This window comes from Thunnus maccoyii, chromosome 1 (genome assembly GCF_910596095.1).
Source record: "Thunnus maccoyii chromosome 1, fThuMac1.1, whole genome shotgun sequence".
Lineage (NCBI taxonomy): Eukaryota > Metazoa > Chordata > Actinopteri > Scombriformes > Scombridae > Thunnus > Thunnus maccoyii.
Genome location: NC_056533.1, coordinates 9,739,423 through 10,003,398, shown reverse-complemented (window position 1 = coordinate 10,003,398; position 263,976 = coordinate 9,739,423). Strand labels below are relative to the sequence as shown.

Sequence of the window (263,976 nt, the reverse complement as noted above, 5' to 3'; positions counted from 1 at the left end):
TTAAGAACAGTTCTTGGATTCCAGTCTGTGATAACGATACACTGAACATGATAACGTGTTCAGTGTAATACTACATGTCACCTACTGTTCTGCAGGTTATTTAAACAAGTTTTGTAGATGCAATCTTGCGTTTGCTTTTGTTTCTTGTGCTACAATGTAGCCTATAATATACATGATATTTCTAATTACAAGTGCGCTTCCTATATAAAACATCCGTGTTGTGTGTGTCGGTGCATTGGCCATATTCATTTAACTTTCTTCTGATCAGACCTAATCGCATGGCTATGGCTCAATATCTCATTTGTTTTCTATACCCGTTGAGTAAGACCTTTATTGATTATCACGTGTGTAATTGCAAAGGACTTTTTATTAGTGCGGTCAGTTAGTAGCATGTTGTTACATCTCACTGATTCCGGACCATCACGCAATGTTATGGTTCAGCTATTACTTTTATGAGATCATATAGTGATTATATGTTGTCTTGAATCAATAAATACACGAAGCGTGCAATCAACACAAAAATTGATCTAGGCTAATTGATTAACAGTCCTTTGTGAGGACAAATTAAAGCAATAAAATCCCTGTAGTATAATCTGTAAATCTTCATGAAATAAGAGAATACTGTGCTGCAAAAGTATAACCACACGCGCTATAAAAGTGCCATGATCTTTCTTGGGGTCGGCTCTCTGGTCTATCCTGCATGTGGACTAATGAAATCAAGGTCTTGGGTGAGAAAAGGTGTTTGTGACAACTGCCACAGCAACCAACTAGGCAGGTTTAAGTCCTGATAAAACAGTCAAATGCCATTGCGTGCTTGTACCTGTTAGTTCTTCGCTGGAGTTAAAGATTGACCAGTTGCGTGAGAGCGCAGTGATCAAAACCCTCACCTCCCCTTTGAAGAGGATGCTGTGGGGGAGGGAGGGGGGGGCAATGGGGCAGCACTGCTGGAGTGCAAGGGTAGATGAGTTCAATACCGTCCCTCCTTGTCCCATTTTCAGCCTTTTATACCCAGAGAACAGTTTTTAAGTAGCATTTACAGCAGAGCACCGCTTCACGTTCACAGTAAAGCTCTTTGGGCTTAAAGAAGGCATCATTTCTTATAGGTTAATAATAACTTGCATGCACTGGCTTATTAACAACAATTACTTTATTCGATATATTCCTTCTTGAACTTAAAATTAAACACATTTCCCACTGCAAGCATAAAAACACAGTCATTAAGCATTTTATGACGAAAAAAAGTCAGTTTTTCGGTAGCTCACACCAGCATAAAATATAATGTTAAAAAGATAAATTTATGGGCCTACGTTTTAAAATGTTTCATTAAAGCTTGTACTATTGATTTTAATACCTTAAAAACAGTTGCACAGTTTCACGCGCAGTCAAACTCTTGCGCACTCGGTCAGTCCGGGATTTGTGCAACAGGTGTGTTACCAAAATCTGTGACCTGTTACATTCTGTGACGGTCAGCGGATGAATAAAAGACTGGTGGCTCTGCAGACAGGTTTATTCACTGTACTTGCCATCAGTTTGGTATCACAGCTATCAAGATGTGTGACACTGTAAATAATATGGAGTCACCTATTACTGATGATGGTGCATGTGTGAATATTGCCTATTTTAAATGAGTAGAGTACCTATGAATTCATATAAGAGGACCTATCTTTTCTAATCTGCTTTGTTCCTCTTAAATGTATCCATGTTTTAAGACAAATCCTACTTAATCACCAACAGCCAATTTTATATAAGGGCAATCTATTTTTGCAATGACTGAAATTTTTCCTTCTTGTCTCATTTCTGTCCGTTGAATGATGCAGGTCTGCACTGATCACACTAAGTGTCTCCTGTGATTCGCTTCAGGTAAAGTGTGAAGGCTGCATTTTTTGTGCAGTGACCATTTATCATAATTTCAAGTCATGCTCTGGTAATATGTCTGCGTTAACCCATGTCATTAAAGGTTCTGAATCTAAAGCTGTCATGGTGGCTTTAAGTTTTTTAATTACTGGATTTGGACATAAATCTTTATTCAGTCCCTTTTGGATCAGACCACAGTCACATGAAACTAAGATGAATGAAAGTATAAATGGTAGGCTACTAAACAATGTCATCAAAAGTTAGTTTTGTGGAAAGAAGCATAAAAACACTCACTCTACTACTCACTATCCAGTCTGTAAGATATGACTGCTACAGTGAGAACAAACTTTCATTTCACACATTGCTGTGATGGTTATGACGGATTATTACTTACATGCCAGTGCAAGAACAATCCACTCATCACTTTTATTACAGCCACTTGCCACTTGGTCACTTTAAGATTTTATCCTATCTTTAATGTATAGTTATTGTGTATTGCTATGTATGATGTGTGTTGTCTTATACGCCAGTGCCAAAGACGAATTTCCATTTTATGTACATTTAATGGACAATAAAGTAGTTTGAATCTGAATTTATATATCCCCAAGATTTGCGGGCTCAGTTTTGGAGTAAAACCCACAAAAAATGACTCCAAGGCCCATAAAAGCAGAGTGTGTGGAGTTTTCTCCTTAGGCAAAAGCTTTAATGGTGGTGTGATGTAAAAGGTTCAGCCCTTCTCTGTTACTGACAAAATTTAAAGGTAAATTATAATTTTGATTTAAACTATGAAAAAATAACAAATATTTTCCACAGGATTTTGCTTTTTATTCTTGATTTCTTGAATTATGCATTCTAATTACACAAGAGGCATGAAGGACCCAGAGATATCCCGTTAACTCCTGAAATCAGAAAGAAATTACCAAAAAAACGGCCTCATCCTCACCCAAACGGTCATCATCAACAAGTGCGAGATATTCAGTTCATCATACATTTAGGATGTGCACCAATATTTGTCTTTGTCTTTTGAGGGGAAATGTTGCTTGGTTCTCTAGGATAAACTAATAACATTAAGTTATTTATAAGCTTGGTTTCAGAGTAAAATCTTAATTATTTCTTTTCCCTGTAAGTATGAAGTGTGTTAGAACAAGTTTTGTATTCGAGCTCATGCTTGAAGTTGCTCCTTTGTGTTTTAGAAATTGTAACATTTCATGTAGCGTTTAATAAAGATCTTACAATCTATAATGAAACCACATTTTTCCAACAAGTGAACATTGCTACCCCAAAATATATGAAGTCAAGTAAATATTTGCAATTTTTAAAAAGTCCGTCAGGTAAAAGTTTTTGTTGTTCATTTATTTTGCGTAATCCGCGGGGCTCGGCGCTGTCCTGATCCTCTCGGACTGTGTGCTGACTCTCCGGGGACTCTGACGTGCGCCTCGGCGCTGCGCCTCTGGTGCTGCAGGTTGCGTGAGAAGCGGAGCTGCCGTCTAGAGGGGAGGGTCTCGGTCTTCTGGACAATCCTAAATCTGCTTGGTCAAGTCACGCGAAGGCAGCAGCCTCTGGAAAAGACACAAGGGTCTTAAACTTGCAGAACAAAGAGCGCAGGACGCGAGACTCTCTTTTTTCCCTCTGCTTGGGCACGAAGGTGCACATATTTGCGCGCTATAGCTTCTGTAAATGCGAGGATCTTGGGGCTTTGGAGTCATGCAATCTGCCAGTCAGGCTTCATTCATTGCAGTCATGCAACACGGTGGGGCCGGACTGAGCAGCCACACAGGCGAGAATTCACCAAACGGCAAAACAAGTTACGAAAACTGGACTTATAAAACAGTCACTCTTTCTGTCACGCAGCGGGTCCTAAAGTGGAGCCTGGGATCGCTGGACAGGGTACAGGGAGTCATTTGGCAAAAATAGGAATAACTTCATTAACTTGATAGGAGGGCAGTGAGAAAATTAAATATGATTCCTTAATTTGAGCAGTAGCTTCACTTTCTGTGCTTTCTCTTACTGCAGAAAAAAACACTTACACATTTCCGTGGTAAAAAAAAATATAATGATATCAGAGACTTGAGAGACATTAATATAAAGATTGTTTGAACCCTATTAAGAGGAACAAAGCCCAGCTCCTAATCTAATGTGTATAACACCAGATATAATATAGCTCAGAGAACTATAGGGTGATAAAACCTGAGGATTATGATCACTGTGCCCTGAAAATGATGCTTTTTGTGCTGCATATGCCATATTAAAGCTGCAAATATATTCCACACTGTGCTGTTGATAAATAGCAATGAAATGCTGTCAATGCAGGTTCAGATGGACACAATGGTTGTCCCTTTGCACTCTAGGTGACATCCTGTTGTTCCTGTGGGTCAGTAGGTAAAGGGGAATCTAATCTCTCAGCACTGTTGCAGAACTCAGAGCAAAACACAAACACATGAACTGGTGATAACTTGGCAGCACAGATAAAAAAGTACAGTACATGCACAGAATCTGAATGAACCTGGATACATGTCAAATCTAGAACAATGTCTCCAAATAAACCTCTCACATTGTATTCAGCCCTCAAAGTGATTCTCATTCACACCATTCAAACTTCAATCATCTCAGGTTTTAAGTACGATTGTGCTCCTCAGGGATGAAATTCAGCCTGATTAAAGATGAATGTGACTCGCCGCCCGAGGTGAGAGCAGACTGCATTCTGTGCGAGCGATCAGGCTGCAGGAGTGTGTGTGTCAGATCACAACAGGTGAGCAGCATTCACAGCCGGAGACAGAGCGAGTGTAAATGTCACACAACTGGGGCTGAACACATTACTTCATCTCCACCAGAGCTACAGACATATCACACTTCAGACGGGCTTTAATTTGTAGTTATCAAGTATGAGAGGCATCTGTTGTCCTACGAGAAAGGGTGCCATTTAAAAAAATCAAAGATGAACTGAAAGGGATTCGTTTTTCTGAAGAGAGAAAAAGTGGGACAGCTGAGGAGGAAGGATGTGTGGGACATTCTGTGGTGAGGAAGTCTACTAATTTCTTAAAAAGATTAAATAGATTACAGGATGTGAGGAGAGGTTCTACTGTGTAGATCTGAGGCCGTGAGAAGAGTTGTCCAGGTTAGCAGAGGGAGAGCACTGGTGTGTAGTGTCAGGACGCACAGGATGAGCTGGAATGCAGAGCTGGACACTGGCCTGGAGGTGTGTGGTGTTAGTTCGCCTGCGTCCATTTCACAGAACTGAGAGGAAAGAAAATGAGGAAAAAAAATGGGAAAAATGTTTTGCCCACAGCTATATACCTCTTAAAGAATTCTTGGACATAAAAGCAGGTGTAATGACTGTGAAGGTTGTTAGTTTCTACTCACGCAAAGGCTGTCACGCACACACCTTCAGAGCAGGTGTGTACCTCTGTTTGAGTGTTTTTACATGCCGGCGCTGTCAGGAGATCCTTTTTTCTTTTGTGGTGGTTTTCGTGATTTAGCATCAGCGGAAGACTGAATGCACCTCTATGGGTTGTCATGAAGCTATAACACCTTTTCAAAACATGTGGATAAAAATAAAAAAAAATTGCAGACTGTTTGCATTGATGCTCATAGCATTTTTTTTTGGAGTCAATGGCCTTTCTTTCTTCTTCACACATATATCACTATTTTTTAGTTTGCTTTTCAATGTAGAAAATCAAAAATAAAGAACTGTTTTGAGAAAGATGTACTCTCAAAACTGCTCTATATGGGCTTCACCTTCTGCAGAGCTGCTTTTGAAATGTCTAGATCATAAAAATCACTGACCTGGACACTATTAATACCAGTATTCCTTAAACTCCAGGACTGCTGTTCTGTAGATGAGCTTTGAAGAGGTTGAAAAACATAAACAGAAATTGCCTTTCAATGATCAGTCATGAAAATATTAAGTTTTCATGTCGCTCCTCCAACTCGCGATACACTTACATATTTGCAGGTGTTACCTCAAAAGTTTACCATTTATCACAAGTTGGCAGACCACTGGAGTCTTTACTGTTTATTATATGGAACATTGACAATGAAGGAAATATTCTGAGGTTGCATTCATTGTAAAATCAACAGGTAAACCTTACTGTAACATAAATGAAACAGTACAGTTGGTCTTCTATCAAAGAGACCAATGTCTTGACCAGTAGGACATCAGTGAACAGGCTCCTGGTCTTGCATGTGCCTGACCGGGCAAACCTTAATAGGATTATTTTGGACTGCAGGTCATGACACCTCACATGAATGTTGCCTATGACCTAATACAAACTTACAGCATATCCCTTCCACTGCAACGTGGGCAAGAATTAATAAGGAGTTAAAACTGGTACAATTGTGTCAGAAACTTAAACGATACACATCAGTTAAGCTTTTTGCATATAATTGTGTGCTCCACAAAACTACTGCAAAATGCTTTTTTATTTACCAAATCACATCATCACATTTTCTGTTGCGTGTGACATGGTTAAAGTATTCAATCTGACAGTAAAACAATATACAACTCCTGGCTGCTGCCAAGGTGTAAAAGTACTTGTTTTATTACATTGTGGCGGCAATTTGACCGACTGACTATTACTGATGAGAACGTCTGATGTCTAGACAGGGTGATAAGTGATATAAAGTCATTTCGATCATTTATTACCTTCTAGATTGCAATAACAGTATTATTTTCTTTCTTTTGTTCAAATTTTGTCCATTGTTTAATTCCCCATAAAACATTCCAAGGTGATTTTTCACTGTTTAAATGGGAACTGTATCAAGAAACTTGTGAATGGACCGCAGTCGTGTTGACGCTTTACCAGAAAAGTCATCTCATTCCTGCCAACTGGATGCTTCTCTGAGGTTTTTCTGTCATCAGTAAAGACGTAAAATCTGATGATGATTTCCTGAAACATGACCAAAAAAATTCCCAGGCAGCGAAACAACCGTCAGTTTGAATTTACAGAGTCATTGCAGAGCACACGAATAATAACAGTGAATGATGAATGGTTTCCTCATATTATCAGTACAAAAACGCAGCAATACGTAGGACATTCCAATCAACCTCAGCATCAAGCTTTCATTCAGTTCATCTTTTACTAATGCTGAATTTTAATTTGTCTGCAATAGCTGTCTGTTAGGTGCACTAGCAGTGTCCTAAATGTTCTGATTTTGTTGTTTTTAATTTTTTGGAATACACTCAATACTCTTAATAGTGCTTGCAGATTTTCAAGTTCATATTAGAGTAAAGGTTACCCGTGTAATAAAGCTTTATTTGATATAAAGTGAAGGTACACATCATCAGCATCAAGCTAATATGGATTTTACATTAAGATTCTATGATTTAAGAAACAAAGAGGAACACATTCAAAATGTAAATGTAAGTGATCTTTCCTTTTAACAGGGGTGAATGTTGTAGGCAGATCATGTATGTAAAACTAAAAAAACTACAATGTAAAAATTATCCAATATGAGTCCTGTGTTTAAAATGTCACTTCAGTAAAAGTATGCAAGTATTATAAGCCAAATGTAGCCTACTTAAAGTATCAAAAGTAAAAGTACTCAATGCATACACTGTTGAGCTGTTTAATCTATAACAATGAATCATAATTTATAAACTCATCATGTGTTTTGTATCTAAAATCTTAATTTGCAGAGCGGTAACTTTAGCTGTCAGATACATAGTAGATTATAAATTACAGAATTTTCCTCTGGATTCTTGTGGAGTAGAAGTATAAAATAAATATAAAAGTACCTCAAAATGGAACTTGAGTAGCTACTTCTACCACTTTTAACACCTTTTCATTGATCTGGTGATAAATAAGACATAAAAAGACGGCGGTTTATCAAAAGGGCCCACACTGGTGTGACAGGTGATTGCACTATTTAGGACAGAGTCAAACAGATCTCGCATCACTTTACTACAGGTCAAAACAGAGGAGACAGTCGATAGATAACAAGGTCAGTGTAGGTCACCACGTAAGCACCAAAACCAGCTGAACAGCCGCTGCTGATATGTCTTTCACACGCAACCATGAACTCAAACACGAGAGGGAAAATACTATTCACATAATATGTATGTGTGTGTGTGTGTGTGTGTGTGTGTGTGTGTGTGTGTGTGTGTGTGTGTGTGGGTCGGAGGGTGGGGGGTACTGGATCACCTTCCCTTCCTGAGCAGGCGTGAATACCAGATTAGTAACTGAGCTAATGGCGTCCCCTCCCTCCCTCCCTCCCTCCCTCGCACCCCCACAACCCCCCTCTGTCCTTTTGCAAGCCAGTATTTGCGCTCCGCGGCAGTAACAATAGTTGCGTGCGGAAATATCTCGGTCATCCATCTTTCTGTCACCTCTCCCTCACTAGCGGAGCACGAAGGTGTCATGACTGAGCGTAAATAGGCAAGGCCAAGGAGTGCGAGATCATAAAGGGAAACCCCTTAAGATGCGTGTCTGAGGAGAGTCATGACCCACACTGAAGGAAAAAAAAAAGCACGAAACCCAGTCAGACCTGCGTGCGTGTGTGCGTGTGTGTGTGTGTGTGTGTGTGTGTGTGTGAATCTTTGGCTCATTTTCAGCTCGGTGTGAAGAATGCAGATGAGTGATATGGTTAAGAAAAAAACATCCCAATGGATGGAAATAGTTTTACAAAAAGATTTTTCTTATCAATAATAAATGCTCGATGACACAGGCCAGTAAATCATTGAATATTATTAAGAATTTAAATCATTTTCGAGACATAATGGAATCAAAATGAAAAGTGACCGAAATCATAAAAAAAGTTATTAATCAGAACATGAACGTCTATGAACTTGCAAGTTCACACACACACACACACACACACACACACACACACACACACACACACACACACACACACACATATATATATATATATATATATAACATAGATATTATTAAATATGAACCAAACAAATATTTCAAACTGTATGAGGTGATATTTGATCAAAGTAAATGTCTATAACTATACAGGCTATAACTAGTTAATATATAGGCTAGGATTTTTTCATGGATGTCCATATATATCCATATACAAGTTGTTTTTCTGCTTCTCTACATTACATTATGTCATCTGCATGTAAAAATAAATGTGCAAACAAAGCCTTAAAATCACTGTAATTTGTATGTCTCCAATTGTATCTCCAATAATATGATTAGGATAAAGTAAAAGTCTTTTCTAGTGATAGTTTGAGGTTTATTTACTTTCACAGGTTAAAATCATGATGATGATAACATTGAAAAGCTCATGAAACAGCTCAAAAGACGCTTAAACAACATTTTGTAAAATAGAAGTTAAGGTCTGATTTAAACAGGGTCTCTGGGACTTACAGGAAGATGTATTATTGACCAAATGAGAAAACGTGTTCCTAATTTTGGACCCTTATATCTTATTGAAACACTGGCCTCTGACAGTGAGTCTGTGCGTAGCGAAAGTTTTGCAGTTTGACATATGCTGCTTGCAGGCAGCATCACACAGCATCCAGCTATACTACTCAGTGAGTGAGTGAGTGAGTGAATTGGGGTCATGACCCTAATTAACTGTCTGGCCAAGGCCACATGCTGGCGCCATGGTAAAAAAAAAAAAATCCTTTTCTCTTGTCTCCAAGGAAAATGTTTGAAGCTTCACTAATCAATATTTCTATATTAACATTGAATCAAATGACTGTAGTGTTGCTCTACTCTACAGTGACAAACCAACACGCAAACATCATCTCGGCAGCTCAACATTTTCTTTTAGCTCAGTCTTCTGGTTTTATACATCTGCTGTTTAGACAGCTGTTTTTAGGAAATCTATTGTAAGTTGGCAACCAAAGTTAGCTGGTGAAGAAAAGTAGAACTGCAAGCAAACTAAAGAACCAAGGTTTTTTTCAGAGGTTTTTCACGCTAAACAAGAAGTAAAAGGGGAATGAATACTGGGCTTACATTCATCAGGTGGCTCCAAATGAATGGTCTGTGTCTGCTGGACGTTTCAGCAGCAAGCGTTTGCTAACATTAGCCATAACAACTTTAAGGCGAAAATACGTCAGGCCTCTGTCAGCACATTTCATTCTTCTGCCCTCTAGTGGCCAAACATTGATTAATGCAGCTTTAAAAATATGATTCAAAATGTGAAAACATTTTGATAAAGTAGTTCTACACAGATGTTAACAAAAAACTCATATGTACTCTGGAAGTTTAGTCCCTTTTGTTGACAACAGGCTAGTTGCATTCATATCTAAAACATAATCTAGTATCTTGTAAAATGATCTTGATGAATATTACTAGCATATGCAAACTAATAATATTCAAAATATTGTTTGAAATGTGTTCTCAAGCTCTCTATATGTACTCTATATGTACCATGTAGATTTACTATTCCCATAATATTCTTGCAGTGCGGTGAGTGGAGCGAAGTTCAGAGTCACTCCTGTTGCCTCATTAATGCCCCATCTATTCTCTATCTTCTATAGGATATATAAATACTAGTGTATAGTTTTGCTGTGGAATTTGTTTTAGTAGCCAATCCTTTTTCTTTCTATGCGGAAATAAGATATGGATAAGCTTGGCACGCAAAACAATTCATGCATGACACAAATTAACCTCTTCTGCCCCCTAAACACACACACACACACACACACACACACACACACACATTGCCCCAACCACAACCTTCATTCTCTCTGCAGTGCAAACCAACGGCTGTCAACCAGCCTATCATCTATGGGTTAATCCACAGAGACTGACTTCAGCATAGAGGTCTCACTCTGCTTCAGTTTCCAGGAACCATAAGGAATGGACCAGGGTAATTGCTCACAGTGACTTAGCATCAGTGGGACATTTAGCTTAAATAACTGCTGTAGATAATCTCCATTAGAGTAATGTTATGTTGGAACAAATTTGCTTTTATTACTTGAAGATGTACCGTAAGTGGTACCAGACAGAAGACTTTCAAATTTACAATTTCAGCTATTGGCGTAATCATTCTGGTAAAAGCGATGATTTAAGGATCCTCACATCCAGAGTGACACCCTGTGTACACCTGACGTGTTTCATCCACGGTTTGATGTTTCCATTTTAACCAGTGCAACCAACGTACACCAGTTACTAATGTGCTTTATTTGCACTCAAACATGTGACATGATCTTAACTTAAATGAAAAGCAAATAAGACAAATACTGTAATTGTTGGCAAGCTAATATGAAGTGAAAGATACTCTAACTAAAATAATTTAAATCCACAGATGGTAGATTCATCATTTTCATAAATCACAAAAAAAAAAAGAAGAAGTCATAAATATTCTAGACAAAAATGCAAGTTTTGCTGGTGCTGGAACACAGAACCAAAACATAACATTCACATGCACATTTTCTGTACAAAGTAGAAAAATCTTAAACTAGATTTGGGTGTTTAATTTGGCCAATGAGATCATAAATGAAAAGAGCATATATATGATAAACAGTGTTGGGACAGTTACTTTTGAAATGTAATAGGTTACAGATTACTAGTTACCTTGTTAAAAATGTAATAAGTAATGTAACTATTTTAATTATTGTAACTATTACTTCATCAAAGTAATGTAAAGTAGTGGAGGTAACTGTGTGAAGAAACTTATTACATTTGATTACTTTTTGATGACTTCAAATAAAGCTGAAAAGTCCTAAAAACATAAATGTAAACCCAGCAGTGTAAACCTCTCTGTTAACCTTGTTTCCAGCACTGAAAGGCGTTCTTGTGTGACGACACGGCCACCCACCTTGATGTGGTTGGCTGGTCACAAGCATTGCAGACTCAGGTTGCTTGTTGTCCGGAAATTTGCCAAAAGCAAGCATTCCTGCACGGCGAAAAGATAAGCGACAGAATGAATGTTATATTCCACAGATAAGCTTTTTACAGAAAAAAATATATTCGGATGTAACCCCTTTGTAATCACAAACAGTTTGATTAGAAACTCTAATTTAATTACACATTTTTTTTCAGTAACTGTAACGGATTACAATTACATTTATTTTGTCATTTAATTATGTAACGTCGTTACATGTAACAAGTTATTCCCCAACACTGATAAAGCAAAACAATCAAGTCAGCACATAGCTCTCTGATTTCCTTTGTAGAGTTGCATTCTGGTTTGTACAGTAGATGCAGAAATACAAGTTTGATAGTTGGGTCACATTAACATTTAAATTGTTTCTACCATCAACAAAGTTGTACTATTGTCATGTAAAGCTGCAATGGCAACATATATCCTATTCCTACGATCCTATTTTATTAGGTTATGTTTCCATGTGAGAGAACATTAAACTGGTATTTTCCACTGAGAGAGACAACAATATGCACAAATACACAGTAACATTGACTCAGAAAGACTGCTGAGAGTTCAGTGCAAATGTTTACATGGCAGAAAAAAGAACAAAAGTGAGATAGCAGCTCTGTGCATGTTGCATTTTGTTGACATGAAACTGTGCCAGCTTTTTTGGCTGCTGAGTGATCTCTCCCTCAATAGAGGATCTACGGGTTAATCATTGTGCATTGCGTGCAGACTGTGTTTGCTCGGACAGAGCCAAGGGTCGGGAGGTTGTGTACAGAAAGAGCTGAGGGAGGTATCGGTCACCCTTTTCTATCAAAACAATCATCAGCCGTTTTTTTAGACAGCACGCTAGGTTGTGTAAAAAAAAAAAAAAAAAAAAAAAGAAAAGAAAAAGGCAGAAAAAAGATGTTATACATTTATGGACCACCTCCATATTTGAACTTTAACAGCATGACAGTTTGAATGTGTCTCATAATGTGTCTGTCCCTGACAAGTTAGACAAGAGAGGGTCATCTCTTTTCACTCTATGTGAGAATGATCTACAGAAAAAAACATGAAGACAGTCAAAAAAGTAAAAGGAAATGTTCTGAAAGACACACACTAAGCTTGTCTACACTCACATTTAGCCAGAACCCAAACTAAAGGACAGTGTTGTGCACACAGACTTTCAGGGTCATGGATTAAAAATATAAAAATAGAACTACTGCGACTACATTTTTAACGAATTTTGAGAAATCCAAATATGCTAGCTATAGTACACTGATAGAAATCAGGACACTGCTGCATGTTTATCCAGGTCTCTGATCACTGTGTGCCGTTGTTGTGCCGTAGCAGTTCAGTCAGTAAAACAAAAATATGGTGATAAACGACAGTGATGATCTGTAGGCTGAAATAAAAGTCCAGGAACACTTGTAGTATATAAAACAACTATAATGTTAGACCAACGCATTTCAGTATGTCAAACTGAGTTGTTTTATATTCTACAAGTGTTGCTGGAGTTTTGACCTCTTTAGACTTTTCTCCCTTCTCTGTGCACCTTGGAAGTAGGTAAAGTTGTTCCAGGAACCTCCACTCTGCTTCCACTGAAATAAAAAGTGAAACCCACACAACAATGCAGAGGACAGATCGTATCACTTGTTGCTCTTTACCGGTAATCAAATGAAGAAGGAATCCTGCAGTGCAGTACACACAGCAGTGTCCAGACAGCCAGAACCTAAGCTGAGGACAGAAATGACAGAGACTGGTTGGATGCGGCAGAGTCAGAAACACTGACATTGATGATGAGAAACCTGCATACTGTTAGAATCATGTAGCCTTTACAGGGAGATGAATAACCAGATTACTTATAATCCACATAAAAATGCTCAATGACCATCTCCATGTTTTGAGGGAAGTTTCTGCTGAAGTGTGTGTTGTAGTTAGTTCCATAGGCAGTGAGCAGCATGTCTTTAGGAAGCTGCGGCAGGCTGCTCCCCAGGGTGCTGTTGACTAATCAAATTAAAGAGGTTAAAGCGCAACAATAACCATCCTGAGACAGGATGTCCCACTCAGTTACTTACTTGGCTTTGGATGTGTGTGTGTGTGAGAGAGAGAGAAAGAGAGAGAGAGAGAGAGAGAGAGAGAGAGAGAGACAGAGAGAGAGAGGAAAATCACATGTAAAAAAGATGTGGGCCTGAATAAGAAAAAGTGCAAGTACCAGCACCTCTTGCATTTAATGTATACACTAAGAGCTCAAAGACATTTGTCCCTTTAGTATCAGAGCTGTAGGGCCAGAGTACTAGCTGCTTGGCCGTATTGTACACCCTCTTGTCCACTTCCATGTCCTTTTTCTGAAAGGTATCTTATCAAGCTGAACAGGTCAGGTGGTGACAGTCACAGACACAGTCAAAAGCAGTGGCAACACTCCGGTAAGGTTGTTCATTTGTACAAGGTGCAGATTTGTGCAGGCCATGTGGTTTTTCTTGAGGTGCAGGGATGTTTTTTCTACATTGTACCCTTTTGGTATTTGGTTGTTTGAACATATGTTGCAGTGTTGGGAGAATGTAGTATAGGGGGTCTGTTAATGGCAATCTAGCCACCTTCTTTCCACTATTTTGGTATCAAGAGCTGCTGCACTTACACTATCTGCGGAGCATATCACGGCACATGGCACACCTGTGTTCTGTTTTTGTCACTATAGTTGGTAGAGTCACATCATTCCAAATGCAGTCGCTACTGACAGCCTTGTAATTATGAACGGCAGATCTACTGTGGTTACATTGATTAAATGTTGCTCAACCACCACCAAGCTTTTATTACCACTATCATGTTTGCACTGCTGATTATGGACACTTACAGCTTTGCATGACAATAATAAAAAAAATTATTTCCTCTGAGTTTTTCTTTTTCTTACCAAACTACTACTATTCCATAGAGTGCAACTTTTTAAAGGGATGATTATTACCAGCCATGGACAAACCACTGAGATATCTACTAATAATGTATGATAATGGATTCTTCCCCAGCTCACCTCGTTTCCACGTGGCCCACAGGTGCACCATGCAGCCAAAAAACTACCAAAACACTGCACGTAGCACACTTGTCTTGTGCTCTGTCCCTTGATTCACAAGACTATTTTTGTCTTTGTACATACTGTATGTCCTCACACATATATTGTGCTTTACAGCATATAAATATATATAGTTTTGCTTTTACTACTTTCTTCACAAAACTTTCTTCACCTTTCAGTCTCTTTCACTGTTTAAAATTTCCTTCAAACATCTAACAAAAACAGAATCATTTCCCTTAATTGCTAGAGATTATGGTCCTGCTCTTCTGTACTGTCATTAAGTTGTGGCTGAACAAACAAGACTGAAGGACTCAACATGCAAATTTAGAAATGATTACAGACATATACACCTTTTCTCTTGTCTGCATTCAAGAAACTCAGGTATAGCGGGTGTTAGAATCAAAACAGAATGAATAGTTCCCTCGCGTGAGGAAGCTCTGGTTATGCAGGTACACGTGTAGCACTGAGGCTGTTGTGTGCCAAGCTTTATCTCCTTAATCAGTTCTCTTTGCCACCAGTTAATCATTTGTGCATGCCAAGGCTCAGACACATTGGATTCATTACACGCAGTGGGAGAACAGAGGCAGGATGACGACATCGTGGCTGTTGGTGCTGACTTAGCCGCTGGACAGTGGTGTAAATTACACAGCCACTGGCCCTTCTTTTGTACCAGCGGGAATAGATTTAATCATGTGCATTGTGAAGCACTCCAGTACCTGATCCCACTGTGTCTCAACCTGTTCTTTTATGCAACACAGTGAGTGACAAGGAGGCAGATAAAGAGAAATGTATGAGGGTTGACACATCTGGCCACTAGGTGTGTGTGTGTGTGTGTGTGTGTGTGTGTGTGTGTGTGTGTGTGTGTGTATGCATGTATGCCTATGCGTGCATGTATGTGGATTTGTGTGTGTGTGTGTGTGTGTGTGTGTGTGTATGCATGTATGCCTATGCGTGCATGTATGTGGATTTGTGTGTGTGTGTGTGTGTGTGTGTGTGTGTGTGTGTGTGTGTGTGAGAGAGGGCAAACAGTAACATTCATAAGTGTATTTGTGCAGCTTCACAGCTTATTTTTAGCTACCTGCAGTGATGACATATGAAGTTTACTGGCACAGAACATGAAGGAAAAAGTGAAAAAACCAACATACATTTGTGTGCTGTTATACTTTTATAATCCAGGCAGAGGCAGATAAAAAGTGAAGAATCGAGTTAACAGTGCCGGCTGCTGTGTGCCGTGCTGGCATGTGTGATAAGTAAAGGCAGTAATCCAACAGCTTGTTAACTCGCAGGCCCTCACACAGCAGGAGATTAAAGATGGTGGTCGTGATACAGGAATGTTAAAGAGACACGACACAAACCGCTGAAGTATTGCCACACCTGGCTTATACAATATGTCGCAATGCTTGTCGGTGTGTGTGCCTGTTGCAGGTATGCATGGAGGTATGGATGCGTGTAAAATGGAGACATGAGCGTGTGTGAAAATGACAGAGAGAAGAATCTGGTTGTTTATTGCCAATGGCAATAAACAATGGTAACCTGACTTAAATAAATTCTGATCCCTGCAGGGCAGCACTGTTTGTCATCCACCCATCTCTGGGATTTGAGCATCTCGTAAACACCACAACAAAAATTTGTCTCTCTTCTCTTTGTCTCCTTTTCCACTCCTCCTTTACAGAAACACAGAACTATCTGCTCCTATTGTCCGTCCACACTCTGCCAGCTGCCTGCGTTCAATCGAGCATGCGTAATAAAAAACACTGAGAGCTGATGATTGAGATGGAAATCGGGAGACTGTTACATTTGATAATATAGTTTTCGTTGGGGAAGAAAAAAATCTCACAACGAAATTCTACTGATGTCATGTCACATGTAGTGACAGGACCCAGTGTTCACACAGTCTGCCCTCCAGTGCCACATCAAATGAAGTTACAAATAGATCTGCCAACAGCCCATTACCCTGCCTGTCAGGTGAGAAATTATTCTGATTTGATCTCAAGCCAGTTCTTAGCTTTCAAATGTAATTTATGAGCAATCATAACAGTAGCAGTTCCACATAAAAAAAAAAACCAAAAAAACAAAAACGGCCTAATACGTAACTGCTTGGCCTCAGGGGATTGTACTGCAACTTTTTATTGTCGGACTGAGTGTCTTTGATGTTTATGGGTTCTGCTCATTGATTATCTGAGATCAGTCCAAATACTCAGAGTATGTCAAAAGTTTCCCTGTTGCCTTAAAATTGTTTGGAAATCATAGCATGTTACTAACAGCGGTACTTATTTTGTTCCAAAGATCATTAATAGACTGTCTGTTCAATCAGCAGATGCTTCCCAGTGATATCAATCATTTTATTTCATGAGTCAATTGGTTTAAGCATCAGCTGCCGTATATCATGTAATGTCTCATATAAACTCTTGTCTTTTTGTTGTTAAGTAAGCAGCTGACCCAGTACTGACGTCAGCAGAAAAGGTGGATACTATAGCTGTTGTAGATAGTAAGATAAGTTGATAAGACATTAGCACTAGTCACTGTGTTTACTTGAGTTGAAGTCTTTGCTCCACTGAAAATTTGCACAGTCAGCCAATAGAAGGAGTATTGCTTTTATGTATCTCACTATTTTCATTTGATAAGTCACTATTTTAGGGACATGCCATCACCAAGTTTTGTACAATATTACACTACCAGACTGCATATTTATTAACTACTTACATTGGACCCCTGACATCACTGCTGACTGGAGGGCAGTTTCATCTGAGGAAGATGTGACTGCACTTCAGTCATTAGATCAGGATCTCTGCTGGGTGTGATTGCAGGAACATACCGAACACAAGTCGACTATCATTTTATTTCACACATGATCCACCCTCTAAATTTGACTTAACATGCTTAGAGGGTGAGGGACGATGATTGCACCCTCTACCAGTACACAGTAACACAACCCTTGGCCTGTTGTGTAACCAACAATGATACACCACATCAAACTAGCCTATAGGTTGATGCAACAGACTGAGGCATCATACAAAAGTGTGTGAATTACAGTAAAGGTGTCATAAGTTGCAAGATTCATAGTATTGTTGATTCCACAGTGGTTATTTCACCAGGCACTGTGAGATTACTTTAAAGTATGAGGGCACAACTCTGTATTTTCCAGCCAGTCAACATTTTGGGAGCAGAACTAGCGGCTGACGGGCAGACATGAGAGTATAACCAATCTTCTCATCTAACAGTTGGCTAGCAAATAACTTTCCCAAAATGTCAAACAATTTCTTTAAAAGATAACTGTAGTTCCGCATGTTTCCAGATGTCAGCAATTACTTTGTTGAGCAGTGTTATCATAAGCAAAAAACCCAAGTTGTGATAAACTGGGGTTAAAGCTAGTTCTCCTGAACCAGGGATGTTGTGAATATGTGGCATGCACAGTAACCATTCAGCTAGGGCGCTCTGTTAAGTTTGAATCCTGACAACATATTACAATAATATAAATAATGTAAGCTTCTAATATAATATAGTATTTAAAGATAGGCTTAGACATCTGTAAATGAGTTATCCTTAAACCCATATTACATTTGTGATTGCAGTGCAAAAATACACAGAAGGCACAGTGTGCACGTTAATCCATGCATACTGTGTATAAAGAGGGCAGTAAAGAAAGGGAGGACAGGACAGAGGAAAGATGGTCATGCATAGGTGTGGCACCAACAATGTCTTTGCTAAGCATACGCCTATGTTTCTTGTTTGTTAACAAAGGCCACTGAGTAAATGTGCAGGTATGCCACTTTGCATTCCAGTTCCCACAGCCTGACTGTTTATGGCTATGACTCATACGTATGCTTTCGAGCAATCAGCATAAATGCTCCAGACTTGCAGTGCTTTCATGTTAGGGAGATATTTTCTGTGAATAGACGCAGTGATGGGTGCATTAATGCAAAAAAGTATTTTAAATACAGCACAATGATGTGCATGATTTGATTTGACTTACACAAATGCCAAAGATAGACCTGGAGAAACGCGCATGACGTTATCTCCGTGCGTCATCTTGATTTAAAGATGTCATTGTTATGTAAGATATTGAACAGAAGGATCCACAGTGTAATGTTAGTTTTGAAGATATCCTTGTTTTTCTCCAAATCAGTGTCACTGAGCTCGGGGCTCCACATTAACAATCTTGGAGACACTCCCAGGCACAGAAGAATGAATGAAAACTTTTTGTGAATGACAACGGCTGCTTGACAAAGAGTTATCTCTGTCTGTCATTCAAGACGTTTCAAACAGGCTGTTTCAAACAGGCTGTTCTCATTGGCAGTAACAGCCTCTGACAGTACAAGCATGAGAGCTGTTTAGCTGTAGTGTATCATACCTCAGTTTGTCTGAGTTCTTTGCTGTGATAAATATCTTAGGAATGATGCAGTGAACAATATCTACAGACAGAATAACTGGTCAGAAATACAGGTTTACAAAAATTAGGTTCAACAGTTTCAAGTTTTCATTCATCTCATGTGCTCTTAATTCAAACATACCACACAGCTTAGTACCTTATCTTATCCATATTATTACTGTTACTGTTCTTCATGCTTTTGTCACTTGATCCTTTATTGTGTTCAGTCAACACAGACTGCATAATGACTCGCATTTCATGTAATTGCACGTAATTGCACGTAATTTCCAAAAGACAGGTGGCCTACACGCAATACTGTGCTTGAATGCATCCTCTGTAGATGGAGGAGTGACACTGCTGCTGCTCTGTTTTTGCTATGCAGCTTGTATATGTATAAGCCAGTGCAGAATTACCTTAAAGTGCAATGCCACTGACGGTTGCAAGATGCTGGCTCCAATCCCTGACACCAATTGACTTCCATTCAAAAAGCGCCAACTTCTCTCTAGAAACACTAGAGTCAAAGCAAATGATTTTCCACAAGTCATTATGATCTCAATCTCTAAATTCAGATCATCAAATAAGTGTGTTGGTGGTCATTTTGGAAATGATTGCTCCGTTAATAAGACTTGAAAGCTTATAGTAGCTTTGATGTCTGCTGTGTGGGTGTTGATTGACAGTTTGCTCTTCTGCTGCTCTCCCCACTGCTCCACTCCCCCTGTGGACTGTCTCGGACTTTCAGAGCTTCTGTTTAAAGAATAAACTGTGATTTTTCACAGGCAGTTCTACTGTGTTTGTGGTTAACAAGACCCTCACAGGATGCTGTCAAGCAATCTATGAGTTTAATGTTACTTGATTATGATGGCTGCCTGTTAGCACAATTTAGTTAAAGTAGCTAACTTTAGCCCAGGTGTGCACTAGTTGGTGTTCCCAGTAAGATACCATTTGCTTCAGTCTGAAAGGCAACACCCTGTCCTCTTTGTAAGGTCCTGGCTCCAACCAGAAAAGATGCCTACGATTATAAGCGGCAACTCTGGGCTTCAGAACCGGCTCCAATGCAAACCAATGGGTGATGTCACACCTTGTTACGTCCATCTTTATATACAGTCCATGATCTGGACAGGTTAGTCTCCTTACCTCTGCTGTGTCTTGATATCCTTTCCATGAATATCACAAACAGGAGAGGTGACACGCTTGTCAAAATCCAGTGCCCATCTTCAACATGCCTGACTTATTGCCAAGAATGTAAACATAACTTAAAGTTACAATGTGCAGGAAATGCACATGAAACACATGACTCCTTAGTTATCTGTAAATCTGGTCCACTTTTGTGCACCAGAAACAATTTGTTCTCCCCGAATATGAGCATCAACAATTAGCAGTCTTCTTCTCAGGACCATGACATAGGTTTTCCATGTTTCCATGATAGTTTAAGAACATCCTCAACTACCTTTTTATGAAAATGGGGAAAACCACCGATCTTTGCTAAGCCAAGGCCACTGTTCCATCACATCTACAGCGTGTGTTAGTCATGACAGCCTAATAATATGCAAATCCATCAGTCCCCTTTGACTTGTCAGTACTTCTCTGTTCTCTGCCAACCAAAAACAGAGGATTTGCGTCTTATGTTTGACAGCCTCCATCACTGCTGGCGTGCACCAGCTGTTTCTTTGGGTTGGCACCATAAAAAACACCAACCACTTTTTAATGACAGCTCTTTGCATGAAAATATGCTTTGGTGAACCGAGCCTTGATGATGGTGTTTGTTATGGACAATCCATGGGCACGATCATGCAGTGACAGCTCACCAGTTTTGTTCAGATCAGGCAGGCAAAACGGTCATTGCGGGCTCTTATAGGACTACATAGCACTAGGATTCGTGAAACACCATGTCTGGTTGCTCACTTGGGACTTATTTGCCTTGGTTGATCCTTCAATGAGACTCACTTCCCAAAAACACTGCCTCCAGAGTGTCTGAGGAAAGCTGAAGAACACACACACCTCCACAACAGTATTAATATTAGAAACAATACTAAGATTCGTATTATCCTGGTTTTCAGTTGAGATGTTTGGTCCCCCATGAATGTTTCAATGGTGAAAATGACCTTATTTTACAAATACAGGTTACACAAATATATGCACAATATATCCGCCGTCCATAGCTTCTTCCCAGAGAAGTCAGTATAGCCATCACCCTTTAGAAAGCTGTATGAGCCGACAGGAGTGTATGAGAGTGTATGATTCATTGTTATGCAACACAGAAATGTGTACACAATGACAAAAGTAACCTATATTACGGTAACTGAGGGTTGAGCACAAAACATAAATACCACTGAACGCAGTGCCAGGTTTAATTACACACTCTTGTTATATTAACAACCTTTCATGACCCGGCAGGCAGTGCGTTGTTGTTTTTATCAACAGGATAGGAACTGTATGATCTGTGTTCTTTTGCGTGCTTGTGTGCAAATCCAAAGAAAGATTGTGTTGGTGCTTTAGCAAAACCATTACCATCCAACAGACTGGCAGGATTGATTTTCTTTCATTCACTTGATTTAGTTTCATGATTCAGATGTTTTCTAAATCAAACTGCTGTGGAAATGCCATTGTGCCCCCAGGAGCAATACATCAAAGAGACACGATCAAACCACAGCCAGTTGATGTTGCCTGATTTCCAAGATGGGCTGTAAATCAAAACTCCTTTCAACTGTCTGTCAAACATTTTTATAACAGGAAAGTTTTCTGCCTAATTCCCCACCCAGACAAGCCGTGTTCCACCTTTAGTTTACACACCTGGTGAACACACGCACACATTAACACGCATGCATACTGTACATACCAGCACACACACGCTACACTCACATAAAGAAGATTATGACATTTTCATCTGAACATAATGACAGCGATGTTTTCCTCTCGCATGACTGAAGGAAATGAAAATTGACAGAAATTACAAATTTGTATGGTTAGATAAAATATGGCTGTAATTCATTGCTTTTCATGTGGGGTAACTAACAGAGGACATATGCCAAAATAATGTTTTAAATAATCCAATATGTAAGCTATCCTGAGCGAATGTAGGAGTAGGAGTTACTCAAAGTAAGATTGATGTTTAAGAATAAAAAGTCTATGAAAGTTTTCTTTTATAGACACACATAATGAAAAACATTAACTCATAGGAAGTTTTAAGAACTATCTTGGTCTTCAGTCACATAATAAGATGTGTTTATATGGATGATATTTTACCCCTGTCTCCTTTCAAGCATGATCTCTGGTATCAGATGTTATAGTTCGTCCTTGCTCTTTCTCTGGGCATCCACCGACTCCTGCTGGATGACTTTGACCCCTTCCCCAGTGGATGCTGTGACTGGTTTTAGTCTGGTGTTCACAGACAGCTGCTGGTGTGTTTCTAGTGCTCTCTCAGTCTTTTTGGGTCCTTGCCGTTTCAGAGATATTAAGGTGTTAAACAGTTTGTGGTAGGTGTTGAGTCCTTGTGCCGTGAAAACTTTCAGTTTAACATCATGTGTCATATGCGTAAATTTGTGAAAGACAACAACAACAACAACAATAAGAAATCACTTAAAAAGTCTTGAAAAAACAGGATGCTCATTCTGCACCTGTATATTCCTGTCAAAACCACATCTGTATAGACTGCCGCTGAACCAAATCTAAACATCCATTTTGCAGTTTGATTAGCCGGTCATGGGGAAAGCTGAGTTGGTTTTTAAATATTTGGTTTTCTTCCAAGTCAGGGATTGTGAAATAAATACAATAAACAGATTTATAGATATAAAGAGTAAGTAGTGGTGTTGATAACCATTTCACTGTGCCTGACATGTAACTGGATATCATTAGGGAATTTTTAGAGGCAGTGTTGAGGCAAGACAGTGGCAGGTTGGGTTGTTCAAAGTAACATATTTTCTATAGCCCGTTTTAAACAGAGATCCCGCATATTGCTGTAAAGAAGACCCCTCATTACGCCAGCTTTGCTTTTTTACACTGAACCAAACAAAGCCGGCATAATGCCACCCCTGTGTGTGATTTTAGATAGCATGCCGGCGTCCTGGAATCAGAGGCATGACGAGTAACACAACAGTGTCGGCGTCTAGTGTTGACTGTCCCACCATGCTGGTGTTACACCATATTTGGTGACCCATCAGATTCTGTGCCCCTGATATTCTTACCCTAACCCCAACCATCTCACTCCTCATGCCTAAACCTAACCAACACTGCAGGTCACAGAATCTGATGGGTCACCAAATACAGTGTCATCATCGGCTCCCCCTTTTACACAGATGTCAATTCGGTAATGTGACTACCTCTGCTGCCGGCTTAATGGCAGAACAACAATGTCCCCCTATTACATGTTCGTACCTTTTATACAGAATGGTGAGGCAGAATAACAGCGCAACATTCCTGCCTTGAACAGGCTGTATAAAAGGGAATTATATACGTTGAGACAGAAAACTAATTTGTATTCAGATAAAACTGGAGGTGGTATCTGTATGTAGATGTTCTTTTTCTGTTACCATATCAATGCAGTAAATGCATCACTGTTAAAATAATTGACTAAAACTGCATGTCCACTCTGCCTAGCCCCATTTTGCAGCTGTCAAATTGATATCATCCTTTTTCACAAAATTCTTGTAGTGTTCTTTAATAATTGTGCCGGTGACCAAACAAACATTTAACACTCATAACACTAATGCGTTGAGAAAAGCTCAGCGGTATGTAGTGCATGTAAGAGAGACAGGGGTGATGAGAGAAAAAGAAAAACATAACAATACAAGAGATAAAGCATCTGAGAGAGAGAATATTCAGTGTACACAATCCTGGTGTCCAGGCCAGCAGTTGCGTGTTAAACTGTGACTGCCGCTGGACACTGGACTCCAGTCTCCACGCCGCTCTCCCGACCAGTTCCAGGCAGCTGCTGTCTAAGCAAGACCTTTGTTATGGTGGGAGTCATTTTGTAATGCTACTGATGTCTGCACATTGGTTGCCAAGCTCTAATTGAATTATCAGTCTGTTTTCCAAAGCAGGCCACTTGGAAATTCCACTATTATAGATACCATTATCATGCCAGAAAACCCATTGCGCCTGGGCCAAAAACAGCAGTTTGTGATGCTGAGCTATGTGTGTCTGTATGTGTGCATGTGTGTGTGTCCATTTCTCTGCCCCAGTGTCAGCAGGATCAGTGACTGTGCATGTACCAGCCCTGACAATCAAAGTGATGTATGTGACGTGATGATGTGTGTTCTGAGATTACACAAACATGAGGGTTAAACCTGAACGCTCCAGGTGTCCTAAACAGATCTTTTAACCACATGAGTGCCATTTGATGATTTAGTGGTTAGTCGGCGTGCCATCACCGCTGCGGTTTGGCCCCAAAATACCAACAAGTCCTCAGTTTCACAAAACAAGCAACTGGAAAGCGGACGTAAGAGATTAATTGCCATCGCAAATCCGAACTCTGTTGACAGGAGATGTTACAACTTGCATTTGTTTTGAAGAATGTGAGGACGAGGCACACACGTCATTAGAGATTTATTATTATTACTTTCTTTAATCATGAAACAAGTAAAATGCTCTTATTATGTTACTGACGGGGAAATGATTTACAGTGTGACATTTTGCAAAAAGGTTGGAAAGGCTGCTGTGAGAACAGTCAATTCCCAGACATGAATTAGTCCCTTTACACCTTGCATAAAAATGTGTCTCATATCCAGATTGTATTTAGATATGATTTAACCTGATTACATTTACACCTAGTATTAATATATGAGTCCAGTGTCTACATTGAGACCCGATTGAGATCCAGCTCAAAAAACCTAACATCATTTCCTCCTCTTGTTTGCGTGGGTCCAAAACAACAACAACAACAACAACAACAACAACAACAACAACAACAACAACAACAACAAAAATAAAGGTAGCCATCCATGAAGCTGCACTATAGTATGGAATTTTGTCTGTTTTTTGAAGTGGGCAAAGAAGCCTGCACTTGGTCTTGTTTTGACTCCCTCCATAAAAGTCATGCATGAAAAAGTACCACATAGTTGTTGTATGTGGATTGACAAGGCGATTGCATTTACACTTTTGTTCAGTGAGGTCACAGTGCATAACTGACCACCTGGTAGTTTGGCTGATCAGATCACAGTCTGTCCTCAATGTGTCTTTGCTACATTTACACCTGTACTTTCATGTGGTCAAGCACTAATTGCAATCTGATCACCAAAAATGCATTTTAATGCAAGGTGTAAAGGGGGTCAATCAGTGTTCATCATATGCAGATAAACACTGGTGATATTGTGAAACTGTGAACATGGGCCACTTGTTGATGATTTTGTGTCTTGGTATAACAAGTTCAATCCAAGGATTCATTAACAAAGACCCCACCATTTGTACAGTATAAAAAATAGTTTATTTGGGATTGGCAAGAAGATTCGGGAAGAATTGGATGAGGGTCTTGGACGGTGGGATGATTGGGGGTCAAGAGAGGGATGAAGGGGGTCAATTGCCAGGGGATGAACGGAAACTGATGGTTGGTCAAGGTCTTGTATGATGGGATGGGGATGGGGGGGTGAGGGGGCATAAAAGCTGAGACAAACAGGAGAGAAAGGGGTTAGACATGCCTGTATATGTATGCAAGGGTGATTGAATTAGTGAGAGCAAAGTGGGGTCTTGTTCCTGAACCTCAGTTATAATTACCTCATTAAATGTACCAAAAACCCAAGACATAATCATTGATTTTAGAAGAACACAGCCCAGTATTAGTTACACAACCATTCGTGATACAGACATTGATACTGTTCCTGAGTGCAAATACTTTGACACGCAAGCTTTGTTTTGAGTCAAATACCAATGTTGTCTGTGAAAAGGTCCAGCAGCGGTTTTTCTTTGAATTTGAATGAATTCTTTGAAGGGGTGCGGCGTTCTTATGATTTATTTGATCAGTGTTTTATTGGATCTTTTCTTACATACTGTTTGGTTTGGGTGCTTCAGCTTGGTAAATAAAAATAGGTCGGCTAAGCTGGTCAAGGTGGCCAGCATGGTGATCGGGGTGCAGCAAGCCCAACTTCAAGACATTTTTTTGTAAAAGGTTTATCAATAAGGCTCATCTGATTCTAGACTGTCCCTACCACCCACTTCATAAGTAGTTTGACCTCCTTCCTTCAGGCTGCCACGACAGGATTGTCAAAATAAAACAAGGCACTTTAGACTCTCTTCCTGTGGCCATTGAAAGATTTGCACCACCTGCACTTTATCTTAACAGGAACTGCATTTCATTTGGCTCTATATTCAGCATTGGTCTTAATCTTATCTTCCACTTTTTAACTTTTCCACTAACGGCTCCTTATATACGTCACCTTAAGTTGAAAGTTAAACTTGTATTAACAGAGGTTTTTGTCCACAAGGGGACAGCATAACGAACTGTTAACACAACATACTGTAAAATCACCTTATAGCATTTATGTGGCTTACATATTAGCAAACAGTGGCTCTGTTTTCCTCTCCACTGACTCTTAGCTGCTAAACACTTCACTGCAGTATGCTCACCAGCTAACTAGTCTGCTGTTTGTCTGAGCTAAGCAGGTAGCATGCATTGGATTTATCAGAGCTGTCTCTGTGAAAACAGCTGCCTGCTGCTGTTGGAAACGAGGTTAATTAGAGCAATGAGAGCAAATCAAAACACTAAAATTGTGGGCCGTAAAACCAAAACAACAAGCTGAAACAGGCTCTGTAAAGCTGAAGGGAACTCCAGAATCAGGTGATAATTCTTGGTGGGTTTGTCACTACTAGTGACAACCTTTCACATTACATGCTTTAATTTTTTTCATTTTTTTCATTGTTAATATAGAAATATTGATTAGTGCAGCTTTAAGGACACTGACATGAGTTCAAAGTTTTTTCTGGTAAAGGAGCCTACTTTTGGATCATTTACTGCAACACTTTGTAAACACAGGGCCTTTCTAGATAACTTATTTCAACACACTCTGTTAGGCCATCGGAGCCTATAGATTGAAGTTATGTACTGGTTTTAATGAGACAATTGGCTAAGTTGGGGTGCTACATCAATGAACACTGCCAGAGTTGGACGTTTTGTTCCTTAGGTTACTAACCACTGTGTCTCTCATGGTAGGATGCTCCACACAGTCAGTCATTGGCATACATACTGTATATGCTTTTAATTGAGAATGTGTATGCCTCTAAGCATGTAAAAACAAAAAAAGCAAGTTTTAAAAATGCCAGTGCCACAGACCAGGTCAGGAGGTCTGTAGGAAGATGAAGCTGTTGTCCTCACGCAAGGCAACACTGCAACCAGAGGCAACACTCTTTTTTTCCCCAAATGACAAGAGAGCCGTAGACTTGCTCATCCGGTTTTTCACACTCTTGGCTCTGCTGTGTGCATGCGAACAGCTTGTAAATGACAGAGGAAGCCAAGGTGTATAGAGACCAAGTGCCTCGGGCCAGGGGAGTTTACACAGCGTGTTGCTATTAATCCGCCCTCTCAGGTTTTTCTATCCAATTCTTCCATAACAATGCCAATCAAGTGCAACTTTCCTGTGAAGCTAAGAAAAAGCGTTTGGCAACCCCTTGATATGCATTCTTGACAGATGTGATATTGTATCTATGTTAAGTCTGTCAAGAGGCAGTACTGTGGAGAATCAAATCATGCATGTCAAATTCACATGGTAAATAAATCATGCTTTTATAACTGTGAGAAAATATCGAAATCTGGTGCTATTGCAGTCATGGTTATATAAACTTTAAATTAAACCATTCTGTGTGTTCTAAGCATTCATTGGTTGCCAACACTGCGCTTCAGTGAGCTTGCATGCGTGCCTTAGGGATCTGCAAGGAAACAAATTTCCAAACACACTAGAACCAATTACAGTGGACAAAAAAATGTCAGATCAGCCACTGCTGTAATGTCAGATTTTAACTGAGGGATCAGTGCTTCTGAAAGAGCCTCTTGCTGTGTCTTCTTAAACAGACACCTGCAGGACAACAGATAATACATACTGATCATGGGATTGGTGGCATGCTTTTGACACAACTAATAAGTCCATTACTCATCAGACAAGCTCCGATTCTCAGGCCTCTTAGCAGCTCTAGTCGGCGTACAATCGGAAGAGGGTGTGCCCAGACACAAGAACTGGAAGAGGAGCAGGCTTGAGAGAGTAAACTCGGGTGCTTAGTACTCAGCCCCAGGCACGTAACTCAGATTTAAGAATGAGTTAGCGTGTCAAGATAGCGTGTCTTGCAGCAGACCACGCCTGCACCTGTCAGGTGTTCTGTGGCATGCTTGTGTTTCGTGCGGGAGATTGTGTGTGCGTGTCTGGCTGCATGTTAGATAGTAAGACCTGTCTATATGCGTGCGTGCTCCCTCTTCTTCTTGCACGTAGCTGCATACCCCTGTGATGATGGACACCTGTGATTTACCCAACGCCTGCAATGGCCACGGATCCCTGGAAACACCTAAATATTTATCAACAAGTGCAGCGGTTCAGCTGCCAGGCCATGCAGCTTCCTCGCTCTTTTGCTGACACATTAAATCTGGTTATATAAACTGTAAGATTTCTGTGTCACATTGAACTATCCCAATTATCTGTGCCTGTAGGTTTTATTCATGGGCTCTGACTGAAGCTGTTCCAACCGGTGTTGTGATTGAGCAACATTACATTTTTGTAGGTCAAAAATTTCACATCACATAATCCATATTAAAAGCACAACTCAATCCTGTAACAACTGTAGGTAACTGCCTGTCACAACTACAAGTGACCCCTGACATGAAGGTAAGGAACACTTTCTCTCATGTTTTCCATTCAAAATCAACCCGCTGTCAAGCAGAAACTTCAAGTGACAACAAAAGCAACTTTTTGAATTTGTTGATTACAAGCAGAGAAATAAAGCAGGAGTAGTGAATTTTTTGTGGGCACTTGTGGGAGCAGATCAAACTGTAACCCCAACATTAACATATTCTCACCTTATAAAGTTTTTTATAGCAAACATCATAAAATTTGTTTGGAGTTTCCAAATAACAGCTGCCTACTATGGCTTTCATGTGAGACTAAATCAAAGCAAAACAATGAGCTGAAAGGTACTAAAATGCTCTGTAGTGCTGTGGGGTGCTGCAGAATGAGGTGATTATTCTGTGTTGATTTGATACTATGAGTGACCCCTCTCACATTACACAGTCATTTGATCCATTGTTAATAAAAAAATATATATTAATCACTCAGCTTTAAGGTTTGCATCCCATGCTCATTATACCAGAGGGCTCTAGAAGAGTGATAGAGGCAAAAAATCTAATATTCCCATAAGTGTGTTTCTTAGAAAGATGAGAACAGTTTCTCCTTATCACATTAAGTACTCTTCTTTCAGTCACTACATGGTGTCTTTACAGGTTGCATAGAAGAGATGAGTGATAAATTTGCAACTTTGTTATCCTGCCGCTGAAGACTTCCTTCATTTTGAAAACTATTTTTGTATATTTGTGAAGGAAACATATTTGTGCTGCTTTCAGGATGGATGAGCTGTACTATTTCCCCTACAACAAAAAACTATGGTGTAAAAGTACAATGTAGCTCAATGGTTCCCTCTCATGGGATGAAGTCAGTTTCTATATTGTTGCATGACAAAAATAAAACAAGAAGTTCAAGGAGGTTTCAGGAAGCCCGCGTACAAATATTACCGTGAAAGTCCCTGATTGTGAAGATTTAGATTTCTAACATTTCCTTGGTGGAAATAAGAGCTGTGGTCAGCAAGAGGCTGATGATGCAGATGGAGGACCAAACTGAAATTTGTGTTTGGATTAGTTAGGAGCATCTGGAAAGATGGCTAGATTTTTAAACTCAGAGGTCACATATTAAACAATATGTCCCAGTTGAAATGAACTTGATGAAGAAAACAAACTCTGGTTGTTTGCAGTGGCTGATGGTTCCGGCTGCACCTTGGCCTCTGATCCCCTTAGTGATACACGGCCTCTGCAGGCTTCAAGAAAGATGCCAACGTGCTGGTTTTTTTTAGCAACTTCACTAGTCATCACTATCATCATAAATGTGGTTGTCTGCTGACAATTATTTAATGTGTAGTTTAGATATATTAGTGTGTGCAATTTTTAGCACACTTACTACAAATTACACACAGTTTAAATTGCCGTTAACATTTAACAAAGCATATCACATTTTTAAGATTCCTTTTTTAAATACATAATCATTTGGAGGGCATTTTGATGCCTCTATTCGATAACCAATGAGGACAGAGAGAATTGGGGAATGACGTGCAACAGAGGCTCCTGGCTTGAGGACACGGAGACGTTGTGGTTTGTTGTTGGCAACCTCACTCATTTTTAAATGCATTTTTCTTACCTTTGAGGCTGGGAGTGGAAGGTAGGAAAATTAACTTGCAGAAGCTTGAGACAAGTAATCACTGTGTTATAATAAAGCTGAAAGTTGGGCTGATTTGAAAAGTTAACTTTAGAAACTTTTACTATGATGGATTATCTATCGCAACCTTTTACACAAGTTTCTGACCCCTGGATGTCGTTTTTTACACTGTACTGTAATAGCATAAGTAAATTATTTCCTGGAAAGTATGAAATTAATAAAAAAACATATGACTGGTATACATAATTCATAATACATTATCTAAACTATATAAAAACACTGGTATGGTCCTTTAATAGCAGGTGGTGCCAAGTGAGTTGGAGACTCTTACCAATGTGTTGCATTGTCCTTGACACTGAGTAATGTACCATTTCTGACTCTGACCTCTGACCTTTCTGTGAAGGTGGCCAAAAAAAAAAAAAAAATCCAAACGCAGACCAACAGAAGAGCACAAAATAACTGCCTTCATTTATCTAATTATGCTCTTAATTACACACATTTGCATCCCGAAAACACATACATACATGCTTTTGTTATACACACATGCACACAGGCACACCCACTCACTCTCATAACCTCCTCCACACACATAAACAACACACACACCCAGACTGTTTGAAGTGACAGCCCTGTCGTGCATGAGGTGTATTTATGGATGGCCACGCTGTGCCAGTACGGAAATTCCTGTCATACTAGGAAACATCTGGCCAAATTTTATCTGTTGTATCTGTATTCTCATCTCAAGTTGCCAGCAAATCGTTACACAACTCTCCTCACAGTACAACATCAGTGGAGTCTGGTGTCCCAAGTGCCTGGATGAAAATACTTGTAAAATGTGTTATGTCATAGATATTCCAAGATAAGATTGTATGAGGTTTGTTAAAAAGAGATACAATATATATTTTTAGAAAACCTGATGTTAGAAAAATCTTATCTTAGTTGCCAAAATATATAACCGTGTCACTATTAATTTGTCAAATAACAATATCAACGATTTATTTGTTTGTTTTGTAATTACTAAGAAAATGCATGATTTCAATTAATCACACACTTTTATAAAATGACATTAATTATGAAATAAGTTGTAAATGTAAGGTATTAAAATTGTCTTTGAGGAGAGCAAAGCATAAGTGACAGCCTTACTGGAAACAGGATTGTTGCTCTTACTGCAGATCTTATTAGGCTGGAGGTGACAGATCTATTGTCGCTGGTGGTATGTGAACTTTTTGCTTCAACGTGCACTCTGTTGACCTCATCTTTGCTGTCCCCTACAGGCTGAGAGGAAAGGCTCCAGTTGCATGACAAGTGGTGAAGGAAATGAGATAATCTCTTTCACTCTCTTGCCTTTCTTTCACTGACATGGTTCTTAAATTGTTTCATGTTGTTTTTCCTGATCCTGGTTTCCCTGGCAACCACTGTACTGTGAGCAGTGACCACACGGCAGGGGGCGGAGCTGTTAGGTGAGAAGCCTGTCAAGTAACACGCACACACACACACACACACACGCACACACACAAACACACACGCACACACACACACGCACACACACAGATGTAAGTCTTGGGATACACACAGATATGGAAAAATTATATATAATGCACTATAATGCACTCACACACAGACATAAAATCACAACAAGCGATCGATATAATGTGCCAAACTATACATCAATTTATCTATACAAGGACACACACATAGCCGTGATACACACACTTTCTCTCTCACACACACACAAACACAAAAGCACAGCAGAGTTTACTGAGAACTGGATCAAAGCATCAAACACAGCAAAAGAACAGTGTGAACCCAACCACGGCACATCAAACACACTGTGTGTTATTTCTCAGACTGAACACACTCTGGATTTAGCACATCTCCTTGGTGGTGGGTACGAGCCCAGACAGGCCCCCCCTTACAGCCTGCGGTCCTACAATTATCCCTCCAGCTGTTTATACCCAGGCATTTGACCTCTGACCTCTGATACTTACACCTTTCATAATGAGACCTAGCCACGCTACGGTTCAACAGGCAGCACTGAGGATAATGAGTGGGGGCATGTGCTTTGCACATAAATGTTAGCATGATTTACTTTTTTTCAAATAACTTGCTTGTTTGGGAAACTCAGGGAATATTTAAGGTTATAATTATATAAGGATGTGTAAAAGCTCACTGCGACCTTGGTTGTCTCACCTGGTTGGTGTTCAACATTTGGGGGATTATCTGTGCCTTAGCACCCTCTGCTGGGGGAGAGACTTCAGAACAGTGATTAAAATGTTATTTAGGAGGAAGAGTACTGCGTGGGTAGAGAAATGTACTTTTTAAATTTAGTTTGTCCAGGAAAGGTTGACCTTCTTCACAGCTCTCCTGGTGCAAAATGGAGTAGAAATCACTTTTCAGTGACACTTTGGCAGTTGCTGTTGAGGGAAAGAAAGTGATACTTATTAACTTTCCACACAAATAAATCTCCCCAGCTCATCTTGGGATTTGAATCCATGACGTTCAGTCTATTTTATCTGCATATAACATCACTGGTTTCAAATCTCAGCTGGCTTTCAAAGGTTTTGTCAAGAAAAGAAACATGCAGTTCTCACCCCTCTCTATTTAGCCACCATTAAAATTTCCTTGATCAAGAGATTAGAGTCCAACTGATCTAATCAAGCTGAACATGGATACCAGTGTAATATCAGATTTACAGTCCACACTGCAGTTGTGCTGTACAACGTTTCAACTGTGCTCCCATGGACCCAGAAATAAATACAGTAGTGTGCTACTGATCTTGGTCACGCATTCGAGGTTCCAAGATCTCCAAACTGCAACACATGCTCACAATTCTTCACTTAGAGGAACAGTTTGACATTTTGGGAAATATGCTTATTTGCTTTCTTGCCGAGAGTTGAGTGAGGCTGTCCATAGCTGGAGCCAGGAGAGCTTAGCTTAGCATGAAGACTTGAACATGAGGAAACAGCTAACGTGGCTCTGCCGAAAGACAACCAAATCTGCCTAACAATACCTCTAGAGCTCAATTTACACACATATTACACATTATATCTTGCTTGTTTAATTCATAAAAAAGTGTAAAAAAAACAATTTGCGGTTTTCTCTGCTGGTTGTCTGGCAACATCCCAGAGACGACAAGACTCCAGTAAGCCACTGCGCCTGGCCAGGAATTAGTGCAGTTTATAACCCCGCTAAAACCAAAACTTGCTTTTACACTTTGGTATTTGTATAGATTAAACAAATGAGATATAATTTGTTAGTTATTGAGCTTTTGAGGTGCTTGCAGGATTTTCTTTTTAGCTTTGAACAGAGCCAGCAGTTGTTTCCAGTCATTATGCTAAGATAAGCTAGCCAGCTGCTAGAGGTAGCTTCATATTTCCCATATATATGTGAGGGTGATAATGATTTTCTCATCCAACTCTCGGCAAGACAAAAATAAGTATATTTCTCAAAATATTGATCAATTGAATTAGTTAATTTATGGCTCCATCCATAACACAAGAGTCACTCAGTTGGTGAAGCTTTGTCTAACTCTTCTCAACAACAGACCCTCTTAGTCTCTGATGCACTCAGCTTTGCCATGCTTTGTAGGATCAGTGATGTTCAGTCATCCTTTGTGATAATCTGATAATAAGAAAAAAATAAAAATCTCCAAATCTAGATTTTGACAAACTTTTATTGAAAAATTAGTTAGCTCCTGTTAGCAGCTCCTTCACAGTAAAAACCTTGCACCTTTTTAATGCCTTTGTTTCAACTCCCAGGTGTAAGTATGAGAATATATGCAACTTCTTTCCCATGTAACTGTTCTTTCCTTTTCTTCAATTAAGAATATGCTCATGGTGAACTTGCCTGATAATATACTTGTTAAAAAAGTGATTTTAAATGTAATTTTCTGCCTCCCGACCCATCCCGATTCACAAATCCACTTCATCCTTTTAGTTTAAAGTTTTGATTGTCTACATCTCTTTTACATTACAATTAGATGAACATAAGGCACTGCAGCACTATATGTTTTGTTTTTTTATCAAACTTAAACTTGAGTTGTTTTATTGTAGAATTTCCAAAATACATTAGGCATTACTCTTTTTTTTTTTGTCCAACAGTTCAATACTGGAACTGCCCATATTCATGAATCTCATGAGTTAGTTTCTGAAGATGCCTCAGAGTAGAGAATAGCTGCAGAGCTCAGACTTGATGGCTGGATACTGCAGACAGGTGCAGGAGAGGCTCACAGTGCGGGTCCTGGGTCTTTGTACCAGCGCCCTGCAGGCAAACTGTCAGTGGCAGCAGAGCTTCCCCGGACAGACTCAGGAACAGGAAGAGATGTAGACGATAAAGTTCATCGTTTGAAGTGGTTCAGCTCAGAGGCACAGCTCAGAGACTCAGACATAAAGGCACACACTGCATCTTTCTCACTCTATGTCCTGCACGCACATCTCTCACTCACATCCACGGCACACGAAAGGCAGCAAGACATGGCTTGCAGAGGTTGAGAGAGCCCGTGGTCCCATTTCTGATATTATTATCCTTGTTTCTCTCTGTTTTGTCTGTCTGTAGCAGTGCTGAGAGTGCAATGAAGGCTCCTCGCCCAGTTCATCCCAGCTGTGAGGTTAGGAATTATTTACATGTTGCCACTTGACCACCAGCATTCTTTATCAATGAAGAAACAAAGAGTAAAGTTTGGTGTTTGTTTTGCTGTGTTTGAGTGACTGTTACTGTGGGAAAGAAGTCAGAGGTCAGGTATTGAGCATGAGATCTCCTTGTCCAGAGCCCCACTCTACAAAATCCACATCCCCACTGGAATGAGGAGGACTGTCTAGAGAGATGCCTCGTCGCTCCCCAAACACCTTCTCCTGCAGCTCAATTATGTCATTCCGGATGTCGGCCATCATTAGCAGAAGGAAGTCGAAGGAGCCGGGTGGTCCCTGGGGACAGACAGGAAATTGAGGAATTGATTAAGATGTCCTACCATATAATTTTTCACTTGGTTTGACAGTTGGTAAACTGGGTTTTATTTTGCTCAGTGTGGAGCCTAATTACATAGATAAAAAATAATACACACTATATGCAGCAGCTTCTTGAGTAAGCTACAGTACCTCACAGACTACATCGCTTAGATCCACTTCAAAACATGAAAATATAATGAGATTATTCTTCATCAAGAAAAGGAAACATTCCCCACTTCAGCCACATTAAATAAAAGTTAAATTCATTTGCAAAAACTAAAACATAGATAGGATGATATATTATAGTGTAGATTATAATTTAACAGTCCAGGTCTGGTGTCAATACAATGTACATTTTTAGCTGCTTTACATTATACAGTGAAGACAAAAAGGTAGATGAAGGTAGGAAAGAAGTTTAAAGGGTAAGGCTGGTGATTTTCTATATTTTTTCTTATTGTCAACAAATCTAACGTGCAGAGCCATACCAACAACAAGCAATGAATTTATCTATTTTATTGTGTATTGTGTGTGTATCCAAAGCCTGATATATCGTATTCCTCTGGGCTGTAGACCTCCATTATTGTCTAAAAACTATTAAAAACACATCAATGAACCACACCACTGCACTGGGTGACATGTTCCTTCAGCACGAAGAGTTTGGTCATCGTTAGTTTGTTTAGGAATGGCTCCAAAGAAAAATAACAGTGATCACATGTTCGGTCTCTGGAGAGTAGTTCTGTGTAAGGCAGACTCCACTAAGCATGTGCAGGAACGTGGTTCCATTTACAGAGCTCTGCTAGCTTGTTGTGGTACATATGACCACCTCTTTGTACAAAGTCAGGAGGTGGGTCTGCCTTAAGGTGCCTTGCACAGTGGGTCTGCCTTAAGGTGCAGCAACATGATGTTTCCATTCTCCGAGAGTTCTCCACACTCGACTCAGAAAAAGAATGGGATGTCACATTTGTGATGGGGGTATTAAATAATTATTGATCAGAGCCAACACAAACTGTAAACAATGTATGAGAGTGACGCTACAGTTTGTAGTGATGATGAAACACACAACAATGTGATCACTGTTATTTTCTTTTGTTTCTAAACAAACTAACATGACCATAATCTTTATGGTGAAGGGAACATGTCACCCAGTGCAACAGTTTGACTCATTGACATGTTTTTAAATTGTTTTTGGACAACAATGGAGGTCTATGGCACAGAGGAATACAATATATCAAGCTTTGGATACATAGACATAGAATACTTGCAAGTATGTACATTGGAGCACATTATGAGTTGCTGCCCATTGGGGGAAGGATGATACCGCTGGTCTGTGGCAGACACAATCAGCACAGCGATGCAAAACAGCAAGTATCAGCGTGGCCCCAAACAGTCCATCACCTTCATCAGAGCTGGGGAGAAGGTACAACACCAGCCTAGCTCCTCAGGGGGGCTTCTGTCTACCGCACAGGACTGGCAGCTCCAAGTCGACCTAGGAAGGCAGCTCAAGTTCCCAGAAAATATTGCAACCACTGCACTCCGCCCAGACATGGTGTTTACATCGTAGTCTACAAAGCAAGTGGCCCTGCTGGATGTTACTGTCCCCTGGGAAGACCGGATTGAAGAAGCCAGCGAGCGCAAAAGGGCGAAATACACAGACCTTGTCTCAGAGTGCTGGAGAAATGGCTGGAGAGCCCGCTGTGAGCCAGTCAAAGTTGGGAGCCAGGGCTTTGCTGGCTATTCATTACAGTGAACTCATCAAACTCCTTGGAGTAAGAGGGCTGCAGTGCAGAAGAGGCACAAAGAACATTCTGGAGGCTGCTGAGAAGGCCTCGTGGTGGCTGTGGATCCGGAGGGGGGATCGGTGGAGTAGTGTGCCACTTGGACATAGGTCGGGGACTGATCACCCACAGCTCAGGTGAGGGTGTCTGATGATTAAAGACCCAAAACACCCTATGACCCCAGGTTCATTGCTGATGACATGTTCAAGTAGCACCAGAAGGTGGTAACCAGGTAACCAGTAAGTAGATTGGTTCATTGTTGGTTTGGCTCTGTGCATGAGATTTGTTTACAATAAGAAAAATATAGAAAATGGCCAGCCAAATCCTTTAAAGACTAATGTTGATCCTAGATTTAAGCTAAGACATAAGATAAGGTAAGGAATTGACATTGTAGGAGTGTGATGAAGCATCTGTTTAGTCAGAGATTTGTTGCTTTAAAATGTGAATGTATGTTTAAATAAGCTTACAGGTGGACCTCTGGGACCTGGAGTTCCTCTGTCACCCTGTGGATGAGAAAACCCAAATGAACTCAGTTTCAACAGACACAGCTTTCAAAGAGCTTTACATACACCTCAGTGCCAAATTCATTCAGATAGGTTTAGAGCAGTTCTTACTATTTGATACAAGCTTCATTTCAGTTATAGCTTGATGGCTATTTTATTTTGCCAAGTATGACCCAGTCAGAGCAGACAGTGTGGCAGCTTCAGTGGACTCCATTCACATTGACACATCTAAAGCCAGTGTAGACACTAGCTATCAACAGTGCAGCTCTGCACATGCATACACAGACAAGAATTGAAAAAAAGTATGAGTATGAGGAAATACAGATATGTGATAATGACCTTTAGTCCGTCTCTTCCTGGTGCCCCAGGTGGTCCCTGCATAAATGATGAGACACAAGTTTGAGAAAGTTTAGCAAGCTTTTTCACCACAGCAACTGTAAAACTGTAGTCAGCTGAACAACCTGTGGTGGGAGGGTTGAGAGAGGCATTTGTGGTGCAGATGACTGGACACACCGTTCTGGTTAATAACACATACATGTAGGTTGTTACAGCTTACAAGCTTGCTTCCTTTCAGTCGGTGCAACACAATCCTGTACAAAAGTTGTGCTCCATGCTAACATTAGCATACATGAGAGCTGAGAGGCTTTTGTCACAGCAGACCTTTTGACATGTCAAAACAGGATAAAAAACAGGTGTCATCAATAAAACTAATAATGACGTGTTTCAGTCACAGGGCCCAGTGGCAGAGCCGTCGTTAATGATGTTAATGACAGCTGTGCTTTTCCTGTGATAACAAGTTTCCTTAAAGCCAAAACTAACGAGAACTTGTAGCTCAGGTAGTTGGTAAGGAATCTTAAACAGTATGTAACTAGGTGTGTTGATTTTTATCAGGGATAAGCAAATTTTGTTCAACATATAATTCATTCATACTGTTTTTAAATAACACTGACTACCTCCCCTCCACCTTAAGTTCCTTCCTGTGTGCTGTCACTGAACAGTGAATAAATACATCATTGCTCATGTGAAGTAGTTGCGTAAATCAAACCAGCTGATCCAAATGAAAAAACAAAACTGGTAAGCTTTAATTTATTGATCAACAAGCCTAAGAACTCAAGATTTAGTCATCGCTATCATTTTAGTATCATTTTCCCTCTTAACAGGGGCTAATTTCCCTGAATCATTTTGTAATTATATTATTTGCTGTTGACATGTCGGTTTTAAGTGGTTTAAGTTGACCTCCTGGTTAGTTTCTTTACGCTCCTTTCATGTCCTAACGTTGAGGCTCCAGTGGGAACTAAACTCAAAAACTTTTGTGTGCAAAACAAATGTGCTAACCCCTACATTATGGAACAGTTTTTTTTTTCTTACCACTGGCCCCCTGCGGCCTCTTTTGATGTGCTTCAGGTCTGGCTCTGGACCCATGGGCCCCATGTCTCCCCGTGGACCCCTAGGGCCAGGCGGGCCCCAGTCCCCTGGGTCCCCTCTGTTTCCTGGCTCTCCTGGGTGCCCTATGAGGACAGATGGGTAAAGCAATAAAGACAACTGTTAGAAACGGGACAGTCATGAGCATCATAGTAACACATAACATATTAGAACACAGAAATATTAACCTCCCTACTAAGCTTCTCAGTTACTGTGTGTTAATCCTTGTCACCTTAAAGCTTTGGTTTTGGCAATTTAAGGGTTACTACTGTAGAACTGACTAGAGCAGCCAGAGTTTTGTCTGCATGATTGCTTGTATTCATGCTTGTTTTAACTTAAATTTTCACAGTACATTACCTTATATACCTTCATCTTGCTTGCTTTGTCTTATGTTTTTGGTGTTTGTTTGGCAAGTTTGGCAAGTTTTGTTATTCTTGCAAATATAAGCAACATGGATACGGTTGCAAGTGCTGAGAACATCAACCAGTAACTCTTGCTGCACACATATCTGGAGACTGTGGAAGATTTGACTTCTGTCTCTAACTGTGCAGTTATTGCTACATTACCTGGGACCCCAGGAGCTCCTGGAGGACCGGGTAGACCAGGAAGACAAGGGCTGTCAGGACCTTTTCCTGCCCTCCCCAGAGATGGTTTATCACTGCTGTTGTCCAGGTCAGGTACCTTCAAATACAAAGAGGAGAGAAGAGAAAAATTAAGTAGAAGAAAAAGGAGAAAAGCAAGGTAGGGTCTGTGGTTCTCTTCATTATGATTTCAATCCATCTCAGTTTTCTGGTGTCTTAAACCAAATCTGAACATTTAAATTTAACTATTTGCAACACATTTACACATTGGCTGTAGTAAATTTAGTAAACAATCAATGTTGTATGTTGTCCATGACAAATAAGAAATACAGGACTGTATTTTATTAGGTGACAGTCTTACTATCTGAAATTGATATATACTATTTGGTTCACTGTTAAGCTTGTCTAAATTAGACATGGTACCTGGTTTTGTAACTGTGTGTTTCCCAGCCTCAGTTTTAGCTGCAACAGACTGTTTTTCATGCTCATAAAATCCTGACAGGTGAATGAGCAGGTACCAGCACTCATCAAGGTGTCTGATTTCCCCGATGAACTCACTGTAAGACAGAAAATAGATTGACAGCACATGTAAAATCCTTCTAACAGGCAGTCAGATGCAGTTTCTCATATGTTGTGTTGGGCATGTGCTATTTGGTGGATTAAGTCCAAAGTATTTGTCTATCTCACACATGAATTTATACATAATATTCCTAGTCACTGCCTGACATGTGGGCCCATTCAAGCTGACAGAAAAACACGAGTTATGTCAGTATCCTCATGAATTAATTACAAAACCCTCAAACAGTGGAAGTTTAATAATCTCATAACTTAGTTCATGCATTATAATTGACTTCATAGCCTTAACCCCCTCACAGAGCAATGAACAGGACAAATGTACTATCGGACAGTGAATCTGTCTCTGCCAGTGTTTCACCCAAAACCTGTAAAGCTTTACAGGCTCACTGACAAACTAGAAGCTTACAGTTGTGAACGGGGATGCAGGAGCGTTGATCTGGTGCTAGTATGTAGCCACTGCGACAGCGACACAGGAAGCTGCCAATTGTGTTCACACACTCATGGTCACACATGCTGCCGCCTGGGTGCTCACACTCATCAATATCTGTATATGTGTGGAGAAAATGAAAGAAATGTTAAATACATTATCAGAAAGAAAATAAAAATCTAAGTTGGGAGGTTACTGTGAAACAAGGGTATTAAGTGTGTGTATAATAACCTTCCTGAAACTTTACATTAGTATAATTGCTTCCATGTGGCATTTTACATTATGTGCCTCTGGGGTGCAGATTTGATGAGAATTATACTGGATTGATTTATGGCATAAGGGAAAACTGCACTGCTGCACAATACTGGAGGAGGGCGCTGTTCTTCCAGTCAAGACAAATCCAGAAAATAACATGACAGTAATAGTCATGGCTGTCAAAAGTATTTATCTGGGAAACGAGAAGAGATTGTGCTGACCCAGACAATAAGGAGATTTGTGGTTGCGGTGTCTTTCTCGGTCAAACCGATAGCCAGGGTAACATGTGCAGACAACTCGCCCAAAGTTATCAGTACACTGCTGCTCACAGGGCGACGCAGCACACACATCCACACCTACAGAGAGAAGCAGAGTGTGTGAGGACTGAGCACAGCAAAGTTACTTAGATCACTGTCTGAAAAACAACACTACCACCATTGCATCATCACGCACAGGTCTTTTATCTGATCCCAGGGTTGTTTTCTTTTATGCCCCAATTAAAGCTCATGCCTGAGGCTGTGAAAAGTACCATAGCCCTTAATGCTTTTAAATGAAAGGTGAAAAAAAGACAATTATAGATGATTTGAAACAGATTTACATTAGTGCTGCTCTGTAGTTCAACAAGGTTTAGATTATACCTTGTTAGAAATAAAGTTTGATAAAGATCACACCCTGCTGCTGCAAATACTCAACTAATTGATTGTGTAGTGAAAAATTGCAAACAGAAATACATCATCTGAAGACAGAGTGGAACCTCAGACTGTGTAGTAAACTTTGGTGTGGTCCAACTCAGCTGGATTTAACATTTCAGATCTAGTACATCCAGCTGAGACTCTGCTGCACTGACATCTGTCCTCAATAGTCCACCATGTTCATGGAGGAACAGTGTCCTCTAGTGGCTGATGTAATTCACTCTGATTTTACAGAGATACAATGTAGTCCATACTCCAAGACACTAAATATACTAAATTTGTATGTCACTATGGTTTAGCAATGTTCATCATCAGGATACTAGGTAAGTCCAATTCCTGAATTCTCATACTTTTTTTATTGTTATGGATAACTACAACAAAATGTGGAAGTGGTCAGTGCCAGAAATATGGGCAATTTCCTTTTTGGCTGTTATGTTGTTTATGCCAGCAATGTGGAAGTTAGCTGAAACAACTCTTTAAACATAATTACTCCAAACTGACCAAAGTCGACCATAATAAGAGAATTATCTGGAATTTTTTGGAGGTCCACATGGACAAATGTGGTCTCCAGACCATGTTTAGTGCAGCCTGTTCTAATCAATAAACTGCTGTAATGGGGAAACTAGATCAGATTTAGAGCATGAGAATCAGATGTGAGACTTCATGAGCCAGACTTAGAGGATAGTGTGTTTGGTTTACCTACTTTCAGGTATGCACTGGCCCATCACAAACCTGAATCCTTCACAGCATTTCCTCCTGGAAGAAAAAGACAGTAATTATGTTATATATCATGTATATAACTTTTTCCACCTTTGCCTTTTTTTTTCACAGCAGCAGGGTCAGCAGTTCAGCGAATCACCATTAAGATTAACAGTTAGTTTAGAACGCTTTAGGTGTGAAGTTATACATTTATGTAGGTGAGTATAGATCTAATCAGGTGTGACAAGCTGTTTTGAAGATTTTATGTTTCATTCCCTAAAATTAAATAAACATTGACATAATCCTCTCTTCTCTACTCCATACTAGCCTTCAACTAACATTACAATATACACATACACAATACAGGTGCATGCTACCAAAGCATCAATAACCATTAATCAAAAAAGGTAATTGCCTCAACTAATGACCAGGCTTAACATATATTTCCAGAATGTATCTGACCGCTTTATGAATTAATTCACTATTTCAAACTGAGTTACAGTATTCCTAATGTTTTGTAGCAGGGCAGAGCACAAATATACAGTAATGTAACAGTCTACAGCCGTGCTATGTGAGGTTGTGCTTAAGCACAGCGCTACTTTGAGCTAAATGCTAACACCAGCATGCTAATATGCTCAGGATAATGCTAGCATGTTGATGTATAGTAAGTTTGGTGTTTAGTGGCTTGGTTTAGTGTGTTACAGTGCTAACATTTGATAATTAATAAATTAGTTCTGCAGGGAAGTATTGACCAAATTATAATTTTTATGATGGTGCTAGGTGAAAGGTCAGGGGATCAAAGATTTTATCTTCATCTTCTGGGGACCATGAATGTCTATATCAAATTTCATCATCCAATAGTTGTTGAGATGTTTCAAAAGAACAACAAAGTGGACCTTGTGGTGGGAGCCTTAAGTATCAACATATTTATTGTCTTTTACTTATCATCATATTTATCTTATAATTCACCCTTATCTTATGTGCAATTAGATTGTGTACCATTTTTCTGTTGTGCAATTATTTCCAGTGTAATATTTCAGTACAATGCTACACACCATATGTGTATTACCAATGCAGGTCATATTTGTATATGTGACAGGTGTGTATAGTGTATATGTGTATATATTGTCCTTAGTTTTTAGTTTTTTATTTAGTTTTTAGTTTTTATTTATCTTTTATCTTGTTATCTTATCTTATTTATCATACGTTTCTCCTAATTTTGAGCTGCTGCAACACATGAAATTCCCCTGTGGGGGTCAATAAAGTTCATTCAGCTCATTCATTCATGCGAGACAAAAAGTCAGGGGATCGCCAAAGTCGTTAAAATTTATCTTCTAGGGAACTTGAATATTTATAGTAAATTTAATGGCAATCCATCCAATTGTAGTCAAGATTCCAGACCAACCAACAGACAGACAGACCGACTGACACACCAACATTACAGTCCCTAAAACCATACCACTAGCATGGCTGATAAGAAAGTCATCATTTGAAAAATGCGATTCTTTAATTATTACATGAGAGTAAAACTTGTATCGACATTACATGTATTCTGACACACTGGATCTTGAACCACAGGTGAAGTTAAATCAAGTCATTTTTGTGGTCAATGAATTTGTCATTTATTGGTCACAGCCAGTTTATAAAGTCACTGCAAATACTTATTAGCTTCTTGCAAACACTTCAGCTGATTGTCACCTCAGCAGCCTGTTCCCCTCTGGCCTTACTCCACTGTAAGAGAGTCTAATATATGCATGTACAAGCAGGGTGTGATTTGCCCGGGGGGATAGTGGGGATTTTCCCCCTCTCTGGTCTATATATCCCTGCCTCTGCTGAGTTATTTTTATCCCCAGTCAGAACAAAAATGTATCCCTCTCTCTCCAAGTAAAGAACTGCAACGTGAGAACAGTCTTTAATGAAAACAACAATAAAATCAGGAATGGACTTTCACTGTCAGCACTCACAACAATGGAGATGACACTGCGTCTAGGCTACCTGATGATGCAGTAAATGGATGAGGAATTGCCTCCATGTATGTATTATAAGAGCTGTATATGGCGCCGCTGCTCAGCAGGGAACTCACAGGCAGGGCCAGTGGGAGAAACACTACTGTGCATATTGAGTGGGTTACCCCCAGAATATGCACTTACCCCTGGAAGTAAACCAAGAAGCTAGAAACTTTTTTGGCATATGCTCTGGGCGAGCACTTCTTATTGGACTGAATAGATGCCATTTTCGGTTTGGTATCCAGCTCTTATAATACATCTATGGTTGCCTCCTTCCCCCAGGAGATTTGCAGGGATGTGGGTAAAAGAGGGACATCTAGCAGAACAGCTATGGCAGAAATGGGGTATAATATTCATAAGTATGTTTTAATTAGTGTATAATCACCTGAAAATAAGAATCGTTGTGATTTCATTACCTTAGAATGAGTCATTTATCTCTACATAGGGAGTGGGTACTCTTCCACGGAGCCTGTCATGTTGCACCGCCATGTTTCTACAGTAGTCCAGAAAGGTCAAATCAAACACTGACTCTAGAGAGGGCCTTTCACGTTGTTCGTGAGTTTCGCGGCCACTATAGTTTCTCCTACACACTTGGAGGGCGAGGATGAGGAGTATTTAGTTGGTTGCAATCTGCAACCTCACCGCTAAATGCCACTAAATCCTACACACTAGTCCTTTAAGTGTATTTGCACATCTGGCTGAGTGGTGCTATCCACAGTACTGAAAAGAGCGTTGAGGGATTTAACTGTGGCATGTTAACCTGACACTGTCCCACCAGTGCAACACTTAAGCCTTGGTGGCACTATTTTCATGATCACCTATACTCATTCTGACTGTTTGGTTGTAAAATTTAAAGATTTATTGAGATTAATTAAGACCACGGTTATGACTTAAATCAAAAAGATTGAAGAAAAGTAACCTCCTTACTTCCTGTACATTATTTTTGGGCTTGTGCACAAAAAAGGGATGCCTGGTAAGAGGTTAAATTAGCATTTAACCTTTTGCTTTGTTGTATATGATCACATCTATGTGTCTGGATGAGGAAAGGAAAAGGCATGACACATCATCATGATAACATCCCTGAGAGTGAAAATATCACACTATTTGATTAATTTTTTTTTTTTTTTAAAGTGGATTAAAATATTCCTGCAAATGTGGTGGTCACATGCAAGTTTTGTAACTGTTTTATTAGAGTTCATAATTATTTTATAAATGCCTAATAGGCTCCATAGTCTATGTAGGCCCACTGTGTTTCGGATTTTTTTCATGAGTAAGAACATTTCAAAAAACATCCCCCCTCACAAATTGCAACCTGTGTATAAGGAATAATAAATATAAGGAAGAGCAGCAGCAGTTTTGGCTTTTCTTATTCCATTTTGGCTATCATTTGAGAATGCTTGAACCCTGAATCAAATAAACAACTAAAAAATATTACTTGCACTCAAGTGTTTGATACCTTTACAGTCCTTGCTTTTGTGATGTAAGCTTGAACAGTTTGGAAGATTTTTTTTTTAAATAAAGCATTGTGCAATGAATATTGGGAAACATTTTTTCCCCAAATTGATTTATGGTGTTTGGCAATGACACTTCCCACAACAATCCACCACATGTTACAGACATTACAGTTGGAAAAACAGAGAGGAAATGGCTCAGAAACTGGAGCTGCATAGCCACACAACAAATATCACATACACGCACACACATGCTTGGAGAAAACGGAAGAAATGCACAACTCCACTCCTAAAAACTGCATGCTGTTACCGGAGGGGATTTAGCATGCTGCTTCATTCATGGCCCCCTCAAGACAACAAGTTGCTTTTATTCTCCTCCAGCCTCCATGCAGTGTGTAACCCTAAATCACTCTGAGATCACCCCCTCCTTCTCTTGAATGAAAAATAACCTATAAAACGGCAAGGCTGGCCTAAACTGATGAGATCCAGATGAGAGCAGCTTTAATCTGCAGCCTAGTTGGGAGTGTTGAGTGGGATGAATGAGGCTGGGACGGAGCTGAGGTGGAGACAGGAGAGTGAATGTTAAGATGAACACTGTCAATCATCCAGTCCATCAGTCAGCCAGTCAATCAATCAGTCATCTAAGTTGGGATAATGTGTTACAGATGCGAGTCTGTCCTGCACAAGAACTCCATAGGTTTATACTTTTGTATTAAATCCTAAACTTTATTTAACTTAAAGATTCAAATCGATCTGGTTCTGGCATTACATGTCACAGCCTCCTTTAAATCAGAGGCTATTACCTTCTTTATTAAAGATGATGACCCTGCTTTTATAACTGATCATTGCTCTGACAACAAAAACTGAGGGCTACACAAAAACTGTGAATTTGTCCTGACCATTTGGGACTGCTGATATGATAGTAACAGAATTTTTACTTTTTATTCTTCAATTAAAATGAAATTCTTCACCAGTCATATATTTGCATGTGCTTCTGTGGCCTCTAAAGACCTTGAAACAGGTACATCCGTCCATTTTCCGCCGCTTATGCAGGACCAGGTCACGGTGGCATCAGACTAAATAAGCCGTTCACCCTCCAGCTCCTCCTGGGGGATCCCAAGGTGTTCCTAGGCCAGAAGAGATATGTAGTCCCTCCAAGGGTGTTCTGGGTGTGCCCTGGGGTCTCATACCAGGCATCCTAACCAGGTGCCCAAACCACCTCAACTGGCTCCTTTCAATGCAAAGGAGCAGTGGCTCTACTCTGACCTCTCCCAGATGTCCAAGCTCCTCACCCTATCTCTAAGGCTGAGCCCAGACACCCTCAGAAAACTCATTTCAGCCGCTTGTATCCACAATCTCATTCTTTCAGTCACTACTCAAAACTCGTGACCATAGGTGAGGGTTGGGACGTAGACCAACCAGTAAATTGAGATCTTTGCCTTCTGGCTCCGCTCTTTCTTCACCACAACAGTCTGGTACAACGCCCGCATTACTGCAGATGTTGCACCGATCTGCCTGAAATCCTCATGCTTCATCTTACCCTCACTCATAAACAAGACTCCAAGATATTTGAACTCCTCCACTTGGGGCAGCAACTCACTCCCAACCCAGAGAGAACAGTCCATCTTTTTTCCGACAGAGCACCATGGCCTCAGATTTGGAGGTGCTGACTCTCATCCCGGTCGCTTCACATTTGGTTGCAAACGGTCACAATGCCTGCTGGAGATCACAGTGTGTTGAAACCAACAGAACCATATCACCTGCAAAAAGCAAAGAAGCAATCCTGAGGTCTCCAAATTGGACATTCTCCTCCCCCGGGCTGTGCCATGACATTCTGCCCAACACCCACTGAGAACGAGTCTGACTTACTGCTAAGAATGTGGGCACAGCTTTCACTGTGGTTATATACGGACCGCATGGCTCACGGCAATGGACTTGGTACCCTACGGTCGTCCAAGTACACAAAGCACATGTGGACTGGATGTGCAAACTCCCATGACCCCTCAAGTATCCTTTCAAGGGTGAAGAGCTGGTCCACTGTTCCACAGCCGGGATGGAATCCAAATTGTTCCCACTGAATCCGAGGTTCGACAATCGGCCAAAGACTCCTCTCCAGCACCCTGGCATAAACCTTTCCCGGGAGGTTGAGTAGTGTGATCCCCTGATAGTTGGAGCGCACCCTCAAGTCCCCTTTTTTGAAAATGAGAACCACCACCCCGGTCTGCCAGTCCACAGGCACTGTCCCCGACCTTCTCTCAACACTGAAGAAGCATGCCAGCCATGACAGCCAAACAATGTCCAGAATCTCATCCACATGTGGAGCCTTGCTACTGAGGAGCTTTTTGACTACCTCAGAGACCTCTGCCAGGGATATGAGTGAGGCTTCTCCAGTGTGGTCCAACTCTGCCTCCTCCACAGTGGGCATGTCACTCAGGTTTAGGAGATCCCCAAAGTGTTCCTTCTACTGCCCGACAATGTCCCCAGTCAAGGTCAGCAGTTCTCCACCCCTGCTGAAAACAGCCTGGGCTAAGACATGCTTCCCCCTCCTGAGTCACCTGACAGTTTTGCCAGAACTTCTTTGAGGCCAAACAAAAGTCCTTCTCCATGGCCTCCCTGAACTCCTCCCTAACCCAGATTTTTGCTTCAGCAACCACTTGAGCTGCCGCCCTTTTGGCCCTTTGGTACCCATCTGCTGCTTCAGGAGACCCCTGGGCCCACCAGAACTGAAAGGCCTCCTTTAGCTTGATGGCCTCCCTCACTGCTGGTGTCCACCAGCGGGTTCTCGGGTTGCCGCCCCAACAGGCACCGATGACCTTCTGGCCACAACTCTGAGCAACTGCCTCCACAACTGAGGTCCTGGATGCAAGAGAAATTCCTCCGTAGGTGGGAAATGAAACAGGTGTTTTTTGTAAAACAACTATAAGAATGTATTACCACTTGAGCTTTTAAGCAACAAACATTGATTACATGGGAGCCCCCATTAGAAAGCCATAGCAGGTGACATGCTCTTTGGACGACAGTGTCGGTCAGTCGGTCTGCCACTTTCCCCAGAGGATGTATTCTACTAACTTTGATTATACTTTGAATTGATTAATTTTCATCTAGCTCCACCAACAGGACAACATTTTCACTTAAACAGTGAAATATCTCAACATCTACAAGATAGATTGCCACCTCATTTTGTACACAGTCATGGTTCCCAGAGGATGAACCCTACTGACTTTGGTGATCCCATGACTCTCCTCTAGCACCAACATGAGGCCGACAGCTGTGATTTTGAGTGAAATGTTCCTATAACTATTAGATACATTTTCATGAAATCTGGTACACCCATTCATGTTCCCTTCAGGATGAATTTCAATGACTTTTGTGATCCTTTAACTTTTCATCTAGAATCAAGTCATCAGGTCATTTCAGTTTGTTCAATTGTTTTTTTATGACCAAATACCTGCAAAACCGATTACGTTACCATCAACCTCATCTGTACCTTTTGTTTAGTGTGAATTAGCAAGTATTAGCATGCTGAAACACTAAATTAAGATGGTAAACATGGAAAATATGCCTGCTAAACATCAGCATTTTGGCATTGCCATTGGAAGCACGAGTGGACTCTTAAATTTTACAGATGGGTTTGTCAAAATACAGAAAAAGTTTTGCACTCAACCAAAGACATTAAGAGGTGTCCAGCAAGTACCAATGCAAGATGCAACATTGTGGCAAATAGCAGAGAAACAAGTAGTTTAAAAGATCCACAGAGCAGTGAAAGCCTGATATCTCCACAACACACTACATATCCAGAAACATCATCGACAGGCAGCCTGTCAGTCAGCAATGCAGCAGCCTCAGCATCTCTCCCATGGGTGTCTTCGATGGACAGGACAGGGGAAACTGAGTTGTCTGGACAAGCAGATGAGGGTGGAGGGAGAGGTGACCCGTGCGTTTTTGTTTTGGAATGTGAAAGTATGCTGGTCAGGCAGGCAACAGGCATGGTCGACATGACATGGTCTCTAAAACACAGACCATTACACACAGCAGAGAGTGTGTTTTTTTGATCAATATAATAGTGTGGTAGTATAATTTTTGCATGAAATTGGACAAACGCTGAAAATGGGCACCAAACAGTAATTATCAGCAGCATTTATTAAAAAAAAAAATCTGTAACCAGTATGCCAAAACCCAGTTCAACTGTGTGTGTGTGTGTTCATGAGACTACATGTGTACATACAGCGTGTGTGTGAGTCTGTGTGAGGGCTGGGATACCATCCAGTAATTGGGTACAGCCTTTTAATGTCAGTCAGGGTTTATTAGTGAGAGCGCTCTATGATGCTAGCAAGCTCCCTCTCCTCCTCTCTCCTTTTTCATGTCCTCTCTGTGCACTTTACTTCATTCACCCTACATCGAGTCTGTGATTCGAAACATGTCGATTTATATTCAGGCCATTCTACTGGCCTCTTATTTCACAGTGCACTCCATAGCTTCACTTGTTGTTGACATAATCTCTGTCTCTTCTCTTCAGACTGACATATTGTTGGCCTCATGTTGCCCTCTGTCTGTGAAACCTGATGAGGTGTCTGCCTTTTCCATCTTTATTTCATAGAGAGGAATATTTTTCTGTCCTCTCAAGACTTGTGGAGGCCAGGATTGCTCAAAGAGTTGAACAGCTACTTTTACACTACAGCACCAAACAGGATTATCTGTCTTCCAGGTCCAACTTCAAATGTTTATTTCCCAGGATCAACAGGGCTTTCTTTGTTACACAAATGCTGTAAATAAAAACCAGCAGTAAATAAAAGTCCAGCAGAATGGCCATGTGGAGGACTCCATACCGGACCTCAGGAGAGACCTCACTAAACTGGTATGAAAGTAATGATGTAGAGATGTAGTAGATGTAGAGAATGTACGAAGCATTTTCACTTTATTATACCTTTTAACTATTGTAGCAATATCAATCTGTATGTGTGCTCAGATTTGTAAATGTGTGAACAAATAATCAATAAGATGCATAAGATTTATACACATGTAAAGAAATTTGAAATATGTACTAAAAAAAACATAGATGGTCTTTTATCAATGGCTGGGAAGTTTAAGTAATTTGCTTCAAAAGCTGGAAATACAGAGATTTTTTTTCAGTTGCATTTTAGGCACACCCCCCAAAAATGACATATGCATTCTTTTTAGTTAGTTCTGAAAATCTGTGCCAAAAAGAACATTTTTCAGATTCCTATACACAGGTAAACATCTTATGCACATCTAGAGATTCTTGTACACATTCACAAATCTGAGTGCACATGTACAAATTGAGATACAGTTTCACACATTGGCAAATAATATTTCTACAATATTGGCCCCATACTGACACATTTTAAGTGTTTTATCAAAAGTGTAATAAAACAAAAGTATCCAGATGTGGTGACATAGACAAGAAGTCAAATAAACAAGTAGTGAATTGTTCAGCTCATCACAATGATTGCATTAAATTGAAAGTCTGGCACTAAATGGTATACACGATACAGGATATTGTTACTAAGAATGTCTCATTGGCAGCGTATCTGTTCTGCATTCTGCTTGCGGTCAGCGTATGTCATGTTATGGCTCAGCCTGTAGCAAGTAAGGCCTTAAGTCTACCATCTTGTACGGGCTGAATTGCAATATTGATTTTTCTGTCTTTGCAGGCCCACACCGAAATTCATAATAGTCGTAATTAGTTCTAATTTACATATGTTTCACAGCTGATTAGCTCTGTATGAAGAAAATACATTGTAGCCTGGATGACAGGAAGGTTTGGACGGGATTTGTACAGCCTCTCTTGGCTCTGCTCACATCGCTTGCTGACACACTGTCAGTGTGGATATCATTAGCTGAAACTGCTGGCTGCTGTTTTTGACAGCTTGTATATCCAGATTGCAACAGATCGCAATAAACAAATAACTGGCCCATACCAATCCATTAAGAAATGCCTTGATTGGCTCTGATACTGATCCTGCAGATCTGCCAGGCTGCTGAAATGATGGCTTGGTTGAAAATAATTTGCAAAAAAATTCTTGCTGATTTTTGGTAAGAAAAAAAGAATTAATCTCAACATGGCCCAGTGGTGTGTTTCGAGGATGGCGTCTTAAAGCTGAATAATCATCCATCCAGTATGTCGTAACTTCTCCACATGTCACAATGACCCGATACCATTCAAAGCATCCTAAACCTCAGCCCTGTCCCATCCTCTTCTCTGGCCCTTGGGCATCACCAGTCACTTGTGTTGTTGGTGGCTGACCCAGCAGCTACCTGCCCAGCAAGGGGTGCAAGCAGGCCCACGTCCGACCCCGTTCTGCTGCTGAAGCTGCTGCCAAAATCAGCACGGCGGCACTGGAAGAAACACTGAGACAGGATCCAGAGGCAGGCCTGGGCCTGGATCACTTTACACTGAAGATTATGTACTTTAGCAAGGGGTCTCCTTCCAAGGGGGGAAAGCTCACTATTATGGTTTCCCATCCAGTATTACTGTGATTTATTTGTGCATTCGCAGGCAGGAATGCGCTACAAAGACAGGATATTCATTATAGCACCCCGAGAAAACCCCACTACCTCCCAAAGTCCCTCACTCAGACAGTGCAGGGGTCCTGAGAGCAGGGCACAGTGTGGATGATGCTTTCCTTAGACGATGCTGCAGTCACTACACATTATGAGCCCATTCACATTACAGAGTTTGGTTGTACCAGTTTGTAGGTAGGGTTTCTACATTTGAGGGAGATTATAAGAAGCTTCAGTATCACCTTTTCAGATGTCCTTGGAAGTGAACCACATATTCTGTTCACCACCTCAGACTTTAGAGATGTGGGATGAACACAGCTGGATGTTTAGATGGTGGGGGAGGAAATGCCACGGGTAAGAGATGAGGGAGGAGGACATTAACAGGAGGAGGAGGATGGTTAAAAGACAGGGATGAAGGTTGTTGTCAGCTGAAAGTTTCCCTCTTGGGACTCTGGTGGGAGGAATACAGGAAGTGGAGCTCAGTGAAGGTCAACGGCCTCTTGACTCGCCAGGACAGGAGAGCGGTCGTGTGTGTGTAAGTGTGAGCGTATGTCTTGTCATTTTGATGGATGCTTCTTACTAATGTGGTTTATACGTGTTACAATTACAGCATGTTGTATTCATCAACCGTGCTGTAATTGATTTATTTGCACAGCAACCCTCACAGTTGCGAATGGTTCAAAAAACTTGGCAGGTCATGTTGTGTATGATGGTGTGATGATGGATTATGCTGAAACACATTAGCATGATGAAACCAACAATAAAACACATGGTCTGCCCTGTCCAATATTTCATATATTCTTGTGGGAGTCAGAATAGTTCATTTCTGATGTGGAGCTTTTTTGTTTTTGTCTTTTCAATGTGTTGCTAATTTGCTGCTGCTCTAGTGGGAGTTTAAGAGATTTTTCAGAAGGTGTTCTATCCATAAGCCCTTTGTTTTTTTAATCCCCAGTGAAAGCACATTTATAGTACTTTACAAATAGGTTAAAGGAATTCACACTTTTTTACCCATTTGTCTTATGAAGCTCCACAAATTCCAACCTGTAACTACTTGTCCTTAAAGAGATTTACATATTGTATGTACTGAAATTTGTTCTCTATTTGTTTTAAGGTTTTTTCCACCAAAAAATTATACAAAACTAGCCTCTACAGTATGTCACCTTCCTCCTAAAGGTGTGAAGGTGTTGCGCAGAGCGACATGCTCAGCTCTTTTTTGTGTTGCCGTATAATTGCGTGTGTATGTATTCTTTCTAAGCTTGTGTGAGTATACATATGTGAAGGTGTTAGTGTGGCGAGCGTGAGCACCTCCTCTCTGTTTATTTCCTCTGCCAGCCCACTTCCAGGACCCAGGCCTCAGGGGAAACATCAGAGCTCTGGCCTAACAGAGGGAGCTTTGACTGGAGCACAGGAGGTCTGAATCACTTCCACCAGAGTACAGGTTGACCTGCACTCCTCCTCCCCTACCTCCCATTCCTCTGTTATGCCTCACCTCTCCCCATTCGCCTCATCTTTTCATCGTTTCTCCTCTTATTTTCCCATCCTGACCCCATCTTTAAAAACACCCTTTAACGTTTTTTCCCTCACTCGTATTTCTTTTTTGTCATTATTCCAGGATTATAGGCATAGTTTGATACAGCTATTGTATGTCAATGTTCAGTTTTCACATTTTAGGTTTTGTTTTTTTCAAATGGAAATTTCTTTTATGAGTGTCTGCTAACTGCTATCATAATATCCCTTGCCTCTTTGTTCCTTCCTGCTGCCTCTGTTCTCTCAGGTAATGACTGCTGAGGTTTCAGTGCTCATGATGATTTTTGGAAATTCAGCATTACAGAGGAGTTGACTGAATAATGCAAGGGAAAGCAACATTTTCCTCCCTCTCTGTCTTTCTCTCACTTCATTACAATGTTGAGCTGTGAAATATTTCTTTGACATTTTGGAAAACATGCGTATTCGCTGAGAGTTGGATGAGAAGATCAATACCACTCATGTCTGTATGCTAAATATGAAGCTACAGCCAGTTAGTGGAACTGATAGACCACCACCTCTTAAACTCACAAATTAACTTATATCTTGGTATAATCTTACAAAAACTGAAGTGTCGTTGGTTTTATGAAAGTTAATGTTACGTGTGACTATTTCTTGGTTGGGCGCAGTAACTTCCTGAGGTCTTGTCAGCACCATGTGGTTACAGTGGAGACTACAGGAAGTTACTGCGCCTGGCCAAGAAATAGCTCAGTACACAGCCCCCTGTAAAACCGATGTTTGTAACTCGGGTTTTGTACGGATTCAAGAAACAAGATAAAACATGTTAGTGACTTTAAGAGGGCTTGTTTGGCAGATACTTTACCCTTTATGCTAAGCTAAGCTAACCGTCTGCTGATGGTACCTCCATATCTTCTTATCTAACTCTCAACAAAACAAAGCAGATAAGTGTATTTCCCAAAATGTCAAACTCTTCCTTTAACCAATTTAAGCCAGTAATTTCTTGGCCAAAATGAAACATAAATAAAATTAATTAAATCATATATGTACAAGCCTCATGATCCTATATTTTGTCTCGAAATTTTTTATTTTTACCATCAGTATCACTTTAAATTCTTTGCATTATCTATTTTAGTACTTTAACTTATCCTTAATTTCTCTCTTTTTATTATTTATGTATTTTTATTATGTACTGCCATGCAAGGAAGGGTGGAACAGGAAGTAGGTTGGGGTTCATAGAAGGCATAGTTGATTGTAATGTCTATACTCCTGACATTGTTGTTTTTACACTGCCCAAAACAATAAAAAGATTATTAAAAAAAGAAAAGAAAAGAAAATAAAATAAAATAAGGGGAGTTAGTTGACTGGAAAGGTTATTAAAAGTGTTTGTGTGGGAGAAAGTAGACCTCGTTCTTCCTCCGTTGTTCCTCATTCTTCCATCACACACAAAACCTCAGAATCCGCAGACCAGATTTCCAACTAAACCTGATGATGATGCAGCATCTCACCACTTCATTGTGACACTTTGTAAACTACCCTGCTTGTTTCATCATGCATGATTCCTGGAACCACTGACTAGCTTTTAATGAAACGAAGGCGAATGATTCATTTTCCCACTTCATACCAACTACTGTTGTTTTCGGTCAAAACAGGATGGGTTTGTAAAGACTCTGTCATTATGGGGCAGGAACTTTTATTGTGGAACACGCAGGGTGCAAAATTAACTTTTTTGTCTACCGGCCAAATTTAACCAGCCGCTCAATAGATTACCATTGTTTTTTGGGCTGGTGAGTGAAGCAAATCTACCAGCCACTCACATATTTGACCAGCATTTGGCTGGTGGCTGTTGCTAATTTTGTGCCCTGGGAACATGTGTACTGTTTTGCTTGTTTCAAGAAGATTAAAAGCAGGATTTCAAAATCTTGTGTGTGTGTCTCAGGGCTGACAAAGCTCTCCCAGCGGTCTCTGGCCTCTGTGACCTCGTCCAGGCTCAGTGTCACTGCAGGAATGTGGCATCTCTGACCCTCTGAGCTGCTTTCTATGACAGACGCACATGTGATCTGCTCTGTCCAAATCTACAGGGATCTGGAGGTTTGGTATCCTACCTGACAGACAACAATGATCGGAGAACATGTGTGCGGAGGAAACGGGGAGGGATGGACAGACGAGCTATGTTTCCAGCTATATTTCTATGCAAACAACTGCAAGTAAATGTTTAAAATGTTGCCATAAATAAAATTTATTTTCCATCAGCTTGGTTGAAGTGAATCCATGGTTTCTTGATCACTAAAACAGAGCTCCATAAAGAAAAAACATCTACCTTATAAGCCAGGTATTGAACAGTATTGATCTGTCATGTCAAGCTATACATATTTCTTCCTGTGTAGCACAGGAATATTCTACAGATGGCATTTCAAGGTCTGTAATGTTTCAAACCAAGAATGTCTTTGTTACCAGATGTTGATGCCGCCTGCCCACACTGTGAAAGTATTTGGGAAACCACAGGAAATATCATAATATTACTATTTATCAGACCAATGTGTTTCCATCATTATTCATTGTATAATTTTTTGGCATCAAACATTGGCAAAAAATAAGTGGATGAAAAACCAGAATTGGCCTGGCAGAATGTACTGTATCACATCACTATTTGTGTGTGACACAGAATGAAGCTGACATCCCTCTCCCCCCCTTTGTTGATACCAATAAAATACACTTAAGCTTAATCAATTAATTAAATAAATGGCAGCATAGCCAGAGAGAAACAAAAGTGACTGTCGGTCTGTCACAGAGATAAGGGAAAGAGGGTTAACAGGGATCAAAGTGGGATGTGTAAGAGCCAGATATGGGTGAGTGAAAGCAGCTAAGCAGTGAGGTCAAGCTAACGAAAGGTCTCTCAAAATGATGTGTCTGGTTGCGTTTTCATGCCAGACAGGAAAACTGTTTTAAGGAGGATCATTTACCAAAAATCTCACCAGAGAATGTCACTGAAGCTCAAAGTTATGGACTGATAAGACCAAGAAGGTCTTCCAAGTCTTCTAAACGGCCTTGTGACTGCCTTGATTTTGGAAAATCCTTGGGATATTGCAAGATTTATAACTGTTTTCAGTTGTAACTCCCCAAGCTGTTACACTCCACACCTCCATTATTCTCTATTTTCAATCTTGTTTCATGAGACAAACCTTCATGCATCTAGGCACATGCACCCCGCCGGGCTTCTTGACTTCAAACAATAGTACAACAACAATGTCGTTCCAGTCTGTTATCAATTGGCTGGTGATTTGTTTTGTTGAGGTATTGACAATGACAGTGCAGCAATAAAAGGGCCCAAAAGAGCTAATCTGGAGCAGATTTTACGCAAAACAGAGAAGAAAGAAAAACAGCTATTGTGCTTGTCCAGAGGGCCATTCAGGTGCGCACTAATCAGAAAAAGATGGAAGGTGATGACTGGAGTTTTTGGGGAGGTCCGACGGGTCTACAGCTCGACAAAGACAATTATACCTCCATTAAACACAGGAAGCGTAACTCAAAGGGCCTCGTAAAAGATTTCTCTGAGAAAACGAAGACGGAGGACAGCGTTAAGTGCTTCTCAGTGTAATGAAACAGCACTCAAAAGTGGTATAGCTGCTGAAAGAATCTTGTGTCAACTCCAAGTGTGAGAAAAATGAACAGGTTACAGTTCCCACAGCTTCAGGTTTGTTGATCACCGTCCAAAGTACACAGAGAGAAAACGCCAAAGGGAAAAAGAGAGTGATAGTTTGAATAGGATGCCCCTGCGGATTTCTGGATGCAATGCAAACAATCCGTATGCGGATCGCGTTCAGTCTGAACGTGCTGCCCTTATGTGTGAGCCGGCTATTTCTTTCTACTTGGTGATAGCAGAGGTTTCACCACGTATTTTAACGTTTCGAGCTCACAAGCTGCTTGAGAGGGCAAAGAATTAGTTTGTTGTCTGTGTCAGTGATGAGGACTGAGCTGAAGACAGAGCTGTCAGTGCCTCAGTAAAGTCCTCTCTGCATGATAAACAGTAGACTGCTGGAAGAGGGAATTCAATCACCAGAACACACACACACACACACGCAATACACACAATATGTGCATATTGTATATGTACGCACATACATTTATATTTATCAAATGTCATCGCACTCAATACCACCAGACATCTACAAAGTCGGGCTGCACTTATCCACTGTTTTGTACACACACATTTACAAGCATAAAGGATGATCTCATTTATGTGCACCTGTGCTCACACACATGCAGACAGACACACACATAAAAATGTGGAAGTATTCAGTCCAGACATCTACCAAGCATAACAGCATACACATGGACCCATGCACAAACATACTCACATACTCCCTCACATATGTCCAAACACACAACACACACCGATGGAGGCATCTGGTCCTTGTTGCCTGTTTCAGACCAAAATCAAATCACCTCTTTCCATTCTTCAGTGAGAAGTTTCCTGCTGTTTGACATGACTGGTTTTAGCACCTAATTACGCCGTTTACTGTTTGTCCGTTTTTGTATTAATCCTATGACTGGAGGACAAGCCTACCGGGTCTGCTGATGAAATGTAAGGTGCATGGATTATATTATCATTGAGCGATGATAACTTTGTGTGCTAACAGCACATTTTTCAGAAAGGGAGAGAAAAATACACCAGGGTTTTAACAATCCATAAGGACTGTAAGGGATGATGAAATTCACTCAACACATGAAAGTGCACATTTTCAATTCAAGACAAAAAAGCTACAACATGATAATTGCGGTGGGAGGTTTCTTTTTTTTCAGCGACAGCAGTGATATAATGGCTTGTTTTATGGCTTGTAAGAGGGGGACCTCTGACTGCAGATCCCAGCAGGCCCTGAGCGTTAAACCCTGCAGTGTTGGAGCCACACACCAACATACAGCACATGGAAGTGAGAGAATGTTAAAATACACACACACATGCCTGCTTCTCATCACCTGCTATAGAAAGCAGCCTGCTGTCTTTACAACCAGACACAGATGAACAGCACTTCAATGATGTGATACATTCTGTCAGTTCCGCTCCCTCTCTCTGCATCTGTCTCTCAGCACTGTAATAAAGAGATGCAGACCGTTAAGCCTTGTTTATACTCGCGTGAGACATCGTGGTGCGGACCTCCACAGATGGCGCGTGAGCTATTAGCATGCACAAAGGCGTTAATGCTCAATGCGTTGTTTGTTGCAGTATTCTCCGAAACACCAGGGGGTGTACAAACAAAATGTTCTGTGTTACGTATAAGTGTTACAAAAACGACTGGCAGTTCGGTTTCTGGCGTGTTGAAGGCAAGTTCATTGCGGTTGGAAAAATAAGACTAGCTGGCAGTGGGTTGTGTGCGGGGCTTACCTCCGGTCAGCAACAGCAGCTAGCTCCAACCAGGAGCTCCCCACGAGTGGCAAGTTCAAGTTTTTTTCGTTGGTGGTGGTTGGTCCCAAAATTAAACAAAGCTGGGGGTAGTCGTAGTTGGCTTGCAGATTACATAGCTAAGGACAAAAAGTTATTCTGGTGTCGAGTCTCATTCTCACAGCTGTTCAGTGTCAAAATCACTACTGGATGCTGTTATCCAGAAGCCTTATCACACCTGGGCCACTGGGTTAATTGATAAGCCCTGCCCACTACCAGCCAGCCAAAAAGCCAGAAGGAACTACTAATGATTACTTAAGAGCGTACTGCTCAACCTAACAATAAGCAAGAAGTCAACGAGTGTTACCAGAAAAACATCATTATCCTAAGAACTTTCAAGGTCCCATCTGAGTACAGTTCTTAGATTCTGAGCTTCGAAATGTGACATGTAACTTAAATATACAAACAAATATTGTGCTTTTTAAATATATCAACTCACTAGTATAATTCCACATTCAAATGGTCATGAATATTTAAAGAACTTGATTTTGACAAAAAAAAAAAAAAAAGAGTTGGATAGAACCTCATGATTTAAAGCTCACATAGTACATCGGTAGTAGCCCTGTATGAAGGACACTGGAGTCAATTCTCATTTATATGCTACTTTAACTTGCTACTGTACAAATATGCTAATGAAATAATGTTGTGTAATAATTCTTCATTTCGCTGGACACAGTCATTAGGAAAGGCTGTTTGAACTAGTGAGGTGGGTTTTTTTTTGTTTGTGAAATAAGCCACACACACAAACATTGTAAATACAAAAGTGTTTATTTAAAAACACACACATATTTGTATTGTTTCCACACATGTAAATCAAAAATAATAACAAAACTATGTACAGAAGAGCAGCTTTATACCATTGGGAAGTCCCTCTCAGCAGTGTGTGCTTAGTTACAAATCAGAGGCACATGACAACTTGTGGGGCTTTAGCACTCGACACGAAAGATGCGATGACAGCATTTTTGGCACTCGCACCATCACGCCAGGTATACTGCGTTGAGCATAAATCTAGCTTTAGCTGTCCACTTCATTGCCACAAATATATGGTAACCAGTATGGTACAAGAACTTAAATACAACTAAAACAAGAATAATTAAAGGGTACGTTTGCACTCAACTTTTTTGTCTTTTATCATTTGTCTTTCTGTGAGTATAAATACAGAATTAGCCCCTTTACCAACAGACATTATATTACTTACTGCTAACTGTAGCTGGCTAGCGGTAGCCATTTTTATTGGATGCTACATCAACAGGTTCACTGCCCAGAGTAGCAATAATGTTAGCTTACATAAAGTTGCTCTCAGCTTGTGTTCAGAAGTAGTTGGGTAGGGATTTGACTTTCAAAACTCTGTTATGTAATTGTTTAACACTGTTCATGTTTTTTTTGGCACAGGTGTACCTAATAAAGTAGCCAGTGAGTGTATTTGTGCCTTTTCTCGCTCTTGTCTGTCTGAACATGCCTCCCCGATTTCCCACAAGGTAGCTATTCCGACTAAACAGCACTGCTGCATTAAAGGAAATTTACTGTGTGTTTGTGTGTGTGGAACACATAATCTGTATTTTATACTACGACCACGAAACATTTGCAGTGAATGCAAATATACTCACATATTTATAAAACAGCTGATGTCTCTGATTTAAAGAGGAAAACAAAAAGGTAGAGTGGAAAAGAAGACAGAGACAGAGTTATAGACATAGGAGGAAGAGTGAAGGTGAGTCATAGAACAAATGAGAGAGAGAGAGAGAGAGACAGCATGTACGGACTGGAAAGAGATGGAAAAACAAGTGAAAACAGGAGACAGCAATGTAAAACTCCAGGGAGGAGGAGGGAAAAGGCAAAGGAAAAGCAAAAGCGAGAGGGTGCAGAAAGGATGGAGATGTGTGGGGATGAGAGACGGTAGAGATAATAGAGAAAGTGACAGTAATGGAAAATATGACAGTAATGCATGCAGAAAGAATGAGAGGAAATAGTTTGAGTGAATGTCATGTCAGTGTCTACAGAGTGGAGCTGCTGAACGTCTGATCCACCGACAGTTAGTGGAACCTCTGTCAGCATCCCACCACATGTACTCATCGAGGTGGGGAGCCAATTACAGGAGAGAGAGAGAAAAACACTCAGCAACTTCCCTCCCTGCTCTGATTTCCCCTTCTTGCTCTTTTTATAGTCCTTTACATGGTTTTCCAGGCAAATCCCCCACTGAGGAGAGCGTTCGGCCTGCCAGGGTGCAGCTTTATTTCATTTGGATCAAAAAATACCTTCGCTTCCAAATCCCCCCAACTCCCCCCCCTTACTTTACTTTCTTTCCTTGTCTCCATCTGCCACCTTCCTGTCCCTCTCACTGCTATGTATATTTTTCATTTATTGTACTGTTTTTTATTTACATATATATATATATATATATATATATATATATATATATATATATATAGTGATTTAATATGCTCAATGATCCTGATCTGCTCTGGCCCATTTGCGATGAACAGTATGAAATGTAAAACATGGATCATTGAGCACAAAAGTGCATCAGATGGAATTATTTTAAGTTTTACATAGTCCTATTATAAGAACTATTTAATTTATATTTTTACGAAGAATATATCAAACAAATATCTTTGCATCTCCCCTGCACAAGTCTGAAACTTAAGTGAACCCACATGAGCGGCACCCCAACGCTGAGAAACTGCAGATGCAGTAGATGGATTTGTTTTTTTGACAACTTTGCCATAGCGCAGAAGCAAGTTCTCTTTTTATTCATCTCTCCTGCTGTTATTCCACTTTCTGTAGTTCTTTGTGTTCAAAGCGTTAGATTACAATCAGAGAAACATGCATCTGAGTAGATTCAGCTTTTCCATTTGGGAATGACAGGCATTCATTGTTGAATAAGAACCCCATACAGCAGCTTACCACATCATGTTTTTCTTCACTTACTGGGATGCTATGTATGTCTCTGGCTTTGTCTTTATCTTTTCTGTTTACTCTTTAAATGTCTTGCTAGTCTCAATGACTGTCTTGTCAGTGTTTGCTTAGCTGGACAACTCATTACCTCAGTTTATTCTTTATCTAATCTGCTGTGTTGCTGCATGTCTCTGAGCTGATGATGATTTTGTGGTCTTTTTTATGCACTTTATGCTGCATGAGAACAGCTCTCAGTAGGCTTGTTTTTTCACATAAGTTTTCAACTTAGTGATGCATCACTACTACTCAACTTAGTGATGCATCACTAACACTGGGGTTTCACAAGGATGTGTGGTGTGTGAGTGTGTTTATGGTGGGAAGCTTAGCAGCTTTTAAAGTATTTGCAGAGACCAGGCAGAGTTGAGGTGAAAGCCAAGTCTCATTCCATAAATCCAGCAGGAAACAAAGGAGATGAGAGGGAGCTTAAGACTTAGAGATAACCCTGTTTTATCTGTTGCCCTGCAATGAAGGTGTCAAAGAGCAATGTTCACATGTTCTCACACATATGCATCACATACACCAGACATACAGGGATCTTAGCCATCGATCCTGCTATCCTCACTCACATATGTCAGTAGGTTCATCAATCATCATGTCAATGAGTCAGTCAACAAATAAGTTAGTGTGTTTGTTATTCAGTCATCCAGTCTGAAAGAGTTTTGAAGTCAGGATGTCATTCACCCTGCAGCAGACTCTGTGTCTCCCAGCTCAGTGTTATTTCAGAGGTTTAACAGCTGAAATTCTACACATCCTCATCTCTCAGAGGGACCATGACACTAGAGATGCTCCCTTGTGTGGCCTCATCCTACCACATCCCAGAGCAGTCCAAAGAGGTGGAATTAACAGCACAAGTAGAGGATGCTGGTGTTCAGGTCAAACTAAAATGATAATTTCTGACAATGACTAAAAACTACATTTCATTATTAAGAATGTGTGTTTGTCAAATAAGTAAAAAAAAAAGACAAGATAAACTTCTCACCATCAACCTGACTGACCTTATCTGGTTAGCACAAAGCTCTAACAGCTTCTGTAATTATGCACACTTCAAAACAACACATGGCATGTATGACACAGATTGTTTATTCCATTTGACCTGACCTCAACCCCAGCATTAATACTCAGGCTACTAGATGGAGGCCTGGTTTCTGTCTCTCCAGAGCAAAACAGATAGAACTAGAAAGATGAAGATGGAGTCCAGGCCTGGAACTAAGTCAGTCTCAGTTGAGTTTCAGTAATGAACACTTTCAGTGTTGCTGGGTGATACACAGGACAACTGTGCGTGGGTGGTGGGGGTTGAATTTGTACTAGGTGCTTGAGAATGAATCAGTCTCTCTTATAAATTACTTTGAGAGTTTCCATCCATGGGAAAAAGGTCTGTAATATTGTCACCTCTTTCTTAATGACCAAAAAACAAAAAGAAAAATACAGAACTTTTGCTTGTTCAAATTATACTACAAACATGCGCTGTGGCATGACCTTCATTACCACTGGTGTCTGCTCTACAGACATTTAGGCATGGCTTGTACAACAAGCAAAGGCTTTAGGTCTTAAGAGAAGAGATAAGACAAGTGATGCATGGTCATCAGCAAACAAACAGCTAACTTTAAATAAACCTTTTAAGAAGGAATTCAGATTGCATAAAACACCAAGCAAAGTCCAAAGCTGTGGCCCACGAACTCATCCCACTACTTAGTGAAACGAGAAAATCCAGACTCAAAAAGGAAGTGCAAAATGGAAGCTTATGTGGTGATGACTTCATATTTCTGGGTACACAAAACACAAAATGAGTTTGCAACTAAGAGTTTTCAAGCTTCTGATTGGCCGAGTTGTATGCTTAAAATGAGATTTCATAAGATACTTAAATGGCATAAATGAAACATGGGATGTATTGACGACCGTACATTTCAAATCATCAATGCAGAATGTGAGAGACACACCTGGCCACACTGCTAAAAATATGAATGAAATAAATCTCTTTTTGTTTATTGTTGTTTGTTATTTATTTCTGTTACCTTTTGCAATAAAAGTTTGTACACTTGAAAATTTGCAAAGGCGTCACCACAGAAATGTAGGTTTGCCTGAGACGACCACTTCAGGGTAAGAGGAGTTTGGATTGTTCTGGTTGAAGAGTGTTTTTGCTTTACTTTGGCTTCTACAAAAACATTCTATTTTTTATGTGGAAAATGTGTGGGCATTCTTCCAGTTTGCCATTTGTTGCAGAATTATTGCAGTTTTAGGGTATAATTACAAGATCTTGAAGAGCATGGTTTAATCACACAAGCATGGTGGAGATGAGAGGTTTGACTCTTTTTTACTAACTCACGTTTTTCAAATCAAGTCACTCACTAAAGAAATTCAGGTTTTCAAGTCACTGAGTCAGTCAGTAAATGCTAACATCAGCATGCTAACATGCTCATAATGACAATGCCAGCATGCTAATGTTGAGCAGTTAGAATGTTTATCATGTTAACTGTCTTAGTTTATCATGCTAGCATTTGCTAATTAGCCCTAAATACAAATACAAGCCAAAACACTGTCTTTAGTTTTACAGGTATTCAGTCAGGAAACAAAGAGTTAAGGGGTCACCAAAGCTACTACAACTCATCCTGTGGAGACCATTAATGTCTGTACCAAATTTCATAGCAATCCATCCAACAGTTATCCAGACATTACACATAAAAACCACAAATGCCAAACTCATGGTGTCATTGTAGTATAAAACCAGGTTGTTGGGAGTCATTGTCTGAAAACCATCAATGACTGTACAAATTTTTGTTCTAATCTATCCTCTATATGTTGAGATATTTTACTGCATAAGTGAAATCTTACCTGGTGATGGGTGAAAAGTTAGGGGATCATCATCCTCTGGTACATATAAATGTGTGTATCAAATTTTATGACCCTCCACTCGATAGTTGTTGAGGTATTTCCTCCTAGACCAAAGTGATTGATCAACCGACATCCCCTTCCCTAGAGCAACATTGTTCTAGGGAAAACTATCTTGGGTGGATCATTTTTGTAATAAAATGGATTTTCTGGACACATGTGTATTGTTTCAAACAATGGAAATCACATGAGGACACTCGTCCAAACTGCATTTTGGCAACAGAAAGAGGAAACTGAATGCAGCTACAGTTTATCTGATGTGGACACAATCCACATGAGACGCATGTGAATGCCAGGTGTAAAGGGGCCTTCCTGCCTTCCGACCTACAGTCGGCACGCTATTACATGTTCAGAGGCAAACCCTGCATGAGTAGTATAATGAGTCAAGACAGGAAGTGGTTGTGGTTATAATCTATGGTTGAATTCAACTAAACCTCATTTCTACATGGGTTAGCAGTAGGATTTTGGATGCAGTGGAAAATAGATTTGGTTTTCTGTTCATCCATTTCAACAATGTCTGGTGATGACGGTAAAGATGTAGTTAAGTCAAGCACAGCTACATTTGTGACTATATCTGTGGACTGAAGTGAAGGTTTTCAAACAAATAAAACAGATGGATAGTAAATTCGAAAGCAAAAATGCATGAAAGGGGCCAACAGTGTAATGATATCAGAGACCCCCGCAAAGGCGCTTCAGAGAAGAATATTCAGCCAAAAAGACCAAAAGATTGTGTGACTCAGCCTTGAGATATTCTTGCAGGCACAGTCCAGAAACTGAGTTGCACTGTTTTCATCTGACCACATGCACTGCAATTCATTGTACTCCAGACATGTGTTTGTGGAGGAGAGTAAGGAGGAGAAAGTAAAATGGAAGAATTACAGCTGGACTATTTTCATTATCGATTAATCTGCTGATTATTTTCCTGCTTTATCGATAAACCATTTGGTCTATAAAATGACAAAATAAAATGAAAGTATAGTTCCCGCTTTACTACTTAATTTGTCTTAAAACACCATAACATATTTCTTTAGTCATTTAATATGAATATGATTTCCAGCAAAAGAAATAAAGAGTGAGTATCTAAATATTTAAGGAGAGGACTCTCCATTAAATTAAAGGATAGGTTTACAATTTTCCAAGTCTGTCTTAAAACAATATTCAGGTGCCCAAATGAGCATTGACATAGGTTTTTCATTCCTCCTGTTCATACAGGCCATTAGAGGATCCCTTCATAAATGTAAGTGATGGGGCCAAAATCCACAGACCTCCTTCTGTGCAAAATGTATTTAAAAGGTGATCTGAAGCTAATATGATCCTTCAGCCATCCAAATTAGACAAACCAAGAAGGTATCTTTCAACATTACAGTTTTTTTGTGCCAAAGTCTCTTTTTGTTACTATACTTCCAAGACAGACTTGAAAACATGTGAACCCATCCTTTAAATATTTTGTTTGCATAGCTGGCAAACTCTTCTGTTTTCTTGTGTTCAGAGGCTGTTTGAGTTGTTTCCCCTCTCTGGATATCCCACGTACTCAAATGTAGTTGTTGGGATGGCACTGATTATTGGTTTTTGACCTGTTTACTGAAAATTCAAACATGATTTTGCTTGGCAGAGGTACTGAACATCAGAGATACAGTTTCAGTCTCAATGTGTGGTTCTGTGACCCGTTCAGGTGAAGGAAACCAGCATACTAACCTACTTTTTAGCTCCAGACATTTCTCATTTCACTTTCTCCCATGACGTAAAACAAACAAATGTATTCTGTGCAAATGGAAAAAGTACAAAAGCTCACTTCCTCACAATATGCGCTAAAATCACTTTGTACAGGTACCCTCCACTCTGTCCTTCTGTGAGATGATACTGGAGATGATCACTGCGCATGAACAATGGAATACAAAACTCTAATGATCACATTGAACAAGATGGATCATTGTAGCAATAAAAGTAGCAGAAAGTATGGAAATAATAAACATTAGTCATCTCAATGACAATTATCATCATCACTCACTGAGATCAGAGCCTGAGCTCACGTACTGTAGCGTGATGTTATGGGTGTTATCTGCTGCAGTAATGAGCCATGCAGGGTATTTAAACTAGAACAACATGCCAATCAAGAGAAAGGATGGTTTCTAGTTTAGTGAAGCCAATCAGTCCTGTCAGAATAGGACCCAACAGCTGAGAGTGTTTAGAGAGTACGCTTCAGAGAGGAGCAGAAAATTAACTCTCATCATCTAAAAACCTGCTATAACTGCCAGCACAGACAATACAGACACAATTTATATGGACTCATACATAAACATGCAAGCTCACACACACTCACATCACTCAGAATCTGGGTACGAACCATGTATATTTGGCTTGGCACGGCTGAAATCTGACCTCCAGCAAAGACAGAAAAAGAACACGAAATGGGCAGAACAATAGAAATGTAGAAATCGAGCTGATTCACCCTCATCGCTGTGAAAACCACAGATGAGGGGCCGGCTGGTCTTTGTTTGGATGGTGAGAGCAGCAAGGGTTTACTTCTGCACAACACCACAAAACCCCTCTGAGACAGAGACATTACATTTTGATTTTTGGCATTTAGCAAACACTGTCAATCCACAGCAAAACACAATCAGTGACGAAGATGATGGGGAGAACGAGAAGATCAGCAACATTATAAGCATTCTAATTCAATGAATGGAGGATTCTGATCACAGTGGCCTGATAAAACTTTGTAAATTTAAGTATTTTCTAAATTAAAAGTTTCTGAAATATAGTCAAGCTTTCTAAAACATTAGATGATCCATCATGAGTTTTCTCACTGAGTCAAGAAAGCACTCATGCTAACTGCAACCATAATTTAAGCACCATAAGTACCATAATTTGCTTCACTGTTTTGATAGCAACTAAGCCCACTTTCTTTAAGAAGGTGTGAGTTTTTCCAAATGGTTAACATGTCATCTTGAATCAAAACTATAAATATTACTTCTTCCCAGATTATTTGAGTAGGAGAGAGACGTGCCAGGTGAAGAAATAAGAGAAGAGAAGTAGAAGTGATTGGAAAATGTGCAGCTTGTCTGGACACAGCAGAGCTCTGGGTAATGGTCAGACTGTTAGACTGACCAGGTCTGGGTCAAATACAGTTTAATAATTGCAGTCCCAGATGTTCTCAGTCACAGATTATTTATTCTTGGGTATGAACTTTTTTATGGCTTGATTTCTGTTGTTCTGAAGGTGGAGCATGAAGCAATTGACACCAATTGTCCAATCACATAAGTAACTAAGCACAGCAGGCCAAACGTTTGCATTTCTCTACAGGTGTTGCACTTTGCATGGGTCGTCTTTCCAAAACCAAGAACACAAGAGAAAATGTGTAAGAAAAGCACCAAACAGCGTATTATTCTGCTCTATAAACCAGTAGTATGTGATTGTTAGCATGTCCGGCTAACTAACTTACTACCTACAGTATTGACCAAGCATTACTTACAGCCAAGGAGCATATCATTAACTTGTTACATAAGTCAAGGGGTTACAGGTTACAGGTATTACTAATAACTAACACATTGACCGTGTAGTATTTCCCCACTGTGTGGAGGCTGATCCTGAATGCTACTACATCAGAGTGTAGGCTCTTAGCAGCTGTGTCCTGCTCTATATTGGATTTGGGGAACTTTGCACACCTGCAACCCAGACTCATTATATGAGATATTATTTGGCTGTGGCTCAGGAGGTAGAGCGGGTCTAATTGGAAGATCGGCGGTTCGATTCTCGGCTCGTCCAGTCCACATGTCGATGTGTCCTTGGGCAAGACACTTAACCCCAAATTGCTCCTGATGGCTGTGCCATTAGTGTGTGGATGTGTATGAATGATTAGATTTCCACTGATGGGCAGGTTGGGACCTTGCATGGTAGCCCCTGTACCATTCAGCATATGAATGTGTGTGAATGGGTGAATGTGATTCGTAGTGTAAAAGCGCTTTGAGTGGTCAGAAGACTAGAAAGGCGCTATACGAGTACAGTCCATTTACCATTTACCATTTACATTTACCAAACAAATTGGTTATTCCTCGTCCTAAAAACCTTTTCTCATGTAACATTATAAGTGAAAACATACTGTGAATGGAAGTTGCAGTATGTTGGAACCAAATAACTGTCTGATCTTACATTTGTCCATGTTATGGGAGTAATACTGAGACAAACTATTTCTACACTGCAAAACAGTAACAACGTTTCTTTATTTAGCTCCATGTCTGCTACATAGATCGTCAGCTGGTGATGAAGCTCACGCAGCTTTAGCCTCAGTCTTCTAACACAACGTTGTGTATGCAGCCAGCCATCAAATGCATATTTAAGACGCCTTTTATAAGATTCCTCTAGTAAAGCTGGAAATATTAAAAAGTCAGGCAGAGACCGTTAACATTGGCTTAAATATCTAGCATACTACAGGTAAACAAATCTGCTAGCAATGTTGCCATTTTAGCTGTCAAAAGAGATGGTTGCCCACTAGAAATGAGAAGCCTGCTTTTGTCTACCTCTGTCTGCAATCAAGGAAGAATTGTTTAAAAAAAATCACCAGTCAATTGAGAGCTGAGAGTTAAATCTGATCGTTGTAAAGTGCACATGTGCCGTGCAAGAACAGAAAGCTTGACAAGCGTTGCGGTGGGGCTTAGCAAACATTCAGTTCAGTTACTAAAGTATCTGGGGAATTTTGCTCAGTAAAACCTAGTAGCCTAACCTCTCTGGAACATTTATAGTAAAAAAAAAACATATTTCACTCAGTTATACCCATAAACCTGCTTTATGAAACAGGCTGCAGACCAACAATAAGGAGTAAACATCCGTAAAAAGTACAACTTACTTAAACCTTCAGTCTGTCTAAACAGATGGAAATATGTGATGACAGCTTCATCAGCTCTGCCTAACACACTGCTCTTATTGAAACTGAACTGAAAATAATATTTACAGTACAGTACTGTACAGACACAATGGATCAATCTGGTTGCCCCTGAGTTATTTGCAAAATCAATTTGATTCAGGTCTGTGCTGAACTGCCTTGAGAAACATGGCAAGGAAAATACAACCTCATCTAATCCGTCTCCTCCAGTACCACACATCTCTTGTAGAGCCAGAAATTAAACAAGACACAGAGCCTGTTACGGTCTATCCTTGACAGTAAACAGATCAGATGTTCTGGCCTCACACCAGACCTGGTGCCTCATTTATTAAAGGATCTTCTTACGCCAACAACAGAATCCAAGCCAAAGTTTGGCTTCAGAAGAAAGTTATCTAAACGTCAAAATGAGTGATTTACATTAGTTTTCTCCTGCTGTATGATGTATCATGAGCTGAAAGCCTTACATCCTACCATAAAGTCTTCATTGAATTCATTTATTTCCCACTAGATTTATTTCACTGGATTTTTGATTTGATAGTAAAACCAAATTTAGCGTTGATAATCATCTCACTATGAAGAGTTTGCTGTCCCTGTCCTCCTCAGAGCAATAAAAATAACTAATCATATCATCTCCTGTCAGACTACTTCTACTTTTTAGGTTATAATGCAGGGCCTAACTCCCTGAGGGGGATGCCTTCCCTAAATGTTTTAGCTCTGGACTCAAGCTGAGAAAGTTCATGTTCTGTTTTACTGTCACAGAGCCAGGCTGGTGGAATTCAGTTTAGTACAGATGGAAACTACAGTATGAGGAAACTAACAACAATTTTGCTCAAAACTTACATTATTCTCTATTTTCAAAAAAGTGACACTCTTACAAACTGAAAAATAAAAAAATATTGATGGACAGGTTTATCTGGTTTTGGCCATGTTATTGTTATATAAACTATGTTTTCATTATCAAAGGGACCCTTGAATCCAAGTAAGATAAGTGGTCATCTTGACATCTTTAAGGGTATTGCTGCTGTTGGTTGACAAATGACAACACTTACTGACTGGATTTTCAGATCATCATTCAGTCTCTGAATGATGATTTTCAGGAAATTCTTATTTTTCTCCCCCAAGTGGATATATTGAGTTTCCTAGAGGGGATATATTGTGTAGAGCTCCGGGAATGGCATGTCAGGGTGGTTTAGTGGTTACAGAAACCGTTCCATAACCCCAGAAAGCCTTAGGTTCAATCCTCCCCACGCAGCCACTTGCTCTGTCAAAGTGTCCTTGAGCAAATTACTGTTCTGGAAAAGACGGTCAGCTCAATAACAAAATATGAATGTATAATGTAATGCCCCAGTGTTTCACTCAGTGGCTCGGGCTCATTACACCCAAGAGGACCTGGTAGAAACCTGAGCTGTGAACTATCGGACAGTTTGGAGTCTTACCTGAAACAAGTGCTGTTCTTCCCCCCAGCTCTGACACAGGAGTACTCCACTGTCAAGATTTTATTATCTGGACACTCCGTCCTGAGAAAAGAGAGACATAAGACTGATGAGAACAAAGGCTGATATCTGACAGCTGCATCAAGGGATTAAGCCTCGCTCAACAGCACCTTGACGTGAATGACTAAAATCTTTCTCTTTATATCATTATACACATATGTGGCCTGACCAATACTCTACTTTTGAGACAATACTGGTATCGATATTTGAGAGAAAAAATCAGATAGCAACATATCAGACAATATTCTTTATTGATTATTGTCTACATGTACATATAACGATCATTTTTGATAAGGATTCCTTAAATGTGCTTATTAAAGAGTTCCAAGCAGGACATTATACAGTAGACATAAACTTGTCAGTGCTCTCTCTCGCGGACAAAATATGTAATGGAGACAGAGTTTCTAAATGACCTCTAACATACCTTTAGTATATCTATACTATAACTTCTTGTTATTTATCAATAGACATATAGGCCGATACCAATATCTGTGATAAGCTATATCAGCTGATATATCACCCTGGCTGATTTATTAATCTAGCTCTAAATCATACAGCAAGAAATGACATTAAATAACACACACTGTGAATTTCAAAGACTTAATCCAAACTAACAAGAAATATTAAAGCAGTTTGTCTAATTGTATTGATGTGAATTTCACAGACAGGGAAATATTAATATTACATTATATCATACACAGCCTATAGGCCTACTATAAAGCATTTTTAAGGTATGAACACAGCTAGTATATGTGTTTATGTATCTAGGAGGCCCATCAATCACAGCAGTGGATGATGTAATCCATCGTAACAGGATCTGATGAGTTTACACTAAACCTTGAAAACATAAATCTGAAGTAGGTCCTTGCAATTTTATACAAGGTGGTAAAAATAATACTGTTGGTTTATGATCTGGGGTTTATAACCTGCGTCTTTCCTTCAGAATATTGTGTGCATGTGCTCCACTAACATCCTCTACTCACCTCCTGACCTATTCTCTGAGGGGCACCTTAACAGCATCTGTCATGTTATGTCTGAGCACAAGTAACATTTGGCTCCCTGCACCGCGACCGATTCCAACCATTTGGAGTTTCCCTTTGCCTTTTTGCATTTCCTTGAAAATCACATTAGATTAGACGCGCTGCGCTGGTTCATCCAGGGGTCTGCTCTTTGACTGCCCGCTCACACAGTGTGTCGGAAAGAGTGAAAACCAGTAAAGCACAGTCTAAACTTAATTATCGCTTTTGGTAGCGTGTGCTAATCTGAGAGTGAGGTAGCCTGCTTGTTTTCATCTTAAATTCGATACCGAAACAAACTTGATAATGTCTGATAACATCAGTGTAGTGGATGTTGCCAAAAGGTTTACAGCTGTTTTTCTGACACAGCCTAAATCTTTTTTTTTTTAATACTAGAAAACTAGTATTCATTGTGGTTCAAGATGAAAACGTACAAATTTATGTTGTTTTTGAAATTTTTGTTTTTGTTAAAGCTTTTCATTGAGTTTTGCGTCATGATGAAAAGCGACATTTTTAACCACAAAATCCCTGATAAAACTTATTATGGTTGAGCTTGACAGGGCTTCATCAGAACACTGCTGCTCATTCAGAAAAAAAATCAAGACATTTTTGGCTCAACAAATCATGTCCCTGATACCTACCTAGAGGTGTCCACTCCAAGCGTCGTCCTGATAGAGCTGGCACCAGATTCCCAAAGGAAAACAACACAGATAGCGCCAAATGGTAAAAGAGTCGCACCATAAAGTTGACCCATGTCCCCTTTGCGCTCCGGGACAGATGATCTGTTCAAGGAAAACGCCTTAACATAAAGCAAAACGCCAATGTTTTCATCTGTCAGTGGCCCGCGCTCGCAGTGGTATCAAAATATCAGAAATCCTTGTCCAGTATCCCGCAGAGGTGACGCACATGGAGCCTCTGGGATAATGACTGCTGCGCGGTGCGTCCGGAGCCCCGTCCTAACTTTTTACGCACTGAAGCAGAGACCCCTCAGAGAGCTACTGCAGGGTTCACAGCCCAGTGCGCTCTCACTAATCCCTCTGGATTTACATTCCTGCCTTTAAAGAAGAGACTTAAAGCGACTGAGGATACAGTCCACTGCGCATTTGTAGTAATGACGTATATATGATAATAATAATAATAATAATAATAATAATAATAATAATAATAATAATAATAATAATAATAATAATAATAACAATAGATGGCGCCCTAAATCCCCAAATTTCTTCTAGGTTTACTGTTAATTCAGACATTGGGGGGCGCTATTGAACGCTTTAGCAATGTCAGAGAAAAAAACAATGAAAGAATACATTTTAAAGTCCAAAATGCCCAAAGACTTAATTAACTGCAAAGCCAAACAGATAAGTTTATGAGTGTTTGAGACAAGTCCCAGATCTGCTATGTACAACAGAGCTACCAAAGCAGTATGACCATGTTTGGATTTAATTTTGGGAACAACCAACACAGCAGGGCTGTCTGGCTGGCAGAAGATTCAACATTTTGTCCAAAACCATTTAGTGATTTATAAACAAACAGTAGTATTTTAAAATTAGTTCTTTAACAGACTGAAATTCAGTGCAGAGATTTGACAATTGGAGTGGTTTGTTCTTTGTTAGGATTCAAATAGCAGCTGAATGAGCTGCAGCTGTCTGAAAGCTTTTTTAGTAAGACCAGAGAAAAAAGAACGTATTATTGGTCCATTAATTCTGTAATGGTTGTCAAAATTTTTATCTGAATTCATTTATGAGTTTAATTTTGATCAGGGCACTTAATCAGGAAACAGGAGACCCGACTCATTTGATGATACAAGTATGTAAAAATGAGCGTCATCTGCATAATCATCACGGGAAAGGTGCTACACCTTTTTGGTGTGGCACCTGTTTTTGCCATTGTAGCCGCAGAGCTATGATACAATTTATTTCTGAACTCCCAATTGCGTCCAAAATTTGAGGACAACTGGAACAATTTTTCTCTGATCTTTTCAAAAATAAGGAACAAGCAGGCTATTGCCATGACAATAAAAGGTATGATACAGTGCCAGTCAAAAGTTTGGACACTCATTCAAGAGTTTTTCAAACTAGGAAATAACACATATGGAATTATGTAGTAATCAAAAAAAGTGTTAAACAAATCAAAATATGTTTCATATTTTAGATTTCTTAAAGTGGGCACTGTTCCCTTTGATGACAGCTTTGCACACTCTTGACAATATCTTAACGAGCTTCATGAGGTCGTCACCTGGAATCCTTTTCCAACACTATTGAAGGAGTTCCCAATTATGCTGAGAACATGTTGACTGCTTTCCCTTTACTCTGCGGTCCAAGTCATCCTAAACCATCTCAATTGGGTTTAGGTTTGGTGATTGTGGAGGCCAGGTCATGTGATGCAGCGCTCCATCACTCTCCTTCTTGGTCAAATAGCCCTTACATAGCCTGGAGGTGTGTTTTAGGTCATTGTCCTGGTGAAAAACAAACAATGGTCCCACTAAGCGTAAACCAGATGGGATGGCATGTTGCTGCAGAATATTGTGGTAGCCTGGTTAATTGTGCCTCGAAATCTGAATAAATCGCCAACAGTTTTACCAGCAAAGCCCCCCAAACCATCACTCCTCCTCCTCCATGCTTCACAGTCCATATACCCTCTTTGCGTCTCACAAAGACACAGCGGTTGGAACCAAAAATCTCAAATTTCGACTCATCAGACCAAAGTACAGATTTCCACTGATCTAATGTCCATTCATTGTGTTTCTTGGCCCAAGCACTTCTCTTCTTCTTATTGGTGTTCCTCAGTAGTCGTTTCTTTGCAGCAATTCAAACATGAAGGCCTGATTCATGCAGTCTCCTCCCAACAGTTGATGTTGAGATGTATCTGCTACTTCAACTCTGGGAAGCGTGGATGTGGGCTCTAATCTGAGGTGCCATTAATTGGTGATTTCTGAGGCTGGTAACCCTAATGAACTTATCCTCGGCAGCAGAGGGAACTCTTGGTCTTCCTTTGCTGCTGACGGTCCTCATGAGAGCCAGTTTCATCATAGTGTTTAATGGTTTTTGCGTCAGCACTTCAAGAAACTTTCAGAGTTCTTGAAATTTTCCACTTTAAGACTTTAAGACCGTCATGCCTTAAAGTAATGATGGACTGTTGTTTCTCTTTACTTGTACATTAACATTATTGTACATTAAAAAGGTAAGAAATTCCACCAATTAATTATTGATGAGGCGCACCTGTTCATTGAAAACCAATCAAGATGATGACCTCGTGAAGCTTGTTAAGATATTGCCAATAGTGTGCAAAGCTGTCATCATGGCAAACAGTGCTTACTTTAAGGAATCTGAGATATGAAACATATTATGAGTTGTTTGACACTTTTTTGATTACTACATAATTCAATATGTGTTACTTCATAGTTTTGATGTATTCAGTATTGTTCTACAATGTAGAAAATAGTAAAAATAGAGAAAAGCCCTTGAATGAGTAGGTGTGTCCAAAGTATTGACTGGTAATGAACATCAAATGAGACAAAACGTGGTGTTTTCCTCTCATTGCAAAACATTAGTGGAACCACAAGCCCCAAGAAAGCATCAGAACAAGGAAGAACTGAAAGATGAGCTGATCTCAGGTAGTCAGTGCAGGTGTTTTCAAACTCACAGCCAATCAAATGGCAGAGGATTTATTGTGTGTTGCTGTCTCATGATCTGCTATGTTTCATGCACATTAGATAAAAAAAACTGTACACTTTTATACATATAAGTATACATTTCTTGTGATAAGACTGAGCTTCTCATTAGAGTTACTGATGACTAGTGTATGTATTCAGTATGGTATTGTTTCCATCATTGTACTTTCTCTTGTGCCAGTTTTGATCTGTTTCATAATGGAAATACTTGCAAAAATGCAAGTTTTAAAATAAACAAGATAAACCTTATCTCAACGCACTAATCTGTCAAGTTTGGTTTGATAAATTGTCAAAAAGTGGCAGGAGGATGACTTACCGACATAAATCTGAGTAAATTAAGAAGAAGGGGATAAAAATAGCCTCCATATAGAAGTCAGTTTGCTATACATGATAATTATCTGCTCATTATTGGTGTGTTTTTGTAATCATACTTGCAATCACAGCCTGATTACTGGAGCTTTAAATTAGCCATAGGCTTTTAGGGTTGAAATGCCCACGCTGTTATCTGATTAACCCAGCACACCATGTACAGATTTTGTATTTTCACATTATTATGAAGAATTGCATGACATGCATGAAACTCTAGAAAATTAATAGTCTCATGCGAGGCCTGCTAACTGTACATTTAAGTTTCACTTTATTAGTACTGAACAGAATATTCCTCATTCTTTCAGCGGCCTTTCATATGACTGTGAAATGAAAATGTCTGCGCTGGCCAGCTGAGAAGATACTCCTTATTTCTCTTCTTGACATTTGGTTAATATGAAATAATTTTAATACAAAGTACTGCAGAGTACTGTAGGAGAGTCATTGAAAGAAATCAGAGCCAAATTGCATTGCTCAACATTTTCTTCTTTCAGAACCTGATAAGGGGGAAAACCTAGAGCAATCCTGTAATAAATTTTAGTTGGATATTACACATATATCACTACAAATATTCAGGAATGTATAATACACTAATGATGGCATGAGAGCTAAAGAAAATTGCATAGTGTGTATGATAATCTGACACTGAGTATCACAACAAATTTCTACACTTAAGGGGATTTTTTTGTCCCTGAACATTACTGAAATATTATAGTAATTTTCCACTCAGGGTGACTTGGTTGCATTGTGCATTGCATGAGTTGCTGTGGGCAGTTTTTGATGAGTTCTTGAAAGATATAAAGGGTTGTTCAGTTGTTTTGGGAACAGGTCTGACCAATAGTCACCTCAGTAGAAAGTACGGCACAGTGGTCAGTGGATGGTCAGGCGATGTTAGGTAACACCATACTCAGTGGTCTCCTTCACCGTCTATTCCCCCTGGTGCATGGGGTTCTTGGCCACCGTTCAATAGAAACAGCTGGTTTTGTTCACCACAAATGAATCATACTCGAAATACACATGAACTCACTTACACACGTACTGTATACATGCATGCACACAATAACTTGGTCTTGCACGTCAAATTAAACTGCACGGTTTCCTTTGGCAACATTCCCTCCAGAATCAAGTAAATTCATAAAATATATAAAGCAACATTATTAAAGAACCGCAGCAAAAGGCAGCTGTTGAAATGGCAGTCTCTGCCTCGTTATTACGACCACACAGGCCAGGCTTTCTCTTGTTCCCACGAAGGAGAGTCTCCTTTCTCGGTTTACTTTGGTTGTGGTTTTTATTTGGTGTTTGTCTATCTGCATATAAGCAGGCTGGAAGAAATGTGTTTTTCATTGAGGGCTGGGGCCACATTCTGCATCGTTACCAACTTCTTGTCATTCAAGGGATAAAACTGCCCAGTTGTGAAACACATAAAAGCAAGGCATTTATCCTTAACTTCCCAAAGGAGTTAGAAGATTTTGAACTTGTTGCATAAAATGCACATGGTTATGTTGTTCAACACCTTTAGACATCATGAAATTACATTTGCCACTAAGTCCTCAGCATTACTCAAAATATGCACACCATTAAGCTAATTACTGGTACTAATAATCTAACATGTCAGTTACAAGCTTTAAATACTTCAAATCCTCTAATTATCTGTTATACATGTGGTTTAAAGGTCTAAAGATCAATCTGTGTTGGGTTTGTATAGGACATCAATCTCTCTAAATTCCTTGTCTCTAAGTCCATGCAAATGTGGGCTAAACCATCTGAACATGTGAAATGATGTGATTCCTGGATGACAAGAGCAATTGGGAATTGCAGCTTCCTCGCGAAAGAATGTTGTTGTTGCTGTATCTGGGTGGAGCAACATCTTTTCTGCTTTTGACCTCCAAAGGTGTCAGTGGATGACCTACTGCTGGTTTTGGTGCAAGTTAAGTTAATCTCCAAACACTCTCTCATAAGCTTGAAGTGTGATGTTTTTATCCTTTTTTAAAAAAGTATCATATTCTTTTTCTTTCTACCTATGTGAAGAAGATATGTTGGACTTCCAAAACTTTTTCTTGAATAAACTCTCTCTCAAACATCTTCTCTGACTGCCTTCACTTTCAGTTATGTGTTTGTCAGTCATTTTAAAAGTCAATAAGGAAAAATCTCTTTATATTCAGCACACTACACTGCTGTGTGTACTTCTGCATTTACTAATATCTAATTCAGGGAAACACCTGCTTATCAGAACTGAAATAATATAATAATGTTTGTCATCTTATACACTAACCAAGAAAAATCCAAACAATTCCATCTCCTTAAATACTTTCTGTCCTTACGGACCATTATGATATCCACACTAACCAACTAACTGTTTCCAGTTGCCATGGTGGCAAAATACTAAAATCACTCTTGCCTGATAAGACGTAACTCAAGTATGACCTCATGTCATGGATCTGCATGGTGATAACTTATTTTTACAAGTGTGCTTGGAAGACAAATAGATCTCTGTGACCTCGTACATCAGGCTCTTCATCTGTCTCACTGTGATTTATTCATAGTTACAGTTGTCCGCCACCATCAGCAACAGTCCCATTGAGCTCTGTTTGTCAATAAATTACTGACAAGGAGTTGCATGAAGCAAACGGGTCTTAGTTTACATGTCTTCCAATTGGATTTGTTGCTGTTTATATTGTAATTTTGTCACTTGGAAACTGAGGGAGATTCAGAAATACGAGCATTGCATGCCTCTCTTAAAAATCACAAATCAAAAAACACAGAAGCGATCCATCAGTGTCAGAATAGACTGTGTGGAATTAAAACGTCTTTTGTAATATTACTTACATTTCACAACTCAAATGTTTTGGTGGTGGTTTATGTTTATCAGAGGCAAAAGTTAATAAAATGACATTTGGCTGACCTTTGGACAAATTCTTTGGCTCGCTTTTTAGTTTTGTTCCTTCATCATTTCTGGCAATTTGTTGTTTTTATTACAACAGGCAGCAATGAATGCAGCAGAAATTGTTCTTTAAAAACCACAGACTACTTATTTCTCTTTACCGGGTCTATTGTTACAATTCGGCTGGAGTTGAGGTCAGTGTAGCGTGTAGTACATGCCTTATTCCAGTGGTCCCACACTAGCACGAACCTAGGGCCTTTGCCCCACCGGGACAAGGTAAGGACTTGTAAAAACATAGTGGTATCACCTCTTGTTTCATGAAATTCAAACTGAAGTAAAAAGTAGATTTCTTTTCTGCTTATAAAAAGCTCTGGAGATATGGCGCGGCTAGTGGAAAATGATTTTTTGATTTACTTTACAAGGTTTTGTTCTCCCACCTTCCAACTGCTGTGCAACATCTGACTTTCAGCTTGAGAACCAGGCTTCTTTTGGAAAATGACATTTTTAATATTTATTTACAGCAGATTTGTTTGTAGTTGATAAAAAGTGAAAACTTTGTTATTGTAAAACAACCTCAATTTCACAGTATCCCATTTGTCTGTAGTATATTAAACACTTTGAATCATAAAATCCTGTCTCCTGTCTTGATTTTATATCACTCTTGCAGATTAAAGTTGGGGTTATCAATACATGGCTTTTGAGCGCTATCATGCACATGCAGGAGTAGACCACGAACCAGAATGACTGAATGCTGATGGGGAAACAGAGTTGTTTTTGTACTTTGAAAGTGCATGACTTGCAAGTCATGCAGTGAGCAGAAAATGTTCAACAGTCTGTTAGCTTAGAGTGCCAGTGATCTGGTCAGAACCCCGGATATTAATAAAAAAGGTATGTTTGAGCCCAAATTCTCTTCTTTGGGTATCACTGTACATGTTTTTTGGACTCAGCACCTGTATGTCTGTGTGTATGTGTGTGTGTGTGTGTGTGTGTGTGTGTGTGTGTGTGTGTTTTGGAAAGTATTTGTCTGGCTCAGTTTCAGCGTGCGATTCATTGACAGCTGATCAAGGGGGCAGACTTTGGATAGAAAATGTAACTGTTACACTGTAACACATCTGGCATATATATAATGTTTTCTTGTGTTTTATAACGTTATTTGTGTGAGGAGGACTTTGCTTTTACTGTGCTGCACTGATGCTGACTAAACTTCTAAATATTAAAAATGCCAATATATACTGTACATATAAACTATCATGATATTGAGGAAACATTTTCTCTACCCCCTCCGCTGTGTGCACATTCTCGGCATTATTCAATGAGTAATACAAATCGTAGCGTAATCCTAGCCTAAATAACTTATGAAATTGACGTTTACGATGTAATGGTAGACATGAAACAAATACTTCCTGCTGTTGTCCCAACCTCTACACAATCATCTCATCTTTCAGAATAAATAGTTGTAATCAAACGCTGGTTTCTGGCTAAAAGTTTTGTTCACAGTTCTCACGATTCCTCCAGTGTGAAGCCACGCTGCCATTTTGCCCTCTTTGAAATTCGCCTCCCCTGCTGTACCTGCACAGGCGCCTATGATTTATAGTTTGTAGGAGGCTTTGAAAGGGCCCGTTTCTTTTGCATTCACAGGTGCACCCAGCAGTCAGCAGCTGAAAACACATACACTCACAAGCTAGTCCGGCTTTGACATGACTCAGACCTCAGCATATGTTGCACTGTGCTGTATGTGCAGAAGCTTTGTCAGCAGTGATGGATTTGGCACAGCTCGCCGGATGATGATGTGATTAAGCTGCCTAGACAAGGAAAACAACAAAAGAAATTATAATTCTGCAGTCAAATTATAAAAGAACAATTAGTTTCAAAGTTTAATCACTGTGTTATAACAGGTGAGATGCTGCTTGACACCAGGCTCTAATGTTGTGATGAGCAACACTGACGCAATGTTGGAATATGCTGAATCAGTTCAGATGAACTATAGAATATTTGCTGCTCTTAACATCTGTTCTCTGGAAGGTCTTTTTCTAGGGAAAATCTGCTGTAGAGGATATGATTACATTTCCAGCCGCAGCAACAGCAGTTTGTTTGGAATAAATGAAAGAGGGACTTTTTTAAAGCAGAAGTTCAACATTTGGGGAAACAGGCTTATTACACCCATCAGATCCTCTAAAAGATAACCACTCAAATTTACTGGAAGAAGCACAGCTGAAGGATACCAAAGAACATCTAGATGTAGATAAAAACTAAAAGTTATTGAGTTGAACCTGCAGTACATCTTACACAATACTCCCTGATGATGAAACATACAGTATTGATTGTTCTTTTGAAATTGGGAGGGAATTTATCTTTTACTTCCTTCCTTAAATCCCTGTCCTCATTGTGACCCTGATCGGTCATGCCAGAGGTAATTATTATCTGGCTTATTGTGCGGGTGTATTTTGATAAATAAAAATCAGTGTAAACTGCCCCAACCGTCAACTACACACTATATGAATACTGGTGACCAGTCAGGCCAAAGGGTGATCCTGCCGCAGTGGCACCATGGGTCAGCCAGGCGGAGAGAACTCACACTTTGTGTGTGTTCAGTGATTGGTTTAATGGGGTAGAAACTGTGGTTATGTCTGGAATGCCTCTTCACACGGCCATGACCTCCTCAGATGGGAGGGATTACTGTGTGGGAGAAAAGGGACCCTCTTTCTTCACACACTGGGCAGATCCTGCGGTCAGACCTGCTGATCAGCAACATCACAGGGACACAAAGTCTGTGACTTTTAGGTGCTGCCCTCAACAATTTTTCTGCACATGCATGCTTGCAAGGTTTATACGGCCTCCTGACTGACTCTAGACTGACTGATCCACAATAGAACGAAAAACACTAGAGTTGAGTTCTTTGCATTAGGATCTCCATAATGTAATGCTCCTTCACAGGAAAAGTAAAACATTTGACCCCATAGAGGTACAGGAAATTCAAAAATCTATAACCTCCTGTAACATAGTGTATGATTGCACTGAATTTCTAGCATGCATAGTCACAGCAGAAATCAGAGCCCTATGCCTGGCAGTGATCTACCCCTTTAGCTAAATGGGACCATATGCATAAAAAGTCAGATATATGAGATTGAAGTGCACATAGTGGGGACTCTATTCCCCCAGCTAACTTTTAATTTACACCCTGCCAGCTTGAAGTGGGGAAAAGAACAGGGTATAATGTGTAAATCTCCTCACTGAAACTGCAAATTGAACAGCTCTGAAAAGATAATGTGAAACCCTTGTCATGAATCAGGCTGCACCATACCGAGCACAGCTGTGTGGCCTGGGACAAGCATTCCTACGTGCATTAAGTCATACAGAGATGGCAGTAGGACACACACAATGGAAGAGACAGGATTATTCATCATCACATTCACACTCAAGGGACATATTTCATGTCTTAACTGACTGTGGAGGTGACATTGCCCCAGAGAGAACAGAGACGGGGGGACTAATGGGGCAGGAGGCCAATTTTTCTCCCAGTAATGGTACACTGAGCTGAAGCCAGGGTCTGCTCACTGTCCGCACAGCACCGGGCTTCTCTAGTTAATCGCCACGCTTTGATTAAATGGAGTTGTTCTTCCTAGAAAACCTAGAGCAAATGAGATCGTCTGGATGAATAACAGTGACAGGCAATTCTAAGTAAAGCAATAAATCTTATTCCCTGTATGTGAGGTCTTGCTACCACACAATTTTAACATGTGATCTGTGAAGTATGTGTGTGTGATGTAAGTGTGTTAGCGTAAGTGCTCCAAAACTCTACAAAGAGAAAAATAACAGGCTCTCGCAGCATCAGTTATGGACAGCTGCGCATTATATGTGTTGCGTCACTGTTTGTACCCACAGCAAAGAATGCCTTCTGAAGTATTTAGTTAACTCAGAGGCATTTGTATTACTCATAATCAGAATCAGAATCAGAATAGTCAGAATTGCACAGGCTGCATACAATCAAAGTGAGAAAAAAAGGAAAATGAAAAAACAGAAAACACACTGCATTGTCAGATCTTCAGTGAGAATGGACTCGAAGAGAAAGAATCAGCTTTCAGGATGGTAAAACCAACCCTCCGCCAAACTCCTGGTAAAACAGCGAACAAGCCAACCCCCAAAATGTTAAACGCAACAGCACTGGGATTAGTAACTATGATGTAATTACTTTATTTCAAGTTGTATTTCTTAACTTGGATCTTAGAAAAAGTAATCACATTACTATAATGTATTACTAAGTAATGTGTTACTTTCCAACACTGTAAAGAAAGGAGTAAAATCAAGGACCACAAAGGGCGATGATGCCAATGACACTTAGTCATGACCTGCAATGAAAAGAAACAAAAGATGCACCCACATACTCTTACTCTTTCTCATACCTATCAAAATGTGTTTGTCATGGCAAAAGCCTCATTGTTAGAATTCTGTTTCTGAATTTGATTCTGTTTTACAATTTAGGCAACCGAAACTTGGTTAATAGGGAAAAATCATGGTTATAGTTAAAAGAAACCAACATCAGTGGCCGGTATATTGCAGTCAGACACTTTGTACCCCGAACCATCTGCCTCTCTACACAGTTGTTCAGCATTATAACAACGTCACACTACTTCTGCCTTTGTTTCTGAGAGAGGACAATAATTATTCTCACTCATATCATTTTAAGCATTTGAACAAACAACCTGCGCTGTCTTTTTTGCGGATGATGACAGTCTCCACACAAGTGCACACAAGACGAGGAAACAGGGCACAAAAACTGAAATCCCTTCAACAGAAGCCTAAAGTCTAACTAACAACTGTAGCCTTAAGATGCTTAAGATCACAACATATAATATTGCAAAGTTACCATTGGCAAATAACAGAGTTAACCTTTTTAATTCCTACTCATAAAGACATCAGTTGAAATGCTTCTCTAATCACAACAGGGTGGCTGTTCTAAATGAGGATTTACAATCCACATTAAAATAAACTTAGGTTTACTGGTTACCTCAAGACTTAGCATGGCAACCGCTTTCTTGTTTATAAAGCAACACTAGCTCTGTTTATGGGGAATTATCAGTACCACTGGATCACGTCTTTGGCCAATCAAATTGTTTGGTTGAAACTACCTGTTGTTTTACAATTTCCTTTGACTTGCCTTACTAACAGAATACATGCTGAACATATAGGACAGACCTGTAGTGTTCCCATGATCACTGACCCAAATAAAAAAAAAAAGCCTCCCATAATTTCCTTCATGAGGATGACGAGGCACTTGTCCCTGCAGACTTACAGGTCAAACCTCGGAGACCTGACAGAGGCACTGAGGGCCCAACTTAGATATGTGAGATGCAATATAAACAAATACTGAACAAATTGGACTTCAGGCAACAAATAAAATCTGCAGTCTTTAACAAGGCCAGCTTTATTCTACACAACAGGCCATTTGTAAATGGGTGGGAAACGGTTATTTTAAAACTGTAAAGGTACCAGTAAGCTGGAGCAGATGGGGACAGCGGTCAAACCTCTTGTGGTAAAGCCCTCAAATTGCTCTGTGTAAATGTTTAGTTTTATTATTCGTCTGCCTTTACTGTTCCTCGTAAATATAGAGCTTGAGTGGCCGTCATCAGAGTAATATGCAGAATGCAAGTACCAAGGAAGTTGTGTCATTAATGGAAAATGATTTGTACAAGCAGGGATGAATTAAAAGCATTCAACCTCGTTAATCAAAACCATGTGATAAAGAGCGACAGTCGGTCTGCTGCAGAGTTTGCTGAAGATCAGTTGTTGAAAGCCATCAGTGGAGGGCTGTAACATAATATAGTTGTCTGTCTAGCTCATACCTTTTGAAGCGAGAAAGACAAGAAAAACACAAAAACTCCCCTGAATACTCTTACACTGTAAAACATCATCAAGTCGTTATCTTCAAAAAAATCTTGGAGTGATTTTGTATTTTGAAATTTATCCTTTTTGTTATAACTCATCTTCTTCTGCAGTCAACAGCACAAACAGCAGAGCAGCCATATGTATGTATAATATCATATTCACTATTTGGAACATATACATCTTCTGATCATCAGTTTTTCACTCAGGTATAAAGTTAAAGCACCATTTGTATGTGTACTCCTGTGTGTGTGTACAGTGAGATCAAATGATGTCTAGGACTGTGCCAACATCACAACAGAGGACAGTGCAATGACACTCTATGTTTTTTTTAATTAGAGACATGATTGAGACACTTCATGTTAAAATGTCTGCATGTCTTTGATTTTACATAAGTCAAACATTAGCCTATAAAGGCCAATATATTTTTATTGTATTGAAAATAACTCAGTGTGATATTTTATTCTCTGTTCTTGGCGATCCTTTTCGATAGTAATAAAAACACAAAAACCCACATTTCTTGGTGCTTATTTCATGCCTATTTGCAACAGTTACTGCACTGGTGCTATAATTTCTTGGGTATGCCTTATATTATTTACTGCACTCCCTTCCTATTGGTAAAATTTGAAATGTAGTACCTTTTTTCAAGGACAGCAATAGCTGTGGTTGGTAGGAAAATAGAAGGTGTTGTCATTTACTTTACTTCGTAAGAATTAACCAACTGTGCATACTGCCAAGTAACCAGATACATTTCTAATCATCAGGCTGTTGCTGGTTTGTCATTTCAATTTGTATTAATTTGATAATAACAATAATTTAATAATAATAATTCATTTTATTTTTTAATTAATTAGAAACAAACCATCTAGTCTTACAAGAACTTTCTTTGAGTCCAGGAGAGAAAGAGAGAAAGTAAGGGATTTTCCCAGCTGCGTCAAACTGAGATAGCTTTCACACATGAAGACTGATTTTGTGTGAAGTTAATTACATAAACATCACAGAAAGGGGTGTTTTTGAGAATTTTGTGCCCCTTATGAGAAACAGACAGCCGTATGTATGTGTGTGTGTGTGTGTGTGTGTGTGTGCGTGTGTGGTGCAGGACTATGAACGGATAGGCACATCTGTGTGGTCTGTATCACTGTTCAGCCCAATGTCCACCTCCCACTGTGATACAGAGCAAAGGCAGAAAAGGGGTTAATGTGCAACAAAAGGGGTTAATAGGATCTGAGACAGGCTCTTTCAGGTCCACAGGGAAATAGTCATGATAATAGACACACACTAACTGCCTGATTTAACCAGAACAATATAAATTCAGCTTTTATCTTTGGCTTGGCCTCTCTATATGTCAAACATTACCATGTGACATGGAAATGTTTATCACATCATCTCTTGTCTGGGTGCCATGTTTTTGATCTGACACGTTGCGCCCTCCCTAACAAATATTGCAAGTTTGTGATCAAGCTGACTAAAACATAATGAGCTGTGATTTCATTTAATTCAAAGCAATAAAGATATAAAGCTCTTACAGACTGGAAATATCAAATCATGTCTGATGTTTTCTTTTCTTTTCCTCTTTTACAGTACAACACTTTGGAAACTCTTCAAATGTAGAGCTGACCTTCTGTGCATCACATGTTGAGCCTGAAGTGTTTCCCGTAACATCATTGTCACATCATCATCTGACTTCCATTATTGGTTTACTCCTATTTATTTATTTCCCCTGGCAGGCGAACAGAGCTGAGGTGACGCAGAGTTGACGCAGTCTGCTGGCTGGGAGTGTGGTGTAGTACTGTACATGGTCTCAGACTGATTTAAAAAGTAGATACAGTGTATGTGCATCAATATGTGGCATTCACAAACCAACAATGATCATTTTATTATTTTTTTTTTATTTTTGAATGTAATGTAGATCCCGTTTTAGAGAGGGAAATATCAATTTGAGGTTCATAATCAACTGTAAAATTACTGTAAATATCCCACAGAACAGTATTATATTCAGCATTCAGTTTGGTATTTAGTAACGACAATACTCAAATTCCTCAACAAGACTGACTACTCTATCAATAATAGCGGTCCTGTGACCAGAAAGTCCCATCTGAAATAATCTAGATCAAAGAAGTACATCAGAAATATGTTCCTCTCTCTAAACAACTAGTGATATAATCCTTGCGCAACATGTGATGATAATAATAATAATAAACTTTATTTGTATAGCAAATTTGGAAAACAAGGTTTACAAGGTGTTTTACAGAGTAACCACAATAAACAACAGGAATCATGAAAGTGTAAAAATAATAAAAACAATAGCACCATCAATAAAACAGTAAATAAAATAAAGCAATAAAATATAAAATGAAGTAATAAAACATAACAATAAAAATTAAAACAATAAAACAAATGGTGTGGGAAAGGTGAGATAGAAGGATCTCAGGAAAACTAGACTATAAAAGTGTGTTTTAAGAAGAGACTTAAATGAAGAGATAGATTTTGCTATCCTAATCTCCTCTGGGAGGTTGTTCCTAACTCTGGGGGCCCTGATGGCAAACGCTCTGTCACCTTTGTTTTTCAGTCTGGATCTAGGAATCACCAGGAGAGCAGCATTTGGGGACCTCAGGGTCCATGACGGCACATAGGGAGTTAAAGGTTCAGAATTATAACTTGGAGACAAACCATTCTAGGCTTTAAAAGTGATAAGTAAAATTTTAAAATCAACTCTAAAACTAACAGGCAGCCAGTGCAAAGAAGAAAGGATAGGTGTAATGTGCTCATGTTTAATGGTACCCGTTAAAATCCTGGCAACTGCATTTTGGATTAATTGTAGAGAGGTGAGAGACTTTTTGCTGCAGACAGAGAAGAGGGAGTTGCAATAAGCTAGCTGCGATGAAATAAAAGCATGAATGACTGTTTCAAGGTTGTTGGTCGACAGAAATGCCTTAATTTTAGAGATTTTCCTAAATTGCAAAAAGCATGACTATAAGACGGATTTGATATGGCTGTTAAAATTTAGGTTGTCATCAATTAAAACACCAGGTTTCTACACTGCGGAGTAATAAGATGAGAGTATGAACCTAGTATGTTTGTAATTTCAGTGCTGGAGGAGTCAGTGCAAAATGTAAGTATCTCAGTCGTTTTTGACTTGAGTTGAAGGACATTTTGAGCCATTCATTTATGAATGTCCTTGAAACAGTTTATGAGCAAAAAAATGTAATTGAAGTTACTGGGGTCACAGCTGAGGTAAAACTAGGTATCGTCTGCGTAAAAATGGAAACTGATGTTGTGTTATCTTATGAGATGTCCCAAAGGCAGCGTGTAAATGGTGATCAGAGTCATGCCAAGCACCGAACCCTGAGGGACCCCACAATGCAGCCGAGAGGTGGAAGACCTAGACTCAGAAATACCAACAAAGAGAGTCCTGTCTGTAAGGTATGACTTAAATCATTCAAGGGCCGTGCCACTGATGCTCACCCGTTGCTCTAAACAGGACAAGAGGATGGTATGAGCAACTGCATCGAAGGCTGCACTGAGATCTAGGAATACTAAAATGGAGAGACGTTCAGCGTCATTCATGACTTTAAGAAGGGCAGTTTGTGTACTGTGCTGAGCTCTAAAAGCTGATTGGAAAGATTCAAACATACTTATCATTCATAAAGGCAACAAGTTCATTTGCAACAATCTTCTCCAGGACTTTGGCTAAGAAAGGAAGTTTAGAGATAGGTCTAAAATTGTTGAAATCATTTGAATTGAGTCCAGGTTTCTTTAACGGGGGTTGAACACGAGCATTTTCGAAATAGCAGGGCACAGTATCAGAAGAAAGGGAGCTAATTAAAATGTTCAGTATAAAAAGACAAATTGTGTTAAAAACTTTAAAAAAAATTGAAGGGGCAGAATGTCCAGAGGACAGGAGGAGGGGTTCATTTTGTTGACAATTTTTAACAATGTCAGTTGAGAGACAAGGTTGAAGATCAAAACGAGTATTGGGCATGGCGGGTAAACAGACTGACAGGGATCTACAGGTGAGGTAATACTCTGACAAATGAGGGAGAACTTTTGAGTAAAAAAGTTTAAAAACTCATTGCAGGTTTCAGGAGTAGCATCTACAGAAGGGACAGGAGGAGCATCAGTGGCACAGCTTACAATGTTAAAAAGCACCTTGGGATTAGAGATATCATATACGATGAGATGGGAGGAGTAGGCATGTCTTGAGTTTTAAAGCATTGAAGAACTTCATCAGAGCACAAATAAAGCACAAATGTTTTCATTTATCCAGGGCTGGGACATGTGTTTAGATTTCCTGGTTTGAAATGGTGCGATGTCATCAAGGATGGAATTGCAGATGATAGCGAAATTAGTTAGATGCTCATTCACTGATAATAGGGCTCTGTATCACAAGGGATAGTGTTAAAGGCTTTACTAAAAATATTAGCAGAGGTAGAATTAAAAACTCTAGACCATAACTGTGTGCGTGAGCAGCTAAAACAAGGAAGTAAAACCAAAATAAAACATATACAATAGTGATCAGAAATATAAGGATCAGAACATGACAAGTCAGATAATGTAGAGACCATAAGATAAAACAAGATCAAGAGTATGGCCCTGACAATGAGTAAAGCTACAGACAGCACAAACACTGGAAAAAGCTCCAAAAACATCCTCACGATTTGTTCAAACTGACTCCGTAATGTTCAGATAATAATCCTAATCTGGATTGGATGTGGTCACGGTCAGGATTTTTCTCTTCTTTCTTTGCTTTTTTTAAAAGAAAATATCTAAAAAAAAAAAAAAAAAAAAAGGCTCCACTCCCTTAAACCTTGGCCCCTAAATGGTCTGAAATCCTTCAGGGTAAAACACCACTAATAGCACCCTTTCACAGCATCCTCAAACCTCCCAACATTTTGTAAAGTTTAAAAACGCCTTTTCGTGCAGAAGGGCCTGTCAGTAAAAACACAACAATGGAGATAGTTTGAATAGAAACAAGTCTCATGTGTTTTTGCTTAACGTCGCCTGGCCCTTTGTTTACACAGAGAAGAGAGAGGCACACTGAGTCCAGCTGCTCCGGAATATTTAGGCCATGCAGTCTTTTAACACATCTTCATTGTAGCTCTCGCCAGCCCTCCCTGCAGCTGCAGTCGCACTCGGCACCATGCTGTCCCATGTTGTTGTAGTGCAGATATATAGACTCTTTGCTCATATGACTTAATTCAACAGCTTCAGTTCAGTTAACAGTGTTGGGATGTTGTCGCAGGTGAAGCTTTACAACCTGAATTCATTCTTTTCGAGGATGAAAGTGAAATCAAAGTGATGCAAGAGATGATGATTCAGCATTTCAAGGAGAAAACAACACATGAATGCATTTATGAAATGTTTCTCTAAATTAGTTGAGCAGGCCTTCAGAAACCCATGTTTGTGAGAGTGTTACATGCTTCCCCTGTCTGTCTCCCACTCACACACACATCTAGCAACCTGAGCAAAGTCCCTGTCTACTTCGATCCAGCAGGCATTTGATCCAGCACCGGCAGACTCGAGACCTCTGACCGTGCTGTGATTTCGGGGTCCTAAGCAGCCTAAGCCTGAGGGGTCAGCGTTGTGAACAGGCACAAGAGGGCACGAAAGCTGGTCTGACTGTGACAGAGCATTCATTAATCATATCCACACAAAGCTTTAATAAAGGAAAAGAGGCAGATCTGATCTCAGCTCTGGTTCTCTGATCCTCCACTAGGTCTGTAGTGGGCTCCAGATGTGAGTGCTGACAGTGGAGTCACTCACACACACAGACACACACACACACACACACACACACACACACATACACACAGTCCCATGCACATGCATTGTCTCGCACTTAACATCCACATGCATTCACTCACACATGGATTTTGCCTTCAAAGAGCAGAGAGGCAGGGTGTGTTTGTTTTGACATAATGTAGCTCAAATATGGCATTATTGTATTACTGTAGTGGAGACAGCAGCCTTCACCTGGAGTCGCAGAGCGACAGCCAGACCTTTGATGCTATTTACTTCACAGCGATCCAGTCGCTTGTGTGTGTGTAGTTGGAGAAACCAGAGACCAGTTTTCCTCTCTCTGATGAATCAGAGCTGGGTTCATTACGTGCATACAAGGACACAGACATACACAAAAGAGTTCTGCATTTACGTTTGACTCGTTCTGTGACGTGACCTGGTTCAGGCTGCTGAAGATAAAAGCATTTCAACAGCAGAACCATGTTTTACAGGTTCAGTTTACTTCAGTTAAAGTTTCAGTCGGCAGATGTTTCACCTCAGAGATCCACAAGAGGGCAACGTTCAAGCAGTTTTAATATGAATCATGGTCAAATAGTTGCCACCACAGTCTGGACCAAGACATTATAAAGCACTTAAATTAATTTAAATGTTTTCTTAATATTTGTGTTTTCATGTAAGGTTTGAACTTGCTTATATTGTTACAAAGATTTTTTCTGCTCTGGTTTTGTTCTGCTCAAGATTTATTTATTTATTTAAAGAACAATGCTCTAAAATCTAATATCCACTTATTATTATTAACTTTAACTCTCAGACAACAAAACATTACAACGAGTTTTGGTATTTCTTTGATGGATAACCTTACCTAATGTAATTAGTGTCTGTATAGCAGCTTGGAACTTTGATTCTTAATGTGTACATTAAGTCACTGATTGTAACTAAACATTGACGTATTTACAGTGCAGCATCTAGCCTAAATACAGTACTCAATTTTCATTTAAATCTATTGGAATGTATAATCTTTCTGACAACATAAATTATTAATGAATGTCCTTCACTATTGCTGCCAGCTTTTTAACCATCTCCAACAGCATTACCGCTATTACGACAACTAAGATTTTTAGTTTATTGTAGTTTCTTTTTCCAAAAATGTATTTTCCTATGATGGATGGTGTGTAACCTTAGTTTGAAACATAGTCTTCAATGTATTCATGGAGAGAGTTAAAGTAAGAAGTTACCATAACAGTTAGTACTGTGTGTTGACTGAAAAGCTTTTTTCACAGCAGACATTTTGACTTGTCATAGTTTGTAGGAAAAGCACAGCTGTTAGTAATAACATTAACGATGGCTCAGTTCTATTCAAGTGTCTAGTAAGTCACGACAGTGTGACAGTGAGCCAGCATCCACAATACCAGGACGCAGAAACTGCTAAATGGAATTCAGTGATCATAGCTGTATTAATTTCTGTACTTTTCCTACTGTGACATGTCAAAATCTTTGCTGTGAAAAAGGCCTAGTTAACATTTCATAACATGTTGTTAGTCAGGCTTGTGTGATTTTTAAAGAACAATAATAAACAAATAACATAATTTTATTAGTATAATGAAAACCTTATTTTTCAGAAACTGAAAGTCATGTTTAATGTTTAAAACAAGTAGATTATTAAACATATAAGCTCTGCTCGTTATATTAGAAAGTGTTCTGAGCCACCCAGTGTTCAGTGTTTTATGATGGAGCTGTGTCTATAGACTTATATCACTACGTGTGTTGTTCACATAGTAATATAAGTAGAAATTGTATGTTTTATGACCCAGTGGGAAGCTGGACCCTCTGCAGCTGCCCTGCATTGTCCTGATTACTCCCCAGCTGCTCCTAATTGCTCCTCGTTAGTATGTTTCTACACTTACTGGAAATATTCCAGCTACATTCTCTGATTTTCATGCTATGTTTCTGATAACCAGCCAGTTAAAGCCAGTTAAAACTGTTTCAATTACTTTATGTACATTATGTGACATTATGTGGATAAGTAAAGACTTGGCACAAGTGCATATAGCTCTCCCACTCGCAAACAGTGTTTTTCATAAACAGTTGAGTTACAGTATGCTGAGTCCAGTGACTCAACATTTAGAGTCACACTGCAGACTTTAAACTCTGTTCATTTGTGGCAGAACTGTGAGTAAACTGAAGGATGCAGAGGCATCTCAGACCTATCAGGGCATGTGACAGTTTTTTAACGCAGTCAAACTGTTGACATTGCCAAATGTAATTAAAATATTGAATAAACTAATAAGTAATAGTATTTCCTTAAAAGGTGTTGTGTGCCACACCTACTGTATGAATGGAATCTGCTGCTCTATTGGAATGAAATCAATTGCAAATATCAGGTAAGAACTATATTTCAAGACCACGCCAATAGAAAATACCTCGTAAATTTTTATAATATTGTACATGTGTCTTATACATAAAGATGTCAGATCTCTTCTGTCTTCTTTTTCCTGCACTGATGGTGGAACAGATCCCACATGAGGTGAATGCTGAAGATATGTCCAACTTTCCGGTGGAGGTGGAGAAAAGTGAGTTTCTGAGACACTCTGACAGTCCACCACTACACCTTACCTCAAAGCAAAAACTATGTAATTACACAAACATTAATTTTTTTCTTTTAAAAAACAGCCACCACCGACTGCAGCATTGAGCATTACAAGTAAGAAGAAAAAAGGAAAATCAGCAGGCAGCTGGCCAAAGAGGCTTTGGGAGCTTGAACTGGAGGATTTTCAAGAAGATGATGCCAAGCCTCTCATACTGATCAGAATTCTGAAAAGACTAAACAGTATCTTTCTAATCTCTCTAATGAAGACAGAAAATGGCCATAACATACTTACAGTTTAATATCTTTAGTATATTTAATATCTCAAATCTCTACCCAGAACTCAATGACATTTCCTGAGAGACCATTAGGATTTATGAATGTGTTGCAGCTTGATCAGCTAGACATGTTTGGGCCCACATCCAGTGAGCTGGAACTGTCAGATATGTAAGTCGATACCCTGATGTGATTAAAAAGTTTCCCAAATAAAACTCAGAATGAATCATTTCTGGTGCTGTTTGTACACTCACAGTATGTTGTCCCACTCAACTTTGCCAAATAAACCTTATGGACTGTGCCCTAAAACTTATCCCATCAAAAGAGTCATCTTTGTTCTTTTTTGAAATATCATATCCTATTAGATTATGTGCTGCAGGAATGTTCATAAATACAGATAGACCACATTTAATTCTTGTTTTGGCCAAAACACAGACCACAACATTGAATTACATTTGTTGTAAACACTTTCAGAAATCATGCACATTTTCTCTAATCACTCATCCAACAAGTGATTTATTCATATGATGGTTTGGGCTACATTTGGACACAAATTATAGTCTGCTTCACCCCAAAATACACTTTTAAAAACCTTATTTCTTCATAAAATCCCTCCATTGATTCCTCTACTGTTTTCTTAAACTTTCACCAAAACAGTAGAGAAAAACTCTCATTCTTTATCTAGATTGTCAGTCTGTCTGTTATTGCAGTACAGTGCTTTGCCACTTTTAACTGGGGCCGCGGGGCATTTATGTAAACTACAGCAGGATGACAGGAGAGGTTCCTGACAGCCTGTTCACTCCTGGGATACGCTACTCCTATTGATCTGGGTGCTGAGTGGAAGTAGAGCGCAGTCAATAAATGTGGCCAAGATGAGGTGAGACACAAGGAGGTGAATCAGCCTGAAGGTAGACGACAGTAATGAGGTAACTCTCACTTTTTATTTATTTATTTATTTTGGAACAAAGGTTTTGTACAGTTGTAAATATCATACAGCATGACAACCTTTCCTTCATGTTCAAGTTTTTAATGTTAAGAGCCAAGGGAACAGGAGAGACGAATAAAAGAAAATAATAATAGTCAGAAAAAAATTTAAAAAAAACAATGAACACAAAACACAAAACAACAAAAGCAGTACGTTCCTACTTATACCCATATATATGTGCACATATACGCTTAAAGTCACATATCTATATGTGTGTTTAAATTTCCTCAAATACCCCCCTGCTCATCTACATATGTGCCGGTAGGGAAATAGATAAATAATACTAAAGCTAAAGAAAAATAGAGGGTCAAAAGAACAAAACAAACAAAAAAGGTAAATGATATGTAAAAAATAATGAATAAATAAATAAATAGGGCAGCTTGCTGTATTTATTTATTTTTTGATGACTGTCCATATCTGTTTCAGAATGAAGCTCACACCTGATGATATTATATACTACTCATATTTAACTTCCACTCATCTCATTTGGTCATTAACTAAACTATTGAAGAAATTAAATGTTTGACCTGATGAGGATCCTAGATGAAGTCAGGAAATTCATCTTGAAGAGTTCATGAATGTCTGAACCAAATATCATCCAACAAATAGTTGTTAAGATATATCACTATGAACCAAAGATGTCAACCTATAATAGCACTAGAGGAAAAGTCACAGAATTAGTGAAATCATAAAGATTCCTCCTGTGGGGACCTTGAATGTTGTTCAATGTTGATAAATGATGACAGTTGTTGTCATCATTTATCATTAGACCTCTATGACAGTCAGAAGAAACTCATATATAAAAGTAATGAGGCAGTGTGTGGGAAGTTGTTTGTTTAATCTGGATGGACTTTTTCCTACATTCATAAAGAAGACACTGAAGTTTTTAATCTCTTTGTCAGAGCAGCGCTGGAAAACAGTTGGTTTGAATATGGGGGTGGAATGCCTCAGCATCCAATTTGCTGTAGTTTTCACAGAGAAGGAGGACATGTCCCCTTTACCCCAGAACAGAAAGGCCCTGCTGTCTCTTCAGATGAAAGCAGGTGCACAGTGACAGGCAGTAAATGTCAGACCGTGGGTCTAGCGAAGGCAACCGAAGCAGCATTGGACTAAAGAGTGAGTCACAGATGCAGCCTGCAGTGCTGTGTGGAAGATGTTAGGAGTCTGTTAGGGTAGAGATCATTAGTCCCTCAATCATTAGCATGTTTTTGCCCACACACAGATAGTTTCTATGCTAATGTTCCACAGTACATAAACCACGCATGATATTTGCTCACACAGCCATCAGTGATGCATGTACCCTCACACAAACACAAATAAGACTGTGTCATTACATTCTGTTCAGTCTTTTAGAGGGGAAATAACACCATTAATAAGTGCTTTGACCCAGACAGCATTCAGAGAACAGACAGGTGGAAAAGCTAGTGCATGTGGATCAATAGCGCCAACATACAGTCAACAGACAGACCAGAGTTGTAGTTGTTCGGGGAATATGAGTCAGTGACTGCTGTTTAATGGAGGGGTTGAGGCAGAGTTAGCTCTTGTTTTGTTTTTCTGTGTTTTTATGGGAGTGAACATGTCTCCAAAAAGGTTGTTTTTTGTCGTTGTTGTTGTTTTTTGCATAATTGACTCCTCACCTGAGAGAACTTGAAACATGATATGCGTTGGGGTTCACTGACAAGACGTGTAGAATAAACAGCACCTACAGCAAAACCTGTAGCTTTTACACTTGTTTCCCCTGTTAATCTTTCAGTACAGTATGTGACAATAATGAGCAGCTTATCAGCATATGTTAATGAAGTCATTAATAAATGCTGATGAGTTTCTCAAATAACAAGCAATTAGCAAAAGCTAGTAAGTAATCTGTAATCAATCACTGATAAAAGGTTTTTCCATTTATCATGTCTGCAGCTGTAAGTGTTAATACTGTAAATAGCTACTAAATGGATTGTTGTCTAGATGCTGTTCAGTACATTTTCCAGAAGGTCAGAGGTCCATTGGAGAGGTTTTCCTGATAAACTAAAGAGGTAAAAATATAAAGCAAGTCTATATTTGGGGAGAAACACCTTATTCCTCCCCCACCTTATTCTCATTATGGTTTATACTTGATTTATAAAGTGTCAGTAAGTGATTAATCAACTATATAAGTCGCTGATCCAGGGAGCCCCATACTCTCCACTTAGCTGTTTGGATGCCTGTTTGTAACAGTGGCAGAGGCGCTGCAGACCCACACAGAGAGGAAGCACTGCGGATAGATCAACTAAATCTCATTTAGCTAGCATCCCCCAGGAGAGTGGGCAGATCAGAGGAATGAAGAAAGAGAGGCGTGTCTGTATCAAATGCTTTACAGCCTCATGCTAGGATTTTTATTTCATATCTTTTACACTAAACAGGATGTGCAGTATTTTGTGTTTTCATGTTTAAAGGATTTTATTCCCAAGCTCCACAGAAGCATCTTGGGAAAAATATTTGCTCACATTCAGTTCAATACAGTCAAGATTGTGGAGTCACAGATGATCCCTTTTCAGAAGATGGGAAATAATAACTATGGCCTGAATCTGTTTTCAAATACAGTATCCCAACTATTCCAAGAAATGAGTTTAGAGACGTTTTCATATTAAAGTTTCCTGAAAAGATAGACAATATTGTCCAATCTCATCCGCAGAACACTTTTGTTTTGGGCCAAGATTGACTTTATTTTACTGACTGGATTTATTAAAGGTATCCTGTGGTGTTTCTGATAACTGCTAGTGTTATCACGGGTCATGTGGATGTTTTCATCATGCATGAGCCCGTGTCCACATTTTTGTTGGTGCCAAGAAACAAAGCAATGCACCAATAACGGCAGTGAAGAAGAAAACACAGGTCAACAGGTCAACATTGCTCATGTCTGACATTTGTGAGATTTGTAAGGAAGCAGTAACTTTAACCCACATCACGTTTCATGTGATCATTTTAACCCAAACCATGATCTTCCCTAAACCTAACCAAGTGGTTTTTGTGCCTAAACCTAACCAGACCTCAACCTTAGCATTGTCACACCATAAAACAGCAAGACAAGAATATTTTGAAGCGGCTCGCAAGAGTTTCGCAAATCTAGGGGTACCATCTAAACACGACGGTAAACATGGATGTAAACTATCACCGTTTAAAATATTTCAAAAAATTGGCTCTGTGGTCTCTGAGAGACACTGAATGTAAACATAACTTTTATTTGTTTACAAGAAAATTCCAGGGGCAGCTTTAAGTTGTGGAAGATAACGACACTTGGGCAAAGGAAATAAAAAAAAGAGCTAAAATAATATTTAGCTAAATTCAAAATAAATATAATGTATAAAACAACAATCAAAATTAAATAATAATAATAATAATGATAAGCACCCTCTCAGTAACTTCATGGTCCTCTGGAGGTTTCTGAACCTCCATTCAGGGACATTAGTGTTAGTTCAGCCGCTTACAGCCAGGAAATGAACCATGAATTTGGAAAGAAAGGAGTTCAAAAATCTGAATGGGAAGCATAACTTGATATGATGAGGGTTATTACGTGCAAGAATGTATTTTCCATCCAGCTGTACCCATGAGATACAATATTCCACAATTTACACAATGTGAATGCACGCGCTGGTTTTCAGACTCAGAAGGACTAAAGACATGACTTTCAATGAGAGTGTGTGCTTTACTGCTTCTATGCGTGTGAGTGTGGCAGTAATCACATCAGTTGAGTGAATTGATATGACATAAGGACACCCTAGGAGTTTGATTACATCACCTTTGGATTGCACATCATATGGACATTTATAACTACCAGGAGGGATGTCACCTACTGTGAACAGGAAACAATGACGAAAAGATTTAGTCATGAAGCATACATTTGCCACAACATCTGTCAGGACTAGATGATTTAAATGGATGCAGGGTGAAAAATCCACCAGGAAGGGATTATGGGGCCAGAGGAAAGGTTTGCATATGAGTCGGGAATATGAAAAGGACTAAAAGGGAAATTCTGCTTTAAAACTGAATAAAGCTGTTCCGGTGATGTCAATATCTATAAAAATACAGTCTCTCCAAGCTCAAATTAGAGCAGAAGACTTGAATTGACTGACATGTTTTGGAGTTGGTCCACTGTTTAATCATTTACTGTCTCTGGGGGCTCATAGTCACAATTACACCTGATTGAGTTTATGTGATTTTTATTTTATTGAAGCTTCAAGCTGTGGAGAAAGCAGAAAATGTCCACATGCCCTAATAAGATCATCACGATGGCTGCCATATTGTCCAAGGAGTTGTTCAGTTATTCACTGTCTCATCGTCATTACAGAGTTCCGCTTAAAGCAAGGCTATGTAACGTTTGAAAGAGGAAATAACATAATCTTGCTTTATGAAAAGTTGAATTCATGAGCAATAAAACACACTCCTGCTCACTTCAACACACTCAAAGGTTTTGCCACAGCTTTACTTGGTCTGGAATAGTAGCTTATGGTCGCTCATGTTAGCTAATGCCAGCAAACTAAAGGTAAATATAACTGTATAACGGACATTACTGGGTCAGTTTACTGACTCTGACTCATTCTTCTCCTCTAGTGCAGGATTAATGGATTGCGGGAATATTGCGCCTGAAATAAGATTAAAAACTCTGTATACTGTGAAATACAGAGAGATTTATCTGGCAGTGATAGGCTTAATCAGCATTGTGTGAACTCATTTGGAAAGGGCTTGAAGGATGTTCATTTATATGTAAAAGTTCCACAATGCAGGTTTAAATGTTGCTTTGATTGAACATTTTCTTCACCTTTATAAATTGACACAATTGACATTGCCTAACAACACAACTTGTTTATTTTTTTTATTTTTCAGCAATATAATGAAGCTCATGAATACAATGCATTCCAACAGTTTCAAATTTGGGTTGTCTAATTGTCCTTAAATACACCATCAAGGTCATAGGTCACAGTTTTTCTACTGTATGTTCTGGTGAGTTAGCTGACTTGAACATACCCAACCTCAATAAAATCCACATCTGTTAGGAAAAAATTATTTAATATTTCCATTTATTTTGAATTCTCATATTTGCGAAATTGCTCCCTTTTTAAAAGCAAAGACATTCATATACAATTGAGATAATACATGCCACGAGCAGGTATCAACATGATCAATATACTGTACATACAAATACAACACAACAATTTCTGTCTAAAACAAAAAATGTTACTTGTTAGAATTAAAAACACATTACGTCTTCTAAAAGGTGTCATTATATATGCGAAGGCTGCTGAATAAATGCTAAGAATGATTATGTTATAGGGCATGGTGTCACATTTTTCAAATAATGGATATTGCATTTTTAAATTAAAATGTTATAAAGAACAAATGAAAAGAAATTTCTTACATCTTTAGTCTGGGTGCTGTTGTACACCCTGAAACTGTGTTTTATGGCTGAAAAGAAGACAAATAGTAAGATTCATATTTCCGCCGATTCACTTTTTTAATTGTTTCCCAACTCCACTTCAAAAAGGAAGATACAGTGCATACAATAATTGGAGAATGCAAAAAAAAAAAAGATTTATCTATGTACGTGATAAATAGCTGGCCAAAATATAATGTGGTTGTCAGAAAAATACTTTATTGTATAAATCTTCTCTGCATTAGTGTGGGATACAGTTGTAATTATAACAATCTTTCATTATGTACAGTACCAGTCAAAAGTTTGGACACACTTCCTCATTACAGTGAATTGGAAGGTGTGGTTCTGTATGTACCACACATTAGTAGGTCAACTTCAGAAAACTGAACATTGTTTTAAAGTATGTATTTAAACTGAGCTGTAGTGTCTGTGAACCATCAAGCCCCCACATGTTTATTGTAACAGTAGCTGAAAAGAGAACAAAACCTACATTTTTTCACCTCTTGGGGACTGAAAAAAAGGAATAAACCAGCAAACACGCCACACAAAGCAAGGCCACTATAATGGCCTCATACTGAATATAAGACATTAGCACATTCTGCATCAAAACTAGTACAGTACACCACAGCAAACCACGAGCAGGGTGGCAACATATATGCTCCGTAACTTTGCAAACTTTTGAAAATCCAACCATTTCTAGTCAACATTAACATTTGTAGCCTCTGGGCACAATACAAACAGTTCCACAACATCAACACGAGTTGCATACAACCAGGATGATACAGTTTTACAGACTACATCGGAAATAATCACAAAGGCAATGCAAGAATGTAGAATAATGTTTTATAAGGAGAAAGCTGCCGCACAGCCCTCCTCACAGCCTCCGCTATACAGTTATCTGTGCTTCTCCCTCCAGATACACGTAGACTATTTGGAATATGTGAGAAGCAGCTACTAATGCTGCCAGTCTCTCCCTTTAGCTGTTAGCATCACCAGGTAATTAATTCATAACCACTGTTTGTTGACAGAGGACATGGAAAACTATAAAAATTGACATAGCTTGCAAAAATACACAACAGAACTGAAAATAAATACTTTGGAAGCAGGGAGAAGTGTGGAGAAGTTTCCACATTACTCCACCTCCCTGTGTTTCACTCACTGAGCAGCAGAGGGATAATAACCCACTCCCACAGTCTGTCAATCAGTCCTACAGCACATCGGACTGGATGGTGTGCCAGCGAGCCGTCTCTACTTGCCCCCGACTGCACATTTCCTTCCAGTGTCCCTGTCCCGCCTCCGAAACATCACTGCCAATCAATACACGTCCCAGAACGCTGCTCTTAGTGTAGAGACGGCCCTGTAGAAACATGGAGATAACTGCATTAAAAGTCACAGAAATATGGAATTTGTCTGGAAGGGTTTGTATCATCATGTCAGTACTTAGTCTGCCTACTCTGGTCTGATCTACATCCACCAATTTCCATTTACAGACTCCTTGAACTTGGTCAACACATGTTAAACAGTAGATGTGAGGATGTTCACTGGACTGTCTATTATACCTGGTGAGTGGACTATCAGCTGTTTAGTTACCATTATCTCAGCATATCAAAATAAAACAGAATATACTGTTTTATAAGGTTGGGATTTTGCCAAATACAGTAGAACTTCCTACCTGCATCACAATAAATTCGAGGACCAGTGGCAGCTGAGTGATGTCACCAGAGGGCAGGTCAAATAGGAATGGAGCATTCCAGACGGGGTTTGGACCACTGGCTCCTTTGGTCTCCTTGGTACCAATTACTTTTCCACCCTGACGCAAGTTGATGACAACATAGTGGTCTGTGAGAAGAAAAAAAATTACATTGGCATTTACATACTAATTTTTTTTCTCTACTTATGTAAAAACAGTATAAACAGTCTCTTTCTACAAGGGTCAACTAATAAAAAGAAAAAAAAAGGCTTCAGACTGCTCTGAGCGTTCAGTTTCCAATGGTTTTTTCTACTTTCAGCCTGAGCTGACATCAGATTGTGACAGATTTCTTTATATGGTCATCTGCTGCATGCACAGTGCGCAGCTTCACTGCTCCACTTACATAATGGTGTTTTTCCACTGTTTTGGGGGTAGTCATGCCGTGCCATGACTCAAGACAAGCTGGCAGGCTGTGAGTGTTTTTCCATTACACAGCAGATAAGTAAAATGAGTAGTTTACCTGTTGGAGGTGTGCTGGTCGTCTGCACCTCTTCATCAAACATCATCATCACTGTGGCTGTTTCTGCTTGTAATATTCCCCCCTGCATCATTTCTAACTGATCCACTGAACAAGAGATCCAAATATCTTCATATGTTGTTGTGTGGACCAGTTTTTAACACCGCTAACGAAGCTCTGCTAATTTAGTGAGGAACACATTTAATTTCCTGTAAATTCTTCACAGTAAAAGTCTCTCCTTATTTCATCATTTAAAGGCTTTTATTAGGAAGCAGTGAAGCAAGAAATGCTGGGTTTTCATCAGCGGTGACTTAACATGACTGATACAGGTGCCCCTTAGCAGGTTTCTGGAAAGCTGGCCAATCATAATAGAGTGGGCTCATCGGGAGGGCGGCCTTAAATAGACAGGAGCTAAGACTGCCTGTTAGAGACAGAGGGGCTGCATAAAGGGCCAGTATAAGATAAATAAGGAGTTTTTTGAATTATGAATCATGCAAAACTACTCTGGTGGAGTCCCAGAATTAAAATATAGAGCTGGAAATGAGCATAATAGGTCCTCTTTAATTAAATGATCTGAGTACCTCTTCCACAACTGGTGTCAAATCTGCATTATCACTCGCAAAATATGATTTCCCTCATACATAAAACCAGTATAGCATGCTAAATGGATTTACTAAAACTAAAAAAAAGCAATGTCTGAATCTTGAAACTCATAGGGAACACAAAACTGATCACCCAGCCTCAAACAGTCAGTTTAAGTGTGGGAAACAAAAACACAGTTGTTTTCTTCTTACAGCAAATCCTGCTTCCTCCTCTCCTAACCACCATCAACAAAGCAGAGATTTAAATCAGATGCAGTGAGATATGATACAGACTGGAGGGGAAATGACACCGGGCTGATCAGTTCCTAATCTGATTATACTACAAGCCATTCAGGGATCTAGTCAGTCTGACTATGGCTGGGGGAACAAAGAAGAGTACAGATAGAGGCTGTAAACCTTATGAGCTAGCGTGTTCATGTGCATTGCTGCTTATAGTGTAAATATACTAACGATATACGATAACCATGGTGCAAAGTCATATCCACCCCACTCTAGGGACGGCACAGTTGGTTGGTCCACCACTTTGACCGACTGAAATAACTCAAAAACTATTTGATGGATTGCCGTGAAATTTTGTGCAGACATTCAGTGTTCCCCAGAGGATTAATCCTAAACTAACACCTTTACAATTCTTGCTTTCTGCAGTATCTGTGCATGGCAGTTACCATATGGTTAGGGTTAGAGAAAGATTGTGATCATGAATAATAAAAAGGCAAAAGGTCTGTTATGGGACAGAAACTCTGGACATGCATTTGGCTCACTACATAAAGGGCACACATTTTCCTGCATTGGCATTGAACCTTGGCATTGGATGTAAATTTTACTAGGTGTGGAATCATCCAATGTGTAAGTAATTCCTGGGGTTACTAGCTGCTCTTGAGCACAAAGGCGGAAGTAGCATGACATTTGTAATACTGAATGGTGGGGTCAGAAAGTGGCTGTGGTTTGCATACCATCTGGAGGGTAAGATTGCAGTTATGGTATGAGGAGTTTTTGGGAACTCTGTATTGCTGATAGGGGAGAAAGATGTTGTGGAGGGAAATGACAAGAAACTAATTTTATTGTTTGGGTATGAGGAGATGTTGGTTATACCTGGAGCTCCTGGGATCCGTGTGAGCTTGGCCAGATTCTCAGCCTTTCGGACCATCACCTTGATGCGCTGGGCCAGTGTCTGGTACTGCAGCAGGATGAACAGTTGGCCCAAAGCCCGTGGCACACAAACTGAACTCTTCCTGTGACCCAGCGTTTCCTGAGAACTCACACTCTGAGGGGGGGGGAGTGAACAGAGGGATTAAAGAAAAAGAGAGAATGATGAAGAAGGGAGGAAAACTGTCTTCTTTCACTCAGCAGATGTTCCCTTCATCCTTTTGGGGGCTAAAATGAAATGCCAAGTACCAAGGAAAGAAAACAAGAAAGAAAATACATCAGATTCAAAGCTGTAAAGCACTTCAAACCCATGCTCATAAATCTGTTTCTATATTTCTGGCAGTGAAGTTGACCAAGCACTTATACTGCCTGCACCAGTTCCCCCTCAAAGGGATTTGCCGGGACTCGCTGCCAGTCAAAGTACAGAAACATGTTTATTTTAATTAGTTTATCTTCATTTGAGGGACATTTGAAAAAAATAAGCAGTTTTTTTTTTTCACATGGCATCTTGGATTGACCTGCCTGACAAGTTCAGCTGGGATAAATCTGTATCACATTTTCATTCACTCAAAGCTAATTTTTATTATTAGTCATCATATTATGTAGCTGCCAGTGTTAAAGAATCCTTGGCAATTTGACCATCCATCCCAAAATAATACAAATGTTCATGCGCTGAGGCACTTCAGATAAAAGTAATAGCTAATGTGAATGTATGATGGTAATTTACATCTGATTTCATGTCAGATCTCATTAGCTTGCATTGTTTGGGGTCCAGTGAGACTGCTGACAACTGGCTGAGTGTTAGCCCGCAAGCGACTTGCTGAGGCCAGGCAGCAGAATGTGAAGGCAATTTCATCCAACAAGTGAGTTTCGGTTCACTGGCTCTGTCTGTCACCAGCACTTGGCCTCAGAGACCGTCACTCACACTTAAACTGCCTTTTAAAAGGAGTTACGTTGAGCCTGAAAACAGATTATCAAACAAACCTCAAAGCTATGGCCAGATGTTGTTTTTTTTTTGTGGATGCAAGAACAAGGTATATTTCATACATTTGATTTTGAAATTAAAGGGAATAGGATGACAGAGGAAACTACATTAACCAGATGTTGATTATGTCAGCATATTAGCATTATCCAGTACTAATACTAGATGGCTTGTTTATAGTTTTGGTCTCATTGGGGAGGAGGTACACGTTGAGCTCATTAATCCCATGAAGGCTATACTTTCACATATGCCTGAATCTTTCAAGAGAGGCAGCCCCTATACTTAAATGTAACTTCCTGAATCTTATTTTTGCAATGAGACTGTAGAGGTCTGTTATTTGGTAACTCTGTTCACTCTAAATATCTTGGGTTACATAACAAACCGATGATGCGAGTCATCCAGCGATCTTTCTGATCCAAAGCATAGAAGCTTCACAAGAGAGGCGGAAAACATAGTGTAACACTGAGTGACCATCTTCCTGTGGTTTTACTTCATTTAACCTTTATTTATGCAGGAATGATGAACACTCACACAAGCTGCTTATGCAGTCTTTGTCTATCAGCCAGTGAGTAGCTTAGTGTGGTACAATGTCACTCACTCAACTCCCCCTCAGATATTCTCAAGTTGAAAACATTTCATTCACAAAATTAGTAATATTCAGGTGACTGCCACCTGCTGACAATCTACAGAAATAAAGAGTTTGGGTGCCACAGGTGGCTAAGCTAAAATATAAACAAGAATATTGTTTTAATCAGAATTGTTGCGATAATGCCGCTAGCCACTTTCCAATTTGGTGGCACTGAGCTTACTGTTGCTAAACAGCACTATAAGTTAGCAAGAAAGCAATGCGCCATCTTTACTTTGCACCAGTATGAATTTTTTCCCACCGAACGAGTTGGTAAGAAGACCGCTGAAGTAAACTAGTGACTTGTCAAAAAATTCAAACATCCAGCAAGCCCCAGTTATTTTTCACAGGAGTTCATGGAGACCAAAGCAGAGCCAAAAAAACAACTCCAATGGGATGCTCACGCTGCTCTCAGCCTGTTGAATAAGTAAGTAGGCAACTCTTTGCAGTTTAGCCACAGCAGCATGATAATCCAATGGTGTATCAGGCTTGTTTGTTTGGGAGAATTTCTTCCTGCTGGTGAGGGAACTAGCTGTTATGTGACATGGTTGTTATTAATGCCAAACCTCTGCAGCCTTGTGCAACTTTCAGTTTGTTTCACTGTGCCAGCCCAACAAATTAAAACAATGCTTGTTTTTATAAACTGGGGGCATCTGCTCTCAGCCCACAAGCTCAAACAAGCCAACTGATCACTACAGCTCTGCACGAAATTGTGGGGAGCCGAAGTAAATGAGTGAGTCATGATGGATGGTGTACATCTAGTGGGCCAAAAGAGACCCAGAAAATTATCTCAATTATAGCTCAAGGACTACCCAAAAAACACACTACACTTCAGAAACAGATCATAAACATGTTTTTTATAACCAAAATATGATGATATCTTAGTTTTACTTAATATGTTGACCACTTATTCTCAGTTCTGTCATCAGTTAAGGATGTATTCTTAATGTTATTCTCTTTCTTATTTGTCTGCTCGTGGCCATTTACCAGGCATGATGTGAGACTGTGAATATGAAACTGAAACTAAGGCAAAGAACAGGAATGCTCAAAAAAAAGAACCTAATGCTGATCAGCCTGAAAATCAATAGCAGCCCTGTCGTGATCAGGCTCATCTTGTTCTAAAATTCACGATCTACAAATTGCTGCCACGTCATGCTCCCAATTCCCATGAAATGTCAGAACAAGTAATGTAATACAGATGAATAATCATCAGCACACTGGCTGATCCCATTACACTGATTACAAAACCTGGTGTTTTTCTATAAATCTGGGAAGTGTCTCCATTAAAAGCTGGAGTCACGACTCCACAGCCTCCTTACTCACTCACTCTTTAAAGCCTTATTTGGATTAGTGAGCACCCCTCCCCGTTTACAGCTTCCTCACAGTTACACACATTCACACCCACCAGCTGCTAATATCAGGGAAGGAGAGGGTGATGATGTATGTGTCATGGACGTGAAGGGAGGGACGTAGGTAAGTACACCTGACTCTGAGACAATCAGTTGATTTTCATACAACTGTATTATGGAGAAATGATACTGTCTCTTTTGCAAAAATTGTGACTGACTGAGTAATGTCCACGGAAACACCAAGACCCCCTTTCTTCAAAACCCTGTCATTAATGCCCTCTGGCAGTGTTTCAACAGAGCCGCAGAGGGCATGGTGTGGGCGCGCTGCCAATTTTCTGCACTATGCTTGTTTGCTCTGCAGTCTCTAACAACAATGTCACCATGACTAACAACAGTGGAAAACTGGCTAATGGGAGAACTGATTAGACACTACATTCCTTTGTGGATAAAACATGATATGGACTATTCGTAGGGCTGCATGTGTAGTTGCCCTATCTGCTAAATCAACTGAAAAGGCAGACTTTGTTAAAAAGGTTTTTAAAAGAAATTAGATAATACGCTAAGTTCAGACAGGGCAGTCCCAAAAAGGAGCTCAAATCCCTACCACCCACCCACAGAAACACACAGACACACATACAGTAAAAGATACAGTGCACGGGTTCCTTGGGCGGACACAGCCCCCTGGACACTCAAGGACCTGACCTAACCCGTACCAGGTTCCAAACTTTCTACTTTACATTGTTTCCTGTTTAGGTCAGACTTAAATTGTCATGTGGCGAAGGTCTGTGCAAAATTTTGATTGGATCTGACAGCACCTAAAAGGACACGAGAGAGTCAGTCTGATAACATGAAAAACACATGCTGCATCCTTAGCCAGCCAATAAAAAGGCACCAAATTACTCTACTGACTTGAATGCATCTTATCATGTTAGAGATTGTCAGATGCTCACGTTATATCTCAATTGTTTAATCCAGACAAAAACCAAAGTGTAAAAACATCACATTGTGGTTTTATGGGGTTTTATGTGCTGGACTATTTCTTGGCCAGGTGAAGTGACAACCTGGAGTCCTGTCATTACCATGAAGTTGTCAGGTAACCAGCGGAGTCTCCAGGAAGTCACTGTGCCCTGAAGGTGGTATTGATCTTATTATCTAAATGTCAGCAAGAAAGTGGATAAGCATATTTTCCCAAAATGTAGAACTCTTCCTTTAAAGAGTACTGCATTTTCACCAGAGGGGCTGGCAATTTTTTCCACAAGTTCGTCAGCTCCTTGTGCTCTTTGTCTGCACTGCAGCTCTGAATTCAAGTCCTAAATAAAAGCTACCAGTTAATATTCAACTTGTATTTAATCAATTAGGATTTCCAAATTAGGTTGGTGTGGAGCTGAATGAGGCAATAATTACTCTGTGTGGGCTTAAAACAAATTGTAGGCAGCTCATCAGCACTTTTACTAGACTCTGCAGACACTTACTGCATTGTTAGGGCTATTTGGGCTCAGGTCCAGTTGCTGAGAGCCAGGTCCTACTTGAGTTTGGAAGACCTCTAATCTGCAGTCTGCAGTTTGACTCATGTTTTCCACTGCACATTTGTGTGTTTCCTTACTCAGTGCACTCGTTCCTCTTGAAAGCTTAATTGCAATGCATAAATCAAATGAATGAAGCAATCAAATCAGCATATACCTTTTTCAGCTTGCTTTTAGTCGGGCTGAGCTGCCTGGTGTAGGTAGTGGTGGTGTCAGGCTCCCAATCCATCTGCTCACAGGGCACCTCCACTACCCCCAGTGCAGCCTCTCTGAGGCCTGAGAAGTCCCTGCTATAGACAGCCAATTTCAAAGTGCAGGTGCGCAGCTCTTCTATAGAGCCCACTTGCAGAACAAAGCTTTGACTGTGGAGCTCTGGGCTGAGGCTGCGGCGTCGAGAGGCTATCTGCTGAGGAGAGGGGCAGAGTGGAGGAAGACTGGCCCGGACAAACACCCCGCTACGCCTTCGACTGGCCCCTGAGAGCCCCAGGATGTTGACCACCAGAGTGCCACATGTAGAGGAGAAGAGCAGGGAGAAGTGCAAGAGAGGAGCTGGCTTGGAAGGGATGGACAAAGAGTTAGAGCCATACTGTGATACAGAGGGCTCCCCCTGCTGGATGGTGGCTTTGGCGGCACCAGCAGTCAGACGACTGCTCTCGCTGTACAGGAAACTTTCACCGCTCACGGTGCTGCGCCGGCCCATCACCCGACGAGATTTAGACACCAGGCTCAGCTTACTGATGGAGGGCAAAGATGCTCTGCCATGACTTGGACGTTTATTTGGTGTGCAGGGAACAGCTGGGGTGCTGAGGCGCCGCATCGGGAAAGAGGACCTAGGAGACTGCACCAATTCAGCTGATCTCGTAGGGCTGGGGTCAAAGGGCAAAGCAGTGAAGTCATCTTCAGAGGGAGTAGAACTGCTTTTAGAGGAAGGGAACTCCAACACATCCCCATCCAACTCCTCATACTGCTGCTTCACTAGCTGGGTACATGGAGATGGAGTCAGTGTCACAGTCACCTGTTCAGCAGAATGAGGAGACAAGAAAACTGCCTCCTTGTCCTCCGATGAAACACTCTTCCTTCTGCGACAGCAAAGGATGCAACCAAGAACCAGACAGTAGCAGAGCACAGCCAGACCCACAGCCAGCAGGATCTGCAGGTGAACTAGACAGAGAGAAAAAAAAGTCACAAACTAATATTGCGTTAGTGGGATTAATGAGGAGCATGAGGAACTGGGGTGGTGTGCATCTGTGAGTGAGCAAGTAAAGGGAGACCAAAAAAAAGACAGAGCGATACACGAGTTAAAAACAGTAAGATTGTTCCAAACTGACAAATAAAATCTGTTTTTTGCTTTTAGTGACCCAAAGGAAAACCCTCAAAGATGACAAATTAATAATGAAAGATTGTAGGACATCTGACTCTAAGCAGTTATCTTGTTGTGTCTGCACTCTGTGCCCTTGATGAGATTAAAGAGGAAATGTCTCAGGGTTATAATCATAAATGGTATTGTCACGGCTTTGATCCAAAGCAGGAGCAGTTCACAGAGAAATGCACTGGTGTCAGTTTTCCTGGCAATCCAATTGCAAGTGTGTGTGTGTGTATTCATCATTTGAGCATTTTGCTGATTAAACATTCATGGTCAGCATTATGATTTTCAACATTTAAACTCTAATGTTGTCATTATTCCCCTTTAATTGTCCATTACAAGATGGATAAAACATTTTGTAAGTAATGTATGTGGGTTATATTGACTGGAATATTCAAATCCAAGATGTGATGATATATGATATATCTGCACCATTACGTCAAGTGAAAAATCATTCATTCCCTTTGCATCATTTTATTCCCTGTAATTAATCTTAGCACACTGTATGTAATATCTTTTTAAAAAACAGCAGATCTTGAATAACAATTCAATAGTTAAATGGGTTTGAACACTTGGAGCTGCCAGAGTAACTGAGATTGAAGAGGTTAACACTGAACCCTCCTGGTGCCAATTTACCGACAGATAACGAGGGTGTATTGGGATGACTCATGCATCAGAGCCAGTGGTGGACAGTGGTGTGAAACAAGGTTGGCAAGCTTTGAGCTGCAGTCATTGGACATCTCCAGGTAAACAACCTCCAACTGGAACAAAAATCACTTCATTTGAAAAGCTTTATGTTTGTTTTTACACGGCCATATTCTCATATCAGATCCATCAGTTATTAGGGGTGAATGTTGTGATTTTGTAATTTTTTTTAACTGATAAATTAGCCTAAAATAGGAGGATGCATTAAGTTTAAATGCATCACATCCATGATAAGAAAAAATGTGTTTAATCAGAGGCTAAACATTGAAAAAATAAAATCTCATCTGATTATCTGAAGGGGACCCACACATAAATCCTCACATCACAAGAGACCTATCACTGTGTAAAAGCAAAACAACTGAGTGAGATGGATCCTTATAAAACGAGATCACTATCAAAGTGTTAACTGCCAGTGCAGATCCATTTCAGCCTGGGCAGAGAGCCTGTCCAGGAGCAGGCAGCTTCTCAAACTGCCTCCATTAAGAGATGAAAGTACTCAGGGGCTGACTGCTGCAGTGATGTTAGAAAATGATTGCTCTGAAACATGACTCAGACTGGCAAGCTAGTGGACATTATGATTATAGACCAAATGAAGTAACCTGAGCTGTGCAAATTCAGCTTTTAATTAAGATTTTTCAGTCATGTAGAGCAGGAGATGTGTGCATTAGTTTAGTTGCAGCAGTCTGCAGTTGACTTCATTAAACTAAGCAACAGTGATGGTATGAAATAACTTGACAGAAAGTCAACCTCCTCCCCTCCAGCTCAGTTTGACAAGCACAAAAAAAACTAGCAGCATTATGATTTTTTTTATTTAATCTGTACTATATTTTGATATTTCCATGTTTTCCTTCTGTCGGAAAAAAATATAGGTTACAGCTACAAATAAATACAAAACCGCGAGATTACAGAGTAAACAAAAGCTGTATGGCACAAGCACAAGAACATTTAATGCTTCTTACCTCCCAGCGTGTACTGCGACATGTTCCCATACACTCTGATGTGTGTGTTGAGTCAGTGAGAGCGCTGTTTGTGAGAGAGCTCCATCGCCAGTGAGTGCGCAGAGACCTGAAGCCTCCCAGCCAACAGCTACATGATCGGTTGACTGAGCTTTTATTTCAATCGCACTGACGGTGCGTTGGAGGCAGAAAAGGTCCACTGCCTTCTTAGAAACACAGCAGTCGTCTCGGTTTGCCAGTGCTGCAGTTCACTGCCATCTTATTAATTATCTGTAAGTGTTACTATGCCTTGAGAACAAATTAAAGATGCCAAAAACAGACTGAACAAACACTAAACACGACTTAACTGTGACATGTACAATGTACAAAAACATAAAACAATAAAGCCATATATAATGATATAAATATAGCAAGAAATAGGCTACTGAGTGCTTACTGTACTTAAGTACAATTTTAAGATACTTGGGTATTTCCATTTTCTGCTACTTTATACTTTACAGTACTATACAGTACAATTCAGAAAGAAATACTGTAATATTACACTATCACTATTACACTAACACATTTATCTGACAGCTCTAGTTACTATTCATATTCATGTTAAGATTTAACAAAATATATGATATTAAAATGATAAGTGTATCAAACAGAATGCATTGTTAGTTTATAGTGTTAGTTTCACCAGTGGTTCCACCTCTATGAAGTTCAGAAGTTAGGGGAGAAATTAAAGTCCCCTGGACTCTAAAAATATGTTTTTCTTCTTGTTCCTTCAGTTGGATGTTTGAGCTTCACTGTGCAGAATGATGTATGTGCAGAGTTTGACACTGGAAAGAATTTTCACATTCATCTGAAAGTGTAAAGTTTCTCTGTGCTCACCTTATATCTGAGTTTGTTGTGTGCCTACGAGCATGATTTGTGGCATAAGAGACATCTTGTATCCAGCAGTTAAACTTATGAAATTAACAATATTTGCATATTCAATGGGGGAGAAGAAGTTTAACAAAGCAACTGTGGGGAAAAAAAGCTAAACATATCAGACACAATTTATTATTCCACATGGTGCATGTCTGGAGGAGAGACATTAATGCTGTTTAAAAACTACTTTCAGATTTATCAAAGCTTTATTGTTTTTTATAAAACCAAAAAATCAAAAACCACCATATTTAGACGTATCAAATCTGGACAGGTAGACACTAGAGACTGTTTAAATTACAGATCCAGATTTGTAAAGGTGTTATTCAGTTTGTGAAAACAGAAAAAGGCAATTCCACTGCTCTTATCTGTAACCACACCACTGTAGACCACATAAGATGAGATCCAGATTAAAGACCACTATGTCTGTACTTAGATTTGTCAAACCTGGACTACATTAAGATGTAGACTGTAAAATCAGTTTAAAACACATTTTGAAGCCTTTATTCTTATTTGTGACAGAACAGAAAAAAAGATCAGCAAGAGCTGTCTGCTGAATGCTCACCAAAAACAATACGCTGGTCATGGTAATGGCATATATCGAAGAGAAGATGAACGCACACTAAACTCCAATGATAACCGATATTTTGACCACAAAGCAACTTGCCTTCATAAAGACCAAGACCAATAATATAGAATAGAAGCTTTTTAGCTTTTTCCCATTCAGACCAGTGCAGGACTACATCAAAAGCTAGTCAGGCAGGTAAATACATGTAAGAGAGGGCTGCAATGCGTCGACTAGCTGAGACTCAACAGACAATGTGTGGAGTGTGTAGCCTACTGGGTATAGGTATACAGTACAGACTGTGAGGGTCATGGGGTTATGAGAGGCATGTGGCAGGTACTATACTATCAGGTGATTGGCACAGACAGGAACACAATGAGGACAACTAGTGGGCAGGAGAGGAATAGCAGCTTCTGAAATGATAACAGATGCTTAATCAAATGTTGAAACGGAATGATAATCAGTTTATCGCATAAAGATATAATGAAGGCCAAGCACACTAATGGCTGAAAAATGAAACTGCTGACAGTGGCAACATTACAGACATCATCTGTAGTAAGTAACATGACCAATGCAGTCTATTATTATTTATTAACATTTAATTTATTTTAATTTAATATTTAATTCAATATATTTAATTGTCTAATTATACATTTTGTTTTATCTAATAGTATTTGACTTAATTACTAAATTTAATTTTAATATTATCAAATTCTATTCAATTTAATTAGATTTAACTACTTTAAAAACAAGGAAATGGAGTCATTATTTGAGTGCTTGTATTTTCATCAGAGTGCAGGTCAAACACACATTACTGTCAGGTCAACAGAAAGAGAGGATTAGTCATTGCATTTGCTTGTTTCATTCATTCAACAATCTGCTTTTTGTTCAAAAACCGATTTGAGCCAATGGTTTGTCACAGGACACTGCAGGAGGGCCCTCCTCTGTGAAGAGCCTGTCAACAATTCACTGTTTCTCATGTTTGTTCAGTTTTATTCATTCTGCATTCATTTGTTCTGTATGAGCGTTCCCGTATGATTACTGAGACCTTGCAGCAGGATGACATCACTCTACTTCCGCATATGAATTTAAACCAATCATCTGAGCAATGCTGTCATCCTGTTACTATTGTATGCTTTGCTCAAAGGCAGCATCATATCATAATGTTTGTGTGTGTTGCACTTCACCTGATAATCTGTAGTCCACTTTAGACTCACATACATAACTCTCGGCAAAACTACATTCTCGTTAAGTTCAATTCTGGTTTTAAAAGATGAATTGGACACATCTCAGCTTACCACATATCAGGTAATTGAGGAACAATGCAGATTTTATTGTGTGTGCAGACTTACTTTATAAACCCATTGGCAAATGCGTTTCTGTGTGCCCCTTGATGTCCATACAGCCATGGCCTTAGGATACACTACACACTTCTGAATCTCCATGACTTTCTTTAGTTAAAGCTAAACCGAATCCCTCTCAGCTTTGGAAAATCTCCCACACAAAGATCTGCTTCTACACCAGCTGAACATACACCCAGAAAAACCCTCTAGATGAGCATTTCCTCCATCAACTCAATTAGCATCGCTTCCTTCCAAAGCTCTATTACTCACTGACAGATTAAAGTGGTTCCCTGGACTGATTCTTCTATCGAGGAGTTGAGCAGAGCATGAGAAGGTTCAGGTGTCTCACTGGCCTGATTATGTTCAGGTTGGAGATGAACATTGTATAAATGAATGTGACAAATGAAAGGTTCATGTACATGTGAATGGTAAGAAAATGAGCCATTTTTGAGGTTGATGTATGAGTGCACATTAAGTGTGTGCGTTCATAAGTGTCTTCTTATTTCTGCTGCTTTGTTGTGTACATTCCTGACTCCAATTATGGGCTGTTTGTGATCCACTCCAGCTTTGGCTGCTTGAGGCTAATGCTGTGAGCACCAAGAAATATTTAGTCCCAGCGTTTAACATTTTTGATTCCATAGAGAATGTACATCCATATGGAATACTTAATTTTAAATATAACCACAATATAAATTAATTTGGTTGGCTGGTCAATTGATTGAATGATTTGTCCATAAAGTTAAATGAAACAAATACTAACCATGTTTATGTCATTATTAGAGATTATCCTAATGCATTATGAATACATAAACATACATTTTACACAGTTATTATTTATGAACCCAATGTGCTTCAAATATACAGTATCAGGGGCATAGTGAGACTTACTTCCAGCCCAAGAGATAAGCAATGTAGAGAAGCATCGGCGATATTAGTGGTTTAAAAGTAGAAAAATGACAACTGCAAGCCAAAACATTGACACTTAACTGCAAATCAGCTTCAGTCAAAAACATACAAGTAATAAATCTTTATTGAAGTCACACTGCATCTGTAACCCCCCCCAAAAAATTAAAATGTATGAGTTGCAGTACGTTACTGGTTTCCACAACCTTGCTTCAGTTTCCAATGAGACCAGCGATATTTGTACTGTGAACATACACATTCACCTTACAACATCCAGCAACAACCATGTGAACATACTGTACATGTTTATCATACACCATAAGATGTATAATTATATCAGAGCTCCAACTTTAATCCTGACTTTGGGATTTATGTGTATAAACTTATCTTTATCTGCAAGTCAGCTGTGTTATGTTTGTGAAATAATACTAAAATTGGAATGAAAAGGGATACTTAGAGCTGCATTAATCGATATTTTTTATATAAAAAGATTATCAAATGACTATGAGTAATGTGAAAGGGGTTGATTATAATGAAGGATTATCGCCCAACTATACAGTTGCCCTCTACGAGGCCTTTTGGTCTATTTTGGATCATTGTTTTGGTTTGTACCAACATTCATCAGGTGGCCAGAGACACGACTGCGTAGATGCTTAATATTGCATTGTGTCAGCTGAAAATAGGCAACGGTTAAACAACTTTATAAGCTGGGATATCAATTTTGTTTTCAACTTATTTTTCTGTCCCCAAGTATCAAATAACAGATACATGAATACAGCTTTAAGTAATATAATAAAGCTTTGTCCAAAAGCCTCCCATTAGAGGAATGACTCAGTCACCCATCTCAACACCCTGTCAGGCTCTTTAACCTCCAGGACAGAAACATACAGTATGTCCTTAAAGTCCTTAATCAAGGAGAGGAATTACAAGACTGTTGGCAAACAGTGATTTCTGATGCTATAAATATAGATGCCCTCAGGCCAAAGGGCTTTTAACGGAAGCCCTGTGTCGCTCCAGATTAAAGCATCATACCACCCGGAGTCACTTCTCTGTGCTTCTGTGTGGGTGGGTCAAATAGCCACTTATTTGAGTACAGATGGAGGGATTACCATGTGAATGTGCCCGACTTAGTTAATTAATTAGTTTGCTTAATTCGTAAGCATGTCGATCGTCAAATAATGTAAAAAATTGTTCACAATAAATTTCACACTAGAATACTCTCAACCTTTATGTAGCTATGTGGGTTGTTTGTGTGTGTAAACTCACAGAAAGATGACAATAATGTTCCTCTACACAATGTCTTGACTCCATTGATTGTGTGGCAACAACTTGAAACAACAATGAATTTTTATTAACTGGTTCAAGGGTTGCTTGCATGATTTCTGTAGGTGGTCTCCTTCACCTACAAGAGATGGCACTGCGGACATCTTTAAAGGGAGGTAAAGTGAGGTAATCTGGCCCAAGGCCCACAGACACATTATTTGGCAAATGTTCAACAGTGTGTGTGTTTAGAGAAGGGAAAGTCATATCCAGTAGCTTACCCTCCAGATTACTGACAAAGAGAACCTGAATGAGGAGCCAGAAGAGGAGCAGCAGTATGACGCCTTCGATCATTCCGTTACAGAAGAAAGACACGACAAGCTGCCATTCAGGCTGGTTGGGATCCTCCTGCTCGGCTGGATAATAAGGCATCATGCCCCACAGAAATGAGACCGACGTATTGTAGGTAAACATCTGTGGGGAAAAACAGTTTGATGGAGCTTGCAATGAGAACCAGGAATCAAAGATAAAAAGAGTGGTGAGACCAGAAAAAGCACTTATATTGTTAAAAATATGCTGTATAAATCTGAAATTTAGCACTGCAATTAAAATTTATTAGGATATTTATGGCTCTCCAATTTCATGGGGGGTTAAATTTTGCCTTTAGCCCCTTGGGCCCTGGCCCTGTAAGAGATGTGACTAGCACCACCTGCAGGCCTTTTTCTTTCCATCCTTCAAATCCTTCCTCACAATATAACACCTGTTTAGTCTTAAAATGGAAAACTTTGTCTTGAGTGATCAATCCGTAAAATTGAAAATGAAAAAGACATTGCCTCATTTCCAGAGCAGCTGTAATTCTGTAAGGTCTCAGAAAAAGAGTAAAACTTCAAACATCAGAACAGTTGACTCACATGTGTTGAGCCTTCACTCCTCATCAGAGCCAGCATCCACTGGCTGTTGGTCTGCTGGCTGATGAAATCCTTTCATTATGAGTGACTCAAAATTATCTAGAAAATGCTCTCCTTTTGTTCGTTTTCATGGCGTCATCCTTCCTTGAGCATCACGAGTGTGAATTGACTTAACTCAGCCACCTGTGCTGCTCTGACCATTAACTGCAGTGGTGAGCTTTCAGCATGTGTGCTGCTGCAGCACTAACAGTATAGCTGGCTAACTTCCAGTCTTCCAGTCCAGAACTGCAGTCTGGTTCCAGCTGTTGGCCAAAGAGAGACACACACACGCACACATCCAGTGTGATTAAAGTTTTGATTTCAGAGCAGTAATAGTCTTTTACAATCATTCTTATGAGAAGTTTTGACATAATTTGGCCAGTTGACTGTGTGATTTATTGAGTGAGGCTTTCTATTCTTAGTCTCTTTAAGAAAATAGATTGTGTGAGCTCTGTTGGGCCCAGGAAAAGTACTGTCGCCGTGGTAACAACTAACAACCATCCAAATGATCAATAAACAATCAGTAATAAACAATCAGTATAACTCACCTCATTTGAGTTATAGTCTCGCAGTAGATGGTGTGTTTATGTGATGTGGGACATCCAACCCAAAACTGACAGGAATCAAACCCCAGTTGTTTTAAGTAGATGACTGTTGTTAATGTATCCATTTATTTAAAAAAAAAAAAAGTCCTTATAATACATGGTCAGCTGTTTCTGGTGAGGTAAAATGAAATTCTGCTTCATCTTTACTGTGGTAAAAAAAAAAAAAAGAAGAAAAGGGTTCCAGTCAGAAATGAACCTACACTGCCGCCTGCTGGTGGTGAAGCAGTATACAGAGTACTTCATTGGTTTAGATTCAAGTTGAGGGTAAAAGGGACTTTTATCCATGATGATTGACTGCTGGAGCAGAGACTGGCAAAGTTTCCTTCATAATGTAGATCACATCCAGATAGATAGAAATGAACCAACCAGAGACCAGCATCACTGGAGCCTCATGAAGAGGAAATATTTGTGTTGTATTAGCGTAGTGTTATGTTCTTGTTTTATTTCATCTTATTTTTTACATTGACTCAAAACATTTTTGACATAATTTGCTTGTTTTTATTGGTCAGTTTTTAGTTGCTTTAGCAAACCAATTTATTGTCCTGAAAACATGTTTTTGTTTACTAACAACAGAATGGAAACAGAAAATATCATAAAATATCAAAAATGTTTCCAGATTTCAGAGCTTTGGATCATGGATCATCTTAACTCTGGTAAAACTTGAGATGTTTGTCAGGCGACACATGTGCTGCTTTAAATGATGCTGTGTAACTGTATGATGTAGCTTTGTATTCAAAGATCCTGTTAAAAACAGCACATAGACAACAAACCCAGCTCACAATTTATAACAAGAAAAACACTTTGTTCCATTGGAGAGTCTCAGTGAGCCAAACAAGTACACAAGTCAAAACAAACAACAATGACATTTGTTCATTTTTAGCAATTTTTATTTTCTTAATCTTAGTTCAACTTTAAAGATTGAATTGTCCAGTTCACAGCACAAAGAAAGTGTTAGGTACATCTTTTCTATCTGTGTAAGACATGAGTGTGAAATAAGACTATTAGAATATTTTGGAATAAATCAAATCAGCTTAAATCAGATTTGAATCGTCATGTTACATTTGATTTGATTGCGTTGGAAAACACACACTACTATTCTTTTGATTCTTTTCATTCCTTTAAAAATAATATTTTACTCACCACCATCCCCTCATGGGAGGACAAATTACTTTATTTATTACAATCACCATTTAAAATTTGTCTTTTACTCCTCTAACTACCTTCATCCTACTTTGAAATCATTTTTCTGCAAACTAAAGCTAAACCATGAATTAGATTAAATCTCATTAGTTTATATCAAATTAGATAGATTAGTGTTTTGACTCAGTAGGAGCAGGTTTGGTTATTAGCAATAATTAATAATTATCAACAATAATTATTTAAACTACCTTGAGGTCAGGGACCAATAACCAAACAGTGAAAACAGTCTCAATAAGGGTTTTGATCCAAGAATGTTGACATGTGACAGATATTAACAAGACAGGATGAACAGTGAAGGTTTGAATTCAAGCACTGACCCGTCACCAAGCTGTTGTAGCACAGTATGTTTACAAACAACCACAGGAAACTCTTTAACAGAGTTTAACTTTAGCAATACCAATCATAAATCAATAATGCTTCAATTAACAAACATCTATCATACAACTACAACTATCAAACACAAGCAACAATAAACAGCACTTGGGGTTACAAATAAAATGCAACCACAGTCTCACACACGATGGCAGGCTAACACAAATCACTTAAGTGTGATAAACACAAACAAACAAACAGCAGCAACAATAATACTTCACAGTATTCTCAGCAACAACAACAATAATACTTCACAGTATTCGCTCCGTCCGCTTGAGTTTTTCACTCTCTAGTAATCTGAAAGATAAATAAATAATAAGATGTTTTAATGTAATTGCAATGTGAATTTTAAATTAAATGTCACGTTTTGATATTCCATTACATGTACAGTTTTTATTTTGTGATCACTTTCATTCAGAGACTCTTTAAAGATGTGTATCAACAGACTGGCCAGCTGTGGGGGTCTGACCTCACACACACAACACCCACCACCTTACACATAACAGCTGGCCTATCATCATCATTTAACCCTCAATTTCTGCCAGGACACTCCTTTTCAGCATATTTAAAAATGCAAACGAAGAGTGGGTACATAGTGTGTGACAGTCCTGCTCAATTATCTGTATTAGTATCTGTATCTGTATTAAAACTAACTCCTGCTGCCTATGTCTTACGCTGGATCAAACAGCCACATCTATTTGTTGTGGATATTTTGAGCAAGAAGCCAGCAGTGGAGAAAGGCGCACATGAGACTTTGATGTCTTAAAGCTGAAATTGTTTATTGAAAGCACTTGGCCAAGTGGAGAACCAAAAACAGTAAACACCAGAGCATTTTGCTCCGATGCTGTCTCTTTCCGCTCTGCCCTCTGAAGGTCCGAGTCCTAGTCTTTATCAGCCTACAATATGAAAAATTAGTCTGACTAGTCACGTTGCATGTAATTTCAGCAGTTTTGGTTTGAGCGTCTGTGTCATCCACCCATATGTGTTGTTTAGGGAAGCCTCCTCTGACCTTAGTAACCATGGAAATGCTGATATACTCTTTGTCTGAGAGGCTTCTGCTTTCACCAAAACATCACAGACAACTGACGTCTCAAGGAGAGATTAAGAATTGCAGCATGACCTCAAGGCTTCGTCTTGACCCAATGTCATTCCAACCTGTAACCCCTAAAGATGGAAAATTCCATAACACTATTATGGTAACACCAACACATATGAGTTCAACTGTTCACATAATGACTACTGATTTATTCTTTCTGTGATAAGTAATGAATAGAAGTATAGCATTAAAAAGGTTTTTGGATGCAGTTGCTCTTTTATTCACATCACAACTATGCAAAGAAAGTGATAAGTGTGAGGAGTTTAGTCATCACAAAGGAAGAACTAGGTGCGCAGTCTATTTTACACGTAATACACGACAAAGTGAACTTACATTCCCTATGTACAACAAAAGATGCACATTTTTGGCAAATTACTCAAATTACTCAGAAGAGAAATCAAGTATCCATAACTTGTCACTTTGTCAAGTAATTACATAAATTTACTCATTTGTCGACAGTAAAAATACGTTAATTCGTTTAAACTCATTATTGTTATTTATTCATTGCAGCTCTGTCAAAAATATCTAACAACGCCAAAGCCATTTTCTGTATTTAAAACGTGTAGAAATGAATTTTTAAAAAACAAGGTTTTGTTAAACTACAGTCAGCCTGAGGTTTGTAGTCATTTACTTATCATCACCAGCTAACGTTAGCTTTAGTCAAAAGGACTGCACACAGCAGCATACTCACAGTGAAACTGCGGGATTCACACCATGGTTCACACCCTCCCACCTCCGGAAATAAACCCAGGTGACCCCTAAATAAATACTTTATAAGCTTCAGGGGCCAGATACGAAAACAGAAATCACAAATAAAACAACTGAATAGTATAGGAAGAGGTATCCCTTCTTGTTTGCTGGATGCTAAATGTCTAACTTCAACTGGAGCACCTGCGCCAAGCTAACAGCTAACGTTAGCTAGCCCTCCACTGAACACAAGGAAAATATTAAAATCAACCTTCTCAATTACTCCTGGTGGGAGGAAGTGTTGTTGTAGGTTAACATTAAATAACTTAGTTAAAGAATATCAAATTGTAATCAGTTAACTTACGTTACTCGTTACTGAAGAAGTAATCATTAGTGATACTAATAACATGTTACGCAGTAACGTTAATGCGTTACTACTCATTACGAGCAATGAAAAAATTTTTTTACAGAAAAACACTGTAAATTGCCTTTCTTCTTTCCTCAACACAATATATTTCCCCAACAAAAATATTTAGCAAAGATGCTAATGTTAAACTAATTAGCGTAGCTAGCTAATTTGCAATGCTAATGCTAATTAGCCTAGCTTAGCTTAGTTTAAAAAATAAACTTACCACTCCGACGTCTGAGTGAAAGTAACGTTTAACACAGGCTGTACTTATATACTGTACTGCTAATGATGTCACGTTCTGGAATCATGGAGGAGGAGCCTCTGGTTGCTATGCACATAATGTTTCATTATATTTCTTTTTATTTGATTTGATTTAATTTAATTTCAGTAGGCTACTATTTTTCTCTCCAGTTATAACCGGAGATATGTCATGTGTTTTGTATGTAGTGTTATGTAAATTAAAGAGAGTTGCGTTTTGAGAGGATCTGCTGGTTGTTATCTAGTCTATGGTTGCTATGCACATAGGCCTAATTAATTAGTTTATTTTGTTTTATTTTTTAAATGTATTTATTTTTTCTCCCATATCATGTCCTTCGTATGATAAGTTTGCCCATTCCATGTGTTCCATATGTATGTGTAGTTATGTTAATCATTAAAATTAATAATAAATTCAAAAGAGTTTATAGACAGTTTCTGTAAACAGTGAGATGCGCAAGAAAACCAGAACGCCTGAGGGCTATGGATGTATTACAAGAGCTCTTATAATACTCTTATAATATATTATAATATACAATGCTTGCTCATGGGGGAATTGTTGGGTCTCTGTAAATTAAAGAGTACGGGCTTGACCTGCTCTATGTGAAAAGTGCCCTGAGATGACTTTTGTTGTGATTTGGCGCTATATAAATAAAAATTGATTGATATAATATAATATAATATAATATAATATAATATAATATAATATAATATAATATAATATAATACACTATATATATATACACACACATAAATAATATAACTTCAGTGATGCGGTCAGTGATGAGGTCATCCTCCCTCTCTTCATTCTTCAAAGGACATCTATATGAAAGGTACTGTTATAAGAGTAGTGTAGCCTCGTTAAGGAATACGGCAGCAATTCTCATTTTAGTACCAATCTCAGAAGCTCTTAAACAGATGACGGAGAAATGTCTGGCTGCTGAGTGTCAAATGTGTCCAGACCTGCTCCTGCCCCTGACCCCAAAGAGAGGGGCTAAGAAAGCTCCAGTCAGCAGCCGAACCAACATGCACCTCCTAGTGGACACAGGCCTTCAAGTACACCTCCATGAGCAGTCAAGCCACATAGAATTTTTATTAGCATCAATTTGTAGCAATTAAAAAAATGCTTAGAATGATCTCTACTATTATTTACTATTTTACATTATTGTCTGTCTATTCCTCAGCTGCACCACTTGAGTCTGAAGAAAGCCAAAGTAACATTGTTTGAGGTGTCTTCACCCGAGATGCTGGACCCTTTCAAGAGGCCAAGCTGTCTGTCAGTGGGAGGAACGCTATGATCAGGATTCACTGTCAACAGCTGCTCACACAGGCAATGTGTAATGTCTTATAAAGGGATGATCTCCAGTTCAGTCAGTAAATAGAAGGTGCTTTGTGTTTTTCAGATCTATCTAAAGTACCTGCTGGGAAAGAATCTGAGAAGGCACCTGGACTTTGTTATAGCCCAGCTGGCCTATGAGCCCCACAGGGGCAGGGAGTCTGTGCTGGAGATGCTGGCATACACCTTCCAGACTTGCCCTAAGGTGTGGACATTTTCTTTCAAGTCTGAATGTGCAACATGTGTGTTTACAAAAATATTAACTGCATTTTGTAACCAAAATAAAAGCTTAGATTGCATTTTTATTTTCCCACTCAGAACCTGTTGTTGCAGCACAGTGGCTTGTTCTTTGCCCTGCTGGCCTTGGTTGTGGTCACTGACAACTTGGTATGCTGTAAGAAAATGGCCATCAAGGCCTTGCTGGCCTAACTGGACCTGAACCACCAGAACACCTTGTTCTCCCTCGTCAACACCAGCTGAATGCAGAAAAAGTACACATCCACTCGCACACACCTACATTATACATATACAACTTCAAGGTTATTTTTATCATTTGAACATGAAATAATTAATTGTTTTTATCTTGTACTTTTTTAATGCAGCGTTTGAAACTCTACTGACTTATATATCTCAGTGTCTTAAATAACGTAGAATGTGATCTATAATTTTCCCATCTGCCCCCTCTCCAGGCCAGCCTGCGGCGTCTCGGGGCTCAGGTCTGTGGTCTGTTTGTGGAGCGGGTGGAGGAGAATTTTGCCCGTCATGTGGACGACCTGCTGCTGGAGAGAGTGATCAACTGAGACAACTATGAAGGTGTGAGTCAAGACTTTAACATCTCCTTTTGTTGTTGTTATGTAGAATAAATGAAAATGATTACATTTTTTGTTTGTTTGTTTTCACCTGCGGTACCCTCACTGCTGGGTGTGGCAGACCGCCTCACTGCTCTTCGGCCAGCTGTTTGGAGAGGAGAGGGAGCTGGCGATTAACCTCAGCAGGGAGCCACGGCCTTCATCAACAACGACCTGGACAAGAGGTTGATAGGACTGCTTGTTGTGTTACTATGGCTGGTGCAGTGACATAAAATTTTAATTGTTTCAATCAATTTTCTTTCTCCCTTCTGTCTTCTAGATGAGAGACTTAGCGTTATCTTTCTGTCATCAGCTACAGTCCAAGTTCCTGGACACGGCATCAGGAGAACAGGCGCACAAAACTCACTGCATTTCAAACACATTTCAGCAAATCATGCTGATTACATTTGACTTGACTACATTTGATAATACACTCTGCCCCTAAAAGTGATCATCAAGAACCTACTCTTTGTTAGAGATGGTGCAACGATTTATGGAGGAGCCATCCAAGAGACCCGGGTCCACAGATGTGTTGAAAGTATCAAATCTCTCTTATGTTAATATGCTGTAAGAAACTGTCAGTTTTTATACCGGGATTTGTTATTTTTTAGATGTAGGCCTATTTGTTATTGTTTTCATTTTATCTGATTTTAAATGGAATTCATTATTTGAAAAGGCTTTGTCAACATATTGTGGCAAGTTTGAGTTTGTGAAAACTGGTGAATAAAAGTACTGTGAACCCATAACTGTCACACAGAAATAAATCAACATATTGCAAACTTTTTTTGGTCTATGCAGTGGCCTGTTGCTCACTTGGTCTTGGTCAAATTAGGTCTCAAAGTGTTTTCAAATAGCCTTTTGTGCTGCATTGTGTTTTTAACAAATACCTTTGTTGAATTTGTAGTCAGAGCTCTTCTGACATCCAGGGCTCCCCCTAATGGTAAGTTCATTGTTACTGTTTTAGAACGTTCCTGCTGTAAGAAACAAACATGCATTTAAAAAATCTGCTCTTAAATCTTTCATCTGAACACTGCATTGTGTAAATCACTAATATCTTTTTTTTCATTTGAAACTGTGACCAATGCACCATCATGGGTGACTCATTACATTACAATGTATCAGTGTTCTTGCTCACTCTTCTGGTACTTTTTTTTTTGTGCCCGTTAGACAAATGACACATATCACTTATGCCATAATGAATTGATTACAACTGCATTGTAAAACAGGGGAGACTGATAAACATATTTTTTTAATGGTTTGCCATTGCTGAATCCAAACACTTAAAAGCTATCAAAAGACTGAACTGAAGTGAGGCTGCATGGGTTACATACACACTAACAACAAGAACACAAGACAGCATCTTCCATAGTACCTGCTGGTGTTTGATTATAAGCTAACAAAGATTCATACCTGCTGCCTCACATGCAACATGCACTTTATTTCAGCAGTTTCCTGACCATTGCTACTCTAAAAAAGTATTTTAAATTGTGGTGGTGTTTTGGTATTTAAACAGCTGACATGACAATGGATGCGGATATGAATATTTTGAGGGTTCCTAGTCACACACTCTCACTTTCAACAAGTCACTCAAACTAGTTCACTCACACTAATCTTTTATCAGTCAACTAAACTAAAACGAACTAAAACTGATCTACAGTATCTCTGAGTATGATTTTGTGTGTGTGTCTATGTAAAGTCCAGGTAGGTCTATGTGTGTGTATTTATGTATGTCCAGTATGTAGCCTATCTAATATAATGCTAATCTTGCCTTAATCAAACTGTGCCTGACTGTTTCAATGGAAACTCTATGTATGTAAAAAATCTTCCACTGAGAACCGCAGAAGGTCGAAACTTCCTCAATTGCTGATTTTGACGTAACACCAACACAGAGCTCAGATAAGGGAAGAGCAGCGAAGCGAAGAGACGCACAGTAGTTGTCAAGCGACACCTCAGACCTTCAGAAAATGATGTTCCTATTTCTACCAGTATGTTTATTTTTATCAAGCCTCAACAGTTTGACAGAGGCGAACTCAACGTATTTACCAAGGATGATATTCACAGACAAAGGTAAGAGATGTTTCGCCTTTTCCTCACATTAATAGTTGCCTGTTAACATCGCGATACATGTCATTGCACAAGAGAGAGCGGACAAGGACGGTGTTTAAAACTGTTGTACATGTTTTTTTCTGTTTAATATTAAACAGACATTTATAGCGTATAGGTTACATTATGGACCAGCTTTAAGTCCTTATAGTCGCGACATACAGCATCAGAAAAGAGCTGCATTGCCTCAGTTTAATCATCAAAATGCTCCTCTGGCAGTAACAGCAGTCTTTTGGCAGCTTCAAGCCCATGGGTGGAAGATAAAGTAGTCTTTAATGTTTCCCTCTGAGTTTTAATTTTTTCCAACATTGTACAGTATTAACATCACTGACGCTATTTGCTGACTACGTGGTTACACACACAAACTTTAAAGTCATAACTGCCATAAGAATAGATCCTATTAATGCTTTGTAAAGCAATCAGAGATTAATATCAGATTTTACTGTCACCATGAACTCATTAACCAGTAGCTTACCATCAAAGTCACTGTAAGAATATTATGGAAATATCACAACTAACACCAAGTATGAAAAACTATGTACACATGAACAAGAAGATAAAATTAATTAACCTGAATTAAACCAATGTGGGGAAGTTGTTATGTCACTGTGTCACTCACAATGGGTCTTTTTTTTTTTTTTTTTACATAATGTCACAGTAGAAAAAGCACAGGTGTAAATAATAAAATGACTGATGGCTGAATTCCATTTAGCTGCTTCATTTCCAGGGTGCTGATATTGTTAATGCTGGCTCACTGTCACACTGTCATGTCTTAAACTTGAAAAGTACAGAGCTATGGTTAATAGAATGAATAAATATGATTATATGATTAATAAATTAATAAAAACCTGAACCTTGGATCATAAAGTAATGTAGCACTGATAACTAGCGTGAAACACAACGAACAGTCTCCCATGTTCACAAGTCCTCTGACTCTTCTGACGTGTTTGTCATTTTTTGCTGACTAGCAAAATCAATCTGACACCTCTTGCATTTTATTGCGAGTTACTGTTCAACCTACATGCTTTTAAACATGTTTTCATTTGCACTGCTGTTTATGGGTCCTGTCTGTTGATGAAGATCGAGCCAGTATTTCTGCAAACAAGAAAAACCTGATTGTTCGTGCCTGATAGAGCATGAGACTTACACACATTCAAGAGTGTTATCTCCAACCAGGAGAGGAGAGAAAAAATTAGAAATGAAAGAACACAAAGTAAGAAAACCTAAATGTAAACATGGAATGAATAATAAGTAATAAATAAGTAAATAAGTAAATTTATTAATCAAAATATTCTACTGGATCTGAAAGGAGATAGATAATAAATACATATTGTTGAAAGACAGACGTTAAACTAAACTAATGACTTAAAGCCGAGCCCAGCCCACTGTGCCTGAGGCAGGATCAGGCCTAGGTGGTAAGCCAGTATGTAACCTCTGGGAAATCTCTGCCAGGTCAAACTAAGGCCATTCCCTTCCCATGTAAAAAACAATGCTGCTGTCAACTCTGCCAAGGAGCCAAAGAGTACTGTTTCATCAAAAGTGGATTTAAAGATCGGAAGGCATTCATCTTATCGTCTTATGTGAGACATGAAGCAAACAAGGCACGTTCTTCATATCTGTCGTTGTCAGACTTCAAGCCTTTGTGGCTATGAATGGACAGCTAATTTTAGAGAAGATATTCTGCACCAAGTGAGCAAGGTTCAGCACACCTCACCAGTGATTTTAGTGAGAAAAACATAGATGGTTGTCATTCATATTGTGCTTTTACTGTGCTAGACAAGACATTGTACAGGCACAGTGAAAACAAAGAGTCTCAATAAGGGAACCTTTCTTGAAATTATTAATTCAATTTGCAGCTATAATCCAATCTATCTAGTCTATCTGTTATGTTATGGGTTTTTTCTGTTTTATATGGTTGTAAATTGAATATATCTGGTTTTATGACTTTTGGTTGGGCAAAACAAGCAATTTGAAGGTATCATTGTGGGCTGGAGAGATTGCAGTGGGCATTTTTAGCCACTATTAGGATGACATTTGTGGGTTTGAGTGAAATGTCTTGGTAACTCTGGGATGGACTTAAATGAAATTTGGTACAGACATCCATGTCCCTCTCAGGAGGAATTATAATAACTTTAGTGATTCTTGCTCTTTTCACCTGCCGCCGTCATCAGGTCAGATTTTTTGATTCGCCCAGCTTTGTTTTACGGCTTTAAACCTGTAAAACTTAGGACATTCTCATCAGCCTCAGCTGTACTTTGTGTTTAGTGCTAATTAGCAAATGTTAGCTGGCTAATAAGTAAGATGGTAAACAATATACCTGGTAATCACAGGCCTATCTCTGGCTTGTCGACTTGAGTTTTACTTGTGACACCCAATAATATCAGGACCCACTGATCACATTTCTGGCAATGCTACTGATCACAATAAGAGTCAAATTAAACTTTCAAAATACATAAACTCTTGTTATCAGTAACTCTCAGAATACTTACACAGAGAACACATTTACAGGAAGATACAAATGTACGCGTACACCAAAACAAGTTAAGTTGTCACACGATTTCAATGTTGTTTTATTGTAGAGTCGACAATGAAAAGGTTTCAATTACCTGGACAAGATACACCTGTACATATTCTCATGGAAGGAGACATTGTAACAGTTGTTGGACAAACACACCTGAATTCATTCAACTTTCAAGACCCTAAGAAGGTAACGAGTATTTCTGATAAGGTTTGATTACAAAGGCCATCTCAAGCAAACATCTTGTGTCAGTTAATCAAATTACAGAAAAGTGATAGTCCTATGTTTTTTCTCTTCACAGGCTCCTGTGAAGAAGAGGGTGTTGTGGGAAGAATGCAATCAAGCTGCACAAACAGTGAGCACAGATCAGAGCAGTTGGAGTATTGGTTGGATCATAACTGATTGTTAAATACTCCTTAAATTCTTGTTCTTGTCTTTTAGGATTGCATCTATAGCATCTATGTTGTCAACGAGATGGACAAGGCCAACCAAGTGTTTGTGTGTGGAACCAATGGCAAGGAAACGTTGTGCTGTAACATGGTAGGATACTGCAGAGATGTTATTGATATGTTACAGAGAATTGTACCTTTTTGCAGTGCAGTAAAATCTCTACCTGTAATATAGTGCTTGTTAAAAGCACCAAATGTAAAAGCTGACAGAGAAATGCAGGGACATTTTAAAGATCCAGTAAATAACATTGAGCCTCACTGGATGTCAGCAAACAACTATTTGCTATGTAAAGATATAGTGGAGTAATGGCGACCTGAGCAGTGAATGAAGTCACACTCCCTCTGTGTGTGTTGTTATCCGAGCTTCTCTGTTCTTTGTTTTGGTGGCTGCACTGGCCGCATTTGCATGTTAGCAGTATATATGTATAACAGTACACTAAAATATGTTTCTGAAAACATTTGAGGTGAGAAATAGGCAATGCACTAACAGAATATTGATCCATGTTTGATCAGCACTGCCTAATTTGACAGTTTGATCTGAGTTTCATGAGTTATCAGCTTTCTTTTTCTTTTCTTTTTTCAACTTTATTGAGTAAATGACACACGTTTGTTTTGATCTGAGATGTTGGTGCTATAGTGCGACATCTAGTGGCTGAATTTCATGTATTGCAACTTTAAGACCTTTTGTGTTTCATTATAGATGCAGTCCGAGCAGCAAGCCGAGTGTGTTCCCTCTAAAAATTTGGGGGAAATAAAAAGAAGCATAAAGGACTTTGTCATAAAGAAAGGCGAACCGTCTGCTCTTGGTGAGGGTTGTTTTTGTACTCATGGGATTATTTTTAAATTTCCTGATGAATTTTTCTTGCTTTCTGATTCACCAGTTTTCTGTGGTTTATTCAGCACTGCTAACCCGCTTCATATTTTACTCAGCCCTACACTTCCTACAGTGTCTCTACTGTGTGATGTCTTATCTGTCTGTTGCATTTCATAATGGAAATTACTTCCTCTACTTTGCTCTAATTGCTTATAATGAGATGGCACTGATGCTTCCTGCTTTTACCTGCCATTCTTTGTGCATCACTCAAGATTCCAGTTTCTCCGATTGAATTACAGGTATCAAATCCTCTACAGACACATTATGTCTCTCACAAAAGATGTAGGCCTAGTTATGGACAAGCAGTTTTTAACTAATACTGACAAGAAAAACTGGTGTCTGGGACATGAAAGTTGAACTTATAGTTGCTGCAAACCAAAAGCACTGTGATGCATCTATGATACCTTTTAAAATTGCAATTGTTTGTTTTCTTCTTCTTTCCAGAATCTTCGGAAGATGCAGCTCTCTATGTTACATATTCCGGATCTCAAGAGAATGTTGGCATCCACAAGTTTGGGAAATACAGAGTTAGACCAACAATCCACGATAAAGGTATTAATATGGAGATTGACTGGTTTTCTGTTAAGACCTGAAAGGTTTCTTTAGTTAAATGATGTTACCTTAAATGTTATTTATGTCCCAAGGCTGTAGAGACAACTTATTTCTTTGTTTTTCTGTCTTTAGAGCAGCACTATGTGGGTTTGGTGCTCAGCAAACGGAGAGAAGATGAGTCACAGAACAAAGTTTATGCCTTCTATAAGGAGAAAAACAAGGACACAGGCTTGTACAGTGAGAAGTGGCTGCCTTTTGTGACCCAGGTTTGCATGGTAAGGCCTGCAAAATCACAGTTTCAGATTAAATACCTGTCACACAACATATTAGCAAGATTATATGAATAAAAACTATATAATTTGCAGCTTTTAGTAGCTGCTTGATTATTGCATGTGCATTTTTAAGGAGAAATCGGTTCTTCCAGTGATTGTCCTTTGGCTGTGTGTTGTGTCTAGGCAGATATTGGTGGGCCCAAGAACAACCTGCAGTTTAGCTGGACGTCCCAGATGAATGCCAGGCTTTTCTGTGGAGACCCTGACAGCAGACAGCACTTCTCTGAGCTGGTAGATGTGGCAACTGTGCATGCAGACCGGTGGCAGGATACGAGGGTTTATGCACTCTTTAGAAATGAATGGTAAGACTCCATTATCAGTCATGCATTCCAGCAAGGGAGGAAATGATATTTAAATGTCTCACTCAGGTAAAAACAGTGTGAGTTTCATCAGATAAACAAGTCTGACTCAAATTGCTTGTGCTTTTTCCAAAGATATAATCCAAAACTTGACTGATGGCCTATTTTGGCAAAATTCTTGGACTTTTCAGCATCATGTGATTAAAGTCAACCACAAGAATGTGATATGAAGTCCATAATGACTTGGCTGTTGTTATGTCTCCATGTAAAACAGCAGAGTCACATGTTATGTCCATCCGTAAAACCAAACCTAAATATGTGACCACACACCATCACGAGATGGGAATAAAGACAAATACAAATAAGAGCATACACAGAAGTACAACAAGAGAAAGTGAAGTCTTCAGATGAAAAAAATGGGCAAACCATCACAGATCATCTATGTGCTTTGAAGATTATGATGATGAGGTGTTTGCTTCTCTTTTTACTTGTTTGAACAGATGATGCTTTCTTTTTGCTTCCTCTTAGTTTTTTTGGGCAAAGTATTTTGTTCCTCCCTCTAAACTTAACCTTGTCTGCTCAGCCTTTTGTCACTGTTTTTTTTAACAGCATGGCTTAAATCTTTGCTGACCTCAGAGCAGTTTCTTGTTGTTGTTACTGCAGATGGTTCAGTATAGACCTGCTGACCACTATGTTTCTCTGCAGGGGTATGAGCGCTGTGTGTCTCTACAAGATACAAGACATTGACAATGTCTTCACAAACTCTGCATTCAAAGGCCACAGCACTGTCGGCCATAAGGTCAGGCCTAGGGAGGTATGTTTCATTCAAATACATTTGAAGTGAAAAATGTTACAACTAGTCTTGTCACAAAACAATTTCTGGCTTCAGAGTCCAGCTTCAATAATACTATGGCCATGATCTTAATTGTAGTTACAATTATAAATTGATGTTTCAGCACACCTTAAAGATGGCATTGAGGCACCAGAATAGCTGTGTTTCTCACTATTTCTTCAATAAACATTTTCCCAAATTCGGCTTAACATAATTATCAGTTTCAGCCTCAAAGTCATAATTGCTGTCATGAAAATACAACATAACTGCAATATTACTGTCTTGCGTTTTAAAGTCACTGTGTGTTTATTTTGAGAATTCTAGACTTTTGCACCCTCTAGTGGTAGTAAAATGTCCTAAGTGCATCTTATCCGATACTTTTATGTATTTTTAAAATTTTAGCAAATTTAGTTCTGTCTGACACAAGAGAAAGAGTCTACTTCCCTCTTTAATTGCTGTACAACTAAAACTATTCTTTCTTCCAGTGTGTTACAGATAGCACAAAGATTCCTATAGACGTCCTGGGGATAATCAAGCAGACCTCAGAGATGGAGGATTGGGTCCAGCCTGTGGGAAAGTCTCGCCCACTTCTGATTAATCATCACAGCTACACTCACATCTATGCTGACAGTTCGCAGCACAAGAGGAACAATTCCCACCCGGTCCTGTTTCTGTCTCTAAGTGAGTACTACAGTAACATGAATCAGGGAAGTTGATACTAATAATAGTGCACTGTGCTCTTTATTTTTGCATGTTGGAGAATGATTACACACACTGGTTAAAAGCCCTTAACTAGTTTGTTATACTGAGGGAAAGCATTTGAAAATATGTTCAATTCCACATGGTGTAATGGCTTTGATGTCTTCCATTACTGCAGCACTGAATACTAAATTCTAGTATTTGGCTGGAAAAACGCCTGCAGACACTTGTAGCAGCACAGAACTGAATAAGACTGGCTTGTAGCCTGCAGTGTACGTGGACAGTGCAGGATATAACAAATAGAGCAAAATACTTGTACTTTATTCAGTCCGAGATGAAACAAATGATAGATTTGTTAGGAGTGGAAATCACAACGAATGATTTTTGGCCCACAAGCCCTTACTTGTCTCTTGTTTCTGGGTTGTGAATCAACGTAGGGAGAAGTATTACAGATTAGTAGATAGGAAGTAATAAGGACATGGCACAATTCACCTTCTAGGCTTGTTGTAGCAGGTGTGTGACGTGACTCCTTGCGGTGTCAAACGCAAGTGTTTCCTGTTTGGATCTCACACCTTGCTGGCTTTAACTTGTAAACTGAACAACAAATGAAATGAAACAATGAAACAATTTGAAATGCATTGGTACATGGCACAAGTTTGCTCGGACTGAGTACCAAAACTCCCAGATTTTAATCTTTTCCTGAAAATGATGCCATTCTATCCCGTGGATGTAATTTAGCGTTACTTGGCCTCTTAAAAATCTACCTGTCTGCGTGTGTTTTCATATGACTAAACAACTGACTGACCTCCAGATAACCTAGAACCAGGCCTTCAGTTTTGATTTAAGGCTAGCTGTTATTTCCCAATAATAGAAATGCATCATGTGAAGTTATCTTGTGGTGTTTCATCTTATATGATTTATATGATGTGTCACTGTATTCTTTATTGCACTTTGTCCTAGATGACAACACATTTACAATCCATTAAAGTCAAACTGAAATTTGAATTAACCTTACTTTCTTTTTGGAAGGAAATACAAACTATAATGATACAGTGCATATTTTTTTCTAATTTTCAAAAGAGATCTTATCAATTTTCTGTGAAGATTCTCATCCATCTAGGCCATGTTATATCAGCCAGCTGCCCGTCTGGATATCAACAATTAGCGATTTAAACATTCACCATCTGGGAGTATCCATCCAGCCCTTGAGTTTGTATTCAATTTGGACAGTGGAAATTAGTTAGCCTAGCTTGCTAACATTAGCACTCATTCCCCCCAGAAGTTACTTTTATCCATGTTATTCAACACCTGCTTCATTGGCAGCTGCTACACACGATCAAGCATTAGCTGTTTTCTATTTTCCTTTTGGTCATTTCAATTTTGAGCCATACATATACAACACCAAGGAGATACAATATATACAGTAGCAACTTTAATTTCAGTTCTACTTCAAAAAGTTAGGGAGCTCTATAATTACATTGTTCATCACCATCACCATATTTCAGCTCCAAGCTCTCGCAGGACTGAAGACTGTTGAAACATTTGAACATTTTCCAGTGTTAAAGGGCAGGACACATGGCATATGGCTCATTTTTACAGTACCAGTCAAAAGTTTGGACACACTATGGGAAAGTGTGTCCAAACCTTTGACTGATAATGTAAATATGATAACAACCTACAGCGGATAAAGCCTATAGCCTCTAAGTAAGTGCAAATTCACCTACTGAGCATTCGAGACTGTTATATAATGCCACACTAACTGGCAGAGTCTGAGTAGCCAAAACAGTCCTAAATTCACTTCAGACTTTTTTCAGTTTTAAATCATAAATACCCTATCCAGCAGTAACTGCTAATATGAGAGAGGTGATTTTGGTGTGTTTAGACATGTTTTTGGTATTTAGTCATTTTCCTTCCTCCCTCCTTTGTCTATAAATAGAGAATGCAGTTCACAAGGTCACACAGAATAAAAGTCAGGCCTTCGTCATCGCTGAGTACAGACCTTTCAAGCACAGAGACCACATCCCCAGAATCATCCTTCGCCCCTCCACTGTGAGTAATAAGTAGCTTTTTCCCCACCTCAACACCATCATGGTGGGAGTATGGAAGAGTTTTATTTATTGCAATTGTGTATTGAGAGTTAAACGAAAATGGTTCTTAAAAGGTTGGAAATTTTTTGTATGCAATCTAAACTTATCCCAGAATACTGGTACTACTACTTAGCTACTTTTAATAAAAAGGTCAATAATGGACCATTACTTTAGAAAGCATGTGTACTGTGTATTCTTTACAGAGTAAGCTGTATGTAAGCTCCAAAAGTGAACTGGTCCAACTGGACGTAGCGAACTGTGCCCAGTATGGAGACACCTGCGAGGGATGTATCTTAGCCAGAGACCCCTACTGCGGCTGGAACGGCACACACTGCAGCCCTGAGACAAAGTAAGACCTACGATCCTCTACCTGGAAACCTTTAAACTTAATCATACCTGCCAACATTCATGGGGGTGGATGAAGTGAAAGGTAACGTTTTACTCATGTTGACGAAAACTACGCTCATTACTGTAAAGCTAATAAGTACTTTATCAAACCACCTGTTTAACAAGCATAAACACAACAAGAGGTATTTTCAGCTGCTTTGCATGCAGTGTCCCATTCACTGCCGGTATGTTTTACACAACCACAGAGTTGCTGGTTAAGCTAATAACATGAAAGCTGTCTGTATGTAGCCTAACTGTTTATCTGAGTTTGACACGTATCTTAAAATTTGGCAAATTCCAGTAAACTTAGCTGCTGGCTGAGACCATAGACTGTAAAAAAAATTGACATCGTCACTGTGATGTCACCCATTGGTTTGTGGACTGCCATCCTGAAGCCTTGAGTTTGGTGATTTGACTGTCACCATCTTGGATTTGAGCATTGCCATCTTTGATTTTTGTAGCCAGAAGTGACCATATTTGGATGAGAGGGTGGAGCTGACACTAGCACCAGCACCTAGTTTATTTAGCACAGTGCATTTACAGTCTATGGTTAACTGTGCTAATGCTAATTTTCGCTGGTGAAAAACAGGTTTAAAACCATTAAATCAAAATGTTCTTACTGGAAAAACTGAACAGCCGACCCCTTAGAGGGTCTTTTAGTACAACCAAACACTGAACAAGACTTTTTTAGGCCACCAAAATGTTACAATGTACTTTCATGAACTGAACACATTGTCAAATAGCGACAGCTATGCCTATACTCTGTGAATCTGGTGTCACGCCATAGTAACATCACGTAATCAACGTTGTTGCCCTGGTAGCGACTTGTCAACCACAAGGTAGCCACACCCTAAAGCATACCCTGCTTTGTTGTCTATTTTACTCTGAATGGGACCATAATTTACAAAATGAACATCATGCTGTATTGAAGAAGATTTGAAACTAGTGATTGAGACTATAGCCTGTAGAGTCACTCCCTGCTGGCCATTAGAGAGAATGAAGGTTTAAGGCACTTCCACAATTGGTTCACTTTTCAAACTGGGAGCTACCTGCTTGGCTGAGACAAACCAGCCCCTTCTCTCTACCAGCGGTACCTGCAGGCAGTCACATCAGCAGCAGAGGGAGGACGACAGAGGGCAGCTGTGCACAAGCCCCTTGAATCGGGTTGTGGTGACAAATTGGTTGACATTTTATGTTGTGTAGATTGTGTGTGTAGATTGTGTTTCATAGACAATCTGGCAACTTGGGTAACGTCAGACAGACATACAAAATTTAAGGATCCGTGTGTATGATGACTATTCATAATAGAGGTTGAGGGCCATGCAAATTACGTGAGTTTCCCAGAAGAAACAACAAAACAGCCAGTGGGAGAGGGGGTGAAAACACAGCAGAAAGCCGGGAAAAACGGGAGTGTTGGCAGGTCTGAACTAAATATCCAAATATACGTTCTTTAGTTGCAGCATTGTAACACGCATACCAAAAATGTCTTGTGGAGTTTTGTTGTTAACCAACAAAAGCTATGTTTACATTCACTGCTTCTGACCAAAAGGCATTTTGTGTTTATCCTTGAGTTCTAACTGATGTGTTGAATGCGTTACCTCACCCATAATACAATTTCAAAGGTGATTTTTAAAATATTTTAAATCATGCATATTAACATCCATGTTTGATAGCTTGTTCTTCTTCACTGGGTTTCTTGGTGTTGAATTTCTTGGCTTTCCCGCCACCAACTGTCGATCAGCAGAACAACGTGAAAGTGGCAGCATGAATGTGTTTTGCAACGCCTGAGTGCTTTTGTGAATGTTTGTACATCCGTGCATGTGTGCATGATACCAACAAAACAGGGACCCGCCTGTGAAAACATTGCTCCACAGCACTACTAGTGGTCAAAAATCCCACAGGGTACCTTTAATTTATACATAATAATATGCTAAGAATATACCACATGATCCTCCAAACTTGCCCACAGTGTGTACAGTGTTTCATAATCAGTGACTTGTGTCATCAGTCTAGTTTAATGTGGCCTAGCCTGCTACAGCTGACTCACTGCAGACTGCACCTGCTCTGATGATGATAATTCATGTTATGTAAATACTTAAGCACTTAATCAATACTGTCGTTGTGCCAGTGAGGAGTGTTTGAGTTCCAGTGTAAAGATTGCTGGTTTCATGATCATGTGATGTGGCCGTCAGGAATTTTGGCAGCTAAACAAAAGTCATATGACTGCAGTCACTTGACTTAAGCAAGGCCCACTGTGTGTTACATTGTGATTGTTGTAAAGTACCACAACTCAGAACTGCCATTGTTGTTTATTACAACAAATTCTCATTATGACAAGACATGTTTTTCATTTTTATGAGAAAAAAATGTGATGGATTTTTAACAGTACAGCAAACTTTATCTCTTGGGGAATATATAACGTTTAAAAAGTGTGTTTATCTCTTGAGGAAATAAAAGTAAAATATATCTCATTCTGTTTAGCCACTTACTGTTCAGAAAGAAAGTCTGATCAAGTCTGATAATAAAAGGGCGTCATCATAACAAGAAATGAGAACTTTATAATTAGTACAATAGTTTTGTGCAGCTGCCAGAGACACAAACTTCTAATAGTGTGATCACAAGTTGACTTGTAAACCTAAAGGGCAACTCCACTGTAAAGGAAGCAACATTTGTGACAAGAAAGGCTCTCACCTAAAACTATGAGAATGAGCCAGAATGAGACTCAGTATGTGATTTGTGTGTAGGTGTGTGTAGTTGTGTGGAAGTGTACCGTAACCCATATCCACACCTAAAACCACCTATTGTACTAAAGATGAATTTATCTGCACACACTCTCTGTGATGTGGTTGATGACTTTCCTCCCCAACTACAGTGAAACAGAGGTGTTTTTTGTACAAAGGCAACCATGATTCATAATTGGTTCATTGGCTTGGTTGGGAGGAAATGATTGTAATATCAGTCATGGATCATATTGCCCACACATAGAGAGACTGACTAAGAATGACAATGATAGGAGTGTATTGTTGCTCTGAGTAATAGTTTTTTTAGCCTTCTAGGGCATGGGTTCACTACATAAATGTGGAAATCAACACTATTATCCATTACAGAGGAATGCAGATGAATGCAAATATTGAAACCATTCAGTTTCATTTAAATTCTTCAGATTCCTTGTTGTTTCCAAAAATAACCTCTATACACGTTACCTAAAAAGTTTTAAAAGTAAAAAGCCTGCCAGAAAGTCAGACCAGAAAGTCTGGCCAGAAAGTACACCTAAAATAGATTTCCTGAACTATGTTGTTAACTTGTTCTTATTAGTGCTTGTACTCTGCGTTGCGTGTTCACACTGCATGTTAATTACGCTGTTGTTGTCAGTTAAGTCTTGTAAGTTTCAGTAAAGTCTAAGTAGCTTGGTGAGAGGGGATTGTGTATTCTGCATCAAAATGTATTTGAATGTCAAAAGCACTTTCATGGGCTGCTGACATTGTAGGTTTAAGTACATTTAATTCTCTTGAATGTGTGTGCATAAGGGTGGGGAGTTTTTATTACTTGCTGTAGTCTCTAACACTCACTATGTGTGTCATGTGACTGATATATCTTTCTAACCCGGATGCATCGTTCCTTTCACAGGGACACAATGCAGGATGTGGATGAGGGGAACCATAATAAATGCAGTTCTCCGTCAAAGGTTCAGCTCCCTGGCAAAGGTATGAGGATATTTATGAGTTTACTACATGAAAAGTCCAATCTGTGATTGCTTAAGACCTTATGAATTATATAACAGAGAGGTTCGACATGCTGTTTACAGTGTACTGAAAAACAAGAAGTTGCTGTGGTCTCAGCTGGTCATAAATAGCACTTTTAATAGTTCTTAGCATCAGCATATTTACTGCATTTAAAGATAAGGGTGAGGGCTGCACATAGGCTCCATTATTCTCTTAGACACAACAAAAACAGGCTTTCAAACAATTTATTCAGCCAACAATAGTTATATGGTTCTAATAACATACCATTATAGATAAAAACAACCTTAATATCTTATTGTTTATCCCCACCATAAATGACTAAATACAACTTCAAAGTCTGTCTGCCTTACAGTTCACATACAGCTCACCTGCCTACTCGCAGGTCTTTTCATACTGGACTTGTGACTGTGCATCAGTTAATTTATGGCTGCAGAACAGACACATCCAGGAAGAATCTTAAAGTCTGCTGTATTATTTGCTGAGTGGACTGATCTTTAGTGAACTGAATAGATGATGACAGGAACTGCTCTGTATGGCCTTGAAAGACACCTTGCACATAAGGGATGTTGATCCCTGACAGGCAGATGTCTTCCAAATATGAGCTAACAACTGCTGCGAGCTCATGTTAGCGAGTGATCTTAAGCAAAGCACAGAGTCTGCATATATGTAAAAGATGTGTATTTGTAACAAATAAAAGCTGGGTTTTATTTTATTTCCCTTTAATCAAGTTCAAGTTCATTCAAGTTCTCTCTCTCATTTCTACACAATGCTGTTGAACCAGATGCAGCAGAACAGGTCTCCATTGGGACAGCATTGATAATAGGCAAACATGCTATGCAAATAAAACAGCATAAAGTCAAATATACATGTAAAACATGCTGGACATAATATCTAAGTATAGACAGAGCTCAACCTGTTTTACTACCTGTTTTACTGTGTACAGTAAGGCAGTAAAGCTGCCAGGTTTGGGAGAGGTGTCTGCTCGTATGAGATCATCGGGTTTGGACAAGGCTGCCTACAGCACCAAATATTGAATTTGAATTTAGTGGTTCACTTGTTATGTTTTTGCCTTAAAAGTAGCAATCCCCATTATTACAGCCACAGCATCGTATCTCAGTAGTCATCACGTTCTGCCGAGACACACTTCCTGTAATTTGGTGTCCATACTGGTGTGAACTCTTATCATTTTTACCACACGCCTCAAGTGATATGGGACACTAGCAAGCACAGCACTTCTTAGAAGCGTGTGATATCTTGCTTAGCATGCAATATGGTTTTTCTCATGTTGTGTCAGTGACACAGTGACTGTTGCTCATGACATTTGCTCTGTGGTCACACACAATGTTGTGCTGCTGGTAAACTGCTTGTAAAACTGTTACGATCAGTATTATCAGCTGACAGAGCTTTACAACGTCTTCATTGTTTTCTTGCATGGAAACTTAACTGTTTTGGTTGACTCTCAACAATCTCATCAGTAGCATTTTTGGCTGCAGCAGGCAGCTGTTCACTGAAAAAGCTCTAAAAACCCACTTTGCACTACCTGTCCACCACTGCACAGCGGACAGAAGAAGTTAGCCAGTGAACACAATGGAGCATCTAGCAGCTAGATATTCCCTCAGGAGTTGATGGAGACCAAGACAGAGCTAAAAGCAGAGGTAGCATTGGACTTACATTAATGAAGTAGCTAGACTCCAAATGAATGCTAATGAAGAGAGGAGATGTTTGACATCTGGGGTTAAGAAATACGTCACCTTCCATGCAAATTCTTTCCCAGTTCTTTGTTCCATTTTGCCTTATTAGTTCCAACTTTAATTTCATATTTTCCCTGCAGAATTTTAAACACAGCGCCTGCTATGGTTTTGTATTGCCCCTAGTAGTTTGTCACAATATATTTCAGAAGGGGGTGAATACTCTGTCTAGATTTGTCTGTTTGTCCTTGTACTCAGTGTACATTTGCCAGAATCCTGTCAACCCATGTTTATCCCATGTTTTGAAAACAGTATCTGTTGTATTGGGTATGAACAGTGGATCTTTTGTGATGTGGGATGGACAGGTGTGAGACACCTGCAGGTTGTGGTTGTATTTTGGATTGTTATTCTATAGTCTAATATTTAACTGAGAAGTTTTAACAGTCGCCGATTTTTCAGCGAAAGTAGCTTAGAGAAAAATAATTCCCTCCTTTGGCGGCTCCATAGCGTACAACAACATATTTTCATTCCTAACTTAAAGTAGAGTCTCTTTCATCATTTTCTGCAAAGATTGTTCATTTCAAATTTTTAAATCAATTTTAATCGGATCTCCCTTCACCATCATTTTTCAGTTATTTTACTTGCCTGACAAAATAAAAGACCATCCTACATCCTGAAACCCCTCCTACATACAATACAGGATGTCCTCTTTCACCTATAATTTACTGGTACACTCCAAATGTGTAAAAGCTAAGAGATCGTTTCATTTATCTTATCTAAATGAAATGATTGTTTGATTGCTTCAATAAACCTATGCCCTGGATCCAGGATCCAGGCACTTGTGTCCGTGCCACGCTATGCAAGCTTTCCACGCTATGCAATTGTAATAAGAAACCTCCATGGTTAAATAAAGGTTAAATAAACAAAGCAAATTAAATCTCCCTTAAAGTTTGACCTTGTTGTGTTCTTTTCTCAGCATTCAGACGTGACAAGGCTGAGGACAGCGTAACAATTCCCTCAGAGTCCAAGTATTTCCTCCGGTGCCCGGTGACTTCTCACCATGCCCAGTATTTCTGGCAACATGGTGAAAAACAAGTATCCTGCAGCATGAGAGATCAGCAGTGCCTTCTTCTGATCGACAGTATGGGTCCTGAGCAGGTGGGGACTTACACATGTAAGTCAGAGGAGATGGGCTACCGCAAAGACCTTGCACAGTACCAACTACAGCTGGGGAGTGGATCGGCAGGCCGTTCATCAAGCCCGCTGGTTTGGGTTTGTCTGATGGTGGCGCTGATCAAGAGTGTGCCCTGCTGGTCATGAGTAAATATTATGATATGATTCCAATGAAAGGTGACAGACGATGATATTGAATCATCATCCAACCCTACTTATGTGAGGGCTGCAACATTAGGACTAAATGAATTTGTTACAAATTATGACACAATCACAATTTTTTCCTTTAATTTAACTAACAAAATTACATTTTTTTAAGTGCAGTGGCAATTGTTGATGACAACAAGTATTTTAATTTGGCTAACAATCTGCTTCATTGATTGTGGAAATTGAAATTTATTTAACGTCTATCCTACTTGATTAGTCGTAAAATGTCAAATGTTCCCCTAACATATGCAAATCCTTTGACCCTTTTGACCCGTGTCTTGTTAGCATAATTTAAGTTAAAACATATCTTCCTGATTTACTGTATCTATGTTTCTTGATAACTATGTTCTATATGTGTTCAATGCAAATTATTATTTTTTTAGGTTTCTCTGGGATTTTGCTTTTAATAAGTTTCCAAAATTCAGTGTAAAATGGGAGTAGACAACTATGGTTTGTCTCATGTATTATTATTATTATTATTATTATACAAGTCACAGATGGCAGACAAAAAGACTGGATAAAAGATATTATATTGTCTTCTTGCTTGTTTTGTACGACACCAGGAAAATTTGACATATAAATATTATTATGAATTGAAAGTAATATAAATAAATGTGTTTGATAATTTAACTTTTGAATTTTGTTAAGGTGCCGTACAAATTGAGCAAGAGCCATCGTTGGATTAATAATATGTGTAGAGAAACATGTTCTCTAAATCTAAACCTTGTTGACTGTTATCTGTTAATCTAAGAACCTTTTGCGGAAGCGAGTCTAGTGATCATCTATCAGGAAACCAGACGCTTTGCTGGAAATGTAATTATACTACATGAACTAGGGCAAGCTAGCAGCATGTAGGAAATCCACGTTGAATGGTGTTAAGTATGCTAAAACCAGATTTATACATGTCAAACAGAAAGCTGACTCACTCCTGCAGTATGATTCTTACAGCATGATGCATTTCAGTTCTAACTTACTGCAAGTGTTTGCACCCATTTCCTTTAATGTGAACTTTCAGAAGAGAGGCGTGAACTTGCTGCAATTTCCTCTTTCACATCGTGTCCTACCTCAGATTTGGTTAACAGGCTTTGAGCTTCAACAGCCTGCACTCTGAACCACTTTCTGTTAGTCAAGACTGTGAGACAAATTCAAGCTTAAAACTACAGATTGTGACATAGTGCTTGTGTTGAAAATGCAGTTGAGACCTCTATTTTTTCCGCCATGCCTATATTTAGTCAGTATGGTGTCTGAATTGGAAGAACAGAGTTGTGATCCTTGGTGACTGTGTAATTTGTTGCCACTTAAACATATGATCCAGTTCATTGCACCTTATTGCTTTCAGTCAGAGCTTAAGCACTTTATTTTGGGAATGTTTAATGTGATTGTGTGACGTTTAATGTTACTTATAGTGTTCAACCAAATCACACACATCTCTATCATTGTCATGATGGGCAGTTTGAAAAAGCTATCAAAATCAACACAGCAGAAGCAATCTTTTTATGATTTCTTCCTCCTTGCCAAAACCTGGTGACTACATTCCCCACAGTGCAACTTGTGTTATGCTCTTAGTGGATAATGTAGCCTGGAAGGGCTAACCTGAAGCAGAGCTGGGCAGCAGGCTACAGAGGTTCTGGTAACGTCACTTCTTTCTAACGCCACACCTCCTCACCTTTTTTAAAAGTTTGAGACTTGTAGTCTTCAGCTCCTTCCGCTGCCTTCAGTGACATCAGCTGAGGGAATTTCTCAGATTTTACACAGCTCCCATAAAAATCTTTTTCATATATGTAGTGATACTTCCCAAAACTTTTAAACAGACTGTGATGCGTGAAAATGGTTCAGTTCCCCTTTAACATGTTGCTTCAGTGTTTTTTTAGAACCATAAAGAATCAAAGTTCCTCTTTGATAATTATAGCTCAGGAAACACTCAAGGGAATAAAGGTTGAGAGAAAAATGGGGCAAAAATCCAAATCAATTGCTGATTACCCATCAAAGTAATTACTAAAACCACTGATTTGTAAAACTACAGAGACTTACTTACCCAGAGTAGTATCTAATCATGAAGATAGTTCTGGCTGCATGTGCTCAGGTCTAATACATCTGTATCTCAGATCTTGGTGCTGCTCACTTCAAAGCATATTGAATGTAAATTTCCAAAAAAAAAAATGTAAATTGTTACAGATGCTGTAAATAGAATATCATTTTGATGCACCAGCTATTTTTTCCAGTATTGCTAATGACATCCAACACTGGGCAGACATCAGTATGCAGTGAAAAGCTGTTTGTTTTGGATGTTGTTTCGATCTTAACCCTTTTTATCTGTACACATGAACTTTACACTGATAAATATATTTTTGTATGTTAAGAAAAATGGATCTTTAAATCATTTATCTGTGTGTATGTGCATTCTTCTTTTTTCGTACTGGTGTATATATAAAATGCAAATCTGTTATTTAAATGTCATCCTGGGGTTTACTGTAACTGTTAATATTCTACTAGTTAATTTTCTCTGAACTGACTAGGTCATCAGATAGGGAATTACAATATCACACTATGTGCACCACTTCCCTTTCACAGAAACTAGCCTCCACACATATGACGAGAAAAAGACACTTTTAGTTTTGAGGTCACATCGACAGTTTCCATTGAAACACACAAATAACAACTGGCTCCAGTCTGGCCCCAGTAATGTAAAAGGACTGACACTATAACTGGTGGTAAAATACGGAATGGCTTGAAGAGAAGACAGATTTCAACTTGCATTGTGACATTTCCTGAGTGTGATGTGTCACCCACATATCACTAAGGTGTGACGGGGGAGGGGAAGCTTTCATGCAAATACCCCTTGCTTAACGTTATCTACGTATTGGCACTTCCCAACCCTGAATGACTCAGAAAAAGCCCAAGGTGGTGGTGAAGTAACAAATTTCAATAATTAAGCCTAGGGGTGGCATTTCGTGTTTGGGAACTTGTTTAACTGATGTAACACAAACCTGCCTATGGACATTAGTAAAAAGTGTAAGTTTGTTTGAACCACCTTACTGGAAGAACACTTTAAAAAGATATGAAAATGCTTCTGGGAGAAAAATGCTTCTAATCTTTGTGTTGCAGCAAACAGCAAACGTGAGATAAACAGAAATGGGTGTGTTATGTGGTGTTCTCAGAAGCCAGATGTTGTTTCAAAGAAGAAGTAAAACAAACACACATGGATTAAGATATAAAGTAAAACTTTATCATGACATACAAGTTTAAAGCCCTGAGAACCATATCTTTATATTACTAATATGAACAAAACTGAATGTGTGAAAACCACTTTGGAAAAGTGCTCCTCTTAAATACAATCAGCACAAACCAGTTTTTACAAGCATTCATGTGTTTTGTCCTATTTTTTGTTTGCTTTAATCAAAGAGAAAACTATAATATAAGTAATATCATTATTATCATGTCCATACTAATAATAATAATAACAGTACAAAAATATGCACAAACCCCACAGTTCAATTAATATACGGAGCATTGTACAAGCCAAAAACAACAACATAAAATTGATAAATGAGGTATTCGATAACCACTTGCATATGCGCCTGTTTTTACACAGATCAGGTTAGTTTTTAAACAATTTAAAACTGAATTAACTCCAAAATCATCTGAGAGACAAAAGCTTCTGCAGACTTCCAACTTCACAGCTTCCTGAGTGACGAGACCTTGCCTGCAGTTACTGACGACAAAAATCAAAAATGCAACACCAAAACCAAAGTCAGTCTTAAGTAGCATTCAGCCAAGTGACCGCAGTTTCCGTCAGTACTCGCCCCTCAATGTAGCTTCAACATCAAACTCAACAGTGACTGCAGCCCACTGCCCTGAGGTATTGTGGTATGACGAGGTAGGGGGGTCTCTAATAGACACACACACACACACACACACACACACACACACAACACTTCATTTATACTCAACCACACACACACACACACACAGCAAGTCAGGTTACAGGAGTCTGGAGGGTGATGAAGCCGTCAGAGGGTTGCTAGTTTGAAGCCCAGAGATCAGAGAGGAGAAGTCGTGAGTGACCAACCCTCAACACTTCCCACTCCACTGAAATTGTATGAATGTAAAGGAGGTTGATGCTGGAAATATTCCCCTTTTAATAAATGTTAAAAACAAAACAAAAAATAAAGTTATCAACACTCATGTCTGAGCTGTCAAATATATCTGTGTGGGCTGCAACGCAAGCTTCTCCCCTTTACCTGGTGGTGGTGCCACCTGCAGTTTCTTTAATGGTATTACTGTGTGTTTAGATGAGACACTACACTGCACCCATGAACTGAACTTGCTCTCACACACACTCACACATGTACATACAAAGGCAGTGAAGCTACACTATCAAACAGTCATTGCTTAGACTAAGCAGATGAAACAGAAAGCTTGGACTTGAAAACAAGAAAATGTTTTAGTAACACAGCCTAAATGATCAAGCTTAATAGTTACTAAAAAGGTCCACCAGGAAAAAAAAAAAAAAATTCAGAACAAATAAATAGCAAAACTCTGTTGTTAACACAACAACTGGTGTCTCAACATCTGATTGATTTGTTTCCCAAAAAAAGAGATTACTCTCCAAAGGTTTAAGCTCGAAGAAAGAGAGACATTTCCCAGCCAGTCGAGTAGTGAAACCTGCACTGGCCGGTTCTCACCAGCAACTACTTTAAGGCGGCATCTACAATTCTCACGTTTATAAAATACAGTTATGTGTCATACAGGGTTCTGAAGGGTACACCAAAGGACTAACGGCACCGTCCTCAAAGTCCTCCACTCCCTCAACTGTGATCTGCACTGCAAAACGTCTGCAACATCTGACACGTAATGGCTAAAGTACAGTCTACTAAAAGCAACAAGGCTGCCCAACTCTGATCACACTGGGCTTTAAGAGGTCTCTAAACAGTTAAAAAGCCCCACATTCAACACAGATAAAGCTAGAAAATTCATTTGTGGTATTTCAAAATGCTAAAAGTTTACTTTAAAGGGAGAAAAATACCTGATACCTTTCTGGATTATCGGGAAGTTGGTTTTTAAATAAAAGGGCCAGATTTGTGGGCCTCTGTCCACACTGGCTGAAGTGGCTCACGTCCACAGTGGGTGGTGGAGAGTGTTAAGATTTAATTAGGGGGCTAGCTCAAGAATGCCACAGCAACAGGCGCTACTGCTCTTGATGGCAGGATTTAAATATATATACTAATAGCCTTTAAAAATGTCCATCTAGACATGTCATCTAATAAGATTTTGAGTCTTTAAATCCAGTTTTTCTTGAATCAAGCAAGAAAAGGATAATGAACTGAATTCACTGAAACAGATATTCCCACTTATTTCCTGAAACTGGTGAATTTACCTCATCTAAAGATATTTTCACTTGCTTCAAGAAAACCCTCAAAATCAAATTAAATGAGATGTATCATTTTAATTGCCACCCACTGCGCCACCTGCTGGTGTGGGCGGGATTGTACAAGGATCCTTCAAGAGGAGCGACTGGGCTAGTCTTTGGTATCTAGCTGTGCAATAACCAGAGGCTAACGTGGACCAGAGGATCAAGGTGTTAAAACACTGGTCACATGATTGTACACATGCATATCATTTCGCCACTGTCGTGAAAAACGTTAACTGCGATTTTTGGTGTTCGCAGTCAAATTTAAGCTTTACGTGGTCGTTTGTTTGTATGTTTTTTGACCTCTGCGACCTTGAGTCTTGTTAACAATTCTACAAATACAAGTGTCAGTGTCTTATCCTCTTCCCTGAGGAAAAAAAAAAAAAGCAGATATATCACTCTTTTCAGACAACATCTCAAAAAAAAAAAAAAAAAAGAAAAAAAAAAAAAAAAAGAAGAAAACGGAAGCAAGCATAAAACAAGTTCTACAAGTAAATGCAGGAGAGAGATAGAAAGCCCATCCCAGTTCTGTTTGTCCCCAAAATCCACCAGCAGTGTGTCAGTACGTTCTTGTCGGTTTCGGTTCAGGTAGGATTTCCATCATGGGTTCAGGCGTCAAGTCTCGATGGCTTTGCAGCCGTATGAGGTATGTAGTAGCTCTCCTTTTGAGAGAGTCCGATGAGGTATTCTTAAACATCATGTAGACTTGTGCATTCTTCAGTTGTGAATCCTTTTTTTTTTTCTTCTTTAAATTAACAGTGATTCCTTGCAGTTGTCACATTGCTTCCTGAGAGAGACGCCCTCCAGAGCTGAGAGGCCGGTATGAGGTCTGAGAGACTATGTATTGATGATGACGCTGTTGGGATTGACATTCAACTCTGCGGCTGCAGCTGGAGGAAGGATGCGCAAACAAAATGGAGGACAACAAACTCAAACCTGATTCTGTAGCTCTCTGTTAGATAGGTGGGAACTGGGAGGTAAAATGATCTCAGGGTCTGCTAGGCCTGCAGGAGGTGGATTAGAGTTGCTGTTTCCCCAAAAATTGTGCGCTACTTGTTTAAAAACAGCTTGTGCAGACCTGCAAGACGTTGAAGTTTCTCTCTGGACATAAAAAAAATCCCACACGTTGCTAATTTGTTTGGTGACATCACGTCCACATTGGGAGGTTTGTGTACATTTTTAACCTTCCAGCCATTCTAATGGACTTTACATGATCTGAACTGAGGGCGGAGTGATGAAATTAGGTATTTAGTGTGCTGATCTACAGCATCCCATCATTGACCAGTTTGAGTTCAGTGAGAGGCTACAGCATGTTAAAGAAACCTGAGCGGCCCAGGTTGGAGGCCTGTTTTTTTTTTTTATGAGGTGGGTGCTCTGTACACGAGGTTCCACTGGTGAGAGATACCCGACTTCCCCTGATTGCAACTAGGTCAAAAAAAGAATACAAAAATAAAGTTGATTCAGGTTAAATATACTACAGCTCCTGAGGTAAAGACACAACTGCAGGTTACTTGATTTGAGGTATGTAAAAAGAGAAAAACTAAAAACAAAATCATTCTAAAACACAAAATCAAAAAGACAACAAAATGGCAACAAACAAACAAAATGTCCTAAGATAAAACTTTTCAAGTTCAGTTGTGACTACACCTGTCAGTGGGCTTTGGCTGACTTGATTGTGTTTAGCATGTACATTGGGATTGTATGTGTAGGTTATGTGTCTGTATGTGTATGATTGTGTGTGTTTGTGGTGTGGTGTGCGTATGTACTTGTATGTTGATTAAAATGCATAGCTGTGCGTTTGGGCACGTGTTGTCATATTATATTCTCGGGCTCTGTGTTCATGATTGGACAGCCAAGAGGTTGACAGGGTCGATGAGGTATTTGTTGTGCAACAGTTTGTTATTCTTATCGGTTTCTCATTGTACTGTATATTCATGCTGGGCCTCCCGGTGGAAGAGAGGCCTGGGGAACAGGTACAAGGGGCAGCCTGAGTTAGGGTGACCCGCTGGGAGCCGGCTCAGCCGAGCCAGGACCCTTGGAGGAGGAGGAGGACGTGGGGCTGAGGGTCTGAGCCAGGGGTGCAGAGAAGCCAAAGCTAGAGCTGGTTCCAGCAGGGGAGGCTGAAGCAGCAGCAGCTGACACAGCGGGCCCCAGGGCCCCTCCAGACTTCTGGGCAAACAGGGTTCCTGTAGGAAGACGGGGGACATCAAATTAGTTAAAAACCTGAAAAAAGAAATGGTGGTGGAGGCTGTAGGCCAAGAATCCTCATAACAAACTTCTTAACTTGGAAAAATTACACATTACTCTGAATGGAAGTAAATAGTAACATTGTTATTATTTATCAATCATATGTGACATTTAATCACTCTTTCCCCATACACACCTGAATAGATTGTGCCATTGACCTCCACTGAGACAGTGATGCTGGCATTTCCATTGGTTGAGATGCTCAGAGACATGTCCTGCTGCTTCTCATCTGAAGATACACAGAAATAATTGTTAAATGGTAAGTTTTTTGTGTATTTTGTATTTTAGGAAATAATTTTGATCTTTTGTGTTCCAACATTATACATGCATTATACATTTCCCCCTTAAACAGTACCTGTAATATATTTAGGTCTGCTTATTCAGAAATAGTGGGCTTACAAATGCCGATGCCAAAAGTCCCTCAACCAAATACTGACTTCAAAGCAGCTACAAGGTTCATTCAATTTTGTAGAAAAATGTTGATTTAAAGAAAACAATGTTCAGAGAATATTGTCAAGTTCTTGTTTTTGTTGAAATGAGATGTGGCAAACCTGTTAAGTACAACAAGTTCCTCTTGTGACATAAAACACACTGAATGTGAAACATTTTCAGGTTATTTTAACATAATCTTGATAAACGTGGCAGCTCTGACCTCTGGTGGTGATGGCGGGGGCTCCCAGGCGCAAGTTCATGGGCATTTGGGAAGCCATGGCCAGCAGGTTGTGTTGGAAAGCCTGCTGCATCAGGCGCTGCTGCTCTTCTGCAAGACGAGCCATCTTCCTCTCCGGCCCCTCTCCTCCGCTGGTCTCCAGTTTTTCTCTCAGCTGCTCCAGCGTGGCGGCTCGTGCCAAGCCTGCAACCTGCTGCTGACCCAGGGTCAATGCCATAGGGGGCCTTGCTGCCATGATGGAGGCGGTCAGGTCATCTGGAACAGAGAAATGGACAGATAGTTTTATGCAATGCTAATTATTCATTAGTCCAAGAATCTGAATATATCCTCACATTAAATGAAACAGAATTTTCCTATCAGTAAGAGAAACGTTGTATAATTTTACTTCATTTGCAACTTGGAAAGTGCAAAGACGATACAGATCTCTCAGGAAATCAGTTTGAATGAAAAGTACAGTTTTTGCACCAAGAATTTCATAAAAGACTTCTAAAACTTTGAATTTGTCACCTTTAGTTCTAAATAAAATAAGTGATTGTAGTGGTAATGAACTGCAGAGACCACCAGCATTTTAAATAGTGGCATAATGTTCAAGCGATCTCTATTTAGTATAACTTCCATTAAAATGAAACCATTCTTTATTCTGCTGATGGACCCCCTGACCCCTCTTCTAGATCCCCTGTTAGTTCCCATAACCCCACTTTTAAAACCACAGATTTAGGACAGACAGAGCTGATCTTGAGCATGCAAAACAGTTTAACACCAACATTGATTGGGTCAGCAAAACCATGTGACATCCTACATGAAAACACCGAGTGAGTGAGGAGTAAAATACAGTGCATTTTACAAGTCAACATGGATAGTGTGGGGGTCTATGGCGGAGTCACATTCCAGCCAAGTCAAAGTGACATCAGATAGCAGACAGCAGGGTAATGACAGTTATCAACAGGATCCTACTGATGTGGGCTCAAGGCTTCCAATTTCATAAAGTGTCCCCCGGCGTGGGAACCATGTTATTAATCAGTAGTAAAGGTGAGGGCTCTCAGCAGCCTGAGGCAGAATTGGTTCACACATGGACTCTTAAACACCTGGACGGACAACACTCACATTGGGGCACGCACTTACTCACAAAGTCATATAAAACCATAAAGATGCGCGCACACACACACACACTAACGACGGGACACAGCGGAGACAAGGAAGGTCATTGTACTCAATATAATAAACACATGTAATAACACATTCTTGTACCAACATTCCTGTGCACACACTTGACAAAAAAGGGAACAAGCTACTATGATGAAAAAAAAAAGACATTTTAATGTACTATCAGGGCCTATAAATGTCTTTCAAATGCTTTGTAATCATGTTGATACTGAAAAAGCCTCCATAAACGTTTAACTATAACCTTATCTATAAGTACTGTTCCATCCATGCCTTTATAGATTGCAATGACTAGATGTAGTTTCTGTCAATTGCGACAGAGGGCAGTATATCTCTAGAAATACTTCACAGTCTCAACACGTCTCAAACTGGAACACTCCAGTTTGACCAGTGTAATGAGGCTCCAGTCTTTGAAGTAAACATTTACCCAGTTTAATAAAACCTTCATAAATCCATAAAAAAGGGTTTCTGAGCATATTTTTTTTCCAGCAACACCCTTCTTCATTCTTAACAGCTACACACATGTAAATCTGTGATTGTGTAAACCTGTTTGCTTGTGGGCAGAAAATGTTTTAGAGGATAAAAACCCTGCATACCATTAACTTATTTTTCCCATATTTTCATTTGTGGCATAAAGATTACCCTCCTCTTTAGGCAGCCACAAGTTTGTGATTATTTTCAAAACATAAATCATACTAAGTATAAAGTGTAAAACTCATATACACACAATGGCTTCATTAGACATAACTGTGAGTTTTGTACATATAGCTCAATGTTTCCCTGATAATGATTGCAGAGTAGAAGTCATAGCTGAACCAAAAGTTCATAAATCATCTAGTCAATCACATTTTATTCACACCATCAGAAGTCTCTGTGCCACAGTTCCTCTGCAACTCACATCTAAGGTGCCTACCTTTCTTCAGAGAGGGTCCTGGTGAGGCCTGCAAGCCGTTGAGGGCCCCTGAGGTCCCTGCCCCCAGAGCCGAAAGGTGCATCTTGGGAGGTGAGAGGATGCGGGGAGCTGTGCTAGGAGAAGGAGAGAAGCGGAAGAGGCTGCTGCTGTAGCTTGGACGACGACCCTCACGTCGGTTACTGTCGATGGCGGCCTGAAGCTCACCTGGGGAGCTGAGGCCTTTCCTCTCGCACTCATATGGGTACAGGTATTTCATGTACCTTAAGAGAAAAACACACACACACACACACAAATCAATACATCAGATCACCACAAGTTTACAAAATATAAGAAAAGCTTTTTTTTATCTACTTTTAGGACACACATGTAAAAACCCTGCTAGAAAGTTGGTTATGTAGATACAAGGTGAAGAAATCAGGTTTCTCTAGTAGATACCTAGCTGTGTTAGCCACTTTTCTCTAATCCTGTACACTTATTATAGCAACCAGGTCCCTTGTTGTCCTGTCATTTATGTTATCACAGTGACTTTAGTGAAACACCTGGTATGTAAATTGTTCAAAACGTGTTTTGTATACTGAGTATACTTGGATGACGTCACATAAGCTGTAAAAGTATGCAAAGTCAAAGCTCTGGTATTTTTTCCATCCCATTAGAACATACAGTAAAATGAACATATGCATGCTGACTGCATAATGGTGGAATAGCAGCACTGAGGATCAATAAGAAGCTAAGAGCAGCGTCCATTAGATAAAACCAGTGGAGCGATGCTACATAACAGCCCACCAACATTAAAAATACATAAAGGTTCATTAGGGCACCCTGCTAGTGGACAGGATAGAGAGGTGTTATGTCTCCTGAAGGGTTTCCGTCCAGAGAGCGAGAGAGTTTTAGTCGAGGCTCGGCCTACAAGCTGTCAGTCAAACCCCACCTTAGTCATTGTGAACTCTGACCCAAATCACATCAATAAATCTATGGGAATCAATGAGCTCTATGTGTGATGTAATGAACAGAGGGATTGAATGTGAAAAGGGAAGGCGGCTTGGTGGAGGAAACAAACTCGCATGTGTATAAACAATCGGGCACAGGTTAATATTGACATCTGCACCCACAGCAACACACACACACACACACACACAAATCCACATTCCCTCAAAACACGCACACACACGCACGCATATTCATGGCATGAGGAAGCCGCTTGTTGCCAGCTGATAAGTCACACACTTGAGATTCTTTATTTACTTGGAGTAAATTAAATTAGAGTTTACAAGACATTAAGAACAGGCCGCGTATCTGAGTGTAAACAGTCAATCTATAGTAACCACAGCAACTGATTTGGCTGGTTGTTTTGTGACGCGGACACAAAGACTCACTGTGTGCGCAGGGTGAAAGCTGCACTGGTGATGGAGGTTGGCAGGTTGAGTCCCTTTGTGATTTCTCTCCAGATCTTCTTGTTGATGACCTCCACCAGGCCTCCCTTCTCTGTCACCAGCTTGTACAGCATGTACAGATCCAGGACCTGCTTGGCCATGATGGGGATACGATTGACTGGGGTTCCTATGGAGGAGAGGAAAACCAGAAAATAAATCAATACCGTGCAAATACATCTGAATATGAATAGCTTAGTGACGTACAATAAACATGGATTGTATCAATGAGAACAGGACATAATCCTGACAATTTCTTTTGCGTATGTCCCTGCTGAGACATACTAGCACCTAAAACAGAAAATATATTTAAAGCTGCATCAGTGAAAAGGGCAGCGTGAATTCTACATTATGCATTTATTCGTCAACAAATCAATGGTGAAACAGTCGGGATCATTTTGTGACCTTCAGATACTGATCTAAGTGCTGTCAGGAAACTGGTAAAACAAGGGCGACAGGCATGTTGCCTGTACGTCTGTTAAATTTGGCTTGAAAACATATTAGCCCAGTTAAGGCAATCTGGCTTGACCTGGAAAAGGGGATTCGCAAACAACACAAAGCAAAGCGGCTCTAGACTTTTGATACAGATGCATTAATCTTGTCAACAGCTTATCTGCAGTGAAGCTTGCAGGGAGCGTGCGGGGGGAGGACAGCGAGGAGGAGGGGGTGGTTCGCAGTATGCAACAGAATCAAAAAGTGCAATGTGCAACAGTGTAAGCACGGAGCGGGAGGAGGGGACTGGGGATTGTGACGACCTGCTAATCCATGGGTAGCGGTGGGTGGGGGGCTCCTGGATAGGCCAGTATAATGAAGCTCATTTAGAGGATTGTACTGAGTAAATCCACACCCCTCTGCTGTTAGTGCTGCCAGGCCCAGCGCAGGGGAGTCGTACAGATTTGCCTTCTCAGTTAATGCCAGCCAATCCCTCAGCCCCTCCACAGGCTGCTCTTAACCTGGAATTGGACTCATTAATGACTTTGTAAAATAGCAGTGTGATCAGGCCATGAAGATTAGCCCTGATTCATTTTCTTAAGTTAGCAACATGTCTTTAAGCCATGTGCAAAGGGCCTAAGTGAACACATGGACCTGCATAAGAGTGGAGATCAGGAAGGTGTGGCAGCTCTGACCCGTGCGCTTAATAATAGTGGTTGTTATGTTGGTGGTAGTAAGTAAAACTTATACTGTTGTGTTAACTGAAAAACACTCTCAAAAGGTTGAGTGAAATGTAAAAACATAAATACAGCACATTTCTAGCAGACAGGTGTTGGGATTTGGGTATTTGAGTAAGGCGGGAGTGAGGAAAGGCTTGTAAGCCTGTTAATATACGTGACTATGGCGCACTTGCTTCTCTACACAGGTGTTGGGAGTGCCGGTGAGGCTGCAACATTGAACAATCATTGTTTGGCATCACAGTTTCCTCATTCTGCATGTTAACATTACAACAATGGAATGTGAATCAGGTTTTTAGAGTTTGGAGAGAATAGGAACGTGTTGCTGAGGTCTATACATTCAAACACAGATCAACAAGTAATCAGAGAGAGCCGGGATAATACAGAAAATACAGGTAGGAATGCAGGAATACAAATGTAGAGTGGAACAAGTTTATAAGGTACACCTGTAAAATCAAATACACCTCAAATGCACCTCCACCTCCATTTATGTACATGTGGGTAGACAAAATATTAGAAGATTGTATCTGAATGCCGGTGTGATTTAGTGGTAACAGTAGAAAACAGATGTAACCTTGAAAATAAAAAAAGAAAATTACAGCCACCTAGACAGATCTGTAATGTCTCCTCTCACCCTGAGCATAACCACAGCACCACAGCACACTGTATGCAGTTAATATTGTTCAGCTTCTTAAAGCTGCAGAAAATTCTGTTCTAGGAAAACAGACATCTTATCTCTAGAGCCAATTAACAATTAGCAAAACAAGAGGGCCTTTTGCCAAGATACCAGCATCCTTACAGATCATTCGGATTAGCTTTGAGGAGAGGAGCAATAAGTTAGTATTAAATGTCTCTGTTAAAGGTCAGGCTTGTATTACCATTTAGTTCACCAATAAGTTAAATTAGCCTTCAAAAAGGACCTTAATTGGTTTTTACTATTAACACTGTGTTGTAGCTATTTTCATACTGCAGCTGTATTGATATATCTTCAGTTGCAACCAAGTTACCAGCATATATAGTAGTATATAAATGTACACACAAATTACAACAAATACTATATAGTTTAATAGGCAACTGTGCAATAAATCTCACATTTTAAATAATCCTGTCCTTCTGTAGATTATACATTTGCTTATTCTCGCTCCTATCAACCTGAAAAGAAGATAAATTGTATCCTGTGGTGGCACAGTAAACATGATGTTGCTGGCAGACCTCTGACTACAACTCTGGGCAGTAGCAACATTTCCAGAACACGCAGTGGATCAAAGCACCAGGAATGCTTTGCTGCCAGCGCCCCGTCAGTTATTTAATGCAGCGTTGGACATCAATCCTGCATCAAACAATTAGTACAACTAGAGGGGTCAGAGATCAGCCAGGGGTTATTGATGTGTGAATTAAACTGCAGGTCAGCAGGAAGCCATGTTTTCATACTGGCCCGGCCATGAACAATGAGAGCAAAACAAATGAGACACAACAGCGCTGGCCCCACAGTGACAGGCCAGCTGTTAGTTAGGCTTTAATTCACACCTATGCTTTTATTCAGCCCTTTATCAGTATCTGCTGTCAAATCAAAATCTGATTTAATGTATTCACAAAGAGCTATTTTCAGCAACTTAACAATAAGAACACAAAGAGAGAAAATAAAATTACATTTTAAACAGGAGCACAGTGAGTGCTGTGTGTGGAAGAGAGGAAACCAAATAGCTATCTATATATCTTAAGAGGACCAGAGCTGCTTTTGAAACCTAAAACAGCATTAATTAGTCAACACGTGACATCAACCAGGTTTCACATTTCAGCATGGCCCGATCATATGTGAAAGAGCTGGGAAAGCACCTTTGATAATGCTGTAATTGACCAAAAATCACATTAGCAACACTTGGGCAGTTAGCCAGAGAGTTCCCTAATTTGCCGCTTGCCTTTGGTGTCCCACATCTGCTCTGTTTTCAACCCTGGAGACATTTAGCTCTAACAGGCTTAATTAGACCAGTCCAAAACATTTCTTTTGATCACAGCAGTACAACTCCTCTGTCTCACAGCCCCTTTTTATGCATTATTCTGTTGTTATAAACGCTCCCATTTCACCCTATTGCTTACTTTTTTTTTCTTTTTCTTAGAGAAGACTAGAGACAACAGGATCCACAATGATTTGAGACCACATATAAAACACTTCATGGCATCAGGCCACGTCGGACTCAAGTAGGCAGCTATTGGATATTTCATCTCTCTGTAAAGCCGTGATTTGTCCACTTGGCTGCTCTGAGCCAATCTGTAATTGGCTGCAGGCTTCACCTCCCATCATCCTTTGCCCCGGACTGATTTTCCCCCAGGGACAGGGCCATCAGGAGCCTAGTGATTAATGGCACCAGGGGTCAGAGGTCGCTCTGGTGGGAAGTGCCGCGGCTGAGGGCCCCTGAACCACTCCCTAAGTCCTTCCTCTGACTTCCACTGTGAACACAAGAGCCACACGGCTAGCCTTCAAACGGCTAGACTTCAAATGATAAGGAATACAGATAGAGAGTGAGACAGAGGAGGGGAAAAAAGGCTGTGAGTATAACTGAAAAAGACTGTAAAAGCTGAGATAAAGACATAAAATCTAGGGTTTGACTAGACCTTTTGAAGCTGATACTTCTACAGAGAATCTAATGTTAGGTGATATAGCGGATATTTTGTGCAGATAGTCGATATCTTTGTATTTGATTAATTTAATTTTCAGCATTTACACTGAGGGAAAATAAATCTCTGTGTTGACACATAAGAGAATGAAAATAAACCATGTTCATGCACACTCACTTATACAGTAAAATCTGTAATCAAGTAAAAAGCCTTATGTCCATAATCTCAGAGGCTGGGGACATTGATCAATACACAATTCGTAATAATCACCAGTACTGCCAGTACTGGCCTCATGCACTGGGAGACATTAAACAGACTGTGACAGACAGAGGCAGACTGTCCATCTGAATCAAACATTAACATTTCCCACCTCACATTACAGTCCAAGCTTTCTATCTCAATGTGAGGGCAAAAAAAAAAAAAAAAAAAGAGGGAACAAGGTCATTTTATCTGACCCCTGACCTATTTTTAGCAGGAAACAGCTGTTCACATTAAAGGGCCTCTATAATAAATCAATTGGGTGCCCCTGACGCCAGTAGTGGTAAATTAAATATCACTGACTTCACATGATGGGCATTTTTTAAATAATTAAGTGACAGAGCGACAGCCTTCCAGCGGACAACACACAGGAAATGAATTTTTTACTGAATGAGCATTGGCTGGTGTGAGGTTTCACTATCATCTACAGCGAGGAAAGACAGGAAGAAACGAACAGAGAGGAGGAAACAACACATCATCTCATAGTGTTTGGTTGTATTGAACTCTACTGAATCTACTGATCATTACTGGAAGAGACTCAGATTAATGACATGAATATAAATACAAAGAAATGAATATAATTACAAAGAGAGCAAAAGATAGAAAAACAGAACTAGAACAGGGATGAGAAAAGAAAGGAGGGAAATGAGCAGAGATTACGTAAAAAAAAAAGGTAAAGGATGAGAAAAAAAAAGCAGGGAAGGAAACACTTTCTGTGACTGTTTTTTCTGCCACTAGGAGGGAAGGACGGAAGGATAGAAGGAAGGAAGGAAAAAAAGAAGGGGGAGGTGTGGTAGCTACTAGCCAGCCAGCTGGAGAAAGACTGGATTACTGCTGTAAGGAAGGTGTCAGCCAACACAAACAGCCCCTGGCTTCATGGCAGTGTCTGAGTCCTTTCAGAGCCCCCACACCTTCCTCCCCCTCCTCCAAGCCCCAAACACCACATCTACACACCACATCAGACCAAACCAGGGTTACATCTCACTCTGCATTTAAGACCACTTAGTATGTTCAAAATTAGTATATTAAGTTCACTTAGTGGAATGGCTTTTAGTAAGAGACCCTATTGCCAAAGCAGTTTATAAATTGTCCACTGCAACAACACTTTCTTTATTAAATTTCTTTATTATGTAAAGAAGATAAATTATTTGAAGGCATAAACTACACCAGTAGTTTGAAGGCATAAACAAGGATTACAATAGTAAGTGGTACACCTGTTTGCCACCTTTAATCCATCATTTCAAAAATTGCGTTTGATGGGAATACCAATACAGAACAGCCAAAACCCTTCATTAGCACGGGACAGAGAGACACTGACAGGAGAGACGAGAGTCTGGACTCCACATGCTGGGAGTTTACTTTATGTCGGGCAGCCCCTGGCTGTAGTTTATATGTTCGTATGTCGGGGCAGCATATTGTCAGGACCCCGCTGTATGCTGGGGCATGTTTGTTTTATTTTTAATGCATGGCCAGGGACATAAAAGGTAAAAAAGCCTTGAGTGTATGGAATTCGCTATCTTTAGTCCAGGCAGAGCCACCACTCGCATGACGGACCAATTCATATCAAGTGTTAAGATATGTACCCTCCACATAAGGGAAGTTAAATGTAACGTTACACTATAGATACATCGCTATTCTAAGCATGAAGCTAAAGCCACAGCTGGTACAGAGACAGACAGAGAGATAGAAACAGAGGGACAGTGGTCTAATAAAGTTTAAAATATGTCTGTCAATATGCTCTATACCTTCGGCTGCATAGGTTTCATTCCTGCCATGTCAATAAAGTGCAATTAATGTGAATTGACAAAGGGAGAAAAGCAGGGAGAGAGAGGCAGACAAAGGGAGAGCAGCAAGACAGGACAGATAAAGAAATAATGGTTTGTCTTCTGCCAACTGTACTAAGCTGAGATGTGATGAGGAACACAATAAGCAGGAATGTCTGGGAGTTCGTGTAAGAATCTCATATATACTCGACATATATTTTTATGACTTTCATGTAAATATCTTCATAAATTTTGGGGCCTAAACAACCATTTCTGCAGGTCTCACTGTAGACACAGTTCAGATTCAGCTTGTTATTTTAGGAATATCAAAAACCACTACATCCTTCTCTCTTGTCTCTTCCTCTCACTTTTCCTTCTGTCTCAATTAAAAGAACAAATACTAAGCTGGGGGAAAAAAGGAAACATTCAATGATGGATAAGTCACTTGAAGCTATATTTACTCAGGAAACAGTGAGAGTAGCTTCTCAGTAAGAATTATTACAGCAAGCAGGCAGCCAATATATTAAAGGAGCTGTCTTCTGTGCACTGTCAACTGCTTCAGCCTGTGGTGTAAAACATTGCAAAACTGGCGAGGCTCCAAACAACAGCTAGAAGCTGTAAATCTCACTGCTGTTCACACACTGGGGAGGCTGTCAGACTGCAAATAATGACACTATTAAAACTTGAATTACACGATTAGAAGTTTGTCAAATGCAATTTGGCAATAAATCTCTGTATTGCCATAGAGTTACAGATACAGTTTTATAGGATATTTAACGTACTGTGCTGTTTTGGCCAGACTTCATCTTTTGACAGTCATGCCAGTAAAGCATCTTTGAACTGAATAAGAGAGGCGGACAGAAGAGAGAAAGAAAAAGAGAGAGAAACATGACTCCTTCTCCGTGGGTCATGAAGATGGGTCACCTGGTGAAATAGAGGGGGAAGGGGATTGAAAAGGTTGGATGGCGCGAAAAGTGAGATGGCCTCTCCAACTGTAACCCAAGTCCCCTGGATCCCCAGAGACCCGGCAGATCAACTGACTAGACCCCAATCAACACTGGCTGATATGGAGCCAACAGAGAGATGGATGAACTGACGGAGAGATGGTTGATGTCTTTTACACTACGTAGTTGCTCTGGGTCACTGGTCATTCAATTTCTGGAGGACCTCAGAAAGATTAAGAGGACCTCTAAGAAGTGTATGCCAGATAGGGAAAATTTGGATATTTGATATGCTTTCTCAGGATGTCCATTCATATTAGGGAAAATCACATTAGAGGAATATACTGGACTATATAGTTGCACATACTATACAAATAGTTGCATACATTAATTTCTAGTGGAGAAATGACTCTTCAGCACATTACAAATATATGGCAAACGAGTTTTAGGTCATGAGGATGTAACAATTTTGTGATAGAAATTCATAGAAAAAAAAGACATTCGGTGGATAAAGGCTACCTGATAGATGTCTGTTACCTGCCTACCCTACACAAGTGAAATTTACCCCTCTCTGCTCTGCTTTGGGCTTGATAAAGTCAATGTGTAGTATGTGTATCTGTTTATGCATCCATCCATTAGTGCTTCAGGGGGTTAAGTTGCTCCACCCAGAAGCCATATTTGAAGGTAACAACCCATTATCTGGAAAGAAGGTGCTTTGAGTGAGTAAATGAATGATTCAGATAATAAAAACAATAATTGGTCTTAGGAAAGTGTTGCGTTTTTCTTATTGCTTCATGTCTGAAGCACTACTGACTGCAACAACCACTAAAACCTGTTGCATGTATGACACATGCATTTAGTGTGAACGTTTTACCACCCTTGTTGCACAGTTGTGGTTAAGAAATGGTATCATTACAAACGTTGCATTGAGTGTCCGTTACTTGCATGTACAAACATGTTCTTCTAGAGAATTTAGTATTGTCTGAGCAAGAAAAAGCTGTATAGGAGCTTTGCCCAAATAGTGTATTGGTATAGTTAGCTAAATTGATTCAAATCTGAATTTTCTGAAATAAAGAAGTTTTCCACACTTTGACCTACAGACATAATTTGGTAACAACTCAAAAAGTAATACAGTTGAATACCCCGTTCTGATATGAAGGAATCAATGACTCCTTTTTCTGTCTCACCCATTCCTGTTTGAACTGGCTTAAAAGGCCCACGTCGTAATTATGGTTAGACTGAAAATATCTTTAGGCAACACTGGATTTATGAGTAAGCTTTAGAAACAAGGGTGAATAGCAGATGACAGAGAAGATTTAGAGTGTATAGTTGTTGGAAAAGGTAAAATCTCTTTGTTGACATATACAATGGTAGTAAATACAGGTCTGATACAGCCCTGTATTATGAGTTACAGTCACTTAGGAAAAAGGTCAATAAAAGTTATTTTCTATCCACAAGCTTGACTACTCAACAAGCATGTAAACTCAAAAATGTATACAGTCAACTACATTTCAAGACATTATTTCTATTAAAAGCAGTTGCTGTGTAAACATGTTTAATGTCTAAGTAGTTTCATTTAGTTTTTAATGTGTTGCATCAGATCACTCAAAAAGAACATGTCTTTTGAGAGAGTACATATCATTCTGAAATCACAATTTAAAACTCTACAGCCTATACTAAAAGACCTCTGCTCCATGTTTACATCTGACTGGAAGATCCAGTGAGAGAAAAGTAACAATAGCTTGGCCTTGTAAACTGCCATCTCTGATCTTTGCAGAAATGTCAAGAATGTATATGTCACAGCAACATGACAATGGTATGTTGTACGCATAATAGAGGGAGGAGCTTTGGCATCAACTGTAGATTGCTGGGATTAAGGTACAGTAAGTAGACCGAATTTTTTCCATTCAAGTCACTTAAAACTCAGGTAAAGTAAATCAGAAATAGAGAGTCAGATAATGAGGGAAGGGAGTAATATTTAGAAAGAATAAAATGAACAAAGGGAGACACAGAGTTTAAGGGAAAAATTCCATATATGACAGACCCAATGTATTTTTTTCCAGACACAATGTAAGAATGAAGGAGGGAATTCTAGATAGAAACATAAAAAGAGAGGGTCAGAAATAGAAATGAGAGTATCTCTTAAATAGATCTGTGGCCAACACTAGTGACAGGTCACTGGTCAGAGTGTTCTTGGTTTACAAATGGACTATATATGACGATGGACGTAGCAAGGCGTGACTTCACCCATTGGTCTGCATTGGAGCCGGTTTGAAGCCCAGAGTTGCTGCTTATGGTTGGCGCCATCTTTTCCGTTTGGAGCCAGGACCTTCCACATAAGGGGTCTAGAAGCACACCCCGCTACCTTGGACCAAAGCTAACGCTAACTTACTGGGAACACAGAGCGGTGCAGATTTGTGCTAACATTAGCTAATTAAAACGGCAGGTATAGTTATAAAGTAACCTTAAACTTACTGAAATATTACGACAATAGTCACAATAGTCGAGAGCAGCAGGTGAGCGAACTGTCAATCAACAACCACACAGCACACATCAAAGTTACTATAAGTCTTCAAATCTTATTAACGGAGCAATAATTTCCAAAATGACCACCAGCACACTTATTAGAGGGTTTGAATTTAGAGATTGAGACCATAATGGCTCGCTGAAAACTTAACTTAACTTTAACTTAGTATTTCACAAGAGAAGCTGACGCTTTTTGAATGGGAGTCTCTTGGAGCCAGCCTCTAGAAACCGTCAGTGGTATTGCACTTTAAGAGACTTCCGCATTGGCTTCAATTTCAAGCTCTGATTGTTGCCAGTTAGGTTTAAAGGGTAAGTAGGTGGCAGTGATGTCTTAACTAGCAGGTGCAACACCGAGGGGGTTCCCTCTCCCTTCTAGCAAGCTTTATAAGGCAGCTAACTGCTTCAATCAATGGACACCCGGATTGACAGATAAAGCCATCAGCTGACGAGCCCCATTTGGAGCCCAGCAGCACCAATCAATACAGGAGACATCAGCTGCTATAAGCCGAGGAGAAAGAGCGATATGTTGAAATAGGGGAGGAGATTGTAGGGGGTTGTGCAGTCATCTTTGAAATTTTAACTCCTGTCAATGCTAATTACTTTTGGCTTTTGGAATCCATGACAGAGAGTCATACATTTACCTTTCAGGGCTTTAGCTGATGCTATTATGCAAAGTGTCTTAAAATGCAGTCAGCAGCAGAAGACGCTTTTCACACAGCTTTTCTTAAATTACAAACAATACAAAGTATCAAATAAATGATATTAAAAATGTTAGTTAAAAAAAAAGAAAATGACTAATTACTGTATTTAGAACACTTCTTAGGGCCTTTAACATCAAGAAGATTTTAATATTTTTAAGGACTGACAGTTACACAACAGAATGATAAAGGAGAATGATGACAAAGGGAATATAAAGTGTACAACATGAAAAGTCAAGCTTTGAGCCTAGTTATGAAAGATGAAAACTCATCTTTGCTCACTCACCTATAATAACTTGTTAACTGACCAATACCTTTATCTACTCATGTATCTCAAACAGCACATCAACTAAACTGCCATCAACAAAGAGGTAAAAGCATTTGGCAACTGTGTGTTTCATGTCCATTTCTTCCCTCAAATCAAGCGTCTTGTTTTCCATTAGGCCCCTTTGCACTCAGATCTCCGTTAGTGTGCGGCTTATGCAACACTGCTGCAGAGCTGCACTGGAAGTGAGCTCAGGGCTATTGTACTGGTGTAGGGCTCCTCTGGGGGCTGTAATGTATTTCATACCATCCATCACAGGGGTGTGGAGGCCAGGAAACATTGCTTTAAGAGCACACACAGGACACAGATGGAGAAGCAAGACACACAGATATGCAGGGATAGCAGAAGTTTGCGTCACAAGAGAGTTTCATGTGGGAACAGCTTAACAAAGTCTCTTAATGCGGCTTAATGTTCTTTTTTTGAATTGAAAAATGTTGGGTCCTGCCTTAAGTTTTATGTCACAACTAAATGTGTTTCAACTATATTGAATGAAATTAAAGTCCATCATGTCTCTGTACTGCTTTTACAGAGAATCAACATTTTAATCACGTTTTTTTTTTTTAACTTACTCTTTTACACTTTTTCTTTTTTGCATTTTGCCTTTATTAGTCAATCACAGTGTAGAGACAGACAGGAAACGTGGGGAGATGGCACAACATGCAAGAAAGATCCCCCAGCCAGAATCGAACCATTGGCGCTGTGGCCATGTGGCATGTGCCTTAACCCCTCACGCTTCTTTTGATGGAAGTTTTTTCCATTGTGCCTTGACGTGTCATTCTCATCTTATCCATGCTCATTTCCTCATTTCCCAGTAAATGGATAGGAGTATTTGATTGCCACATTTGTTTTGCAGAGTATTTGCAAATTTATTCAACTGAAGACAAAACAAGGTGCTGAGATGAACTGAGCAGCCAATGTTATTTTTACCCTGACCGATGACCTCGCTGGGAAGCATGAATCTGCTTGAGGCCTGCACTCGTCTTCTCCTCTGCTCAGTTACTTATGAGCGTGGTGATTAAGAATCTCCCAGCACTACAGCTTAGAGACTCAAATCCCTGTACAGTATGGTCGTAATTAAAGATGGACAGCACAGTGGCAATCTAGGGCTGTGGAACAGTCTGGCTAAATGACAGAGGAAATAACAGGGAGGCGATACGGATTGGGGGTTGGGATGAGGAGACAGAGAGAGGAAGAGACACAAAGAGTAGTCCTGGTTGGTATGAAACAAACAAAAAGTCTCAAGATTTTAATCTGACTTACCCTCCAACACAAAAAAAACACCAGGAAAACTAGTGTTTCCTTTTGTTTTGAAGGGAGAGAAGAGTGGAGCTGCCACAGATGTGCTTACTCCCCAAAAGCTGGGTTGTAATTTGCCAGCCAACGGGTGGAGTTTACCAAAGGCGAAGATAATCTCAGCCCTCAGATATATCAACACGGTAACCATAAAATCTTTGATCCCAAATGCAGTGAAGGATGTGTCCAATAAGAATAGTTTTGCCCTCTTCTTTTGGAGTCTGTCTTGGGGCAATGATTAAAAAGCAGTGGTTGGAATCTGTATATCATTTAGGTTCCCACCCTTTCCTGAATGTAGGGGCCCCGTGCTACCAGTGCTGGTCTTTCAGTATGTTTGCCTGATTATCTTTCTGTCTGGTTGGCAAGTTTAGTCAGCTTCAGCCCACTGACAGAATGCTTCCAAAGGGAAACGAAAGAGCATGGCCTTGTTTCTACAAGCTGGTCAATGCTTCCCTTAACCTCTCCTGTGTCACCATGGCACCCCGTCTGCCCTTGTCTCCTACTGTGGTTTCCATGTCTGCCCTCTTCATCCTTCATCCTCTCTTTTCTCTCTTTTCACACATTCAGACACGCGACGGTCGCTCCCTTGTCTGCTGTCCGTCAGCGTTGCCCTATCAAAAAGGTTGGCCCCCACTTATTTGGAGATCATTAATCATCCCATGTAGGACAGGAGGCCCCTTAATCCAGCCCCTCCTCCCCCTGGCCTCACCAAGCAGGCCACAGCGCGGCCCTCTGCCCCTATCCCCCATGGTGTTATCAAGTTTCAGTGGTTGTAACTGTAGCACAATAAACAGAGGGGGAAGGAGAATGGGGTGGGTGCAAAGGAGGAGGAAGGGGGTGGAGACAGAAAGAAAGAAAGACAAGAGAGGACAAAATGTAATTTCCTAACTACATTTTATTGGTGCATTCTATGTAAAACATGTTTCTCAGGCCTCGAAGACCGCATCCATCTTGAGAATTGCATCTGTAATGAGCCAGATTATAGAAACCGGTTTAAATAAGTTGGTCACCAAATTTAAAATAACTCTTACATTTATTGTCTAATATTTGCCCTGCAGTTCAAAAGGTCGATCTCTAATGAAAATCATTTCACTCACAATCCAACTCTAAAATGGGCGAATGTGCTCACAATACCTTGTGTTTTTGTTGTTAAACCAACCAGGTGCTGCCACTTTCCAGAAGTTGAGGGGTGTTAACTAAAGGAAAATGAGGCCATTTCAAAGAGTCAGAGAATGTTCCTATTGTAGTGTTGTGTTTGTACAGAGGGCCCGCCTGTTACGAGGGCCAGTGTGAGGCTGACCGGGGGAGCAATATAATGCATACATGGATCCCCCAGAGCCCATTCATGGTGTAATTGGTGTGGACAGAGTTCTTGGTCTCAGGGTTACAGTTAGAGAACTTCTTCTAATGTCCTGCTGGGAGGCCACTCTTCCCATAGCACAAATACTGCAAATAGTATCCAGTTTAACACAGACGCAAAATTCTTTTCTAAAAATGTGAAAAAAAAACTGGCAAAGACATGAGCTATCTAAATGTTTAGTGTGTGTGTTTTAGAGCGTGGTCTGCCATTCTCATGTTATCTGTAGTAAATTAAAAATGTCAGTTTGTTTCTTTATTTCAGGAAAATAAGCTTTGCAGGGCGAAAATGACACTTATTGACATGCTCCATTTTGATTGTAGACCAAACAAAAGCCCACATGTGTTCATTTGCTATGTGGCCCCTGAAAACATTACTGGCAGCCTCAGTAAATCTTTACAGGAACAAACAGAGCAGAGCCACTGCTAGTTGGTTTATTATGTAGCTGCAGCTAAATGAGACATCTTCATTATAATCATTACCTTCTCCCCTTCCTCCCATCCTCCTCCTTCCTCTAATTCTATACATCTTTCTTCAGCCTCATTAAGACCACTACGACTTAATGGCACAGACAAGTCCGGCTTACCACTTTATTACTATTAACAGACCTAAATCTACTACGAAGGGATTTTCCCCTAAAATAACTCTAAGGCAGTGATAGCACACCATGTGGTCCCTCTTAAGCTGAATCTACACTTCACAAGACTGTCACACTGCGATGGATCTAGCCTTTGCTGACCGCAACGTGTGGGGTTTTCTGGCTGGAGAAGAAGGGGCTAAAACACTTGTCTTTACTCCCCGCCTGTTACTCCCGCCCTTCTCGACTGGTGATTTCACTGAACAGGAGCCTCTCTCTCTGTGTCTGTCCATCACAGCCTGTGGCCATTAATCATCTCAAGTGGACAGCGCTGACAGGCAGTTGGCTGCATCACTCTTTTATTTTTTTCGTCTCTTTTTTTTCTTCATAGCACACCCATAGCTCCCGCAGCCTCACTCGCTGCCCCCATCCCGAATGAGAAAGTGGCCGGGTGTCGAACCAAAACAAACAATCACCCATCTGCTTAATCGAAACCTTTGAGGTGGTTAATGGCATCAAGCCACCGTCAAAGCTTTTCTCTGCGCTCCCAGTGGGGGGTGAAGGAGCAAAACCTGTAATGGATATGATGGACAATGATGTCGGCATAACTCATGAAGGCTAATATCCTCCACCCACACTCTTCCAACATGAGCAGCCACGGTGCATTTACATTATATTTGCATGTCAGGCCATTAGCTGATGTTTTTATCTGGAGCAAATGACAAGAGGTTTTCTAGTACAATAGGACTATGATTCTTCTCTAACATTACAAGCAACAAATAGTACGCAGGTCAATGCATAAAGGGGCCCAGCAATAGATCTAACAAATATTATTGTGTCCCTACAGTGATCTTGTAAGACAGAGGAGTAATCAGCGAAGAAAAGGGAACCAAGGAAGTAAAGGTAGAGAGGATTTGTATTTGTGTCTTCTGCCGTTTTTGTGATGCAGAGCCCATCAATGGGCCCCTTTACGCAAAGACAGGATTTAGGACAGCTGCTAAAATTCCTCAACCATTAACACACACACACACACACACACACACACACACGTGCCTGTTTTTAAGCACAGAGGCAGGAAATGGGAATCCCTCGTAAGTTTCCTTCCGCTGTTGCTTTCCTCTCAAGGCCTGGAGGCCCCACGACGAGGTGGGAAAAGCACTTCACCATTTGTCTCCCCTCATCCTGAGATTCCACTGGATTTCACTTAACCTCACAATGTGCTTCACAAAATGGGCCAGTATTTTTAAACATTTTGCTTATAAGGTCAGTCAAAAGAGGCTGACATTTTCCCACACGACCAGCTTTAACAAACAGCACATAATGACATTAAATTGAAACAGCAGCCTGAGTGCTCTTTCATTAAAAAAAAGGAGTGCAATAATCTTGAACCAATATCTATGAAGTGGAAATGGAAGGAGAAGTAAACGCACAGTAATTAGAGGGTGCCATCAACAAGAGCTTTGTAAGGTTTGCTGTTCATCTCATATACTCTTGGCACTATCGGCAAAAAGGGAATTCAGCCAAGCAATTTGTTCCCTGTGATTAAGACTCCAGTTTGAGAGACAGCAGAGGTCAGCCAAGTGCCTCTTGTCTTAAGGGAGGGGTGAAGAACTCACTCTGGAGTAGCTGAAATTATACCCTACCCTCTAGTACAATGGTTGCATCAGGTCTCGCTAATGTCAATAGCAACATCCCTGTCATATCCTGCATCCTTATTTGAAGCAGCGTGCAGCCATGGCTGTTTATTTTTCACCTTACCAGTTCTAACAATGAGAGAGTTTTTTGTGGTGCACATTCTCTTTCCTAAATGAAAATACTAAAATAAAAAATAAAAAAAGCTACTTCTGTTTCTCCTCATTTTCTTTTCCTTCGCCTCACTCTTGTCTATTATAGATGAGCACTCTGGAGACACAGTTATATTTGTTACAACAGTTGTCGGCTACTGACCCTTGCGCTGCCTCACTACTGGTCACTTGTACTGAAGATGATAAGGGAACTTGATCCATGTCGGTTCTTGTTGCACTCACTGTAATTCACTCACAACAAGTTCAACAAAATGTAAATGACAAGAGTGCTAATTATCACATTCATTTTGCGGTTGTAAAAATAAAAAGACAGGTCTGTTTATAAAACTCACTTCAAAGTCAACTATTTTTCCCTGTCTTAAATAAATGCAAATTAAAATATAATGAAAATAATGTGATGTGGTGGACTGTAATCAGCCAGTTATCTGCTGTCAGGTGGCATTTTAGTCAACTTGATGGATTTCTCCGTCTGACCAGCGTGAGTAAAGGGTCAGCAGCCAACAGCTCCCAGCGTCTGCCACTGGACAGAGATGCTAACAGGGCCCTGACAGATCCTGTCCCTCCCTCTCTCTGACTCAGCTTAATTCATCACCCTCCAAACAAGACCTCCGGGTGCTAAGACCAGACCAGACACTCCGAAGCTGCTGCTCTCGTGAGCTTGCCAACATTTGCGTACGAGCAGACACACATGAATGTCGATGCACATGGTCCCATCTATACAAATGTACGCACCATCATCATCCGTCACAGTGTGACAAAACAAACTATGCTTCACATACACACTCGTATACATATGGTATCACCCATCATTGCCTGTGACAAAACATAATGAGGTATGAACCACACACACTCTCACAGACCATCATAACCCATCATAACCTGCCAAAACATAATGTGAAATATGCAGCACTGTAATAACATTGTGATTCACCTTGGGAGGTATTGCTCGAGCCATGCCATTTGCTTGGTAACGGATTTGTCTGATAAATGCCTAAGCACATTAGCTGCCCTGGTCAGAGGGGTCTTGTAGGCCATATCAAAGCAGCATGCGGTCAGCTGAGCTTCCCCGGCTGTTGGCCAACTAAATAAGTTAGGCCACTGCCAGATCCTCTTGGCTCTGATACTGCAGAACCACAGGATCAGCGGAGGCAGATCTCACCTGCTGACCCCATAAGGCCTTTACTCTGGGGAGGGGAATTAGTACAGGATTTCTTAGCCAGTGAGAGTTACAGCATGTTTTTTGAGTTCATCAGTGACATAGCACACTTAACAACCATGTAACAAGCTGATACATTTCGAAGCCACAAAGGAAAGAACTATTATTCTTATTCCTTTATCCTTTCTCAGCTCATATGGCTTCTAAATACTGTATGATTAAATAAACCATTTGTGCTGCAGGCCTAACAACAATCAACCTATAGTGAAATTCCAAAAACTCTGTAAAAAATAGAAACCCATCCTCACAATGAGACAGGAAATGACTCTTAAGAAATGGAAGTCCTGTGGTATTTTCCTTTTCCACATAGGCAAAGTGCGGGAAATGAACAGCTATTGTCTCACCTGTGGCAACTCTCACAGACTCACACTGCAATTTATAGCACAAAGGTGTCTCTATTGGATTCAAAATACCCCACATGCCATGGAAATGACCAACATTACGGTTGTAGCTTTGAATATAGAATATACATGTATATCGAGTTGTCTAAAGGACCTACAGCCTGACAGCATTACTTTCATTGAGGTATCCCTTAACATAGACACAAATTTCCACAAAACTCTGCAAAACATGAGTTCTTCAGGAAACCACCAGGGGAAACACATTTGTAGAGAAAATACCCTCACATACTTTGAGGTTCCATTTAAATCTTACCTAAACCCCAACTGAACCACCGGTTTTTAAGTGTATGCCAAACCTGCTGGATCTGACATATGTAAAAGAAAGTCTATGCTAGTGCATCTATGAGAGCGCTAGTGAAGGTGGCAGGAACATAATGAGGAAGCAGTTGCTGTTTAATATACAGTAGATTTCTGAAAAGAACATTTACCTCTTTTCTGCATGAAGGTGAAGAGGTCATCCAAAAACTCCTTCCTTTTGGGGTCATTGTCCAACTCGTACAACTAAAAGAAGAAAACAGAAGCTTATAAGGGCCATTACGCACCAAGCTGTCAGTTGACCACCAGGCGCCATGGGTTCATGGCTTCATGTGGCCGACCACAATGCGTAGTTTATGCTGAGAATCTAATAGTGTAAGCTCTAGTCGTTTGGCCCATTAGGCATGTTAAATAGTCACTGGAAGAACTGTCTGCCTGTTCAGCATAGTGAACTGTGCTGATTTTGGAGTTTTTCTTTATGTTTCATCTCTACCCTTCCAACACTAAGCTGACAATGACAAACTTTACTGTGCCAGGGAAACATTTTTATCAGACATATTTTCAGTGTGTACTGTTTAATCAGATTCACAGTGATGTTAAAAGGGTTTGGTACTTTGTTTTGTTCTTCTGCAATGTTTTCTGGAGTAAAAACTACTACTGACTAACTATATCTTTGTGAAGTGCAACTTTTAACAGAAGAGGTGATGTAACATGAGTCTTTGTCAGTGATAGTTCTTTGAAGCCGGCTTGGAATTTCAGGGCCCTTAGAAATGTATTTATAGCTCTATATGTTGAAATACAATTACACTGAATTAATGTTATGATATAATTGGTGCAAAAGTGAGAGTTGATGACTGATCACAATCTCTAAAATGCTCACTTTAGCGAAGTCTCTGGAAGCCTCTCCTCTTCCTCTGCTACTGTCAGCCTCATCCGCCCAGCCTGCACTTCCATTCTGCAACAGACAAGAGAGGGAACACAGATAAGCTCAGTAAACTAAAAAAAAGTGGTTATAAACATGTACACAGAGGAGGATCCAGACTGTAGTAGTAAGAATACCATAAACAGTAATAGTAATATGTATGTAATAGTATGATGTATTTTTTTAAAGATTATTTATGAGACATTTTGCTTTTATTTGATGGTGACAGTAGAGATATGGACAAGAAACATGGGTAGAGAGAGAGACAGAGGAGTATGACATAAAACAAAGTTCCTCAGCTGAAATCGAATCAGGGATGTTGTCCATGTCAAACACTAAAGTAGGTGCAAATCTGTAATGTAACATTTTTTCTAAAATGTGTTTATTTGATTTTTACCTACAAAGACCTCATTAGGTTGACACTGACTGCAGGTCAAAAAGTTCATAACGGGCTAAAGAAAACAGGTAAACTCTGGACTAGTTACCACAACTGCCAGCATTCTGCAACACAAACACGTGAAAACTAATATATACTCAAACTCCAAGAATGCATTTTTCCAGAGGTTGGAGGAGTAACCTCTGGAGTTATTGTGCCCCTGAGCTCCTGTGTCCCCCTCCCCCTTCATCCTCAAACATCTCCATTTGACCTAAACCATCTGCATCTGGGCCTGCCCTGCCCCCACCCGTGTCTTCCGACCCAGCTGGATACAAGGGCCCCCCCATCCTTCAATCTTAACGCAATCTTAACGCAGCTGTGACGGGTGGCCAAGTTCATGGAGTGTAGCTGGCTATCAGGAGGGGCCAGGGGAGGGTGGGCTGGTCAGTAGCCCTTACTCTCTCTCTCTCTCTCTCTCTCTCTCTCTCTCTCACACACACACTCACACACACTCTGCACACACACACACTCTCTGCAGAGGCTGATCATGGCTGTGTGTATGTTTGTGAGTGCAGGGAGGGGGGCAATGGCCCCACAAGACGGGAAGGAAGGAAAATAGGGGCAGAAAGGGGTGCACGGTATGTGCCGACCAGGAATGTCTCCTAAAGACAAAACCTATAAAAGCATCAGGAATCAAAACAAGATCCGTTTGGAGGGGGACGTTAATAGCTCCAGCTCAGGGTCTAGTTTCAACCGGGAGCCCATTGGTCAGTGGCAATTACGGGGCCTGAAACGAGAGCCAGGAGGGCAAAGGTTGTCAAGGCCCCTGAGAGCAAGTCATTTTCACCCTCTCACTCTCTGTACGTATAACGGTTGTCAACATTCATGCTCCCTAAACAAATACTCATCAGCCATTAACCAGCAAACACACTAAATGAGTTGTTTCAGATTAGACTTATCTGCTATTTAGAACAGGCAACATCCTCACTTACACAGGAAAAATTAAAAGGTCCTCAAAATACTAATCTTTATTAGTTAAGTTTGGAAATTAACTTTCACAACATTGATAAATGGGAAAAGGGTTTATTTATCTACTAAAACTAGCATGAAAACTTAAGTTCCAAAATACTTCATTTCCAGTATTAAAAACTAGTATTTCAAGTTCATTTCAAAATTACAGCCAAAATAGAATAAAACCATGAGTTTTTCTTTTCTGATCATCATTTTATCATATTGGCCATATACTGATACCATGTGTTGAAATTAGTCTAAAAATACAGTTAAGCAGTGCTTATCAAAATCACAGTTCATGTTGCGGTCAACATTATCTACAGTATGTGACAGAGATTACAGCAAGATCATCATGTGAAGGTAAATGTATAGTACATTTGAAGGACTTACAGACCTTTGCACACAGTTTGACCACTTCTGTTAACCTTTAACCATTATAAACAATTATAACAGAAGATAATTCAGACTGCAGCATATAATCTCACGCTTGCCCTTGTATGAAAAACTAGAAATACCGCCTTGTGGTTGTATGCCTCCGCTAACCAGTCAAGTTGTGTTTTACATCCATGTCTGTCTAGACTTACCTATATAATATTTGTAGTGAAGACTTTGATGGAAATTAATAAAAAGATATAAAGTGTACTTTTTGGCGAAATTAAGTTATCATTATATTGACATGTTTGATTCCAGTGAGTAATTTCCAGTGAGAAACATGCTGTCTTCACTTAAAGACTATTTTTAGAGAGGACTGATAGAGAGCTTCGTCACATGGTGTAACGATAGTCACCTGAAGCTCAATATCAGCAAAACCAATGAGCTTGTGGTGGACTACCAGAGGAACAGGAGGCCCCCTGTCCTGCTTCCTCCTACAGTGACCATGATGTGATTTGTGTTGCTGTTCTATGAACAAAGTGACTCAGCTCATCCAAAACCTGCCTTCAATCAGCTCATTACCTCTTCAGTATTTCAGCCCTGGCTCTTCACCCATTCATCGCAAGATTGTTTTCTCAGCTACAGTGGTAAGCAAAAACCTTCCTAGTCAACTCCCTAGAAAACTATTCATTTTGTTGTTTTCTAACTTGTTATTCATTTCCTTTCCCTTGCCTCAGCTTTGTTGTTCTTGTTCTGCTGTATGTCTATTAGTGTGTAAGTTCATTGAGAGAAAGAGAATAAAGACAGAATCAAATTCCTTGTATGTGTTCACCTGCTTGGCCAATAAAGCTGATTCTGATAGACAATGCTTCAGATATGATATCACTGCAAAGAAGCTACAAATTCTAAAATAATCCAATAGATGACAACCCAGCAGCACAGAAGATCTATACAATCACCACAGGTGGACACCAAGATTAATGTCACCATTTCAGTATCAGACCAAATGTGAAGTATGGTCACAATCTCCTCTTCTGTTCCTGAATTATGGAGTTGAATAACAGCCAGAAAACTGTTTTGCAGAACATTATGATGTCACAGTGAAGTTGACCTTTGACCTTTTGGATATAAAACATCATCACTTCATCATTTTATCCTATTAGACATTTGTGTGAAACTTTGTCATAATTAGCGTATGAATTCTTGAATTATGGTCAAAGACGTGTTTTGTGAGGTCACATTGACCTTTGACCACCAAAATCTAATCAGTTCATTCTTGAGTCCAAGTGGACGTTTGTGCCAAATTTGAAGAAATTCCCTCAAGTAGATCCTGAGATATCTTGTTCACCAGAATGGGACGGACGGACAGATGTACGGATGGACATACAGACAACCAGGAAACATAATGCCTCTGGGATGTCGGTGGCGCAGAGGCATAAAAATTGCATTCGGCACCTTTTATACACGCAGAATGTTTCCTATTCAATTGCCTAGAAGTCGACACTGTGTAATCTCACAGGCAATAACCAAATGGGGAGCCATAAAGCTATATGTGAAACACCATTATTCTGTTAGTTAGTGAGTTACGGTACTCTGTTGAAGCACCAGTATACTCCATCAACTGCTTGTCGGATGGTCAAATGGCTGCGGAATGCTCCCTACACCTTTCTAAAGTCAAAATAATGGGCGCTGGTGTCCAACAATTTCAGTAACTTTCCGAAACCGACATTCACATCTACTTCACTCAGTGATTGCAGTGGTGAGAAAGTAAGCAGGTTCTGAATTGCTCTCTCAGGCTCTTTTTTCATTCTTTACACAACTATTTGTGTCACTTTTTGTGTTTAGTGCAAAACTATGAATGCCTTCCAGGAGAGACTGTCTGAAAAGGTACACCATCATCCCATTTCCTAATTACTGCATCTCCCCCTCACTATGAGGCCCTGCTTTTTTTTTTTTTTTTTTTTTTTTAAACACGTCGTACAAACAAGTTATATTCTGGAAAAACCGGAACACAAACGTGTGGAATATCAATACCAGTCTTTAATAATAATTAAATAAACCTGTGTGTGTATTATTATTATAACAAATATCATTCATAAAGACTTTTTTTTGACAGTATAACCAAATTGCTTCATCTACTGTGTGTGTACGTAGATACAGAGTACACTGATAGTTGAACTCTGTTTAGTGATATGTCATTTACAGTCTAGTCATTTAACAGATGCTCTTATCCAAAGGAAAAAAAACTTGAGGCTTCCAAAATGAGAGGGAGCTCCCAGCTCATAGTATCAGATGTAACTACAAAAGAGCAGACAGTAGCTGCTGGGTTACTGGCCTTGGATTTGTTAGGGGAACACAAATGTGTTTGCACACAAACCACATGCACACCTACACACTCGTGCCTCCCTGAGGGACACTCTGTGTCATGGGAGCGCAGAGGTCAAGGTGGTCCAAACATCAACTGAGAACAAAGGTCTAAAATGACAGAACACCACTGTCCAGTCAGTGTCAGGCTGTAGCTTCCTGCTCTTCTCCCTCCTCTGCTTCTACTACATTTTCTGAGATGCCTGTAATAGACAAGATTTGGCTAAAAAAAACTGGATCATTACTTTCTCATTTTCACAAGAGTGAAACTGCCACTGATTCTGAATTTTTCCTCTCACTGACCATGTAGAACAGTCATTTTGACGTCCTTTTTAATTGTGCAGTTAATGAGGGCCAAAGTAACTGGAGATAATACTTTTTCTTTATTTTTTTTAAAATGGTGTTTGTACATAGAGGTGGGAGATACGAACAAAAGTAATATTTCATTCAATTCAGTTGATTTCAGATCTTTACTGTCCCACAAACAGAAATCATTCCTACTAGGCTGATATCCATGTGTAGAAAGAAAAAAATCATAAAGTCAAATGTTACACTTATGTTGGTTCCTCTGAATTAAATGCTTTTTTGATTGTTTGACTAGAGCACAACCTAGAAAAAGGTCTCATACTGGGACAGACTAGTATCCCAGCATTCATCTGTTGCAATTTCCCACCCACATAATGGCAACTTAAACAAAACAACATATCCACCTGTGTTTGCCCCAACAGACTATTGTAGCATCACTTTAACTGAAACATGGAGAGCTCTTTTGCATTGAACAAGAATTGACAGTTTGTCCCTCTTCAACTGCTGCGTAGTATGTGGAGAGCAAGCTGAGGCTGTGCAGCTGCTATGATGAAAAGGACAGATGACAGTTAAGATAAAACCAAACTACTTTAAGAATAGACTAACCCCTTTTTTTTTTTTTTAAAAACACAACAAAAACAGGGCAATTTACATTATTTGCATCTAAGAAACCATGTCTGCTTCTCTAGCTGGTTCAAAAAAAGAACAGTAATTGAAACATGGAAGCCCTTAACCGTGAATAGACATGTTGGCTCTTGAATTGGGACTTTGGTCAGCTGAGGAATGTTAACACTATGTTGCTTTTTGTCAAGTTAGAGTGGATACTGATGTTTTGGGACCACTCCTTATGATCAGTCACCTCAGCCCCTTCATCACATCCAGTGCTCCACCCTGAAATAACTTCTTTAAAAAAAGAAATTCCCACACCCTACTACGTTCATGACAGAGACGTACAAGCCTTGACTTGCCTGATATACTGCGTAATTGTTTCGAATATAATACTATGTGTGTATGTATGCATCTTGTGTGTGCCTTTGTTGCCAGTTTTTTTTTTTTTTTTTTACATTTTAGGCAGTCCTAAAGCCAAACACCTGAAAGTATATATGCAAACTACAATTTCAATTAGGTCAAATTAAATTATAATATTCAAATAAACACATTAAACGTGCGTGTGTGTGTCTGTGCACATACATTGCAGGGTGTGTGTGTTGGATGTGGGATGAACTGAAGCCCTCATATGTTTAAGCGGCCCATGTTTCCTTTCTGTCTCTCTCATGCTGTTAGCAGGTTTATTGGCCAGGCTGTGGGTGGCCTAATCACATTATGACCATACGTGACTGACTGGCGCAGGGCCAAATCAGGGATAAGAATAAGGTAGATGAGATGAGAAGTGAGCTGTAGCTGGCTATCGCCAAGTGGGGTGGGGGAGCTGGGGGGGGCTGTCCACACATTAATATGCAAAAAGTGCTCCTGTGCCTAAAAAAGTGATTTTTATGGAAAAGGTTTCATGCAGATGGCCCAGGTGGTTACCACGTAATTCCATTTGGTATTACCCTGTACAGATTGTAAAAATGGGTTAATCTCCACTGTTATTCCAGTGCTGATAACATTACACAAACTATTATTGTCCATTTTTGACATGGGGAAGATTTGGCTCATTTTTTGTCTCCCTGTGAGTCCCTTTTCCTAGACCACTCAATTTTGACTGCACCAGTTGTGAAATCTATGCGTTTGGACTGTGCAATCATGTGACATTATTGTCACACATTACAGTGGATAGTCTACAACAAGTTGACATTCTTTGCATATCCCACCATCTGCATCACACAAACCTCACAACACACTCCTACTTGAATGTCAATGCATAGCTTGGGGGTAATTCTACGCAGCCATTATAGAAAGATGTCTGGAGTAGAGCCACCATTTTAGTGAGGCCAGGCATGCCGGAACAAAAAGGGTTAATGGCTGCTGCTTGGGGAGTGGGGGATGGATGGCATTGATTGCTCAGGATGTTGACAGCACTTCTCCAATTTGATAGTGGAGCTGTTATTAGATGAAGAGGCTTGTCCTTAATAAAAGCATCATGTGATTTGCCTTCACTCTTCCAGTAGGAGGTTGGGTGGGCTCAAATAGCAGCTATTGGGTGATGGAAATATTCATGGTGTTTGACTCGCTTTGGGATTTATCTCAAAATAATAAAAGTAGGGGGAAAACTAGATCAAGCTAATTTCCACAATTGCATACTGTATAGACAGCACTGAACCTATGTGAAATAGTTCATTTTCATACTATAGATAACAGGTTAGATGACATAAGTGACATGTTGGCAAGAGTGGGCCAGAGAACAGTTGTTATTTAGCAGCCTGCCAGTGTGATCCTGCGGACTAAACAAGGCCTAATGAAGAGAGGCACGTGTCTCTGCCATATCAAAGTCCTTTTAGCCCTGAGCCAATCCCCTATCTCCTGACTTCCCACTCCGAGCTACTGTCACGGCTCTGTGTCCCACAATACACAGCTACACGCTGCAGACCAAATCCCCAGGGCCACAGTCATTGAACAGGAGGCCAAAATCAATAGCCCTGGATGTGCAAACACAGGGAAGTCCCCAGCCCCCTCCGGACGCAATCTCACAGCACACGTCAATACTCATCATCCTCAGTCATCTACCGCCACGCCAGGGAAACTGAGATGAGGGCAGGATCACAGCTCCCAGAGTGACCTAACCCCTTCACTTACAACTGAACACCCTAACTTTTACCCAGTTCAGACTGACACAGTGATTAGGGTCGACCAGCATCAGCCGACCCTCCCTCACAACAATCCTCTTGACCCAGGTTGGATGTGGGTCGGACACTGCCCAGTTTTGGTGAACAGGCGTTGGACCCATTAACACTCCTTTTAAAAACACCACTAACTAGATAATGTATTATAAAGATGAGCAGACGAAAAAAGCAAGTAGAAAAACACACATGCTGTAAAGTGGTGACATATGGCCACTGTATAAGTTTTATCTATGACTGTTGCGTTCAGCTTTTCCCGCTTTCTTCTTCTACAGCTGACTACCCATGGCTTGCTGTAAATGGCAACTCCCACATGGACACCAGAACTGTGCATAGCAGTTTGTAATACTCAAAGACTGGATTTTACAAGTCGGGAAAGTTATTGTGGTGGCAACTATTTTATATTTCATCGTGACGATCACAATGTAAACGGCAGTAATCCACCGGGAATGTGCGCTTGCATGTATATGACTGGCGAATGCAGCGTCTTGCCAGATCACATTGTGTTGCACCAAAAGTTGAGTCACGTTAAACTTTTTTGCCGGACGATCCAGTGTTGTTTTGCCGGAGACCCTTGTGTCGGTAACCCGGCTGCATTAGCGCTCAATGCTCCATTTTTTTTAATGCAGAGCTTAAGTCGGTCTGAACGCCACCTAACACATGGAAAAACCCTCATTAAATTGCAGTTTACAAAAAAAGAGGTGTAAACAGCCACACCTATCCTCACTGAAAACAAATTACATGCACATACAAGCAACATCCCTTTACCAAGCCGAGGCAGTAAATCAAGAGTAACGAAATGACGCAGTGCTCTCGGTGCGAGCTCTACCGGAATAGAGACAGAAGAGAGGGTGACTTTAGCGAAATTCACCAACATTCCTGTACACCAGTAACAGGACCTCACAATAACAAGAGAGCCCCTCTCATCCCACAGGTACTCTTAACATCTCATTCCCGGGCTAATCTTTTTTAGCCAAATTGCTGCCTGTCAAAACAGTTCAGCGAGGGAAATCTTTTAAACAGACACAGCGGCAGTAATTTAATCAAGGCCTCCGACAGAAATCTGGATCACAGCCAACAACAGTGATAAATGGAGAGTAGCCAGAAAAGAGGCTTCACACTTGCTTAGTAGTTAAACTACTGCTTAATTTGTACAATTGAGTGAAAAAGGTATTACAACTACTAGATAAAGATAAAAACTGTTTGGCATTTTCTTTGTACAGGAATTTGTGAATAGAAGTGGATATGTGATTGAAGCAGATTGCATATACAGTAAGCCTGTTTCTTCATCTACTGAGGAATGAGAGCCTTGCTGCCTTCAGTTTAAGTCCATCTGTGAAGCCGCCTTCATGCTCTCAAAGAAAGCGAATCTGCTTCCTCTCAGCATGCCTGTAAAAACGAGCATTGTAGGGGGCAGCGATTTCTAATCCAAATCAAATAATTGCAGCCCTGATCCCTCTGCGGGACTCCGGGAATCATTTATAGTGCCTTTTGCCATGGGGAGGGGGTGAGGGGTGAGGGGCGGGGGTTGAGGGGCGGGGGCGTTAGGCTGAGCGGATGGTGTCCTTTATCTGCTAAATACTGTAAAGGATCTCATGGTGAGCTTGCCATACGCTACCGCCAACAAAGGCTCTGGCTAATCGTGATTCCATGTGCGACGAGAGGGAAGTAAATCTCGCTGCCACTCGGGAACATATGGTAGAGTTCCTAGTTACAAACAGATCCACTGCTGATTCTTTGCTCTCATTAAGAATTATTATAGAGCATAAAAAAGGTCACATATCACATGAGAGCAGGCCGGCAGCAGAAAACAGAACCCAGGGGCATGCCTGCCTTTGAATGTCCGGTCATGTTTGTAGCTGGAGGGGATTTCTGGCTTTTTGGGGAACAGACAAAGTGGCGGGGACAAGGGGCTAAACGTCCAGGGGCAGAACGTGTTTCTACCTGCCCTGGCCTCAGCAATGCTGCACCTCTAAACAGGCCACTGAAAAACAGGCCTCCAGGCAAGACCACCCCTCCCTCCATTAATCACTCCAATTACAAAGCTGAAAAAGAGAAACGGGAAAAATAGAGGGAGGGAGACAAAGATAGAGAGACAAAATGAAAATAGGCAGACAGACACTCACAGAGAAAAAAACTAAATTATACACTGATCAGTCCACTTTTTCACCTCGTCCATTTTCAGACCCAGAGAGAGAGAGAGAGGACACTGTAAGGAAGGTTTGTAGTCAATGTTGTCCAACCACATCAGAAATCAAGTGTTTATAGCCGTTCTGAACGGCCACTCAGACTGAAAAGCCGGCCTTCAAAGAGAGTGGGGGATGAGATATTGTTTAAATATGGGGGTTAAAGGTGCACATTTTCACTGTCTCTCCTGGAAGGAATTCATAGTGTTTTAGACGTGAAAAGTGACAAATAGTTGTGTAAAGAATGAAAAACAGAGAGCTTGAAAGACTAGTTCAAACCCTGGCTCCTTTCTCACCTACGCACAGCTGGCCAATCACTGTGTGAAGTGGGTGTGAATGTTGGATTGTCAGTTTTTTTTGGTTTCTTAAAGTTACCGAAAATTGTTGAACGCAGCACCCCAATTCCAAAGTCTGAAAGGTGTGTGGGGAGGAGGCTATTCAACCATCCGACAAACAGTTCTGACGGAGTATACTGGCAGCTTAACCAACAAGAAAGACCTATGTCTGAAAGAAAGGGGAGGATCTGCATATTTTGTCCCTGGGTAAACATGTCTGTTGGTGACTAGAAAGTCTGGTTTGCCAAATAAACTGACTGCATACAGCTCCAGCCCTTTCACCAAGACACCACATTCCACAAGCAGAGGCCCCATCCCCCATTACACTAGCTGGCCCCTTTCGTTGCCTCACACAAATGCAACGTTTATAGGCTGGTGTGGCCAGAAGTTCACACTCATTGGTTCAAAGACCCTTTCACAGGCAGAGCAAACATTTTAGTGAATCACATCTGTGCCACCACATACAGTACTCTATAAGTTAACCCTTTCCAGCGGTCTTTCAGGCCCACAAGAAACTAGACCTCAGAGACTGGATTTTCCAACTGAACTATGCACAGACTTGCACGGGGCCCCCTCGGTGCCCCATCGCGGATAATTTGATTTGAAGCTATTAGTTTTGCTGTGTGAAGTGTACAGTGACAGATATTAAGTAAATTCCAATATGCAAAGTATTTATTATTTCAGAAAAACATATTCAGATTCTCACAGAATCAAAATAACAATAAAAAATCTGTACAAAAAACCCCCAAATTTTAAGGCCCTTTGTAAGAAACAAGCTATTCTGCTGCATTCAGGTTGAAGCAGCTATGAGGGTTTCTTCTGGGTTAAAAGCCTTGGTTAAAATACCTTGCATATCTCATATCTTTCAAAGAGCAAGCATCCACTTCACCCCCGTGCTAATGGCAGCTGGAGACATCACACAGACCTGATAGGCCTTTATATACATTCTCATTATAGTGACAGCGCCGGGAACTTGATACATTCACAATCAACAAAAAACCTTGACTGCTATTAGGACACATCACATCTAATTACATATGAAATGACAGAGGTCACAACGCCTGCAGTCAGATGGGTAAATGACTTCTTTGTCTGGTGTATGGTGGTGGGGCAGAGAGGTATTGGGGAGGGGGGGGGGGGGGGGGGTATAAAACCAGTCCTGTTATTATGAGGGTTTCCTCCATCAGAGAAGTTAGTGTTATGACTATCTCTCTGAATCCGCAGTATCAAATGTTCAAACCATAAGCGCAATTCACAGCTTTCTGTAGAGTCTAATCGATAGGGAGCGATTTCCCTGTTCAGAGCCAGAGGTATCTGTTTCCTCTCAGCTAGCGTTAAGTGTGCAGGGGCATTCCACCTCTGACAGGCCAGTACCCCCCAGGGACCCGATCTGGGATGGTGCAACCCGTCACGCATCTGGAGCTCATCTCCAGGGTCTGACAAGCCACTACATCTCTACTGGACACTCAAAAGACAGCAAAGACACCAAAAAACTTGAAAGAACAAACATACCATACAAAACTCATTGTTAGTATGGAGATTACTGAACCAAAATATAAGAAAACCAAGCTTAAGACATTTCACTGTCATTGCTGTGGAAGTTATGCTGTCAATGTGTAACTGTATTTAGACCAGCAACTATCAAGTTCACCGAATAAAATGTTAGGCATGCTGTGTGGTAGGGCCTTGGCACTACTTTTTGCATTGGTCCTTTACAACGAAACTTTTTGACTGGTTTGAAAAAAAACTGAGAATCCAGTTTGTGTAACCCAACACTGTACTTGTATGTGACCTGCAATGTAATTTTATTGTGTAACATGAATATATGGATAAATAATGCTTGCATTACATCAGCTGCCGGCTCTACTAGCTAATCAGCTAACTCCACTCATTGTTGCATCAGACAAACCACACAAAGCATTCTACTATTGCAAACCAACCCTGAATAGTTAACTATATAATAACATATGCTCTAGTACTGGATATTACTTATCTAGTCCCTTAAATTATCAATATAATTGAAGTTTTACTGGGAGAATGTGACTCATAAAGTTGACTTGATGTGATCTGGATACTTTTATTGGAGAAGACGTATCACTCTGTTGGAGTTGTTGGAACTACAGAAACACAGTCCGCTGTACATTGATGTTACAGAGTGGAGTGTAAAATAATCTTTAGCAAGTACAGACACTGGCTGTCAGAGAGCATATAAACCAACAATATCCCAGTTTAATTTTGGCCTCTCAACAAGTTACTCAAACAATTAACTTTAATTAGCAATAGCTGATATAATCCACCGCTGGCAGCATCATTGTAACCAGCGATAACGACTGTCAGCTCTGTCTAAAAATAAGAAGCTGTGAGCTAAATGTTTTTTTCACCGCTGTGCTGATGAGAAAAAGTGAATTAGAGTACGAGTAGTAGTAAAATCTGTGTATTTTGCCAATCTGGGTGTCAGAAATAAAAGTACTATCCTAAAAAATAAATACCAGACCCACTTACACGTTTGCTTTATGCTCTATGCTGCAGTTCAGTCCATAAGCAGACATCACAGAAATGTAGCACATACGATCAGATTAGATGAATGATTCTCATGGGGAAATTGGGTTACTGCAGCAGCAGCAGGCAATATGGTATAGATAAAAGAGCAAATAGACTCTATTACAACCGCAGAAAAAAAGCACATATTGAGAATAGTCAAACCAATAAAAGCATAGATGAGGGCCGGCCAAAAATCTTATCACACTATATTGATCGATGTCCCTAATTATCACAATATATATTTAATAATAATAATAATGATAATAATAATAACAATAATAATAATGCTCAATTTACAGTTTGAAGAATATTCTCTTTAGGACAGAACCGTATAGAAACCAGAAGGTTAATTATGGTCTATAATATACAATCATTTATTATCAGACTGAATAGGTGAGAAGCATTCAACAGAACCAACATGGCTTTACATTAAACACTGAATGATTAAATAAAATAATAAATATGTAAACAACTGCTATGATTCCCATCACATCAAATACCTTGTTTCAAACATCTCTCAAACATTTTAGAGGTAGTTTACTAATGAACATTGATAAAATAAAATAAAATAAAATAAAATAAAATAAAATAAAATAAAATAAAATAAAATAAAATAAAATAAAATAAAGAGTTTATCAATGTTGAGGATGATTATGTTGCACATTTTTGGCATCTTCACTACAGGTTTCTTGCAAGAAAGACTAATCTGTCGACTTTCTCAGGCTTGACAAGTAACTAACCTTGTTAGGTAAACTGGGATGCAGTCCTGCCCTCAGAAAAGTTTGTTGAGGTTTGCCAACCATTGTTGGTGTGAGCTAGCAGATTAGCATGCCAGCCACAGGCTTGGCGTTATCACTCACTCTCCCCGGTGTCCTCAGCCACGCTACCACCATAATTAAAATCTAATTCTGTGGTTAACACTGCATTCGGTTTTGCTCTGGCAGCTGCTCATTTTCTTCTGAGTAGGCTACTCCACACAGGTGGTCATTCTGAGTTGTTGTGAGTGGGAGGGGCTGGAAACATGCGTCAACCACATGTGCTTGTTTCTCTGCTGTACGCTGGGCTGTTTGTGAAGTGTTTTTGTGGGCAGAGGAAAACAAACTCAAAAATAACTATTGGAAAAAAATCTATTTATTGTTGAAGATTTTATTGTGAAAACCATCGCCCAGCCCTACAAAGACGTACAGTGTTTCCAAAGACAGATTAACAATTGAGCAGATATTTGCACAGTACATACAGTAGTTCACATTCACTCAAGCTAGTACAAATTTAATTCAGCTCCTATGGTGCATAGCTTTAACCACTGTAAATAATGTTTTTTTAACCCTGCTAACTCCATAAAGCACAATCCTCTAGCTGGTGAACTAACTTGCTCTGACATTTTTGTCACTAATGTAAAGTGCACATTACTTTAAGTGTGATTCCAAAGTATGTGTGATCAACACTACCAAAAGTGTTCCAATGTTGTGCTATCAATCATTTTGTACTTGCTGCTTTTAAAAAAATAAATAGCCTGACCACACGTCCTGTCTGTGCTGAAAGCACAGGGCTTCCTCAGGTTTTCTAATCACATTTATTTAGGGCAGGAAAACCTGAGATGCCTTTGTTTGACCAGATGGCTGGCTAATCAAGGCTGGCTCTGCTGGGGGTTGGGGCATCCCAAATCTACCACTAACATTATTGAACCATGTTCCTCATTAATATGCTGATGTTTGTTCGAAAAGAGGCTTGTAATCCGATGCACTTTATGTAAATTTCAGACATGGAGAGCTGCACTCACCTGCACATTAACAATGGCATAATCCCAACTACATTTCTGTTGTCAAATAATTAAGAACAATGGAAAAATTCTACACTGCAGACCTCCTCAAGCTACAACATACAGTTCTATAATAACCTACATTCACTGTAGCCCCCGCTGTTAATAATTCAATTTTCTGTGCCACTCTTTAATCATTTACTAACATGGCTTTTGAAATTATCGACTGCAGTTGACATGGTCCATAGTACTATTCACAGAGTGATTGTCTATTAACCAGATCAGCTACAAGTCACAAACCTGATGCAGGTTTTTTCTGAAATAATTCAATGATTCAATACACAACTTTTAATTCAATACATCCAACAATGTGTGTGCTGATGACACCAATACATTAATCGAAAAGGGTCAAACATTTTACTTTTTTATTGCATAGTCTGAAATACTTCACTTCTATAAAGCTGAATAAATAAACTGATAATGGAGATGTAGTGCAGATTACCAGGTATTTCTTTTTTGTGCATTATATCATGACAGCAGCATGCCCTGTTGAATCAAAGTTTGATTTTTCATTACACCCCTTATATAATGTGATTATCTGTCCATTTCTTTGGCTTTTTTTATTCAATTACTTTACGTACATTATTGTAGATACATCAACACATTTAAGAAATGCTTGATAAGCACAATTCTGAGCATTTCATCTGCAAAAGTGATTTTATCCCAAAGAAAATAAAACTCTAATATGTCAACATACATCTGCTGCACAATAAACTGTGTAAATGAATCACTATGTTACAAACAGGACTTTGCTCATGCTAGTGGGAATAAGCTTGTTTTCTTCCTATATGAAGCTGTGTGTACACTGGCACAACATTTAGGATTACTGGCCAGTGGCTTTGACAGACACACTGCTTGTTGGTGGTTTCTAGTGATAATTGTGATCCAAAAAGGGAGTAGCTTTGGATGACGTACAGCCTTGAGTGTAGAGTGTAAATGTTTGAAACTGATCTGTGAACACATTGCTTTTAGTGTAATGTGACATTTCCTGGGCAGCAGCCAGGAGCTTTTCTTTTTTTTTCTTCCTTCCTCCTCTCATGGTAGCGCCCTCTTACAAGCACATGATTACGCTCAGCTTGTGTTTGAAGATTTGGCAGACAAACAGCGTGGCCACATGCTACTATAAACTACATGGGTTTTTGGCAAGCAGCGCAATGAGTGTGCAAGCTGAAAAGCAGGCGGGCTACAGTGAAAGGAAAGCCTCCTCCACTTTTACTTCCTTCTCCTCTGCATGGCTTTGTGCCAGGTCCCCGTCAGCTGCTGTGTTTACCCAAGGGCCTTGACACAGTGGCCCAGTTAGCACCTACAGGCCCCTGACACCAGCCTGGAGCTCAGCCAAAGTAGTGGCACAAGACAGCTAAGAAAACCACAAACAATAGACAACTCTCGTAACTCTCACTCTTTGCCTCCAAGCCTCCTCACTGGCTGGTCCTTTATACAAGGAGCAAAGCTGGGACCAGAAACCCAGGCTTGGGCAGATCAGGGAATTTTTAATTGATCTGTATCAGCATTATAGAGTTGTGCTCTAGGTAAAACAGCTGCTGAAGTCGCTCCCTTGCACTCCATTACGACACTGGAACCGTTTCTTTGATTAAGTCCACAAAATGTTGTGAAAAAGACTTGTCTTGTGTCCTAGCATTTTCAGGTAGTGGATCTCTGGCCACAATGAAATTTAGGAAATAGGCTACATCTCCTCTTCCTCCCTGCCCTAAAGCAGATGCAGCCTGATTACTTTGCTAATTGTAAACCTCAGGTCTGTCTGCTTTCTCCAATCTATTCCAAGACGCTATACAGCTAAAATTTACTCACTTCCATCAAAGGCATCATTAAATTACTCCGGAGTGCTAAAAATGAATACCACACTACGGCAGTATGACTTTATTTACACTGAGCAACATTACAACACACCGACCGTTGTAAATTATTATTTTAGTGAAGTCACTTCACATGTAATCGGTGAATCAAACCTCATGACCAACAAAACTGTGTCTGTGGCACAGAGTATTATTCTATGTGCTAAAGAGTAGAGGTGGGCCATCTGATGATTTTGATTGTGATCGATCTTGAAGGCGTCCACAATCTACTTTTCAGGAGAATCGTAGAGATTGTGGTATTTAATATCCTCTTACTTCTGTTTCTAAAATTCACATAATCTCATTGACTACCAGATCCACGATATATGATATGCTTATTGGACGAATAACTTCACGGTGCTCTACCTTGGGTGACGTATTGTGAACAACAGCACTTGTGCCAAAAGAGAACTCAACGTCAGTAGTATGGGAATGGTTTGGCTATGCAGTGTCAGATATTTCCCAAGCCAAAGTTATCTGTTAACTCTGTCGAACAACAGTGGGCTCTTCTGGAGGTAATACAACAAACCCATTCAACCAAATTAAAAGAAAGCACCTGATATGCTAATAGTGCTTCATTCAGGATGGCACAGCCTCACTCGTCAGCATCCCACAAGAGGAAAAAAAGATGATTCAATTGTGAAAATTAATATTCGATTGTGAAAAAAAGCAGCACTACCGTGGCTGTCTGCCTTGTGAGTGAAAGAGGTCTAAGGTCTTTAAATGAAGTTTTACAGTATAGTACATTATTTTATTTGTTTATTTTGTAATATGTAGGTATGTAGATCTTTTTAAAGACACGTTTATGTTGAATTAAATATACCTATACAAGCAGTTATGTCTCACAAAAATAGATATTCGAATGGTTTAAACTTGTGTGTTTTTTTAGAAGGGATATATTAATATATGATAGACTATATTAGAATAACTAATAATTGTAAGGTTGTAAAATATTTGTGTGGTAAATAATGTGAGAGGATAGTTATACCTCTAAGAAATATATTTAACCTGGCAGGGCTTCATGCTTGAGAATTATTCATGTGAGCAGTGGTACAGACCAACAAGTTAAATACGCAGTATACAGTATAAGAGACCATATATGGTACAAGAACAACAGGACCTCACATATTGTGCCAAGGGTCACTGCAACACAGTGTGAACAGTAGTCTATATACATGTGCACCGTATATATCACTATATGAAGTCAGCCTATATAAAACTCAAGGAGACTTTGCTCAACAGTGTCATATGACCTTGGTTCTACTTCCCTGCAGCTGCCAAAGGCGTTGGTGGATGTCTTTGTTTCATTTGGCTATTCCCCTTTCTCTGTTTGCCTTCATTAAAGAGCAGGTGTTGAGATATGCTGAGTGGGAGTGGCTGTAAAGGACGAATGGAATCAGCAATGGTGTGGGGAGGGGGGCTTGTGGTTTCACTACTGACTGATCAAATTACAGCAGGCATCAGTAGCTCAGTTTCCATTAGAAGCAAGGAAGTCAATCCTCCAGGGTCGATTCGGGAAAAAAAAAGTGTGACAACTAATGGACATGCACGATTTGCATTTAAATGTGAGAACTTTTTGCCTTTCAATTCAATTAAATGGAGAGCAGTGTGGCCCTCAGTGACGATGCGCATGAGGGGTCATCCAAAAAGTCATTTGCATGATGTTGCAGGAGCAAACACTGTAAGGCAGCTGTAAGGCAGACACTTCACATACAAAGGCAAGAAGACCTTGTGCTCTAAACAGGTATACGTGGAAAACAAAATTAAATGGGCCTTCTGAGAGGAGCACAATATACTTATTCCGCTCATAAACACATTTTTCGTTTCTTTAAGGGGGCACAACTATACACAAATATCTCCACAATGCAAAGCACTAGAGCATATAGACAATACAACCACAAAGGAAATAAGCATTTCAATGTAGCAACAGCTGCATTTTCCATTTCTCCAAAGGAGGTATAGACACATGAGGAACAAGGGAAAGTCCAATTATAATCTACCACAGAATTACAATTGCCATCTGTAGTAATAATAATACTAATAATAAAACAATGAATAGGAGCAAAGAAAATTTCAATTTGATATACAACATGTTAGATATGTAACAAATGACCAGGGGTTGCTAAATATTTTCAAATCATGGGACCACAGAGCTCAGTCTAATAAAAGCTTGGTTCAAGTATTTTGCATTTAAGATGTTTGTCTTTGTGTCCATGTTAACAGTGGAGAGTTGTAAGTTGATAAATCGATGAATGAATAACCTGGCACATGCTAAACCCAGCAGTCTTGTGCGTGCACGAAAGAATCATGACGTCAAGGATGACAAGACTTGACACTGCCAGTTACTGCTGTGTTTGACCGGGCCATGGTGTGGTGGAGCTGAAGGGACTGGACACACCATGAGAAGCGTCCTCCTGTCTGCCAGCAGCAGATGTGCCCTTTGGCACTCAGACAAATAAAAAAAGTGTCTCTGCCTGCACCAGCGGGACCTCCCATCCAGCTCCTCCCATTCAGGCCCTTTGGCTTTTTTCTTTTACAGCCCCTGCGACACTGAGTGAAATGAATTGAAAGATCACTAATCAGGGGCCCAACTACAACACGGACATGCACCCACCCACCCCCATCAAACCCCCTGTCTCTTGTTGGGAGCCCCCGGTGGGAATGTTCACTGTTTGAAGAGTTAACTCTTTAATTCCGTCTGGAATGTTTCCTCTGGGTGGGGCAGTTTAGTGTGTTGAACCAGACCACTAACCCTTCTTCTCCTTCCACAGCATCTCCTCCCCCCTCGTCCTCCCCCTTCATCTCCCTACTAAATTCAATACCTCTATTTCTGGCCAGGGGGAATCTTCCACACTTAACTGTTAAGAGCAAGTCAGCACAAAATGAAGCATGGTCTTTGCCAGTAAGATTACACCTGACACACTAATTCATATAAATCTAAAACTGACATTCACATGTGAAAACTTTAATACCCACACTGACATTTTCAGCTAGTTATAGATGTTTGCCATCCACACTGATACACCAAAAATCATAGAAATTTGTTAAAATCTCAGGTCACTTGAGCAAGAAGCATGAAACATGAATACATGAATCAAATCAACACCAAAAACACTCTGTTTTCCCCTGTCCAAACTAATATGTGATATTGGAGATAAGTCTAGCCAATATTTGAAATGCATCTTCATCTTATCAAAAATACAGAGCATTTTTTAAAAGATTAATCTTTAGTCGCAGCCAAAAAATGCCATCAGCTTAGTGGGATGGGAGGCCAAAAGTAACCTAAAGATGTGCATTTTCAAATAAATGTATCATAATTTGGCAAATGCCATTAGGAGCTCACGGGTTGCGCTATTTGGATAAATACTGTAATAACAAGTTCACTTTTGACCTCTTGTGACTATTTTTAAATACAAGCAAGATTAAATTTAATTATTTAATGTTCCAATCTTGCCTGTTCACCAATTCTACTGGAAACTGGAAGTGCAAAATAGAATTACGCATCACTAATCGTGCAGTTGTAGGCTTGTATTTGTTTCCATCCTGACACAAATTCAACTGTAGCCATAACAATCAGGCTACATTAAGCATGGAGCAGCATCCATCAGAAAGATGCCATTAAAAAGGCAATCCAGAGCTAAAAGCCCGGCTGCCTTCATCCAGCCAAAGTCTGCTGTTAATGAGGCAAAACAAGGTTCACACAGCATTGAACTACAAACATAAACAAAAAAAAAATCCCAAAGCAACGTGCCATATACATGAATGTGTAAACGCCAAACCTCACCTCAGTCTGTTAAAAATGCTCGACTACCACCGACTGTTTTGAGAGTTTAGCACCTGATAAGAAAACATGCACTAGCAAAAGTAAAATAACAAGAAGTGCTTTAATTTCTCACTAAAGGTGCACTATGTAAAATTTAGCCACCTGCATCAAAGAAACCACCAACATTTTCACAGAATTATCACTCACCGATCTAAATGGTTACTTTCTCACCTAAAAAAATATTAAAAACTTAATAAAGTGACATATTAACAGCCCGTGAAAATTTCAAAATCTCTACCATTGCAGCTCAAGGCAGCACTACTTCTTCTTCCTCTCATGTTAGACTGAGGGCAGTGCTTGAGGCTAAAACCTGAATAATTTGAAATATACAGTAAGCAACACAATCTTTTCATTCTGCCTGTTTTAGTAAACCTCACTAGAACACATCATATTCATTGTGACGTTGCTCTATTTGAACATGTGTCTGACAGCAAAAAAGGAAGAGAGAAAGAAATGGTGGGTCGGCTAAAATGTTGGGAGAAATATCACCCCTGTGACTTAAAATTAAAGCTAAAATCAGACATCTTCACCCAGCCTAATCTGTATTAGGATCAGTGCTGTAGCTAAGGAGGCAAATCTGGAAATTAGGTTAACCATTTAGTGTCCAGCTTATTCATCACAAATGCCATTAGTAATATAATTTTGTAGTCATGAAGTCATTCACAAGACAAAGACCCTGGCGAGGAACTATAAATTCAAATTTACAAAAAGGCATTAAGAAGAAAAATGGAAAAGAGCATTAACATATTCAAATGAAAAATATATGTAACAATAAGATTTGGGAATCTATTTATAGTGTATGTAAATTAAAATTATATATCCATTGACACATAAGGTGAAGGAAGTGTTAAATGTTGGTGTTCATGGTGCTCGGAAACCCTCAAATGCAGAATTAACAGAACTGCTACACAAAAGTAGCTTGAAAAAGAAATTAAAGAACTCACACTGCGCTACACAATATTATACTATATATAATGTTTATATAATGACTTATTGAACAGATACCAATTTGAATCAGTCCTTTACTGTTACATTTGTAGATTCTTGTTGCGCCAAAACATGTGAGACAATGTATGTTGTAGTCAAGTTTCCATCCAAATATAGCTCAAACTTTAATCAAATTTCCATAAAATAGGCAAAACAAAATGCAAATTAACCACCTCAGCCAAACATAAAAACCTTGTTGTGAATTTATGGCACTGAGGGGTTTTTTTATGTGCAAATTGAAAATGTGCATAAAAGCAGGTAGATGGATATGCAGTGTGTTCACAGTAGAAGCAAATGGACTTTCAATTCCCTGTGTAGCTCAACAGTTTGAGCATGACAAATATAATACAGGTCTCACATATTACAGTCACGCTTTTTGTTCTGAACAAGCACTGCAAAATGTTTTAATGGACCTCAGCTTTCCTTCTTATTTCTCATCTCAATGACCTCCACTTGCAGGCGGTTTGTACAAGCAGGGGTCAAGACTGTAATTCCAGCCTTATTACATCAGCATAACAGGAAGTCCAGTAAACAGAATAAGACTAAGTACACCATTTAAAACCCACTGACAGTTGTGGCATGTTGAGACACCAACATAGCATTTCAGAGAGCACAAACCGGGCCAAGTTGGCATACACAGCCTGCACAACAGGCAATGACGCCTCCAAGCTCCCACCGCAACACCAGAAAGAGCCATGGTGATACTGGAGTATGTTTGTCATACATCCAGTGGCCTTCCCAACAACAATGCAGCGCTGGACTGATGCACTAGGGAATATTTGTTCCACATTCCACCGTCAAAATGAAAACTTGAGTCCATCTGTTAAATACAATGTCCTCCTCATTTATCATAAATGAACAAGGCCAAACATTCCTACCTCTAAAAGCTCACACACAATCCTTATCGATCTCTGCGCTGCAGCCGTGCAGTTCCCCACTTCCTGGCTGATGTGTTGCTGGGGCGACAGCTAAATTATGCAACAGCGCTGGCTCAACAGACAGGCTTCAGCGCCTCAACAGCAGAGCAGAGCTCAAGGGTGGCAAAATGATGGCAGGGCTTAGCAGTTACAGAGGTCCAGTTACTCTGGGGAGATTTGGACCACTGTGATGTGGTCTTGTTGCCCTTGTTGGCAGTAACTTTTCCCTCATCTAAGCTGTAGGCTGGTTTTCCCTTCATGTTTTTCCAAGGCAAATGAGAGTACTGCTGTTGCACTGATTTACTTAACGTTTTCCAGCTTTTCCTGCTTTTGCGGCATCTCCAGATCAAAATCGTCTGATTTACTCAAATGACAAACTACAAATCTAATCAGTTTGAAGGTCCTGCCATTGAGTCTGGTAAATACATTATCATGCAAATGTGAAATCTGAATTTACTAGATGACTGACAGTCTATCACAGTTAATTTTATGCTCCATTATTGGTAAAGCTTAACCACTTGTCTTAGGTGAGAGTTAATTTATGTAATTGTACTTGCTGGTTTATGTGACCCAATGAGAGAGAGAACCAAATTGTGCTATGTAAAGTCATTTTTCTTCATTGAATTGTGGGATATCATTACACAGAATCGTGAAGAAGAACTCAAGTTACAAATTAAAATTAAAATATGGACAAATTATGCCAAACTGTAAGAAATAGACTCACGTCAGTTTCTGGTAGCTTTGTCATCATTCTACCTCTGTGATCACAGCAATGCAAATCAAGACATGCTCTGTTCACTGCCTCCATTTTGTCTCAATTGTCAAAAAGCAAAGTTGTACAGGAACAAACAGCATGTTAACAAAAAACCACTGCATTCACACACCACCTGTAGCATACCACACAGAACATCCCTCAGTTACAACGTCCAGCCAATCCAAGCGAAGCAGTGTCACCACCGATACAGTCGGACATGAGACACAATCTGTGTTCTGCAGGCATGATTAAAAGTCTATTAATCACACAGGGATTATCGCAAGGAGCGGAGGGGTCTATGGACGTGTGTGTGTGTGTGTGTGTGTGAGCAGGAGGGGTGGGGTGGTGGATTACAGGGGTCATGCAGCCTCTGTCCCACTGCGGTGGAGGCCAAAGTGCTGAGGCTGGCCGGCTGCCCGCCCCAGCCCTCTCTCCACACGCGCCTTTGTCCATCCCCTTGTTTGACAATTATTTACTCTGCTGTTTAGGACAGGGCTGAGGTCACCACACATACATCATTGACACGAAAACACTGGCTACCAGTGTCCGTCATCCCCCATCTGACCTGTGTAGGCCCTTACCACTGGTGTACACTCAAAACATTGAGGAGTACAGGACTTCAAGATGGACTAATGAAATGGTTGTCAGTCGAATACTGCTGCTGCGTGAGGAAAATTACATACATCTTGACATTACATTGTTACTACAGGAATATACGCCGACTGTTTGTTGTTATATCTACGGCATGTTACACATAGCCCGTCCATTGTTTCAGGTTTATAACTGATCTTAACAATTATCACTATTTGTTGCTCAGTCTTGCTGAATTAGAAAACATTATGCTCTTGTTTGCTTCTCTGTGCGCTCTTTGCGCAAAATCAGGAGCCAAACTCTTTAAATATGGTCCGCTGTGGCTCAACAGCATGGCGGTACCTCTGTCAGAATGGCCACAGCCATTAAACGCACACACGGTACTTTGGTTATGAGCTTCCACCCACTGTGACAGGCTGCATGAAATGTAAATGTTAATGTAAATGGTCTTCTGTATATTTGGCTCTTTTAGCTAGTCATCTCATCTCCTCTCTGTCACTTTTTAAAACATAATAAATGCGCTCCCCCCATTATTATAGGGGGTCGGTATTTGCGGCATCTGCCAGGCTTGTCTCTGGCCTCTCGAAGACAATGACATCAAAAAAAAAAAAAAAAAAAAAAAAAAAACAGTTCCCCTGCCTCCACTGTCCCCCTCCCCCTACAGTGGTGCAACCTGAAACTGCCTGAAGAGATGAGCCGTCATTAAATACTGCAGAGCTGACATAATGACAGGAAAGATAAAAGAGAGGAAACAAAAAAAGGCCAGACCAATTCTCGTCCCATAATGCCTCCCCCAACCCCCAGGCTCAGCCCGCCTCTCCTAATAAAAGACACCGGGCCACAGATAGGGCACTGGTCAGCTACAACTTTGCTGCTCTGATCTTCTGTTCTGACAACGTTCACACAAAGCCCGGCCACCTTGCAGAATACTACTACTCAACTCTTTCCGACACCTCTGGAAACAATAAGCAGCTGGAAACAATGCAGTGAAACTCCATTTCATACTGTGACCTTACGCTATAGAGTGCTATTAATAATTTCCGGTAGATCCCTGTGAGTGTAGAAGTACTATAATAATAAAAACACAACTACTATTGCTGCTCCTCCTCCTACCTCTACACTACTGCCTTCCCTCAGCATAGTGCTGCAGGGCTCCCGCGTGTCATTACCAAATGTCCGTGCTCCAAAGCTAAATTAGGAAATGTGGTCAAGAGAGGCACCATTCAAAGACATTTGCCTTTAAATAGACAGTAATAAAAGCCAGACATATGATAGTCCAGCACCCTCAGCCCACTGATCAAGCTCAGATATGTCCTCTTGACACTGCCCACTCTTGTGCAACTAAGGCTTTTTATATCACCCACAGGCTGCTGAGCTCTCCTTAACCTGCTATGTCCTGAGCTATGATGCTAAACCACATGTAGCTCGGCTTGGTTCCCAGTTGGCATTCCAGCGTTCTGTAACATTGTGCTGAGGCAATATTTACCTTGAAGGGAAAGTGCACTTGGCACACAGCCGAAACTCTTGGGGTGGGGGGAGTGGGGGGGTGTAACGGGCTGCTACTGTGTACTACATTCAAAACTTCCCACCCACCCAAAATCCTCGTGCTGACCCGGCCAACCACCCACAGCCTCACAGCAGCAGCCCTGCCCTGCCTGACTCCGCTACCTGGATCAGAGCCAAACCAGAGCCTGAGCAAAGCGCCAAGAGGGAAAGCAAACGGGAGAGAGAGACACACACACACAGAACGTGAACACGGGGGAGAGAACTATTGAGCGTGAACACATTGCGCCCCAGCCTGGCTCTTTGCCAGGACTCACTTAGGAGGATTTTTAGCCACAAAAGCCAATCGGCGGTCAACCCTCCACTGAGATTTTAAGTGTCTCACAAAGATACTGCTGGAGAAGTTTGTGCTACAGTTAAGATTAAGCAGTTGCTCACAGCAGGGGGCTGGACTGAGAAATCAAACAGAAAGCTCAATGGGAGAGTAGTGAAGACTGAAAGGCCTTCCTTCTTTAGGTCACACTGAACAGCAGTGTTTTTATGATGCGGCTCTGTGTTCACTCACTAAATTTAAGGAAAGATACAAGAATTTAAACCAAAACTAGGATTGGAGATAAATCTTCAGAGATAGTGTCAAAAAAATTCATTCTAGATAGAGGAATCCTGTTTTTGTGTACCTGACAGGAAGGTAGCTTTGGGAAAAGACCAACACAGGAATTGATGTAGTAAGGAAGAGACAGCGTGGCAGGGCGCCAAGGCAGAGCACTGACCTGTCTGAAGTGATCATCAAAGCCCCAGTCGGCCTGTCCGTTAGGAGAGGTAGCAGAATGAGGCCCCGCTGGAGACAGGCCCTCGTCAGGTTCCTGCTTCACTCTGATAGGTGGCGATGCAGCCCTCTGGGGGGCCGACGCAGAATAACTGCCAAACGGACGGGGCGGGATGCGTGAGGCGCTCTGCTGCAAAGCAAGGGTCTGCTTGCGGAGGAACTCCAGACCGCTGGCACTTCCCTCCTCGTCGTCACTGCCCTCATCCCCCTCCATCATCTCATTGTCGTCATCATTGTCCCCAGAATCCCGACCTCTGTCCTCGTCATCCTCTCTTTCCGAGTCCACACTGCTCTGATTGGACACCCGGGGAGGCAACCCGCCACCAGGGACTCCTCCAGCCAGGCCTTTACCCATGAAGCTTGCTCCAGAGGCCCGGGCAGCCGCCAGGATAGCTTGTTGAGCAGCGACCTGCTGAGCATACATGATGTGGGCTTCTCGCAGCTTCCTCTCCTTGCGCTCCATTTCCAGTCGCGCCTGCTGCTGGCGCTGGAGCTGCTCCATCACTGCCTCCAGCTTCATCCCCCCTGAAGAGGTGCTCTGAGGAAAAGCCACACCAGGCTCTTGAGACATGCTGGGCTGTGGGTAGAAGAGAAGGAGTCATGGATGACCTACAATATACTGAAATGAGACGTGTGTAAAGCACCTGCGTCCCCCAAAAAAAAATCAAAACAACAATGGACACAAAAGAGCCAGATTGAAACATAGTGAAACATAAACTGACGCACACACACATACAGACAATCCTGCCACACCATTTCCATCAGGTGCATGTAGTAAAAACTTGCTAAGATGAAACTCCTTGCACTCATTCACTTTGGTCAATGTTTGAACCAGAGGACCTTAGCTGAATGCCACTGAGTCAACAGTTGGAAAATCCACAGAGCAATAAATATGAACTACATTTACATACTCATACTCAGACTCAGACTCTCTTTATTATAAACCCATCCATATACAAGTATACATTTGGGATGAAATGCTGTGTCCCAGGAGCCTGTGGTGCAACAGTTAAACATGCAAGACTTGAAATACATGACATAAAACCTGAGGACATAAACTGAACAAATCAGTGCATAACATAATAGCGCAAGAGATGAAGACGGTGGTGGAAAAACAATATAGACTATAGGACAGGACAGTAGTGCAAAGACAATGTAAACTGTAAAACAAGACACTAGTGCAAACAAGACACTAATGTAAAGTAAATACATACATACATGGACTAAATCAGAAAAATATGTAAACTCGGTTGTGGCTTCAACTCTCCATATTTACATCTAAACTCAATCTGATTAGAAACAATGAAGCAGGAAAATTCACTAATCCTGTAACTAATGTAACCAGGTTCATTACAAAGTAGTCAGGCTCGAAAAAAGGGACTGAAGCAATCTTAAAGAGCGTTTTAGCGTGTTAATCCTCACATATCGTCAGAGCTAGATGTTACACATGGCAACCACAAAAAATATTTGGCAATACAAGAAAAAAGAGGAAATGCTCTTGAGGGACCTCTCATAATGAATCCTGTTACACGTTTGAACGCCTTTTGCAAAGCAAGGTCGGAATCTTTCGCCCAAACGACTGCGTTTTAGTGTGGACAGTAAAAAGTCATCCGCAAAGTGTTCAAAACTCTTAAATAACTCGAGAGGCAGATAAAATGCTTACAAACAGCCTGCAGCCGATACTTCGGCATTAAAAAGGAGAAAAAAGGAGGGTCATCATCATTATAAGGCAAACAACCACCTGAGAGACAGAATAAGCCAGGCTGTCAGAAATATACACCTTTTCCACGCTTTGCTAACAACCACATCCACGTAATACATACGAAGCACGTTTTAAGCACACAAACAGGCAAAACTAGCATACTAACGTTATATATTCATCTAAATGTGTATTTTTTGACATTGTAAAATAAGTAAAAAGTAGCCTACCATACGGTCGAATTAGCTCTGTGAGGTTTTCCTACTTTTCTTCCTTCTTAACGTTATATTAAGCCAACTCTATTCCGTACATACGGAGCGGTTTAACTGCGTGTCTCGGAGGGTTTTTCGCTCGTTAACTGATTAGAAAAACGTAAAAGCGACACCAAGCAAGACGACGACTCACCATTTGTGCCTTACTGCTGCCTGAGTTGTCCACCATCCCTCCTTCCTTGGCTTTATCCTCCTTTCTTCCCTCGTTTCTGGCACTCGTTCAAACACTTGTAAACACACACACATACACACACGCGCGCGCGCCAACACGCACGCACTCACTCACACGCGCGCGCACGCAGAAATCCTGTGCACGCACCGGTGACTCCGACTGATCCGCCAGCAGAAAGGCGCTATGTATGCTCTTTTCTGGGCGACCTCTCCAAAAAATGTGGCTGTATTTCCTTCGTTCTTTCCCCGCTGTTTTTTTTCTGATTTACTTCTTTAATCGAGAGGGCGATCGACTGGGAAATAGCCTGATCTCATATCTCGGAGAGCGCTGAGGTAACTCCCTTCAGTCGTCTTTTTTTTTTTTTCCTCCCCTTCAATTGACACCCCCCACATGGCGCACAGCAGCGTTAGGCCCGCCCAGCGACAGCAACAAGTCTCACTGCCTTTTCAGTTTCATGACACTCATTAAAGATCCCCTCCAAACCTGTTAGAAGAGGGAGCCTATATAAAATACTCTGAATAATAATTTGTGTCCGGTATGGCTTTTCCACCAAAAAAAGTTCAATTATCTTGTTAAAATCCTTAAAATTACATCTACGCCATCTCCCTCATTGAAAATTCAAGATCTATGAATATGCAAATATATTTAATTTCAGTAGTTTAATTGCTGGACAGGAGATGTCTCCTACTTCACTGTAAAGTCAATTCTCAGTGTTAGTGCACTGGAGGCTTCAAGCCTCCACATCACAATTGTGTGAGTTGAATTTTAGACCAAACTATTTATGATGTCATAAATCATGCTCATAGGCCCACCCCTTAAAATCAGATTTTCATTGAGCTCAAAGAAACTTTCCACTTTCTGCAGATAAATGTGAAAACAAACTGCACATACATCATTCTGCACAGTGAAGCCCCAATATCAAACTGAAGGAACAAGAAAAAAATAACATATTTTTGAGTGGATGGGGACTTTAAGTAGTCTTACCTGTAACTTATTTCTTCATATGGGTTTCTTTATTTGTAATATAGCATTCAGAAGGCTAAAAAACTAAACATAGGTAGGCCAACGCACACAAAAGTAGTTATAATGGCATCCTACTGCACCACATGGTCTAAATTTAAAAACCCAAAGCAAAAGGATATATAATGTTTTACAGCTTTCTAATCAGAAATTAGTTACATGCTGTCAAATATATTTATGGGCACTATTAATGAAAATATATCATTTTAAAAATCCAAATTGCAGGGTTGGAAATATATGTGGAGATTGTTTTGGGTTTTGGGTTTTTTTCACATTATACATGGTTTACTGAATCGTTTTATGAATGCTACATAACTTGATAATGAATGTAGTGTAATGTTTCCATCAAATACTTATAAAAACACTAATTTAAAGGTGCATAGTAATGAAGGATTAGTAGTTGCATTGGGAATGCAGCGTAGCTCCATGCTGCCCCCTTGTGGAACAACAACTACCTTGCTCATAATGGTTACTGTGGCTTTTTATCCCATAATGGAAAAGCTTTATATTATAATAACAGTCACACACGACAGTATAGATAACTGAGCTTTATTTAATAATGTAAACCAATAAACGGTACAATCAAATAAAAAAGATTAGTGTCTAACATCATAAAATAACAATTTAAGCTATTGCATTTAGCACTCAATAACACTATATTGTCACAATGTTGTATAACAAGCAGATTGTCCCAATAGTTGCATAGTACAGGTGAGTCAAGTGTACTTGCTACTGACCACTGGTGTTAAGTGCAATATTTATGTACATTAAAACATCATGCAGAGCCATGGCTGGGGTTGATACACTTTATATTCACCCAACTCTCTTACATCTAAAGCATTTAGCTCACACTTGTATCAAGTGACTCACACTTAGTCTAATGGTAGAATCAGCTTTTACTCCTAAACCACCCACATTACAACCATGGAGTGCTGGGCAAAGATAGTGTACATTACTCATGTTGATAATGCAAACCCAAACATAACATTTCCAATTTTCAGGTTTTCACAAAATCCACTTAGTGAATTTGACAGTGAATTGACCCCAAACTCCACTGAGTACAAATCAGGATTCCTTTTTTAAACATGTCAAACTCTTTCCAGTCCTTAACTTCTTCTTGGTGGTCAAGTGGTCTGCTATACCAGTTATTTATATGACAGAGTTACGCCTCATAACAACCAACACCGCAGTATGAGGTTTAACAATGTGGTCTGCAGGTACGTGTAACAGCAGCCACACACTCATCCTGACTTAAGACCTCTATGCACTTTTCAGACTGTTTTTTAATTTTAAAAATGTATGTGAAAGGCAAAGTACTCTAGTTGTACACTCACAAACAAAATCTCCTGAGGATATTGAACTATTTTTGTTAATGCAGTTTCAAAATCAACACCAACATTTAATAGTAAAATATGACCCAGACTGTAACATAAGTGAGCAGACACATTTTGTGTAGTGTACACTTTTTTTATAGATTCTGAATTGCCATTTTCAGCACACAAAGTGTCACCTGTATGAGAAACAACAACACATAATAACACAAACAGAACATAATACACTTAGTATAAACTGATGAATGTAAATATGGTTTTATATCTCAAAAGCCTAATAAGTAACAAGAGTAGTCAGATACCTCAAGGCTAGAAATCCTTTTGAAAAATCTGTTTTACTGCTTTTAACCTGTAACAACTATTTTTAGAGTCCCCAACAAATAAATAAATAAATAAAAGAATGTAGCTCAAATCTGCCATGTGTTTCAGATGACACATCCTTTTTAGGAGTGATATCTAATCCCGGACAACATATCCAAAATGCAGCAGATCACATCTTGTCAAAAAAAAAAAAAAAAGGTTATCAATGTAAATTTACACTCGGATGCCAGTTTATTAGGTACACCTAGCTAACACTACCTAATATCTAATACAACGGCTCTGCAATAAATGCTACGATTTGTTGAACATGTTTTACAGACGTCTTGATTCAACTTTAACAGTTATTTTGGAGTCTGTAATTTGTGTGTTTGTTTGAATTGTATTTGGTTATATACCGAGTCGTGTTTTTCCACTCATTGATTTAAATGTGGTGGATGAAAGATGAGAAACATTTGTCAGAATAATTTGTCAGTTCAATAGCACCGCAAACTACAGCAACAAAATGATGGTAAAGTTGAATTATCACCTTGGGAAACAAAATCTAAACATTACACCTTCTATAAGGGTGTGATATTACTGCAGGGCTGTTGTATTACACTGCATTACTTGTCGGTTGGTGTACATAATAAACTGCTGAGTGTATGAATCAAAATCCCTTCATTCCAAATGTATCAACTGTTTAAAAAACAGATCATTTAAATGATTACCATATACATATCTACCTACATAATAATATGTATTACAATGACAAGATGAGTTACATGGGAATGAAACTTATCTCCAATCAAATAAACTGTCATTGGTTTATCTACCAAAGCACTTCAGTAACTCATTTGCTTGTGTTTGTGTTGTTTACAGTAGTGCATCATTTGGTACTTGTGGCTCTTTCAAACAGTGTTTTTTCTAACTTTGGGACAACTTTTCATACACTTTCCACTCCGGGGCAGTGAATTAGTGCGTCCTTCTTGGTATGTAGGAGTGTAATTAGTAAAATGTAATCAATTCTTTGTCCTCTCAGACGCAACACAAAAAATAAGGATCCATTAGAAGATCATTTGGGCCCAGGCTTACCTTCCACACTTCATTTCAAGTTTTTGAGATAGTAAGACTCGCTGAACAAGAACACACATGAGCCATGAACACATGACATGGTTTCCATCAAACACTACACATCCTTTTGCAATTCAGTGCTCTGCTTCATATTTAAAAAAGTATTACTTAAGTTGTTTTTGTTGAAATTGATGTCATATTTTCCCAAAGTGGTGGCCATCTCATTTTGAAATAAAACTCGAATGTAATTTTTTGAGAACAGATACAGGTAAAAAATAAAACAGCCAGTTAATGTAACAGTAGTCAAGGAATGTCAATGGTTTAGTCAGGTGCCATTACTTCATTTAGCAGTTAGTTAAGAATTGGGAAATGCAGATTCACCAAAGAGAGTGAACATTAAAACACAGTGCACCACACATGTATGCTTGTAGTGCATGTCCCTTTACCTCGTGTAGAGGGCTGCAGACTTGTTGACCAAAGAGGATGAGACAGTAACCAGATCTTCATTGGGTCCAGAGGAAATAACCCAAACAATGAATTACTCTGCCACTCTATTTGGAGCGGTGGCATAGTTAGCATCTCGTGTAATTCTATAAAAAGAAAATAATACTAAAAAAATAGGTCAAGCTTTGGGGTCACAGTGGATAAGGCTTGTTCTGTCGTCCATCCGTGCTTTCATGTGGGTCGAGCAATCTCGGTGCACATGGTCCTGCATGAGCAGGGATTTGGCTTCAGAGCTGGAAGCAGCCAGTGGAGCTAGGTTAGTAAGAAGGCCTCAGAACCAGTGACTTAAGTCAGGGACTGGAACTGGAGCCGAGCCTTTGTTAACTGTCACGTTCGAGTCACGGCATCACTGCATGGAGCAGGACGGACCTTCAGAGCAGCAGCACACTGAGGAGCCCAGGGCTTTGGGCGGAATCAGGTCCAGGTCCTCGTCATCTGGGATCTCGTCCAGACGGTAGCCGTCCTGAAGCAGCTGCCTGCTTAAATCAGGATGGACCTGAAGAACAAAGAAAAAGACCTCACTGACAACGCACACACACACATATCATCTGCTTATAGTAGCCTTTTCATGGCCTATGATTACGTATCCTTGCTGCTATGAACCAAACTAATTGCACCCTATACCTCAAACAGGACATAACAGATTTGAGTAGCAATATGTGAGATATTCTTTATGGTCTTAAATCAAAAGTCATCTTTACTCAAGACGTTTTCTTGCCAACGTAACTATGTAGTTTATGGTGGGAATAAGCAACCAAACACAACAAGAATTCTTATAATTGTAGTCTGGGCTTGCCTAAATAGTTCTAAAGCAATTAAAACATTTAAATGAAACAACACCAAACTGAACTCCTTGAGAAAGGACATGCATCAATGATAGATCCAACTGGCTTTTGGGTTCAACTCAGGTTGCCAGTGATGTCTCCAGTCTGATGGTGACTGCTAGCAATTACAGTTGTTAAAGTGCTATTAAACATTTTTTAATTTAAGTTTGAATATCCCAAACCCTATCCACTCCAAATATATAACTGCATAGCTGGGATAGGGGTCTATTAGTCTGTCCCCATCATGAATTATTCACATTCAGTACCTGTAAAAGTTTGGACACACCTTCTCATTCTCTCTTGAATGACAAAGTGTATCCAAACTTTTGACTGGTACTATGTCTTTGTTTTATGTATCTTAGGTATGATGAAAATCCTACAGTTGCTCAACAGTAATGTGAGAAAACAGGTAAAACTGAATTTAAGGCAGTGTTAACAACTCTGGCTACATAACTGAGGTGAAGAAATAGTCAGAGGTTTAGTGTGTGTGACTGACAAAAACAACAAAGACAGCTTTTGTTCTCACATCCATTCACACACAGTGAATACTGTACCTACAATATGTATAAAAACACTCAAACACAAACGAGATCTGGCCACAGTTATAAATGTTTGATGTACTGATATCAGTTGTACTAATTCTTTTAAATGAGTTTGTGTTGTTTTATGTGAATCATTTGAGACAAATCTGTTCCCTTAAACTGCTTTCTAAAATGTACAGTATACTACTGTCTGGCAATCTGCATCATTTAGTGGTGCAACTGCCCTACAAAAACTCCATAAATACTTTACAAGTTTTATCTCACTGACAGATTTTTTTTCAAGATTTCCAAAGTCACAGTTCCAACTGACTAAACTATATTAGTGTTAATTAAAGTTTGCATGGAAATCACTCAGAAATAAGACAAAAATGAAAAAGTAAAGCCCTTGACTGAAAATAGCTGTGCATGGATGGCCAAAAAACAGATTTCTGCACGCACACACACACACACACACACACACACACACACACACACACACAGACACACAACCCGCCAGTTTGACTACGTGGTAACTGAGATTCTGATAGCATGTAAAGAATCCGCCACGGGGAAGCTCACCTCAGCTGAAGAGTATCCTGAGGAGTACTGCTCAAAATCAATCTCTTCATCACTGCAAAAACAAGTAGAACCGGTTCTGTCATTCTGATTTAACCATTTAAGTGTCTACTGGGATTGTGTTTACAGAAACCATGGCTGTGTGAAAATGCCCAGATTGATACTTAAATCTTCCCTGCGGAGTTTTCTTGTAAGCAAACAAAAGTGACGTTTACATTAAAAACACATTTTGTGTATCCTTTAAGTCTAAGAAAACATGTTACATGCATTTCATTCTTCATACAACAAAAGAAAAATAGAACATTTTGAAACCTGATTGGTTTACATCCATGTTTACTTGTTTGCACTCTTCTTCTTTCCTGCCTTTGCTGGCAGGGAACGGGGCCCACTTATAAAAATAATAACCGCTATTTAGCACTATTAGAGGTCAAAAACTCCACAGGGTACCTCTAAACATGAACTGCCCAGGTGATGTGATTGTATAGCGACAATGTAAAACAATGAGTTCAGAGAAAAATAACAAAAGACTTCATCTGTAATTGGATTTCACAAATACAGCTTTAGATTTTGTTTCCCCAAAACATAAATGAAATGAAATGACTGGAAAAGGTTTTTTGCTGATGCACTCTAATGAATGATAAATAGAAAAAAATGTGTTGCTCCCCTTCTTAAATCAGGTTTGACTGTAGTTTTCCACTATTTGGTTTAAAGTGAATTCTACATCCCTATAACCTGTGTACCTGGTGTAACCTTACCTGTCTGACTCCAGTGCTACCAAAGTATCCTCCGCATGCTGACTCAGAGCAGCGTAGCCCTTGTTGAACTTCACCGTTCTAAATGGAGAAAAAAGAAACTGATGAAATCACCTTGAACAAACAAATCCTCTCCTGCGTAATGCTGACGTCACAAAAAGCAGCTTCCTTTTTCCTTGCTTCTCTTTACCTTTTGGCTCCTTGTCTGGGCTGATGCATCACCGGAGGTCCTGGTGAGAGGGCTTTCTTCTTCAGTGCTTTCCTCGCCATCTCCCTGTGTTTTTCTATGAGTAATCAGAGAACAAGACATTTTTGTGCTTAGTGTTGACCACACACACACACTATATCTGCCTGTTCAAACAAATCTGTTAAATGAATGCTTTACAGATTCAATCGTCAATTGCATTTTTGTCATGAGCGTTTGGGAATTTCTGCATCTGGTCTTTTCCTGTGACTGAATGATTGGGGAACTTCTTTTCTAGGTTTTGTTGTGGGTCTCTGCAACTTACAGTATATTAAAAATATTAGTGGCATAGAAAAGGTAGTTCTAAAATTTTGTTTAACTTTATGAAAGTGCCTCTCAACTTCCTGTCAGGGACTGTGGTTGACTACAGCTGGTAGCTTCTCTGTGCTTGTATAAATAGGGCTTGTTCGACTGCATGTGTCAAAATGAGTCACAAACACTACAATAGGAAAGTCAATAGTTCAGTACAGAAAGCTCATAATAGATTTACACAACTTGAGGCCATCTCAAAGCAACTTCAAGTCCCAAGATCATCAGTGCAAGCAACTGTTCACTGGGAACAGTGGTCAAATTGTCCCTCTGTTGAGAGACAATGAGACATGCAACCTAAATACTAGCTCAGCTGTATGTATATTTTTGACCCATTACATTTTGTTATAATTTTTTTTTATAAAGAAGCCAAATTTCTGAATATTTTTGTAAAACAAGGAAATGCATTGTTACAAAAAAAAAAACACCATAAAAACAAAAACACAAAAACAGCTGCATGAATAATTATAATCCGTAGTAAACATATCCCTGACAAGTGTATGTGAACTTTGGACCTCAACTGTACATCCATATTACAACTTTTCACAATTGTTTACACACCAAAATTGGAACTTGAAACACGATCACTGAAACCTGAAACTCGTGTACCAAAACCCTAAACCAAATCTGCAAAGCACAATTTCTGCTTCACACTCAGTTTTCAATTCTAAATCACACTTTTTGCAAAAGACCACACACACAATTCTCTACATTATGCACAGCATTCAAACTTAAAATGTCTTGTGTTCCTTTGGAAAGCAACACTAACCAAGATGTCGAGCCTTATTTACCAATTGGCAACGCCAGCTACTCACAGGTGTAAACACGAGTTGCTTAACTGTTCGCTTAGAAATCAGAGCTTAGCACTATGAAAAGGCCACAGATGAGCTCTCCTGTTTTGGAGGAAAATGGAAGTCAATGGTGAAGCAAGAGCTAGAGGTCAAAGAGTGAGAGGAAGAGGAGGAAGAGGACGAGGACAGAAAGTTGTCTCAGATGAGATCAGGGTCACATTACTTGACCATACGCTCAACCATGCACTGAGCATGAGGGAGGCTGGGCAGAGAGTTCAGCTCAACCTGAGCAGCTACATGGTTGTATCTATCATCCGTACATTCAGAAATGAGAACCAGTAAGTTACCTACTATCTACATTATGTACTGCTCTTTATGTATGTACAGTGGTATGAAAAAGTTTAGGCACCCCTGACAATTTCCATTATTTTCATTTATAAATCATTGGGTGTTTGGATCAGCAATTTCATTTCGATCAATCAAATAACTGATGGACGCAGCATTATTTCAGTGGTGAAATGAGGTTTATTGGATTAACAGAAAATGTGCAATATGCATCAAAACAAAATTAGACAGGTGCATAAATTTGGGCACTCCAACAGAAGAATCACATCAATATTTAGTCGAGCCTCCTTTTGCAAAAATAACAGCCTCTAGACGCTTCCTATAGCCTCTAATGAGTGTCTGGATTCTGGATGAAGATATTTTGGACCATTCCTCCGACAAAACATCTCCAGTTCACTTAGGTTTGATGGTTGCCGAGCATGGACAGCGCGCTTCAAATCATCCCACAGGTTTTCAATGATATTCAGGTCTGGTGACTGGGATGGCCATTCGAGAACATTGTACTTGTTCCTCTGCGTGAATGCCTAAGTAGATTTTGAGCAGTGTTTAGGGTCGTTGTCTTGTTGAAATACCCAGCCCCGGTGTAACTTCAACTTTGTGACTGACTCTTGAACATTATTCTCAAGAATCTGCTGATATTGAGTAGAATCCATGTGACCCTAAACTTTAACAAGATTCCCAGTACCGGCACTGGCCACACAGCCCCACAGCATGATGGAACCTCCACCAAATTTTACTGTGGGTAGCAAGTGTTTTTCTTGGAATGCTGTGTTCTTTCGCTGCCATGCATAACGCTGCTTGTTATGACCAAATAACAATAATCTTTGTTTCATCAGTCCACAGGACCTTATTCCAAAATGAAGCTGGCTCGTCCAAATGTGCTTTTGCATACCTTAAGCGACTCTGTTTGTGGCGTGTGTGCAGAAAAGGCTTCTTCCGCATCACTCTCCCATACAGCTTCTCCCTGTGCAAAGTGCGCTGAATTGTTGAACGATGCACAGTGACACAATCTGCAGCAAGATGATGTTGTAGGTCTTTGGAGGTGGTCTGTGGGTTGTCTTTGACCATTCTCACCATCCATCGCCTTTGCCTCTCCGATATTTTTCTTGGCCTGCCACTTCTGGCCTTAACAAGAACCGTGCCTGTGGTCTTCCATTTCCTCACTATGTTCCTCACAGTGGAAACTGACAGCTGAAATCTCTGAGATAGCTTTTTGTAGCCTTCCCCTAAACCATAATGTTGAACAATCTTTGTTTTCAGGTCATTTGAGAGTTGTTTTTAGGCCCCCATGTTGCCACTCTTCAGAGGAGAGTCAAAGAGAAGAACAGCTTGCAATTGGCCACCTTAAATACCCTTTCTCATGATTTGATGCACCTGGCTATGAAGTTCAAGGCTTAATGATCTCACCAAACCAATTCTGTGTTCCAATGAATCAGTTCTAAATAGTTACAGGTGTTCAATTCAACACAATGACAAGGGTGCCCAAATTTTTGCACAGCCAGTCACGTCTCATTTAATTTCATACAACTTAATATTGCTACACTAAAAATCTTTGTCTGGAAAATACCCCAGTACTCAGCTTTTATTAGAAAATGAATGGAATGCCAATGTGATCATTTTCTGTGAAGTAAATTATTATGCAGCCTCAGAGGGGTGCCTAAACTTTTTCATACCACTGTATACTGTAGTACACTGCAGTCTGACATATCAGTAGGTCTATGATACTCAGTGATTGTTGACCAGTGTTACAGTAATGTTATTTCATATTGAAGAAAAATAAATTTTAGCTCAGTGTTACAAATCATATGTTTTTGAGACCAGGCCAACGAACAATACCATTAGTGGCAAACAATACTACTAGACTACCAGAAATCCAGAACCATATAATTGCAGACAACACAATATTCAATAACATTCCCAAGGTGGGCTTGTCTACATTGAACCATGTATTAAAGCACAACCAAATCCAGATGAAACAGGTCTACAGGATGCATTATAGTGTATTGTGCTTCACCATATTAAATGCATTTTGGAAACAAATAAAATTTTTGTTACTGTATTGCATATATATATGTAGATACACATTACTGTAACAATGTTTTACAACCGGCTACAGTAAAACTCTAAATGCAAAAGGCATAAATCTACAGATAAGATATTCATAGTGTTTTGTGTTGAGCACATCGGTGTGTTTTTTTTTTTGGAGATAAAATGGTTGTGAATGCAGTGTTTGCTTTTGCTAGAGATTCGTAGAGTTTTGTGTTTAGAGTTTTGAGAAAATGAGCCAAAGATTCAGCAAACATGTGTAAATAATTGTGGAAAAACTGTAAAAGTAAACATGCCTCGGCTCTGTTACTGTTGTTGTTCTTCTCTTATGGTCCAAAACACACCAATCAATAAGCTTGTTATTGTAGAAGCTTATTTAACAACCCACAAACAGGACTTAAACATCACATATATATGCACACCTACATATAGGAATGTATGTGCATGTTTGTCCAATCACATTTCTCGAGTTAGAAATTTTAACAGGTTGGAGCAGCTCTGCAGCTCTCTGGAGGAGACAGGAAGACTTTTCTAGTTTCAAAAAGTTGATCAAATATTTTACTCTTCTGCCTATAGTTGCTTGATAAACTGATAACTGGATTATAACAATAATTTCCAGAGAATTATACAACACACTAGGTAAAACTTTTCTTTTCCTATTTATTGAGTGAGAACATATTGGCTTATTTCTAACAGAGACAGAAGAGTATGTGAAATGTCATGTGTCTTATGGAATTTGTATCTCCAGCCTCACATGACATATTCACACGACAGCGACTTCTCATGCACAACATCCAGCATCACCTCTTCTCTGAGTGGAAATCCTCCCTGTCTATGACATTTGCCTGGCATTATGCAGTGATATGTGGCTACACAAAGTCCGTTTTGTAGATGCAAAATGAATACTGGAATCAGATTCACCAGTCTGTCAGTAATGCAATGCAGATATTTCTGGTGCAGAGATCTCAACAACTTAAAGATATGCAGCACATTCTCATTTATGTGATACAAAGATGTCAGTGCCTTGGATATGATGGAAGTAGGCAGTGCACAATATTATGAAAAGTTGACTATGCATGCTACTTTCAATACACACACCCACGCAGTGAAACTGTGGGCTACTGAGCTCATCCGGGTCTGAAGACTCGGGCTCTGCTGTCCTGCTGGCCACACATTCAACACTTTCTACCTGACCCATTTTTTGAGGTGTATGAACTCATAAAAACAACAGTTATCATGAAAGGACCCCTGAGCTAGCAACAGGCATAATAATGGCCTGTTGATGTCACTGGTTGTGGTGAGTCAAAGAAACACTTACGTAGTTTGAGGTGGATGGCTGGAGCTCTGGACATGATGTAAGGTCCTCTTTTCTCCACCGGCCTGATGCCTCCATCAGTGGTCTTAGGCCTGGTGCCGCTGCTGGGCCCCTGAGGTGGCAGAGATGAAGGAGAATATGTATCTAATATTCATTTATAGTAGCCAGGTAAACATTTTCATGTGATAAATAACGAGACAATAAAGTTTTTAGGGATGTCTTAAAAAGCATGTGAACCAATTCACCAATCAACCAATTCACAAACAAATCACACTTTCATGAATCAAATTAGTTTCTGTTTAGAACTTGAGGAGGGTTAAGACTTTCCCAGAAGTCCAATCGGCTTAAAGGAAGAGATAATCAATTTGACGTGTTTTAGGCCTATTAATCATGTCATTTACAGTGAAAGTTAGTATGCTAACATTATAATGTCTTCAGCTGGAAAGCTTACCCTCTCGACCATAATTTCTCATGTATGTCTCATCTAAACAACTGTCAAAAATCACAGGCTAGGCTAGTCAGCTAGCCTCCCAGACTGTATTTAACTAGAAGCTAGCGTTAGCCGCACTAGCCTTGCTGACATTACCGTCAAAACTTGTTGTGGCTCCGGCTGCGCTTCCAGCAGGGTGTCTTTCTCTGGTTCCTCTATGATGTCGTTCATCATCTTGGCGTCAGTTGTCACAAATTACACCACAACACAGTCATGATGATAGACGCCCCGCCGGAGAGGGACTTTGTTGTTTTCTTCAGGAGGAGGAGGTAGGCACTTCTGTTAGCTTGCTATGCTAATGCTATCAGTGACAGGTTTTTATGCTACTTCCGCTCAAAATTCGTCCAATGAAAGCTGCAGTCACGAACATGTTCCGTAAAACAGCCTGATGACACACTGTCACTGTGTGGTAGAGAAGTCAGATGATTCACCCACAATTTCTCTTTTTGTGAAATAACGTGTTTTTCAATTTTTCAATTTTAAAAATCGTATATTTTTTTTAACCACGCCCTTCATCACATTAGTTTAACAGAGAGGGACAAAAAGGAGTTTACCCAAAAGTGTAGGCTACCAGAAACTTTAAATCAATAGATGGGGGCACAAAATGAAAATCTGATTATTATATAACAGGGTTTATAATATTTTATAAATAGTTGTAAATAATGCCAATAAACTCTACGCACAGTCCCCTGACTCCATTTTCCACAGGGGATTTTGTTGTGTATTTCCAAAACATACTGAATATACTGCAAATACAACTGTATAATGAGTCAGTTGCTCACAATATTCACTGGCAGAGAACTGCATGCTATCTCATTTCTGTAACAACAAAATGCACAATCCAGCTGAAAAGTTTCCAGCCTCCTGTCGACCTCTGGTGGGTGAGAGAAGAGCTGACAGAAAAGAAATCCTGACTTGCTCATAGAGAAAGACACTGCTAAAAAAGTTTTCCGCTTATCCTAATGATGTCCAGAGGAAAATCTTCTCTGTCTGTCTAAACTGTCTCCTTGAAAATTTGCATTTTTTAAAAAGGGTTAAATATAAAATGACCAAGTATGCAGAAACAGTGTACATTTTTGTGTTTGTAATTTGTCCAGCAACCACAACCGTGCTGCCATTTCTATCCTCTGAACTAGAGCTGAATAGACTGTGGTTTGTATACAGTGCTGAACCCGTCTGCATGCGTGTAATAGTTATTGAACTGTTTTTTACCCTGCTCCAAAACAACTTCACCTTCTATGAGATTTTATAGATTTAAAAATATTCAATGGTTTACCAGAAAAAAAAAAAAAACACTTAACACACATTCTTCCGTTATTGGTTTTCTTTATTAGGTCCACCATTTTGCACATAACAAGACGTCATGGATTCAATTAACAATATAGACATTTTTGAAAGGAAAGAATCGGGAGAGCTCATCTCTTTACACAGCAAATGACCTGAGGAAAGAGCAACAAAAGATCTTTTCAGCTGCAAGCAAGTGATATGCAATGTGATCCATGTTACTGCATACAGTGCTGCAGTAGTAGTATTATATGTAGTCAGGTGAATGCATATGAGTGATTTCTTTTTTACCATCACAAAGAAAAGCACATATTATCTGCTGTACTGCCTCATTGTGTTGCTAGTGCCTGTTCATAAAGTAGGCCGGTGTACACATACAAGGTTGCAGGCAGCACTGGACACCATCAGTACTGATGCCTGAAACAACCTTTCTACAGAGACACCACCTTCCCTGGTAACCTGTATTAGTACGACATAATGCGGTCTCACCTCAACAGTCTATAACTTGTCAATGCCCAGCTCTTCTGGTGTCGAGATGCCGAGTTCTGACAGGGTGGGTGTCAGCTCCTGAATCAGGTAAGGATAGATGTCTTTGTGGGGGCCTGCTTTGTCCTGCAAGACAAAAAAATGTCAACAACAGATCAGGAGCATTTTTTCAGAGGCCAAACTTGCAAACTTGGCAACAGACAATTAAGTAACGACTGGGCTGCATTCACACCAAATCAGGTGGTGCGGCGAAAACGCCAGTCGTCCCATTCATTTGAATGGGGGTAGTACGGCTTGGCTGCGGCCGTTTTGGCTACTGCGGCGCCGCATCGGATTGCGGCCGGCAAGTTGAGTCAGAATCAACTTTTGGAGAAACGCAACCCAACGTCACTGCGGCTGAAGGCTGCGGTAGCCAATCACAGCGGGAGATCAGACTGACAAGAGTTGTAAATTCTGCCATGAGGACAAAGCAAGGACATTTCTCTTTGCTTGATAACGTTAGTACTTTGCTGTCTGCTTCCCAACTCATTTAAAAAAAAGACGAGAGAAAAAGAGAGAGAGCAGCTGTGGTCGAGCGAGCTAGAGAGTGAATGAAGAGAGGCAGCGCTGATAGCGAGAAAGCTGATGAATCAGATCAGTAAAACATTATTTTCTGATTGTTTCACAGCGGTGACGTTCTAGAGCACAAATAAACACGCTCACAAACCCACACATCTCCGCTGACTGTGTGGCTTAACACCGCACCGCCTGATTTGGTCTGAATGCAGCCTTAGTCTCTCCAGGATGTAACAATATAATGTATCTGTTTTCTCTATAATCATTTGTTTATTATATAATATTGTAATATTGTGTAATACACTTACTATGAAAATAATGGGGGAAACAATGAATAGACTGTGCAGTTGTGCTACACTTTTCAAAACTAGCTGTATTTTTCTGTTTGTTGTAACTATTCGTTTGCACCTTGTGGTCCTTTTCTCAGTAGCCTGTGTGACAATATGAACTATTTTTAATGTAGAAGTTGTTGATTTGTCACAAACTCTTGACTTTGGTTAAGTGATTCTCATTCAAGCTCTCTGCATGTCAGAAGGTACACCTCCTCAATGAAAAGCTCAGACAAAATGTTTGGCAGACCCTGTACAAAGCTATGATGAAGTCACTCACCTTGACGGCCTCTAGGATGCGAATGGCGCTGGCCAGGTCATTCAGTCTTCGGCATGCTCTTAGTGCCGAATCCAGGATCTTGGCCTCAGGTACCAAGTCATACCCGATCAAGGTGTTCATGCCTTTAGGTTAAAATTAATAGAAAAAAATCATCCATGATTTCAAAGAATCAAAATGAAGAACAGCTGCAACCCATAACAGAGAAAAAGCAACATTTGATGAACCATGAATCTATAGTATTGGATTAACCAGAGAATGTTACAATTAATTAGTTATCAAAATAGTTGCTGATTCATTTTCTATCTTTCGACATAAGTGATTTATCATTGTAGCTTCATAATTTGACCACATTTACTTCAAAAATACATATTGGCGTAGTTCAAATCTGTGACTAAATGATCTCATAATGATTTGAAAATTAAACAAAACTGGACTTTTAACAATAATAAAACCAAGAAATAATAAAGGGAGGAAGTCACTTCATCAGAATGTGATAAGAATGAAGAAAGTCACCTTTCTTCAGTTCCCAGGCATCGATGTCAGGCTTGCTGAAGTAAGTGACCCAGCGGGCATCAAACTCCTCGTCTGTCTCCACCTTTCCATGAGAGTAACATCTGGAGGCCAACGGAGCTGAAAAACAGGAAGTAGACATGTACCTTGAGAAATACAAAGATTTTATCTACAAAAATACTTTTTATGTTAACAAATATGTTGTCTACTGCTTAACACAAGCAGCGGTACAAGAACTTGAATAAAATACATTCTGAAACTGGCCAAAATCTGAATCAAAGAATGACTAAACAAAATGACAAGCAGTGATAATGACATGTGATAGTGACTAGTTATAATTTCCTGGTTTTTAATAGTGATAGCCTCACACTGCATCCAAGAATTAATCTGTCAAACCAAAGCACCCAGTGTATTCAAGAAGCCAACACGTCATGTTATACACATGATATGACTGTCAGTGAGCAAGAAAACATCTAACAGAGACAATTTGGTATGAAATATGATTTTGTTTTGTTTTTCCAGGAGTAAAACTGTCATTTCTACAAATTTCTTATCTGATAACAACTGCTCTTAAGAAAGAAAAATATATGTTGCAGGACCCAAATTGAATCAATTAAAGTAGGTTCAGTTAAAGCAGGCACAACATTTGCAGCTACATTCATCAGGGTGGTTGATGTTTAGACGTGTATATGATACACAGCTATAAACTTGACTTGGAACATGAGGTTAGCTTCAGTTTCTTTAAACGCAATGAGTGATTGGTCTTGTGACTTCCACCATATGTTCAATTCAAAACAATAAAAAGTAAAACCCACACAAATTATAAACCATGATTTATATCACACAACAATGACATAACAATGAGATAACATGTTATCTGACATAATTACAACTTATTTATACAGCATGTTCAAATTCATTTCCATCTCGTCAACTCATCACAGACACAAGCATATCATTTTATTTGGATCGCATTTTATACAATACATACATGTATAATTTCTTCTTATATTAATAATAGTGAATTACATCTTAATACCTGTTAAAGTAGTCTGCAGAGATACACATGTACATATACTTAAAGTGAGCTAGGGCATGATGACCTAAATAGGGAAGTTCAGGACAGTTCATTTTAGGTGAATAGTAACAACAGGTCACCAACTAAACTCTCCAAAACGTCCACAGTCAACCACATCTGTATTTTAAATATGTCGTTATATACATACTATATAATATAGTCTGTGTTGAACGTGTCAGACGTTAAAATTGCGTATAAACTGCGCTCACTGACACTCTTGAACTAACTGAGGAGGGTCATCACAAGGTCGAGCCTTTTTTCATTAAGATTCATTTCGCGCCGCTTCTTTTAAAATACTCTATGAAAGTTGTGGATTTAAAAAATATATTCAATTCAAGCTCACAAGGATACATACTCCTAAAAATAATTCAATGTCACCCTACGTTAGCTTTCACGTACACACACAGGGTGAGAAAGCTAAGCTAAGTCGCTCGCCGAGCAGGCTGCTTCTAGTCATCTTTGTAACAGAAGCTGCTTCATTTCACGGCAGGTGTGAAGCTGACAGTCGTACCTGAGTAGCAGGGCCGCGACCGAGCCAGACTCCGGGCTCCGGTGGCCGACAGGCGGAACACAGCACGGAACATACTGTCGCAGTGGTGGCAACACCGACCTGAGTGCTAAAAAGACAGCCTGACCGGGCGTACACGATGAGGGTTACGAGGGTCACGTGATCGACGGAACTACACGAAGGCTCTACGTCCAAGCTGCTGATTGGTCCGTTTCTTTGGCCGTACTGTAAATGTGAGTGGTTTGAGTTTAACTTATTAACTGCATGAGAAATATAATGTCTTAAAGATTGTTTTAAATATTTGTTTAATACAGTGTGGTTTACTCAAGTCAGCAGAAGCACTATAAATGTGGAGAATTAATTTCTACATCACAGCCAAATGTTGCTGGCTATTTGAAGGAATCACATTAAATTAGATACAGTCATTATCATGCTATGGGCAGGCTGACTGCAAATGGTTGATTTTGATTTTCGCTCTAGCACTGACCATAATCTGTGGTCAAACTGTAGTCGTAGACCTAAATTGGTTTAACCTGGGCTCCTGTGCAAATTGAATATAGATTGACATTTAATGCCAAATTTAAACTATTATACTACCTAAATAATTGAATTTTCAAACTTTTGTCTTGGGTGTGTACATTTAAAAGGAGTTTTACAACCACTGAGAGTAACTGTCAATGGTTGGAGTAGAAAATATCAATCTGTGATGACTCAAGTTAAAGGCTTTCAGGAATAGTTTACTGACAAAACAATAACAGCTCATTGGTTAGGACAGAGTTTGTCTTCTTTAAGATCACTGGCCAGATAAAACATGAAAAATACCACACGGCACTGTTGGTCAGTGATTTACAACCTTTTTGGCTTATGACCCCTTATATAAAAACAATGTCTGGTTGGGGCCATTTGTCATGTTTCAGATGTCTATGAGTTGTTTGCAGTTCCAACAAAGAGTGATTTCGCTTCTTAACCTCTCTGATGGTTTCATCTAAATAACTCTTACAATTATCCAACATTTCATACACACACAAAAAAAGAACTTGTAAGTTTTTCTTCTTCTTTCTCAGCGTATTAATCATTTATGACCCCTTAGATTTAGATTGTGACCCTTCAGAGGGGACCCGACCCTCAGTTTGGGAACCACTACTATAGGCCTTCAATGCCAGAGTTTAAAGTCCACCATAGCCTTCTGCAGCTAGGGGGAGCTCTTGGTTTAAAAATGAATTCAAGAATTAATTTTTTTTTTTCATTTATTGGTCTAGTTGCTAATAACTTTTATAATACATGAGAACGCACGTGAGGAGCAGAAAAACAGAAAACATGACGTCCATTTTGAGGAAAAAATCTTTTTGTATTTAATAAAACCACAAATTATCATGTATTTTGAATTTTTTAAGTTAGATTCTGATAACATTCATCCATTTTATGTGTTTTTGTGAGCATGCATGTACAGGATGTAACATAATGGATATAATCAAGGTATAGTGGATTACCCTGTCGTGTGTATCTACTGTTGATTCAAGTTGGTGTGTGTGTGTGTATGTGTCAGTGTTCTTAGTGACGTGGTAAACTCTAATCCGCCCTAAGCCCAGGGCACCACAGTAGATGTCCATTAGTGTAATGTGCTGCTGCACATCGTTCCTTCTGTCTCTGCCTGTCTCTTTCTCTTTCCATCTGTGTCTGTCTTGTATTTTGTCTCTTGTCTTCTTTGCTTCCAGGCTTTGAATATGTGTTACATTGCATATTTTAGCCATATATCTCCAGGTTCAGAACGTCTTAAAACGAGTGCTTAGGCTCATGGATAGGATAAGCTCTCTGACCTCTGACCTCCCAGTGAAAGGACATAAGAGAAAACACAATTTCTTGAATTTAATGAATATTGTATGACATTATATTAACTTATGTTATGTTATCGAAATATTACCACAGTCATATCACCTACAAAAAAATCTTTAGCAGTTGAATGAAGCTACTGTGATTGTAACATCTCATTATTCTTATGTAAAGCTAAATCATCTGACTGTGTGGAGGATGGAGATTGAAGTCAGCTGTCACCTTTCTGTGTCAGTGAAGGAATTTACTGTTTCAACATTACAGAGGAATCAATTACCTCTGATGGAAAGTAGAAAATTCAACATAATATGAGATCTCAGTGGAAATAGGATGATACATGAGTACAGGATGTGATATCCTGCATCATTAAACATTAATCGTTTATGCATTTTTTGAAACAAAAGATTTTTGAGTGTCTGGGAAGATTTTATTGTTCACATCATTTCAGAAAACTAGTGCTTTATGTCCCCAATGCATGCCTTTTTCTGATCTTTATCTTCTTTTCACTTAAGTAGTCAATTATTTCTTATTCAAGCAACAGTTTTTACATCTACAGTAACTGTGGTTCTGATCCTTGCATTAATAATTTTGGTGTTTTTTCTAATATTTGAGGCTAATTCTGGTAAATGAAACCAAGGTATCAATAACATGAAGTTGTTACTGAGTTTCTAAAGAAACACACACCTGGTAAGCATGCAGTAACATTTCTCTCATGATATTAACTCTATCAGTGTTCAAACTCATAAAATAGAAATGAATCTCAGTTTGGTTCTACAGTTATGATGGTTTTATTGGCATTTTTCAAGGTATTATTTTACAGTGATGGTCACAGTCCGGAAAGGTAAGGAGACATGGAACAAAAAGAGTGGCACTATTGCAGAGGGGGAGTAAATATGGGCCTGTCCTCTGTGTGGCCTACATAAGTAGCATGCGGTTGCCATGTTAAGATATTTCTGCCTAGATAAATGAATTATTCAGTGTCTTCTAGCAGCGGATGGACATGCATAACACACTTAATGCGCTGCTTGATAGTGCTAGGGTTGAATCATGGGTAAAGCAGTCTGGCTTGAAATGAGAAGAGGTTGTTGACCCCTCTGCCATTGTGTTTGACAGTGGAGAGCCAACAGTAACAGTTGAATGGGTAACTGTTGAACTTTGACCTCTAGCAAAGCTCCATTTCCTTTATCAATCACAATTTTAGCTCTTACTGTTAATCAGTTTTCAGACCACATACATGTGATTTCCTCATATACTGTAAACTGAGCCTTATGATACAAATATGAAGTATCAGTTATTATGAATTACAACACATCAATGAAATATTCAAACCTTGATTTTAAATGGTCAGATTTAGCTCCCTGAGGAAAAGGTTTATATACAATCTATGGCATCAAATTGCGTCAACACTGCTCCATCAACGGAGCTGGTGGAATACTGGTGAACTAACAGTCATGACCAAAACGCCATATTTTCATCCAAATGGCTCAAATACTTACAAATACCTAACAGAGTATTTGTAGTCTACTATGTCGTGGTTATTAAGATTGGAGCGGTTCTACATTAAATAACTTTAAACAGTGGCCTTGGTTATAAGCTGTGAGGGCTGTATGTTCACTATATTCACGGTGGCCTTATCATGTAGCATCACAACATCTTATCTGATGAATACACTGTGTGTCTTACATGGACAACACCAGAATACTGACATCGAGGAAGGACATCTCTGAACAAGATACAGTTATATTACACACAGACTTTTTTTTTTTAAAAAAAAGAGCAATGAAGAAAACAGGACAAGTGATCTAAATCAATGAAGCATTATAGAAGCACTATGTACAGTGTGGAGAGAGTTTGAGTGGATATTCTGAAACAGAGCTATCATTTTTTAACAAAATCAAAAGCCCGACACCACAGAACAACATTGACAACAAGGGGTGGAAGGGGCGAAGGGAAGTGATGGGCTGAAATGAGAGAGTTGGGGGGATCGGGTGGGGATCAGAGGGACATATGATATGTGCATGTGTGCAAACCTCTACAAGTATCACAATAAAAGCATGATTTTGCAGCGCTTGCTGTCGAGCAAAGGAAGTGGGTGCTGGCTGTTGGTGTTGGGGGCTGGGTTTGGTTTGTGTTGTGTTTGTTTTTTAGGGTGATTGGGGTTAAACGGGGATGAAAGCACTTTTCGCTGCAGTTTAGCCACTGCCCAACATCTTTGTAGCACGCTGGTTGGCCTCGTCAATCCTGGTCTTGTTGGAATCAGCCTGAAAGGGAAAAAGGACTAGTTGTTACACAGCTCAGGTCATAGTGGAAATGTGGTCAGAAAGAGGCTGGGGATAAGTAACTTTAATGAAGACAAAATACACAATAAGGGTGTTTAACACCCAGATTTTGCCCATTGGCATGTGAGTCAGATTTTCTCCATTACTGTGTCAAACCAGAGATAAATCGGCTCAAAATCAGTAACATAGCGTAATGCTAAGCATGTAATCCACCCTAAATATCAGCTTAACACTCTATATATTAGCCACCGTTTTTGCTAGATTTGTTGCCTTTCATTTACTTACCCTCAATTCTGACACTATAGTGCCACATTTTCTGACTATAAATAAATGTGTAAATCAAACCACATTCTGTTTTCCCTCATAGCTTTCTCTACCTTATCCTAGCATCAATACAAATAGGCCTGTAAATGCTTATTTCACAAATTAAGAGGAACTAATTCCTCTTGCCGCCTTAATTATCTTGTTTCTTACATACAACAACAGTCCATTTGTATTTTCATTGTAGTTCCATATTTCCAATATTTTTGAGTATCACACTTCTGTACTGAAAACTGTAAACTTTGTTTGCCCAATCTTGTCCACCTTGGATTTTACATGACTTTGCTACTCCAACAACTAAGGAGAGGCTGTAGAATTGTACTGAAAGAAACTTGTTTCCATCTGTAAGTACTACAGCAGAGCTGTGCCTTTGTCTAGAAAAAAAATTAACCCTCTCCTTTGTACAGTACCTTCTCCATGATCCTATCGATCTGGCGGTTCTGGGTGTCGATCTCCTGACCCATGTCCAGGGCCATGTGACGCAGATTGCCAATGATCCCGCCCACCTGCTCCAGGTTCTCATCCATCTCATTCTCCCGGGCGTCATCTGTTACCCTGGAAGACACAGGAGGAGGATATGGGACTGCTTAGTGCCTAAAGATTATACTGCAAGTAGCTGCTTTTGTGGTCTGTTGAATGAAAGCTTCACAAAACTCTATAGTGCAGTACAAGTAGATACAGTATGTTTTTAATGAACTCCTTAACATCAGTAAAATCAATTACATGTCCTTGGAATTCACATATTGGAACATTTAAGGATAAAATAATATCCTAAAATAAATGACAAAACAACATAACGGATGTAAACAGTATCACATACTCAAATACACATTCACACGAACACACTATCACACACAAGTGCTCATGCAGACACAGAAACAAGTGAGCATGAGCAGACCAACACCTACACACACACACACATACACACACACACACACACACACACACACACACACATACACTTACCTGCGGATGAAGCCCCCACTGATGGCCATCTGTTCACGTTCATCCATCACCCGAGCCCCTGGCTGGCTGTTCACAACTCCATCCTGGTTCCCTCCCCAGGCCTGGCCCCCGCCCTTAATCCTACCACATACACATTTACCAGTCAGGGCGGCTGTAACTGCTCTCATGTATACTAGTGTTTGTGTGTGAACGTACAGTACGTGCCTGTGAATGTAAATGTATTTGAGTTTGCATTTGAGTGTGTGTGTGTGTGTGTGTGTGTGTGACAAAGTGTATGTTTGCACTGAAGTGTGAATGTGTACATGGGTGTCTATATTGTGTTAAGTGCATGTTTTCTTTTCACTATTGAAACATATACATGAATATATGTTCAGAATGCATTGCATAATATGACGTCAAGCCAATTCGTCAACTAAAAGCAACATGCCAGCCACGTATGATTAAGTTGCATACATGCATTTGCAATCTGTTAGTGAATAATTGATCCAATGAGCAGATCAATTGAATCGGAGCACAGTAAGCTCACATGTGGCTTGTGTTAGAAAGTAATTAAGGTCCTTTAAAGACTCAGAAAACCCTCTCCCACAAGCACATACAGAAGAGCACAAACAGAACATCGTAACAGACTCAAGACAGAGGTGACACAAACAATACACATACACACACATACACACACATAAATATATATATACAGTATATATATATAAACATGCAGAGTGAGAGGACATGCAAGGCAGAAACATACACAAAGTGACATGGGGAGGGAAAACATGTCAAGAGGAACAGGATCAGAGCACATCAACATGCTCTATCTATTAAAAGAAAGCCAAACAGTTAGATCCATGGTGAAAAATCAACCAAAAAAAACCCCAAAGTGAACAGTGTAAGTTATACATAGCTGTGATCAGCCCTTCATTTCATCTGGATGGATAGATCTGTAGGATGATTCACTGTATACAGTCAAATAGACAAATGTAATTCTTAGCGTTTGTTTTACTTTGCTTGGAGCATCTAATGAGTGGAGGCTACCACTGAGGACAACAGAATATACACTTTTTGGGCTATAAAGTTGATTTTGTTCACTTTTCAATGAATGACATCCCACTCTATGCAACATTGTTGTCTTGAGGTGGTAAGGCACACCCATCTGGTGCTCCAGACAGTTTATAACAATAAGTAAGAATTATGTTTCTTATGCTATTTGACCCAGGGCTGCCATATAAAAAGTCTAAATCCGATGAAACACATGACATAACCACAGGATTACGTAACAAGGGGCTCATGATAGGGAGGACCGGAGAGCTATAGAATAGACAAGATCTGAACCAAAACATATGGAAGCTGGACCAAAATGGACCAAATGGAAGCAGCAAACTCCTAATATACCTTTATGCGAAAAACCTAAGTATTTAATTCCAAAATCAGGAAGTGACTATTTTGTTTAAAAATGACCCGCTCTTACAAATGACTGCTGTGGTGCAAGTAAAGCCGATTATTTACAAGTTGCTGTGTCTGTTCAGCCCCGTTTTGGAGAAAAGAATAATCTTTTGTGAAATTTCTAACAATACACTTAATCTTCAGAGTGGATATTAAAAATTGGGGTAATACACAGTGAAGGCAAAGAAAAATAATACTAAAATGTACCATTCTAAGTCAGATCCAACACATAAAAGTAAGTTTTCCTGGTTCTGTTTTAGCCTTTCCCCAAGAAGAGAAAAAACAGCATATTCTGCACTGATACTTGACTTTACATGATCTGCATTCGGTAAATCATCATGACATCACTTTATTCATCCCCATAACTGTCTGAAAAAGCTACAAACCCAACACTAACAAATGTAGCACAGTATATGTATCAAAAATATGCAAAAAACAAAATCCAATAAACTAATTTATTTCTTGGTTGGTCGGCCACTTGTGTTTTCTATAGCTCTGAGATAGACAACTGTATACAGTACATTTATTGGTCCCAGAGTATTGAATGCTCAGACATGACCCAGTGGCCATAGTTTGGCTGTGGAGGGCCAGAGAACAGGAGTTCACACAGGAGTTTGGCAAAACTGGCGTTAGGATGCCAAATTCACATCAAAGCTGTAGACATAATCAGTATGGTGCACACAAGTGCAAACATAGGCTTTAATAGCTCGAGTTTGTGCTCAGGAAACAAGTTTGCCTCACTCTTGCATGACAGATTTCATTATGTAGGACAGTCCTGAGGGAGGAGAGGGAGGGAGCCACCTGAGGCGTCTTGTATTTACAACCTGTAGTCTGAGGGTCTTACGTCAATGGTGTGTTAAAGAGTGCGTTACAAAAAGTGTTTGATTATGCAATAACTGTACTGCAAATGGTTAAATAAGTGAAACTCTACTGCTCCACCTGTTGTATCACGTCTCATCTGCATGAAGAAAACCTTGAACGATATTAAGTGTTGCTTGCAATACAACCAAACAATGTGTACTCTTTGGATAATTTTATACAAATTACTACACATTCATGAGAATAAATACATAAGAACCAATTCATTACACTTTGGGGAATGATCTGAATGACCCATGTCAGTGCTTGGCTGAAAGTACCTGCTGTGTAATATAATGTCTTGTGCTTGATTATAATAGCTGCCAGTTTTTCTTTAAATGGGCTACAAGATCCCAGAGGTTATTTTTCTAAACACAGAGGATGATGTAATTAGTTAAAAGAAGTAAAAATATGGAGAACGCCAATACTTATAGGCTTTCAAATGGCAGCGAAATGACTAAAATGCAAATAATAATTTAGAAGAGAAGGCAACTAGTAGATTTATTCTTTGGTTGGACATTGTAAACAGCATGATGCATCATGCTGCAGGGTGTTAGGGTGGGTGTTTGGGTGCGGTTTGGGATGGGGGTGTTCCGTGGCCCAGATCCATGCTGATGCTGCTACCTGCTGGAAGAGAATCTCTCATCCAATGTGGAATGAAGGGCTTTTGAGGAAAACAGCCATTGAGGCTGGAGAGAAGAAAAAGTGGCGTCGGACCTGTTGTTGCAGATGTGTGTTTTTCATGCATGCACACAATCATCCACTCGATCTCAGTCTTCAGCAAACACACATGCATGCTGTGCAGGTGCCTGTTCAGAGGGTGTGTTGATGTGGCTACGGGCCTGACTGCTCACACCACAGTTCACCATGCTCTATACACCAGAAGCAGGCAGACGGATAGAGAGGCAGGTAGGCAGGCACTGAGACACATGCAGTCGGGCAACATAGGCAGCACCTACTTGTTACAGGGACATGAACATAGACCACAGAACTGTCCTAGATTGTTCAAATTCTTTTCTGCATCCTTCATGTCCTTATTGATTTGGTCCATCCCCTCCTCGATGCGCTCCAGTTGTTCTGATTATCAACACATTGTCATTTTTCCCAGCAAAAGAACGAAAGCACATGAGAAGAGAAGAAGAGGGAGGGGGAAGAAGTAGCGGGAAGAGGGAAGAGGGGGGGAGTAGAGAGAGGAAACAAAGGAAAAGAGACAAAAAAAGACATTGACTGTGACAAGAGAGACATCAGACATCACCACCACCACCACCACCACCACTACCAGCACTGGACAGGCAAGAGCGTGGGGCTCCTGGCCGGTACCTACTTTTTAATACATGGGCATATCAGACCACAGCATTGTCCTATATCTTTTAAATCTTTCTCGGCCTCCTTCAGGTCTGCGTTGACCTTGTTCATGCCCTCCTCGACACGATCAAGTTGCTCTGGTGAGGACAAAGGCATGAGAGTAGTGAAATAAGTGTGACTGGTTTGTTTTGAGGGTTGGCGCTCTACGCTACAGTGCAAGAGGCAAAATGTTTTGGCTAGATGCAGTAGGCAAAGCAGGCAACAAGCATTGAGAATACCTGGCTATTTCTGTTCACACAGTGAATAAAAAACTGACAATTTTTCCCTGCATTCTTCATGGCTGCAACAGCTTTTGTTTCCTACCACCATCCAAAGACATATATTGCTTTTTTAAGTATTTCATCTGTAGCAGTATGTGTCATCCAGTACCGCATCTGTACATGAGGATGTTAATTCGGCCACTTTGTCTGAATACCCCTGCACAGTAATAGATGACAGAGAGAATGAAAGAGACTGATAAGAAGAAATGTGAGGCTGAATACTCCCTTGATGATACAAAGTACAGGGGAACAACACCACAGATTGAAGTGGATCAGAAATTAGGAGGAAGAAAGAGTGAATTTAGAGGAGGCAGAACAGACAGAAACACATGAAATGTCTGTTAATGTGATGGCAAATGATTGAATGAGCAACAAATCATGTAATGAATGTGATGAAAAGCATCATTCAGGCACATGAAGTCACGCACGCTTCCTTACTCAGATGGTCAATGGGGCACACAGCTATAAAAGGCTGATTCAAGGTCAGTTCCACTTTCTGGCTGGTTAATGGTTATAGAGCAGGGTAGCAGCAATCTCCATCAGTGGAAAGGGGCATTTTGTCCTCCAGGGAAAACTCTTAAGGTTTGATAGGTCACATTGTAATGCAGAGGACACAAAACACAGCTTCAAGTTCTGTAGAAGTTTGTGCTACTGTTCTCTTACCAAGAGCTGTTGCAAAGGACATTTTCAGGTTTTCATATTTCATAGAAACACCTGCATATACTCAACAGATTGTCTCTACTTCTGATGGTAAATAACAATCTGGTTTTGGTTATTGTTTAAAGTTTAAATAATAAATTCATGCCGTGACCATTGAACTTGTAACAGCTGGGGCTGTACCCCAGCGGATTCCCCAGTGTCTCTTGTGTTTCCCCCTCTGTATTTCTAGTGCTCCTCTGTCTGTCTGTGTGTCTGTTGGCGTTCCCTTCCTCACTCTCCTTGGCTTCCTGCTTCACCTGCACACCTGCCATCCATCATCTCATCTCCTCTCCAGTATATCAACCGTGGCTGTTTACCCACTCTTCGCCAGATTGTTGTTGCAACCACAGTGATAGCAAACGTTTTCAGGCCAACTCAGTTTGTGAAATCCTTGTGTCACACTTTTAATTGAATACTAACCCGTTTCCCTTGTGTCCCAGGATCATCTCACTCCTGCCTGCCAGCTGCCTCCTAGCTTTCAAGCTACCCCTGCCAGCTACGCTTCCCCTCATTCCCCACACACCTCTGTTTCCCCTCTCTTCACCTGCTGCCACTAGATCCCTTTCTCCATCATCACTCCAAGCCTAGAACTCCTGCAATAAACCTTTTTTTTTTCTTAACCAACACCACTCTGTCCTGGTCCTGTGTTTGGGTCCCTCCTGAGTTCTTAACAGAACTGACCTGAAAACTTATTTCCAAAAGCTGAGTTTTATATATATCTATTGGCATTTACTGACAAAGTGCTGCACAAGACAGCTAAATGGCCTTCGATATTAATCCCTGGCAAAGAGAGGGATTGAGTGCAGGAGGAACGAGAGAGAGAGAGAGAGAGAGAGAGAGAGAGAGAGAGAGAGAGAGAGAGAGAGAGAGAGAGAGAGAGAGAGAGAGAGAGAGAGAGAGAGAGAGAAGCATGGTTTATCTCCTCAGCTTCAGCCAGCCAGGCCAGACTTAACAACATGCCTCCTCCCCTCCGTCTGGGGATTATAGACTGAGGGCCTCCCTTCCCTTCCTCTCTACTGGATAGCCAGACACGAGTTCAACCAATTAGAACGTAAAGTGATTCAAATCAAGGAGTAACAGGCATTTTCCACAGCTCTCATGGTAGGAAAAGCATAGGTGTTACCAATAACATTAACAATGCCTCTGTTCTATTCAAATGTCCTAGTAAGCCATGACAGTGTGACAGCACGTACAACACAAGGACCCTGAAACGAGCGTGGAAATAAGGTGTCACTGGAACAAGCCATAATGCTCCACTCCAGTGAACAAACAGATGGACAGACTGCGATCTCCAGTTATACATTTTATGCAATTAATAGCTATTATCATGGACAAAACCCCTACTACGCTCTCTGTACATTTTCAGTCTGCAGGAGCTACAGCCACCGCATGTTTGTGTGCTGCTGGCTTCAACGCTGCAAGCAGTGAGGGCTCACTGAGGCGGAGATGCAATCCATCAGCCCTGACTGAGGTGTAATTCAGGTCAACATGCATGTAACAGACAAGCAGGGAGGGTCTCATTAGCTGCAGTGAGACCTCCACTACAGGTAATACATCACTGCAAGAAATTACAAATCCCCTCCTATGTATGACCTCTGTATGTGTGTGTGTGTGTGTGTGTGTGTGTGTGTGTAAAGGGCAGAGGGATTAGTTACACCCCAGTTTACAGCTGAACAAGACTGTATTAATTACCACAGACTTGGTAAGTTATTACTTATGAGTCTTTTATTTTCCTTTTTTAACCATATAAAGAGGGGATTCTTGATGTAAATAATATGGCAAACATGAGTCTTCAGCAGCGACAGGCTTGTGTACTTCAGTTGGAAGGAAAGATGGGGAAGAGACAGAGAGAATGAGGACAAGAAATAGCTTCATCATTATTGTAACCAAAGTGATCTTCAGGCAAAGGAACAGGGGGAGAAAAAGTAGAGGTCAGGAGATAAAAGGTAAGGTAATAAGAGCAGGGGCTGATGGGAATAAAGTGAAGGAGTATGAAACAGAGAAAAGGACAGAAGAAGAGGGAGAGAGGAAGACAGATGGAGGATCAGGTATAGAGGACGTTAGCCGAGAGGCAGAGGTAATTTAAATCTGTGAATTGATTGCTGTCCTATGACAACAGCAGTGTGCTGTGCACTGTGGCAGCTATTACTCTGGAGGGAAGAAGACAGGGGGGGTTATCTGTTCCTTTGACAGGCCAATTAGGCTGCTCTTTCATGCATGGAACTAAGCACAAGCCTTTGGTAATATATGTACACACACACATCCGCCACACTAACTAACTCACTAACTCCTCTACACAATAAATGTGACTTGAATCTACATGACTACAAGTATGGTATTTCCCTTCAAGTTTTTAAACATTAGTCTTTCTCTCAACCTCAAGCAAATCCATCTAGCAAATGTTGCAGATGTTGAGATATTTTCAAAGGATGAATAAAAGGTGGCACTAGATGACAAGTCAGAGGATCACCAAAACAATTAGGACTATTCCTCTGGGCACTATACATGTCTGACAATCAGTTCAATAGTTGTTGAGATATTTTAATTTGGACCAAAGTGGTGGACTAACATTGCCATAGAGCTATGCTGCTAGCATGGCTAAAAAGGATTGATCGGACATTCCTCCGTAACCTTTGAGCACCATTTGGTTCCTCATTACAAAAAAATATCTCTTAAGGGTTCCTTGTAAAATCCTATATTTGAAGTGAGTTTCTAAATCTTTTTTTCATGCAGTTTTTCATGGGACAGTCTGGACAAGGACCCCTAAGGACCCTTAAGTCCCAAAGAATAATACTTTTAACAGTGTGTCCTGCTCGGTGTAAATGTCTCGTTGCCGTAGACTGAACCAAGTGACAGAAATAGCTTATGACCTGTTTTACACTGAAGTGTAAAACAGTCATACGAGTAGCATACAGCAACACATGAGGATGTGTTAATTTGCTACTTTGCTTTGCATTCGTGGTTTTTGTGATCTTGGTGTTGCCGAGGACAGTGACTTGAGGAATTATTAGTTTGAAAAGATCCAATCGAAGAATCGTGACTTGTTATAGTTGTCTGAAGTTTATATGTTGAGTTGGCTTTTTGATGTAGAGATTTGTGTTTTGGCAAGATTTATAGGAGATGCTTGGCAGCTAAGGCTAAGCTAAGCTAACACTGTATCCATCAAAACAGGACATTTCTGTCATGTAAACTGAATGCTCTGAAATACTCTCCTTTTGAATTTGTGGAACTGAACATTATGATTTGTCATGTGGCCATCCTGGTTATTGTCTAGTGTCTTATAAGCCCATATGGGCTGGTACCAGAAAGGTGCAGGACACTCAAATAAAGAAATTAATCAATCACTCAATCAATAGACCCAACCATCACTTGGAGAGTTTTCTCAGACTTAACAAATCTTCTCCAGAGGCTCAGAAGCTATTATAAACCTGCTTTCACAGGCTGAGTAGCAGCCTACTCCCCATGATGAGTAATGGAGTGCCCCTTTAATTCTTAATCATGGAACAAGTCAGAAACAGGGCAGAACTTGAGAGTATGTGGAGGAATATGATAACTAATCATTATTTCCCCTCACAAAAAAGATAATGTTAAAGTATATTGATTACCGGCTGACCTCTGACCTCTCTCAGTCAGTCAGTGGTGTCCTGGAAAACACAGCAACCAGGTTTCAGAGAGCACAGTTAAAAGCACTGATGTATTTGTTTTACAGCAGTTTATATACTTGTATATTGCTTAAAAGTACTTAACAAAGCTCACTACATAATCACATAATAACTGAGATTAACAAAATATATATTAAATAGCAAATAAGCATAAAAGTGTAGTATTGGGAGGCAAAGCAGAAGTCTAGCACATCAGTGACATCCAGTATAATCATGTTAGCCACATTAGCTCAGACTGCAGCTGATGTTCCATTCCAGAAATAAACTGCTCCTCTTCTTAAGTAACTATAAAACCATGAAAGTCATTTCATTTTCTTCTGTGTTGTAATTGCACTGGGACTCTACAGAGTTATACTGGATGTTCTACTGATGACGACTCTCCCATTATACAGCATAAAATAGCAGCGAGAGAATTGGGCAGGGAGCAGATTAAAAGTGAAGACAGATGTTAAGCGAGATAGTGTTACGTGATCTTTCCCTACCAACTTACCTCCCTGCTCATCCAACATGACCAGAGTCCTGATGCCCGCATCTTTACTCTAACAGAAAGACAGAAAGAGAGATGAAAAGAGGAAAAAGAGGAAGAAAAGTGAGGGGAAAAAAGAGGAAAAATGTGACAGATCAGTGAAGGTCAACAGAGTGGAACAGAGCAGAGCTGTTACAACATCAGAGGTGAGTCGAATTACAATTGGCAATCACTTTTTAGAGCGTGACTGATCTTGTTTGGTACAGCGGGAACCGCTTGACTTTTGAGGAACAGTTTGACATATTGGGAAATATGCTCATCCTCTTTCTTGCCGAGAGTTAGATGAGAAGATTGGCACCACTCTCATATATGAAGCCACATCCAGGGGATAGTTAGCTTAGCTTAGCATAAAGACTGGAAGCAGGGAGAAACAGCTCAAGGTTAAAAAAAACACAACTTTGTGATGTATTTCTTTGATTTATACAAAAACCAAAGGTTATAATCGATGAGCCTTGCCAGGCAAAGAGCAGAGATCTAGGAAATCACTGAGCCCATCCAAGAAAAAGTCCAGCACATAACTCTCCATAAAACCACAACTTCTGTTACTTTGGTTTTCGTAATGATTATACAAATGAGATATAATTTTATCATTTTAATTAGTGAGCTTTAGAGGTTCTGGTAGGTGGATTCTTTTACCTTTGGATAGAGCCAGGCTAGCTGTTTCCCCTTGCTGCCAGTGTTTATGCTAAGCTAAGCTAACCACAACTCCACAATTAGCATACAGACATCAGAATGATTGTCTCATCTAACTATAATAAGCGTATTTTCCAAAACTATATATTGGGTAGTTAAACTAGCTACACCTCAACAGGAAACTGCTAATTATGCACTGATGCATCAGAATTAACAATCTAATAATTTAATAATATATCAGTCACAAGAACCAGTTTTCAGCAGAACCAGGTCATAACTTTGATACTACAAGTACAGTTTGAGTGTACTTTTAGTTTTTTAAGTAGGAATTTTAAGTAGGAATGCAGAAATGTTATTTGTAATGAAGTATTTTTACACAGTTGTAGCCTATTGCTACTTTTACTTAATAAAGTATCTGAGTATTTGTTCCACCACAGATGGCACACCTCCTGAAACCTGAAAAAATCTGAAAATGCCACAAATATATTCATGCACGATCCTGCAAAGATTCTCGGGATAAACTCGTCCACCAAATGGCATGTGCTATATTTGTTATGTTCACTGGGCTGGTAGCAGAGATTTGTTGACAAAGCTCCAGTAATGTAACATTCTGATTTGGCTTACAGAGTTGGCACAAGCTCAGACACACAAGCAGGCACACATGTACGGACCAAACATCCACTCATACACTGTTATTTCTCTGTGCATGCATACACTGGGCTTTTCATCACATAATAACACAGTTCAGTAAGCACACAATAACTACATTAACCACTGTGCAACTGACAAAACAACAGCTTTGTGCTGTCCGTGAGCCTGAGACTTCCTCCGACAGATATTAAAGTCCAAAGGCCGTTCAGTTCATGCATCAGCTATTTTGGATCAAAGTGTGCTCTGACCTTCTTGGAGCGGTGATAGATAGAGACCAGGGCTGGAGGCCAGTTAGACATGCCATTGATATTAGTATCAATCAAACTGACTGTGAAAAGATCTGCCAGTGGCCATGGATCTGTTTCAGTGTGAAGTTAAATTGCTACTGATGAATGATTGCTCAGAAAGTATAACGGAGTCGTTTATTTAGCTTTACAGAAAACTAAATGATAACCATATAACCCTCAGCATGGGAACTTGGTGAGGAATTGTTTGTTTACCTACTAGGAATTATGGGAAATCAAAGACTTGCGAGGGCCGTCGTGGCTCCAGAGCTACAGGACAGGATATCTGATCACGCCAACTGGCATGAAGTGATGCGGTGACATCACTTCTTTCTGCATGGCTAGTTAAAACACACACACACACACACACACACACACACACACACACACACACATGCAAACATACTATCAGGTCTTTTTTACACTTTGCTGTGATACAGTGAGTCCTACAGTCTCTGTTATGTTTTAACAGCTACTCCCAAAATAATTTGCCGCCCAGGAAATGGAATGTAGAAGGAGCTGACGACTTTTCAAGAGATTAATAGGGATGAATATTTTAAACTCATTTCATCTTTCTTTTTTTGTTCTTCATTTCTTTGAATAGCAGCATTGCTGCTGTAAAGCAATCCATTCAGAATATTTTGTGATTTTCAAGCACATTTAGTTGACTAATAAGGTCAGTTTTAATGTAGCCTTTAATTTTTCTTTTAATTGACAGATCTAGTCAGATGTAAAATTCTCTTTGACATGCGAGTAGTTATGTTTTGTCCAAAACCTTTGTTGTCTTGGTGAGGTGTAGTAAACATGCTGGTAAAACATTCAGGGGGTGTCTGTATCAGTTACCATCATCAGAGTAAATTATTGCCAGTTTTCTCTGCTTAGATAAAGTTTTTTTTCTTTGTGTCAAAGTCCATATAGGCAAGAAATAGGAAAATGAATAATACAGAGAACACGGGAGTAAGAAAATAGACCAAGGCAAATAAAGCAAGCAAGAGGTCTGTGGATATTAAGACAGAGTCCTTGGTGGACTGGTATTGATTTTTCATTGAGATATCCGCTCTGCTGTCTCCTGGAATCTGTTCTAATTCAGCCACTGTGGACGCCTGCACCAGGATAAAATGTGTCCATGTATATTATTCACTTCTGTGCAACCACAACAGATAATGGCAGTGAATTTTTTAAATTGAATTAGAATTAGAATTGTTTTGTCAAAATAGTTATAATTCCAACTCAAGGTCCACTAACTAGCTTTTTCCGAAGCTTTCAACTGTATCATATGATCATCATTATTTTGGTTTGGGTTTACAGTACAGCTACAATAAAATGTCCATCATAAAAAGCTTTTCAGCCTTTTATTCTAGTTTGTCCTAAAACAAATGAAAACCACTACAAATGTAAATTAATTTACTCGTCTGAATTGGCAAACCCATCCTTTCAATTGCTGTTTGGACCTTGGTTAGCAAACGTAACTAGGCATGGCATGCCTGTCAAGCTTTGGATTTCTCAATATGTCAAAGTGGTGTATGTGAGGCTGTAGTATGAGCCATATCTGTACCATGAGGCTAGAGGCTCCTGCTCTTTACTGGATTTGGGGAGGTTAACACTCCAGAAATCTCAGCCAACGTTACCTGAGAGCACTATTGCCAAACACACTGGTTAGTCGCCATCCAAAAAGCCTCTACAGGCCTCTTGAAACATACTGTTGAAAATATGGGCAGTGTGTAGCTAAGCTAAGAAGCCAAACATGGTTATGTTACAATGAAATAGTCTGATCTTACGTTTTTCCTCACCATACTATGATTCAGCTGGAAGCGTTAAAAAAGTCAGTTGGAGACAAGAGTTTTGAACGCCCTATTTTTTTTTCCCACTTGCATTTTGCAAAGACCCGCCCTACTCTGCCTCTGACTGGCTAGTACTCGTTGCCTTTGCTGGTTAGGTTGGTTAAGTTTAGGCATGAAGAGTGAGATGGTTAGAGTTAGGGTCAAGCCCCCAGGAACAGCACCGGGCTTTGACACCAATTTGACATAGTAGCCAAACCTTGGAATTACAAATTCCGGGTCCGACAGGGGCCCAAAAAGTATTTTTCTCTCACACAATCATAGGAAAAGGAGCAGCTGTAAAACAGTGGATACATTTTTTTTGAGCGTCACAACCCTGTGAAATGACATTTTGAAAGTCTAGAAGAGCCTCATATTTTAATTGTTTTAGCCCCATTCAAGTTGGTTGGAAGGCTAACCCAGAAGTTAGCTGTCTCAGCTTGCAGAAGTCTCTAGTGAGCATGCTCTATGGGTGTATGGGGCACATGGGGCCCATAGAGCATGCTCAGTATGTTTTCATCCAGGTAATTTCTTTACAGCGGAGGAGGCTTTCTTGGCTTCATGCACCACTGAGCAACTTTCATAGGAATAAACGCCTCAGACGCTGTATCCAGTTCTCTTTATACATCCATGGTTAGGGTAAGAATATCAGGGGGAAGAGCCAATCAGAGGCAGAGTAGGGACGGGTCTTCGCAGAGTGGGAAAAAAAACAACGCATTTTAAACCAACTCATGTAGCTAACGTTAGCTAGATAGGTACAGCTGTTAAAATCTGCTAGAGACAGTTACCATTCCAGCCGGCAAAATCATAGGCTAAAAATGAATGCCTTTGTTCACCACATTTGTTTGAAAAATTACAAAGAATTTCAGAGGGTGAATTTGTGACCATTATAATGTGAACTTCATATTAAAGTTTACAAGCAGATGTCCCTACAACAACCACGTAAAGGATCATTTGAAACAATTCTTTAAACAAACAGATTTGCATTGGTAACAATACTAATACATATTGTAAGTATTAGTATTAATAATAATAAGTTTTCTCAGTTTTAGAAGAAAATTAATATTTTAAGACTGAAAAGAAGGAATTAAATGATTTACTAACGGTGAATAGTTACAGTGCAGTGGCCTGCATCATATCATGTCCATCTTGTGTAATGTACTCTGACTTTAGGCCTATTGCTGTTCATCAAATCAGATCTCTCATTTTACAAATCTGCTCCACAGAGACATTGGATTTGGACCGAACAGGCTTTTACTATCAGTCTGTCCATCTATCCCTATGTTCATTCATGGTCGCTCTCATATTCATCTCTCTCTATTTTTTTATTTTATTTTCTTTCTTGCAGGCCGAATTTAAAGATAACAGTTTTCATAACAACTTTAATCTGGATCTTTCTTGGTAAAACCTTTTTACAAAAATACATTAAATGTGTTGCACTACAAAGTTCTTTCACTTCCAATAATTCAGTGACCCACATCTCTCCATTGCAGATGCACTTTAGATACTGTACATAAGATTTATTCTACTAATGCATAGATTTTGAATACATAAACTGATGTGAACTGGATAAAAACAAAAGAGAGAAGACTTTTATAATTTGTAACACATTGAAATCTTCTTGACTGTCAGACTGCTGTTGGCCTCAAACTACCCTGTGCTATGTAACACGAAATATCTTACATGAGAATTCTCAGACATAATGGTACAGGCCCCGATATATCAGTCATATTAGCCACTCATTTAAATTTTAATAGTGCCTGAAGCCTTAAACCTCATCCCTGCTTGGAGTTTATTTATGAGGGAGCGAAGCACCACGGTACATGTGTCAGTCAGCTGATGGGAGGAGATATGCTCAGACATTTCCTGCTATCTTACAAAACAAAGGTCATCTCGTAGACGTGGCGAGAATGATTTACGGGTCACATCTGCATGAGACAAGGACACATTGTATCACTCACTGTGATTGTCACAGTCTGGCCACTACATTACATTGTTAGAAAGTTGTTGGGTTTTTTTGTTTATGGAAATTAAAAGTAATGAAGGTCAATGTCCTCGAGTGTTTTATGGCTTTCTACATCAGTTATTACAGATGTACTTTACATACTGAGTCAGTAGCAAACCAAGAAATATCTGTTTATTATTTGCTCTGGAAGTTTTCTCAGATTTACTTTTGCACTTCACATAAATTGATTTCACAGTGTTGCTCTCAAATGTAAGTTCATGCATTTCAAATGAGACTCCATGCATATAGCGGTATAATGAGACAGCATGGATTTCACATTTACATTTTAGGTATTAGGCTGATGATCTCAACCAGAGCGACTTACAGAATACAAAAGTAGAAGAAGCTTTAACTTCAGCAGGCTCATCATCATTACAACAAAAAGATAGTTAAGTGAGTGAGCGCTGCAGTGCGGTGACGGTATGGGTGTTATCCTTAAAGGATCACGTAAGCGAAAAGTTCTAGAAAAGGAGAGAAGGCTTAAAGAGGGTTAGATTTATCTACTGGTTGATTTATTCTCTGTACACTTGAATGAATGTAGAATTATTAAGAATGTAGTAGCGCTCCAGATGTGTCATTTTTCACAACATAAATGCATGGATTATAAAGTGTAATCAGAATTATTTTCTGTGGTCTCAGTGTGGCACCAAAACAGCAGGAGTAAGACCACACAGAGTTTGAGCATAATCATCCTAAAAATGAAATAATGACTCTAAACTCTTCTGTTACAGCAGGGCTATTTTTCACTCATTTTCATTTAGAAATACATTGATCCAATTGTTAATGATATTACTGGTTATATTTATTGGTTAGACTAACCAAAAACACAAGAATAGATATCAGTAGAAATACACTGAAATCATCAGAAACATTGTATAAAGGAATATCATTAAATTGTTCAAGCAAACGTCATGAAGAAAACAGGTTTTCCAGAACAAAAACTGTTGTAAGAAATTAAGAAGCGCAAGACAACAACAAAGAAAATCTGATATTGGAGAAAACTGTTGAATTTAATGTGTTGACTGACCAGAACAGCCTCGACTAGATGCCATCACTGTCACTTTTTTAGCAGAGCATTACACAGTATCAAAACTCTCTCCAGACATACATTTACTTGGACGATGTGTTATCTGAGACAGTTTCGGTGCAGAATCAGACCTGGACAGGTATCACTGCACAGATCACTGGACGTGTGTGCTCCCTGCTCTGGCTGCTCTCCACTTATTCAATTAGTGTAAGCTTCACTACAGAATAAGCCTTTGTAACACAGAGGTCACGGAGCATTAGCATGTGCTCACAGTTTCCTACGAGAAGGAAAAGTGCACTGCACGGTCACTTTCATTACAAATGAATATAGCAAATACAAAAATAGCAGACTTGGTGAATCTCTCTGTGAGTTTTGGTAACATTGATGGAGAGTCAGGAGAATAATTTAGAGATCTGTTTATGTCTGAGGAGTGCCAACTAAAGAGGGAACTTTCTTTTGTACTTAAAATGACAATTTCTTCCCCATGCATGCCATAGTTTGAACACTCCACTGTACCAAAAACTGGCATGTTCTTTGTTTCGTCATGAACGGAGAGGCTTAACAACTTTCTGTTTTATTTTTAGTGTGCATGTAAGGAAACTACTGTCAACATGCAGAGTAATAAGAACTGTCAGATGATGAATGCTAAAAATCAAATTACTTGTGAAAAAGACATTTTCAGGCTATAAGCTCAAATAAACCCGAAGATAGTTTTATATTATCTGCAGTATGTTATAAGAAGAGGCATGTTGACTCTCATCCATAATCCATGCTGTGTTATTGCTTCATCCCAGTTTATATTGAGCCTGTTTCTCCAGAGAGATGGTAAGAGAGCGGAATAGAGAGCATTTCATCAGACAGAGAGAAGAAGCCAAAACATGACATTGTAGCTGTTTGTCTCAGTGTCTTTCCACTAGTTTTCAACTTGAGAGTCGCAGTCCAGGAGCATCACAAGCCATCGCACTCTGAGATAAAAAACTACAGGACATTTCCAAGTCAGCATCTAACAGTAGAATCGAGCAAATGTCATTCCCTTGGCATTATCTTTAAAGGTCGAAATTCAGCCACTGCCAGTGAAAAGGTTTGTCTGTCCAGCAGGTCACTGTCCAGGTCAGCCTCAGGTCTTGCTCAGTCCCTCGCTGCTTTGTCTCATTAAGACATAGTGGCTGGTCAAGGGGTTAGAGCAGGGCCATGTCTCTGGAGCCAGTGGGAATAGAACAGGAACTAAAGGTCCAACACAGACTGATGGCGATGAAATGCCAGTAAAAAACAGTATCAGCTTGCATATTGATTCAGTTTCTTGCCTCAAGAACTCAAAATTCCACCTGAACTTAAGAAACAAGCTACAAAAGATATAAAGGAGCACTTCCTGTGTACAGACTACGTCAAGACAAACATCTTAAACTATAAGTGAGTGAACATACAAACTCTTCATCATGTGTCTACAGTGTTATAAGAACATCATTTCCAAAGTGACAAAATGACCTGGCTGGCTGTACAAGATATTTTTGCTGAGCCCCCTCTTATACCTCTAATATCTCGAAACGTACAGCATGATGAAAAAACCCGGCGCAGACACCTGGCTGTTCAACCCTCCATTAAGCTTCTACAGATGGTCACTGTGCTCGTTGTTCACACTCCTCGGACACAAAGCCCATTTCTCGTTCAAATTCAGCGAGCACTGTAGCAGAACATATGGCTGTAAATGCACAATGACGATATGAGAAAGGTAATGGATCACTGCTGTTTCATTCAAACACACCTGTGTCGTGAAATTCAGGTCTGTTAACAGGTTACTATTGAAATGTGTGCTGTATCTAAACTTTTACTTCAGAGGAGCCTTTTAGACTAAAGATTTTTTATGATGTGAAGAGTATTTCTGTTTTTGTTTATCAAGTTGTGACTATATTATATGTGATGTTTATGGGCTGGGTAATAAATCAATTTAATATCAATATTGTGATGTAAGATTTGCTATCTGGTTATTGTAATATCAAGACACTGTATCTCTTCCCCTTCACTCAAAAATGTGTTTTTCTTCTTGTTCCTTCAGTTGGATGTTTGAGCTTCACTGTGCAGAGTGATGTATGTGCAGTTTGACACTAGAAGGATTTTTTCACTTTCATCTGCTGAAATTCAGTCAGTATCACCCAGTGTAATCTGGAAATTTTATCTAATCGTTTCCCAATTGATTTTACTGTAAAGAAAATTACTATATGTGATATACAGCATATCACCATTGTGATAGGACATTATATACAACATGATAGAAGATGGTATTTGCCTGTCCTCTGTGAAATGTTTGCTTCATGAGAATATGTTTAAAATGTACTTACTGGAGCCATGATAGGAAACCTTTTCTCATTTAATACACATTTCCCTTTGCTGCTGTTAATCATTGCTTTACCTCAAACATAAGGTGTGAATGAATGTATGGGTACAGGTTAAACTATATACTGGTCTCACTCTGTACAGCCAATCCAGGCTTCTTTTTAATTATTCAGCATGAGAGAGATGTTGGTAAATGTCAACAAGTGAAAATACCAAAACGAATTGTTGTTTGTGCCATATATGAGTAAGCCTGTTCCCTCTCTGCTGTGTGTCACTGGACTCACCTCCTCAACCAGAGCCAGCATACGCCGAGTGCTCTCCAGAGACTGCAGGGAGAGAGAGAGAGAGAGAGAGAGAGCAGATGATAAGCTGAACATCCACAAAAGAGCAAATACAGACGCACAGTACAGTACATCACCTGTGAGAAATATCACAAAAACATCTCAATGTGTGAAGATGAAAGATTGAGGTTTTGAACAAAACATCACTAATATTCTATATTCAAAGATGTGAAGACAAATTAATGACACTTGGTTGCATAATTAGACTTGATTATTCCTGATCTGATTTCTACCTTTTGTTCGCTAACTTTCTGCCCTCTAAAACTCAACCATTTCTTAAACCAAACACCTTTTCATTCCTAATCCTCATTCCACTCTCTCCCCATTGTAATCTCCTCATCTCCTACTTCTCCCTTGCCCCTCTGTTGCTCCACCCATCCATCCATCCATCCATCCATCCATCCATCCATCCCTGCCTTACTTGTTTCTCTCTTCCTTCCCTCCCATCACTTCCTTGGAGCCTCTTGGCCGTGCATTATCTCCTCATGAATGTTTAATAAGGCCATTTGAGCTGCTCTATTATTCCGCGGCACAGAATTATCTCCTCTTCCTGAGCTCCTCTCAACTCATTAAAATGGCAAAGTTCTTCCTTCCCCCCAAAAAAGCACAGTTTTTGATGAAAGAGACTACAGAGAGGAAGAGAACAAATCGCTTAAACAAGGGAGGGTCACATTACAGCAGCTGTGTCTGTTTGCCTGGAGGGTTTGGGGATACATTTCTGTCCTCATGAGAACAGGCCATTTTGAAATGTCAAATTATAATTATCACTTCATAAACCAAAACCAGTTTTGACTGTAGACCAAGTTTTACAAATAACACAATTTATCTGTTTGTACCAGAGAGTTCCACTTCTCTGTTTTTTTCTGTTTCTGTTTCAAGTTTAATTGAATTGCATGTTTTTAGACGTGAGGTTAGATGTGCAAATGTTCATGAAGACTGATTGATTGACTGATTGATTGAAGATTAACTACCTGGGATACAACCCTCTGTCTGGATTTTCAGTATAAAATGAAGGGTTGACAAATACAATTCAATCATAATTTGACTGGAGGCTGGTGCTTATTAAACCCAAAAAAAGAGTTGAAATTCATTTCAAATACAGAAGATTATATGTTTCAAATGATAATAAATGGCACACTTTTCTTATTGAGATTAGTAATGAAATAATTTGCAATTTAAATAGTTTAAATAAGAAGTAATATTTTGGGCTGTTATTGTAGGTTTTCTAAAATGTATTAAATGCAATGAAGTTGGATAATTATAACTAGATAACAAATAAATGAGAGATTTATAAGTTAGATCTCTCCAGCAGCCAGTTCAGCAGATAACACAAGATCATATTGAGTCACTTTGAGTTGCAGCCAAAAATATATTTTTTCTGGTCCTGAGGGAAATTCTGTGAATTGTATTTACTTGAAAAATATAATGTGATGTTTTATCTTTCTTTTCAATATCAGAGCAGACAACAGTGTTTTCGTGTGTGTCATTGTGTAAGCTTGTTGGTCCGTGTGTACACAGGTGTGTATGTGTGTCTTCTACAGTACCTCATCCGCTATCTGGTCCGCGCGTGTCTGCAGGTCGGCCAGCTCATTGCGCATGTCTGCTTCATCTGCCATGACGACTGTTGAACTTTGACCTCAAACAAGAAAGACTGAAAGAAAGAAGGACAGAGAGACTGGAGGTTAGTACACCAACAGATGTTACTGTATGTCCAGCATGTGAACTACAGTGTAAGAAAGAATTTCACCGTCTAAAAATCACTAGATTTCTGGATAAAATAGTTAAATTATATGTGACTTGTTTGAAACACCATTCACTGTGGCCAGTGGGCTCAAATGTCTGTTTCCTATACTTGTCAGTCCCCAACAACCTCACAGATACATATTTACTCATCATCAATATAATGTACAGGCAGCACAGCTCTGATCCTTCATTACTTCCGTTGTGAGATCTTTGAACTGTTGTAGCTGAGTCAAGTTTTCAAACTTTTTTGTGGCAGTTTCTGTTCTCAGCTGTTGCCAGATTCATCTTTTGAAAGATTGTTCAGTAACAGCAGAGTCACAGACTCAATCACTCACAGCAACTAGTCTTGTCACAGTGTCATTTCAGAAAACACTGAAGGACTTTGAACACTAAACTTGACACCTGTGTCAACCCTGAAGTTGTCGTTTGTCAAAGCACCATTTCACAGTGCAATGAAAGAGAACCACTTTTAGGTAGATCAGGAACTATGTTTCAATGCAGGTAAAGTTCCTGTGTTCCCTAAAAGATTCCTGGAAAAGTTCCTGCGATCACAGAAGCCAATAATCAAGTGTGAAAAGCGTTTGTCGTTACAAGTCACTGTCAATAGCAGGGAAAAAGACCATCAACGCATGAGACCAAACAATGTTTTAGAAATAAAACAAAGGCACCAGAGTTGATGACTGAGCGAGAGAGAAATGCAACCTCATAAGCAAAAGTGATGAATAATTTACTGTTTAAAACACCGTAGGTAAACAGGTTCTGCTTCTGTCTACAGCCCCAGTCACTCACACAACCATACATGTGCATGTCTGGACAAGAAAAACATCGCGAGTTGAAACCTCCACCTCGCTGACCCTGAATTTCCTCCTCAGGGATCAACAGTGAATCGAAATGAACGAGGTAGGAGTGGCATCGCTCTAACAGTTAGAAGAAAAAGTATCAGGACAGAGACAGAGGTCTATTTTTGTTCCTCTGATGCGCTGCCAGACAGTGTTTCATATAGCCACACACAGTAGAGCTGGAGGTATGGTCCATGAAAAATACATGTGGCTGTTACTGTGCAGGCTGACAGAGCTTCACGCTGCTGCTGCTGCTGCTGCTGCTCAGGACAAAGGTGACGAGGGCTGAGGAGACCAGCTCAGTCTCTGTTTCCTTCATTGCTTCTCTCACTCCTTGTCCTTTTTCTGCTGCTGTATGTCTGGACAATCAAGCCTTTAATGAGGGAAATAATCTGCTTTGGTCCAATCAGATCTCATTTGTGCCTCGAGTGCATTTTTGTTTTTATTGCACAAATCATATTGAAGAGTTTTTGTTCTAATGTGGCTCATTGCTGATATAAATTTAACCACCAAGCAGCTTTCAGCTCAGGGATCATTAAAGCTTTATGTAATGTAATCTACTGCAATATACAGTATAGTGATGGGACCAAGAGACCACTGAGTTTTGGTCTCAATCAGCTACTGAAGCTGTAGGAAGAGACTGTCAGTTTTATTAACCTGCCAAGACAAAACAACATTTCCAAAACCAGATTTATAAGGATAAAAGTGGAATATCATCATGCTAAAACATCAGTGTTCTAGGCTTACTTTAAGTTGCTTTATGTTTATATTTCATTTTACATTATTTTAATGCTTTGACACTGTTAAACTCTAACTTGCTGTTAAAATAGGTAACACAGCTGGTGAGTTTTGTTGATGTACCAGTTTTTGGGACCTAAAAAGTTCATTTTCTGCTCAGGCCTGAAGCGTCCATCAGTCAGTCCCTGTCAGGACAACTCTGAGGTGAGGAGACACAAGGTCAGTTAGAGCCACAGCTGGATGTTTGATAAAGTATCTCCTTGTTGTACCCCGCCCTCTGTCTGTCTGTCTGTCTCTGCCTCCATCCCAGCAGAGTCGTCAGGCCGGTTAATAATTGAACATGTGCCGGGAAAAGAGATGGAGGGAGGGGAGGGGGGGAGGGAGAAAAACAGCCTTTTGAAAGTGCTTCTCTCCTTCTTTCATGCTCTCTCCCTCCCTCTCTCTGCGTGTGTGTTTTTTTTTGTTTGTTATGCCTGGTGCACAGTTGCACTTTCAAATATTTATGTGGAAATTTTACATTTTAGCCGTTTGGCTGACGCTGTAACCTGGAGCACCTTACAATGAGTGCAACAGCAGAATAAGCATCAGTTCATAGATCAGCAACATCACAGGTGACCCGTAGCGAGGAGACAAAGAAAATGTCAAAAGAGGGCAGCACAAATGCCAAATCCATCACATGGTTCAGGTGGTACAAGAGGCAGCTGCTCATATGATTTTACCAGTCAAACATGACTTTTTCTGTTGAAAAGAACTGCTCAGGTATGAATGATTGAAAAAAATGAAGTTTCCAAAATGGAAAGGATTCAGGAATGATTATATCCATAGCAATGCTCACTTCATGCCCACTTGTTGTGTTGTCAATGGCAACAGTATTGATGATCCGGTGATGCATGTTCCATTAAAAAAGACTGTTCTGTTAATGTACTGTAATGAAACATGTCACACTACATTTACAGACCTTAAACACAATAACTGAATATAACTAAGTACTGTGTTGTTCACACATGTGCTCTCACATGCTCAATCGTGTCTTTCGCTGTTGCTCCTCACCATGTTTATCTTCTCAGTGTAGGTTTCTGCTGTTATTGATCAGTCGCTGATTGCTGAGCTGCTTCCTGTTGACTCACACATCCAACACAGATTCCTCTTCTAGTTTCCTCTCACACTGCCTTTCTATCATTATCTCCCACACTCAAGCTCACATCTTTTTCTTTCATTCTATCAAAATTAAGATCAGCATTCCAGCTTCTCTTTTAACCAACCTTTATTCATTTCATTAATAACAATTAAATGTCCCGGGCATGCTCTGCTATTTATTCTTAATGATGCATCCTTGTAGTGCAGTTAATTCTGTTTGGATGCTGAGTATAAGAACTGTGTACTCCCACCATTTGTCCCTGATTGGATAATTGGATCTGTCACCTGTGACCTTAAAACATCTCACCCATCAATATTGCGTGTAATCGCTCCATCTCTCTGCTCTTCCCTCTTATACTCACTCTTCCTGTCACTCTTCTTTCATGTAACAATCTCACTTTGAGTTTAACCTTGGCTGGTACAGTAAGCCATAGATTTACCCCAGCGTACATTGATTTAAGACCAGTTTAGATGCTGTTGAGCACAAATTTCAGGCTTGTTAACTGACAGGCATCTTATCAATTTAACCACTAATAAATCAGATTAATTTTGTATTATAATAAGTAAAATTCAAGTCAGAGATAGGCCTGGGCTATGTTCTGAGCTAAATGCTATCAGGCTCATGTTAAGAAGACATAATGTTTATCATGTTCACCATCTTAGTTTAGCTTGTTAGCATTCTGATATTTGTTAATTATCACTGAACACAAAGCACAGTTGAAGTTGAGGGGAATGTCATTTATTTTGCAGGAATTTGGTCATAAATCCAAGTCTATTGGACACATTCAAATGTTGGCCTAATGATGGTGGTGCTAAATGTGAAGTTTAGAATCACCTAAGTTATTATATTTCCTCCTCTGGGGACCATGAATTTCTGGACCAAATTCCATGGCAATCCATCCAATAGTTGTAGAGATACTTCAGTCTCAACCAGAATGACTGACCGACATTTACATCCACAGAGTGGCTGACCACAGTATCTGCTCAAATAACAACCACAATCCTGTAAACACATCTTATCTCACACAAGGTAACAAACAAGGAAGCAGACATTCCCTGTTAACTTCAGTTGCTCTACTATATTATCCCATTACTGTTTTACTGTGTGTTCATTTTAGCTCAGCTAGTGTCTCTTAGCTATAACTGTGGTTTGTACAATAGAGACACACAACAGTGTCACAGTAAGTTTAATATGATTTTAACATCACTGAAGTGAGTTAAACATGAAATGAGCATGGGCCCAAATTATATTCATTTCCATTTTTTAATGGCAGCAAAATCAACTTACTGAAAATGGAAAACCAAACAATGAACAAAATTGATATTTAATGCGCAGATTGCAACTCTTAACAACAAAAAAGACATTTGGAAACATTCTTATGCACCAACTAACGGCCATACAAGCATAACAGATCATAACATAACATAACGGAGCAACAGCAGGTCTGCATCATTGTCACTCATGGTCACAAATTCCAAAAGAAAAAAAAATGTTTCAGATTTTGCCAGTCAGCTTTTTGAATGTCTCACATCACACTGTAACTCAAAATCAAATCCTTGTGTTCGTCCATCCCCCATCTGAAAGTCAGCTCCTCTTTAACATGCTTAACATGTTTCATAGACAGACAAACACACACATGACAGTCGAGCTGACGTAACACAAGGTCCGGCCGTCCCCATCCCCCACCTGCGGCTCTGCTGGCTGTCACTTGTTTGACTGACGGCTGCTGTAAGGCCTGAACTGCCAGGCTCAGCCCGTGGAGAGATTAAAGTCAGGGGGGAAAGAGGATTTACTCTCCTCTCTCTCTCTCACACACTCTCTCCTCTAACTCCATTTCCTCTCTCTTTGCTTTCTTTGTTCCGCTTCATCCCTTCTCCACGCCCTCTCTGTCCATGAATGTATACAGTGAATGAGAGAGCAAATATTACAGAAGATTCAAGTAACAATCCATAATATCTACCTATAAGTGAATACTTGTTTTACTTGTCTGTAGCTGATATATTACATTGCTGGTGTCAGGTGGATCTTTTCCAGGTCAAATTATCTGGCACACAGGAAATGATACAATTTCCCACAAAGGAAGGAAGACTACAAAGTAAGCACAAACAGCCATTATTGCTGAAATCTTACCTACAGAAATCCTCAGACAAGGACACAGGACAAAACCATCATATCATAATAACTGTTACGAGCGATGTTAAGTGCAGAGCAAAAGCACCGCAGCAATGAGTGCTTCACTTCGAGGAAAAAATAAGCAACAAATGAAAGGACTGGCCCTCTGACTTACAGACAAACAGCAACCTTTCAAACACTGACTTAAATGGAGACGTTAAAAGGGCACCAATGAATTATTGATCAAAATATTAGGCTAATAGCATTAATCCTAAAAGCTGTTGAGGGCAGATGTGGAAACAGGATGATAGAGGGAAAGAAACATGTACAACACAGTAGCATTTTACTCATCACGTGACAAGGACGGGAATTGTGTCTGTTGTTTTTAGCCATGCTAGCAGCAAAACTACTACATTCCCATCTGTACTTTGTGTTTAGTGCTAATTAGCAAAATTCTTACAGGCTAAACTAAGGTGATAAACATGTTGAAAATCAGATTTACTAAACATCAGCATGTTAGCATGCTAACATTGGCATTTAGCTCAAAACACTGCTGTCCCTAACAGCCTCACATAGCTGCTAACATAGCTGTAGAGTGTTATAGTCGGACAAAAGCGCTGCCCTTACATTAACCAGGGAAAAGTTCAGCTGCTACTGTATATGTGGGCTCCTAATGCTGTCATTTCTTTTGTTGGTTAAAAAGTCCTGAATTAGTTTTCATGGACATTCTTTTCTGTCGTTGTTCGCCTCCCACTTTGTATGTCATCCATCATCACATCTTCTTATAATGCCATTGAATACCGGCTCATCATTTGAATTAGATAAAGTAAGTCTGTTTCATGGTGTGTGTATGTGTGTGTGTGTGTGTGTGTGTGAAGACAGTGCAGTAAAACAGAGCAGCATACAGTTTTGGCACATATCTCCAGAAGAGGAATGGATTAGCACTGTCATAGGCTGACATGATTAACACAGAGCCACACAGCCCCAATCGTGCAAGAATCCAACGACAAGCTATTTCAGGCAACAAAGAGAAATCCTGTCAAAGCGCACAAATGGAAAACTCCACTCTGAATACCCAGTTGAAAAAGCAGTATGTGTTTGTATGAACAAGACAATGAAGTGAGGAAGCAGTAAGGAAAGAGCTTTGATTTTACTTTGGAAATATTTCACCTGTTGATCCAAATAAAGGTTGCAATTTGTAGATTTTCTCAACACTTTGGACACATTCATATAGCATCTGCAGTGTGTGTTTTCAATATATTAATGTACTGAAATGCACCAACTGTATGTAATGATTATGGAAGTGTCTAATTTCATTGGGCCTATACATATGTGATGTATTTTCTGTTTAAACAGGATGTTGTGGGATACAACATCAATATAAGTTGAGGAGAAAGGGGCTGTTTGATTGACAGGAGGGGCAGATGGCAGGACTTCTTGTCAGGTCAGGATGACCTATTAAAGACGTGCTGTTTTCCAAGAATTTAACAGTAAGCTAGAGTGTACACCTGACAGGGTTTTTAATCGAACAAACTGCATGCACCTAAACAGTTTACAAGAGCACACCTTTGTCTCTTTTGTGGGCATCTGCAAACAAATATCCCAACATTTTCTGTGACATTTGAAGCTATTCTGTCACACCACATGACTTAATGGGATGTACACTGTTCACTGTTCTATGTTTTGAGCATTTTCAATGCCTTTATTGCAGAGCTGCCACGATTAGCTAATTAATTGATTAGTCAGTCAACTGACCCAAATTCTTGTTGTTCAAGCTTCTCAAACATGAATGTTTTCTGGTTTCTGGAATATCTTTGGCTTGTGGACTGTGGACATTTTATAGACTGAAAAGACGAATCAATTTATTGAGAAAATAAATTGATTGTAGATTAATCAATAATGAAAATAATCGGTAGTTGCAGGACTACTTTATTGATAACTGTCAGAAGAGAGATGACAGGAAATGTGGGGATGAAGATGGGGAGTGACATGCAACAAAGGGCCCTGTCCAGGGATGTTTCGGTTCATGGTCAGTGCTTTAAGCTGTAGCCCAACAGAGATTCCCAGTATATCATAGATTTTAATCAAGTTAAAGCATTTTACATCAAAATCCAGCACTGAACAGCCACCAAACCACCAACAACAAAAGGTAAAACAAAGGATGTAAATCTAGACAGATGACTGCAAGGGGCATTCATGAACACTGCTAAAAAGACAAACCACATACATTTTTTAAATCAACATAAAGCATGTACCAAATAAAGTATTTCAGTCGGTTTGGATTCTGTTAACATCCAGGAGACAAAAGACAGTCAGCATAAAAATGCAAATTTAGTTCTCCTCTCTAAGACTCACCTTCAACGGGTAGATTTAATGCAGACTAGATGCAAAATTTCCATGTGAATTTCTACAGTGTCTTCCTCTACATACAGCACTAATTCAGGAGAGGATGTGGGATTAAAAAGACAAAGACACGCAGACTGGCAGGCTGTCGTGATAAACTGCCTCAACTATGAATCTAGAGGACTGCTATCAATCAAGTGCCATGTTCTGTTGAGATAAACAATGTTTGTGAAGGAAATAGGACATCAGGACACTCTGGTTGCAGTACATCTCACAGTCAGGGAAACCAGGTCAGCTTGTCAGTTGTTCAGTTGCATGTTTCTCACGGGTTTAGAAGCACTAACCTAATCTAGCTGGTGCACTTTTCCCTCGCTTTCATGCATTTGTTTTTGCGGATTAGTTAGGGAGACGAAGGGTAAATGAGACGGTGGGTATGGTATGACTGAAAATTAGCATTGCTATTTCTGTAATGCTGCTTTTCTTTGTATAATTGCGAGCAAAGCTGGTTGTGTAGAACTGAATGGCACAAAAGTGAACCCCGGGTAGTCAATGGGTTTTTAGGAAGGATAACAATTCAACCCTGTGGGGAGAACATGCATGAAGGAACTGTAATGGAAAGCTTAAAAAGATTTCAACACAGTGAAGCAGTTTTGTTCTCATTCTTGCATGTCTTACCTCAGTATTATCGCACGAAACACAATGAATGTGAAAGAGGTGATATTAATGATTTTGAAAGAAGCCAGGGTAGAAATATCTTTGAGGAGCATTTAGCATTCTCTTATTCCCTATCACCCTCCTCTATTTAAATGAGATGTGACCTTCTGTCTTCCATCTATTCTATATTTCTTCTTGAATTCATCATGATAATTAGTACACCAGTAGGTATACCAGACTGCAGCTAAAACTTCATAATTATGGCTTTAATAATAACAGCTTTACAATAATCTCTGTAATTATGTCATATCATAAGGGCTCTGCTTCTCTAGGCCCTGTCCTTTTACACTGAAAGTAGAGGAGACAATTGAGTCACCATGTCACACTATGAATTACTGTGTGTGTGTATTTGTGTGTGGGTCAAGGACAAGAAGAAGAGCAGCAGCAGGACAGATAAGGGGTGTGTATGTGTGTGTATGTGTGTGTAGGTGTGCGTATTGGTGTGGGTCTAGGGGTGTGTGTGGGCAGGTTCACATCTTACCACATCAAAGCAGAACCATGCTTCATTATTCACTGGATGGGGCGAGGTCAACATCGTGTGTGTGTGTGTGTGTGCGTATCTATTATTTTTCAAATTCCAATTATAAGACTATGACCATCTGGGTTCCCAACCCGCAGTAGGTTAACAAAAACTAACTCTATAAATGAAAAAAAAGGAAAAAGACTAGGATTGGTGAATTAAATCACTTTCACATCACACACTTAAAGGTCCCATATTATAGAAAGGGAGATTTTTATTTCTTTATTTTTTATAAAGCAGTTCTAGGTGCTATAAAAATACTGTGAAAGTATCAAAATGCTCAGTCCATGAAGAAATGCACACAGCCTATATTCAGAAACCGTGCCTTCAAATGAGCCGTTTGGACTTCCGTAAGGTTGTGATGTCACAACTATACACTCAGTGTTTGCCTCGCGGGGTCGGCCCACACCTCCAATGGGACCCCCCACCCCTCCTGAAACAAGCAAAATATGTTTATTTATGTTATTCATCTAATTTATATGCGCTTGTTTAATTTCAGCTCAGTGTGAGAGTCTCTACGGCGTTTTGCTGTCATTTATGTCTGTGCTAGTTTCTCTCCCCTGCTCTGCTCTCTGTGTTTCACTGGGGGTGGGGCTTAGCCCTTCCACACACTCACAGAGCGGAGCAGAGGATGGACAGTTGCGGAGGAAACACTGCACAGTTGTTGGTGTGTCAGAAAGCAAATTTGTTGCTGCATAGCCTTCCAAAGGTTGGATAACATTATTCTCGGCAGTGGCCATTGCAATTTAATAATTTAAAAAGAGTTTTACCCAGAGCCCTGGTTATACCTAGCTACAGTAGGCTACAGTCCATTACCTATAGCTGGCCTGCATCACTCAATCAGCCAATCAGAGAACAGGGTCATGAGACAGACACAAAACACCCTGTCCTTGCCAGAGCGCCAGAGAGAAGCTTGACAGAGGAGATGTAAAACTATATTAAGATGATTTTTGGTACTTAAAACCACACAAATATCTTCTTATGGGTATCAAAACTTCAAATAAAACACTGGAAAAGTGTATAATATGGGACCTTTAAGAATAACTGTCCATACTTGAACTAATTATGTTGTCCTAAGCAGTACATGCAGTCGCTGCTAACTTTAACTCTATTGGCCAAATAGCAATTCTAGTCTCCTCATCACACTCATATAATCACGTGGCTACGTCACTAGAGATAAGAACAACATCAAGACTAAATTTGCCTTCTGCCATACAGATTATATCATATATTTAGGCTAAATTAAATGAAGATATTTGTAATTTTCTTTATTTTAAGAAGGATCTCAACAAAGCAGTACATTGTTTTCAACTTCTCTCGGCTTTTTATTGCAATCAATATACTGCAGCAGATCACACACACACACACACACATGTAGTTGTGTAACCCTGTGGATCCTACTGTTATCCAGGAAAAACACTTATCTCGGCATCAGAGAGGCTCTTAAGATGAGGAGGCTGATACCTTTCACTTACACACACACAAATACATGTACAGCAAACACACATGGACACACGCTCATACATACACTCGCCCATATTCACTGTTGTCAGTCTGTCAGCTGCTGTTAACCTGACCAGTCAGGACAGAGCAGAGCAACATATAGAACCAAACTTGTCATATAGACTCAGGAGATAAGAGCACCTGCTGATGTAGACAAGAAACACTTATATACGCATTCAATACCAGTCAAAAGTCTGGACACACTTTGTCATTGAAGTAAATGGGAAAGTGTGTCCAAACTTTTGACTGGTACTGTATGTCGCTGTTATTCATTCTCAAACGACCTTCATTTTACATCAAGTGTGTCCACGCAACAGTGAAGGATCAGGATTTTTGCAGTGTATCACTTCCTGTAGCTCATGTTTCTTTGTTTGCGTTTATGTCCTGCTGCGTCTCTGTTACAGGATCATTTTAGGGTCTAAAATGCAAAGTGCTAAAGTTTTTGAGTTTAACACTGTTCAAGTGTCAGTTTCCATTGATCTAGCAAGCAAGAAGCAAGCAAGCAAAACTTAATTCACTGGTTGTTTGTTATGTAGCTGTTTTTCTATTAATTAGTCTATTAATGAAATAGACTGAAATATTACTGATTATAGATCTACTGATAAAAATACATCTTTTATATATTTAAATTCCATTACAAGCAGACAAGATATCTTTTGTTTAGTGCAGCTCTTAATCATGCTAGCATCTCTAACTAGCATGGATAAAAACTGGCTTGAGCGATGATCCAGACTGAAGCACACACATACCACCCATGTCTCATAAAAAGTAGGTTTATATACTACTAAATTATTTTCCCAATTGTTAGCAAACATATTATGTTCACAGGCAACATTGTTTTGAATGAATGTAGCACCACATTTTTTGCTGCCCATGTGAAGCACTTTGTAACATGGGTTTTGAAAAGTACTTCATAAAAAAGATGATTTTTATTATCTTATTACTAGATTTATATTCTGCACTGGCTTTGGAGGCGGGTGTTTAGGGTGGATGGAGGGCGTATAAAACACAGGATGTTGACATCGGAGACGGGGATTTGCATCCCAAAACAAACGCATGGTTAGGTTAAACATTTTGGTTAAAGTTAGTGAAAGATTGTGGTTTTGGTTAAATTGAATTTGGTTAATAAACACATCATGTCTCGTGCTGCAAGTCACTGCAGACTTTTTTCTGTATTAAACCAAAACCATGATTTTCCTAAGTGCTACCAGAGCCTAAACATAACCATAAATAAAGTTTAATAATGCTGTACTATCAGCAGATATTGTACTATTATACTTTGTTAGAATGAAATGCATTATGACTGAACATTTTACTCATACAGTACATTCATTATCAACGTTTTTGTTACTTGCCAAATACATTTTCTCATTATGTGGACAGAAAGTGTAATTCAGTGGTATTATATTTCCTGTAAAATGTATTTGCAATTGCAGTTGCACACACACACACAAATACAACATACATATTGTACCTCCATGCTGACCTATAAGCAGTAAACACATCTGCCAAGATGTGACCGGGCCACAGAGCATGATGAGAGCCTGAGGGCTAAACTATTCAGACAGTACACCCACCACTTCACGCCTGACTGCTAATATACCATACATGTACATGTATGAACAGCCACACACACACACAAACACAAACACACACACACACACACACACACACAACTTGGGTGTCCTAGCTAGTCTTAATGAATGCAACTATAGTCTGAGCACTATTCTAGTATAGTTGTTTCAGTTACAAAAAATAAATTCAAAGATGTACTCAAAATGCAGGGGGGATGTTAATGCTCAGACGACAGCTTTATAATCATTTCAGGTTGACCACAGTTTTTGAGTGTGAATAGAACAAGGTAGAAAACCTCATACAGAGCTGGGTTTCTGCCCGTGGCAACGCCTGCCGTGTCAATATGGCCTCAGCGAATTATAACATTCCCTATGGAGAGACAGGAGGGACACACAGAGAGAAATCTGCTGTGGAAAATCACTGAGGAGATCTGGAGGAAAAGCCCACTCACCAGGAAAATATATGGATGCCTAAAAACATTACTTTTTGTGCTAATTTTGAAGTAAAATGCCACAAATAATCTACTTCTAAATTGTCATTATCTCAAAAACTCTTCTAATTTGCCAAAACGTTTCCTTTATTGTTTCATAATCATTCAGCTGCTATTCAGTGACTGAACAAAGAGGTACAAGGTCACAACCTAACCATCTGGCAGCGAGTGAAAAAATGCACTATTTAAGATGCCCCCAGACCTGATTTTCACACCTTCACTGTGACGGAGGATTAGGGGACCCAAAACAAACGGTGGGGGCAGGTTCCCAGGGTTCAGCCATTTTTGTCTCAGCTGAGCGAGGATGATTGAGCAGATTGCATTTCTGACATTTCTTGGTTATATAATCCAAAGGCGGGCAAACAGACAGACAGACAGATGGAAAGCTATGGCAGAGAAACAGGCAGATTAATCAGAGGAATGGACGGGACGGGAAGACAAAGCAAACTATTGATCGGAAGATGTGCGGAGGTGTAGCAGGCCATCAGAAAGATAGAAAATACGTATTAAACCATACTTTAAAACAGCTTTTGGAACCGTTTTGAACTGTTTTAAAGTGTAATAACAGTAAATTTATAAAATTATGATTTACAGATATGTCACATGTTATGATATGGAACATTTACTAAACAAGTTTACAATAAATGAGGCAGAACAGACAGAGCAATGTGCAGATGGACAAATATGCGGACAGGGAAACATGGTAGAGTGGGACGTACAGGAGATTCAAAGCAATCATCTGAGGCCTGCAGGGATAATCACTGCAAAGCTCCACTGTCCCATTCACTGAGGATAAAACCCACTGGATTAATCTGTAGTCCTACAAAATACACACACACACACACACACACACAGAGAGAGAGAGAGAGAGAGAGAGAGAGAGAGAGAGAGGTGCCTCACAACACTTGCATAACACATGGACCACTCTCGCTCTCTCACTCTCGTTTACTTTCCCTCCTGATACATGCTTTCCCTTTTCTTTCACTTTGGCATTCACAGCCTCTCTGCTCTCACTAACACGCACTAAACTTGGAGCACACAAGCACAAACACACACATTCTCCACCACCCCCGCCTTTCCTCTGTTTCTTCTCCGCTCTCCTCCGGCTTGCGCACATTCAAATGGACACCTGTCAACATGCTGCTCTGTGCATGCTGTTCATTTATACACACACACACACACACACACACACACACACACACACACACACGCAAACAGAGGTGACAGGCACATATACAGCACATATTAAAATAGATAGGTGCATACACACGTACTGCCTGCTGTACATTCATATGAAACACAGGGAGAAGAAATAAGACATGTGAAAGATTAAAGCTTATTCCACATGTCGGCAACCAAAACGGCAACTGCAGTATACACACACACAAACACACACACACACACACGTGTCATGAGAAAAAGCTGCAAAGTTATTCACAAAATTCGTTCATAACCACTTTGAAATTGTGTTCAGATCATCAAAGTCTTTAACCTTGCCTTAAGAGAGGGAGAGACTGATGAGCATCCCTACAGAGCGTCAGGTTACTACAGATCTGTCGTGTCAGCCTAATCGATGAGAGGAGAGCAGATCATAATTCCAAACATGTGAAATGATCTGCTTTGTCGATGGAGCACCAGGATCAGAAAACAGATGTGTGTGTGTGTGAGTGTGTGTGAAATGAAAGAGAGGTTGGTCTGAGCAAGAAACTTTGTCACCATCTTCTAAATGATGACTTTTTAGATGTCTTTTATGCTGACAGAGTACAGTAAGTGTTAAAGTCCTGGTCTTAAGTGATAAACTTTGTGTTTCAAGTCCCAAACAAGTCATTATTTGTCTGTCTGCTGGTCTTTCCCTCCTCCTCATTCAATGTGACTGGCTGACATGTGATTGATTCAATGTAATTAATTCGCTGCACACTTAAAAAAACATCATTTTTAATATTTGTTTGGGAGGATATCAAGTCATTCCGGGTCAAAGGAAGAAAGTGTAAGCAGATTCACGAGTTACTTTTAAAGTCAGTTCCAAGTCTTTCTTGTTTCAGTCAGGTTTAAAATCACTACATTTGTGACTTGAGTTCAAGTCATATGACTCGAGTCCACACCTCTGCAAGTGGCACAAATGACTTAACTCTAAATCCAGACTGTGTGGGTGAGACCAAAACATCCTGTGGAGCTTCTCCCTCCTCCCAGAAAAGCCAGAATAGACTAAAGCCGACAAACTGTCACATTTACAACAAGTCTATTTTGTTAAATGATGTGCCATCTAAACATCAACAGGTTTGAACGGAGTGTGTGTCCAAAACAAATCTGTATTTAAAAATCCCACAGGCTAAAGAAGGCAGCAGCTGCCAAGAACGGACTGCGAATGCATCTCCCTGCCAGTTTTTACCGCTGAAACCTAATATGTGAGCAACACACACTGAAAAACAAGATTGTGATCACAGTGTATTCTTGGATATTACTGTTTATCTACTATCTAGCGTCTTTTATAGCAGATTACATTGAAATTCAACAAGGAGAGCGGCACAAAAAGAACTATGAATAATAAGAGTAATACACCTGGCTGTGGTTGGAAAGAGACAAGACAAAGAGTGTGTTATTGTGTGTGTGTGCCTGTGTGTTTTTCCACAGATGCAGCAGGACTGAGCTGGAGGCTGGTGGTGATTTCTCATCTTTTTGTGAGCAGGGTGACGGAGTGGTGAGTGATGGGTGCTGGGAGGGAGGGAGGGAGAGAGCGGGGATGGAAGGGTTGTGCCAGTCAAAGCAGGAACTGTTTTCTCACCCGGGGCTCTTGTTCATCATAACATTTCAGCCAAAGAATCAGTAAAAACACCTGTTTCACCTGCAGCTTAAATAAACCGTCATTTCAACCAGCAGTTTATAGAACAGAGCTGTTCACACTGCACAGCTAGTTAAAAGCTGATTTAATTTAGATTTGTGTCCTCTTCACAAACTAAAACTGGAGCAGAAATAATAATAAAAAAGAATAATAGAGAAGTCTTCCTTTTTTATTTTGTCTCACTAGACAAAAGAATCATAACACACTTGCAGCATATGTCAGATGCTTTGTGGTCACTTCCTCTCATTGAAATATCTGTCTGTTTACTCCCACTTACAAACAAAACCAGGCTGCCAAACAGAGACAACACACATGTGTTGATCTGCTTAAGATCTGCTTGGCCTGAGCTCTTTGTCCTCACTGACATTACAACAGGTACAGAAGCAGGACAGAGGGAGCAGAGAGTTTGTATAATGTGATTTTATCTGGAATGAAGGTGCAATTCATTTCTAGAATCATGCAGTTCTTGATAAAATAATTTCACTTCATTTTGTTGTTGTTTTTTTGGGTTTTTTTTTGTCAAGTCCTGCCTTGAGTACAACCTCAACTTCATCAACCCGCAGCTGAAACACAGGAACAAAACTGTTGCCAGAATCTTAGAGTCTTTGTCAAACAACAACAACAGTTCCTTAACTTTCCACAAAGCTCCCCAACAAGATAGATGTTGCATAGATAGATAGATAGATAGATAGATAGATAGATAGATAGATAGAATTAGCCTTCTCCACCACAAAACACAAAATAGTGTCCAGCTGAACATCTCTTCTCTATCAAAGATATGACAACATAGATGAGATCATTTACTAGTTTCCACTGCAGGTCAGCTTGTCTCAGGCATCATTTTAGTCGAAAAACCTGCTTTCTCTGCTTTGCTTCGCAGCCAGATAAACTTCCTAAATATCCTCCCGCTTGTTTAAGGAGAACATTCAGATAAATGTGGTTGTTTCCGCTGTGATTTGAACACACTGAATGTTACTGTGCGCCCGCAGGTTGACTTGTGTATGTCAGAGAGCTCCGGAGCTGTCCGCGGTGCTGAACTCGATTCATTCTGCAAGACGCTTTAAAGCCCTCCGCCTCCAGCCGAGCCCTCTGAAACACGAGAAAACTACTTCACAGCTGCTGAACGATCCTCTAATTTAATCCTTACAACTATCAACCACTTTAATCCTGAGATACAAGCTATTTAGCACGGAAACTGCGATCCAGACTATCAGTTGAAACGGAAAATCACTCAAAAGTTGGTTCCTTTCCTCGTATAAACATGTACCGATGCGCTTCACACACTACAGCAACAGCACAGGAGCATTATAATGATTTTCCCTTTGCATGTGACTTCATGGGCTTTGTAATAAATAAGCAGTGCGACTTTAAAACTACATTTTTAATCAATAATTCAAACTTTAACTGATTTTATTATTCAACCGGTGGAAAACAAAGAAAAACAAATGAGTCTGACCCACCTCAGCAAGTTTCTTCTGCTCTTCCTCTTCTTTTTATTTTGCTGTGTTTGTTTGGACTCAGGTTGAAAATGTCTGTCCGCTCTGCCGCTCCGCTTAACGGGACTGTCCCCGGTGGAAACACACCGAGTGTTAAACCGGACGGGTTTACACGTTACACACTTCCTGTTAGTGTTTTACAAAATAACATATCATTCCATTCAATATTAATTTGTAGTTTGGGTTACTGCAGCCTGTCACACAGTGTTTAATAGAACAAAACCATATAAATGACATGTTGAGTGAGCATTACTGTTCAATACATTTCACTCACTACTGTATATCTGAACAGGCTGCATATACTGTGCACAGCCACCTACTATATGTATATAAAGTAACCTCATTTTTTAACCATTTAATATTTATCAGCTCTCTTCACTCTTTTTGCACTATTTGTATCCTGTTTACTGTTCATAGAAACAGTTTCACATGTATATAGTCATTCCTTGTGTATCTTTCTGAGGATTGTTGTGTTGTTTTTTTGTGTAAGTACTTTGAGAGCCACTAAACCGGAGTCAGATTCCTTGTATGTGTAAACATACTCGGCCAACACAGATGGTTCTGATTCTGATTACCGCAGCTGTCAGACTATTCCAATTTGCAGCTTCCAATTATTCCAGAAAATATCACAACAACAGGACTCAACACCAACCTTCATCTACTCGGACACATTTTTAAATGGCAAAACAATGAACAATTTCTGAACTAAAACTGGGAAAACGAAAACATTTAGGGAAAGGATTGTGGGATTTCTCACTTCCTGTCCCTCAACAACATCAGTTGTTAAGCGACAGTTAATTAATATCCCTATTTAATCTATTAAGAATTTTAATGACAAACCAGTTTCATTAAGAATTTTGCCTGTTAGTGTAGATTAGCCGTTTCAGATTATAAATGGACAGTCTCAGTCCTCACTGTAGGCTAGTACATGCTAACTGCAGGTAATATGATATATTATTGTATTATTTTCGATCATGCAGATTTTTAAAATTTAAACAGTATAATAATATCAAGATTTTAAACACGTTCTTTGTTTTTAATCTTCTGATCGCTTTTAATGTGATGGTTAAGTCACTCAACTTCCTGCCTCATTGCATCACGCTTGACTTTGCTCACAAAATGTCCGCGCCCTCTGACGTCAGAGGCAGCGGGTAAAAGGTAGGGCAGCTGAGCTCCTCAGAGCCATGTTGGCTACTAGACTGGCTACTGAGAGCTGTGTGTCCACATGAAAATGCAGCTACAGTCGTGTGTATTTGCACATATTTATTTACATTTCTGTATTTTTCTTAAATTATTATTGTGATATTTTTAATCTTACTTATTAAGAAGGATGATTAAACAATCAGCTGAATAATAAAGTAAAACTTTTAATAACAAGATACTATTGAAATGTAAATAGCGTTGTGTCAGAGTGAGGCTGCAGAGAACAAACACAAACAAGTGCTCCACATTAAAATTCAGTGTTAGAGACTCAGAGCGAGATTGAAATTGTGCGCACTTTCATTCTCTGCATCCTCTTCACACATCTCACATCCTCTCCATTTGTCTGTGCAGAAAACAACCTGTTTATCCCTTCAAAGTGCACAAGTTGTGCAGGTACCATCTGACATACACTGATGTCAGCTGGTGAGACATGTCCACACACCTGCACATGTGCACACACACACGCACGCACACATTTGCAGCACAGAGACCCAGCTGATGGCTGATGGCATTTTAAAAGCTGTGCGGTCAGAGCGTGTGCTTCCATCTGTTTCTTCTCTCTCACTTCAACTTGATTCCTCAAATTTTAACTAATTTCAATCCAATTCTTTATTTTCATGAATGTTGCATGAACACAGAATCATTAACATCTAAAAAGAATATGAGAAATAGTTTTTACAAATTTACTTTGTTACCTTAAATGCATCATATGATTCGCTCCATCCAAGTCAGTGTTCAGCTTACAGCACTGCTCACACTGCTTGTCATGCTTAAATACTGCTAATATTCACCACTGTGTATGCAGGCATACAGTATGTGTGTATGAGTACCAGTGTGCCCTGATAGAAAGTCTCTTTGAGATTCTCCTCAGTGTATGAAGTGTCCTGCTGTTTGCCCCTGGAGTCCTTGACTTTACATAGTCAAATACATGAATACTCTTTTTACCAGTGCCACAAGGCATGAGATGTGAATACTGAATACTACCAAAAATACACAGCGAGAAGCTGAGCTAAAAGAGAAGAGCATACTGCAGGGTATACACATCTGTGCTTTTGTTAGGCTGTCATGATTTTATACACATTAATTTTTAAAGTACTGTAAGGCTGTATTCAGATCAAATCAGGCGGTGTAGCGTACAGCCGATGTATGTAGCTGATTTGGTCTTAATATGACCTAAGTGTGCTGAAATGAAGTGCATTTAAGGACAGTCTGGAAGCATCACTGAAGTTTACTGTATGGAAGTAAGAAAATGATGTATCTACAGCAGACATTTAAATCTCTCTTGAACCAGAGAAAACTTCCTACGTTTCTCTGGTTTATATGGGATAAATATCTTCTGAAGCTGTGGTTAAGCTGATATTTGAGTTGTTGTCTCGCTCATCTCTGTGCTGTGTTTTGTTTATAACTCATTGGTCGAAAGCACAGCTGATTTTTTTCTAAGAAAGAGTCCTTGTGTACATACTCTATGTGCCATTATCCTACAGTTTTCGCTTTTTAAACTGACATTTTATCTTTAATTAAACTCCATTTCAGGTTCATTCATTTCACATTTCATATTTGACTTGTTTCGAACCTTTACTGAGGAGAATTTACAGTCAGCGCCACAGTAGGAAAGATTGGATTTGGGATCCCAACCTATATTAAGGAAGTTAAAGGTCAATGATTCGGTGCAGATTATTTCTGTGACCCTGGAAAGGTCATGCAGTAGATGTCATGTGACTGAGAGAGAGGTTCTGGGAAAACAAATGAGAGGATGAAGAGGAAGGGGAGATGTACAGAAGATGATTGTCCTCCTTTGCTCTGTCTATCTGTGGCAGTTTCTCACCTCAACTTCACTTGCCAGTTCAAGCATTCGACTGCTGAATGCTCATCCCTGCTGCGGGTCTTTCTCCCCCTACTCTTCTTCATCACCTATTCCTTCAAAAACCAACATTTTTCATCTTTCACACCAACAGTGAGTCTGATCTTTACAGGTGATGGAACTGCCTTTTACCACGTGTGGTTCAGATCATTACCAGCCCATCGAAGAAACCATTAAAAACCTCGCTCTCAAACTGATGATCCAATAGCGATCAGTCTGAGCACAATCAATCTCACTGTACTGCCATTGATTTGAGAAGGACTGATTTCTCTCCTCGGGTGTTTCTAAATGACTGAGTGCAAATTTATACACAACACACACAATACATCCATTCATTCTTCTTTGAATAAATACTCCGTTTTTTAAGCATCTTTTAAAACATAATGCTCACCGGAGGCAGAGATGTGTAGAGATCACCAATACGTTTCCCGTGTGCTACATTACAGGTGCATTGACATTAAAATGTAACTCATAAACACCAGAATTCTTCATACAATAAGGACCAGTTTATGTTGTTGAGGCTGAAACAGGTGATCAAATCAGACTGTTTATGATTATTTTCATTTTGTATTCATGGTGTGACATTTCTGTGTTATCTACAGTAGGCTGAACAACACTTGAATCAGTTGTTGCTTAGTCTATTAATCCCACCACCCACCCACCCCTTCACACTCTGCCCTGCCTGACTCACCACAGGAAATTACTTTAGGGTTGCATGATGTATCTGAATGCTACACAGTTTCTCATATTATAGGCTTTACTCCAGTGGCGTAGGCCAATATAAAAATGGGTGGGCCAGAAAAACTGATTTATAAAAAGCTTGAAGAGGAAAAAAGAACAAACAGGCAAACTGAAAAGACAGCAACCAGTTTACTTTGCAACGTTCTGCATCACAAAGGCAATGACAGCAAAATACTGTCTTCAAAACATGCTCAACCAACAGAGCATTAATCTGTAAAGGCTGTACACAACAGTACAGACAAAAAGTGTCTCTTATAGCCTGTCCAGCCTAAAATACAGTATATTTGCACTGGCAAGAGCAGCTGCACATCGGCTCTACAGCGCACAACAATTTTATTGCACAAAGTGGAAACTAAATATAAACCGAGACAGCAGGGATGGTGTTAACTTAGACAGAAATCACACATGTAAAATGTCCCTCATGCATTCATTATAGCTTGCAGCCAGTGCTTGGTCAGCTCACGAATAACCAAAACTGCACATTTTACAGACAATCGCGTCCTCACACTCTGTTCCATTCTTGACTGTGCAGGGAAATACATACAAATGTGGCTGTGAAGGTGGTTCATAAATGGCACATAAATCAGTGGGTGAACTCGCATCAGGCTGACCAGGAGAAAACGCTACAGCTACCAGCAGGGAGCAAGCAGCCAGATGAACCTCGCTATGGGCTGAAGAGTCTGGTGGACTCTGATGGAGGCAGTGGTGTGTGTTCTTCAATATATAGATAAATATCTATATATGCACATATTGAGTAAGCTGTATCACCCAGTGCTATTGTGTGTGTGCAATAGCTGCAGGAACTACCCTACAGGAACTAAGCTTGGTCCCTAAAAAGGTTCTGTATTCACTGGTAAAGTTCCTGTGGTGGAAATGTTCTTTAGTTAACAAGTAAGCAGAGCAGAGTGCTCAGTACACTACGAGAAATGGATTCATGGTTGAAACAGACAGTAAAAGTAATAAACAGTTGAAAGAATTTGATAAAATTTAATTCTGCTTAAAGAAAATAGATTAAATTAAATGCCTAAATTAAATATATTAGATTAAATTCAATTATTACATAAAATTCAATTAATCCAATTAATGAGGTTAAATTGAATTTTGAAATAAATAAAATAAATTACATAACTAATTTAAATACAATCGAGAGATTTAATTGAATAAATTAAATACAATATGATACAATAAAATAAATTGAGTTAATTAGATCTAATTGAATAATGACATTAATTTTAATTAAATAAACATGTTTTAAAGTATATAAGTAAAATGTTGACATGTCAAGTAGTGTATATTTGTTGACCGAGCAAATCTTCATCCTTTGATGATGAGGTGAGTTTACATATAGAACTAACTTCAACAATTAAAAATAACATTGAGGGAAGGAAGGAAGAAAGGATGGATTTTAATATTTTATACATTTTATAAACTCTCACAGATCTCAACTGTTGTATTATCAATATTACAATAATCTGATAATATATATATTTACAGAATCAATTTGGTCCAGAGGGGCACTTCAGCCACTATGAGCACATTCCTGTGAAACTATTTCTTATG

General features: G+C 39.7%; 7 protein-coding genes and 1 long non-coding RNA gene across 16 annotated transcripts; 2 read left to right on the top strand and 6 right to left on the bottom strand.

The window, feature by feature from the left end:
* Positions 1 to 34,133: 34,133 nt before the first annotated feature.
* LOC121906556 (collagen and calcium-binding EGF domain-containing protein 1-like) lies at positions 34,134 to 73,409 on the bottom strand. Of its 2 annotated transcripts, none has more exons than XM_042425496.1 (11): positions 73,081 to 73,409; positions 71,367 to 71,447; positions 42,314 to 42,366; positions 41,140 to 41,274; positions 40,643 to 40,780; positions 40,084 to 40,217; positions 39,646 to 39,760; positions 39,026 to 39,165; positions 37,997 to 38,032; positions 37,622 to 37,657; positions 34,134 to 35,358 (listed from the first exon to the last, which is right to left on the bottom strand). In XM_042425496.1, exons 1-11 carry the CDS (start codon positions 73,191 to 73,193, stop codon positions 35,170 to 35,172), a joined length of 1,170 nt encoding a protein of 389 aa, XP_042281430.1. In that variant the 5' UTR covers positions 73,194 to 73,409; the 3' UTR covers positions 34,134 to 35,169. The 2 variants fall into 2 exon arrangements, with proteins under 2 accessions (XP_042281430.1, XP_042281501.1); XM_042425567.1 differs by lacking the exon at positions 73,081 to 73,409 and adding an exon at positions 72,407 to 72,617.
* Positions 73,410 to 100,298: 26,889 nt separating this feature from the next.
* LOC121904022 (synaptotagmin-5) lies at positions 100,299 to 118,592 on the bottom strand. 3 transcript variants are annotated; one of them, XM_042421548.1, is made up of 7 exons: positions 118,161 to 118,592; positions 117,577 to 117,875; positions 116,947 to 117,139; positions 108,816 to 109,819; positions 104,126 to 104,297; positions 101,897 to 102,063; positions 100,299 to 101,581 (listed from the first exon to the last, which is right to left on the bottom strand). In XM_042421548.1, exons 2-7 carry the CDS (start codon positions 117,610 to 117,612, stop codon positions 101,432 to 101,434), a joined length of 1,722 nt encoding a protein of 573 aa, XP_042277482.1. In that variant the 5' UTR covers positions 117,613 to 117,875; positions 118,161 to 118,592; the 3' UTR covers positions 100,299 to 101,431. The 3 variants fall into 3 exon arrangements, with proteins under 3 accessions (XP_042277482.1, XP_042277563.1, XP_042277646.1); XM_042421629.1 differs by lacking the exons at positions 116,947 to 117,139; positions 117,577 to 117,875; positions 118,161 to 118,592 and adding an exon at positions 111,686 to 111,921 and having other exon boundaries at positions 108,816 to 109,847; XM_042421712.1 differs by lacking the exons at positions 116,947 to 117,139; positions 117,577 to 117,875; positions 118,161 to 118,592 and adding an exon at positions 111,686 to 111,921.
* A 2,352-nt stretch (positions 118,593 to 120,944) lies between these two features.
* Positions 120,945 to 125,168, top strand: LOC121902381. Of its 4 annotated transcripts, XR_006097568.1 has the most exons (7): positions 120,945 to 121,636; positions 123,421 to 123,512; positions 123,640 to 123,777; positions 123,891 to 124,063; positions 124,262 to 124,385; positions 124,503 to 124,605; positions 124,701 to 125,168. It is a non-coding gene; the product is annotated as an uncharacterized LOC121902381 (long non-coding RNA). The 4 variants fall into 4 exon arrangements; XR_006097533.1 differs by having other exon boundaries at positions 123,421 to 123,777; XR_006097549.1 differs by lacking the exon at positions 120,945 to 121,636 and adding an exon at positions 123,009 to 123,292 and having other exon boundaries at positions 123,421 to 123,777.
* A 1,013-nt stretch (positions 125,169 to 126,181) lies between these two features.
* Positions 126,182 to 144,745, top strand: LOC121904210 (semaphorin-7A-like). The gene is made up of 14 exons (XM_042421833.1): positions 126,182 to 126,487; positions 129,103 to 129,230; positions 129,343 to 129,396; positions 129,483 to 129,581; positions 130,191 to 130,296; positions 130,809 to 130,916; positions 131,049 to 131,191; positions 131,372 to 131,550; positions 132,253 to 132,361; positions 132,865 to 133,060; positions 135,015 to 135,127; positions 135,369 to 135,514; positions 139,180 to 139,256; positions 141,960 to 144,745. The coding sequence occupies exons 1-14, from the start codon at positions 126,385 to 126,387 to the stop codon at positions 142,301 to 142,303; spliced, it is 1,905 nt and encodes a 634-aa protein (XP_042277767.1). The 5' UTR covers positions 126,182 to 126,384; the 3' UTR covers positions 142,304 to 144,745.
* Positions 144,746 to 145,567: 822 nt separating this feature from the next.
* Positions 145,568 to 200,131, bottom strand: LOC121898877 (AT-rich interactive domain-containing protein 3B-like). Of its 2 annotated transcripts, none has more exons than XM_042414365.1 (9): positions 199,762 to 200,131; positions 197,602 to 198,234; positions 172,272 to 172,346; positions 171,565 to 171,637; positions 154,138 to 154,321; positions 152,765 to 153,024; positions 150,673 to 150,945; positions 150,157 to 150,249; positions 145,568 to 149,959 (listed from the first exon to the last, which is right to left on the bottom strand). In XM_042414365.1, the coding sequence occupies exons 1-9, from the start codon at positions 199,795 to 199,797 to the stop codon at positions 149,766 to 149,768; spliced, it is 1,821 nt and encodes a 606-aa protein (XP_042270299.1). In that variant the 5' UTR covers positions 199,798 to 200,131; the 3' UTR covers positions 145,568 to 149,765. The 2 variants fall into 2 exon arrangements, with proteins under 2 accessions (XP_042270299.1, XP_042270308.1); XM_042414374.1 differs by lacking the exon at positions 199,762 to 200,131 and adding an exon at positions 199,587 to 199,751.
* A 2,140-nt stretch (positions 200,132 to 202,271) lies between these two features.
* fam219b (family with sequence similarity 219 member B) lies at positions 202,272 to 212,695 on the bottom strand. Its single transcript, XM_042403188.1, has 6 exons — positions 212,336 to 212,695; positions 211,753 to 211,861; positions 206,890 to 206,983; positions 206,703 to 206,780; positions 205,951 to 206,002; positions 202,272 to 204,522 (listed from the first exon to the last, which is right to left on the bottom strand). The coding sequence occupies exons 1-6, from the start codon at positions 212,411 to 212,413 to the stop codon at positions 204,373 to 204,375; spliced, it is 561 nt and encodes a 186-aa protein (XP_042259122.1). The 5' UTR covers positions 212,414 to 212,695; the 3' UTR covers positions 202,272 to 204,372.
* An 853-nt stretch (positions 212,696 to 213,548) lies between these two features.
* On the bottom strand, positions 213,549 to 217,408 carry LOC121890741 (cytochrome c oxidase subunit 5A, mitochondrial-like). The gene is made up of 5 exons (XM_042403303.1): positions 217,273 to 217,408; positions 215,687 to 215,803; positions 215,174 to 215,295; positions 214,013 to 214,135; positions 213,549 to 213,678 (listed from the first exon to the last, which is right to left on the bottom strand). Exons 1-4 carry the CDS (start codon positions 217,343 to 217,345, stop codon positions 214,022 to 214,024), a joined length of 426 nt encoding a protein of 141 aa, XP_042259237.1. The 5' UTR covers positions 217,346 to 217,408; the 3' UTR covers positions 213,549 to 213,678; positions 214,013 to 214,021.
* A 2,396-nt stretch (positions 217,409 to 219,804) lies between these two features.
* On the bottom strand, positions 219,805 to 258,687 carry LOC121890558 (synaptosomal-associated protein 25-A-like). Of its 2 annotated transcripts, none has more exons than XM_042403086.1 (8): positions 258,576 to 258,687; positions 242,106 to 242,212; positions 240,505 to 240,546; positions 231,437 to 231,485; positions 226,285 to 226,402; positions 222,666 to 222,785; positions 222,110 to 222,254; positions 219,805 to 221,360 (listed from the first exon to the last, which is right to left on the bottom strand). In XM_042403086.1, the coding sequence occupies exons 2-8, from the start codon at positions 242,175 to 242,177 to the stop codon at positions 221,292 to 221,294; spliced, it is 615 nt and encodes a 204-aa protein (XP_042259020.1). In that variant the 5' UTR covers positions 242,178 to 242,212; positions 258,576 to 258,687; the 3' UTR covers positions 219,805 to 221,291. The 2 variants fall into 2 exon arrangements, with proteins under 2 accessions (XP_042259020.1, XP_042258939.1); XM_042403005.1 differs by lacking the exon at positions 226,285 to 226,402 and adding an exon at positions 225,920 to 226,037.
* Between the last annotated feature and the right edge of the window lie 5,289 nt (positions 258,688 to 263,976).

Bases quoted from the DNA above. Each gene is read 5' to 3' on its own strand.
- LOC121906556 (XM_042425496.1), bottom strand. From the start codon at position 73,193: ATGGGTCAACTTTATGGTGCGACTCTTTTACCATTTGGCGCTATCTGT. The intron at 41,275-42,313 runs GTAGGTAAACCA...TTCTCTCTGTAG, and splicing joins GGGCCAGTGCATACCTGAAA to GTGTGGATGTGTGTGCTGCG. The intron at 39,761-40,083 runs GTACCATGTCTA...TTGTATTTGAAG, and splicing joins ACACACAGTTACAAAACCAG to GTACCTGACCTGGACAACAG.
- LOC121904022 (XM_042421548.1), bottom strand. From the start codon at position 117,612: ATGCTGGCTCTGATGAGGAGTGAAGGCTCAACACAT. The intron at 109,820-116,946 runs GTAAGCTACTGG...CTCTCTGTCTAG, and splicing joins CTTTGTCAGTAATCTGGAGG to TTCACCTGCAGATCCTGCTG. The intron at 104,298-108,815 runs GTATATGCTGAT...CCCCCCCCTCAG, and splicing joins CTAAAAGCAAGCTGAAAAAG to AGTGTGAGTTCTCAGGAAAC.
- LOC121904210 (XM_042421833.1), top strand. From the start codon at position 126,385: ATGATGTTCCTATTTCTACCAGTATGTTTATTTTTATCAAGCCTCAAC. The intron at 129,231-129,342 runs GTAACGAGTATT...TTCTCTTCACAG, and splicing joins ACTTTCAAGACCCTAAGAAG to GCTCCTGTGAAGAAGAGGGT. The intron at 135,128-135,368 runs GTGAGTAATAAG...TATTCTTTACAG, and splicing joins TCATCCTTCGCCCCTCCACT to AGTAAGCTGTATGTAAGCTC.
- LOC121898877 (XM_042414365.1), bottom strand. From the start codon at position 199,797: ATGGTGGACAACTCAGGCAGCAGTAAGGCACAAATG. The intron at 154,322-171,564 runs GTAAATGTTCTT...TCTCCTCCATAG, and splicing joins CACCTTCATGCAGAAAAGAG to GAACCCCAGTCAATCGTATC. The intron at 149,960-150,156 runs GTGTGTATGGGG...GTCTTCCTACAG, and splicing joins CAATGGCACAATCTATTCAG to GAACCCTGTTTGCCCAGAAG.
- fam219b (XM_042403188.1), bottom strand. From the start codon at position 212,413: ATGATGAACGACATCATAGAGGAACCAGAGAAAGACACCCTGCTGGAA. The intron at 206,781-206,889 runs GTAAAGAGAAGC...TTCTCCATTTAG, and splicing joins CCCAGACAAGGAGCCAAAAG to AACGGTGAAGTTCAACAAGG. The intron at 206,003-206,702 runs GTAAGGTTACAC...TTGTTTTTGCAG, and splicing joins GTAGCACTGGAGTCAGACAG to TGATGAAGAGATTGATTTTG.
- LOC121890741 (XM_042403303.1), bottom strand. From the start codon at position 217,345: ATGTTCCGTGCTGTGTTCCGCCTGTCGGCCACCGGAGCCCGGAGTCTG. The intron at 215,804-217,272 runs GTACGACTGTCA...CCTGTTTTTCAG, and splicing joins GTCGCGGCCCTGCTACTCAG to CTCCGTTGGCCTCCAGATGT. The intron at 214,136-215,173 runs GTGAGTGACTTC...TTTGTCTTGCAG, and splicing joins GCATCCTAGAGGCCGTCAAG to GACAAAGCAGGCCCCCACAA.
- LOC121890558 (XM_042403086.1), bottom strand. From the start codon at position 242,177: ATGGCAGATGAAGCAGACATGCGCAATGAGCTGGCCGACCTGCAGACA. The intron at 240,547-242,105 runs GTACTGTAGAAG...CTCTCCCTGCAG, and splicing joins CGGACCAGATAGCGGATGAG to TCTCTGGAGAGCACTCGGCG. The intron at 231,486-240,504 runs GTGAGTCCAGTG...TCTTTCTGTTAG, and splicing joins TGCTGGCTCTGGTTGAGGAG to AGTAAAGATGCGGGCATCAG.